Source organism: Aythya marila, assembly GCF_965140915.1.
Source record: "Aythya marila genome assembly, chromosome: 13".
Classification (NCBI taxonomy): domain Eukaryota; kingdom Metazoa; phylum Chordata; class Aves; order Anseriformes; family Anatidae; genus Aythya; species Aythya marila.
In genome coordinates, this window is record NC_139054.1 from 13094057 (window position 1) to 13371273 (window position 277217).

Consider the following 277217-nt stretch of genomic DNA (forward strand, 5'->3'; position numbering starts at 1 on the left):
TGAACACAGGTCTCAGGGGAGAGCCCGTCCCTGCTCTGGGGCAGTGAGCTGGGTGTGAGGAAGAGCAGGATGAAAGAGGGCGTTTTTCACCTTAAATAAATGCACAAATAGTCTGTAGGTAGAACTGCCTTGTTTAAACACAAGCAGACACCACCCCAGCTTTCTAGGGCTGGTGGAGATGTTGTGCTGCCCTTCATCCCAGAGACGCCGTGGGCATGACGAGCTTGAGGAAATCTCCTGGGGAGGATTTTCCTCAAATTGGTCCATGCTGGAGGGAGGGGCTGGGTGCGGTCATCCCCACCCTGTTGTGAGCCCTTCCTCTCCAGAACTTTTTTCTGCAGAGCTGGATGGCAGAAAAGAGCTACTGAAGTGAAAAATACGAGGAGGCAGTCAGTGTGTAAAGCAGGCGGATGGAGCTCTGCAGATAGCAGGCCTCTCCCAGCCACCACCACCCTGCGCCTCTTGAAGATCCTTGAGGCTTCATGATGGTGAAGGCAGGAGCTTAATCCAAGTGAACTCCCAACAGGCTTGATCCCAAGAATGATACGTATGAGCGTGAAACCAGGGCGAGGAAGAAAGAAGCCAGTTTTTCAAGCCAAAGAAACCGGCCTCGCCGAACAACCACCCGAACCAGGCGGTAAAACCCTGCGAGTCTTCAAACCAGACAGAAATGTAGAGACGATAAATGCCTCCTAAGGTGTCTGTGGTGGGGACAAAGGTGAGTTTGTGTGGCTACGAAACTTGGCAGCCTTTCAGCAGCTTTTCTGCCTTGAGCTGGGCCCTGCCCAAGCCAGCGCCGGTGCTCTCCGGGGCAGCAGCTCCGACCGCAGGTCCCCTCCAGGTTAGCTGCACGGCACTCACAGGTGGCAGGGCTGACTGCTGCCGCTTACATTTCTGTAGGATATTATTAAATATTACAGGACTACCCCATTTTCATTTTTCATTTTGTCTTTGGCAATGAACCTTGCAGCTTCTCAGGTCTGCGGGGTTTGGGTTACCAGCACTGGGTGTCTTCACAAGCCAGCTGTCTGCCACTGAATTTATGAAAAATTGTTTGTCTTGTACCCGAGTTGCGTACCCACTTGTTTTCACTCTTTTTTTTTTTTTTGTCTAGTGCTTGAACTGGTAGAGCTCTTCACCTCTCCATCTCTCGTTCCTCGTGTCTCAGTTGGGAGCGGTTACGCTGCCTTACCTCACAGGGGCGTTGTGAGGAGTCACGGCTGTGTCATGCTTTGAAGACAGAAAATTATTATTATTTTCTTGGTGTCTCTGGTGGTACTTGCAGCTGCTGAATCTCCTGCTGCTGACCTCTTGGGGCTTTGGCACATAATCTCAATAGCAAGTGCCCTTCCTGGGTTGCAGACGAAGAGCTGGGCTGATTTTTCTCCCCTGGGCAGATGCATGGGGAGGGTTGGCTCCGACCAGGGCACAAAGTGCGGGGTGAAAGCACGCGGCTCATGGCAGCAGCTGCAGCATTAGAACTACAGCTCTGGGCTGTATCGGGCTGTAACAAGCAATGCCTCTACCCCCGCAAATTGTCTGGTTTATTCTGCAAAAAAATACCTCTCTGTACTTTGCCCTCCCCTTTTCTTCTCTCCGTTTCAAGTGTGAAAATGCCCGAAGCCTGATCCTGCTTTCATGGTCCATATCACTCAGGCAAATAGTAGCGACTAGTGATGGAGTAAGGCGAAATACCTCGCACGACTTATCCAGCACGCTTACTGGAGCAAAAGGATCACACCACGAGGCGTACGCAGACTTGTTCCATAAGCCAAATTCTGCTGCCTTGTGGGCTGGTGTAAACATGGGCTCGGTCGACTGAAGTCAGTGGTCTAGCATGGGATTTGCACAGGCATAAATAAGAGCTGCGTTTGGTGCTGGGGAAGCGCAAAATGAATGTAGATGTCTAAAATAGCTACAAGGAGCAAAGTGTCTGACAGCACTCACTATTGAAAGCTATCATTTATTTCCCAAACAAGTTACGTCACCAGACTGCCCTCATAATTATGGCCATGAAAACAGGCAAGGCAGTAAGATTTTTCCTCTTGGATTCCAAAATAACATCAAATCCCTTTAAAGGCCAGAATTTCCAAAGAGGAGCTCACTAACAGCTTGTCTGTCTTAAAGGTTAGTGACATAGGTAAGTCAGACTTCAAAACTCTATGCTTACCATGGAAAAATTCTCTTTGTGGATTGTATTAATCTAAACCAGACCGTTTCTGACAAAGGCAAAACAGAAAAAAACATGCTCATTCCTATAAAAAAGCATTCAGAAAGCTCCTAGGAATAGATGTCACGGGAGCCCATATCAGGCAATTTCCCCAGGCAGCCTAGCCCTGACTTATGCAGAACCTGAGCCGTGCTGCTCGGTGGCTCTCCAGGATTGATTACACATCTTGCTTAAGAAGCTTTCAACAAAGGAAGCCGCACTGATGCTGAAGTGTAAGGTCAAGTTCTCCTCTTGTGTAGGATGTTGTAAATCAGGAGCTATTCCACTGCCTGTGGCAGGGTAAACCCTGATTTATTCCAGCCCGGGAGCAGGAGCCAGCACCTGGCGAGGGGGCTGGCACCTGCTGACGGCGCTGCAGATGTGCCCGTGCCCCGGGGAGAGGGCCTGGAGCGGTGCCTGGCTGCAGGGCAGGCAAGGGCAAGGGAGAGCCCTGCTGCCTCTCCTGCCGTGTGTGCTGGGGACAGGTGGCTCATGGCCCTGCGGTGACGCTGCTCCCTGCCACCTCTGCCCGGTCCAGCCATGCGGGCTGAGCTCGGGCTGTGGTTCTTAGCAGCAATCGAATGCCTGTTTCCACTTCTGTTCCAGGCTACGTGTATATCAAATCTTTTTTTTTTTTTTAAAAAAAAAAAAGAGAAGAGTCTGGAAGAGGATGGAATGTTTTAAATACCACCGAGGGTCTCTCCTGGGCAAGGTAAAAGCCAAGTAGTGGCTGGCAGCTGCAGGAGCTGTGTAGAACTTCATGCTCCATCTGCTCAGGAGCCCTCCTGTGCACAATCCCGCGTGGACCTGGGGAAAGGCGCCTGATTAAAGCTGTCCTGCTCAAGCCAGGAGAGCTGCCGTTAATCACAGCCGGCTTCTTTGCTCCCTCCCAGCTCGCTGGCCGGTTTTCGTAGCTCTGCTCAGAACAAATACGCTGCTTTATGCACGTCTTAATCCACTCCCGTCCCGCAGCAGGTCTGGGACTTGGCTGTCGTCCCTGCTCTGCCCGCGGCAGCCGTTTGCCTACGGAGGGCAGGCGGCGCGCTTCGGGTCGTGCAAGAACACATGACTGTGCATGCGGCGGGGACAGAGCCCAATTCCTTTGCTTTTCTGTGCTCAGGAAGTAGAGATTGGATTGGATTTTTATTTTTATTTATTATTTTTTTTTCCTGGAGGTTGGCATGGCAGTGGTCTGGCTTGCATCACGGCTCCGTGTCAATTAAAATAACCCGCAGCTACAGCAGAGATGTGTCCCCCCAGCCTGCAGGGCCCTTCGCCGTGCGGCTGAACTCCGCTGCCAGCTTCACATGTGTCAGAGCCAGAAAGCAGAGGGGAGCTCCTGGGTTTTGTGCATCACGTGGCTCTTACCCTTACAAAGCTTTACGATGCTGCAATTTAATGTCTGAGATTTAAGTAATTGGGGAGGAGGAAAAAAAGAAAGCATCAGTTTAAGTTCAAAGTTGGGTTTGTATCAAAGAAGGATGCTGTGTTCCAGTTGTTCTGATGTTGCTTTCATCCATTTTCAAGGAGCAAAGGGACCTGGTTCTGCCCCTGCTTGGTTTCACGTCCTGAGCCGTGCTGCCTTTGATGGATGGCTGGGACAGACGAGACCGGGGCAGCAGCAGGAGGTGGTGAGACAGCCTATTTTCACTCCCTGAGGGGAAATCAGCCCTAAGCTATAAAGTTGTGAAATCCCTTTTTTCTTTGCTAATGTAGTGCTGTGCTCGACTCTGTCCAGCTGCAGAAACATGCTTTGTTTCCAGTTTACACGCTGCTCCTTGTCAGCCCTGCCCGCTTTGTATGGCGGTGGGGGAAAGAGAATTAACTTGCAGACCAGGACCTGTGCTCCTTCCCTCTTCTCAGCCCATAAATTCTTATTCTCTTTCACCTATTAGCTGGCTGCCTGGTTTGTCTGGGAGGCTCCCATTAACCCCCTCTTTAAACCTCACAATCTTTTTATAAATATATAGATTTTCCTGTGCCCTTTCAGGGAGATTATGATGTCCACTTAGTAGAGTGGGACTGCCAAGCACAAAAGGCTCTTGACTCGAATCCCAAAGATGTTTAAGTACCTAATGAGGCAGGCAGACACCAGCGGGATTTTTTAAGCATAGTTAAGCAGAACCAGTAGCCACGTCCTGCAGCCAGTGGTTTGCATCACCCTCGGTGGCTGTGCACACGTTTGGGCTTTGTTTTACAGACCTGGGAGGAGAAGCTGGTTGTTTCAGCACGGCTCGCTGCAGCCAAAATGTGACCATGAGTCAGGCCCCTTGGTGTCTTCATTTTCCAACCTCAAGAGCCAGTCGGCTCATCCTGGCCAGGGAGAGCGTGCAGCCTGACAGGTAGGCAGTGGAGGATGAGCCAAGGATCCCACTCAGCTCCTGCACAAGCTCTGCTCTTCCCTGGCCACCTGGCTCCCAGCAGCCCGGGATGCAGCACGCCTCGCCTTGTGGGCTCACGGCAGCAACCCGGGCGTTTCGCTCCTCTCCGCCGCTGTTCCTGCTGACAAACTGCCACCTGTGCGTCTTGAAGAGCAGGTGTCTGATTTCTGCTTCAAACCTCCAGCTCTTTGCGAAGGTTTTTGGCTTATGATTTGCCCTAAGACTCTGCAGAACCCATTCCTTTGGCCAGGGAGGCTTTACAGCCCAGAGGTGTGCTCGTTGCTGTAATTCAGGGGACATCTACTCCTGGTGTCCCGGTCCTGCTTTAACATTTACCTTGACTGGTTTTTCTCTGAACATTGGAAGTGATTTCTGACAGATCTGTCCTTCAGCTCTTCTGACTTTTTAACTAAGGCATGCTTAGGGTTTGTTTGCTTGTTTTAAATCTCCTCACACACTTTTACATTGCCTTTGTTTTCTCTGCAAAGTCCTTCACACGCAAGACAGTAACTCGTGGACTGACACGTCTGAGTGTAAAGAAGGCTGAGGGGAATCCAGGGCTGTAAGAGGTGAAGTTGTGAGTATTTGGAAGGTGCCCTCTTCTCCCTGCCTGTCTACTCAGTGAAACTTAATTATCTTGAGACCTCTACTGTCTGACTGCCTTTTGAATTTGGTACAATTAGCCAGCAGTTCAAAACTGGGGAGGGGGGGTGGAGGGGGGTGTGGGTAAGACACTCAAAAGTGATTGCATCAGGCTCAGGAACTGGCTACAAGTTAGTTGTGATGAAAATACAGCATTCAGCAGGGAACTAAACATTATTTACTAGAGGGAGCAAAAAGAGGTCATTGCATCCTGGAACAGCTGCCAGTATGGAAGCCAAAAAAAACATGCCTGTGTTTCCAGCTGCTACACCAAAAGCTGACACGCCGAGCCCCGTGCAGCTCTGCCATCATAGGTGCCCCCTTTTCCAGGGCTCTCTAGCTCAGGGGGATACACAAAAATTTCCCCCTTTACCTGGCACTTCAGCTTGCAGACATCTCTCTGATTGACTGGTTTAGAAGCTCCAATGCCCGATACCTCTTGAGCTTCTTATGGATGGCTAATGTAGCCAGGAGTGTAGCGAGATACTATCTGCAACTGTGCTTGGCCTTGCATGAAATCAGACAGGGAGGCTCTTTTCATCTTCTTGCACCTTGAGCTCTGATCCCAGAATAATGTTTTCATTTTAATTGTCTGTCAGGAGGTAATTTTATTCCTGGTGTCAGCATCCACAATAAGCACGAAGAGAGTTTTGCCTCTGGCTGTGGCAATAATGATAGCTGTAGTGCCTCTTGTCCGTATCCTCAAACATAAACTGTAAGCTGTTCTAGAAAGCAAATATATTCTTTGTGTGTTTTATGCACTGCCCAACACAATGAGGCCCCGGTCTCCAGACGCTACCGCAGTACTACTAATAAATAATAACTCAACACAGAGATTAACACTGTCACAGAGAGACTTTCTGATTTGGTACATTAACTTCTTATTCTTTTCATGCTGTGAATGTAAGCTGTAGCTGGAGATACAAAGTGCTGTGAAGATTACTGTAAGTACTCTGATCTTCTGAACCCTGAATGGAGGTCGCTGTTGTATAATAAATTGCATTAAAATATAAATGAAAAGAAATCATGTACAATTTTTCCTGCAAGAATTATTCACAAGAAGCTTCGTGGAAGAAATTACTGCATTAACTCCAATAAAAGCCATTATTTCTTTCAGGTGGCTGCTTGAAGCTTTGCTAATTGCCTGCAGAAACCTGTATCAGCATCTGATGCAGTATTCAGGGCTTCCCAAGCCCCTACTTGTCCCAGTGATTTTGCAGAGCTGTGAGGGGTTTTGTTTTACTCATTAGATCAACCGAAGAAGTTCTGCTTCACAATAAAATGATTTTCTCCTACTCACCGGAGTGCCCAGACAAGGCAGGCAAGCTGCCTCACAGCAGCTTGGCTCTTTCAGTCCCACCAAAATGATTCTTGGTCCCGTGGGAGTTAACAGAAAAGCCTCCATCGCACACCGCAGCAGCCTGAACGGATTACCTGAGGTCTCAAAGCACCATCTAAAAAGGTAAGCACTGAACTCGGGGCCCTTCCTGTTACTCACAGCGTCAGAGTCTCCCTGTGCTCCCCACTCTGCTGCTCAGCACTCCAGCCGTACCCGGTTATGCTGCGCATTCCTGGGGAGGGGTGATGTTTGCCCAGGCAGAACATCTTGAAGAAGACTTTGATCACTTACACAGTCAAGGTTAAGTAAAGTACACCCATTTCTTAGTTGTTTCATTTAAATTTCATCTCCTTCTCATATAGCTGTGAATGAGCACATCCATGTAAACGGAGCTGCTCGGTCTCGTGGGCTAGAGCCACTGCTCCCAAGATGATGCCTGATAATACCATGAGTGCCAGATTGTTTTTAACCCTGCCAATAAATGGCTATTTCCTCTAACAATGGGAAAGAAAATTACATCTGAAACCCGGTTTCTCCTCACCCACTGTGATATATTTAGGCAACCTGAGTACAGTGAAGGGTTTTCTTCTTTATTATAAAGAATAACACCTCAGACTAATGAGATTAGATCCATTTTCCCTACAAAACATAGTTAGAGGAAATGTGAATTAAACCAAATTGAATCCAGCATGAGTTTTTGGAGAAGCCAAAAGAAACCATATTCTTAATTCCCCGAGCTGTGCCCTGGGAGTCTCTGCTGACACAGGCTTGAATCCAACCTAAAGGTTGTCATCAGCATCTGAGAGTGCAGAAAGTAATGGACCACCTGGGTTCTGGAGAGAGAAATCAGTAATGCTCCGGTGGGCAGTGGTGCCCAGAGCAGCTGGCCAGCTCATTGATTTCCTGTCCTGTGTAAAGAGCCACTTCTGCTGGTGATGTGATATTTTCGTGATAGTGCTTGGTATATTCTAATCTAAATAGATGCGTGTTTCTAGAGAGGAAGGGCTTTCCCAGTGCTGACCTTTCCACAGGCTCTCTGGCTGAGACCTGGGGGTCTCTGGACTCTTCACTGTTCAGCCACTGCAGCCTGCTGCCTGGAGCCTGACTGAATTTCAAAGCAAAACCCTCTTCTACGGGGCATGGCAGCTGAGAGGGGCTGTGCTGTGTTTCCAAAATGCACAAGTATGCCACTGTGAGTAAATGGTGGTGGAGATGCTCCCCTTCCCGTCCCTTTAGCTGATGTGACTCTTGTACTATAAAACAAGTCATATTTCTGTTTAGAGTACATATGAGCTCTGTTCAGCCAACCCTTGTTATGTCCATTGGCATACTTAAAATAATGCTTAAAATAACTTTTACGTGCTGAATTTTAAGTGATTCAGATGCTACTGTAGTTCAAGTTGTACATGTGTGGACCTTGACAAAAATAGAAGGGGACGTGGGAGTCCCATATTACAGAGGCTTTTTACACTGATAAAGCTGTTTGATGCATCCACGAGAGCCTTTTACAAGGTATCTTAACTTTAACCACTTTGCTGCTGCAGTCTCAGCTGCCCAGCATCACTAGCATTCTTTTGGGATTTGAGTAAAACCTCAGCCCTACAGAGAAATTCAGTTCTGCACAGACCAAAAGCAAAGCACTTAATGGGTATTAGTCTAAAAGGTACTTCTGTTTTATGAGCTATATTTACACATTTAACAGGTCACTTTCTATTGCAATTTACATTTAAGTGCACTGGAAGCTTATTCCTTTGTGTGCTATTTAATTTAAGAGGATTTTCTTCTATTTCTCTTAATTTGGGGCATTGTTCTGATGGTACTAAAATTAATTCCACTAATAGTTCTGGTAATTCAGTGGATGTTACTAACTTCCATTTGTTTGGTTCCTTTCATCCAAATTCATTCCAGTGCTTTTAAAACCTTTTACTTACTATGCAAATCAGTTATGAAATATGTGAGAATGAGTTTGCCTTCCTCTGAAATGCAGCTACATCTCAAATAAAACATTCTAACAGCTTCTAATATTTGCATGAGGAAAATAAAGTGTGTTTTTTAACCTGAATATAGGAAAAGCAAGTGCCTGATATTAATTTCCTGTCTTTGAAGACAAAGAATCAGCATCTAATAGGAGATGTCTGTCTACTAGTCACAGAAGGTGTGTGTGTGTGTACACATATATTTTATGTGTATATATATCCTTTAGTTGGTATGTGTCAACTTCTGGCATCAGCAGTACTGTGCTTGCAAAACCTAGGTATCTGAAAGCCTGCATCTGCCTGATTTCACAATAACAAGTATGTACATTCAGTCAGTGTTTCTGAAAATGGTTCCCAAAATACAATTGCTATTTCCAGCCTTGGGACTTGCAGGATCCAGAAATACAACGGGCGTCTTACATAACTCACCTTATTGCTACTGTGAGTCAAGCAGCAAGGGGCAGATTTTTTTACTTTATTTTTAGGGTGCTATAGGTGTTTTATTTGGTAACATGCTACTTGATAAAGAAATGATTAGGCTAATTGAAGGGAAAAGCTAGATAGAAATAGGTTAAAGAGGTCTTAAAGTACAGCTTATAATAATTAAATCTGGCAGTCTTTATTTAGCAGGGACAAAAATAAACATCAAGTTAGCAAACAAAAGACAATAACAGGAAACAAAGGGTGTAAATGGTGCAGTGTAAGGAAAGCAAAAGAATCAGTGATGTACCATATCATTTCTAATATCTAACTTGTAAAAGTGTGTGTGTGGGGGGGAAATGTACACGTGAACATATGGGCATACATATAAAAATATGACACATTTAACACTACATTGTCTTTTCTGGTTTATGTCACAACTATTACCAAATAAAATTTTTTGCTAGGTAGATGGATATAAATCATCTTTACCTTGGCCTGTGGGCTTGATTTAATGATAGAGAATTCCTACTTCCAATTATTTTTCTTCCTCTTCTCCCTAAAACAGTAGGAAAACAAGTTAATATTACTATCAAGTATGGTTATGCTCCCAAATTGTACATTGTTATAATCAATCTCATAGTACCTAGGCTTTCCCTGGCATCTCAGTTCTGTATGCGTGTTTATTATTTGCATTACCTTAGTGCTACAAAGCCTTGTTATGGATCAGAATCAACCCAAATGACATTCCCACCCTGAAAAGCTTTACAGTCAAAATAAGAAATGGGATAAGTGAGGAAAACAGACAGGAGAGGCAGCACAATGAAATGTGACACTGTACTGTAGACACCACAGGAAAGAGAAATTTTAAGCCGTGTTTTGAAGACAAATGATCAGCAACTTTGTGGCTGTTTAGAGCATCCCTGGAAATAAAAGGCAGGTAAAAGAAAGCACAAAACAAGTTGTTTAAACATGTTACAAGTAGGCTGTGAAAACTGACATCAGGGGCTGATGGGAGCTGCAGTTAGACTTCAGCAGTGAATGGAAATGGCAGGTAAGGTGAAGACCAGCTATCAGGCCTTTCAAAGTAAAGACAACTTGGTAAGGATCGACATGATAGAGTGGGCTGAGCCAGTAGAGGGATGAAAAGAGAGAAATAATGTGGTGAAAATGACAGACTTAGAAAAATGGGCTTTGTAGCAGCATTCTCAATAGGTATGAGCAAGACAAGGTTATATTTTCCAAGGCCAAAGGAAAGGATGTTGAGGTAATTGAGATTTGAGAAGATGGGATTTTTAGCTATATGGACAGATTTAGACACAGTCTGAACATAAAGGACTGTGGAAAGGTCTGAGTCCAAGATGATTATGTACAGGCAGATAATAGTGTAATAGATAAAGTAGAGAGTACTTGTGGGAGAAGGCACAATGCTATTTTAACTATGCTGAGCTCAAAATGGCATTAGGCTTCTCAATTAACCAGTTCTTATCCAGATGGTCCAGAGATTGGATGGAAGCTGGAGTATTTGTGTGCCGTCTGGGCTGATTATGACCCAGCCACCATATGCTACAATACAAAAGAAGAAAGAACAGGCTCAGAAACACAGAGACAGCCTAAACATCCCCGAAGTTAAATAATGTATGTTCTTGCAGAACCAACTAGCTATCAGGTGAATCATCGGTCAGGTGCCTCAAAGTGGTTTTTGTCCAGTTCACATCTTATAGGCATCTGACCATGCAGGTATAGGGCTCACGGGGCACCCGTGACTGCATTCAGGAGGTAAAATCCCACTCAGCGTTCATAAGAAGGTAATAGAGACAAAAGCACAGAGTTTAGTTAGGAAAGCATACCACTGTGCAGTAAAGAGGTGTTGTGAAAAATCTGAGTGGAAATTTTTGAGTGAAATTTCAGAGAGTAACTGTGGAGAGCACTTTTCTGACTCTTCAAATCTAAGATTGCTAAATGAGTGAGGCAAAAAAATATCTTTAAAGCCTTCATTGTGTCAGAGAAATGCTTTAAAATGTGATCTGAATGAAAGTTTGAAAGACTCTTCAAATAAGAAGGATCCTCTGTGTAGACAAATAGATATATACTTATACATATATATAAATATAATCCAATACATTGATTCATGATTTTCTGTTGCAAATACCATGCTGGAGTTGATCAAAGCAAGGCTTCAAAATTGCATCAGTGAATTTTCTGGCTGGTCTTTACTGAAGGGATGAGGTCAGAAGCAAGGGTGTATCATAGAAGACAACAAACAAGACTATCTGAATGACGGAGGTGAACTAATATTTCATCTCCTTTTGCTCACTGCTTACTTCTGCTGTGTATTAATTTTAAACTCACAGTTCCGTGCTCATTGTAGAAAATTATTATTTACTCAAGAAACAATTTCTTCATGAGGAGAGGATCCATCCCTTGTATGTTTTGCTTTGATTCTCTACAGTTCTTGGAATTCAAAACAGAAATTGTTGACAGCAAAGGAGACGCCTTAAAATAATGAATAAAGCTAATTTTCAAGTGATTGTCTTGTGGTTCTTTCTGAAAGGACACCCTGTCTGGTACCAACGCATGGCTCACCTCAAAGCACGTGTAGCTCAGAGACGGACCTCCAGATGGTGTAGCTGTTTGTTTGTGGACAGCAAAGGACTGGCAAAATGAAACCGAAGAAGGTTTTTGAGGAAAATAGGAAAAGCAGAGACTGTGGTTGTCGGCACGGTATGGGCAGGTGCTGGTCTGCCTTATAGCAGAGGACAGGGCGAGCGCTGCCACCGTGCTGGTGTGAGGTGGGTGCTGCTGGAGCCGCCAGGCTTGGCTAACCTGAATAACAAGCTTGTAATTGTATGAAATCATGAAGGGGCCCAAGGTGCTTCTTTTGTTTTATATTGTTTTCTTTATTTTTCTTCCTTTGCTCTGCTCTTCTGTCATGCCCAGTCCTGAGAAGGGAAAGCACTGGCTCTCCGCTGACAGGAACAAGTTAGCTCCCAGAGAAGTTGGACGTGGTTGCTTTGTAACTCACAAATATGCTCTAAAACATCACAAATGTTTCGTAACATCCCAAAGGCCCTTTTCCTGAGGGCAAGCAGCAGCAGACAGCAAAGCGTCCCCAAATTACCACCTTGCCCTCTGGCTGTACACAGCCATTGGTTTGTATGGTGACAATGGGCCATTTTGAAAGGCGGTCCAAGAATTTATTTATTTTGATCTTGCATATAGAACGTATAGATCTTGCATATAGAACGTTGTTGATGTCGTTTACATCATAAAATTTATGTAAATTTTTATTTGTTGCCAGGGCATGTTGAGAAGGCTTGGGCGAGTGGGATATATATGGTTATTAATGTCTGTTGACCGATCAACTCGATCCACGTTCTAGAGGACGCAGAGAACGTGTTTTCCTTTCCTGCTGCTCCTTTTTCCCCCGCTGTTTTATTTAGGAATTCCCTGCTTGGAGAAAAAAACGGAGCCACTGCCAGCACCTCCGCTCCCCTCAGCGCCTTTTCCCGCCTCTTCCCCTCAGCGCCCCCTTCCCGCCTCCTCCCTCAGCGCCCCACGCGCCTACAGCTCCCGGCAGGCCCCGCGAGGACTACAGCCCCCAGCAGCCCACGCGCGGCGGCCCGGCCCACTTCCGGCGGGGCGGGCCGCGCTCGGGCCCGGGACGGCGACGGCGGCGGCGGGGCCGCGGTGAGTGCGGGGCGGGCGCTGCCTCCCTTCAGCCCCCTCAGCCCCGGGCCCTTCCCCGCCCTCAGCTCGGCCCCGGCCTCTCCCCGCTGCGTTTTGGGGCTCGGGGCTGGCCCCGGGGCCGTGTTTGGGGCCTGGGGGGGGGCCCCCGGGGTGCTCCTGAGGGAGCCGGGCCCTGGGCTGGGGGCCGCGGGTGGCTGCTGTGTGGGTGGAGCAGCGCCGCGCCCCCCTAAATCCCGTCCCTTCGCCTGTTTTGCAGATGCAGGCGGAGCTGAGGGGGTAGGAGAGGTGTTGGCTTCTCTGCAGAACGCCCCGGGTTTCGTGAGGCTGTGGAAGGCACCGTGGGGGAGTTCAGCGTCACGGGTGTGGATGGTAAGGGGAGCACGGAACAAGCGGTGGCTCGTCATGAAAGGCACCGAGTGAACCTGTATGTGCTTAGAAGTGCATAGGGTTTAACGCACAGTCGTGGTTTTGGGGCTGTGTTGTTGTTTGACGGGTGGGTAGCTCACGGTGTTGTACTTTATCGCTGTACAAACCCAGAACGGCTTTTCTGCTGGAGTTTTTAATGTTGATTTGTGGTTTACGTGGTTAAAAAGAAGCTAAGCTGTACAGTTAATGACAAAGCTGGCAAGCTCACCGAGCCTTAATACACAGAACTTTTGGGGCTGTGTGTAGCTGCCTTGTGTGGCACGAGTCACAAGAGGTGAGATAGAGAGATGCTTTCGATGAGGGGCAGGATCTTCCCTTTCTGCACTGTCTCAGAAGCTTCCTTTGGAAGAGACAGGCTGTGGCATCGCTGAGGCTGAGCAAGCTCTAGAGCTGAGGTATTCCTGCCATGTGGAGGTACAAAGTTAACCAGTAAGAGTCAATTTAGAATGCAAGACTAGTTTTGTGAGAGCTCACTGTAAATCTTTAACGGTGTGTGTGCTCTTCTAAAGGAGGCGACATTAATTTTTATAAGAACTTGGACTGCATAACAGTAAGTTTTGTTTCACGGTCTGTTCCTTCTGACTGCCCCGTGTTATACATTACCTTTCATGTGACATTCATTCCCAAGTGTATTTGGGAAAAGAAACAAATGGCAGTGTTGTTCGGGAACAGGTGACAGAGGAAATGCCTAACAGCAGGCAGGCAGTGAGATGCCCAAATATGTATGGGGAACATGAGGATGGTTAGGACTCTGCATAGGATTTCCACATTAGAGACATTTCAAAACTGCCGTAAAGATTCGGAAGAGAAAGTTCTTCTCTGTTCCAACTGCTTGATGCCAAACCTGCTGACACAAGACAAAACATAAAAAGAACTTGTTCTGTTTGTTTCCTTTCTCCAGAATGTTTTTAATAGCAACTGTTCTGGGGTTTTGCTTCCTTTCTGAAGCTTTTAAAAAAGTAGAATCAGAGGGAATACTCTGGCAGTGCTAGCAGCGTCTTCGTACCTGCTGCATTCCCATCAAGGTCCAGCTACAGCACAAGAGTGTTGTTTGAAGGCTGAAGGACTGCACACGCTGTTGCCCTTTCATCACACGCTGAGGTAGGCACCTCTGTTTTCTGAAGCTCACTAAACCTGAGGGCTTCCGAGCAAGAGAAAACAAAAGTAAGTTTTTTCAAATAGAGCAGGTTACGCTTTTGTATAAGTAGGGTGTGAGTTTTAGGCCTCTTTACTGGGTGGTCACATGTAATGAGCAGAAGGGCCACATGCCAGAGGCTGCTGTGTGGCTAGAACTGTTAATGCCTAACGTACAGAGGTAGCTGCGAAATACAAAAATATTGAACTTTCTGTGCCCAACAAAGTTCCTGTTGTTCAAGCCCTTTGCTTGAAAACGAGCACACCCAAAAGTACGGTGCTGCCCCATGAATAACTTAGGCAGGCTACTCCCAGATCTCTCCTCTTTTGGGAGAGAAGCAAAGAACTGTTTGTGGGTGTTTTCAGCAGAGTACTTCGGTTGCTCCTGTTTGAACAGGGACAAGCTCAGAGCAGCACTTTCTCCGTGGCAGCATGTGTAATACTTGGGGAGGGAATACATCTTGTAGCAGAAGACGGAACCAAGCAGAGCAGATGAAAGAGAATGACTCTGATGCATCAGTTGTGCATGTTCTCAAAGGAAAGTTGGAGGAAAGCCTGAAAAGGGGATGTCATTTTAACCATGAGTGGCATTTTTTTTATACTGTGTATCAATGTATAACAGCTACAATTTCCTTCTCTTCCTTGGAATCATCAGTTAAATCTTTAGCAGCAGAGCTATAGTGGCCTAAGGGGGTATCTTTCAAGAAGAATGAGCAAAGAGCAGCTGAAGATTTTCTTAATAGAAAACTTTGAAGCTGTATTTGCTGTCCCATAGGCATTCCTGTCAACTGCATCAGCTTTTGACAATGTGGGAGGTATACATTCCCTGCAGGGGATGCGAAGTAGAGAAAACAGTCTGAGTGGGTTTAGGAAGCCACGGATCAGCCTTCAGGCATAGGTGTCCTACAGATGCAATGCTGGTTCTGGAAGTAATGTGACAAGGGGGTCCTAAAACCACTCACTTCTGCCTCGCCACTGAATCTAGCTGAATGTAACAGCTGCTTTGCTGTACAAGGCTACGTGCGTAGAGGGAAAACTGCTGCCTTCTGCTTATAATCTGCTTATAACTGAACCTCCACTTCAGAACTCGGTTATCGAAGTAAATATTAAGCAAATGTCAGGAAAAAAGATAATCATGGCAAATGAATGCTGTTACGCAGAGAACAAACACAGGAAAAGCACTGAGCGAGTTAGAGTGGGCAGAAGTAAGTCCTTGTAACTCATGCTAGCAATAGACCTCTGCAAATGCTAGGGAACAGGCTTTAGCAAATAATTATAGTTGTTACAACTGAAATAGGTGCTATTTTGCCTTGTTACTATCATATAAGGCATGAGAAATATCTAGCAGATCAAAGTCCGTCAGCAGTAGGTTACTCAGTGCTCCTGATGGCACGTGTCCTGCTGTACCGTCTCTCCGTGAGAGAGCAGCTTGTGTTTCTCTGGGGAAAAAAAAACCTAACCAGGCCAAAAGCCCAGGATTTCACCCTGAGCTGTGTTTTCAATATACTTTGAAAGGAGGAAGCAATTGGGTTGATAAAAGTAACGTTGCGAACTTTTATGTGAGGTCTTGCTGAAAGTCATGTTTATTTTGAAAGTCGGATGGGAGTCAAATTCCATTTGAGGTTAAGGCACTAATGGAAACCCTCACTTGGAGACAGGAGAAATACCAAGGCAGAACAAAAGTTTTCTTTCTTCCTCCCACTAATACTCTGTACCTGGCCTGAACGTGCAAGCTACAGGATTTTGTTATGAAACATGCCCAAAGAAGTTCATGGAATCTAGTGGCGATGAGAGGATACTCGGGCAGACTTTTCTTGCTGTGTGCTACAGTTTGTGTAAGTGGACTGTCGGGATATTGCTTTTTGGTGGTGCGGGGTCTTCCTCCTGACGTCTTCAGAAGTGGGCAGTGGAGTGATGCCTCTGAAACAGGAATGCGCCAGCAGCTGCCACGCTTCCCATTTGTGTGTTGCATTAGCAGTCACTGGGGTGTTGTCAGCTTTTGTTCTTATGCAGCTGTTCCTGCCGAGTTCTCTGGGGACAGTGACTTGCCTCTTTAAATACGGGGCATGTTAGGGAACCAGAGAAGGCTTTTTTTGGGGAAGGAAGCCTTTCTGATCCTTTGGAAACCCAGCACTCCACACTGAGTTGTGCAGCTTGCTGTTGGCAGTCTAGCAGAGAACTGGCAACCTCAGGGATGCTGGAATGCATTTCTCCTGAAGCGTGGTGAGGAATTTGCTTTTAGCAAACAGGTAGCTCTGGATGTCAAGTTTTTTTCCAAGTGATACTTTGTTTTGTAGAATACAGCCTTCTTTATAATACCTTAGTGATGAATTTAATTAATTGACTTAAACTTCCTTAGAGAAGGGCAAATACTAGTTCTACACGTGCTGCATCCCCTCGAGGCTCGTACTGCTGACGTGCTTTTTGTGGTCTAGTTACAGCTTGAACTGAGAATGCTTTCAAAGAGACTTGAAAGCTCAGATGCTTTCCCCGGGGAGCGCAGATTTCGTACGTATGTGGGGGAGATTGTTTAGATGTTAGGGGAGAAGAGCCACAAGAGGCACCATCCAGCCTGCGGTCAGTGGGATTGCGAGGTCCTGCCTGAGGGCAGGTACTGGCTGCAGGCTCTGTTACTGGGAGCTTGCACTTGGAAGGGTTTTGTACCTTATCACAGTGATGGTGAAGCAGAGAGGGGAAACTTGATGATCAGGCAATCCAGGTGGACCCCAGCAGTCCTCTCGGAGTGAGAGCAGGTAGAAGCTGGGATTTGATGTGCAAAGGGGGCTTCTGGTGCACATGAGATATGATCTGCGCTTGAACTCTGCTGGTAAGAAATCATAAATGTGGTTTGAAGTGGTTTAAGAGAGCCTTTTCCTCTTCCTGTGTAAGTGATGCTCACTGCTCGCAGATGGGTCAGTTTCCCTTGTGCTGTGCAGACCTTTGCTCACTGTCAGTCACCTAACAACCAGCAGGGAGTTAGTTCTGCTGGCCACAGGTATGTACGTGTAAATACGACGTCTGTGCTGGCCTGCCTCTAGGTATGCTTCTGATGTCAGTGCTGTATGACCTGTAACTAAAAGCACTGATTTTAACATCTAACGATGCCTAAATATGATGAGTGACGTCATTATATTAAAAAAAGTTCTGCTTCTAAATAAAACCCACATTGGTATCTTCCACTGTTGCAGGAAGCTTGTTTGCATTTTTTCCATGAAAAAGATATAAACAAGTATTTCTGTGGTGTGGGTCTGCTGTTTTTTTTATCTTTATATCTGTTTTGGTACTGGAATGCTCTGCCTTGCGTTGCTTACTCTTTTGTAGCTTTGTTAAGTTTTGTAGACTTCTGCTGCTCTATTCTTGTTTCCAGTGTTGAGCGTAGCTCCTTTGTGCTATATGTAACCAGTTAAATGTTCCTTTCTTACATGCTTAAGATGAAATGTTTTTGTCTTCATGGTTATCATAACTTTGCTACTGTCTTAAAAATTCCTGGAGTTCTGCTCTGTTTTGTGTGTTATTTCTGAAAATGAAGGTACTGCATTATCCGGTCTGTGCAGTGGTGGTGCTGACAGATGTGTTTCGTTTTAAGGATATTGTCTTTTTTTAATGTTTCTAATTTTATTATGGGAAACACAAGACACTATATTCTTCCCAGCTCTGTAGGTTGTAGTTTTATTTGGTACAGCAAGATGAGCATACCTTGGTATAAATCTGCTTCTTCATTATTTGCATCTTCTGTTTAAGTGAGGATGCAAGCAGCGTTTTCTGTCTACTCTAACTTACACTTACCTCAAACACAGGAAAAAAAATGTTTATTAATCTATTTTTTCATCCTCTTTGAAATGATTCCTGATTTGTTAAGAAAATGACTTGTTTTATCTGGACTAGCAGATGCAAATCTTAAATGAATAAACCAGTGGCCTGATTGCTTGCAAGTGTCATGATAATGACTAATATCACTCTTTTTAGAAGTCATCAAATTGTTTTCTGAATTGCTTTGATAGTGAAGGAGGAAATTTTGTAGCTACGTGACTAAGAGAGGCCTTGGAGATGCACAGATTTCTTCATTTACACAAATGGTTATGTGGAGCAGGACTAGGAGAACTTTGGTGTTACCTTGTGTCCTGGGTATTGATGTGTGACAGCCACCAGGATGCTTGTAGAAAACATTCAGTCAAACGTTTTGCTGCCACTTTCACCTTAATAATAAATCTGATCCTGGTCAAAGCAAATAATTCTTGCGCGTGTCCTCTTAGAGCCACAGAACCACACAACATCCTGAGGTGGAGAGGACCCACAGGGTCCAGCTCCTGGCTCGAAACCAGAGGGAGATGTCTAAGAGCACTGTCCAAACACTTCTTGAACTCCGGCAGGCTCAATGCAGTGACTGCTCCCAGGGCAGCCTGGCCCAGTGCCCAAGCACCAATGGGTGCAGAACCTTTTCCTAAGACCCAGCCTGACCCTCCTGTCCCAGCCCCATGCTGTTCCCTCAGCTCCTGGGACCACTGCTCTTCTGCTTTCCTTGTGTGTGTGTGTATAACACACGTGCCTGAAGCCCTGGGTGTCACTAATGTCTTTTCCTTGTGTTTACCTTACTCAGCAGATTCTGTAAATCTCTTCCATGTATGGTAATTTAGCAGTTTCGTTTCCTTAATCCTTCCAGATTGTCGTACTGCACATCTAAGACCATACAGAATTAAAAGCTCCCTTCTACACCAGGCATTCTCAAAATTGCTGTTGCTCCAACTGACCAACAGGCACTTGTTTTCCAAAATGTTAATGCAGTGACAGAGGGTCAAAATTATTAAATACCTGGAAAGCAATGCTCGCAGTAACTTATTTGATGCAGTTTACTTGATCTCAGATGTTTGTGGTGTTAATCTTATGGCAAATGTGGATTGTTTTGTGCTTGAGCAAAGCCTGACGCTTTATATGTGTTAAGATTTTAGGTTGATGTAAGCGTGGCTCAGCTGTACAGCGAAGAACCTGAAGAAATGCTACCTGGCTACTTTGAGTTTTTTAAACCCCAGAAGCTTAGTTACATGTTCCCAAGTTCATTTCAGGGCATGTATCAGCGTTTACTCATAAAAGCAGACAGGATCCTTGAACTGACTTCTCAAAATCTGGCTTTAGTGCCTGGCCTTTCAAATGCCTTGTGCCTCCATTCCTCTGAATCCTGGGGAGCACAAGTGTAAATATGGTCCTTAAAGGAAAGGCAAACCCCAGGTAATTTAGTAAGATCATCAGAGCCTATGCTTCTTGGTAGTGTTTCTGTAGTAAGTTTGGGCAATTTTAGCAAAGCTTTGTTTATCAGCGCAAGTGAAGTCCAGAAAAAATTGCTGTGTTTCCTTGCTACGCTAGATCCAAGGAGAATCCAAGGAGTCACCTGTTTGTAACTGCCAAATATCGTAAACAAAGTTGCCTGATTTGTTTTAAATTTCATGGAATTACTTTACTTCTGTTCAGCTGCTGGCAAACCCAGAGGTTTGTGTGGTTTACAGCTTCGGTGCAAGCACACAAGTACATAGGGATGTTACTGGGAATAAAATCTGTTTGCAGTGGAAAACTACTTGCAGGATTTTTTTCCCTGGGTGGAAGGACTGCTGCTGCTCCGTGATAATGAGAAAGTTGTAGCTATTTTAGGACCGTGATGGTGTAGGTTTTGAATTGTTCAGGACAATATGACTTCGCAGAAACTGTTTCTGGCAACCTGCCGATTTGTCAGAAAAGAAATAATAGAAAAGGAAATACTGCATGTTCGTTTTAACTGGTTTTGACAAAATTGTTTGCTCTTTGGAAACAGTCCTCCTCCTCCTCTTTAGAGCTGTGTTCCTGTTGGATGGATGCTTTTAAATGGGACCTGGTGCTTGCCTGTTGCCTGAAGATCACAGAATTGCAGTAATTTGGGTTGGAAGGGACTAACGGGGGTCTCATTCACCCCCTTGCTTGAAGCAAGATCAGCTTTGAGATCAGACCCAGCTGCTCAAAGCTTTATTCTGCTGGGTCTTCAGCCTCGGAGGAAGGAGACTGCAACCTCCCTGGGCAATGCTTACACTGTGTGCCTGCTCCTAAGGTGTAAAAGCGCTGGCTTTTTCTTGTTTTTTCTTCTGCTTTATAATCAAGACAGGATCTCACCTGTTCCAGTTTCTCTGTTAAATCGTCCTCTCATGGTTCAGACCCTGTCTGTCTTCTCAACGCCTGCTCCTCTCGCGTCCATCTGCTCGAGTCAATGTCTGGCTGGTATTGGGGTCCAAAAGCAGGAACTGTTCTAAATGCTGTCTGACAGGTGTCCTATAAAGAGAAGCTTAATTGCTTGACTCACTTAATTCATTTAAAAAATAAAAATCGTGGAAATATGGTTGGTTATAAATGTACTACTTAGGTTTAGGGGTTTTAAAGTGTGACTGGTTTTCAAAGCAACATTTAGGTAGCACTAAAAATTCTTCCACTTACACTGGTGGAATGATTTGCACCAGCTTTTTTAATGAAAACATTATGAATGGATTAAAAGCAACATCTGACAGACGACACTTACCTCCAATACATATTTATTGAACTTAATTAACTCTGAATAAGTCCAATTTGCATCATTGAAGTGTCGGCAATGAAGCAGTAATTGGTTGTAATACTATAACGAAATATTCTATAGAAATGGGAGTCAGTAAGTGAATTCATTCTCACTTAATGTTTAAAAAAATCACTCTTATGGATTGTCGGACAGATTTCATACAAAATAAGCTTACATACACAGGAGGGTACACCCAAATTTCTGCTGTAAGAGCTGAAAAAAGCATTTCATGTGCTTGCTGTGTCACGGTGGGATGGCAGCATGGAGGGAGGATGTCCTGCTGTACGCAGGCTCGGCATGTATCCTGCCTCAGCTTCTATAAAGAGTATTTTTCTGAGCGTATTTGCTGCTTGGTCCTCCTATGGTGAGGTTTAGGAAAGTTGTAGTCGATGTTCTAGAGTCGAATGGTTGTTTCGGAAACTTGCCTTGTGAAATGCTGCAGCTCACTCAAAACTTGGTGACCGTGTAGTAGGGGTGGGAAATGATATAGAAAGCAAAGATGGAAAGGGAGGGCTTCAAAACTCCTCATACATTCCCTGTACAAGCAGCAGAAGTGCGTGGAGGCAGCAGCCCATGGTGGGAGCAGCCCCCAGACGAGCCTTTGCCCACAGGAGATGGGGCTGCAGGGGGTGCACGTCTCTCCTGCTGCTTTTCACTTCATATGGAAAACAGTTTAAAAAGAGCTTCTTGGTAAACGCACCTTATGTCTTTATGAATACCTGCTTTTAGAAAATGTAAGCCTGCTTTTAGAGATTTAGGAAAATCATCTGCACAAATGCTGGGAGTTCAGTGCCAAACTAACACAGCAATATAGAAAAAGTCAAATCTGCCTTAAGCTTTGTAGTATGTCAGGTTTTATAGGGAAGGAACAGCTGCCAAAATACTCTTTTGTAGTCAAAATGTTAGTCTCCAATGTTGCAGTGGTTTTTCAGTCTCAGGTAGTCTAAAAGCAGTGATTTCATGTTGTTTGCTAATAGCATCTCATTTAAACGGATGGAGTTGCACTAAAATTAGTTCAGGACCCCTCTGCTGCAGGATAAGGAGAAAGTTGAGACTGGAGGAGACCTAGGAAGGATGTAATAAGTGTGGCAGGGTCACGCGGGCTGTTCAGCTTTCAAAGGCTTTTTTCTTCATTTTTCAACTTCAGGTTTCTTTTTATTTGCTTGCGGTGAGATTTTGATGTCTTCTTGTGAGCTGTATCACTGAATATTGCGGTGTTAAACACCATGTCAGGTTTCCTGTGTGTTCATTACGAAATATGGAAGATTTGGGCACCATAACGAGGTAACAAAGCTGTAGCAGTTAAGGTCCAGGTTTTCCACTTTGTGGCTGCACGTTTCCCTATTGTTACAGTAACCTCAGAGGTTTTCCTTTCATTTTGCAGTTTAATCTGTCCTTACTGCTCCTGTAGGACTGCTGCAGGGTCACCATGAGCCCAGTGGCATGCAGGCTGACTTGTCATGGTGCAGACATCTGTACAAACTTTTTTCATTGAGTAGTAGGAAGAGAGAGCCCATTTTTGGCTAGAATGTTTGGATGGTGTTGTCTGTAATCCCCTAAAACAGTAACTCTGAAAGATTAGTGCACACTGTCAGCTCAGCTTGACAAAGAGTGTGTGATTAGTGAAAGGGAGGCATAACTTGGTGTGAAGTTGCTGTTTGCCTTCAAGAATGAGCATTGTCCCAGTGTGTGTTGTAGAGTTCCCCTGTGCGATGTTACGAAATGATTAAAAAAATTAGTCCTGTGTCATGCAATCCTGTCTCTTAATGTCATTTAAAATGAAAAACACCACCACCCACACACTTTCTCTTTTAAATCAAGGCTCTTCAGACCAGAAGGCTGGACACTCCCCCTTCTGGTAGGCTAACTGAAGTTTCAGTTTTGGAAATGGGGATTGGGTTTAACTGTAAATGTACCACAGAATTGCTTTTTCCTTCTATCCTTTTTTTTTTATCAGCTTCATCAACCAGCTGAGTGTGTTGACACACATGTGATTTCCAGAACAGTGCAATAATCTTGTAGCTTGTTCTTGTTTTCCTGCATCAAAATTCTCAATATAAATGTTCCACAAATGCTGCGTTTCCTAGCATGTGTATCCTGTCACTTAAAATAAGTACCACGTCTGTTGGCTTGACTAAAAATAGTGTTCAAACAACTGAATTATAACATACAGACAGAGTTGAGTGTATTGGAGAGCTGTTCCCAGAGCTATTAATGAGTTTCTTGTTAGATTTGGCTGCTTTTAAATAGTGGCCTTGAATTACAAGACATCATGTCTTTTTTAAATTAATACTAACTTGTAAGACGTTCTTGGAAGCTCTTGATGTCTACCTACAGACTACTAATGTCTAAATCTCTTCTGTAAGCAGTGTGTATGCTAAGAGGAAGTTTAAGTCTCCAATTTGTGCTTTCTTTTCAGATACTCAGTATGGCCTCATCATCAACACCTAAATATAATTCAAACTCCTTGGAGAGCTCCTCAATTAAAAGGGTGAGTGCAACTTTCATGTTTTCTATGACAGAGGTCCCAAAGACCATTATCTTCCATATTTAGGTAGAAAACTGAGTATTTGAATGATTTTTTTTTCTTGATTATATATATACACACATTTTTATTGCTAGAATTCAAATGCTGTTAACTAGGCTAGTTTAAATCTATTTCAGAGTAGATGGGAGGAATATTCTCTGGAACACAAGTTCTGAGAGCCTCCTTGATGTCAATTCTAATATACTTTTATATTTGCTTTCTACATTGAAATATTTTGTTATTCTTGCAAATTTTTGGCAATTTTGTACAGTAGAGAAATTCTGTACTGCAGTTGAGTTATTTCTAGTTAGGTTTGGCTGGTTCGTTTTTTAAAATGTTGGTCTTTAGTAGGAAATATTCCTGCTGAAGCAAGTTCACTTCTGGCTGAAGAAAATGCCACTTGTTTGCAAGAAAACAGAGCCTCAGGTTTTAGTTATCTGTAAACACTTTCTCAAAACCAGAAGTTTTTATTAATCTTTCTTAGAGGCTACTGAATGTGCAAAGCACAAAGTAGTAGAGTTTGTGTGATATTTGTGATTATGCTGCTGAAGTGCTTTTCCTTGATTGTTTATCCAGGACAAGCAGATTTGGAAAATTAAATGTACAAAATTTTAGAGGGGAAAAATGGTACAGAAATTTAATTCAAATTTTCTGCAAATATATTTCACTGTTCCTTTAGAATGAGAAGGCTTTCTCAAATAAGCACATTTCTGCTCAAGCTTTAAATAATTAATAGCTGCAGTTCAGGATAGTGGCGTGTTCCTGTTCTGGTTTAGCATGTCTGTTTCTACTGTGGAAAACCCTGTTCTTTCCCATGCAGAAATTAAGATTTATTTTTTAAATCTGGAACTGGAAATAGTTGTAAAAATATGATGGGCTGTTATATTTCTTTCTTTAGACTCTACAAGATGGAACTAACTGGGAAAAAAATGAAGAAATACCTCGTCTGCCAGGAGAGACTAGAGTTACAGGTAAGATGTTATATAGCATCTAATACAGTGTATGTCCAAGGAGTCTGGCATAAACATCTGTCTTACTGGGTCATTTCTATAGTCTGCAATGGTTTGGGCTGGGGGGTAAGCTATGCTAAAATGTCGTGAGTTAGTTTTTTCAAAGTAAACACTTGAGAGAATTTTTATCACTTACCACAAATAACTTCTTAAGCCTTTGAAATCTTGGCGGTAGATTCTGTAAGGCATAGAAGTGCTAAGTCAAGATGTGTCACTATTGTATCTACAAACTAAGTAGTGTGTGTTTAGTGACAAGAATCACTCTAAGCTTTTTGAAGTCAAAAGATGATGATAATACATGCCGTGCACTATTGTATTGGTATCTTGTACAGTGGTGTGCAACCTTAGCCCAAACCGTGATCACCGGAGGTATAATCTTATGCTTCCATGATAAAACATGGCATGCAGCTAGCTTTTTGCACACTTGTTAACCTTTCCATACTGTGATTTCACATGAAAAAGATTAACGTGTTGGGTGCAGTGGTTCTTTACTTGGTGCAGGTTCTTCCTGGGCTGGAGCCTCACACTCACGGACATTTGCTATGAGGTATTTATTAGAATGCAACTGAAAGAGGCCTTTTATTTATGAAGCTGCTTCTTCCTCCCCACACAAGTACTTGTTAGATTAACTTGTGAACGAAACTGGCTGAGCTGAAACCCAAGTGGTGTTTCAAAGGAAGTACCTGTGTTCAATGAGGAAAGTGGTGGGGAAGGCATGAGAGGATGTGGGGCTAAGAAGAATGTTTGGTGTGATCCTGATGACAATTACCTGTGCTTTGGGGGAGCACGCTGGGAGGAGGGTGCTTGTTGTGGAAGGCAGATAAATGGTGTGGGTTAAAGAAATAAGTAGGCAGGGAGAAATACGTCATTTGTATTGCTTCACTTAAGTCTTCAATGGCACTGCTTCAGTTAATTTTTTTCTTTTCTTTTGAGTTGTGTGTGTGCTAGAACTCATTCTTTTACTGTCCTTGCTGAAACGGTGCTGATGGCCCTGCTACAATTGATTGCCTCAAATTGAAATGTAATGGTTCTCTCCAGGATGGAGAGTCCCCTAAACACTTTACAACCTGAACTACATACTTTAATGCAGGAGAATTGGTTACAGCATACTAAAAGATGTAAGAGTATCAACAAAAGGATGTGTTTGTTCTGGGATAGTGAATAGACTAGTTCAGTAATCACAGGGAGGACTTAAATCTAGTCAGTGTTCTATGTCCTGCCCTCTCCTGCACTGTGCCAAGAAAGAGGAAAAATGCAAACGTAACTGGGGAAGGCTAGTGGAATCTGCCGAAGAAATTCAGGCAAGCTTAGTGTAAAAAAAATATATATATATAAAAAAAAAAATTCACATTTTCTTAATAATTCAAATGGATAAAATTTAGATTTATTGCTTTAATTCATTCAGCTTTCTTTAGAGTGGCTCTCATGAGTGCAGCTGTCTTTATTTTACTGCTGCTTAATTGATGTTTTCCATAGCTTTGATTTTTCTTCTCCCAATGCTTAAGAAATGCTGCATTTCTTACAGACAAGGATGTTATTTACATGTGTCCGTTTAATGGCCCTGTTAAAGGAAGAGTATACATCACAAACTACAGGCTGTACCTGAGAAGTCTGGAAAACGTGAGTAATATGCCACAAATAGTTCCAAGGGATGCAGGAGCCTTAAGCCCTCTGTTCTTCAACCCTGCTGCCTTCACTTTATTTTGCGGGCAGTTCATTTGTTTTTAGCTTTTGTGCATGCATGCTTGTGGAATGGCACGGGAGGCTTTTTACTTGAAATGATCTGTAACATTTGTAGTAACCATATCTTAATAGTTTAATGGCTAAACAGTAATTGCCTTTGTGCCATTGAGAAATCCTTGCAAAAATGGAAGCTCCTTGAAGTTGAACGTGCTGTAAATGCGTGCTTTTTTCCTCCAGTAGAGCTACAGTTTAATAGCTTATCCTGGACTGATGATACCTTTACCTTCTGTCTGTTGGAGCTTTTTTGGTAGCTCTTCTCTTCACATTTATAGTGTGATAGAACAAAATCAGCAACTAATGATGTGCAAATAGTTCTTGAAATGGCTATCAGTAAGTCAAGATTTTGACTGTCCTTGCTGTTCGAAAAGAAAAATACTTCAATTAATAGAATATCACATGGGTGGTGATAGCAGTGTTCAGTAAGCAGCAACATAAAAGAAAATAGAATGTACTTATCTGTTTGCATCTTTTTTTTTTTTTTTTTTTTTTTTTACTAAGGTTCTAGGATTATTGAAGTGAGGTCATTCTGGTTGCAACTAACTTTTTAGTGATATTTTTCATTTTGTTCTGTTTTATTCTATATGTCAATAAAGTAGTCACAGCTAGCAGAAGAAATCAGAAGTATGCAATGGACAAGATAGCAACAACAGGGTGTTGCCATCTTTTTTCCTGCATGTTCAGTCTTATGGCATGAAATATTTTCTTGGCCTATACAATTGGGTGATTTTCAAGGAATGTACAGACTTTGTGAAGTGTTGGGAGGGGGCACTTGATCAAACCCAGAAACCCACTTCTTGCTTTCTCTATGTATTTCATTCTGTTGTGGTATGCATAAGAATACTTCCCCTGAGTTGTCTTCTCTGGTTAATCCTCTTCTTACCCTGAATTTCATTGCAGGATCCTGTTGTGGTATTGGATGTTCCATTGGGTGTAATATCAAGGATTGAAAAAATGGGAGGAGCTTCAAGCAGAGGAGAGAATTCCTATGGATTAGATATAACGTGTAAAGTAAGACCTTTCAATAACTCATTAGGAAATGAAATCTACAGGTTTCCTTTCTCAGTGCTTGCCTACTTACCGGAAGGAAAACCATGTAATGCTCACAGCTGAATTTAAAAAGATTTTTGGAAGTGGTCAGGGAAACACTTTTGTATGAAAGGCTACTTACTGTTGTCTCTGTGTGAGGAGAGGGATTGGTTATCTCTTTGTAACTGCTCATTGACAAGAGATTTTTCACAGTGGTATTGTTTTAAGGCGTTGTTCCTCTATCACTTCATTATTTAATTAATTCTAAAAGTGATTTCTTTTATAAAACAAAAATATTTGAAGAACAACTCAAATAGGTTTTGTAAGCTGGAAAGGCATTGAAACACGTAACAGCTGTCTTTCCTTAGTCTCTCAAAAAATTGTGTTGCCATGAATAACTATGGTCACAGGGGAATTCCCAGTGGATAATCTAGGATCCTGTATTTGACTCATTAATAGAATATGTATGCACACTTTGTTCTCAGTAGTTCATGTGCAGATTGCTTATTCCTGAAGTTAGTGATGAGAAAACAGCTAGGGACAATGTAGTCTGGTGCTACAGATCAGTGGCAAATTTTCACTTGAAAAACATAGGGCAAATCCCGTCCTGTACTCATTCAGTAGCCTATGAGACTTGGTGAATCGGATACAGGCACTTCTGGTGGCTTTATGCCAAAGCAGTGTTTGCACCACACGGAATGTGGTGCTGCATTACTGGTAGAATTCTTAATTCTTAATTCTTCTATTGTGTGATATAAGAAAGAAAACTGAACATTCACAACTGTTTGAGGTGTGTTGCAAGTTGATCATAAATCATGTTTAGTATATAATATAGCATTTGTACATCAGAAAAAAGTACCTTACTGCTTTGGTTCACTTAAAGCACAATGCCTTTGTTTTAGGATATGAGAAATTTACGGTTTGCATTAAAGCAAGAAGGGCACAGTAGAAGAGATATATTTGAAGTCCTCACAAAACATGCTTTTCCCCAGTCCCATAACCTGGTAAGTTTGTCATTTATATTACTGAGTCATTTTAATGCAGAATTCTTGCCAATTAGCTTTAAGTGTTTGACCTACTAATGGACATCATGGCTGCTTAAAAAGAGTAACAACAGATTTCTTGTGTCAGTATAAACTACGGAGAATTGTTGCTTTTTTGTGCTCTTAGAACACTTATATCTATGTATTTGTAAAATTACGGATGCTTTATTCTATGCTTCAAGTAAACTACTGAGCACCTCTGGTCTGTACAGATATCATTGCTTAAAGGAGTGCAAGTTATCCTTCTTCATTAGGAAGTGTAATAGTACATGCCTTGCTTGACTTCTCGAAAACACTGAACTCTTGGGCAGTCTCAAAGGCAATGATTAATGTGAATCACAGCTATACTTTAGGAGAAGACAACACTTGTTTTATCTGTAGTTATTGGTGAATGATATCAGACAGCTAATGCAGTAATGAAATTGCACAGACTTATTGAGGGTAAAATTAAAACAAAACCAAACACATCCTATGGAAGGAATTGAGCTGAACTTTAAAATGAGCTAAGCAACTGCATGATATTTTTGGTGTGCTTTCAGTATATTTCAGCCAGTAATTTAAACTGATCCTGCCAAAAGTGAGTGTTTCTGCATGGTTGTGAGTTTCTGAGGCTGTAGGGTGAACCAGCTAGGGAACTGAAATGGATGAAAGCTAAGTAAGGAGAAAAAAAAAAAAAAAAGCTTTACCCTGAGTCATTTCCTCAGTCTGGTTAGCTCTAGCCTGAGTATGGGGGTGGAGGGCGAGGACATCTGTGGATGCTCCTTGCAGATGGATGTGAATGAACATGAAAATGTTCTGCCTCTTACTGTGGCTGTTTTAAAACAAGGTTTTGCTGGCTGAGTATGAGAGTATGTCTGGGCTGTGCGTGACACTAACACTTAGTGGCCAGCAGCCAGCAGGGAGATCTTTTTAAAAGATAGTGCTGTGGCTTGGACCAGATGATCCTAGAGGTCTTTTCCAACCTAAATAATTCTATGATTCAGATGACAACTGGGTGAAGATGGCAGCTCTCTGCTTCTGAAATGCTGCAGTCTTGCTGTTCTCTGGTCGTCTTCGTTCTGCCTTCTAGCCACGTGGTTGGTTCTTCCTCTCATGCCAAACTGCCAGTTGTATAATCACAAAGTAAGCCAGCGTAGCTCACTTACCCAGAACAAAATGTTCTGTTTTCTGAGTTAGCTTTGTGCCATTTTTAATAATTTGACGAGACCTGGTTTGTAATTAGTACATGTCAGAACCAGTGCAAGAGAAGGGCACAAGTGATACAGGGTGCAGGCAGGAGAAAAAAAGAGAAGACATCCTGTTTTTTTTAGCAGTGTTAGCTGGCAACCTAGCAGTTTAGCTGGTAATTTTGCTCAGACCACATTGTGGAACTGCACCCTGGGTCTTTGAGTGGTTCAGCAGCACTCATGCTCTGCGGTGGAAAGAAGGTGTCATCAGGACAGTAAAGATTAATATTGCTTCTGTTTTCTTTGTGGTATCCCATTCTCAGACAAATGGTAGGTAAATACAGCCTGAGATGTTATTTCTGAATGGAGTGTGCTTAATTTCAAGATTTTTCTCCAGAATCATCAGACCACCAGTGCCTGAGAACCTAGAATAAATACTAAGCCTGTTCTCAACCATTCATCAGTCTCAACATTGTCTTTTGTGCTTATTTGTCTGAAGCTAGTTCTTGGCTCTCTCCAGTTTTGGCATAGGTCAGGTTCAGATCTCCCAGAGTCACTAACAAAATCTAGTAGCTCATCTGACTGACAGTTTAGCTGCTATGGGACAAACATGCTGTTTATGATCTTCTCTTGCATTTGTAATAGGATGCTAATTGGAAATCTATGCTGAAATAGAGTTTTTAAACATGAAAAGAAACACAAGCCAACCTTATGTATTTGTAGTACTCCACAAAAGATGAGATATTTAGTCTGCAGTTTAGTTTCTGAACAGCGGCTGCTTCACTTCCTCTTAGCCTGATACTTATGTCATCTTTTTTATAAGATTATTCACCACCGTAGTACTTGCATGATACGTATTTATTTCTAACCACTGTAGTTGTGTGGGAGAGACAGTGGTAGTCATGCTGTCTGACTTCCACCTCTCTCACTCCTGCTATAGCTGGTTATCCTGGTAATTTAAAGTATCTGGGAGTCAGATCCTGCCACTGTTGCTGTTGGATCTGCGAGGATGATTTTAGATAGCAGTGAGACCTGGTATAGGGGCCTATCTGATGGAGCACATGCAAAAAATACCTTGACTCGAGGCTTTGTTCTGAATAACGTCTGCCAGTCTCAGTGCAATAATGGTAAACTTAGCATTTTCAGAAATTATTAGATGCTAGTTTTGTAAATACCACATCATCTGATTTCTGTTTTCAGATGAACAGGTAAGATGTAGCTGGCTGAGTTGTAGTAATAGTGTTAAAAGTCAAGAATAATGACATCTTTATTTTCAGACACACTGAGGAATGTCAGCCTCTTCACTGAGTAAAAGTGTCATGATTTATGATGTATAAAAAGTATAAGCCAGTAAGTTAGAAATAGGGAAAAAAACTTACGCTTTTCATGTTTAACTCCAATTCTAGCTTTGTTACTTTCTTCTCTTGTAATGTATAAAGTCAAAAAAGAACACTTTAATAAATTGTTATATATTTATGTACTGAAATTCTATAAATATGTAACTATTTGTAGACTGCCTGCCAAACTGTCTTGTCAGATTATAGCTGCTCTTTCCTTTATCTCACAGAACTACTTAGTGTTGTGAGTAACCAGTATATCGTGTTATTTTTTTTGTGAGCAAAATGGTAATGATGAAGTTGAATCTTGAAAGCAAGTACTTGGTCTGTAGGAGGACTGAAAAAGAGGCTGTGTGTGTTGAAACTGCAGCTTAGCACCTGCAAGGAAGTAAACAGAATTACTTGCACAGTGAAGCATAAAAAGTAGTTTACCAAAAATGTTACAAGATTGGAAGCCTTTTTTTTAAAGTGAAGTGTTTTCTGCTTTTAGACCATGGATCTGCAACAAAATCCCTAATTTCATTATATGCAAAGAGATTTTAGTGTGCTTTTGCAAAATCTTAATGAAGATTTTGTTCTTATGAAGAATTTTGTTCTAATGAAGAATTGTTCTTACTAGCTACAGGTATTGATAAGTCATAAGCCTTACATCCCACAGTTTTTTGGAGCAGTTATTTAATATGCTCTTATTTCCTATGTCTTTAATACTTGCTTCAATTTCTTTCCATTTACCATGATAGCTGAAAAAAATGAAACTGATCTCTTCTGTGCAATGAGTAAGACTTTGTAGTAACCAGATTAAGTGTATAGAACACAATGTACACATAGTGTATACAGTTTTTGTTGTAATAGTCAACTCTTGCAGAAGAAATAATTTTATTCTTTAGTATCTTTAGATACTGTTCTGATTTTAAGTGCTGTTCTTGTTGAATTTACTTATTCAAGAGTTCTCTCTCAGAACGGCTTCTATAAAAATCTGAGCACAAGCTTTGTTCCACTTTCATGTCCATTGTAGTGTTCTCTTATTTGTTAGACTTCAGATTTTTGATGTGATGCACACTACTGATTTATTTTTATTTCTTTCTTGAGCAACAGAGGAAGAATTTGTATTACCTGGAACGTCAGCAGAACTTACAGAGCTTAATTGTCAAATTTAATAGTTGTGGGTTTTGTGGCTCTGAAAGGTTTTGTGGTAGATGTGCTGTAACGTTGCTGTAGCTAAGTGCTTTAAATGACATGTGTTGTACATAGTAGGACAGCGTTGTCTTGGAAAGGATTCTGTCCATCCCCTTCTCATGCATTGTAAACTTAACTCTGTCTTTTTGAAGGTGAACATAAGGTTAAATTTTCCTTCTGACTTCTTGTGGGCTACTTTGTGGGTGAGGTGAGCAGCATGTCTCTGGCTTGTTTATTTCTAGTTTGGAGCAGCACATTCTTGATTTTTCTGTAAAATCCATATAAAAGGTATGCATTTATGTATTGTATTTGCCACTGATGAAGCTGGGTAATTTATAAATCATCACTAGGAAACTAGCAGTGAGTAGCAACTTAAATAACATACTGATGGCTTTGAGACATGTTTAAAGTGTTGTGTTATTATTCCAGTGTTTCTGAATCCTAAGGTTCTCCTTTATCTGTTTGGTTTCTTGGTGGATTCTTAGCATAGTTTGCTATCTGGGATATAGCAAATTCCTTTGGGGAGGAAAGGAATTTTTTTGCATGTAGCTGTTTATTAATAGCTGAGCAAATCACTTTCATCTACAGTTGTAGATAGTGAGATTCCTGGTTTGCAGTTTAAAAAAAAATGCATTTTTTTCTGCTTACTTTCTGATACTTGCATATATTTCTAGTGGAATGTTTTTTTGTGATGCAGTTGATATCTGCCTCTCTCCTATTTCCTTTCTTTGTCTCTACTTCCAGCCCACCTGATAGCAGTCTCCTTAACCAAGAGTGTAATATTCACTTACACAGAAGGCTTAACCATTTAAAAAGAGGAAAACATCCAGAATATACAACTTGGGAATGCTTTGTTTGCTTTTAGGACCTTGCTATAAAATACTGATTTCATTTAAAATTCTAAAACTAGTGGGGAAAAATCTCCTGTGTGTGCAGTAACTTCCTTTTGAAATGCTTGCTGATTTGAGATACGTGAGGAAAAGCCTTCCTTTCAGAGGGATTCAGTTTTGTATTTTGATTGATGCTGCTTGCTGTTTAAACCATTCTAACTTACTAGGCTAACCAGAACTGTCTTCAGTCATTGCTGCTGCCTTCATAAGATGTAAAGAAACTTCCATCTGTGCTTACGGTGCGTTCATGAAGCATTGCTTTACCTCTAGATGTAATCACAGCACACTAAAACCATGTTTTTTCACCCCTTTTGCCAAGTTTTTTCCATTTCTGATTTGTTCAGGTCCATTCCTGTGTAAACGATGGTTTTGGGATGTTATGTTTAACATTCGGTTTCTTCTGTTAATATCTCTGAGTAGCTAGGAGACCTTCAGCTTTGTTGATGCAAGTGAGCCATGAAAGCTCTTGAATGCTCTCTGTTCTGACTGCTGCTGCTCCGTTAGCTCAGCGCAGCAAATTCCCTTCTGTTGTGTTTTGAAACAACTTAGTTTCATGCTCCAGTTGGCATCCAAAGAATTCATAAGCCACCAAAATCAATTTTCTCAATGAGGCAGATTCTTAAAATAAACATTGTTTTGGCTTTCATGATAAACTGTAAAAACAAACCAAGCAAGAAAAGGTTAGCTGGGCAGTACAGCTCACTTGGAATGGGCTGGAAGGAGAAGGAAAAACAAGCTAAAAGGTATGAGGAAGTTGTTAGTCCTCTGTGAGGATGCTGTGTTTTATAAATAAGTTTCAAGAGTGGGTAATAGAGCAAGAGAAAAGCAAATAGTATAACCCACCAATGACATATTTTGTTTCATTTTCACTGGCCTCTTTTCAGTCTTCATGGAGTTTTACAGTAAAGCAGACTTCTGTTAGTAAGGAGCAATTGGAGAGGGGATGCAGAAAGAAGGCTGCTTCCTAATGGTAGAGAATAGTGATTAAAACTTTTTTATGCTTCCAATTTAGTGTCTAACATTTTGAGCAGTATTTGCAGCTGTACCTATTGGAGAAATTTTGGTGAGAAGACAACAGTTTGTTTAGTGAGGATTAAATACAGGAACTGATATAAATTGTTTTAAAACACTTCACTCTCCTGACAGTGAACTAAAAAAATCCCACAGTTTAAGCTTTGTAATTTTTATGCGTCTTTATCACTTCTTGTTCTAAATATTGCCACGCTTTCATTATTTCGTTAATGCGTGTGTATTGTTTATAAACCTTACTTTTTGCTTTATGATCTCGTATCAGGTTTAAATGGGATGGAGTGGGGTTGGTATGAATGTCGGTCCTGTTTTGTGGTAGGCACTGGGGTGTAACTGACGATGAGTAATGAGCCTTCATATTTGCCACCTTCGGTCAGTTTGCTGTAATAAGCTTCTCCTACATCCTACAGCTTTTTTTTGCTTTTGCAAATGAAGAAAAGTTTTCAGAGAATGGCTGGATGGTGTACAATCCAATGTCCGAATACAGGAGACAGGTAAGTTATTAAAGCTGCAGCTGTGTGGTGCTTTCCTGGAGTTATTTTTTTGTACGTATCACTTGTCAGCTGTTCTGGGAGGGTGGAGGGGAGCTGAGAACTGGAGAAGATAGAAATGCAACTTAAAGGAGGTAAGGAAACAAAGCACTGGAAGAGTTTTGTGTTTTAACAACAGCATCAAAAAGTCACAGGAAGGTAGTCCTTGCTCTTTGAAGGAAGTTTTTAATACCAATTACAGTGTGTCACTGTTAAGTGGGTGGTGGTGGTGGAGAATGTGACAAATACGCAACAACAGTGTCCTAAATATAGATTTCACTTAGTCTGATTCTTCAGGAAGTTTAATAATAATAAAAATAAAGACTTACTTCAGAAATAGAATTACTTTATATGTTATTTATATGTTAATCAGTTTTCTCTTTAGATGATTGTGGAAAAATGTTAATGAAAGGGGATAACATTATTTAATTTTAACATTTCTTACTATTAGACAAATTGTTTTTGCTTTAAATACTACAGTTAGAACGTTCTTCCTTTTTTCCCCTCTGTAACTTGTAATGGACTGAAGTGTATCCAGACTTCCACATGATCCATTTGGTTCAAGGTAGAGGCCCCAAACCCTCCAAAAAGTAAAATGCAAACACCCGCACAAACGCCATTGTATGTGGAGAGCTTATCAGTCTTGCTCAATTTCCTGACTGCTGTTTTTGAAATACTTTACTGAGCAGACTGCAACCAGAAGTTTGTTAGTGGAAAGGCTGTCTTGAATTTTTATTTTTATTTTTTTTAATTGAAGGCAGCATCAGACTACAAGGAAGAAAGGTTGAGATCAGACTTCCTCCCCCTCTTTTCAGGGCTGTAATCTCTTTTGAGCAGGCGAAATGGAAAGGCAGTGCTTTGAGGGAGGAGAGAGAAATTTTCTTTCCCTAGTTCCTTGACTGAAGAAATTCTTCTACTAGTTTAGATATTGTTTTGAAAGTTGTGAGGACAGAATTGTGCATGTGAAGAGTATACGTGAAATATATGTAGCTAAGACCAAATCCATCAGCAGTGGGCTGTTTTCTGTGGTCTTGTAATTTTTTTCTTCTATTGTTTTGAAATACTACTGTAGTTAGGTTAAGTTGGTAGCTTGTTGCCACCATGTGGCCGTAATATCATGTAAAATTTGAGAACAGAATTGCTGGTTGTACAGGCGAAATATGTTGAAAAACTTTGTGTTGCCTTTTAGGGACTGCCTAATGAACGGTGGCGAGTGACTTTTATTAATGAGCATTACGGACTGTGCGACACATATCCATCACTCTTAGTAGTGCCATATAACGCAACAGATGATGATCTGAAGAAAGTTGCTGCCTTTAGGTCTCGAAATAGAATTCCGGTGAGTACTGCTGATGAAAGTTGTCTTAGGCTGTAGCTAGTTTTGTTTCCAAACAACTTTTTGCTGAACATGACACAGAGGATGCCTTTTTTATGGAAATGGTTACAGCAAAGTTGTTTTGACTGGCTGAATTTTTTTTGTCTATTTAAAACTAGTGTGATGGCCAAGCCTCATTTCCTACAACAATTATGCATTCCAACTTTGTTGGTTTTGACTTGACTTTTCTAGTAACAACTGCCAGCATTGCAGATTCCCTTCTCTTAATGAAGTATGAGCCTAGGACTGCCATCTGTACGAGCTTATTGACTATTGTTGCATGCACGTAAGAAGTGATAGTAAGTGTTATGCTTCTCATGTGTAAGCGAACTGAATGGCATTTTAAACGTAGTTCCAATGATCTCTCCTAAAACAAAATTTTGTGCATAGTCGCCATAGTGAATTCTTGGGATATTTAGTCTATACAATTTTAAATCGGGCTGTGGAATTTAAGATAAACCCATTTGACTCTCTGGGTATGTTTCTCTAACTACAATTCTTTGAGGTAAGAGAATTTTTATGTAGCAGCTCTTTACAGCACTGTAGAAAATACTATTTTGTAGTACAATACAATCTCTTATCTGATGTTTCAACTTGGCAAACTTGCAGAAGGTGTTAGATACTTAGCCAGTATCAGAAAGCTGCCTTGCATCTCAGCTAATATCAAACAGATGGGAAATTCAAAATGATAAATGTTTATTAGATGGTATTCACTGACAGCCTAGGATTATAGTCATATATTTACTGTATATACACACGTATATGTGTGATATATAATACACATATAGGTTAAATATATATGGGAAACTACTCTTCATTTTTTTTATATGTAGTGTGTGTGTTTGGATGGTTCTTATAACCAATCTGTATCTTCTCTATTATCTCAAAATGCATGGCAGATTTTTTCTACAGCCTGTAAAGTGACAGTAATTTCCTTGGTAATAATAATTTTATTCTTGACAAGAAATAACCAATCCTATTCACCCTCACACAGACAAATTCTGTTTCTAGACATACAACTAAGGGTAGTATTTCAGGAGTGAATACTTCTGGAAGATTTTTTTTGACCTCTGATGTTCTTTCTCCATGTAACTCACAACTTTCTCAAGCTGTGTGAGAATATTCTATCTTCAGAGTTAACCAGGATAAACTATTACCTGCTTCTTAGGGTGCAGATCTTTAATTTCTTGCATGGCAATCTGTCCTCAGGGCAGCTCTAGCTCAGAAAAACAGTAAATGCAGCAGATGTTTTGCCCCAGTACCTCCTAATTGTAAAGAGGGCTGAGGAACAAAATCCACTTCAAGAGAAAGGGAAGCATTCAGGCTACTGCAGAAAGGTTAAACTTTTCTTCCTTATGCAAAAAAAAAAAGTGTGTGTAGGGTTTCCTGTAGCATTGGAACATATTAGTCGTAGTAGCTACAATGAGTTCATTCTGAATTGTTTCTTCGTTTCAGCAGGCATTGCTGTGTTTTTTTCCAGTTTGCTTTTCAGAACCATTTGTGCAACTTAAGACTTGCAGGAAAAATGAAATACACTGGATTCTTCAAGCACATATAATTTCAGTAAGAGTTAAGTATGTAAGAGAAAGAACCTTCAGAGATTATTAAATATTATGAAAATAAGTAGGAAGAATTTGAGATGTTTGGGAACTAATCTTTTAAGAAATAAAATTCAAATGTTAATTTTCCTATTATCTATTTTAAAGAATGTAACTTTTAAGTTGCAGCTTTTAATAAAATGTATTTCTTCCATTGTGTTTTTGGCATGTGACTAGGTCCTGTCATGGATTCATCCGGAGAATCAAGCTGTTATTATGCGCTGCAGCCAGCCCCTGGTTGGAATGAGTGGGAAGCGGAACAAAGACGATGAAAGATATCTTGATATCATCAGGGAGGCTAATGGACAAATCTCAAAACTGACCATCTACGATGCTAGGCCCAATGTCAATGCAGTTGCAAACAAGGTAAATTGATGCTTACTTGTTGTTTGTGAAGGGGAGTGTGGTGAGGACTTAGAATTTGAAGTTTTCTTTGAGGAGGTTTCTCAGAACTGTAAAAACATTGCTATAGGTAAATTTACTTAAATATGTATATTTACCTGATCAAATAATGGCTACCAAGGCCATGAAAGAACATGCATACCTAAAGTAGGTTATAAGCAGGGTTTTAGGATCATATGTGGACTTGAAGACACCCTTTACCCTGTCACACAGATCTTAGTGTGTGGCTGAAATCAGGTACGATTACTCTGTAGAGAGTGTTTTCATCCAAGTGAGGTAGACACGGGCAAAGCTGTAGAGTGTGTCCTCTTGTTGGAATGATGGAGCATTTGGGTGCAAGCCATGGCTCTGCTTTCCTGGAAAAGCTGTGCATAAAGCCAAGTTCACTGATAAGGAAAACCAAACACAGGATGCTTAACTATTATGTGAACCACTTCAGTCCTATGCAGACATCCAGTAAATAAAGAGAAAATGACAATTAATTTAATGACAATGACAAAATGACCCTTACTTTAACTTATGGGCTTACAATCTAAAGAGTATAGGCATAGCCATGGATATGAGAGTATGGTACATAGCCATGTACCAGCTTCTCTCCCTGTGTCTAGGATAGTCCCTTGCCCACTGAACTTGTGGCACAAGTGAAGTGAGCAAGCTCTTCTGTACTTAGGTGAAGTTGTGAGTCTGTGCAGCAAAGAGCACGAGAGAGGTGAACTCAAGAGGGCTTGAGATCTTAGCAAAATGATGTGTACTTACCTGGGTAAAAAGGAATTCTAGCTTCTGAATATTTTTTTTGGCATAAAATACTAATTTAGTGGAATGAATCCTCTCCAGTGTTTGTGATGAAAGAAACAGGAAATGATAAAGCTTGTTTGCTTCTAGGAGGTTTGCATGCAACATAAACATTAAGTTGCTTCAGAATTCAAGTGCACCTGTGATGTTAGGGTTTAGCTCTCTAACTTAAACACACGTCTATACCTTTACAATGCCTTCTCTGTAATAGAGAACACAGTTTATTGAGTAAGTAATAAGGCTTGTTTTATCTCTGAAAGAACGTATGGTGTACTCTGTCCCAGGGGATGTTTAGCTAGGTCTTAATCTGATGGATTGTATTTTGAGGGTATACCTCCATTGCTTGGGTTTTTCTCTACGAATTACATTATATCCTCTCTCTATACAGTGAATTTTTATGGGTGAACAAAACACCACATTTTTGTTACAGATGTGTAATCCATCTGTTTGCCTTGTGGAAGGAATGTCAGTTCTTACAATTAATTTTTTCCTCAGTTCTTAGGCAAACTGCAATATTTACCATAGATGTTTCAAAGGTGCATTATGGCCAAACTTTGTACGTGCACGCATCTTACTGAAGATGTGTGCACAGTTTTCAGCTTCTTTGACAGACTGCATTTCACTCACATGTTTTAATTAACTCCTGATATGTGAGTATGAAACATTAAATCTTAAAATCTGTAGGGCACGTTTCTGGATCTGAGAAACAGTGACTTAAAGTGCAAGGCAATGCTGATCTGGAAAAAAAAATATTTCTTGAATAGCTGTGAAGGTTAGCATGAGCAAAATGGGGCTGCACTACTCACACATTTCAGTGTTCTCAGGACTTTGGACAAGACCACTCCATCAGGAGGAGCTGCTGCAGCCTAAAATTGCTAAAATTGCAATCGTTCCTTACCAGGGCTTCAGAATACTCAAAGGAAAGTGAAAAATACAGTCATTACTGCCTTTAGCAGAAAGCCTGGCAGCCCTGAGAATATCCCCACTTGTGAGGAAGGAGGTGGAGAGTGTAGAATAGAGATGTGGTGCTACTGTATAGAAATATAAGTGGCACCAACAGGAAAAGGTTATACCGTACTTCAGGTTGTCTTCTGATGTGTAGTTGGTGGCTGTAACATCTTAGAGAGACAGGAATTATTTATCACAACGCATGGCATGGCATGTTTTTCCTGTCTGTAGGAAATGCTGTGATTTTGCAGCTAGCTTCAGAAAACCTCATCAGTGGTATTGTCCTAAAATACATGTGGTTTTTGTCTTTCCTCCCTTGTGAGCAGGCACATGCTCTGCTATCCTCCTCGGGTAGCAATGAAATGCTCAGAGAGCGCAGCAGTAGAGTAGACTCTCTTTTTAATTTCTTAATGATCCAATATTTAGTCTTCAACAATAAAAATTAATGTTATGAAAGTTACTTTAAAGTATATATAAAGCTTCCATAAATATTTTTACTAGTTTAAGAATTCTAGTGTTGACCTTCAAGAAGTTAATTCTTAAGTTTAGCTTGTATTTAACCTTAACTAAATTCTTAAATGTAATTCTACTTGGCCAAACATTTCACTGCTTTTATCTATTTAAATATCAGTTCAATTTTAGCAGTACATAACTAGGCAGCTTAAGCCCAAGAAAGATTTTTTGATAGCGAGTTTGCATTGGTAAATGCGAAATTTACTCTGGTTTAAATTAATGGTGTACAGAAATAGACACATCCTTTTGACTGCATTTCTGTCTAATTAGTATAAAAACAAACAAATGAGCAATTTTATTTCCAGAAAGTGCTGATCTAGTATGTTACAAGTAATTGCTGTTTTGTGTGATGTACTCTACATTTTAATTTAACCTTCGTAATTTGCCTGGAAAGTTGATTCCTTTTGTATTCAGAATTATAAGCTTGCTTAATCCCTGGTGGGAAAAGTGAAAAGAAATAAAGTAAAAATATTGACAATGTAATGTCAGACAAGGAAAAACTGTTTACCACCATTAAATCTCTAAAGAAATAAGGAAGGTACAAATGTCCTTTGATTTTTCAAAGCGTCCTGTCCTAACTGATACATGTTAGTGCACTGTCCCTTACCTAGCTGGTTCAATCCTATTCAGAGGCTTCCAGGCCCAACAGTGCAAACAGCCTTTTTAGTGTAAATTTAAAATAATTCATTTCCCTTTTTAGGGTGACTCCCTGATGTATTGGAAGGAACTAGGCTAGCTGGATCAACCTGAATGTCTTTCTGGCCCTCTGCTATATTTAATATACTTTGTCTTTTTGGATGAACGGAAGCTTCTGAGTATTTATTTTCTGCAGTGTTTGCTCCTCCAAAGCTTTCATCTATTTTAAACAAGCGAGCAACAAACACAGTTAAATTATACTTTTTCTCGTTAGGCAACATAAATTGTCAGTCTGTTCTCCCTCTTTTTTAAATGATGGTACAACAATGTACATAGGACTACAGTTAATTCTACGTCTCTTGTTTGTAGGCGACTGGGGGAGGATATGAAAGTGAAGATGCATATCCCAATGCAGAACTCTTCTTCTTGGACATTCACAATATTCATGTCATGCGGGAGTCTTTGAAGAAGCTGAAGGACATTGTTTATCCTAATGTGGAAGAATCACACTGGTTGTCAAGTCTGGAATCAACCCATTGGTTAGAACATATAAAGGTAATTTTTTAATACTTATTAAAAATTGTAATTTACTGTTTGACCTTTGAACATTTTGTATCAAGTACAGCTGTACAAAAGTATTGGAGTATTATGCAATGAATCCTACTTAATATTTTCATTTTAAGTTAATATTTGGAAAATAAGCCTATTAGGCGGGTAAAAGTGCCTTTTTCTAACAACTGAGATGCTTTGGTAATTTAGTCCAAAGAAAAGAACCAAATGAAATACAGAAATTTTAGAGAGTAATTCCTATGATAAATCCTCTTTTTCTTTTAAAAAAGGAGCTTATGTTCTTCAGTTTATCAAGGTTACTGTTTTCTGCCCCATTTTTTAAGAATTTGCTGTGAGATGAATTAGATCTTACTAAGGGATTAGGGAACCAATCTGTTCCTCTATTTTTATACAAGAAATTTACTTGATCTCCTACAAGATTCTTTTCCAATTAATTATGCCATGCTCTGTAGGTCTTTTAATGGAAGCAGTATCAGTTTAGATGCTCTGTAGATACAACAAAATCAATTTATTTTTGTTAGAATGATAACACTAATCTCCTTTATTTTTTGGTGCCTGTTAGCTTGTCTTGACAGGAGCTATTCAAGTGGCAGACAAGGTATCCTCAGGAAGGAGCTCTGTGCTGGTTCACTGCAGTGATGGCTGGGACCGGACAGCACAGCTAACATCGCTGGCTATGCTGATGCTAGACAGCTACTACAGAACAATTGAAGGCTTTGAAGTTCTGGTGCAGAAAGAGTGGATAAGCTTTGGACACAAATTTGCCTCGGTAAGAACTGGAAGATAATTGTGAGGGCTATGCTACGTTGATGTTACAAAACATTTCTAGTGTTAAATTCCTCATTGCGACGAGGTCTGAAAATTCTTCTTGCTGTTTTGGAATTCGGACATAAAACGTTGCTAGGTAAACCTGAGCAGAGTGGTTTTTGTTTTGGGCCTGTTTGGTTTTAATTATCCGTGTTCAGTACAGCCTTTTAAAAATGCAGAATTGCTAGTATAACTGGTGATTGAGCAGAGAAAATGAGAAGGCAGAAGAATGATGGCTTCCCAGGCTTTTCAGAAAAAGATCAAATAAGGTTGGAACATAAGGTTTTTCTTTCTTCCCCTATTCCTGCTTTCCCTACATTTGTACTGTTGTAAATGTCACGGGAGGCAGATGAACAAGTCTGAGCAACGTTTCGAGTGATATTTGGAATGCTGCTTCTCAAATGTTCTAGAACTTCTCATAATAGGTCTCAAAGGGCTGTCACTGGTAACGCCAACTCTAGTTCTGTTCAGGCTTCTTCTAGATGCTTAGAAGGTTAAGGGGAAATTGTAGTCTTTAATATCCTGCTCATGTGTAATGCATCTTCAAGAGAAGTTACTTAACAGACAGTTTTGTCCCCTGTGGAATATTTTAAAGCTGTTATTTGGTATTCCTAAAATCAGGAAGACGGGCAATCTGAAAAATGAAAAAATGGAAAAGTATACCTATGGGCGTATTTCATGCTGATTTTATGGTTGGAGGAGTGTCTCAGTCATTTGGAAATCCCATGTGTTGCTGTTCAGCATGAATCACTTCAGCTTGCCGTCTTTGATCTGACATTCAAAAGGTGCTGTGAGCCTTAGGAGATTTGCATTTTGACTGTTAAGAATATCGGCTTTAGTCCATATTTCTGAGTCCCTACCTGGAGTCTTCTAGTACTGATGTTGTATAAACCTTTCACGTATTCTGTGTTGGTGTAGCCACAGGAAGACACTGGTTTGCCTTTTTTATTCCAGTTGTATTTTATTAATTTTAAAAACATTAGTCATAATGCAGATAAAGTTAGGTTGTATCACTTGGAGACCGGTAGCCTAATGATGATTCAACACAGCTTAAAAAAGAGATCTTTATGTCCTTCATTATGAATAAACTTGAATCATCTGGAGGTTTCTTTACTAAACCATTAATTTGAGTTTCAGTAATTAGAGAAGTCTTTTCCTTTTGACAGGAAATGTTTTTCTTCTACTAGTGAAGTAGGTCTTTTAGACCCCTTCCAGGTGACCAGCTCAGTCCACCGGGTCATCTCTGACAATGTGGCAGCAGTAAGGGTGATTTTAATAGCTTGCCTTTGCTTAAAATACTGCCTTATTTTCTCAACTCGCTCACTGAAGTAATACTCATTGGAAGTGGTTGAAGCCGCTCTCCTTTAAATGTGCTGTTTTCTGAGAGGACTGTATAGTTTGACTTGATGGGTTGTTTAGTGTATAGTGAACATGCTTGCTCTCTGGAGTGTCTGTAGAATAAAAATAATGCAACCAGAAAATATTTTGATTGTACATGCTCTGCACTTCAGTGCCTTAACCAAGGTAGCTGATAGAAGCTTCATATTTTCAGGTTATTGGAGTTGCAATTTGGATGTTTTTAAGATTAAACAAACAAACCTACAGAGTATATCCTGACTACTTAGTAGTTCCTGACAGTGTTTTATATTTAATGAAGCACTTAAGTAGTTCTGTGGAAGAAGAATCCTCTACCCCAGCTTTTCTGTGTATAGTGAGCTTACTGCCGTATCCAGATGGCAAAATAGCTTGCTATGTGCAGTGTCATTGTTCTAATAATTCTGTTATAAGAAATGGGACAGGGAAATAATTACAAATGGGAAGATACTCAGGCGTATGCAAATCCTTAATAAGATCCTACAGCTGCTAACCACAGTGGAAGTGGAAGGACTTTCCTTTCCGAACACATGCACGACCTGCAGATAGATCCCACCTATTTTAAACAGAAAACCTGTGAGCAGCGTGGCCGACTTGTTTTGCCTGTAGAGCTATTCTGGTAATTTACTGCTGTTGACTAAATTTAGCCGCAATCCCTCACTTCCCTCCGTTTTCTGCCATTCAGGTCTATTATTTTAAGTTATCTTGCAAATCATTATATAAATCATTATGTGTTACAGAGAAGTGTAATGGCTTCATCATTTGTCACGTCCTTAAGACATTCTGCCTGCTATCTTACAGGCAGATAGACATCTTGGCTGAACATACATGCTCTCCCTTTGTCTCCTCCAGGCAAATATGTTCAAGTAGAATTACAGGATTTAATAATATCTGTTTTCCTTGAATCTCTTATCTGTTTTCAGCTATCAAATGTGAAAAGGAAGGAAATAGCTTTTACCAAACATACTTTCTCTATCTGCGGGGAGAATTCCTTTGATTGTTACTGTGGTCTCCTTTTCAGAATAAGGTGGCTCACCCAAACTTGTACAATGCACGTTAATCTGTCAAGAACACAAACATTTATTTGAGCTCAGTCATGTTCCCTGTATCTCAGGGTGTATCTTCAGGTTCAAGCATGAAGGTGGGGAGAGAAGAAAATCTGTGCAGATAGCTTCATGGTACAGGTTCTCTAGTGGCTTAAGTTACAAAAGAAGACAAAGTGTATAGCTTGGCTTTTGATAAATGTATTATGGAAATATAGTTCGAAATGTTTTATTTGCAATATAATGGATGCTTTAACAATTGTGTTTTTCTGTTACATAGAACTTGGGCTTTTAATAAAAGGACTTCTTTGGAATAGCTCTCCTTCATGGTACAATAAGTGTAGTTTTGAAATTGTAAGAATAGGTTGTTCTGTTACAGAAGTGGTTATATTCTAATGCAAAATAAGAAACAGTGTCTATCAGCCATAAAATGGACTGTTTTCGTTAACAGGAGGTTGTATTGCTTCGTTTCAGAGAATTGGCCATGGTGATAAAAACCATGCTGATGCAGACAGATCGCCCATCTTTCTCCAGTTTATTGATTGTGTGTGGCAGATGTCTAAACAGGTATGTTATGTCATTCTTCAGAAAGTAACACTGTTAAGAGGTTACTAAATTCAAAACCTAGGTCTTAAAAATAAAATAAAATAAAATAAAAAGGTATTTCAAGAGAACAGAATACCTCTCTGCTCTGATGCTGTAGAAACAAATATATTTACTTTCAAGCCATACTAGCTCTCTTGCCTATTTCTAAAAGTGCTATCCAACAAGCAGTAGTTATGTTGCTTAATACAGGGCATTCAGGGATAGCATGTATTGGAGATGGGCTTGTTGGAGGCACATTGAGAGATGTGACCTGGCGGAAAGCTTTTACAAAAACTGCAATCAGCTAGCTTAGCAGGGTCTGTGTTTCACTTCACTTTTTTGTGAAGCTGTTCTTTGAAATACCTAGACAGTGGTGTTTTGTCAAAGCTTGGGAGGTGTTGCGTGTTGTGATTTAAACATATCTTCAGTAAGTAATGAAACAAACTTGGTCTGAACAGAATTAGGAGGCCAAGAATTAGGAGCTAAACCCTTATTTTCTTACATGGTGCCGTGCTATAAAGAGGGCACTATGGATATCTCTCTCTACTACAAACATAACAGTAACCATTCAGTATTGTATTCTCCTTAGCAAATAACGATTAATTGGAGTGTTTTGAGGGTATAGTTCTTTTTAATGGCTAGTTTGAGGAGATGGAACACCTTATGACTTCTGGACTCTTACTCTGCTATGAAATATACGGAAGTATTAGGTTAAAAATATTTTGAAATGTTTTCTGGCTTCTTGATGCCTTTTGTAGTCTCTTAACCAGGGCATGTTCATCTCTCTGGTTTTGCAATACAAAGAACAAATTTGCCTTTTCTGTTTTAGTTTCCTACAGCCTTCGAATTCAATGAGCAGTTCTTGATTACAATCCTGGATCACTTGTACAGTTGCCGGTTTGGTACTTTCTTGTACAACAGCGAGTCTGTTAGAGAAAAAGAGGTCAGTCAAACCACTGTTTAATTGTACTCCTATCTCAGTGCTAGATGATTACAAAAAGTTCTGATTGTGTTGTATTTACTACATTCCTTGTATGACAGTGTTCTTGAACTGGCTTTATTCTCATGGTAGAATAGTTGGTGAATTCCTTGTTTTTTCTAGCTTAAAGACTATACAGTTGCTAAAATACTTGTCAAAAACTGTTTTAGGAATATTTCTAATACAGTAACTTCTACAATTCTAAGTAAATCAGGAGTGTATTATTGTTAGAATGTAACCGTGGCTTCTGTGATGGGTTTCCTGATTCTGTGCAAATATTAACAGTTCCTATTTCAATTTCATTTCAGAAAGTGACTGAAAAAACATTGTCGTTATGGTCTTTGATAAACAGCGAAAAATCTAAATACACCAATCCTTTTTATAGTAAAGAGCTAAATCGAGCTCTCTATCCAGTAGCCAGTATGCGTCACCTTGAGCTCTGGGTCAATTACTACATTAGATGGAACCCAAGAATTCGGCAACAAGTAAGTAAATTGTCTAAAATGTACAAAATGCTTGGAGACGGAAATTAGTTTTTTGTGTCTCGATTAATTTGCAGAAGAGTATCTGTAATCTGTTCATTTTTTAAATATTACATTTGTAAGAACAGAAGGAAAAAAATGAAAATGATTAAGTTTTTGGTTTTGACATCACCCAACTTCTCATAACACAAAGCTTATTTCACTGCATAGTGTAAGTCATCCTCTAACTCTTTGGAGACTGTTTTCTTGGGGGCAGGGTTGAGAGAGCATTTTTAAGGGCTGTGGATATTACTAGAGGGTGAATGACAATGCTTAGAAGTAGTGCTTACTGAACCCTGGGGAGTTAGAGCACTGGCATCACAAGCACGCTTCACTGCATTTGCATTGTCTTTCTCTTTTTTTTTTCTGGGAGAGCATGCAAAGTCCTTTACAAATTGAGATGAACTATTCGGTTCCTCTTTTGGAACTGCTATTTCTGTTGATGGTTTATAGTAAATTCTTCCTGTTTGTTGCTGTTGTGGTTTTTTGTTTGTTTGTTTTGCTAAAGCTTTGACCCAACATTTACATTGTTTAAATACTGAAGGAAGGCTGTTAAGTATACTAGTGAATCAGATTGAAAATCCAGGAACACTTTTATCAAACTATACATAATTTCTGCACTTCTAATGTTTGATATCTGAATGCTCAATTTTTGTTACATTTGTGCTAAAAATCTAGGCAATATGGCATGTAAATATAGTGTACAGAGACTTATTTGTCCTGCTTAACAAGCTGTGTAGTTTTGAGGAGGAGAAAACAGAGGAGCAATTTCTTTGACAGAAGCAGTGTTCACAATCCAGATTCTGGAATGAATCAGGAGTTTTCAAGCAATGCAGTTCTTCTTTCTGCAGCTGATCTCCTATATTATTTACAGTACTCTAGAAGCTGTAAGAAAGCCAGACAATATGCTATATCTTCTTGCAAGTATGTCACCAGTTTTAATTTGAAGTTCTCATTTTAAGGCTTCTGTTGCTTGCTGTGAAAGATGAAGGCATTTCGTAAAAGATGAATCCAAAAATATCACTTAAAGTGAGGATACTTAGGGTACGCAAACTAGCTGTAGTAAATCCACTTTAAAGTGGTCTTCGCCATTATTCAGGAAAAAATTTTGGCAGGAGTTTCTTATTAGATATGCACGCCCTTGTGATAACATCCTGTGCTAAGTGATAAAGGACTAATACAGATCTCTTTCCAGCAGCCAAATCCAGTGGAGCAGCGTTACATGGAGCTCCTTGCATTACGGGATGATTATATGAGGAGACTTGAAGAGCTACAGATCACAAATAATTCTAAGATATCCAACTCATCAGCCTCATCAACATCTCCCTCACAAATGGTGTCCCAAGTACAAACGCATTTTTGAAGAAAAAGTTGGCTTCTTTCTCTATTCTAATAGCAAGTGGTGCTTACTATAGATCTATAGTATAAAGAAGAATATTTTAATGCCTTACATTAGACTGTCCTAACACAAAGTATTTTAGACTGTCTTCATTTGAGGAGGACTTCAAAACAGATGAAACCAACTCTTCATTTATGTGCCTTTCAGAACCTGTGGAGTGGGAACATGAATAATCAGCTTCTAGTTACGGAATGCTTTGAGTTATTTTGGAAAGCCTGGTACAATTGAATTGGAATTGATTGATTGTTTTCATAAGAATGCTTTAATTTATTACATTGTAGGTTGTGTTCCTGTGAGGGAATTCATGCTCAGTCTGGGTTGTGAATAAAATACATGAACGTCAATAGGAATATTCACATTGTGTAAAATTAGGTATGTGTGTATTCCTGTTAGGAATAGGCCTGTGGACTTCATGAGGCAAAAATAAATCACATTGTAAGATTTCAGAGAAATGTTGAAATTTTCTGGTTACCTGAGAATTCCAAATTTTCCTGTTCCAAAATAAGTGAAAATCTGGAAGGAATTTCTCTGATAACTTCTCTTTCTAACTAAATTGTTAAAATAGCCCAGTAGGTACCAAAATAAAATAAAAATCTATTTTTTATTGTAACTTTTTTGAACAAATGACAATTGTACTGGATTCTGGGAAGTCCTTTTTTGGTTAACTGTTGAACATTTCAGTATATTACAAATTATCACTGTTGGCTTTTTGGATTAATACAGAATAAAATGCTTCTAAAGAAGGTTGATAAAATTAAAAACATACCCACAGGGACATTGCTTAAATATCCAGCAATAGCCATTGTATTAAACTATGAGTATGTCTTATAAAAAAAAAAAATAATGTGCCTGTTTAGAGGAGCTTTTATACCAAAGTAGGCAAAAAAAAAAAGAAATCAGTTATGAATACTGTTGAAAACTTGTAAATTTCTAGTTTACTGTTTAATGTATATTTAACTTCTGTTTAATGAATTTATTCTTAAATATTTAAGGGATTTCAGTATATGAGATTGCATATAGTGTGTGCACTTATATTGAACCTTCCAGTGAGTTCTAGTTTGAAGTCTTCATTTCAGAGGCTTTTTTTAAACCTTTAATTTGTTTTTTGTTTTTTTCAGGTATTTTTTAATAGTTGCAAGCATTTCTTACGACAGCACAGACCTTGCTACTTGATACTTAGGATTTTGCATATTCTCAGAAGTTTAATGATATGCAGGCAAACTTTGCAATTCAGAATCTGTTGAGGACTGATACTGTTATTTTTAAGGAGTTGTTTTGATGCTTGAGACTTCTATCACTGTAAATTATTGTACATGTGAGTTTTGATCTGCAGGATATAATAGTATTATATATAAATTAAGTTGTGTAAGTATACATAATATAGTTTTAGAAATTCTGCAAGTTTATAAAGTGTAAATATTTTGCATATGAAAAGTAAATTTAAATCTATAGTTCCATAAAGTAAGTCAAAGTTTAGAGGACATCTGAATATTTTTAGAAACAGTATTTTTTTTCAAAGAAATAAAAGTATACCGCATCTTGATTTGATTCAGTATATACACTGAGTTGCACTATTTTTTTCAGGGAAGCTCAGAGCATACTGCATGTGTGTTCTAAATACACGTGATTTCTATGACTTACTTTTGTCCTCTAAATTTCATTCTCCCTTCAATGTTTTTTCAATATGTTTCCAAAATGACATTTAATTCCACGATCCTCAAATCGTGGCTTGTTGAGGTAAATAAGATGCATTGCTTCAGATGAAGGAGGATACTCAATTGATCATGATATACTTATGTTTTGAAAACTATGCATACTCTGGTATATTTGCCTTCTATTTGCGGTTTATAAAGTTTATAAGTTGTGGAGTTTTAAAGTTTCTAAACATATACAAGTTTATTAGAGTATTTAAAGTTTGTGTTTGAATTGAATGCATTGGTGACATCTGAGCAGTGTGGAGGAGTTCAGAAAATATAATAGTTTTTACTGTGTAAACACTACATGTTAACCTATTGCATTTGGGGAAGTGTAATATAATGGAAAGGATCTTTTTGCACTTAGCTCATTACATATATTCCATTCTTCATGTTACTGCTGCGGCTGAATGCCATTCTTTGGAACTCTCTAGCGTAATAGCTGTGTGCGGGCTTGATTTTTTTCAAGCCAGCAAGTAAGATACTTGGATTTAATTCTATTTTGTGATGGCAATATCAAGTAGACAAATGTAGGGATGTTTTTAATCCAATGCTTTCTGGAAAATACTACTTTAGAGTTATTGTGAATGTAGGCATACAAACTGATCAATGTTAATAGGAAGCTTTACATCTTTCCATTTAAAGGAGTGATTTGGGCTGTCGTTCTGCAATGCACTGCGAGGCAATACACTGTATCTGTACAATAGCTCCCCACTCAGTCCCCATCCTCTCTTCTCAGCTGTGTGGGTTTTGCATAGCAGCTTCAGAAATAACTGAAGTTAACATGTTACTGTAGCCGTGGTAGTCAGGAACAAAATAGAGAAAGTTTTGGAGGTGGTGAGTAAGAATTAGGCACTGAGTGCCTTTTTCAGGAGAGGAGAAAAATGCAGGGCTGAGCTGTAAAACCAACAGCTATAAACACCTGACAGCCCGTGTGGAACATCAGTCTCAGAGCTGTATTTTAGTGGTGGCTTTTTCATTTTTATTTTTGTATTCTTTCTTCCATGGACCTGAGCGGTTAACCATTTTTGTACCGGGCTTCCCTTCCAGAGGAAGCTGCTGCTGAACGCCTTCTGTCTTTGCTGTTTGCCTTATCCCTCCCAGCACCGCTGTTGGGGTGCACCCTAGAAACCATTTGCATACTACCTCCTTCCGATGTATGTTTAAACTCTGCCTTCAGCTCTCTTTTTTGTTCCATTCTGTCTCATTTGCGTCTAGCATTGTGTCCCCCAGAAGGCAGCTCTGTGTGCCCAGCCAGCCTTCTGAGGTGCTCTCCTTGCCTAACACCCTCAGCTGGCCGGAGAGAGGGGGCTTGCGAGCCGTGTACGCGTGTGAAGGAGAACCCAATAAAGCTCTCACTTTGAACCCAGCCGCCTCAAGCCGCCGTTTAATTGCCTCTCTGTGTGTGTTTGTGTGTGTGTGAGGGGGGAGGCAGCCGGGGCTCCCCTCTCCCTCAGCCCCTCCGCCTCCCTCCTTCCCCCGCCACACGGGGCCGCTGCCCGCCCTGCCGGCGCCGCGGAGGCCTGTGGGTAAGCCCCGCCGCCCGCTGACAGCTCTCGGCCGCCGCCGGGGCCCGAGCGGGGCCGGGCTGAGGCGGCAGGGCCGGGCCGGGCCGGGCGCCATGGAGCGGGCGGCGGCGGCCGGGCCGCCGGGGGAGGGCGGCGGCGTGGTGAGGGGCCGCGCCGGGCGGCCGGGGGTGGCGGCGGCGGCGGCAGCAGCGGGGGCCGGGTCGCGGCAGGCCAGCACCGAGACGCTGGACAGGTGAGAGGGGACCGGGAGGGGGGGGGACCGGGGCCGGTCCCGGCGCTGCAATCCGGCACAAATCGGCGGCCGCCGGGTTTCCTGCCTGCGGTCGCGAGCTGCTGGCTCCGGGCGGCGGGCCTGCAGGATTTGGGGTTTTTTGGGGGAACTGCGTAACTTCTGGTCCGGGCGGAGGCGGATGAGGCAGCTCGCGCCGTTCGTGCCGCGCTGGTGGTGTTTTCAGGGCGGAAGGCGGGTGTGGGGGTGCCCCGCTGCCCTGCGCCACAGCCCGGCACTCGGAGACAGGCTCACTAGCCTAAAATCCTTAAACGAGCTGAAACTTCACTTACACGAAGGAAAGGGAAACAGCGCTGGGTTTAGGAACTGGTGCCAGGCTCCACGTTTACAGGCTTTTCCCTTGGGAGAAACCGGGAGTTTTACATCCCCCTAGCAGAGGTGGGAATCAAAGGCCCGTTACCCATCACCAGCATTTACATCTCTCTATTCCTTCCTATGGAGCTTTCATACCTCAATTTTCATTTTTTATTTTATTTTTTTTTTTCCTCCTGATCCTGCTGGACCCTAGAAGGTTACACTGATGGTACATCACATAATTTATTTGCCGGTGTGGCTGCAGCAGGCTAAGGTGCTGTGCATGACCTGGGAGGGAGCAAAACGCGCTGGGGTGCTCCCCGCTGCACAGGGCAGTGCTCAGGCTGCGATCTGCGCCCTCCGATACACTGAGACGTGCTGGGCCTCGGAGGTGTGCCTGTGCACATGTTTGTTTCCCTCCTGGCATGAAGTTTGTTGATCTAGTGATTCCCCAGGAGAGATAAGCCAAAGGGAAATAAATCCTTTTCTTAATTAGTTATTTGGAAACAAACTTAGGCAAACCCTAAAGAGATGTACTGGAAATCAAGAGACGTGAGGGTAGGTGAAATAAATGAGCTCAGGAAAGGATTACTGTAGATTTCTAGCTCATTCCCTGTTTTGCAAAATGTAGGTGAAAGTTTCTCTAAGTGCCCTAACACAAGGGTTAGAGTTTATTCCATGTTCAAGCAGGAATATCATGGATGTCTTACTTGCAAATTAGCGTTTTGTGACCTGGTACTGTGTAGAGTTTTGCAGGTGGGGAGAAAGCTGCCAAAGTGTGTCAGCAAAGTTTCTAACTTCATGCCTGAGAAACCTTTGTGCTGGCTGCCTGCCCCTACCTAGACTAGCACAGTTAGCGTGAAGAAAGACCTCTAGTTAAGTAGCAATTTGTCATCATCTGCCGTTATCCCGCCCTCTTAACATCCCGGTTGTACCTGTTCTGTGCTGGCTGTGTGCACGTAGTGATTCACTTCATTCTCACGGGATACACACAGAATCCCAAGCTAATTTGTGAATGAATTTTAAAAACGAATTGAAATATTCTGTTTATGTTTGACTTCCGAATAAGCGTTAAATCTGCACAAGCGCCTAGCTAAACTGTTTGAAGGAACAGCAGTTATCCAATGCATGAGCTGAGCCTGCGTGCCGCTGGCGTTCCCGGCTTCTCATCAGATAATGGCACGGTTTGAAGCAGATCTGCTGCACTTCACGGGGCTGGCAACCAACTCATAATTGCTCTTCACTGTCAATGCTGTGTTACTTGTAAGCTGTGCTAGCTCAGGCAACTGCTCTAAAATGCATCATCTCTGATTCAGTGCAGTTCTGCTGTTCAGATTTGTTGTTTTCAGGGTTCTTCTAAACAGCCCATGCTGCAGAATTCATTGCTGTGGCATGGGAAGGCCAGTTGTGAACGTTATTCAGAGATTATTTTATGAATAGAAAAAAAAAGTAGTTAATAGAAGCTACTCTTTAGAAAACATACATTTTCTATTTTTAATATTAGTATAGAATACAATATGACAGTAGTACATGTTTTTAAATGCTAACATAGAGGGATTTTCCTATAGAAAATCCATAGAGGATTTACTGAATAATCAGGAAATAAAGAAAGTATAAGGTGTTTTCTGTTACTTGATCAAATCCATTGCATGGATGGTGTTAAGAAAAACATGGGTGAATGTTGAAGAAATTACACTGGATAATGAAACCAACATTTCTGTAAGCTCCCGGGTCCCTAAGCACACTTTTGACCTTTTGACAGCACTACATCTCTGATAAGATCCACTGAAATTCTTCTCCCTGAGTGGTTCAATGAAATAATTGCATTCTGTTCACAAGAACAATTTTTGTAATGTTAATGATCATTTATGGCCTCCTTTTGCATATGTGCTCAGTGGCTATGCAGTTTTCAATGTACATCTTGAATTACTGCTGAATAATTTCAAATCTTCTGTTCTTGTAGCCCTACTGGATCACACGTTGAATGGTGCAAACAGCTAATTGCTGCAACGATTTCTAGTCAGATTTCTGGGTCAGTCCCTCCAGAAGGCGTGTCCAGAGACTACAGGGTAAGTGACTTGAGGGATGCATTGGTTTGGTTGAGATAAGAGTGAATGATCAGGAAAGTCCTTGCTACCTATTTATCAGGTGGTAAGTACTTAAGTGGTCTCTGAATGTGTCGTAACTAGAGACATCTCATTTTGCACCGGCATCTTTTGAGTCTGTTCTGTGAGTAGTGGCATTGAAGTCTATAGGAAAATCAAAAGTCAATGTTTTAAATAAAAAGCCAAAAGTGAGTTGTCTTTCCTCTTGATTACTACATCAAAAAAACCCTGGTAAAGTAGATTAATAATTACAGGTTGAAATTGCTTCTAGTGTCATCTGGAGTACAAAATTGAGCTCTTCAGATTTCACAAAAAAAATAAAAAGCATATGTCATTGTTACTGTGCAAAGAACATAAATAATAATCATTTTGCATGGGGTTTCACCAGACGGAGAGAAATTAATGTCAAACAAAACAAAATCACTTGTTTTGTTCCCTCCCGGCAACATTTTTGTCGTTAAAGTAGCGATTGCATGGTATGCTTTACCTAGGTTTCATTACGCTTTTCATCCCCTATTTTGTGCTCATTTGCTGTTTCCAGTACGCCGACAGCCAGCTGAACTATCAAGAGTTGAGCAAGCCATCTAGAGTAGAGCATACTCAGTTTTCATTGTCTGATAAATTTACAAGTCACCCATGTGTCAAGTCCCCTTAAGAAAGGCAGGCTGTTGCTCTCTAGATCTGAGTCCTCTCAGATCCTTTTTCTTCCTGGATTTGAAAGAATTTTACGTTCTTTATGCAAAATGGCCAAATGAATATTTTACCTTTCTTGTTCTTAACTAGATTTTAAATTATTTACTAATAAGCTCTGCGATTGAAGTCTGTTGTCTGGAAACAGCGTATTTTAGCTTCTGTGACTGCAGGTCAGATTCACCCCAAGCCTGAAGATGAATCTACAAAATGTTTTTGATCGTAGTCTGTTTAGAAATTCACCTCACAGAGTTTCACATCATTGGCACAGTCAGCAGCTTATCCTCATAAAAAAGGGCAGCTCTTCCCTACTATGGCAGCTGAATTGCAAATGCTTACTTGAGGTCAAGGCTAACATCTTTGATAAAACGTTGTGGGAAACCTTGCATTACAGCTGTCGATGTTGTATTTGCCCTGTAGATCAAGGACTTCATTTTAGTAAAATCCAAGTGTGTAAGCTTGGTGCTCAGTTTGTCTCTGAGTTGTATGACAACTCTCCAGAGTACAGAGCGCTATTTTATTCTTAGTAACCTCGTTCTCTATTCCAAAGTCATCTTGGATATTACTTATGAGGAATAAGTCTTTTGAGGCCTAATTAGAAGTGTTTAACTCTGCTTTGTTCTCTGTTTCTTAGAAATAAAAAAATTAAGCCTTACAGTATTCAGAATTGTGGAAAAATTGTATTTGCCATCACGTGATTGTGATTTGAACTCCCGTATTTGTATATAACATCATGTAATTTTTTTAACCTAGAACTTCTTTATTTGAATTCAGAACCAGTATCCTGTGGAGAGATGTCTAGGAAAGGGTTTCCTTTGCACTTAGCTTCTGTGCAAGAAGTTGAGTGGTGCTGCCAGTTGCTTAGTCAGGACCACAAACACGCTGGGTTTGCGTAGTTCCAGAATGACAATTCAGTGCTGCACGTGCAGTATTCAGAAATGAACACAAGTTCAATATTTTGGAAAGATGTGGTTGAAGTTGGCATGTGTGTAAGTGAAGAAAAATATGCACGGGCTAAAACTAAGGAAAATATAGAAAGTTTATTTAGAAAGTTTACTGCCCAGATGTTAGACCTTCAAGGGTTTCACTTATTGAACAGTTTTCTTCCTTAGTGAGGATGGTTAATTATGCTGACCAATTCTGATTTGCATATGACTTTATATAACATTGAGACTCTGCTTGATTTTGCCTGTGATTTAAGTAATCTGGCCAGATGTGTGTAGCACCTTTTGGCATGTTTTTCATGTGCCAAACCAAAGCTTTTGGTTTTTGTGGTGTCTTACAACAATGGAAGGGCTTTTATTTTTGTCATTATAACACCAAAACCAATAGTGCCCAGCATTAGCAAGTGTTTCAACAAATTTATAGCGGTGATTCAAATTCTTTAAAATTAATCTGTATTTTGTTTCATATATGCGCAAGTTCCTGGTACAGAAGTCAAACTTCATTATTGCCGTGGAGTTCCTGTGTAAAAAGATAATGAGTTTATAACTCAGTTTCCTTTCAGGCATCTTTCCCTTTTACTGCACACTGCTCCATTCCTTGGTTCTCTGTTACCTTTGGCTGCCTCACATCCTGCATTTAGAGTATTTTACAACTTAGAAACTTCAGATAGGGCTGGATGGTCCGTCTGCTGCTGGAACCGGCAAGGCTGTCCTGCTTTCTGCTGGATTTATCAGGAATTCTTGAGTTTATTTATTTTTTTTATTTATTTTTATTATTTTTTATTATTTTTTTATTTTTTAATATTTCAATCAATATGTTTGCACAGAGGTAAATACACAGATTCTTGTATCTACTGGTGGCTTCTGTGTTACTCATTCAAAATCAGTTTATCAAAATGTAATTTGGGGTGGGGGAAGCAGACAAATCAAACAGAAGCAAAGGGACTGTAAAGGAACTATCAAAACCAGAGGCTGCTGTGTATGCACACTCTGCCTGGAGAAAAGCCATAAGGGAGGGGGTGCATATAAACGAAAATCACCTTGGTTGCAGTAGCTGAGTGTAAACACGCTTATAAATAAGTTGAGAAGAGCTGGATGTCTTTGTTTTGCCATTTTAATCTAAAATTTAATTTGGATGGTATGTTTCATAGCCATTATTGCAGGCTTATGGTCTACCTCCTAGAAGGCTTGCCAGGCTCTTTCTTCTCCTTTCACAACAGCACGTTGTAACTGGATAAAAGGGTGATTAGAAATACGTTTTTCAAAGGAGTTTGGCATTTGTTTCATCGCTAAAATGAAGCAGCTAGGTTGTTTTCAGAGCAAGGCAGTTTTGCAGATGGGAGCTACTGGATCCACGTAGGGTTTTTTGGGTTTTTGTTTTTTCAAAATCCACCTGTAATTAATATGCTTGGAAGTAGAGTTCTTCTGGAAATCCTATGAAGTAAGATACAGTATCTTTGACAATCAAAACCCTGTTTTGTTGGATAACATTTTGTATTTTAACTAACAGGTGTTCAGGAGGCCTGACATACGGGTAAGATTCCCCTTGGCTAGCAGTAAGACGGCCTCCTACCTGTTTGTCTTTTGTGCTGTGTGAGATCTTGTTGTGTCAAGCCTTCTTCTTTACTTCATTAATGTTTTTTACGAAGCAGTCAGACCGTTTTGCTACGCAATGCAACAGCTTCTTTGCCATAGAAATGCTTTATACATGTTACTGTGTTTTCATGAGCAATAAAAGTCGATGTGTAAGAGAGCAGTATATTTAAATGATGTTATGAATGTGCAATACTAACTCCAGTTTTATCACATTAATTTTGACAAAATGGATGCTTGCAACTGAGGCTTACATGCTTCGGACTACAGAGCACTGTATTAGCAACTCTAATGTGTTACCTGTGCTGAAGAATATTAATGGTTAAAAGCGTTACGTCTTTCTCTGTCCTCTTTAAATAAGATTCAGATTCATGCTTGCCTTTGTACGTGTTTTACCTTAATTGCTACAGCCCCGTAGAAGAATTAGAAGTTAGGTTTGAAGTCGGACGCTAGTGCAATGACCTACATCTTTTTATCTCTTTAATGATAATTTTGGGACCAAGTCTTGCCCATTCCTCATTGGAAATTAAAAAAAAAAAAAAAAAAAAAAAAGCATGCCTTGTTTTCTTGTCCCTCTCTCTTAGAAACATTTATGGAGTGAGAAATGATCTGGACAGTGTTCTGACATTGTTCATGAAATGTGTCTAACGCCTTTATTCACACAAAGAGCTCTTGTTCAGTTGCACACCAAGAGATGAAGTCTGAATGATTTCTTTTTCTCATCTGTTGTTTACATATTTGGAAATGATGTGTTTAGGCCAGTCGTACACATCCAAGTTGATCTTTTTTTTTTTTTTTTCTTTGCTTGGAATAGAAGGCTCTTGAAATATTTGGCATGGGATGAGTAACAGAAATTGATTGTTTTCCTTCAGTTTTTCATAGCTCTTTGTAAAGGCTTTGATCTTTGAATGATCTTCTGTGCTTCTCTTTCTTTCATTTATTTAAAATATTTTGGTGTTTTTGCTGGTCCTTCTAGTTTTCTCTCAGGTATCATGATATCTACTGTAATTTCAGAAACAACATTTTTATGTTTGGAACTTAAGCAATTTCAATTTAACAGAATTCCATCAAGACCTAAATATTAGTAGTCCTTTATAATTCAAAATATTCTTTTATTAATTAAAACTTTTTAAACAGATGTAGAGTCCAAATTATCTGAAGCTATCTGAAGTCCTTCTTTCTTTTTGGGGGGTTCTGTAAAAATACTGTTAAAAGAAAAATTGATTTCAGCAAACAGTTTTAAATTTAGACTGAAATCTGGATTTTCAACCTATCAAATGAGAAGTTCTTTGTATGTGGATGGGGAATACTGGGATGTCATGAATACGACTTCTCTCTAGTTGATACAGAAAGAAGATGAAAGAACAATTTTGGCTGAATGTATTAAAACAATTCCTTCGTTTGACCCAATGACATTTTTGCTTCTACTTGGAGTGCATAGGGACATAATGTTTATTAAACAGATCTAATAAATATTCAGGATTTGCTACCAATGCGATTGCAAAAAGAAATGCAAAAATGTGAGTAATCATATTTTGCCACGAGGAATAATTTTAAGTTCTCTAAAGTTACTGACAAGCAGCAACACAGAAGTTGCTGGAAAAATGCGTGAAACCATAAAACTGAAAGTTCAATTCAGACGTGGTTTACCCAGTAGAGCATTGTTCAAATTGTCTAAATACTTCTATCTGACATTGAGCTATTTTTTCCTTGAAAGATTGCATGACTTTTCCCCTAATGCTACCATTGCAAGCTGTACTCAATTTCTTCTATTTATAAGCATGTGGCATACCTTGAATTCATTTTCTTCGCTATGGAGTTGCTTGTCTTAAAAAGGCAGTACATACTTTTTGTGCCTGTGTACCAGCATGGACTCTCTGCAAAAGGGAGTCATTTTTAATTTTGTGTTGTGCAAATAACGTTAAATGGATGGCCCCGAGAGCTTGGCATCATTGTGTGGAAAGTAGTTTGTGCCAGGAGTGGGAGCATTTGCAGGGCAAAAGTGGAGTTAAAGTATATGCTGTCTCTTTAAGGAAGAAAATAAAAAAAGGGGAAACCAAAAAAGAAAAGATTCTGTCCTTTCACCTGTTGTCTGCATATTTTTTCTCGTTACTTCTCTCTTACCCTACTGCTGCCTCATGCTATGCAGGAGATTCAGGATGGACACAATGGCTATCATTCTGAAGGAGAAGCTGATCAGGTGGCAAGTTCTACTCCTCTTCCCTTCATTAACTGTGTAGCACAGTGCTGTATGCTAGTACGGTCCATAGAAACCTCATATTTCTCATTTCAGAGAACCAACAGAAAGCATTTAGTGTGTTAACTGGTTCTGTGCTAGGTAGGGCTTCCATCTGATGTGGTGTAGCCCAGCTGTCATGCTGCACTTCAGGCCCCATGGGCAGAGCACACCCACCCACCCACCTGAGTCTGTAAGCGTTGGCTGGTTCTCTGCATGTCGTCATCGTTTGTCATCAGGTGCTGATATCAAAGTCTGCTACTACCCAGGAAAATACAAAACCGAAGACCAATTTAAATGTTTTTGGAAGTTACCTAATGAGGGCTTGCATTTTATTTTTGAGGTAGGCAGATCCTACCAATTATTTGTATGTTGATCAGAGCTGTAATACAAGGCAAGACTATGTTTACTGTAAAGTAGACCATTATATTTATTCTTCCTTCATGATGTACAAAATTGAAACCTTACTTTCTCATCATGTTGACCTGAAAGAAGTGTTTTTCTCATATGGTCCTTAAAAGCCCCACAAACCTTTGTTTTCTTAATTAAAATCTTTAGTAAATCTCAGTTGCTAGCAAAGGACCTGAAGGATTAATCGTGTCTCATTCAGGAATCAAGCCAATTAGCTAAATGAAAACTTAGGAATCTAGCCCTTGTGTTAAAATCACTGATTTTTCTTCTATATTTCATTACTGTGTTCTCAATCTGACCTTCTGGATCCAAAATTCCTGCAGTGGACCTTTTGTCTGTGACACTCGCAGCAGGGTATTGATTCAGACAGAACCTGATGGGGTGTTTCTGCCTCCTACTAAAAAATCAAAAGTAGAATTGCTAAATAAATAAAGCTTCTGCCATAAAAAGCTCTCCGATGAAAATATTCAATTACTGAATGCTCACCGTTAAGAATAGGAAACAGTTTAATATCAGCTTTAAAATGTTCTCAAGTACATTAAAAAAAAAAAAAAGAAAAAGAAAAAAGAAAGAAAAAAAAAAAGAAAAATAATACCTGCTTTTAGCAAAAGACTAACAAATTATTAATTATAAATTTGAGCTGGTATTGTTTGTGGTTTTGTACGTTATCTGTAGCTCGCATGTGGAACTGTTGCATAAAAGCTTTGTTACTAATATGTTACTAACACCTATGTCTAATATTTATAATACCACATTCTGTGTTTTTAATACAGTTGTGCCTTATAAAAAAGATACACTTTTTGCATTCCCGTAATCTTGTAGTAAAAGCACATTTTGCATCAAAATGTATCGATGTAGTACAGAGGGGAAGTGAGATTTACTCATGGGTTTGGGTTTCTGCCAGGCACTGCGGGATGGAAACAAACTAGCACAGATGGAAGAGGCTCCGCTTTTTCCTGGAGAATCCATCAAAGTTATTGGTAAGCATACTACTGAGTACCACGTTGAATACTATTAATTCCCTAGTCTGTTTATTTAAAAATAGACTATTATTTCCTTTTGAGTTTTGTTGTTTCAATGTAATGCTAGTTTGGATTTGCAGATTTGATGGGAATTTCTTTTCTTTGTCTTTTAAATCCAAATGTAGACCTGAAAGAGTAACCGGATGATTGCTCTGTATAGATAAATCATTTTATGTCAGGGGTTAGTTTGTTCCATGGGGCTGGATGGGGTTGTATTTCTGTTTGGGGCTGCTGAGGATGCTGCGTAGATAGAAAAGTTTTAAATTGTGAGAACAAAGAACATGAAGTTATATAAAACTTCATTTCCAGTTCTTAGTTGGATTTATTTCACTTTGGCCTATGATGGCAAGCTCTGTTTTAGCAGTGCAGTTCTTGCCTAGAAAAGAATGTGTGTTCTTTCAAATAAAAGCATAAATGAAGTTATGAGCGTGACACTGACCGACTCTGAGGTCAGTTGCATACTCTTCAGTAATTACTGTTTGCATGCTCTCTCTCTGAGGTGAGTGTGGGTGCTTTACACCTCTGCACAGGGACCAGGGCTGCCTGCAGCTAAGAATACCAGCAGGGTGCCAGACTTCTTGTTACCTGTTTGCCCTTAGAGCAGGGCATGCTCTCCGAGCACAGCCCTAGTTGCTCAGTAGGTGCTGAGCAGCATCTTGGATTTGGATTATTAAGAGCAGACTTTCTCCTCTTTCCTGCAGTTCAAGTATCAGAATCGTAAGGTATTACGGAACGTCAAAAATCTTGCTATTTTTTTAAATGGAAGTAGATTTTTATGGAACAAATGTCTGTAATGATAAAATAAAGCTTTAATTGGTCTGTTTTTCAGCTAAAGATGTTATGTATATCTGTCCATTTATGGGAGCAGTCAGTGGTACGCTGACAGTGACGGACTTCAGAATGTACATCAAAAGTGTTGAAAGGGTAAGCCCTCACTACCTATCTGCATTTCCTTTCGGGTAGAAATATTGCTGAAGTAGATTTCAAAAGATGACAGGTTTGTTGTAAGTGAAGCATGATGTTCCACAGCAGTCTATTAAACAGAAATCGTAGTTGACCCTAATGAAACACACATGAATAATAAGAGGGTGTGTTCCTCTGGATGTAACAAGATTCATTTGTTTTATTCACAAATTTCAGGATCCACCTTTTGTTGTTGATGTTCCTCTTGGAGTGATAAGTAGAGTTGAAAAAATTGGAGTACAGAGCCATGGAGACAACTCATGTGGTATAGAAATAGTTTGCAAGGTATGACATGGTACAGATTTATTCATATTAAGGATTTTCATTTCACTTTTCTGTAAGAGGAATCTGCATGCACATTTGCTGTTTCTCTGTCTGCTCACTTCCCTGTATTTAAACCTTGCTTCATTTAGATAATGCATTTCAATTCCTCTTGTGATACTGTGTAATCTTCGATGCTTCTGCCTTTTGTCCCAAGAGTGAATTATTGTTGTGGTATCCAGCAACTCTAAAGACAACTGCAGTCATCTGATACAAACAGTTACAGAACTTTGTTCTGACATGGGTCCAGTGATGTCAGTGACTTAGTGTTACGTATATACTTTCCTTCAGTCATATTTCTTATAACTGCTATTTATTTTATTTTTTTTTTAATTTACCCTGGGGTAAAATACTGTGACATATTTTTGACAGGATATGAGAAATTTGCGGCTTGCCTATAAACAGGAAGAGCAGAACAGATTGGAGATTTTTGAAAACCTTGTAACACGTGCATTTCCCGTGTCTAATGGACTGGTAGGTCTTAGGATGTAGAGAAGGCTGTCTGGGTCTGTCCTATTCTTTGAAACTGTAAGTGGGGAAATACAAGAGTGGTATAACAAACATTAAAATATTGATAAATAAAATCTGTTACAGAGCAGGGAAGCTGCTCTGATCCTTTTTCCTTTGTTGCATCATAAAACATTATGCTATGTCTTGCTATCAGTGAAATTAGTGAATTTGTACATAACCATTGAGATGTAGATTTGCCTAATGTTGTTGATTAGGAATAAATATATGTATAGAGACTCTAATTTTCTGCAGCAGATAATTCAGTCTAGAAGGTCTGTATGAAACATAGGTACAACTAGTCGTGTTGTTAATTATCTGCGGAATGCTGTTTTGTGTGCTTGTGTGGGTAAGGAACTGGTTGGAAGGTAGGAGACCAGTTTTTTTTAACCAGTTCATCCTGGCCTTGCCTTTGATCTGTTCTATGATCATAGGCAAGTAACTTTAACTGTTTCCTTTCTTGATTTTGTTAATTGCATAGCATCTACTTGAAAGAAAAACTTGTCTTTTATTTACTTTTTAGCATAGTGTTGTCCATTCTTGACTCAAAGTCGTATGACTGCTGTTAAAGAGTTCTAGAAATGTTACATCTGAGATATTATAGGGGTCTGTGTTTTGGAGCTTACTGTGCTTACAGCCCATCAGATAGTAATGTAAGCCTTTGCTTTGTTGTCTTTAGCCTCTTTTTGCATTCAACTACAAAGAAAAGTTTGCTGTTAATGGATGGAAAGTATACGATCCAATGGCAGAATATAAGAGGCAGGTAAGTTACATCTACTTGGCATGTTACTTGTTTGTTTCTCCACCTTCCCCGAAGTCATTTCAACAACAGCAACAAAAAACTCAAAAGTTTTCATCTCTACACGCAGACACTGTCTAGATCTCATATTTAGGAAATACAGGGCAAGTGGCCTGACCGGGAGAGTGTTGAGTACCTGCTGAAGTTGGTGGACACAACATGTGCTGAATACTTCAGCAAATTGGTCTTTGTTAACATACATTCTTAAGTCCACCTTTTCTAAGTGCTGTTTTTAGAAAACATAGCCTCTATGAAAATTTGGTCTTGAATACACATCATTTAACAGAAGAGTAACCTTAGTTTCTCATTGTAAATCTGGTTTCCCAGCTGCAAAATTAGTTCATTATATGATCAGTTTTTACTTGAGTGTACAGTCTGTGTATGCAAAATAACCATTTGAAGTGGTTTTTAAGGTAATAGGAAAGTCTTCTGGTGTTTTGGTTTATGGTACAGTCTGAAGAGCTAAAGTTTGTAACTTGTTCGTACAAAAATGTGGGCACACTTTATTAAAAAAAAAAAAAAAAACATGTAGCATACCAAAATTTTCATCACCAAACCCAGATATGTAGAGGTCTAACCTGAAAAATACAAAAATGTTTTGTTTTCTTACAGGGCTTGCCTAATGAGAGTTGGAAAATATCCAAAATTAACAACACCTATGAGCTTTGTGATACATATCCTGCTGTTCTTGTTGTGCCAACCAGTGTAAAGGATGATGACCTCTCAAAAGTGGCAGCATTTAGAGCCAAAGGCAGAGTTCCAGTAAGTGAAATTTTTACAAGGAGATAGAAGTTCTCTATGTATTTTTGGCTTATAAGAAATGATCGGAGTTCTTCTGGGCTTTTTTTGTTTAACAACAATGGGCCCACTTCCTTCCTGACAAGGGGGCAAAGGAAGAAGAATTAGGCTTGATGGGTTTAGAACTGAAGAAGCCAACTCAAATGTGAGTCTAATTGCTTGGTTATTGTGCTGTGTAATAAATTTTTGGAATTAACATGGTGATGTCTGATGCTAATTCACATATTAACTTGTGTTCTGATTTGGTGTGTAACCTGTTACAGCCACGGTGTTTTTTTTGAGAATAGACAAATTTTGCAGGTAGTGTAAGAACCTCTATAACGTGCTAAATGGTTCATGCTGTAGATTTGCTTAGCAAAGTAGCATACAGGTCCATAAATTTCTACATGGAAGCAGTTTTTCTTCCTCTGTTGTTCTTTTTAAACCTAATTAATAAGATACAGTGGCAAGCTTAGTTTTTATTAGAAGTAAAAATTGTTTAGAATTCATTTATGTTTCAAGTTGATTAGATATAGAATAGAATAGTTGGAAGGGACAGAGGTCATAGAGTCCAACTGTGTGACCACTTCAGGGCTAACCAAAAGTTACAGCATATTATCCAAATGCCTCTTGAGCACTTGACAAGCATGGGGCATCAGCTGCCTCTCTTGGAAGCCTGTTCCAGTGTTTGACCACTCTTATGGTAAAGAAAATTTTCCTGATGTCCAGTCTGAAACTCCCCTTGTGCCATTCCCGTGTGTCCCATCACTGGTTATCAGGGAGAAGAGACCGACACTTCCCTCTCCCTTTCTTCTCCACATTTAGGATGAGTGGTGCTGGTGTGTTGTCAATAATGGTTTTGCATCAGCTTGTCCTTAAATTTGCATTTGTTGATTTGCCAGAAAATTGATGCCATGTAGTCAGTGATTGTCTAATTGCTCTCTGGCCTCCTGCTTTTATATTAGTATAGTGAGCTAAAATCATTTTTGCTTTATTCCAGGTGTTATCCTGGATTCATCCTGAGAGCCAAGCAACAATAACACGGTGCAGTCAACCATTGGTTGGCCCAAATGATAAGCATTGTAAAGAAGATGAAAAATACTTACAGACAATAATGGATGCCAATGCTCAGTCACATAAACTTATCATCTTTGATGCCAGGCAGAATAGTGTTGCAGATACAAACAAGGTAGGTTGATATCTTAAGTAGCAGTGGTAGTTCTGTCTTTATTTCAGGGCTGAAGACTGAGCAAGAGATGAAGATAAGGAGAACTTGATGTGAAAACAGTTTCTTATTAAAAAAAATCCCTAGAGCATGGGAAGGAAGGTAAGTTGCTTGGAGCATTTTGGAAAGGCCGGTTGGAGTTGAAGACAGCATGAAGATAGACCTGAGAAATAATGCTGTTACACCCGCAGAAGACCTAAGGTTTCTAAGTAGGACCTAAGTAGTAAAAAGCAGAAACTGTTCGGATGTGTTATCAAATGTTATCAAATCCTATTGCAATAGAATTTCTTTATTCTAAGAAAAAAAAAACTCTCTCCTAGTGCTTCTCACTAAAAGCATATTTTTGGTTTTGTTTTTTCTAGTGCTAAAATAATCCTTTCTCAAAAAATCCTGAAACTGGACTGAAATAACTCTTCCAACCTTATACTGAAGTACTGTACATGTTCTTTTCTTTGTCTGTTTTTACCTTTTGAATGACAGGCAAAAGGTGGAGGATACGAAAGTGAAAGTGCCTACCCAAATGCAGAGCTGGTCTTTCTCGAAATTCACAATATACATGTAATGAGAGAATCCTTGCGTAAACTTAAAGAAATAGTTTATCCTAGTATCGATGAGACTCGGTGGTTATCAAATGTGGACTCAACGCATTGGCTGGAATATATAAGGGTAAAACACTTTTGATGTTTAACAATTGTTTCTTAAACCATGTAATTTACTTTCATTTTTTGAAAATGTTACTAAAATAACGTATGGATTTAAACACATGTCTTTGATCAGGATAATCTTGTAAAAAAAATGCTTTGTTTTTAAATGGTCACTTAGGACATGGCATTTTAAGTAAAGTATATATTCATTCCATTGTAAATTTGTGTTACCATTTCTATGTATTGGTAGGTAATGAGTTAATCACTGATAGCACTGGTGTTGGACAACGTTTTATTTTCTTGAGAGAGAATGTTTGTGAGCAGCCCAGGGTTATCCCTTCTTGTTGGAAAACTGCCCTGGGAACTTCAGATTATATTTGAACAACTGCCGAAAGGACTTCACTGTAGATCCTGCAGTCTTTTCTCATCCTTCTGTCCTTCAATGCGATGTTGGTATTCATGTGTTGGATACCTCCGCCGTCATGGGCTGTTTATAGTCTGTGCTGCACTGGGCTATAATCTGCTCTATTAGTTAAAGTAATCTTAAAATAAATCACTATCATAGTTTTACAGTCTGATTAACCTCTGCACTGCTTTTAGAATAGATTATTTCATTATCACATTCACTCCTCTGTTTATGATGAATAGGGGTGGAGTGGAATTTGTTTTATTAGCAATTGCCTCACATGTCACTCATGCAAAACATGTTTTGGATTGTTCATTAGTTATATTCTTCTAATAACTCTAGCTTGCTAACTGCTGCAGGAGAACCAGTAGAGGGAGCAAATGCTTAAATTAAAAATTAAGCAAATTTAATGATCTTTTGGGAACAGTATAATTTTCTTGTTCGCTTGAAGTTGGACTGTTTCAAGCAGCTTTGAGAATCCAAGTAGCTGGAAACTTTTTTTTTCATTTTTATTTAATCAACCTGACATTAAATACAATCATCTAGTTTTAAAAGTGGAGGTTTTTAGGCCAGTGGTCACCTTTCATTGACATTGATTTCAGTGGGGTTTCTGCTTTTACACAATGACCGAAGTGGACCTTAATACCATTGTTTCACAGGTGACATTAGCATAGCAGTTTGAAACTTAACTTAAGTTACTTAGAAGATCTGACATACATGTAACATTCTTCATGAACCTGTCCCTAATATAACCCTTCATGCTACAGTGTGGGCAGCACAAACTGCAGCCTGATTTCTTAAAAGCTGGCATTACTGTGTTAACAGCGGTGATAGCATCTCCTTGTACTTGTATGCAGTAACTGCTTGCCTTCCCTTCCTATTTGATTTGACTCAAAACAGCAATTAACAAATCCACAGCTTTACTCTAATGCCTCTTCTGTTTTCCTGGCTCTGAACAGTGGGATTGCCTCCCAGATTGATATGATCCATTACCAGAAATTCCTGGCATTGTGCCCCCAAAAAACACATTGAGTGTGATCTGGGAGTAGCTGGGGAGGCACAGGGTACACTGTGTGTGTGAAGACAGTAGTAACAACTCGGGTCAATTCACTTGCTATGTTTTGTACACCCAGAATATTTCCTCCTGTCCTCCAAGATACTTTTTCAGTCTTTTAGGGCAGAATCTGTGTTGTCAATTATTTTTAAACCAATTCTCATTTTCTAACCCAATTAAAAGCCAATTATTCATTAGTAGCCCTAACTGAAATATTGTGATGGCTGATAAATTTTGAAGCATCTATGAAGAATAATGATGTTTTGTGGAGAAAGCAGCTCTTTTTTCTAAAGGCTTTTGCCCAAAGTAGAATAAAATGCTTTGTTTGCTCCACAGGTACTAATAGTAACTCTGTTTTCCATCTCCCATTCTCTGCTTATTGCCTGTATGTGTTCTAGCCTTTTTTTTTTTTTTTTTTCAGCTGTACTTCCTCAGAGGTATCCATATTCTCTTTAGGACAATAGATCAAACTTTTTTCATACCTGTATATTATACAGATAAGTTTTCTGATTTTATTGAAGACTAAACTGTTTTAATATTTCAGTGCAGTAGATCTTCATAACTGAAATAATTGGCAGTTAACTAGTTCAGACCACAAGCTTTACTCTCTCATACAAGCTTTTGTAGTGCTTCCTGATATTTCTATCTTAGCATCCTTCAATTGTACTGTAAGAGATCCAATCAGTGAAAATTATCTCTAAAGCATGGTTTTGGAGTGGCTTCAAAGACTGGTCTTGCGCACTTCTCCTGTGGATGTAGGCATTCTTTCTTCCCAGAAGATGTTTCTGCATGCCTGGGAAGGGATGAATGCGAGTATTTTGCAAGTTACTGTTTTCTAATGTTGGGATGTAGAGATACAAATTTCTCCTGTGCTCCTGTTCTAGTGTTTTTTCCCTTTCCCCCCCGCCCCACGTTTTTCAGTGCTATCATTGGTTGTGTTTTAGAGACAGATCTTCACAGGAGAGAGATTATTCAAGTTTTTAATTAAATCTAGAAAGCAGCCAAAGAAAACTAGGAGAGGGTTTTTTGTGGGGGAGACAAATAACAAGTTCACACAAGTGGTCTCAGTTCTGTGCCATCTCTCCTTTGCTCCCCAGCGTGCCTCTGAACCCAAGTTATTAATGGTCTGCTCTTGGGTTGAATACTGTGTATACTTCATGCATCAACAAATCAGCACAGGCTCCTAGCCAGCAATTTGTTTTTGTTTGGGTTGTGTTTTGGTTTAGATTAGCTGGATGGTTTGTCTTTTTCTCTAAACTCAGTAGTTGAGAACTGAAAGCTGAGGAAGAAAGCGTGTTTGCTGTGATGATGAACATTGAAAACACTGAATCTTCAGCCTTTGAAGTAGTTCCAGTATTTGCATCTATTTTCATCATGACACAGAATTTCAGATTTAATTTAGAGAAGGGATTCCCAGCTTCTCTTGTTCTGTATTAACAATAGAGACCTGGTAGCAGCAGTGTGCACATGGTTTAGAACTGGCTTTGTACCTCTAGGTATATGCATGCCACCATTTGGAAATCTGATTTAAAGCAGTTGTTGATTATGTAATTAATCTGAAAGTTTTAAACTTTTATACTCTGTAAGAGTATAAAATGACAACTCTTTTGCAGTTTTGGTTAGTATTTAATATGCTTGTTTGTTTGTTTGTTTTTAAGATGCTTCTTGCTGGAGCAGTAAGAATTGCAGATAAAATTGAGTCTGGTAAAACGTCTGTGGTGGTACATTGCAGCGATGGTTGGGATAGAACTGCACAGCTTACGGCACTAGCTATGCTAATGCTGGACAGCTATTACAGAACTATCAAGGGGTTTGAAATCCTTATAGAGAAAGAATGGATCAGTTTTGGACACCGATTTGCAATGGTAAGGTGAAAGGATTTATGTGCAGTTTGTCTCCTTCTTTCATTTTGAATAGTATGTTTTCTCACATCAGTTTGCTTTTTTGTTATCATCTCTGGTATCCTTCCTTTAATGGTGTGAGTATGTCAAACTAAGTAAAGGAGAATTGTGAGCGATTCTTTTTTAATGGGAAATCTTTGTGTGACATAAGAAAGGTATGTCTAGTATAAAATAAATTATAAATTACTTGAATTTAGTGGTTAAAGAGATCACATGACAGTTGTAAGGAAGAGAGATTGTAACACATCGCTTCATCTTTAACAATCTTAAGAATGGAAAACCAAGAAAAAACATTTAAGATGTTCAGAAGGTAAAATCACTGCAACCGTTGTTGTGACTTAACATTGCAGTATTTATTTTAACACAAGGGCTAGCAGGGAATTAGGGCATAGATTATTACGAAATTTTTGTGGGTTCTGACTTGAGGTTGGTTTAGGAGAAGTAATATGTACTTAAGGCAGGTGGATATGGAAGAATCATTGTTTCAGTACAGTCATAGTAAATACCTACCAGATTGACCCATTGACAGAAATAAACATCTGTGTAGTGGAAGATGGGGAAACAACCGGGAGATGTTTGCTGACTGGGTGACTTTATAGCTCTGCTGAACAGCGAAGGCATGCCCATAAGTGAATATTAGGAGTGAATATGCATCTTTAGTAGTGGAAAAATACAGGTTAGGTTTATGGAAGATATGCTTGTCGTGTTCATCTTTGGAAAATACCAGCTTTAAAGTGTTGGGGTGATGATGTAAATACACTAGACTGAAATGAAAACCTTATTCTGACTTTCAGAGAGTAGGACATGGAGGTGATGATCATGCTGATGCAGACAGATCTCCCATTTTCCTTCAGTTCATTGACTGTGTTTGGCAAATGACAAAGCAGGTAAGATGCTTAGTACATTTCTATGAGGTCTTCGTCTTTATCTTGGAAATGTAATTCCTGTAGGACAATACAGTCTTTGGCAGCACAATTGTATATGTTCCTGAAGTTGGTTTCGCTATGGCTGTGTACTACTACACATCCCTTAGGGGAACTTTTAGCTCAAAGTGAGCCTGATCTCAGATAAGTTTAACAAGAGCAAGTGCCAGATTCTGCACCTGGGAAGGGGCAGCCCTGAGTGTACGTGCAGACTGGGGGACAAGAGGCTGGAGAGCACCCGGCAGAAAGGGGTCTGGGGATGTTGGTCGATGGCAAGTTGAATGTGAGTCACAGCATGCACGGGCAGCCAGGAGGGCCAACCGTATCCTGGGGTGCATCAAGCACGGCACTGCTAACTGGTCCAGGGAAGGATCTGTCCCACTCTGCTCTGTGCTGTGCAGCCTCACCTCGAGTGCTGTATGCAGTTTGGGGCACCACAATATAAGAAGGGCATAAAACTATTGGAGAGCATCCAAAGGAGGACTACAAAGGTGGGGAAGGGTCTAGAGGGGAAGACTCAAGTCTCCTGTTTGTTCAACCCCGAGCACAGCAGGCTGAGGGGAGGCCTCATGGCGGCCTGCAGCTCCCTCACGAGGGGAGCGGAGGGGCAGGCGCTGAGCTCTGCTCTCTGGGGACAGCGACAGGACCTGAGGGAACGGCATGGAGCTGGGACAGGGGAGGGTCAGGCTGGGTGTGAGGGAAAGGTTCTGCACCCAGAGGGTGGTCGGGCATTGGCACAGGCTCCCCAGGGGGCGATCACAGTGCCGAGGTGTTTGGGCAACGTTTCTACCTACATGAATATAAACTTAAGATTTCTCTGTGCTTTTATATTGGGACTCTTTAATGGTGTTGCTGAAACTCATTGTCCACATGGAGAGTTCTGAGTAAATTAGAAGTGCTTGACTTCTTTTTCCTTTCTTTCTTTCTCTTTCTTCTTCACTCTCCTTGAAGCTTAACATTGATTTGTGCTGTTACAGTAAAATCTGAAGTACTGAAGTCTGTATATGATGTGCTTTGTTTGGAGGAGAGGAAGATAAAGGTCTGGTTCTATGTGAAGCTAGTGTTCCCAGATCTCTTACCTCAGTCTTCTTGTTCTGAACGCGGTTCTTAAAAACCTTGCATCACAGTTTCCAAAACTTGTATTCAAAACAATTGTCTTATGTGCATTACGAAAGCTCCCTGCTGTAATACTGGGCCCTTGTCCAGAGTCACTTGAAGACTTTCTCTTTCCGTGTATCTGCATTTCAGCATTAATGTGCTGTTTATTAAGGCCTGAAAAAAAAAAAAAAAAAAAAAAAAAAGGAAGAAAAATGCTGCCCCTTTCTCCGAGGAAAGCTAATAACAATAGCAAAGAGAGATCTAAACACCTGGTAGGAACAAAAGTCCTCTGGGGAGATCCTTAATTAAGAGCAGCCTCTTCTATTTTTGTGATCTCCCTTGCTGCCTCCAATTTCTTGCTATAAACAGTTTAGTTCCCTCTTGTTAAAAAAATAAAATAAAATAAAATAAAATAAAATAAATGGGGGGGAGCTATGGAATATTTAGCCAGTACCACATCTGTTCAAAACCTGGATCCAGAAACCATTGTGAAATTCATGAACAGCAGTGGCGTTGAAAAATCTTTAATGTTACAGCACAAAAAATTGAAAACATCATTCCTGGAGAGTTCTTGCCCACTTATTTATATTTTTAAGTTGATTTCAACACCTAGAGATTACATTTGAAGATTGTGATTACTTTGACATAGATGTAGGAAAACCAGGATTCTATTTTATCCTCGTGCAGATCACTTGCTCATAAAACAGTGCTAGTTTCGTGCTTTAGGATCCATGGCAAACATATGAGAAATGTTCCAAAGCTCAAATAAGCGTTAATGACTGGGAGGGCGTGTGTGTAAGGGCTCGTGCTTGGGCATGGGCTCAAAGCAAGCAAATTTACTTTTGTGTTCTGAGAATTACATTCTTAAAACATTCAACTTAATATAGCAAGAGAATTTCCAACTGCCATCTAAGATGCAGACATCTGGATAGCTTCAGACAATGAAACTTAATCTTTGACAGCCTTATATTTCCCCGTTTTTTTTACAGTCTTGATGACAAACAAATATAGTAATAGAGAACTTGAGAGAAGTACAATGCTATCAGATTTAATAAAAAACATGATGAAGTGATTTCCCTTCTCTGTTTATAAATTCTGATGATTTTGAGCAGCAGATGTCAAATTGGAACGGCCACATGTGATCTGATGAAATACTAAAGCCCTGTTAAAAATCAAACAAAACTGCAAAATTTGCATGTAGTATTGCAGTTCAAGCATTATCTTTCTACCTCTATTGCACAGTACCCACAGAGGAGGAAGGTATGTTGGTAAAAAGCTGCATTGTGTTTATTACCAGATGTCAGCGGTTGCCAGAGATGCATTCTGGATTAATTTCTGTAATGTACTTTGTTATGATATCCTGCTCAGTTAACGTAATTCAGTCCAATTCCACAGTCATAAGGACTATTCCGCAGAGTGTTTCAACTTTAAATGTTACTATAGTACACAATGAGTTTATTGATTATAAAATGAAAAAGCAAGTTTATTTTGCATGCTTCTGAATCAGATGCTGCTTGGCATCATCAGACTTCTTAAACAAGAGAATTCTTCTTTTAAGTACCTCCTTGGAAAAGAAAAAAAACAACATCAACAACAAAAAACGCAACTGCAGAAGCATCAAGTAGGAGTTTTTAATGACCCATGTGTTCTCTCGCAATTAGTGGATTTGACAAGAAGTAAATTTTCATTTGGGGAATTTTTCCACCTGAATCTTCAAACAGACGCTAATGGGCTTGGAACTACAGAGCAAAGAATTTTTAGGTCAGTGATTTTTCAGCAGCAGTAATAGAAGCTTTACAGTCTTGATACATCAGTTCCAACAGTACAACTCTTGTATTCAAAGGCAGAGTTTCAATAAAGTGCTATCACTTATTAATAAATTAGTTGCAGTGCAACCACTGATGTCTGGAATTTTCAATATGCTTCACTGGATCGGAATAGCAGCCGTGTCGGCATCCATCTGATTAGTACGGACCCATCACAACACAGAACCCTAATGTGACAAGGCTCATTAAGTGCTTTCAGTTAAAGAGAGTCCCTTTACGAGGGGCTTTGTCCTCAAAGTTATTTCCAAATATCATTTTGATGCTTTGCAAATTAGTTTTGTTTTATGTATCTGATTGCTGCTTTGAGCTGGGTCCAGGAGATTGAGATCTGTGAGGTACCAAATTTTCTCCTAACAAGCTCTGGCAGACCTGCTTATCAGATTCATGTTTGTTTGTTTGTTTGTTTGTTTGTTTTTTAATCATATATACGTTGTTAAGATTGTCGTAATTAAGTTCTGGCATGATTTACTAAGAGAAGGGAGTGCTGCTAGTGATAACTTTTGAGCATGTCTGAAAAAAAGAATTTGATAATATCAAGTTCCTCTATGTCTTATAAAAACAAATGGCTAGGTGGTTGAGAACAAACTTGATTTGTGAGAGAAGCCCCGGTGTGAGCCCTGCACACTATTGAATGGTGCCTAATCCATAGCAGGGTCAACAGGAAGGCTCCATTCTTTCTGTGAGCCATGATGTCAATAGCTTGCTTACGCAAAATTTTCAGTTGAAAGTTGGTGTATCCTGGCTTGAGAAGCCTTGGAAGGAGAATGTTTTTGCAATGTTTGACTTAAATCAGTCTTCTTTTAAAAGAGCATTGCTTAAAACTTAGATCTTTCTGCTTTTAATACAAGCACAATCATTGCGTGTTATTCAACTTACTTTCAACATGCTTGAACATTTGCCCTTCATAAATCACAGATGACACTGAGGGGGAATTCCTGGATCAGCTAGTTCATCCAGTCCCAACTGCTGGGTTATTCCTCCTAGGTATACTTGTCTTCTTTTGTCATTTTTGTGTTTAAATTAGCTCTTGAATCACTCGTGCCAAGGTGTTCAGTGTTCTTCAGTGGCACAAGGCAGAACCCAATTTTCTGCTTCACATCTGAAACATTGACTGGAGAGTTCTGCATATGGAATGAAACTCTTCATTATGAATCTACAACACTGCATTTTAGACTTCTGCAATCACTTACGCCTTCAGTGGGAATGAAAAAAAAATGGTTTCGTTTGTCCTAAAAACATCTCTTCAAAAAACACTGTCTCATGGTAAATTACAGAAACGCTACTTTTAAAATTTTCATTTAGTCTTCTTAAAATGTTTTCCTATTAAGTGTTTATCATCCCATATCTGTGTTTGAGGCCCCGTCACTCTGAATACAAAGTTATTTTACCACACGAAGCAGTTGGCATATGTAGTCTTACCATAGAATATGATTGAAGAAGGACTTTTCCACCTGAAGAGGTGGAAGCCCATACTCTTCGTATTAATTCCTTCCTTTACGACTTTTGAAGTTCTGCATATTTAATACACATCTTAAATATTTTGTCTGTTTTCAAATTTTCCATTTTTTTTCTAGAATATGTCAGGTAACCTCTACTTGTGAATAAAATAGCTAACAGCGATCAGTGAAATAACAGAAATAACAGTTCTTACATACAGGATTTACTTTCTAATAGAGAAAGAAGAGGGATTAAAGGATTATTGTACATAGCTGATGGTAAACTCAAGAGGTGAAATTGAGAAAAATAACTTACTTGGGTAAAAAGTGAAATAAAGGTTTTAAATATGTTGGGTGTATTTTATGTTGTATTTATTGTTGTATTTATTATCCAATTCATCACATGTTAGAATAGGAAATTAAGCTCTTAAATATCTGTTGGTTTTGTTTGTTTGTTTTTTCTTTCAAAATGATTTCTTGGTGTGTAAGAAAAGACATAAAGCTTATGTTGAAGACAGTTTGGGGTGTGTTAGAACCAAATGTTGTTAGATAGGGCTCCTTACAACGAATTGCTTTTAGTCACCATTTTCATATTAGCTAACATTTTTACGCTTATATACTAGTGTACTTGCACAATGAATGTAAGGTTCGTCTCCAAGGGGTATATAGAGAGAGAAATATGTAGAAGTATTATAAAGAAGTATGTAGGTGAAATGTTTTATTGCAGTGGGAGTTACAGATATTGCTGAGTCTTCCTGAAAATAATCACTAAAAGAGAAAAAAAAAAATCTCATCTGAATCTTTTGGTTATTTCTTACATCTGAGTTTCTTCCTTACTACATTGCTTAAAATGTAGTTTAAAGTAATTTAACCATGTATTTTAATTTCAGTTTCCTGCAGCCTTTGAATTCAATGAGTTATTTTTGATCACCATTCTGGATCATCTTTATAGTTGTCTCTTTGGGACTTTCTTATGCAACTGTGAAAAAGAGAGATTAAAAGAGGTAAATAACTTCTGTAATATGCATTCTTAATTTGTTGATTTTTACATGAAAATGCTTAAGATACGTGACCTAAAAACACTTCAGCTGTATTTTTTGATAAATTTGCCATATAGTCTTCAAATGAACATTAGATTTCATGGTACGAGAATGTTCTACCTCTGAGGTGCTACTAATTTTTCTTCAATTATAATCTGTTGTGGGTTTTGTGGGTTTTAGAAAATTAACTTTCAGATATTTCTGGCCAACATACACAATTTTAAGTAAACGTTATCAAGTGATACTAACATTTCTTCAACTGTTTCCAGAGCAACTCCTATGCATATCTTTGCAGGTCACTTTAGGACATAATTTGATTGACCCTGTGGTTGAAGACCAGGGAAATTTAAAACGCCTAAATGAATGAAGCTAGGGCTCCATGAAACACTTTGAGTTTGGAAAAAAATGATTATAAAACAAAAAAGTTTGTTAGTTTCCCAATTATACTTTTGCTTACTTTGGGCTTTGTTGTTTACAATACTTGCTCTAACACAAACATGAAGTAACTATTCCTTGGCAGATTTAGCTTTGTTATTTTTCTAGTTTGTCTCACTGCTTCTGTAGGGAAAAAGTTGCATGCAAATACCACAAGATGGAGCTGAATAACACATTCTCAGCACATACAGGGTTTCCAAACAGCTTTTTTTCATAAATGAGTAGTCATATGCAGTTCTCAATAAAGAAATGCAATTTAAGACACAGCGGTAGTAGAAACACAGGCTTTACAACACTGAAGGAGTGTAAAATTGCAAGATGAATCTGATTTACGTTCAGATTTAGAAACTTTGATCTGACAATGTTTATGCTGATTACATTTAGAATAATACAACTTTCTGAAGTGCAAGTAAAGCTAAAATAGGCATCTTAAAGCATAATATCAATAGATAGGAGCAAATAGTGCTAGTAGGAGAACAGAATAATTATTTTCCACAAATGCTGTTTTGGATCTTTCAAACTACATGTTCTCTTCACTGATTTTCTTTTCAAGGCTAATTTAATTTTAAATCTTTTTGAATTGGTCAGTGTGTAACCATAGGCTTAAGGAGCTGTAGACATTGCTGTAAATTATGACCAGCGTAGCTTTCTTTTGCTCAGCTAGACCTTGGTGTCTTTGAAAATAATATGCATGAATCTCCTTTCTCAGTTAGCCTTGGAAGGGAACAAGAGTTAAAAGTTTTGACAAAGTTTTAAGGCTACTTAATGATCAGCTACTGGAAGTGTTTTCAGAGTGCAGTTTTGCAGTAGATAAGGTAATTTTCATAATGTTACTGACTTATAGATATTAACCTCACGTTTTAAGATTTTGCACTCTATACAATCTATCTATATTTTTATAATCTATCTGTATTTTTGCAATCTATATAATCTCTATATTTTTTTAAAATCAGGAGCTAAGCACAAAGACTGTATCGCTGTGGTCCTATATAAACAGTCAGTTAGATGAATTCACAAATCCTTTCTACGTAAACTATGAGAACCACGTCCTGTATCCTGTTGCCAGTCTGAACCATTTGGAACTGTGGGTCAACTACTATGTCAGATGGAACCCAAGAATGAGGCCTCAGGTATGAGTTTTCACTTGACTTTTATGTTCTAGTTAAAAGTACAGAGAAAAATAAAAATACTCTTTTTCATAAGGTCAAATGCAGTATTTCATTTCAAAGTACTCTTTGTCTGTTGCTGATGGGGAATAGGGTAATTTTCTAAAACAAGGTATGGGATATGTTAAAACATGGTAAAATGCTTAATGTTCATTAAAGACACCAGTAGAATAGTGTTACCGTGTCACTTTACTGACTTGTAAAAGATGACATTAACAAACTTAGATTTGTTTATTAATGTCAATTGTTAATTGACATTAACAAACAGAAGATTACTTTTATAACACTTCTATAATATTTTATAGCACTTTTTAATACTTTTATTGCCTTAACCTTCTCATAGAGTTTAGTATAACTTTATCTTGAATCATGTTTTGCCATTTACCAACAATGATTTAAAATACAGCAGTGGTTTGTGAAGGACTTGGACTACACGCCAACTCATTTGTAGATGCTTACTGTCTTACTGATGCTTGTTTTCAATTGACCTTTCTGTTTTCAAGTTGGCATGCTAAAGATGAAACAGTCCCTATACATGCTCCTTGATTCATCCCGTATTTGCTCTGATAAGTAATGTCTGCTATTCAGATAAATCTCTGAATCTCATCAAACGAATGCTCTGTATGCTCTGTGAATTCTGAAGAAAGAACAATCAGTTTGTTTCGTAACCATAATATATCTGAGGGTGCTATGCTGTCTCTTTATTAAGGTAACATTTCAAGGTATCCCCAAGCGTATTATGATAAATTACCTACGTTGAGTGACTGTTTGAAAGCTGCTTTCATCTGCTGGCAGTTAGCATGAGATGTGAGTTTCAAATTTATTAGACACCCACAAGTCACAGGCTGTTTTAAAAGATGTGTTCCTAAGTAAGTTTCAAGGACAGAACACTGGTAGAAATCCAGGCATCTGAAAAATACCTTTTAAGATACAGTAGTGTCGATTGCTTGCTTTCTCACTGAAACGTTTCCCTCACTTGTTCTATTTTGGTTGCTGTAGTCCTATAAATGTTAGGTATCTGTTTCTAGCACACATTAAAACTTGAAATAAGGCGTATTTTAATCTTCATGGTTTTAACGTAAAATTGCTTTTTAAGAACATGTCATCTTTCCTTAGCCTGCTTGCTGGAAAACATTTGTATGGTTTATGCGCAATTTGGTATAATTGACCTGCAGCAATGTCAGGTTATCACTTGTATTTAACTGGGATCTATAGTGGGCAGACTTTGAAAACATACGTGAAAGTCAGTCCCTGTCCAAACAAAATGAGTGAAGAGGTGGGAAGAATTGGCATAATGAGAAAATACAAGAACTGTTTGGCCACCAAGTTATACTTTCTGTTGGAGGCGCTGTAAAGAAAAGATTACATATGTTGGTACATCACTTCTGTGTTTTAGGCTCGACCAGTATTTTTGATGGTATTTATTATATCAGGAGCCCCATGTTAGGATTACAGCTATATTGCAATAGATCCCATGCAATTAGGTGACACGCAGCCTCCTTCCAGAGGGTTCAAAGCACAGTGTCTTGATAAGTAACAGTGAGAAAAACCGTAGGTTAAATGTGGATATCTCTTGCAGGTTCCGTTTTTGCTAAGCTGTGCTTCAACAAGGTCACTCTAAGTCTTAAGTGAAATAAAACGCTCCTTGGTTTCAGTTTGGAGGTATTACATCATTATTGACTTCTTGTCCCAAGAAAATCAGATAGATTTTAGTCCTATCATATTTAAATTCATTGACTGGGAACAGGGATTTTTTTCAGATTTGCCCTTTCCTGGGGTTGCAGAAATGTGTATTTCTATGTGACCTGTGGAAGATAAGCTCTTTCATTCTTCTGTACAGATGTGTGTGCTCTCTGGGTACCTGCTGCTGTATTTACAGATGAATCTACTAGCCTGGAATAGATAAGATAGTACAATGCGCTTGATTTTTTTTCAGATGATGCCATTTATTTCTCTTTCCTTTCCTATGTAGTTGTTCAGACCTCTTCTTTACAGTGGTCTGAGAAGTTCTGGCTGCAAGATGTCAGTTAGTTATCTGCCTGGGCAACTCTGGAGGGTGGGGGGAACACAACAAATGATGTTTCCAAATGGCTTCTGCAGGGGCAGTATTTTCAAACTAGTACACACTTTACAATCTGTATATGCAGAGCGTGAGTAAAAACTCTGGTCCTTTCAATTCAAGCTGTGGCTTGCTCTGTGCGACGGAAGGACCAGGATGTATTTTAGTTGATAAATTTGCATTGTCCATTAGGGTACGTGTAGTTGTTTTTATAGCTACCCTTGGAGTACAGGGCTTAATTTTTTATTTTTTTTATTTTTAATTTTTCTATACCTGCAATTTTTTCTCCAAGCTCTGCTCTGGAAATTCGGACTCTGTGCTAGAGAGAGTGTTGTAGGAATCCTTAGGACTTTTCAAACTCATTCTTTTTGTGTGTGTGAAGACTTTGATCCAGAACTTAAGATTAGCACTGTCTACAACAAATGAATTCAGTTCAAGCAGTGGGATAGGATTGTCTGCTCCAGGCAGTCTTCAGAGATTCCACGAGCAGCCAGGGATAGTCTGTTCAGAGGTTAATAGTTGGCTTAAAAAAAAAAAAAAAAGGAAAACAAAAAGCAGGCATAAATAGCTGTTTGTACAGTGCATGCAGAAATTATCTGGAAAGCATATAAATAGGGTACCATGATTGCTGCCTTTTTTTTCTGCTGTGTAGAAATTGCAGAAGAATCTGACGCATTGAACAGTTAAGTGATCAGATCTCAGCTAAACTTCAGTGTCAGTAAACAAAAAAAATGCTTATTTAAAAGGACAAATAAGATGCTAAGTGGTACTGGAAAAAGAGTTGAGATTCAAATGGAAAATACAATTACTGAGATGCTTTGTGTTGCCATGTACTGGGTATAACTTGCTGTCTGGCACATGGGGTGTCCATAACCATTATACCTGCCTTCCGTCAAGTTACCCAGCATTTTCTTCTCTGATGTTGACATTGGTTGTAATATTTTTAAGGTTTGCACATTTGATTTATCATCGTTTTGTGGCAGGAAAAGGCCATCATATGGCTCTGGAAATGCTTGGCATTGCTGGTCCACAATCCGTGGTTTTGAGTCCATCCTTTTTGCATGAAAGAATGAGGCAGGAGATGTTGGGAGAAGGAACCTTGTGGGTTAGGTTCTTGAGTATTGCCCTGGATAGCTAGCTTTCATCCTGCATTCACTGCAGACTTTCTTGTGAGGCAAGGCAAGTTTCTTACAGTACCCAGCTGGTTCTCTCTATGTGTCTTGAGTTGGGATTTCCAGAGCATGACTTAATGCAGGTAACAAACATTGGCAGATAAACCGCTCTGTATTTGATTGATGTGGATTAAAATACAGACTAACTCCCTCTCCTGTGTTGTGAACGGATCTGTAGTTATTTGAGGGAAAAGAAAAAGTTGTTACCCTGTAATGAGCACTGTGTCGGAACATGTACAGAAAAGGAGAAACTAATACTGTACAAGTAATATTAATTTTTGGCTGTTCCTAACATATTTTGAAGAGCAAGCCCTCAAAACATTGTTCTAATCTATCAGATGTCAAAAGCTAAATGGACTGTAGGTTTTAACAAGTAATGGCATTAGTCTGTACCATGTAGAGTTTCCTGAGCCTGTAAATCTATACAGTTGTTTGCAAAATCTGTGTTCCAGTTCCCACATGGTAGGATTTATAATTTTTCTTTGCTAGGTATTGCTTTTCCAGAAGGCCTGGAGGTTTTGGTTGCTTTCCCAGGAGCATACCTTTACAATAAGTGTGGAAGTATTGATTATTATAGAAAACTGCTGCTTTCATCATTTGAGATTGACTTTTTCTATGAGTATACTGTTAACTAGGTTTTAAAAGCAAGCCTGTCAGACTTTCAGCTCTTCGTGAAGAGGAACAAAAAGCTTGAGTGAAAGATACTGTTGTTTTTGCAATGCACAGAGTAGGTTTTTGGAAAAACTGACAGTCTTAAGTCAAGTGATGAATTCAAAATCACCATTTTTCTTTGCAGCCTTTCTTCCCTGTTGCTAAAATAGATAACGTATACTCACTGAACAAGACAAAATGCATTCACTGTTGAACAATTTTCATGTGAGTGGCTGTCCTTGAGCTAATACAGTAATACACAGTAGATATCCATCCAATTAAGACTTGGCGGTACTATAAGTGAGTAGCTATTATAATTTCTTTTATAACTATCCTTGTGTTGACAAATTTTGCTATCCACAAGCACTTCAGGATCCTGAAGGATTACTTGGGAATGAAAGCCTGAAAATCAATACTGAAAGTGAACTGTAGTAATTCAAAGAAAAGGAAGGTTTGAAATTTTTTGGAAATGAAGCTGTCTTATGTCTAGGTGGTTTTTATATGTGTTATAGTATGTATACTGAAATTGTAGCTTCTGTGTAAGTGTAATTATAAAAACAAACAAGAAATAATTTCTCTTTCCTTAAGTCTTCACCTGGCAGGAACAATTTATTATAGCTGTGAAGTGGCTTTTTCTGAGAGTTATGCTACACCAGGTTCTGCTTTTGATGTGCATGTGCATAATTCAATTAAAAATGGTTTCATATCAGTGGTATTTTAAGCAATAAAGGATGTTTCTTTAGTAGTGTTCTAAGTATTTTTCAGTTTATTATAGGCAGTTGGTGCCCTGTCTTTAGGATGTAGGAGAGGTAAGCACCTGTTTTTGAATGAAACGGTACAAATCTGGCTAAGCAGGAAAATGAAAGTCCCCCCATTTTACCTGGATAACACTGCAATAAAGGATATATTGGTGGGAACCTTCAATCAGTTCTTTCTGAGCGAAGAACTCCACTTGGCTAACTCCAATTTTACAGCGTTTTGCTGTTTTTTATTGGCTTGGGTCGAGGGTGTCAAATATAGTATCAGTAGGAGTGGGAGGATCATGTCCAATCTCACGAGGGAAAGAGTGCTCATGCCAAAGAGAGGAAAGAGAGGGTAACTGGCAGTACACGCATATATAGGGAAGGGAAGAATTGCAAGAGTAGAAGCTAGGTGTAAGTGAAGAGCTTAAGTGAGGAGCAGAGGCAGGTTCTGTGCTTAATCAAGGCTTGATACAGAAAAGTTGGACTAGAAAGTTTAGGAATGTTGAAATGGGCAAAAATGTGAATTGTCTAAAAGCAAGGGTAATCTCAGAACTTGGCTAAATAAAATCTTGATAAGTTGGTTTTAATTTTTTTATTTTAAGTTGCTTCTGAGATGGGGAGGGGAACAACAACATGCAGTCAGTCATATTTGTTTTAGCTCCTGAGTCAACATTAGGGTAGTAATTATAATAAATTAAAAAATCATCGACACCATAAAGTCTTCTTGAGGTGTTGCAGGTCTGGAGCAAGGATCCAGGCCCTTGTCCCCACTAGTTAGTGCTGTTGGCCAGCTCCTTCCTGTTATCCCTGCTGGGATTGTATTTATAGCTGCATCGGATATAAATGACAGTTTGGGTTTTGTTTTATCAACTTCTGTTTTTTTTTAGTAAGTTTTATGTCATTAGAGAAATCTGATTTTAGTTTTTATAAATAGGCAAATGACAGATTTCCCTGATGAAGTTAACACACCACAATCTGTTAAAATGTAGTATATTGATCCTGCGATCTCTGCTTTGCTTTTTACCAGAATATTTTGATGAGGAACAGAAAGGAGGCGGATCGATTTTCAGCACGTTGAGGTAGTAGCTTAACTAGCACGGGCAAAACATCCTGAAGACCTAATGAGAAGTGGCCCAGTCGATTTTCCAGTTACAGCCCACCAAAGATGTAAATGCCCTGGTGGGTTAGCTTTCATCTGTGGAGGCTCCTCTCGTGCGGCAGCAGTAGCTATTTTCTCTCACCTGGAGTACAGCAGAGAGATGATTGGGAACTGGCTCTCGTGGCCTGGTGTTGCCTAGCAGCATTACTAAGGTGATGGGCTGGGAAGCTGCTGTTACAAAGGGAGGGATGCACGCCTTTCTCAAAACCTAGCATCAACGCCACGGAGTAAAGCAGCAAAAAATGAGTGGTGGGTCTGGAGAGAGTTCTTGAGTTCCCGTCCCTAATTTGAGAGGCATGATGAGAGAGAGGAAGCAGGGCATCTGCTGTCAGGCTCCCAACAAATTCATCTCAGTCAAATCAATTAGACGATTTCCTAACAAGGCTGTAATAAAAGCTTGTCGTGGAGGCACAACTAGTGCTGTGTAAGTGGACATTTCTAGGCTGGAGGTGATAACAAGATCTCCTAATAAACGATCTTCTCCAGGCTTCTCCTTCCTCACACAATCTGCCACCCTTTCACTTCCTTTTATTCCCCACAGTGGCAAAGTAAAGGAGAACTTCATTCAGAGCAAGCCATTACAGGTACTATTGTCAAGATTGCAGGACCCATTCCCTCTGAAGAAGGCTTTATTGGAGAGAGGAATCGCACTGAAATACAATGGTGTGAAATGGCCAAACTGTCAATAGTTAGCTGTCAAAATCTGCACAAGATGGCATGAGGAAACACTGGCAGCACCAGGTCTGCTGGGGAGTAAGTCTTTAGGAAGTGTGGACAAGAAGTAAACTTTATTATTTTCACGAGTCTTGTGACAGAATGCATCTGAAGATGCTTCATCCTCTTCTTTCTCCCTCCAAGACAGCAGGAAGCTGCATGATAGCAGTTCTACTTGATTCTCCCAACAGTTTCATTTATAAAAAACATACATGGGACTTGAGATTGAGGCTTTGTTCCCCCACTTTTTTTTTTTTTCTCTCTAGCACCATTATCTATGTTTTCATTCTTTTACATTTGAATTTGCTGTTTTGCTCAAGGAAAGGGAATTACAGCAGCAGAATTTAAGATACCTGGGAGAAAATGCAGCTCCTCGTGCCATGTGGCTTTTCAGTTCTTTTATAAAAATGACGTCTATAATTTCTTTATATTATTCAGCTGCCTGTATCACCTTTTTCTTACCCAAAGCATGTGTCATTCTAACACGGACCTTTATCACTAATGAGTACATTGTCAGCTGTTTCAAAATGCTCTGAAAGCATGAAAGATTTCTCTAGAGTGAATTTGACACATTATTACAGGACATTAAAATATGTATCTGAAGTTCATGGTATGAAACGTTATCATTTTATACTATTGTGCATCCACGTGGTACCGTATGTGTGCACGTGATGCTGTGTTAAATGCAAAGCAACAATGAGTGTTTTCCTGAAAAAGACATTAGAAAATCACGTGTGTTTACACTGCCATTTGAAATGGCACAATGATACTTACGGAGACCTGTTTTGCAGTGTTTGCATCCAATGTTCACTTATTAAATGATGGCCAAAATGTAAAAGATTATTATTTTTTTTTTTTCAGACCCTACTCAGTCTTGTTTACAGCTTTGGCAGCCTTTAATGATTTGTGTTGAGCCACCAAGTATGTGTGCCTGACCAAATTGTTTTGTAAAACTTTATCCAAAAACACTTAGTTTCTTAGGAGAATACATCTGACAAAAATGTTTTCCCCTATGAAAATACTGGTGTTTCAGGTTTCTGTTGGGGTGAAGGGCTGTTTTTCTGTCAATATTGCATCTCTAGGGCATACATGAGATCTTAGGAAGAGAAATTATCTTTCAGAATTGTGCCTGGTCGTATCCTGGAAAAAAATTAATCCAATTTGGAGGTTGGAACAATCTCAGTAAATTCTCAGGAACTGAGAGGAAATGGAGTTAGAAAGGGGGAGATGGATTTGATACAGCTGATGAGGAGAGAATGGTGACTAATGGGGAATAGGAGCGAGGAGTGGATAATGCTCAGCATGATGGAGCTCTCTGCTTTCTGTTCTGCTCCCGGAATATAATCTGAGAAAATAGTTCATTTACTGAGTTTCACCCAGCCTGTACTAAGAATCTAATTGGAACTGCAGAGTTAAGCACTTGAAAACTAGGAAGTGACAGCACTCAGCTTGTCTCCTGGTATAGTGGCTGCATATTCTGATGTCGTAACGATACGTTATGTTGTGCACAGCCCACCTTGCTCGTTTTCTGGATGTCTTTCTTTGAGGTGATCTAGACAGGATCGTGAAGGATGCTGTTGTGTGTGGAATCAAAACCTCACGTGCACTGTTCAGAAGCAGTTGAAGGGGGCATTTACCGGTGTCCTGCTTGATACCCAGGAGGCTGAATGGCAGAATTCCTGAATTCTCTGTTAAACCAGCCTGAGAGCCAAGGGGTCCAGATTAGGAGGTGCTCATTCCACATCCTTGGCTGTGAAAGTGGAGTGTTAATGCTTCCCTGCCTCACTGGGGTGCTGGAGAAATAAATTGGTTTCTCGACATGAGATGAAAGTACAGAAAAGTCCGTGAGGAAAACTGAGCATTTTTATTTCAGAGGAATAAAAAAAGGATGGGGTCAGGCACTGCAAAGAAAACTGAATGCTAAAAAACTGCTCACTAATTGAGTAGCATCAAACTGTGCACTGAATAAATCAGGAATACAAGGGAGGAACTAATGTTTTAATGTTTATTTAACCAACAATTTTATCCAGATGTACAGGAAGGCTGAATTAAGTGTGGAGAAGTAATCTTCATTCTGACACTTTCTAATTTTTGGAGTGCATAACTTTGCAGCCTTCGTGTTGAAGAGTTTTTTCCATGCCTTGAATATACATTGCTTTTTAAAATGTCATTAATGTTATTTAGAGCATTTATTTTAAGATGTTCCTGATCCTTGAGATGGAAGCATGGGGAGAACAGCATCTACATCCAAGTTTGAACATGTGGATTCTGGAATTGGGTTCAGGGGAATGCAGAAGAAGGATGGAGAAGTGCAGCCGGGCTCCCCTAAGCGCTTTACACAGCGTGCCAAGTCCTGCAGTGGCGTTTGTGCTGTGTAGCCTGAACAGATTTGTAGTGGGTTCCCCAAAAACCAGATGGGAATCGGGCACAGCACAGAGGAACACACCAGCTAACACCTGTGTGAGAGGTGTCTAGGAGAAATAGGCCTGGTGAGCCGAATGGTGATTAAGCTGTGCAGAACTCAGGTGTACAAATCTCCCGTGACCCAGGGCTGGCGTGACTAATGACAGCAGTGGTAAATCATTCTGTCACCGACCCGAGTGTTTCAGAAAGATGTCTTCATAAAGCAGAACTCTGACGTGGGAGTGGAGGAAGAAGGGATCTTGTACTTGAAGGAAAGAAAAAAAAATATATAGGGGGGAGAGTGCTAAGTCCAGAAAGCCTTGGGCTCCACCAAAATCTGAATTGCCCAGCGTGTGTCATCAGTGTCTTGAGAAACTTCAAACGCTTAACAACCACCTCAGAAAAAAAAAAGAGTTGGCTTTCTGTAGGTGTGCTTTGTGTTGGTTAGTGGAGGAGGCTGCTCTCTTCAGACTCATGGCCTCGCTTGCTGAAGTGTTTGTGCAGTGGGTGTGGGAGAAGATTGCAAGGAGGGATTCATTCCATAGCGAAGGCAGGACTGCAGGGCCATCGGAAGCTTGCTTGGTGGTGTGCACCGATTGCTCTGCTGAAAACTCCAAAAGTTATGCTTTAAAAATTGCTCTAGATGGCATGCTGGGTGAATTGATCGCTCCCAAGGTACTGGTAGCAGCACTTCGTGAATATGCCGAAGTTTTGGTTTGTGGGCTAAGCCACAAAACAAGAAAAAAAATAATTCAGTGAAAAATATGTTGCACTTGCCTTTAAACAGTCTGTTTGGTACTATTTTATCCTCTCGAGTTACAATTCAGTTAGAAATGAATTCAGTTAGAAATGTGTTTTTCCTATTTCAGAAACACAAGTGTTAGAGTTTGAAAATGTCAAGATCAAATGCATGTTGTTTGTGTTTGTGTTTTATTTTTTTTAATTTCTTTAAAAAGTCAGGATTGGCAAAATCTTAAATTGTGCTTCAGCTGTGTGTTGACAGCAAGGAGAGAAACCCTTTCTGGTTTTTGAGATCATCTTCACCTAGCACCACGTGAGAATTTCAGGCTCAGGTGTGCATCCCAGCCCCACAAACAGTTGTGAGCAGTAGGCAGTGATCCTGGTGAACACAGTTCCCTGGAGCCTGGCATTCCAGAAGCCCAGGGTATAATTTCCTTATTATGTCTAGCAAGCTCTGGGTTTCCCAGTGCTGCATCTCCCTGTGATTGTCTTGACAGCCCAAATAAATTCTTTTCCCATCTTGCGCTTTCCAAAAGCTGTAAGCAATTCAGCGTTTATAGAGAATGAAATAAATTAAAAGCAATTGACAGCCAAACTTTTTTGGGCTTTCTGTGGCATTTGGAGGAAGGGGAGGTCTCTCTCTGCTTGTCTGAGAAAACAGATCCAGCTGCAAAAGCAACGTAACTTGGGTCTTCCTTTGTCTGTGATATATTTGAGTGTTCCAGGAGAATGTGAAGTCTGTCTAGAACTTCAATGCAGACCCATGGCCAAAGTCAGCAGCAGAGGCAGCAACCTGTATGAGACACTTCTACAAAAGGTTTATCAGCGTGTGGCTCCAGGAGATGCAGTTTGACTGGCTTGCCTGGTGCACTTCTCTCACTGCTGTGCTGGAAGGGGTCAGATTCTTGGAAAAGCGCCTGGCTGGATGAGTAACAAGATGTTCCATATGCAGCCAGCTTTGTGAACTCTGCTCTCTTTGCATAACAAGTTCTGTCCCAGCAGGCAGAGGAAATAGTTCTCAGGGAAGTACATTTATTGGAGTGTGTGCTATCCCAACAGCTCGGTTTGCAAACGGTCTTTTGAGTTGGCCTCCTGCCAACTGTGTTGTTAGAAAGGGATGGTTCGAAATGCTTCATTTCAAATGACTAAGGAAACTCACTAAATACTGATAGACTGAAAATTGTAGCTGTTGGATTCATTGTCTTACTGCAGAAAGCAGGGGAAATGTTACTTGAGAAGATAACTTATTATTAGAGTCAACGTAAACCTTTTCTTTCTTCACCTGCAGGTTCCAATCCATCAGAATCTCAAAGAGCTCCTTGCCATCCGGTCTGAGCTCCAGAAGAAGGTTGAAGATCTGCAGCGGGAAGCTGCCACGCGGTCCATTTCTTCCTCCTCTGATAGAGGTTCGTCTCCTTCCCACTCAGCAACACCGGTACACACTTCTGTGTGATGCTTCACACGGCTTTTGTTACGCAGTTTATGTCAGGTAATACAGAGAGGAGGGGGAAATGTTTTTCCTATCACACAAGGATCGTGAGTGATTTGTAATTGCTATGATCTACATGCCTTACTGTGTCTGATATTATCAAGATGAGGCCAAAAAGAGCTTCAATAGATGTGATGTATTTTCTTGTTGGCAGTTCCCACGTGTTTTGACAACTCTAGCTAAATCACCAATTGTGAAATTAAACTTGGTTTTGAGCAACTAACAATTTAACCATCCTAAAAAGGAATCCATCTGCCAAGCAGACAGAAAAATGCCTCTCATGCTGCCGAGGGTACCATGTCTAGCTGGGAGAATCAGACAAAATGACACGTGATGCTTACACAGAACACTGAGAACATTTTTCTGAATGGGAGCTCCTTATTTCGCACAGGGTTTTTTTAGTTGGTTGTTTTTCTGTTGGTTTTGGTTTTGTTTGTGTTTTTTTTTTGGCTAAAGCAATTGTGTTAAGGTAATTGATACACTTGGAAATCAATTTTAAAGTAATGTTTTCCAGTTTAAAGTAATGTTTTCCAGTGTAGTCAGTTCTGCATTTCAACTAAATATGCCATTAAAAGTGGATGAAATTAAGCTAGGTTTGTCAAAAACACCACGCTGACTTGTATGATGTAATATATTTGGTAAAGCATGTATTTTAGGTTTTTTAATGCCTTTTGTACAAGTTGAAATAAAGTCTTTTGATGGCTTAGTTTATTGTTCAGTTTCAGCCTCCTGAGTAAGGAGTAAACTTAATCATGTCAAGGTCTTGTACAAAATAAGTGTTTTCTAGCAAATGGTAATATTTGGGGTTGAAATGACACCCACCTGTGTAAATTGTATAGTCTGTATAGCTCCACATTTTGTTAAGTGTTTTCTTTTGAAGTGTACACACAAAATGCGAAGCTGTGTCCTTTATATATACATGTGTATGTGATGTTAAACATATGCATACTCCCGTGGTTTTAAGCTCTACGTTCAGAAAATGGATCCTGCCTATCCAAACTCTTTCAAAGACCTTAACTTGTAATGACTTTGTCAAACAAAGTTTTTTTTAAATATGAGCTTCATTGGTTTGCTTGAAATAAAGCCGGTTGGCTTTCTGTTTTTTAAGTTGCCGCTAGCATTTTTTTCTGTAGAGTGAATAATGTATCTGTGTTATTGTATAAAATATGCATTCCCATCTTTTTTATATTCACCCAAAATATTAATATTAGAGAAATCTGGTTACTCTAACATCCAAATTTTCGATAAATTTTCAGTGGGCTCCTTGGAAGACCCAGAAATGGTGCGCGCTGACAATTTTCCTTTGTTTGTTGTCCTCTCTGTGTTTCGTGAGAATCTGGCTCTTCTCCTTAAGATACTTAAGTGCTGCAGCTCTGCTTTTTAACTCGTGCTCCAAGTTCTGCTGATGGGAATTAAGCCCCGTTCTTGAGTTGGTTCTCTATGCTGATTGTGGGTTTTGCTGTCTGTGAGTAGTCTGCACATTTGTTCTTAATATAAGATGTCCCTTTTCTGTTCTCTGCATTCATGAACGTAGCATTTAGTTAATGAGTAAAGCGAGCTGCTTAGCACTTTCGCAACTCCAACTGGAAAGGCAGATGTGTTGTATCCATTCTTGCAAGTTTACTGAGCAGCACAGGGTATGTCAACATCTCCTTTTTGTTACAGTAAATACACTTTATAATAGATACCGGCCTGCAGGAACAAAGTTTATGGACATTTGCAATGTGGCATCTCTTAATCAACCTCAGGCTTTTTATAAATAGACAAAAAATGTTTTGCTGTAAAAATGATTCTGCTAACTAGTATGCCAGCAGTGAATTTTACATTGCCAAAATATGTTGAGCTGGTATTTAATTAAACTCTTCCATACTTAAGATTTCCTTGACATTTTAACTGTATATTAAAGCAAAGCACTTTATCTCTCAAATGCAGTGCTAAAGAAGATCTTTTGAAGTTTTTCTCTTTATTGGTGCTAATAGTCACAACGTTTCCTCTATAATTATTGTAAAAGTGATGACTGGATTAGCTTAGGCATTGTGAGATTTTAAAAGCTTAGATTCCCAGAGCTAAAATCTGAGAATTCAGTTCCGCCAAGAAGACTACCAGTTATTTCAACTGTGCCTGCCTGTTTCTCCACAAGTTTCAACATAGCTCAGTGAGTCTTCTCTGACCGTAAGGGTTATCAGTGGGGGAGGGATCCTGCTATAAATCTGGGTAAGCACAATGGATGTTTCTGTATACACTTACCATGGTAATTTTCAAAAACAGCCTATATATGCTAGTTAAAGCATAGTTTTATTCTGAAGAAGCGATTAATACACTGTCTCTGTGTTTAGTCTGCTTCCTAATATTCAGTTTTTTTTTTCATTTTGGTTCAACAACTACGTGTGCCATCCCTTTTTTATTTTTTAATAAGACAGCCAGTTTTGAACTGTTGGAAGAAAGAGCAGAACCTTGTTCCCCGTCTGATGTGCCATGAACAGAACTGTTAACTTCTAATCCTGGATCTTTTGCTTTGTGTTTTTTGGACTTGACTCTACCAAGCATAAAGGGAACGTGCAAAAAGACAGAAAGCAGTTAAATTTGACCTGTAGGGTTTTCTTCGTGTAGATGACATGTGAGAGGGAGAACAAACTGAATCCAGCATACCAGAATGGGCTGAAGCTGTGGTAAGCAATTGAAACATTTTTTGCTTGTGAAGTAAGTTGAGTGAATCATCAGCATCAGACACTTTGCCATCTTAGTCCAGTTTCAGAGCTTAATTACCCTTTTTCCTCCTTTGTAGATAAAGTCTTTTTTTTTCTTGTTGGTTATTTCTCAGAAAAATGGAAGAAGGCTTTTAAAGTTGGTAAACAGTCTTATCTGCCTGTTTTTGTTCCCTGCATTGGCAGCCTTCCTCTCAAGGAGCTGATGCTTTAAACAAGAAGTGTTTGATTTTTCTCTTATTTTTCAAGAAAAGCTGTACTAAGTCATAGGCAGTATTTGGTAACGCTGAGAATGGCTGGGTTTTGAAGAGCTGGAAATAAGGGATCAACAACTCCCATTCAAGTGGAGTGAGCCCCACAGCAGAGGACAAAGTAAAATGGGAAAATCAGAGTATTTCCCATTTGAGATAAACTTTCTTCTTGTGTTAAAATGCACAAAGCAATATCCATCTGCTGAGCGATCACATCTGAACTAAGTGGATATCCTATCAGAGATCTCTTCGCTGCCAGATCATGTGCAGTCAGGAAGAGATAATTTTATTTTTACAAGAAATAAGAGTCAGAAGTAGGTAGGTTAAAGTATAAAACACATTGTTTAACTCTGATATAAAGCACTGCATCATTATATGGAGGCCAAAAACTTAACTTTGCATTGCATGGGAGATTCATCTGCATACGAAAATATACAAAAAACGGCAGGAAACCTATGGCGGTGAAATGGACTGAAAACTAAGCTGAAAACTAAGAGTGCAGCCAGGGATTATAGGGCATTCATTACCTGAGTTTATTTGCTGGGTAGCCTGAGGAGGGAGAGGGACAGTGTGTGTGTGTGTGTGTTTCAATACTTCAATATTAAAGCTTTTGTAATGATAGGTGTTTTTTCACTAAGAAAACTGGTTTTGGAGGTTTTGAGTGGTTATGTGTTGTGGTTTTTTCTTTATTCAAGTTTTTAGTTACAGAAGAGGTTATATGTAAAAAGGATATGGTCCACCTTTTGCAGTTTACTTGCAGCATGAAAAAAAAAAAACCACACAAGTCTCTCATGTCTTATTAGACAGTTTATTTGTTGTTTTCCAAAGGTTGTCAAATTCTGATATTTCCCCCCATGACCCTTACATGCACATTAGCAAAATGAGTCTTATCTTTTCACAGCAGAACATTCAACCTTCATTTGGTACAGATCACTTCTGCATCAGTAAACAATAGGCTTTGCTTTTAGATAAGGATTTCACTCAAAAGAAATTATTCTCTAATTTCACAACGCTGTTGTTCCTGAACCTCATTTGTTCCTGGGCCTCATTTGTTGCTGAAGCAAATCTGAAGGCCTTAGCCTGTCTAGTCATTTTGCTTTTGCAGAATTAGAAACGGCACTGTGGACTAATTCCATTTTTATCACAACAAGTGAATAGTTAACAATGACAAATATAGCACTTGTAAGGGTTCCTTAAAGGGGCTGGATGGAAATGACCAAGCTTATTCAAATGCAAAAAAAAAAAACAAAACAAAACAAAAAACAAAACCAAAAACCACTCTGAAATTCATGTCACAGTATTCTATACTGAATAAAGTAATGTCACAGCACCATAAATGCAGAACCTTCTACAATTGTGCTGAAGGAAAATGCAAGTAATTAACAGAATAAACAACGGAATAAGAGCTGGTTAAGTTCCTTCAATTCTCTGTTTCCTATGTAATTGTGAAACCTCTTCTCAACCATTTCATTAGAAGTAGCTTTAGTTAAAAATGTGGGGTGTGATGAGAAATAAAAAAGCCCACAGCACAGTTTTACTTAAACTCTCAGGACAGATGTATATACATAATTTTGGACTCTAGAAAAAAAAAATAAATCCTACTTTTCTAATATTTTACACCTTTTTAAATAAAGGATGAGAAAGTTCACACCGTGTATACAGAATATAAGTGCAAAATTTTTAAAAATTCAATATCCACGTTTAAAGAGAATGGATGCTAATTAAATGAAGATAGTTACAGAGGTGTCAGTTGTTTCAGAACTCGTATCACTACTAGGAAAACATGAACGAACCCTCTCAGTTGCTGTAATGCCTGAGATAACAATGGCGTGAAGTATGAACTCCCCGCTTCTCAGACACTGATCTGACAGCTCGGATGGAGAAGGAAACAGACTGCAACAAAGCAGCACTTTGAGCCTTAGCTGACATTTAGCACATGAAGGCTTTGATTTTTGTGCACTTGTTTTGAAGAGGAGACTGGGTTTAATTTCTTTACTGCAGTGTTTGTCAATGTTTTCCCATTTGAAATGCTGGAGAAAGAATTTTTGAATTCTGTTACTGTAAACTGGAAAAGTGCTCCCTTTCACTGTGCATTTGTGTGTTTTTTTTTCCGTATACTACACGTAGAAATCATATTAACAAAGTTTTCACCAGTCATAAAAAGGCCTCATGAAAAGGAGAAAAGGAGCAACTTCAGTGCTGTTTGCTTCTCAATTCCAAAAGCTGGTATTTTTCTCAGTGAAAGTTAAAAAAACAAAAAAACAAAAAACTGCAGTATTTGTGAATTACATGCCTGTTTCTTGTATGTCCTAATATAACAATATCCCAATGGAGGGTGTTACAGCCTGTAAGCAATCCTGAACACCCACTGCACTGTCCCCCAGAGAAACAGGGAGTGCACTTTAAGAGGAATGCGCTAAAACTGATGATCTGCATCTACAGCAAGCACTGTCATCAGCAAAAAGAAACGGAATTACGTTCGCTTGATCTAACCTAGGAAAATGACTCCTAGTGTTCGTCAATGCTACGTTGCAACATTTTACCTATAAGAATTTTGTAAAAAAACATTTTTCATGCTACAGCTTTCAAATATGTTTGGCTAAGAAAGAAAAAAACGATGATGGTGTTTGCAAATGGAGATGCGTGGCTTTGCTAGAATCAGACCTCCTGCACGGGTTGGTTGGAATTCTGTAGACCATGCTCCCCCGTGGAAGTCTTACTCCGGGACTAAGCAAAACTACCGAGTGTATTCCATATCTATTTCTTCTGCTTACAGCCTCAGAACGAACAATAATATTTTTTCTAACCCCAACACATTCATAAAACAAAGTAGCAGTAGTTAGTCAACAGCTGTATTGTAGATAAAGTGTTCTAAATCTATGTCAGGCACCATATATCCTTAGAACTTATCTCCCTTATAAAATGCTGTAGTTGTTCTGTTGAGCTAGTGTAAGGCTTTAAAAATGCAAGTGTTAAGAAGAGCATAAAGAATTGTGCAGCTGTTGCAAAATACTTACAATGTTACTGGGCAATTTCCTTTCAAATTGAGCCGTTCCAGAGAAATGCTCCTGGGCTCCTTCACCTATTGGCAAGGCCTCGTGTAAGTCATGTCTAGCTGAAAGCTCTGAATTTGTACATCAAACTGGAAATGCTTTTTTTAGTTCACGTTCACACAATCTGGGATTTGCAAAACATTACAAAATGCACACATTTTAGGTTTATATATAAATAGTGAGTACTTTTTACACTAGGAAAAGTGAATTTTCCTTCACTTCAGAGCATGCTTTTTCAAGTATTCATTGCTTTGGGAAAAAATGCATCAGAAGGTAGCTGTATCCACATTTCAGCATCGGTAAGAAAGGGTTGGGGAGGAAGTATGAAAACTAGTTCTTGTGAGATAGTGCTTGGGTCCGGATAGCAGTACCAGTGTGGCACAGGGGTGCTCTCCTGGCAATAGAGCGGTGTTCTGCTGAGCACGGCTCACAGAGAGCTGCAGGACCCTCGTGGGACAGCAGCAGAGACCCCGTCCTCTCAGGACACCCAGCCTTTTTTAAAGGTTAGGTAGTGACCCAAAGCTTTGTCTCCTTTTTCTACATAACGTGCCAGGAAATGCTCTCAATAGTTGTGTAATGATCAGAGGAGAAGGTGAAGAACTCTATCTACGACTCCAGTGGCAGTGAGTTAGAGATCTCAGATGCACACGTTGTTTATTTGCTTTTGGGTTAAATCTGTGGTTTGCTCTATGGACGAGATCTCAATCTGTCCTTGAAAGCGTCTGAACACACTTTTTGTTTTGTCTCAGTGATAATACAGGAATCTCATGTCACAGACAAACCCTGCCACTTGGTAACTCTCTTCCCATCTCTACCATAGCCCAGCATTCAAATGGCATTTGCTGCACGTGAGCACTGCACACACTGCTGTTACCTGTGTTTATGACTTGGCATGAAGATCAGGTCCTCTGATTTGGTCAGAAGCCCAGCGCTGCGTGGAGGTGGAGCATCCCCAACTCCTGGCTTGGGAGCAGGGACTCACCTGCCTCAGCCTGAGGCCCCACCTGAGGACATACCCAGAGGCACTTGGTTTTAGGTACAGGTACACTAAGGACCACAATCTACCCTCAGGAAACGCGTGGTTTTCATCCCTGCTGCCAGAAGTGACAGCCCATCACTGATGGCAGAAGTTGGCTGAAGGTGACTGACTAAGGGTTTTGAACGGTTTGCTTTGGGTTGCTATTCACAGGCACTTCACTGTCCTCACACCTGTAAGCAATTCTCCTTGAAAAAAACCTTGTGATAATTGACCACTGCTGAAGCACCTTCTGTTGGTTTGCATACAACTTGAGACCAAACCTACAGTATTACTTCAATGTAAACATAGCTTGTTACAAAAAAAAAAAAAAAAACACAACAACACCACCTACTACCATCCTAACCCTAAAGCCTAGAGCAATAAGAAGCCAGTCCAAGCCTAAGTACACATTAAATAGCTTTGGATTCAAATTAAATAAAAAGCTAAATTACAAGCATGTAAGATCTCCGTGTTTGCTGCTGACTGATTCTTTTCTAGCCCCAGGCCACGCTTTAGATCTTTGCACTGTCTTGTTTTGGTGGTTCTGCTGACTGTGTTTCCAGTACCGAATATTTAACTGGAGAGGAAAAAAAAAAAATCATTAATACAATAGCACACAATAGTAACAAAGTGCAAGCAACGGGTGCCAGATACTGGTTGGTTGTATCTGACTTTGGAAAAGCTTTTACAGCAGCCTTGATTATCTGTCACCGAAAGAAGGATCATGCTTTTCTTGTGTAAGACACTTTTGATGGCTGAAAACATGAAAGCTAAATATTAACTGCCACTGTTTGCAGAATGAGATCCTTGGTCTCTTATCACGGCTTTCCTTTGTGTACAATGAAGAGGGAAAGACATTGTAGTGGATGTTTTACAAAAAGCTGCGGCATAACCTAAGTAGTGTCTTCAAAGAGATGCTAGCTCAGTGCAGGGTGAGCGCCTTTAAGGAAGTCATTCACTAAAGCTGCTTTTGTGGCCAGATGCAGGAAGGTTAAGGAATGCAAAGTTCTCACCTTGGGGTTCCTCGCTTACGACAGCTTCCATGTTTTCCCCTTTCACATACTCTGCGTTAAGTCCCTCTGAGAAGTAACAATAAAGAGAGTGAGGTGGGAGGGTAGAAAGCAGAAATGATTTGCTTTGATGCTTTAAAATCTCTAGTAATGGGCCTATCTTCTGTAGAAGCTAAGATGCTTTTTTGCAAACTCCTCTGCATTAACAGCAATAGAGAAACATCACTAAACCATGACACGCAGCTGAGAAAGCGCTGTCGGACTTTCAAGTAACCACAGAGGCTCTCTCAGAAGGCAGAGCTTCCAGTCCCATCCCTTTTTTCTGAGTCTCTTGCTTCACCTTTACCATGCGAGGAGGCAGCGAGGCTAATTGCTGTGCTAGCACAGCTCAGCTTGCAGAGGTGCACAGACCTGGTACCTCTTCCAGGAGGGACTGCTATGCAGCAGGGGCTGCTTCTAAGCACAGATACGTGCTGTATTTCTCATTAAAAGCTGAATTATGCAGAGCTGTAAGAAGCAGCTTAAAGCAAGGCTGTGCTGCTGAAGCAACGTCCCAGCACGCGCCCCCGCCGCTGAACCCCGGGGTCTGCAGAGGGTCCCCGAGGCTGCCACAGCGCCGCTTTCAAGCAGGGCAGCAGAAGTCAGAGAAAGACGAAGCCCACCTTTACCTTGTCCCTCTGCAGCTTTGAGGGGTAAGGGACAAAGCAGAACTGGTGTCGCAGGCGGTGCTCCCGCCCAGTTTGTAACTGTGCCTCCCACACCCCACGTTGCAGCCATCTCAACTTTTCCACACATCTAAACATGGCACAAAGCCCGGCAGGGCTCTGCTGTGCCCCTGCCCAGCTCCAGACAGACCTGGCCCCATCTCCTGGCAGGGGAAAACCAGAGCAGGGCTGCTCCTCGCCAGGGCCGAGCCTGCTGTCCCCGCTTCCAGCAAGCGGTCATCATGCACCACCTCCGCCTCCCCCAGGCCGTGTGTTTTGCTGGGATAACACCAAATGCAATTTATGTTTTTCAATAAAAAGCCACTTCTGCAGTGGCTGACGGCTCTCAGATTTCTGTCATGCATTGCAATGCATCTAAGGCCTGACATTAGCCCAGCATGCCATGTCTGATGGCTTAAATTAATCCTCCTTTATAATTAACTTTAATTTCCTGCCGCCTTTCTGGGGCTTTGTGTGTTTCAGCTTCCCCCTCATCAAAGCCTTTGCTCTCTTTTTTTTAGTTATTTATTCTTGCCAAAATATCATTTAAGTGGGGGGAATATACAAGCATGTTTCATTCCATCACATTCATTTGACTTTCCCTGCTGATCTAATTTACCAAAATGCTCCTGTTTGTTGCAGACACAACTGGGAAAATAGCACGATTCCAGCCAAAGCTTCCAGCCCCCAAACACCCTCCCCAGAGCACAGGAGGCTCTCGGGAGAATTCACTGGATTTATATAAAGAGCCTTTTCCAGCTGCTTGCAACTGCCTCATAAAGGCCGGGGGGCTGCCCCTCACCTGCCCTTAAACCTTCTGGGATGGGGACAGCCCCTCAAGGCACATGGGTCTCTTGTCCCCAGCCACCTGCCTGCAGGTGACATGCCCCCCAAGCAATGCCTACAGCACCTCAGGGAGCTTGGCAGCTTAATTTGTGTTTAATTGCAGTGATTGCAAGGCACCTGTGGAGGGGGTGGGATGGGATGGGATATATCACCCACAGCTGTGGCTGCAGGCACTGCTTCAGTGTTACCCTGCTTCCATTGCTGTTACCTGGTGTAGTGGTCACCTCTTTTTCTCCTCATATTTATTTTGGGGTCAGAATTAAGTGTGTATATAGGGCTGTGCTGGCAGTGGGTGCCCAAACATAGTATCTGGTAAACTTGTGCTGTGCTGGGGCAGAGGCAGGGCTCTCCCCTGCCACCCCTTCCTGGGGGCAGGGTGGGGAATTAGCAGGGGCAGAGGGGTGCCCGTTCTGCTGGAGTGCCTGACCCCCACTTTGGGCACCTCTGCCCCCTGACCTGATCCCACCTCCTCCCAGGGGCTACTTACGCTGGATGCTGAAGCAGAACTTCTTCTGCTGGTAGGAGATGTAGCTGGAGACAGCCCCCACGAGTGCCATGGCCAGGGCGCTGGCGATGCCGGCGATGGTCCCCGTCTCCACCGTGCTGCTGCCTGTGGGGCACAGAAAGGTGCTGGGTGGTGGGGGGCACCTGTGGTCCCGCTCCCCCCAAGACCCCACAGTCCCTACCTTCGTTGTTGGTGTTGCCCCCGGCACCTGCAAAAGAGGGGAGCCTGTCAGTGACCCCGGTCCAGCCATGTCCCACCTGCAGCCCTGCTCACCCCACACCCCTGGGTTGGCACACGGGGTCCTCCTTGTTCCTGTGCTGCCCTCATAGCAATGTGAGGGTAACTGAGGTGTCGGGCAGAGGTACACAGCATCCCTGTGCCACCAGAAGGAGATAACTGGCTGAGCTCGTCACACCAGGGCACCTTTATGTAGCTTGAAGTCTGTTTTAAAGTCTCCTTCCCTGGAGAAATGGCTTCGGGAGGAGAGGTGGTTCCTGCTGGAAGCTGTAGTTGTGAGCGAGCTGCTTAAATCCCGAGTAATGGAAGCAGGTCAGCGCTGTGTTAATGTCTCCAGCGTGGTTTGTCCTTGGCACGGTGATTCATTAAATGTTGATTGGGCTTGTGGTGTTCATTGTCTTTAACTCGGCTGCTTTTAGTGTTGAATGCTGTGGATCCTCGTGCAGGTGCAGCCAGTGCTGCTGCTCCCTTCTGGTGTCCAGCCGTGGGTGGTCGCACCTTGAGGGCCGGCGCCATGTTAGGGCACCGGGGTTGGGGGACATTGAGTCCCACACAGCCTCAGGGGGCCAGGAACAGGCATGGCTGACTGGAAGGAGGAGGCTGAAGGCCTCTTCTGCTGTCCCCACCAGCCATAGTCCTGCTGCCAAGCAGTGGGAGGCGGCTTCGGTGTCTCCTGAAGGTGGCCACAGCACAGGCTGACGTGCCAGGCCCCAGGGCCACCTCAGCGTGCAGGCTGCTGGTGTGAGGGGACATGGCTGAGCCCCCCGATCCCCTCAGGTCCATCGGGGGGTCCTGAGGTCCCTTCCCCACCACAGCAGAAGGGGCAGATGCCATCTGAGAGGCCCCATGGCTCAGCCATTGTCCCTGTGCCTCAGGCTAGGGGTGCAGACCCGCCCACAGGCCCATGCTTACCTTTCTTCTTGTCAGGGCTGTAGCCTCCGTCCACGATGCCAGCCAGGTCATCATCTGAAAAAGCTTTTAAAATAACAACAAAACCTGGTTGGAGCCTGAAAGAAAATCGTCCCCTGTAGCTGGGGGTCTGGCAGCTGCCTTCCCGGGGTGGGGGTAGGGGGAGAAAATAACCTAGAAAGCAGCAAATGTAATGGAAAGGGAAAACGGTGTGTGGCTTGATCGGGGTGAGAGAGGTCAGGAAAGCTGGGTGCCAGTTGTGCTGGTGCCTGTGTCTGTCTGTCCTGGTGTCTGTGGGTGCTCCTAGGAAGTAGAGAGAAGCTGGAAATGGGGCTCTGGGGGGGCGCTGGTGCCCTATGAGCATGGTGTGGCAAGGCAGGCTTCCAGCGACCTGCAGGGAAGTGCTGCTTGCTCAGGAAGGCGAAGGCTGCGGTATTCATCTCAGTATTCCCTACAAACCGTCTGGCTGTCTGAGGACCTCGGCTGGGTTTTCTGTGCAGCCTGGGCTGAGCGCAGGGCTGACAGGTGCGGTGCCACCACTGGCTGCTGTTCTGTCCCCAAGCAAGGACAGAAAGAGGTTAATGAGCCGTTCTGCTTCCCTTGCAATTACAGAGCGTTAGCAAAACGTTCAACCCCAAATTATTTTCTTTTAAGCTCATAAAAGAGGTAATAATTGACTTTAAGTCTTGCTTGAAAGAAGAGAGAAACGTGGAACGGGAGTTAGCGGCGGAATTAGTAAAGCTATTGAACCTTTGACTTTCCAGCCTGGAAAGAGACTTCCTTGCTCACTAGCTTACCGCAAAAAAATGGTTTATGGGTTTAGTAATGAGTGTAAAAATTAAAAATAAAAAAAAAAGCTAGAACCCAGAGGTCAAAAGCAACGCAAGGTGCAGCAATGCTGGGGAAGTGTGCGGCGGCTGGCTCACAATGAGTGCCATGTTCTAGCCATTCAACACCTCAAACCTTCCTGCAGGAGTCTAATACTCCAACAAGCCCAGAATATCAAAGTGCAGACAAGTCACCTAGTTAATACAGCCTAATAAAATACCTGACTATTAATTACACGTGTGAGCAGGGTATGTGGCCATCTCGACATCCATAAACCTGCCGTGCAAAGTCTGTTTTCTAGCTCCGGTGCTCGAGGGAACAATCCTCTCACACAAACGACTCATTCACTGGAGTATTTCAGAGATGGAAAAAAAAAAGTCTCCTGGCCCTTGGTGCGTGCTGTGCCAGGGCTGAGGCTGCTCTGGATTTACGTCTTGGCAATGACTGCGAACCCCAACAGCACTCGGTTAAATAGCTGTCAGGTATGGGGGCGAGGTGAATGAAGCAGAACCACCGTGGCCCAGACAAGGCATCGCCTTTCTTTCTGCTCTCCCCCTACTTCTTGCAGCAATCTGTTGTGTCTAACCCGGGGACATGCAGCTGATAGGATGGCGTGGTCATGAGCAGGATGGCAGGGAGAGGGGAAATCCACACATACCTTCACCAGGTCTCACATTTGGCTGCCCGCCGCCCTTCATATCGTTGCTGTCATCCAAGGCATCGGCCAAGTCGAAGTCGTTCCCTACAGAACACCACAGCAGTGTGGGAACCTCCTTAATGACAACTAGTCAAGGAAAGGCTCAGCTTTGCCAGGGACCAGCATCACTGGAAGCAGCAAAGCCCCTGACATCGCTGCTTCCTGGTGCGGCTTTGTGCCATTTGGGGAATGCTCTGAACCTGCCCCAGTGCTGCTGTTGTGGAACACAGAAATCACCTTGTGTTGCAGATTGAGCCCAGGAATCACACAAATTGCACCAGACACAAGTGGTCAGAGCAAAGGTGGCACGATAGGGACGCTGGCATGGGCACAGGTGTCCCACAGCACCCATGCCATCGTGAACTGCCTCTGACCTCCTGGCTTAGTGTGTTGTTTTTTTTCTCTCCATAAATGCACAGTTGGTATCCTCAGGAGCTTGACTCGAACAGAGCAGCTTTCTGTTGCCTTCGCTAAATGGCAGCTAAAAATGTGGAATGGAGCCAACCTGAGTTTCTCAACCCACTCGCTAGCTCGTAAATAAGTTTCTTCTCATCCAAAACCGATGTTGAGCCTTTTTGCCCAAAGCTCTGCCCAAACAGGCAGCACAGGAGCCTGTGAGCTGGGTGCACTGAGACCCAAGCACCAGCCCTGGAAGGGAAATGCAAGCCCCCGGGCAGAGGATGTGCGCGGTGATACTAAGGTGCCCCATCCATGAGGTGCTTTTGTGGGGTTTGATTACTCTGGGGCTTTTTCCTACCTCTCCTGTGAATGCACACAGCAAAGGCTGGAAGCAGTGTGGCAGGGAGCTCGTGCTCACCTGGGTTATGCCTAGGAGGGGGCCGCGTCGTTTTCGGCCGCTTGGTTGTGGTGGTGCGGATGACGTCCCCAAAGCTGTTGTCTGAAAGCATATGGAGAAAAGACAAAACCCCGTTAACCCTCCCAAATGTGAATCTGATGAGCACCAAGGGCTCCAGGTCCCCCTGCCCCAGGGCATGCATCAGCAGGGCTTCCATTTTGGAAGGGCCATGGGGTACCTGGCTTCCCTGGCCGAGGGAAGGGCTTGGGGGTCGGCTTGGCTGGTCTGGTGGTGGTCTCCAGAGGGTCATCAAAGTAATCGGCCAGATCAAACTCTGTGGGAGAGAAGAGACAGACAAGTGGTGGTGCTGACGGCTCTGCTTGGGGCCTCAGGGGTACATCTGACCAGATCCGGGCCAGAAGAGTCACCAGGAGCAAAATTTCCACATTGGAGTGAATCTAAGCAGTGTCTTTGAACAGCGAATGTGCTGGGGATCTGGTCAGCCAGGGCACCTGACCAGCACGGTGGGAGAGATGTTTTTCCCTGGGTGGGAAAATGTCACCAGACTGGCACCGTTCAGTGGGAGCCGGGGATGTCCTGGGGGAAAAACAGGAGCAGAGACATCCTCTGGGCTCCTCCGGGGAGGAAAGCCAGCAGGTGCCGCACGGGCAGAACTGAAAGCCCTCGCACAGCTGAGCTGTGGTCTGTGTCTCCCCAATCAAGATACTGCAAAGTGTGCAAAACTCAGCCTTGGCCATAAATGCTCTCACACCGCCTGCCTTCAGAACGGACAGAAATATCAATATTGCATTTACTTAGGTGCACAGATGCTGGTGGGGAGGGGAGGCAGAGGAGGCGAGCAGTCGAGGCTCACACAGACATACAGTCGATGAAGAAGATGCTTTGGTGCAGGTGGAAAAGCTCACGCAATGCAAGCAGACACTGCAGCACAGCTTTTGGCAAACCGAGGGGAGGTGGTTTATGGAAAACCATGGGTAAAGTTACGTCTGGGGCACCTGCATGGGCAAGCGAAGGTTTCTGCACTGGAGTCTGCCAACACAGCAGGCAGTCCCCAGGGTGGCTGGCATGGTGCAGCCCCAGGGTTTTGCTTAAATGATACGTGTGTAAGGTCTCACCTCTCCCTCCTGTCCCACCGGACGGCTTCTTGGCTCCCTTAGGAGTGGCTGTGGCAAAACAGGGGAGAAATGTTAGTCATGGGCAGCACTGGAAGCATCACCTCTGGTCTGATGAGTGGCCAGGACTTGCTGGCATGCCCTCAGCTTTACAGCCGACCCTTGCTTCCAGCACTGCCTGATGTGTCAGAGGCTTTCTATCAGCTGGAGGAATTCAGGAGACACCCTGATGCTGAGTGCCCAGCTCTCCTGGCCACTCCCATGCCAAAACAAGCTGCTGTCAGCTTTACAGGTTGGATTTCTTTTTTTTTTTTATCATTTTTATTTTACCTGTAAACCACTATCCATTAACATCAGTGGTACCAAGCGTATGAATAAACTATGAGCAAGAGTTGTGGTTGCTCCATTCCTATTAATTTCCATCTGAATACCACTGGGCTTCAATTCCAGTGTGCTGTAATGATCTGGCGGGGTCTGGCTGCTGCGATGCAGAGGTTTCAGACCCTCTTACAGCCCTCACTCCGATGCCTGTTGGTGCTTCTGGTGCGATCGCAGGAGCCGGCATCGCTTGCAGGGAGCTCCCCGGTACCACCAAGCATGGAACAGGAGTGGGGTGCAGGAACGTCATTTGATCGATGACATTATAATAAATGTAAAAATAAATTTGACTTACGTGGTACAGGGCCAAGGGCATCTTCTAGGTTGAAGCCCCCAGTGTCGTCCCCATAACCTGCAGACAAAGAATCAGCACAGGTTTGACTTGCTCCACACGGCGTCAGTCACCTTTAAACACGGCCTGGCTAGATGCGCTTGCTCAAATTGCTTTAGTTTATAGAGGGCTTTCTGCTTTTTTATTCTAAACCTGACCCATTGTCAGTGGTGAGGAAGACATCAGCCCTCCCTGCATCCCGTGACTGTTAAATTGCAGAGCAGTCATCTCTGCCTTTTCCATTTGTTTGCCTTAATGGATGCGGTATAAAAACACACGCTACGCTTGGATCTGTCAAGCAGAGCCTACCAATTCATCTCGGTGGCTGCCACTCACCCGTGGCTGGGCTCCCGATTACAGGTTTGCTCAACACCAAGAAAACACCGGAGCGCCACCGACACGCTGGGTGGAAAGCCAGGAGAGCGAACGCACCGCACCTCTTCTTGGGAAGTGCCTTCTGATATTACGGATGGGAACGCTGCTGCTGACTGCAACCCCAGCAGAATATGTCAGGTAGCACCTGCATCCTCCTGCCATGGCCATGTGCACCAGGAGCAGGGTGAGGAACTCGGCCACGTAGTGTTTGAGGTGCCCGCACCAGCTCAGCACCACGCCACGTCCCGGGGATAACCAGGCTGCGCCGCGGGCCCGTGCACCGGGCCGGCTAATCCTGCCGCTCTCCATCTTTTCCTGCATCACGTTAATTACTGTTGACTTACCCTAGTTCTGACTGTATTTGTCTTGATAAATTCATGCTTTTACATCTCGGAGCATGCTGAGTAATTAATATCCTTTGGGTTTGCTAAGCACTGCCGCACTGCGAGAGAACATTAAAATGGCTTTCCTCTTATTCCTACTGCTAAATGGATTTAGCTGGTGCCACCTGAGCTCCAGCGTGCTTCATGAATAAATTTAAAGCTTTACTGACAAGGACAATAACACCGAAAATGCACCAGTCCAGCGGAAAGCAGGGATCAGCATTTCAGAGGAGAACTTGTACAGGGAGCGGCACCGAGCGCTGCAGCGCCTTCAGCTCTGCTCTCGGCCACTCGTGCACCACATCTTGATATGGCTGTCTGTACACGGAGCCCCAGCGCCCGGTGTTACTACTGGTAGTAACGCTGGTAACAGTCTGTTTGGGTTGGGGAATGCCCCAGGTGTTGGTACAGGTGGATGATAGATGGCCAGCTAGTTGGAGCCGCCAGCACCCTTAGCTCAGGCAGGGAGCGTTACGGGGACACACTGCGCTCCATGGGGTGGGTAAGCACCGCTCCTGGTGACAGCAGGCTGTGTGCTCGCCAGCAGGTAGGGGCTGAGCTCTGCCCCGTGTTTCGTCGCTGTTCCACGCCAACGAAGCACGCTTTGCACCCAGATGGACAGGAGGTGATGCAGCGTCTCTCAGGTCCCAGTGCTGCTTTTAAATACCCCTTTTAGATCTCTTTGGGAGATAAAGGAGCTCTGGGTACAACGCAGCTCCTGCCCCATGTACGGGCTCCGTGCTGCCCTCGCCCTGTGGTTGCTGTCAGCTGGCACTGGAGCATCCTCAGGGCTGCGGGTTTATGGGGAAAGAACTGATGAATGAGATGTTTTCCCTAGTATTCTTCACTGTGGCAACCTAAAGGAACAAACCCAGGCACCTCGCAGTGTGTAACACATTCCCAAATGCCCAAGCCGGGGCAGGAAGGACAGGGGTGAGGCGCTGCAGCTGCCCCTTGCCTTGTCGGGGTGTTGTGACTCCAAGCCAGCTGCTCTCTGAAGGTAGAAGGGGTTTGTGCCTTGATGCGTTCCCTCCTCATTATTTCCTGTAGCAGGCAGCTCACACGCGTGATTGTACTCGTCAGCTTTTTGGTTCTACATTAATATATATATATTTTCTAATTAAGCCTCGCTGTCTGACAAAGCTGGAGTTACAGCACTGTAACTCTCACCAGTGCGCTCCCAGCAGCGCGCCCGTTCCCATTCTTAGCACCAGCCCACGTACCTCGCTGTGCAGTACGGGTGTGTTCAGCTTCCTGAGGAATTTGGAGCCCGTAATGGGGTGAGATCGGCAGTCTGGGTGAGCACAGAGAAGCCCAGAGCAGGTACGGGGCTGGAGGGGAGAATCCCAAGGCGCTCTCCTGTGCCTCGGTGAGAGGAAGCAGCTCCTGCCCCCCTGGCGGGCACGAGGCGATGCTGCTGTCCCTGTTCTCCACTCCCAGCAAAACATTTTGATTTCCAGAAGTACTAATCAAAATCGCTCTTGATTATGGCAAAAACAACCTCTGCTGTAATTTTTTTTTTATGCAATTAACAAGGGTATATGGTAATTCCAAGCAATCTTGCTCTTGAGATTAAAGGAAAGCCTGCCAGGAAGCACGCGAATAAAGCTTTAAGATGAGAATTTGCATAATGAAGACTTGCTCTGTGCGCAGGGACTGATGTCTGAGACCTGCTAACAGCAAGGCCAGCAGGAGCTGCGTGACCTGCCCGGCTGTGCCCCAGGCACCCAGCAGGAGCTGCCGCCACCCGAGGTCCCCACGCATCCTGTCCTTACCTGGGCGGACAGACAGACCTCCTTTCCCCACCCAGGTGGACAGACAGACCTCCAGCTGCCCGCAGAGCCACAAGAGCCCCAGCTCTGGGCACATCCACAAGAAGACGAGCTCTCCCAGCAGGATGCTCTTCAGGCTCCTTCTCCTTCCCTGCCAGCTCTGGTTTCAGTGCCTTGACCTTCTAAAGCTGGGAGGGGGCTGCAGACCCCAAACATCCCCGCTCTGAATCCTGGCAAGGGGACAGCGAGCACCCAGGGCAGCTCCCAGGACCTGCTCCACATCACAAAACTTGCAGGGTTCCCAAGGCTCCCTGGCATCTCCACACCACGGGCAGGTGACAAGGGTCCCACACAGCTTTGCTCAGACGATTGATCCTTGTGTTCATGCCCAAGAAGAGGTCCTGGTGTGTGCCACGTTCCACCCGTTCCAAAAATGCTCTGGTTATTCCCAGGGGACTGCATCAGGAGAGGACACCTGCATGTTCCTGAGCACGAGCATCTCCCTGTGAGGAGCAGGAGCCGGGCAGGGCACGCACAGTCCCAGCCCTCCTGGCCACCAGGCAGCAGGAATTGCCCATCCACTGCCACCCTGCAGCACACAGGACCCACAGACCCAGCTCTCACAGCTTGCCATCTTCAGTGAAGGGCAGAAAACGTGGACGGCTCCTTTCTGGCTCCTTTCCCTTACCTTCCATTACTGCAGGCATTTTCCTGCTTTTCTGCATGCTGTCCAAGCAGCGCTGTTACACAGAGCCATTACGGGCTGCGTTCAGATCTATCGTTTGATTTCTGCTTACACGTTAAGTAATGACTCGGAATTCGCCTAGGGCCAAAGATGCCTGTTTATAAACCAGCCGACAAATTACGGCACGAAAGCATTTTGTTCACAACCCTGCGCAGAACAGCTAATGACAAAGCCGGGGATGCAGGAGCCCAGAGAAAACCGAGGCAGGAGATTAAGTGCTTATCACCTGATTCCCAACGGAGAGACATTGCTCTCATCAGATAACGATCAAGAGAAGATGTTGTCGTTAAAAGTAGGTAAATAGGGAATTACACGGTAAAAACGCTGGTTCATCGCTAGGGATGCGCTGCTGGTTCAGTCTCCCACTGCTGGGGAAGTTCGCCAGGGAACCAGCGTGGTTTGATACTCACCTGGCATGAAATAGTTTAGGTGTATAAAACCAGGAGCTCCCGGAGCTCAGAGAAGTCCACCAGCAAGGCTCAGCCCTTCTGACCCAATCTGTGGTTACCCAACAGGGCAATGTGATCGCTGTTTCTCAGGTAAGTCCTGCTTCCTTCCCCCACACCCTTTTAGGAAGCCTCAGACCTCGATGAGAAGAGCACAACTCGTGGCTGTACTGCAGTACCCCACTCATTAAGGAGAGCTGCTGATCGCTGCCGCTGTGCGTTAGGTCATCGTATGAATGAGAAGCAGAAGTATGAATGGAAGTAAGAGTATGGCAGCTCCAGAATACCAAGGTAACACAAAAATGCTCGCAGAAGAAACCAAGTAGTCAAAGAAGAGCAAAACTAGGCAGGCACGGCTCCTGGCTACAGGCTGGGTGGCTTCCACCACCGGCAGCACAGCCGTTTCTTATCCAAGCCCAGAGTGCATGCCACCAGTTGCTTAAAACCTCTCCTTCTTCCCTTTTTCACCCAGGGGCCTTTCCCTCTGGCTTGCTGGCACAGGACTGCAGGGCAGAGGTGCAGGAAGGCTTTCTGCTGCTGCCACAGCTCAGCCCCTTCTGCTGGCCGGCCCCGTTCCCCTCCCTCAGGGGCAGAGCTAGGGCTGTGCCATCGGGGTCTCATCACACGTAAAGCTCCCCCTCCTGCCTCCGACCACCCTGGGTCTGTGCCGCAGCCACGCGTGTCCTCCTGAAGCTGGATGTCAGGCAGCCTCCCAGCCTTTGGCAAGTCCTTTCTGTTCAGGTTCCTCTGTGCAGAAGCACAGGGAGCGTTTCAAAGAGCAAGCAAAGCGCTGAGCAATTCCCATCTCCCAGCCCTGTGCTGCGCCCGCCTGGCCCCACGGCTGCTCCTCGGGCCGTGGCTCTGCTGCCTTCTGAGAAGCGCTCTTCGCTTGGCAAATGCCTTCTCGTGCTCGCCTCCCAGATCGCAGCTAGCAAACCCAGCATCTGGATCCCCAGCTTTGAAGTCTCCTTTTCAAGAGCAGTCCTTTCATGTTTTGCCTTTTGATACACGGCATTCATCTTCCCCAATCCCGCTCTCTCCAAGTTCTTCCCCCAGTTGTGAATTACAGCAGGCGGATTACAAAGGATTTATTGCAAAGGTTTTCTCTTTGCCATCGGTGTGATGTAGTTTATTAAACATATGTTTTGCTATTAGAGCGGCGGCAGAAGCGGTGTCTAATAAAAACCCCCCTTTTCCTTTAGTTAACTATAAAGGCAGTGCCTCAAACCTCCAGGAGATAGTTTTGTAAGGAGAAACAAATTTGATTTTAAACTGAGCAGTCCTAAAAGTTTATTCTAGTCAACACTGGAGATCAATAGACTGTTCTGGTTTATGCGCTGTAAGGGCTGAAACGGTTGCAACAGATGTAAGGGAAAAATTACATTTTTGTACAGTATAAAAAAAAATCAACCAAGTAAAATAGCCATTTCCAAGCACAGGTATCACCAAGCTCGAGGAAGAGGTTCTGAAATACAGGCAGAAATATGGAAATTAATTATTTCTAAAGCTCCAGACAAAAATATCCGGGCATAACACGTTTAATTAATTCATATTTGTTCAAAGATCAGAGATAATTTGTAAGAAAACCAATTTAGCTTCTCCCACTTTGTCAGAAACGCTATCAAAGTAAAAATTATTCTTTAAATGTATTCCTTTGACTCACTACCGATACCTAGTAATTATAAATTTTATTGCATAATAGTGGATAATAACTAAGGTTTTTAGTAAACGTAGATGCCTCGCACGAGGCTGCTACCTAGCTCAGCACTGTCGGCAGTGCCAAACTGCGCCTTCGCTCCTCTGCCATGCAATTCCTCCTCACTGCCAGGAGTGTGGTGAGCAGTCCCTGCGGTGCTGGCAGGTCACTGGGTGCTGGCAGAGCTGTCACCACTGCTGCTGTGGCAGAGGCAAGCCCAGAGAGCTGAGCAAACACCTGGCAAGGAGCTGGCTCCGGCTGCGCTCGCCACCGGCCGCCACGGTGCGCAAGGGGCGTGCAAGGGAGCTGCCCGCAGTGACCACAGCCATCTGTGCAACAGTTAGTGCTAATTACACCGTCGAATATCTCTTTCTTGTTTAAGTAATTATTGTAATTGCTGGCGGGACATTGCTGTCGCACTTGAGCAGGGAGGTATCTGTCAGAGGCTGGCTGTAGGACGCGGGATGGCAGCACCAGTTGCCCGTCACTGCTGATGCTGCAGCTCCAGAGGAAGCCCCAAACTCTGTCTGTAGTCACTTTGTAATTGCTCTTCAAGTTTTTCTTGCATAATATAAAGCATAAAACATGGACAGGCTCCTTCTGAGAGGCCCATGAGAGGTAACCTTGCACTCCCTGCAGGAGCAATGACCTCAAGTGTCACGTTTGCCATTTCCATGAAAACATCAGTGCCTTTCTGTCCTGGCTTATGATGAGGAGAGACTAAAAAATGCCACAACAGCATGGAAAGTTCCTTGCTTGACTGTTTTCTTTATCATTTTGGACAAGCACTGGGTTAACCTAGCACGACTCAAACATAACTACTTCTTCCTGGAAAAGCCACAGATCTGCAGATTTAAACAATCATGCAAGGTGCTAGAAGAGCTCCACGGTAACGCTCTGAAGCAAAAAGGCTTCACAAAGCAAAACCTACAGTATTTTATTCAGTTCAAAAGTCAGTTTTCTCTTCCTTTCCTGAACAGCTGCAGCTGAAATCTGTGTTATTCTTGTGTTGGTGGCTGATATGGACCTCAGCTGCACAAATCACACTCAATACTGGTTTCGCTGCATAGTTTGCTCTCTGATGTGGAGAGCACCAAAGAAACTTGATTTCTATTACTGCTGCACAGCGGAGCGGGGGCTGAAAGCCCCACGGGACAGCTCCACCTTGGAAACCCACTTCTTATTGCTACCTTGTGCTCTCCTGTGGCCACTTCAGTGCTCAGCTGGCAAAGGGCTCCCGGCACCTCTGCAACAGCCACGTGGCAAGGCTGAAGCCGCCTGGCAGGACCTGATGCCTGCTCTGTGCAGAAAAGCTTGCAAATGCCAAGCCCCCTCCTCACCCTTGTCTAGTCACTCCCATGGAGGGGCAACTCAGCACAGCTCAGACAGGGCCAAACTGAGTGTTGTTCAGCTACCTGCGAAGCCTGGCAGCAGCAGAGATGATTTGCAAACCTTTAGAGTGAAATTCATTTTGATGCAAGCACAGCCAAGGATGTTTAAGGGCTGGACCCTGCAGCCCAGCGCTTAAGACCGAAGCAGAGCAGCATTCTTCTGTGCAAGCAGCACAGAATGCAAACAGCTTTGCTGCTGACTAATCACGAATTTGCCATTTTCATCCAAAACCGGGACTTCACGCCCAGCCTCTTGGCTCAGCCTGCCAAAACTGACACCCGCATTTGGAAATGCGGGCAGGAGCAGGAGCAGCCTGGGACCGCGCTGCAGGTGCCCGGCAGGTAGGGCCCACGGGGAGATCACCCCGGGGCTGACTCACGGCCAGCCTCGGCGCTGCCACCTTCATCTTCATCGCAGCGCTGCCCTCCTGCAACACTGCTGCGTCTGAGAGCTGCTTCCTCGCCAAAAAGGGGTTTTTAGAGAACTTTCCTAGGGCCTTTTGCAGAATGGGTGTCTATTTTTTCTGCGTGACCTTAAAAAAGGACTTTCTTTTCTATTAAGAAAGGAGGAACGGATCGCTTTTGAAGAGCGCTTTAAAATAAAGGAAACGAAGAGGTAGGGTAGGCTTTGATTTCATGATTTCACCACCATCCAAATAATAATAATAATAATAATATAAAAAAAGAGCTCGTTGCTTGCTATCTGCAAAGCCCGCTGCCCCGCTGGGACCGATGCCTGGGCTGGCCCCTGCCCGTCTGCAGAAGCAGCGAGGACGCGAGCTGCAAATCTGGGTCACGGGGGGGGGGGGACACACCACACGACCCTGCTGCCCCTCGGCTGCAGCACCCCGACCCCAATCCCTTCCCCAATCCCAATCCTAATCCCAACCCCATCCCCTTCCCGAGCCCCCAGCCCCCTTCCCACCGCGGAGCCCACGCCCCCGGCCGGTTGCCCCTTCCCTGAGGCACCGCGGCCGATGAGGGGGGTATCGGCAGAGCCCCCCCAGCCCCCTGCCAGCCGCCCCTTCCCCTACCTGCGGCCAGCAGCGCGGCCAGGGCGAGGAGGCGCAGCGGGCGGCGGGCGGCGGCCATGTCGCGGCGGGGCTGCGCCTCTGCCGCCCGGCCTCCGGGGCGGGGCCGCGCAGAGCCCGCCTCGGCCTGCGCCTGGGCGCTGAGGGGGCCTCGGGGCCTTGCTGTGTGTCCCCAACCCTCCCCCCGAGGTGTTTCAGCCGAATTATCCAGTCTAGCTATCGCCTACCACCAGTGTCACCCGCTAAACCGTGTCCCTAAGCACCACGTCTGACCCCTCCTTGAACACCCCCGGGGATGGTGACGCCTGGGGCACCACGGTTTTAGACCCCCTGGGGGATGCAGCAGTGTCAGGGCTCTTCCATCCCTGCAAGCAGTGCTGGGAGACAGCCAGCAAACAGGCTTGCAGTCCTTCCTCTGTGAAAGCAGGACGTGGTGGGATAGCAGGGGAAGGATGCTTTAGGCTCTGAGGCAGCTCTGGGCACGGCAGGGACGTGGGTCCCATGTCATGGGGCAGGGTGGCGAACGCCTCCTGGTGAGCCTCTGCCGCTGCGAGCTGTGGGACTAGCAGCAAGGACCTCGGATTATGGGGAAGCTAAAAGCTGAAGATGCTCTTTGGCTCCTAAACAAGGCCATCCTTCGCAATATCGCCTCTCTTCGTATTTATACAGAGAGAAATCCAGGATTGCAGTCCTGCAAGAGTGGAACTGAAGGAAACTAGCAGGGCAACGTTTGCACTGTCCCAGTGCGGCTCGCCACTACCCTCTCCATCAGCTATTTGCATTTCAATAGCTTTCCAGCCCTCTGGTAATTGTGGGGGGAGGAGGCGGGTAACGAGGCTTTTATATTAGGGTTAGATCAGCTTTAGCAAGCCCGCAGGCATGTGAGAGCGCTGCAGCAGCTGATGTAACCCAGTATATTGTCTGCCCGTCTGCGTGAGCCTGGGGTTTGCACTAACCCTTGTGAGTCGATTCATAATTACAAAGAAATGTACGAATGTAGCAGTGAATTGGCAAGAAGGCAGCCGCAGCGCTGCGCAGCAAGTGGAGCAGTGTGACTCCAGAGCCCATGCTGGAAGCACTCACCTGGCTGAGAGCCCTGAAGCCCACAGTTGCCCCCTGGGCCCGTCACATTGGCCTTGGGCCACCACCAGTGCCTTGAGGGGAGGCCAAGCCAGTGGCAGAGCCTGGAGGCTGGCACTGGGTGCCCTGGGTACGCTGTGAGGCCTCGGTGCTTCCACTTGCTCCACACCATGACCTGTGCCGTGCCTGCCGCTACCTGGTGCAGAAGCACGGTGTGCTCCTCTTGTGTTTCTTACCTCCAAGCTGGAGCAGGCAATGGGCTTTTTATTTTCTTCTGAGCTATCTTAAAGCTTATGGACTAAGCAGCAAGCAGAGGGAAACTTTCATTGGGAAAATGAGTCAAAAACTTTAAATTGGGAAAATGTTTTTCGTTGTGTTTTAGCAGGTACTACACTTAGCTCCTCTCGCTGCCTTTGGGAATCTGCTCCCTTAGCATGCGTTTGTCACTGAGCAAAAATATGTTTGAAGGGAAGCAGAAAAGCTGAGTGGGGAACCTAACATTGGGTCAAACAAAAATCAGATTCAGAATCCTTTTCTTGCTAAATCCGTTCAAATAATTTAGCAGGCTCAGAACATGTAATCTGTTAGATCCCAGTGAACCCCTCGCAGGCCCCAGTCAATTACCTTTGATAAGTGACGGACACATAAAAAGCATCAATTTACCTGCTGCTGAAGTGCAGCTGTTTTAAAAGCAGGATGAGCTGTCATGTAGCAATGCACAGCCTTGCTACACTGTTATCTGTAACGGAAAGCAAAAATACTACACACAATTTAAAATGAACAATTTCAGAAGCAGAATTACATTTCCACCCATGTCCATCTCCCGCCTGAGATGCTGGTTTTTTATGACATCATTTCCAAAACCAACATTTTATTTTATTTTTTAATAAAAATTTGCCAGTTTGGGGGTCTTTTTAATTCCCTTACGCAGCTGGAACACATTTGGTCAAATCATCTAAATGCCTTGTTCTTTAGAACTTGAGCTCCCAAAGACTGCCTTCCTGGGCTGCTGCCCCCAAATGCACTAGCTGAGCTGGGGAAGGAGGCTCGGGCTGTGCTGCAGCTGCGTGGTGGAAGTCACAGCCTGCAAACAGCATCCCTCTGCTTCTCCGGGCTTGCAAATACAACTGGCTGCAACCATACCCCTAGAAATCACCTGCTGCCTCTTGCCTGGTCCACTGCAGTGTGGGTGCACTGGTGGGGCTATTTGTACCGGCTAATTTTAAGCCTCCAGTTTCTCTGCCTAAATTAGATTTCTAGACTCCTGATATATTCAAAGGTGAGAGGCAGGTTGCTAATTACAGCGCCCTGAATCCCACCCTAAAAGATCTCTTGTCTGTATATGGGAGCCTGGGCACCTTAAGTAGATGCTTTAAAGGGGTATGAATATTCCCTATTGTATGCCAGGTCTGGTACTGCTACTGCAAACAAATAAAGAACCTCCTTGCCTTGCGTAAATCAAATGCCTGAACTGCACTCTTAAAGGAGAAGTGTTCATAGTAGGAGCGTGGAAATTAACTGGAGAGTCCATTTATTTTTGGCCAGTCTCCTGGGAGCACCTGCCAAGCACTGCCTCTCATTTCAAGCCTGACTGTTCCTGCTGAGAAAGTCTGATGAAGCTCCGAGTCTGGGTCAAGGTGAGTGCTGGCTCTTCATCAGCTGTCTGCCCTGTTTCAGAGGGGAAGAGGAATGAAACCTCAGCGGCGGATTTGGTGTGAGGGATGGCATGCTCATGCTAGAGAGAACAGGAATGAGAAGAAACAGGACTGATTGTTTATGGTTTGGGTATTGATTAAATGCACCTGCCAGTCCCCAAGCATCAGCGTACAGTTTTAGAATAAAAATGTTGAATTGTAAATTCAAGGGAGAGAATTAATTCTGGCTTCCTCTACTCTGGGACGTTAGCCAGTCGCTTAAAACAGGTCTTACATGCACCTGTTTGAAACCGGAGTAGCTGACACAATCCAGGGTGCCTACGTAAAAGCTTTCCGGGACTCATTAAAGCCGCAGCGTGGCCGATGGGGACGCCTATGAGGATGGAGCAGGCACAGGGCTGCATCCCGCAGGGCACGGGTGCTGGGGTGGCGTGGGGCATGGACCCGCTGTGGGGCTGCCGGCGGGGAGTTCAGGGCTTTGTTTTTGCAAAATGACTGTGATCTCAAGTGGAAGGGCGCCGGGGCGTTGGGGTCAATTCGCAACTCGTGTTTGTTCTCTAGATTCCTGAAAAGCAGCAAAACCTGGCGTGTTTTTTTTGTGTGTGTGTGTGTGTGTGTTTTCTTATATTTTTTAACTTTCCACTAGGGACAAAAATTGCTGGCTAAGAACCCGAGGCCTGAACCCAAAGAAAACATGTCTAGAGAAGCAGCATAACTGCTTTTTTGGCCAAGCTTTTTTTTTTCTTTTTTTCTCATACTACTCCAGAAGCCTGCAGAATCCAAAAGGGGTGAAAGAGTGTGAGGTGATGTCCAGTGGATCAATGAGCAGCTGTAAAAGAGCTTTTCTGCCGTTCCCAGCAGTTAATAACTTCATTGCGCAGAACGGAGGTTTTCAAAAAGACCTCGTGTGTTTTTTGGCTGACCAAGGACTGGCGAGGAATGTGCATAGTTACTAACAGTGAGAATGTTTTTTTTTTTTTTTTCTTTCTTTTTTTTTTTTTTTTTAAAGGGGAGGGAAAAAAAAACTCAAACAAACAAACTTGCTTTCACCAAAATCTCAGTTCCTGTTGCCGAGAGTGTGCAGCATGACTTGCAGCAATAACACGGGGCATAAAGCAGCCTTATTCAAGCTGGGAAGTGTGGAAATCTGGGTGTAGAAGTGGTAATGTCAGGCAGTTAAGGCGTCTGCTTGCTTTTTCCCTTGCGCAGGCAGGGCAGGGGTGATGGATGTGGCTGGGTGAGTGTAGTGGTAAAGTGGGCGCTGGCAGAGGTGGCGCTGGGTTGATGCTGCTTGGGAGGAAAGTGGCTTTTTTGGCAAATCCTGAGTGCTGGCCCTTGGAGGAAAGGGGTGACTGTACCTGCTGGGCTCCCAAACCTAAAGGAGACTTCACACAGCTAAATTGTATGTGTCCCCTGGGGAGGGCTTTGAGGCCAAAAGCACTCAAAATGGACTTTCATCAAAATACAGTCTTAGGAAACTACCACGGCCTCAGTCTAATATGTTATCCCTCTTCTATAAATAACAGTTTGCCTCTTTACTAATCGTTCAACCTTCAATGGAAACGTTCTGTGAAGTGTAAAACAAGTTAATTTTTTCAAAAAGGAAACTAAATCATATTGCATCTAAAAAGTTTGGGGTTGTTTTGTTGCTGTTGTTTGTTTTTTAAACTTGCTATAAAATGTTGTAATTGAGTAGTAATTTTACATTACCTCTTGTAAGAGGTTAAAAACCCAATGGAAAGGTGTTCGTGTGCCTGGTGCTGTCTCTGTGACTCCTCTATAAAGGTGAGATTGAGTTAAAACCAGCAAGTACTGGAGGTGGGTGAGTTCTCAGAGCAGCACCCAGTGGTTCCCTTGCTGTGTCTGCTCAGGCTTGCTCCATATTACCTGGACTGATACAAATTTACTGGTTTTAACTCAGAATTATGGGGGTAATTTTATTTTATCAACCCCTGGGGACATATATTAACTGCTATAATGCGTGACTTAAAAATAGGAAAATCTTTAAAAATCAGGCCTTTTTTTTTTTTAATTATTATTATTATTTTATTTTATTTTTTTTTCTGATCTGTGCCAGAGGCTGCTGCCCTGTGCTGCAGCTCGGGGACCAGGCGATCTGACCCCTGCTGGTGGCACCAGTGATGGCACCGGCCCGCCTGCACAGGGCTCCCTCCCTTCCAGCGCCTGCAGAGCAGCAGATCTGCCTCCAGACCCGCTTGTTCCTAGTGGGGATGCCGCAAAGTGCAGCTCCAGCTGTAGCAGAAATCCCGGGCTAGCAAAAAGAGGAGCTGGTGGGTGTATAAATGCTGACTTAATGAACAGAAAAAGATCTGACACTATTTTGACACATGCCTCAAGTGATTCCGATTTACGCTCACACAGCTTTGATTTTTTTCCTTGTCTTTAGCTTAACTCTTTTCCTTTCCCTCTTATTGTTGCTGTGATCGTAATGCTTTTCCTACCCCCTGCTTACTCCCTCGCCTCCTGTCGTCTTTATCATCACCCTGATATTTAAATGCGATCTAACAGCCTTGCTGCATCGGTCCCAGGCTGCAGGAGAGCAGCGGGATGTGTGCCCCGAGCAAGCACGCCTGCACCAAAAGAGCAGCTGCCATCCAGCAGAGGGGTCTGGCACATCGGGCAGAAGGTGACTGTGAAGTAACCGTGCCGATACGAGGGTAGGAGAGCTTCTGTGCTAGCACAAGCCTCAGCAGAAAGCACGTGTGTGCATGGATGTGTTCAGGTCCGACACAATTTGACCTAAGTCTTGTCCTCTGCACATCATCAGCTCCTGCAGACCTCATGTACATCCAGACCCCTGCAGCTTCAGGTGCTCTGGGCAGGCATGATCTTAGTGCTAAAGGTCTGGCCATCAAAATAGCCTCTTATTGCTTCACAGGAGTGTAGCAACTGCGCCGCGTGCCCAGACAGAATTCCCACCAATGTCAAAGGTTTTATTTCCACCGAGAAATTATGAAGCGCTGCGGATTTTGGAATATTATCGACATTAACAAAAAGGGCTGTGTTTTCCTTACTGCTGTCACGCGAAATACTTAGGGGTGACTCTCAGTGTAAGGCTCTGTTCCTCTTTCGTTTTGTTCATTGGATGGCAGAGTTGCTGTCTGCTCAATTAATTTTGCCTGCTGTGCTCCGGCCTTTCACACAACACTGGGGAGAGAAAAGTCTTAGGGGGCGAGACAATGTAGTGCAAACCCACAGGAGTCGTTAGAGGGACCCAGGGGAGGGGAGAGGTCCTGCAAGTTGTTTTTATTGTTTAAAACTGGTTTTCCTGCTGAATGCAAGTGTGTGTGACGCTGCAGGGTCAGCAGCGCGCGGCAGCTGAAGGGGAAGGAGGTCTTGGTGGGCCCACGTGGAAACCACGTCTGAAATTCTGTGCTAATTCACTGTGGGCGAGTTGGTGAGCGATCAGCAAGCTGTTTCTTTCCCATTCAGGGCTGTCAGACCTTTTAACCACGGGGGTGAGGTTTGTGCTATCTCCCGCGGCTCCGCTGTGGGAACGCAGCCCGTTGTTTGGGCTCCGTTAATGCTTCTGCCACGGTCAGGCCGCGAGCTGCTCCTCGGGGAATAACACTGATGATAATTAGGCTTTCAGTCCCCGATGCTGAGCCAACTGCAGAAGTGTAAATATTGTTACTGCTGTTTTACAGGTGAGGGGAGGACGGGTGGGAAGAAACGTGATCTGCCCGGAGTTCAGCACTGCGAACTGATGGAGCGACCTCAGAGAGGCTGCAGAAAAAGACAGCGCTCGCCATCGCTGGTCTGGGAGACAGTGGGGGACCCCAAAACGCCACCCGCTTGCAGAACAACACCATCCTGGATTCACCTGTAAGCTGTCACATTGCTGGGGCACAAGGGGATGCGGTTTGTTCAGGGTTGGCTGCATCTGGAGCCTGGGCTGGTGGAGCTCATGCTGCTGGTGCAGGTGTTGGAGCCAGTGCCCACCACGTTTCTCCCCTTCCTAGCGTCTCTCCATGGCCTGGGTCCGTGCTTGGCCCTCTCTGCTGGTTGCATGAAGACTATAAAATGGTATGTGTCGTTTGGCATGGCTCTGCCTGTTGTGGCTCCTCGGGAAAGCTGAGCACTGTGAGCCTACTGCCTTCCAGATGCAACGTCTACCATCCCCACTCCTCCCATCGAGCCAGCGCTGTCCCTGGTGGGAGTGTTTGCTACATCAAAGCCCCGGTTTGTACTGCAAGCGGATGATTTCTCTGGTATATTTACACTTGTAAGGGAAGATTTTTTTTTTTCCCCCTTGTAAATATCACGGCACTTCTGTTGCTTCTGTGCTGGCCCATCTGTGCACCATTTTCACTTGCACTGACTCATGTTCACAGAGTAGTAAGAGCCGTCGCTAAGTGTTTTAATTTCTGCTTTAGAGTGGGCCCGTTTTGCTTTTCAAGTTAGTTCCTAGGCGGCTAAGTGATGGTTTTCCTTTTTTTCTTAATGACATCTCTGGGCTCTATTGGCATCTATTTTGATAGTTTGCAGGGTTTTGTGCAGATTTTCCAAGACTTCCACTCCTGTGTTTCTGGAGTTTGTTGTCAGCAGTGAGACGTCTTTTCTGTGTGACAAGAAGTCACTGTGCACGTGCCCTCTCTGAAAGGCTGCAGCAAAATCTTTAGTCTGTCATAACACTGCAAGTTCAGATATTCCCCAAGAATAGGTGAAGGTTGCTCGTGCAGATGGCATTCAGGCCTTTTGAGCTGTGTCGTGCTCTTCTTTAATGAGTGATCATAAACTCCTTTTATCCACCTCTGTCTCTTTGGCTAACCACAGTAGACAGCAGCTGTTTTGTGAGCTGCTCTTGAATATTTTGCCATCGCTGCTCCGAGTGCACCCGGGGTTGTCTTCATTGTGCATGGTTCCTACCTTGCTCTGGAAGCAGGCTGATCACAAGCCCTTTTTCCTAGCTACTTCCCTGGCGTTAAAGGAGATGGAGCATCTGTATCCTCACTTCACAGGGGGAGGTGAGGCACAGAGAGTCTGTGAGCTATGTACCCTTTTGGAAACCTCGTGTTCCAGAGGCTGTGGCAGGATGTTTGACGCCACAGTTCAAAGCTCAGCTCTCGGTGACTTCAGCACTTAGCAGCTTTCCACGTGAGACCCTTGCACAGGAAGGGTTCAGGAGAAGCAAATGTGCATTAGTGAAAGCCTTGGGCTAAGTGGCCCATACATCACAGAGCAGTGCCAGGAAGGGATCGAGAGAGTTCAGTTAAGCACAGGATTTGTATACCTTAATTAAGAGATGTTCCTCCCTCTTTAGATTCTCTCTGAGTGTGGCTATTATCACCTCATTCCTCTGACCTCCTAGCATGCCTTGCCCTCTCTACACTAAAGTCCAACCATCTCTCTTTTTTTCTTTTCTTTTTTTTTCTTTTTTTTTTTTTTTTCTTCTCTCTCTTCACTGGTTATATGTGCTGAGAGCTCAGCTTAAACCATCTTCTAGCTCTCTTCTGGCCAGGTGCTGCAGAGGCCCTGCTGCTGAAGGGAACACTTGCAGTGGGAGCCCTCCTGCAACCACAGGAGCATCCCCAGGCCCTGCCAGGTGCCCCATGTGTTGTCTCACCAGTGCCTGGCACAGTGGAGCATGGAGCTTGCTCAGCACTGAGGACAGCCAAAGTAGCTGCTGGATCTCTGCTGCACATGTGTAAATAGCAAATACATGTATCTATATCTATCTGTCTGTCTATCTATAGATATTTATGAGAGTGAGGCTGAAAACAGCCAAATTCTCATATATATATATATTTTTCCCACCCCCCTAGGAATATGGAAGGACATGCATTTCACAGCAGCCGAGGCTGCCAGTGCTTCACAGTGCTGTTTTAGAAGTACGGAGTGTGAGAAGATATCAGTAAATGACAAAAAGATCCTTTTAACAGGGGCAAAAGAGAATCTTTTCCCTCAAACACATTCTTGGGAAAGACTTGAGCCATTTCAGCTGAAATGAAAAAGTTTAGCCTGAGGGCAAACCCAGCTGAAGAAATTTTCAGCCTAAACAATTAATTATAGATGAAGTTATGAGCAACCAAAACCAGAGTTATACAATAGTCAGCTGTAATTACAGTGGTGCTTTTAACTCTGCCTATAGCAGAGGCATGTATGTCAATGTAAATTCTTGGGCTGGTCTCGGGAAGAGCCTTGTGGAGCTGTTTATAAACCCCAGCTTTCTGATCTGAGGGGATAGGAGCAAGCATTCGGCATCAGAAATAGTCAGCTTTTGAAAGATGAATTAACTGGTGACTTTCAAAGCTGTGTCTTGTCTGTACTCAGCATTTACCTAGGGTCACTTTAGCCGTGATATGTTTCTGCTCTACATGGGAGGAAGGGCGTAATGAAGAGGGAGCCTCCTATGATGGAGAACAGCTCAGTCATGAGAAAGCTGGGTTGGCAGAGATTAACGGGGCAGCATCCTGTCTGCAACACCATCACCTGAGCAAGCCTTTCCCGGAAAACTGGTAAGTAACCTCCTGATGGAGGAGGCTGTCTGTTGTAAAAGCAGTCCCTTGCTTGACAAGGAGAACACACGGAGACTGGAAATATGACCTGAACAAACAGTTCCTGATGGGGACCTTCATGCCTTGCGCAGTCATGGGAGAGCATTTTAGAAGCTTGCACGTGGGGGAATATTCTCGCCTGTGTTGGCTGCTGAGTTGAGCTGCATGTGAGTTCTCTCAGCAGTAGAGGTACTGCTGACAAACAGTCATCTTCGGTGATGAAAGGAGTGCAGGTGAGAGGAAATTTCGTGGGAGGAGATCCTGCTCTGAATTTCTTGTGGAAACCGTAATTATGTGAATCAGTGTAGAGAGGTATGAGGGTTTCCAGTACATGCTATAAAAAAAATGCTTAGGGAAGCAACCTACGGATGAGACTGCTCATTCAGATCTTATCTTACTCATGTGGGAGCGTGGAAATCTTTGCGTTCCACCTTATCTCTTCTCCCCCGGGAGATCAGTGTTGAGAAAGCTTGACCTCTCACTTACCATTTCAAATCAAACCTAGTGTAATAGTGGCTTTGGCTGTGCAATGCCTCAATAACTTAATGAAATAATCTCGTTCCCTGCCATTGTAGGTCGAAATGTATCTTGCCAAAATACCACTTAAGTGACACCTGGAGGTGAGCTGGAACAGCGTACAGTTATGTCAGAAATACCCTCCCTTCCTCCCGGCTTTCCCTGCAGGTACAGAGCTTAGCATGCTTCAGGTAATGGAAGTTTGTGCCTCTGCCTTGGGGCAGCTCTTGTTTTCTATACAGAGGATCCCTGTTTCTCTGCTCACTCCTGGGCTTTTGCAGTCCCCCACAGATTCAAGTGAAGTTTAAATCAACGTTGGTTCAAAGGAATCAGTGCGAGGAGATCCCAGATCTGGAGTGGATGTTCTCCAACAGCAGCAGAGCCTTGGTGCCAGCACAGGAGTGTGCACACAAAGAGCTCTCAGCCAGAGCAGGCCCAGAATCTGTTTTGCTTTCTCACACTTGGAGCTGGTATATTTTAAAGGATATCAAGCGGCAAATGTGGCAAAGGGGAAAAATTGCTACAGACTGTATCTGGCAGAAAACCAGCAAAGATAAAATACCATACGTTCTGTGCAATGAGCTCCTACATAAATGATTCATTCACTGGAATACAGCTGGGGTCAAACACCTTCTATTTGAATAGCCAAAAGTTATGCAAATATTTTATGTGGATTTTTCTCAAGAAAAGAAAGGGAAAAAGGACAATATATCCTATTCCAGTTTAAAAATAAAATAAAAGCTGTTTATCTATGTAACTTTTAAAAAATCAAAATCCCACAAGAACAGTGTCACTGTGCTATACACATATATTCAGCAGCTTAATAGATGGAAAATGACAAGATATGCCCTAGAGATGCAAACTCTGAAAAGATTGCTTGTTTTCCTCTGTATTGCCAGCCAAGTCTGTTCTACAAATTGTGTGTAGTGGAGATCACACTATTTCAAAATATCAAATTGCTAATTAAAGAAACTACTCAAGGAAACTTTCCAGTAGAACAATATATGCAGTGGGATAATAGTAGTCACTATTTCTTTAATGAGTTTCTTTCCTAACCAGAATTTCTTGCAATACATTCAGTGCAGCCATTCAGTTAGATTATTATGAATCACATGTGTATTATTTCTGATTTGGTATTAACATAAAAACTTCTGATGAACCATAGTATTACAAAAACAGGTTTAGTGTATAGAATGGCAATATCATTCCTGCAGATAAAAGCCTGGAAATGAAGGTCCTTATACAGCAATACAATTTAATGTTTTAGTTTCTGGCTCTAATTTGCAGAGGTGCTGAGAAATTATAGGTCCAACCAAAGCCAAGAAGACCAGAGTGTCTCTGGATGGACAGGTATGTTGATCTGCAGCATGAGTGTTGCTCTGTGGTACAGTATTGCATTCTGCAGGATCTGAATCAGCAAAAGATAATGGCAGGCGAGAAATCTTTCTCAGTGCGTGTTGTCATAATATGGTTGGTTGAGTTGGAGATTTTCTTAAAATACAAATATTTTGCTAGAGCAAAGTAATTTAGCAATGACATCCAAGGGACAGTGTGCAGAAGCCCTTGTGAAATGATACAGGTAGACCAAGTCAAGAAAAAAAGTAGTTTAGTTGTGTAGCAGAGTGAAGAACAGAGAACCCAAGAAATTTCAATTCTCTTCATCCCAGTTCTGGGAGAAGATGGTGGCAAAAATATTCCCTTTGGGTCTGAATAGAAGTTGACATAATGAGATGAATTTCCAAAAATATTCCAAAAAGCCAGACAGCCTTTTTCAATAGCTTGTTGAAGGTAACTAAGTGCTTCGTTTGGTGTTCTTGAAAATCCTTCATTCCTGCTCAAGAGATACTAGAGAATCTCTTTCATTTTCTCTGGTGAACAAGAACAATTTCTTGACGTTAGGTTTTGTATTCCCAAATAGCCATTCTTCTTATTCCCCTGAAGTAAAGAACGCAAGCAACCATCTAAAGCAAAGAATGCAAGAGCTTCCTAATCATAAAGGTAAGGCACTTCCTCCTTATATGTCTGGATTGGTTACTGGGCGTTAGATAAGTAGCCTTTAATGAGTCCTTGATTTGAATCATATTATCTCACTGCACAGTTAGCCAAAGACCTCAAGAATGATTATTCTTCAGCTGCCATAAAAATCTCTCCTATAGCCTCTGGTGCTCTGAATGACGTAGTCTTTTTTGTCATTAGATGTGATGATAATAGCTCTGTTTTGATAAATGCTTTGAATGGTCCTTCCATAGCTGGTGCTTGCCCATGGTACTGGTTACCACAACTCTTCTGCATTGCCTTGATGTGATTGACTACCATTCCTTTTCAAATAAGAACTGAAACAAGCCCCATGGGAAGAAATTACTTGGAGGACAGCAGCTTGGCTTGTTCATTATCTGAAGACTGTGGAGACAAAGCCTTCCAAGTAGGGGATCAGCACTTCACTGTGCTGTGTTTTATACTAACTCCTAATAGTATTAGATAAATTAAATATGAGAGTTAATATGTTTTTTTCCACCCATTTTGGCCAGTAGAACTGGCCCAGGGTACTATTTTCTCTGTGTTGGCTGCAGATAGACTAGTCTGATAGGGAATTAATTTGTTGCTAAACATCAGTAGGACAGTACTGTGGTCAGGCTACATGTGCCATTGTTTTCTTGGCATCTAAGTGTCACTTGGATGTCTGCCATGAGTGTTAGTGACCTGGTGAGCTATTTCTAAATATGACCTATGGCAAATGACTGAGGTCAGGGAATATGGATCAGCTTCATTCCCATGTGTCCAAAGCACCCTGTCAAATACTGAGAAAAATATTGGAGAGTCTAACAGGTCAGACTTCACTCATCACGTCCAGACTCAGCCCTTTTCTCTCTCATGTCTACCTCCCTCTAACAAGCAAGCCAAAATCTCAGTCAGTGATCATCACCTCCAAGATGTGGGAAGATGTCAACACAGGGCCCATTTACCAGGCAAAAAAAATAGTGGATATTTTAAGAAGTAAACAGATATCCAGGATGGGACTCCATTCCAGAAAGAAAGGTGGGGAGGATCAAACGTTGGTGGGATTGTCTGCCCCACCAGAGCTGTCTTGGGCCAGCTTCGCTCCTCTCTATCTGCAAGGCATCGTGTCGGATCTGAGTTACTGGTCTGAGAATTGGCTGACACCTGATGGAGGAAAGCATAGTGAGAAGGGAAAGGTTCATGCAGGGCAGTGAATGACCTGAGAGGCCCCCATCTTCCCAGGGACCCCTCTCTTTCCCTTTATCTGACAGTGGGTGTCACCTCACCCCTTCAGGTGCTCTCCCTCTCCTGTGACTTTCGGAGCCTTGCTTTCTGCATCTCACTGGATTTATTCTCCTCCTTATCTAATTTTAATTAAAGATCCTTTCTCCCTTCCCCTCCCCCACCCAAACATAATCAACTGAAGAAAAATGAGCTGGTAAGTCATTGTTTTTACCACTTTGGCAGCAAACGAATGTTATGTCTGGCACGCTCGGCACCAAGTCAGAAAATGAATCAGCAGCTGTTGTGACAGAAGCTTTTTCCTGAATGGGGAAACAGAGACAAAAAGAAAACAGGCCACAGAGAGGTTTCTGTGAGGGACACTGCCAGCAAAGCATCCATGAATTAACGTGTTCGCACTTCAGTGGGGAAGGCGAAGCTGCCTGGGCCCACGCTGGCCACCTCTCCTCTTGCCTTCTGACATGGCGGTGGGGCAGGAGCTGCCATTTTGTGACTGGCCTAGGCCAGGGCCCACCACAGGCTGGGCAGTGCTGTGCCCACATGGCGACATGGCTGCTGCTCTGCCACCAGTGTGAGGAGTCCCTGCAAGGGTCTAAAATGCATTGAATCACTGCTGAAACCATTAAAGAATGACCATCCTTTTGTTTATACAGGCCTGTGGGCCAAAGCACAGTTCTTGGTCCCTGGACTGCACTGTGGTGTAGTGTGCTTTGTGCCCGTCTGTGGGAAAAGGGTGAATTATTTCTTCAGACTCAGACCCATGTTTGGTTGTTTTAAGTGGTAGTCTTGCATATGTTATATAGCACATGGTGTGAGCCACAAGGTCCTGGAAGAAAGAGCGGTTTCTAGTATCTCTCAGATCATCCTCAATCTTTTCGTTATCTAACAGTTAACTTCTCCTGAGGGCTTCATTTACTTGGTGACCTTTGCCACCTGCTACTTCTTTTACACCAAACATTTGAACAGACTCGAAAAACGTTTTTGATTAATATTAAGGCCTTGTTAATGTATTGCAAATGTATTTCTACAACATCAGTTAAGTTTTATTTACTAAATAAATAATACTGGGTGAGCTAGTATGCAGAATAGAACTAGAGGCACTACTGCAGATGCAAGGCCCAGCAGAATAGGGCTGTAAAATCACAAAATATGTGAAGCTGGAGCTCCAGCAGGTTTGTCTGAGACTGAGCACCAGTCTTGGTGTCTTCTTGAAAAGGACTGCTTCGCCTAGTGTATTTTTAAAGGGAGTAACAAACCATTGAGCCAGCTGAGCTGGTCATGAGCAACCTGAATAGCTTCAGTAAAAAGTCCAAAGGGACAGTGTGGTATGAGTTAGGGCAGAGGTTGTCCTGAGTTCCTGGAGGCGAGTATCACAATATTTATAGCTCCCCTCGTGCCACGTGGACAAGCAGTGTGTTTGTCCTTTTCCTTCATCTATAAATTCCCTTCCTACGTCTGCAAAACAGAGTATGCTTTAATGCCTGCCCTCTCACACACTACTAGTGATGTAGGTTGGAGCAGGGTTTTCTTCTCTGGCATGGTTGAAGGGACTCCCTCTACCCGTTTTTCTCTTGCACAGTGGTGTTCACAGTCTGGCCCACGGCTTCATGGTGCCAGAAACTGGGTTTAATCAGGTTTTATATAGGATGGGTTGTTCAATGATGGGAGAGAGAACAATAATTACTGGAAGTCTAAAGCTAGGGGTCAGGTCTGTTTGATGCTTTGTGTATTGACCGAGGAGGTTTTCAGTGAAGCTGTGTACTCTGTGTTTCCCTTTCAGCTCCCTTCAATCCAGTGCCAGCTCCCTCATTCTCATCCAGTAAATGTTTTGTCTGCGCTGTAAAAACCTGCGGTCCTGTGGAAATGCTGCACATAAAGGGCTTACAACCACACATGGCTACCCAGCTGGAGAAGGAGAATGTGGCACTGATAGCCCATCCTGCTGCAGTCACAGAAAGGTGTTTGACAGAGGTTTGTTATTCATTGACCAAAGTACTGATGTGACAAATAATGGGGGGCTGAGAGCTTCAAACATACAAGTCCCCAGAGTCCTAAATTAACTGGGTTATAGAGGAAAGAACTTGTAGAAGATAGAGTGCTCTAATAGATGTATGGTTACTTTTTCTTCAACTTTTTTTTTTTATGAGTTCTGTGACTGGTGGACAGGAATCTGTTAGGTATCATTTTCTAGGAACCCTGCTTTTATTATCTTATATCATTTATTTTCTCATAATGTTTGTGATTCTGCAAAGCCTTCCCATCATGTGTAGATGCAGTGGCGCTCCTTGCTTGTGGGGCAGCAGCTCAAGGATTCCCAGCACTGCTGGAGAAGGGACAGGACCAAGCAACAGCTGTTACCCCACAGGCTTCATCAGCTCCTGAGTAGCTTCATTCAGCACTGCTGAAGTCAATGGGAGAGGGGCCAGTGTCTTCAAAGCAACTTCACTTGAATCATTCCTGAGCAGACTTTAAGTTAATTGATCCTATTTGCAAATGTGAAAAGGAGGAAATAACATGAAACTGGCAGGCATGACACTCTTGTTGAGGTGGCATATAGAAGAAGCCCTTTCTAAACAGCCCTAGAGTATTTAAAAAGTATTGTGCCTGACTCTTAAGTCATGCATGCAGCTTGCTTTGTATGCTTTAATGAAGTTGCTCCTGATTTGCTCTGGGCTGTGATTACGTGGGAGGAAGATGAAACTTATTGATTCTCTGAAGATTTAAAACCCAAGCTGGGGGAGGGCTAGGTGCAGTGAATTTTCAGCACTGACCGGCCATCTGTGCAAGCACCAGCTATTTCCTAACCAACAGGTCGAGTCCACATCCCTCAAACACATTCTGCCGAGCCTGTCTGCTGTTGCTGACAACACTGGGTCCTCTCACAGCAGCACCCGTAGCCACAGCTCTGTCATTTTAAAGACTTTCGGGAGTAGGCCAGGGCTCCTGCACAGCTGCGATGTCTTGCCCCTATTTTAAATCCACTGAAAGATTTTTGAATGGACTTCAGAAGCCATTAGGAACCCAAATGTCGACTTGCACTTGCAAAATGTCTCTGGTTAATGTTTTCCTACTGACGCTCTGCTTTGCTCCCCGCCTGCCAGAGTTTCCTGTGACCTATTTGAAATATCACTCTCCTAAGTGAAAATGTGCCTCTCTTTTTCAAACTTGCAAAACTCACAAAAATAAATAGCCTAATTTGGCCAGTTAATAGCCCTCTCCTGGGGCTCCTCTCAGCAACTAAGAGGCCTTTTAAATACAACATTTGTGACTGCGTCATTAAAGCTCTGCATGATCCAAGCAGACTAAACCTAAAAGAAAGAAATGCCTTATTTGATCTAAGATTTTTTTTTTTAAATAGTGACACTAGAGACCCATTTATTTTTAATTACACAATTGCTTTATTAAAAGCCTAAATCCTGCAGTCCCTAGTCATTGCTCAGGCAAAGCTGCTATCATTGAAGGAAGGACCTGTAGGAGTCAATCCTAAAAATAGGGCAGCTGACAAAGTCTGCCTTTCAGAAGGGTTTGCTTTAGTTTTGAAGGGTTTCCCAAGTCAAAGAGAACTTGCCTCTGCTTTGCTTTTCAGCTCTGTGGAAATTTGAAAGCTGAACATAGGAAAGCAGTCACTCCAGAAAGCAAAACCAACGGCAGTTTTCCTTTCAGATTGAGTGCACTGCCCTTTCCACCCTTAGACACTACCCTGCACATAGCTACGTTTAGTATTTACTTACACAGTGAGGTATGCACGAGGGTTAGCTCTGGCTCTGTCCAAACATATCTCTGAGCCTGAGCCAGCTCTACCCAGGTGGGGCCTGTGCAGAGAGGTCTGGGGCTGTCCCTCACACCCGCCGTGGGATGAATTCCACCGTGCCTAAACGAGCCCTGTGGAGCCTTCAAGCTCTCAGACAGATTGCCAGCCCCCAAACACTTCCCCTGTGCTGCCAAACACAGCACCTCTTGCAAATCCTCCCTGGGATGGGGTCTGTTCTGCTTGTGCAGTTACTGGCGCTGCTGAAGCAGGCGAGTCCACCAGGTCCCGCAGCACTCCTCTGGCTCACTCAGGGTAAACAAACGCAGCTGCTAGGAGACTGGGACAGGGTGAGACTGATCCCTTCCTGCACTTGTACCCGGGCTGGGCTGCCTACATGCATTTCTGTCTTTGGGCTCCATGTGAAGGGCAGATCTCAGTGCTAAGTCAAGATGGTGATGCTAGCGATAGGAAAGGGAGCAGACTAGCCAGCCATACACACTGGATTATGTTCCTGGGCTAAACTCCAGACCCTCAATTTTATTATCTAATTACCCGACCGAACTCATTCATCTTTATTTTTCAGTCATACTCAGAGACCTGTGTTTAAACGTGGCTCTGCTATGTGAAGCACTGCCCAGACAGTCTTTGCTTGGAAGAATTCATGGTTTCTCAGCTCAGACCGTGTTTTTTTAGTGTAAAGGATGCATGGCAGAAATCCCAGCCCCGGTCAGTGGCAGAGGTCTGCATTAGGCTGTGCTGAGGGCCTGAGGTGGCAGTACCACGGGGAACAAGAGAAATAAAATAAACCTTTTATTTATATATATATATATAAAAAAAATCAAGGTTTAATATCAAGGTTGTGTAGCTAGACTTAAGTCTTTGTCACCACTGTGACAAAGCATCGTTAGATGGCATGCAGGGTGGCTCACTGAGATATATGTTTGTATGACCAAGCATGAATGCCAGGTGTTAAAAAAAATAAAATAGGGGGTTGGGGGGAAAAAATCCCCAACAAGGCATCAGGAATTTATCTCTGGAACCTGGAGCCCATGTGGGCACCAACACTGGTGTCCCCTCCTTTTGCTTTTCAGGTCAAAGCAGGACCTTGGCCCTGCCCCACTGACCTTGTGTGCCTGTGGCTGGACACTGCTCCTGGCCACATGTGCCAGGGAAGCTGCGGCGTGCAGAACACGAGGCTGCTGGCCTGAAGCCCTCTGCACCATATGTTACTGCCATGCAATCCATGCAACGCACTGGGACCGAGGCTCCACCATTAGCATAACTCTGCCCCCTGGGAGGGGCTTAGCTTATAAATATGCTGCTTTTGCTGTGCTCCCTGTCCTTATTTCCTAAGGGAATGCAGATACGGGCAGGTTCAGTGGGTGTCCAGAGCAGGTAAATGGTTAAAAGGGGCTGAAGTAGAAAACTTTCCTCCAGATCCAGCAGCAGTCGTGTTTGCTCTCCAGCTTGCAGGGGCTGGGAGGGGGGGAACGGAAGGGAGAGATGGCAGATGCTGCAGAGTGTGAGGCTGCTGGCTCGCCAGCTTGCTTTCGTTTTAGAGAGAGAGGAGACATGGGGGAGAAGCCCTCGTGCAGCCTTCCTCCCTTGGAGGCCTTTTGCAGAAGGTGCCCTTCTGGTGCTGCTTTCCCAGCCCCAGCATGCAGCCTGCTGGAGCTGAGAGGCTCCGTCCCATAGGAGGCTGGGGTGGAAACACAGATGCTTTGCAGAGTTCAGCCTGCCCGCCGGGTGACCAACTGCTCCAACTTCTCAGCAGGCAGCACGGCCGGGACGAGCGCGTGGCAGGAGCAGCGAGAGAGGTGGCGCGTGGCGTGCAGGGCAAGGAGCCCGAAAGCAAGAGCTGCTCAGCAGGGCAGCGAAGTTGTTTTGCAAGACAGGTAGGTGACAGGGACGGTGCTCTGTCTTGGCCTGCTCCTGTGGAGGAAATGCTCTGCAGAGATGTGGTGGCACTTGCAGCGGGGCAGGGATCCTTGTTCCTCGCTGAGTAACCTGTGGAAGGAGCCTCCTGGAGCGCAGCACGTGGAAACCCCCGGACACAGCGCAGAAGGGGAAATGGAGACCGGTCTGGTCAGAAGGAGAGGATGAGCTGCAGGAAGAGCTGCTACATCTGGTGCTGGAGGGGCTGAACTCTGCGTGTGTCTGGTACAACCTGTCAGGCTCCCAGAAACAAGCTGTGCACTCGGAGGCTTTGCTCAGGGATACTTTCATGCACAGCCACAATTCGGTTAATTTTGCTCCTCTGGTGGCAGTGTTACTTCTCCCTGCCTCATCTCTCCTGCTCGCTGTTGTCTAGGCTTTCTCCAAGCAGAGACCAGTTGACTTTATCTTCCCAGATGTTTCTCGTGATCTCGCCCATTCTAGCTTTTATCCCTGACCACAAGCAGCACTTGGAACAATTAACACCTTGTGCTCCTCACATCTCATGGTTTACAAGACAGGTGGTTACTAGGGCAACAGCTGCACTTTTTTCTTGCCGCGTATTGACTAAAAATCAACATTTTATATTAAAGGTAAAGAAAAATAATATTCTCTGTAGCCACAGTGAGTTACAACACCATCTCTCCTGTAATCAAGATATTGCTGAATTATGGTGCTATAAACAAACACTTCTGATATAACCACAAACACTGTGGGACATGTAACACATTGGCAGTATATTTCAAGTGACAAACTCATTTATTGTGGGGAACGGAGAGAGAAAAACACCTTTCCAGAAGTTGCTGCAAGGAATTACAGCAAAGAATGGCCGGAGCTTAAGGATGCAGAAGCAAAGTAATTCTGTCAAGCTGACTGGAACGAAGCACCGTGTGAAGGAGATCTGAGCAGCACCAGGAGCTGAGAAGGAGAGGATGTAGGACTTGATTACTCTCTCCCTCCCACTGGCATAAATCAGGATTGGTTCCATAGTGCTTAATAGAATTAGCATGCTGTAAAACTGGTGTAACGAAGGTGTACCCAGGAGGTTTGGGAAGGGAGCCCGCAGCTATCCCAAAGTGTTAGTAGGCTGGTGTGGAGGCTTCCTTGCCTGCAGGTGGGACTTGAGTAACAATCATGAATCGTTAAGGCGTGTTGCTAGCTGAGTGACCAAACTGCTCAGGAGCTCTGGGTGTGAAACTGGCTTGTGCCAGATGCCACGGAGGCAGAGGAGAGGCTGGGAGCTGCTTGCTAAAGAGCTTTTCTCTCTTGCTGTGTTCCAGGTGGCTGCGGGGTCTCTTTGGTCAGCGGGATTGGAAGAGAGCCATCCTCTGCTTCCTCGATGGTCTGCCAGCCCCTGTGTTTGGTGAGTTTCACGTTGTGGGACTTCTGTGCCCAAGGAGTGTTATTTTGTATGCTGTTTTATTATGCCATGTTGTGCTGGTCTGTCTTGGTTGTGATCTGCTGCCCAGCTTTTAAATACATGTGGGCTGTCAATAGTGACTCTTGGCTGTGAACAGGACCACGGATGGAGAGGGGGAAGCAAGATGGGCTGGGCAGCTGCTCAGTAACCCCCTACTCACATACAAAAAGACCCCCGTGGCATGCAGCCCTAATGGGAGAAGGGAGGGAGGGATATTGTCTCCCTCCATCCCCTTAGCAAACCTGCCACAGGAAATGATCAGGTGTAGAATCATCTCTGTGCACGCAGGAATTTAATAATGATTGAGCACTTGTGATCAGGAAATACCTGTGCTTGAAGTTCATTTGGCGTGCATTTGTAAATAACACATGGAGTATGAATAGGCATGCGAAGTTTGCATGGGATTTTCAGGGCTGTCTGTCTTCAGCAAGGGACCTTGAATTAAAAAAACAACAACTGTCTGACATGGAAGGTGACCCAGCTGACTTTGTGGGCAAGGTTAAGGTGCTGATGCTTCTGAGAAGCTTGGTTTCTAACCACACAGTTGTAGGAATATTGGGGTTCCCTGCCCTTAGTCTTAAGTGAGTTTGCAGTTGAGGAGAGTAAAGCTCGAAGCAGTCCCTGTAGGATTTGCAAATGAGCACACAGATGCGTTGAATAGGAGCTGCTCAGCTAAAGGACTTCTGATGGTTTTGACAACAGAGCTCAAAAGTTCCCTGAATAATAGGTCTGTGATTTCTGGCAGTTTGTAAGTGCTGAACTTCTTTAGATTTCAAAGCAAATAGATACATCTTAACAAAGACCACCTTGTGTCAGCTATCCTTAAAATTATAGCACATAGATTAAAATGAATCGTGTGTACTTGTCCCTCCTGGGACACCGGAGAAGGGAAAAGCATTATCAGAATTCTTTAAACTCATCTTAACAGTATTGAACCAATTATTTTGTTAAATCTGGGTTTGTTTTCTGCCTCTCAATGAGAACATTTGAAGTCTATCATCTCCACCATTTACGAGTTACCAGTATGCAAGTGTAAAATTTCCAATTGGAACATATGGTATCAGAGGGAACAGGGGGGAAATATCTGATTACTCGCACTCCCCAAACTCCAAATCTATTGCATTTAGTATTTTGCTCACAGTTCCTGCAGGGGGAAATAAAAGAAATCATCTCTGAGCTGAGACCAAGCACTGAACATTTCACCCTGAGTAGGAATCTGTTTGAGAAACTTAGAAGCAGCCGAAAGGGGAATAGAATAGAAACTGCATTTCAGTTCCTTCGCTGTGGTTGCAACGACTGGCAGAGCTCACCAACATCCCTGCTAGCAAAAAACAACCTCTGAACCTTTGTCTCAAAGTGCTGTCACTGATTTGGGGCGTGCCTGAAGGCTGTGGAAGCCTTCTCCTGGTCGAGGAAGGACTATTAGTGGCCACACTGACAGAAGACACGACTTCACCTGTGCTAACTCACAAGGTTTGTGATCAGCTGTGCCATTTGTGCAGGGGCCTGCTGCAGATACAGAGCGGCCTGGTGCAGCTGTGTGCTGTGCCTGGGGAAGGAGAATATGCTGGCAGCTGAGAGCTGAGTGGTGGTGTCAAAGGAGCCCTTGCTGGGGTGCTGGTGGGCCCATGGCATGGGCTGGCCTCCTCCCTCTGCCTAGAAGCAGAGGGTCACTGGGTGCAATGTGGCTGGGCCTTCACAGCTCTCTGCTGAGTGACACCCAACTGCTTTGGAGAGGGGTGGTAGGACCCCAGGACCAGGATGCTGTTTGCTGCCCTGAGGTTTTACACAGGGCTAGATTTCGGGTTTCTGTCTGCCCAAGGACAGAGCAAAGAGGTGCTGCTGAGGCGTGGTGCTGCTGTACTACAGCCCTGCCACCAGCCAGGGCACTGGGGTGGAGCAAGGGTCCGGATGTTCAACCCCGTGGTGACAAAACTGCTTGAAGCTGTTTACACCCTTACAGAAAATGATAATGCAGCTCTTCTTCCTGAGAGGGGGAGCGAGTATCCCTCTCCTTTGCTCCCCTGCCTACTGCTGACCGATGCTGCACGATGCAAGATGCGCTTCTCCCTCCCCATCCTGGCAGCATAAGGAGGGACTAAGCCTGTAACCTTGGGAATTGATGTGACCTGCTCACAAAAGAGAAGGCTTTCGCTCCAGAGCCCAGGTGGTTGTGTAGTGCCACGTGTACAACCAAATTTAGCCTTCCTGCCATTCAGACAGAAAGCAGCATGTTTTGGAGCAACTTCCCTGGGAGGGGGAGGAACAGATGTTGGAACCAGAAGCGTATGTGACAGTTGGGAGAGACAGCGTGGAAACGCACAGTTGAAAGGAGAAGTCTGATGGGAGTGTGATGACAGCAGCAGGACTCCAGTGACAAGGAGTGGGAAGGAGAACAAGCGGAGAGGAGTGTTACTTCGAAAGCCGAGCAAAGTGCACAAGAAGATGTGTCAGGGAAAGGAAGGGAGGAAATGTGAGAGTAGAGACAGGCTTTGGGATCTGTCTGCAAGCATGTGTGACCTGTTGCCTGACAAACAGAGCAAGGAAAAGCTTTTATTCCTCTGCCTTCTTCCACTGGGCTAGCTCTGCTTGCAGCCAGGCTGGCCGGCTAGCACTGGTGGAGTCTTCAGGCGTCCTGGTAGCACCTGGGAGAGGTAAAGCTGCCTGGGCTTCCACCAGAGCTCTGAGCTCCTGGGGTAACACGTGCTAGGCGCTATAGGAAGGATGCTGTGTCGCCCAGGCCTTTCTTCAGCCTGCTGTCTTTGCAGGGTAGCACAGCAGCCACGTGCCTTGGGATGCTGAAAACAAGGAGGGAGCGGTGCCATCCTCAGAACAGGCTTCCCCTCTGCACTGCATTCGTCGTAAGGGCAGGATGCGTGAGGAGAGGCAGAGAAGTGAGCGTGTGTGCCTCCTGCAGCAGGGAGGGACTCTCCAGCAGCGCCGTACCCTGGTGATATAAATCACCTCTCTGCAGTGTCCGGTTTTACCTTAGTTCAGCAGATGTGCAAGGCACACTGGGAGCGTGCCGCTGGAGTGTAAAGCCCCTGATCTTACAGAGACTGCAAGAGCAGGGGGAGGGGGTGCTGCAACTTCTCCCGCAGATGGATTTACGAATGATTTTTTTTCTGCAGACCCCTGCCTGCACGTGGCTTCGCCCCTCCTTCCGCCCAGTGTGGCCTGGGAGGTGCAAACTGGCCGGTTTTGCTTTGTGCTCTCCTTTGGGGAGGGGGAGATTTTAGAGAGGTTGGTAGATAGACACCAGCCGTGGCTGGCTCTGCAGGGAGCTGGGATGTATCCCTAAATGTTGCGTGGCTGGTGGCTCTCTCCCCCTCCATGCATGTCTTGTAGGGAAATCCCAACAAATTAGGGGGCAGGCATGGCAGTCGGACTGTGCAAGGCAAAAGGCTGTACGAGCTGGCAGCACTGACATTTCCAGTGTCTGCATCCCTTCTGGTGAGGGAGCTGATGAGGAGAAACATGAGGGGAAAGCCAGGGAGAGTCTTCCCTCCTTGTTAGGACGCGTACTGGTGGCTGGAATGATTCATCCCACGCACGCAATTGTGTTCAGCTGTGTGCTCATTGTGCCAGCCATCATGTGAGGGCCGGAGTGGGCTGCAACAAAGCCTGGGGGTGCTCCAGGCTCCCCGCTGCTCTGGGGGCTGTTAGTCCTGCTGGTTTTCCCCGTGGGGAAGGGAGGCAGAAGCTAGCTTCTCTCCTGACCTGCTGCTCGCAGGAGCAGCTCCAGATGGAAGCAGGGGTGCTGGGATCTCCTGCAGGTGCTAAACAAGGGGGAAACACAAGCTCTTTGGGGTCTGAGGCACTCTGGTTCTCTCCCAGCTGGTGTTTAGGGACTCCTCAACTCGCCTCCAGCCCCTTGTCACTAAGCCAGTCCCCGCTGGCCACTCTGCAGCAGGGCAGCATGTCCCGAGGGAGACGACCACCTTCCCCAGGGACAGCCAGTAAGTTCCCCTCGGCTGTTCCCACCATCTGCTCACTGCTCCTGGGCAACCACGAGGGCCAGGGGCTCTGCCAAGCGGGGTCCCGGCTGGCCAGGCTCCTCGCAGGGTGAGGCAGCCCATCCAGCAGCCAAGGGCTCTCGGCCAAGATGCTGTAGCAGCACGAGGGTGGTTGAAGAAACAGCTTGGTGAAGGTGTGTTCATGTGGAAACCTGAAGGATCTACCTATGCTTCCTCATCAGGAGCAGAGAGATGTTGCAGGCTCACGGCGAGGGGGGTCTAGGTGATGTAGAGGTGATGTAAAGGCAATGCAGGCCTCTCTGCTTTCCGGTGCCTGCACTGATGGGCTCAGCTGCAGCTCCTGTCTCAGACCTGGTCTGGGGCAGGGCCGTGGGTGGTTCTTATTGATCACCGCTTCCACAGCCTCCCACATGGGCAGTCAGCTGGGGACAGCGTGGTCTGTGCTGAGGCAATGGTGTGGGGTCCGGCTGTGAGGGGCAGAAGGGGACCTGCAGGCCCCCGGTGTGGTTTCAGTGAGGATGAGCACAGAGGAGCAGGCACCTTGGGCATTTTCACCCAGCACTGACAAACATCGCAGCAGCGGAGCCCTGCATCCCCAGACATTTTGGTCTCTGTAGCAGAATTGCACCTTGCTGACTAACTTGCACCAAATCTTGGCCTTTGACCTTGGTACGAGTCAGGAGCAGACCCAGGGGGTCTTTTCTAAAGTTACTCATGCAGCTGCTGAAATTAAAATCTCACGAGCAAGGACCTGTCTTCCCTGCAGTCTTGATTCAGAATAACAGAGTGGCCTTTAGTCTCTAGAGATAGTTTTAAAAAACCTTCTCAAGGTCTGCGCTCCTCATGAAAAAGATAATTCATACAGTACTTGCCACATCTGACAGAGTTGGCAGCCTTTGTTCAATACAGTAACAGCGCTGCGCGCCGAATTAATCAGGGATTCAGCTCCACGCAGCCTCGTACCTGGGAAACAGGGCATCGCTAAACCCTGCGAAGGTGTGGGAGCGGCGGTGGGAACACAGGCTGCCTGTGATTTCTGTGTCAGCCATACCAGCCCGGGCTTGCTCGGAAGGTTTCCTTAGGACCAGCGGCATGAGTTGCTCCTGCTGTCGCTGCAGTTGCGCTCGCAGAGCAGTATATCACCCGGCATTTTATGCTTGCCTAGGAAAGGGAGCCCGAATCCCCTTCCTGCACGGTGAGCTGGCAGACCGGGGGCCAAGGCACAACCCTTTTTATTTACTGTAGACCTCTTAAATGAAGGCTGTGAGCTTTTTTTTTTTTTTTTTTTTTTTTCGCTTGCCTCGTTACTGCATGGAACCAATCACTATAAATTTAAATGGCGAGCTGGTGGGAGCACACTTACCTTTTATATAATAATTGTGAGAGTGGCACTGCCGAACTGCTATTAGGATTATTCAGGCCTTCTCAGATTTCAGTGCAAAACATTAGGCTGCCAGAGGTACTGTAAGGGTGTGATTATTCTAAGAGGGTAAGTAGTAGTGAGCTGCGTCGGCCAGAATTACTACAACAGACAAGTAGTGCTTAGTAGCTGGGAGTAGGGGAAGCTGAGAGGTATAATCTGCTGGTCAGAAATACAGCAGGCTGCATGTAGAGTCCAGCCTGATTTCTATCTGGATCCGCACCGACTTGATGACTTGGTTCTTAAATTATCACCGGGGATCATCTGAATCGTCGGCTGAGCATGGGTGTTAACCCTGGGCCCAGCACTCCTTCGGGGAGCCGAAAACATGGAAACAATAACGCAGCAAAAACATCACACTGGTGCTTGAGCCAATGTGGTTACGCTGCTTCGTGGCACTGGAGGGTCATGCTCTGAATTTGATGGGGTCTAGTGGCGAAGACCTGCCCCAGGTCCGGCTGTGCTGGCAGAGGAGACCTCCTGTGAGCAGTGCTGAAAAGGGACGTGGTGCTGGGGGGGATCTTGCCAAGTGTGCCCACCTACCCTGCTGTGGGCATCGTCCCTCCTTCCGTATCACCTCAGAAAGGACAAGGCATTGGCAACTTGTTCTAGGAGGCAGGGAGAAAAGAGCAGCGCTGGATGCACGCTCCTAGGCTGTCTTGATTTTCTCCTGTGATTGAGATTTTGATTTTGCATCCCATATGATTTTCCTGTTATAACACACGCCTCTTGGCTGTCACTATAACAATGCCTTTTCTTGGCAGGGAAGGCAAATCTGAAAGGAAGCTGTTGAGCACTCTTCTGTGTGAGTTCCTCAGACGATGGTTGTGTTTCTCCCCCTCGTTCCACCCGTTTTCAAATAATTTTCATGCTGGGAATAAATCTGAGCGCATAACAATAATGTTCAGCATATGATAACCAAGACAATTGTATATATACAAGCAGCCACATGGAAAACAAATGAGCTGATGGAAAAAAGTGCAAGATGAACCAGAGACACAGTTACCATTTTCACAGTAAGACCAAATAACTTTGCCATTTCCATGTAACTACCCTTTCTTTTTTTCCCCCCAGGAAAATAGGATTTTGAAATACATTTTTAGTTACTAATTTATTTATTTTTCTCAACAATTTATGTGATGGTGGGAAAAACCTCTCTCCCATCAGCCAGTATGCTATGGGCCAACTACACTTGAGGAACACAATGCTGAATATTTCCCTGAATTTTATCTATGAAATTCTGCGAAATTCAGTGGCGTTTTGTAGCTGGAGCTCAGGATTTTGACACCAGTGTATGAATTAAAGAACAGAGAGGTCTAAACTATTTGTATATTTTTAAATGCCAAATATGCTGGGCTGCTGCTGCTATCTTGAAAATGTGCTGTCTCTAATGATACAGGAAAGGAAGTTTAGCAGGTTCTTGATTTTTTTAAAAAAAATCTTTTCAGTGTGTTTGTCTTTCTTTTATGATTGAAGCCATTTTTCTTTGAAAGGCATCTACTTTTAGTCAGGGAAAAGAACAAAGTGGAGACATTTGGGGAGAATTTTAACAAACACCTTTATCTTAGGATGAGACGTTGTAATAATAAATAAAAAAAATGTTAATTGACTTCAGTGGAATCTTGGTTGGGCATACAATACACACCCCTGGTCTCAATAGAAAATGCCTTTTAAACCCAAAGTGGCTTAACAATCCTGAAAGAAAATTGAAATAGTTGCAAATCGGGGGGGAAAGTTCACCTTCCTTTAAGATGATTGTTGGTGTATATATATACCTGGGCCTTTATAAGGATTTGTGCACACCCAAACACTACCGTTTTAGAAAGGCTTTCACTGTAACTGTTTGTTATTTCCTCATTGTAATGTTCCAACACTCCTGTGCAAAACAGGAATTAAATATGTTAACAAAGCAGATGTTCAACAACTGTGAAGTGAGGAGAATGCTTCAGGAGTACTCGGCAGAAATTGCCACCCTTTATTATTATTTTTTCCTCCAAATAAACTGTTCCTTCCACATCATCAGGGGTACGTTTACACTCCTGGTGGTAGCAACTAAAGTTACGTTGTCATAGGTATTTGTTGAGGGGAAATGCAGGCTTTTCAGTAATGTAAATATACACATGGAAGTCCCAGCTGTACATTGCAACACTCCCCTTCCTCTCCTTCACTGCTTCAGCATCCTTCTTTACTCTTCCCCACTGGCCCTGCGTGTAGTACCTCCATGGCACAGTGGAAGGATTTAGCCTCATCTGCTTCGGTTCGTGCTCTAGTGCCTAAGCCCAAATCTGTCCTCATGGCTGGGCACTGCTCGGGAGTGACTTGGAGCTTTGGTCCTTCACAAAGTCTTCCACCCTGCCCCAGTAGCTTGGGCACTGCTAGCAGTTTGGCCTGTGCCAGCACGGATATCCATGAAGGGGATTTACCCAGTTATAGCCGTGGGATTTGTGGTCCATCTCTGTCTTCAGGACTCGAGGCAGCAACTTCCAAGGTAGGTCGGTGTGTCTGCAGGAGCTGCTGTCATGCCTTGATTACAGTATAGCTGCAGACGAAGTGCAGTTATTGAAAATATTCTTCCTTCTTGATAGTTTAATTGGTAGCATTTAGTTAATTGTGTGTATTCTCTCGTAGCAGAATTAAATCTAGAATTATGCAACCGATCGTTTTTTCAGAAGCGCGGAGTCACTCCAGTCTGCCGTCACGGGAGAGCCCACCTGAATCACCCAACAACTTCCAGTTGTGTGAGCTGCTGTTTGCTGTCTGTTGCTATGGTGAAATGATAGCGCCAAACTGATACCAAAAAGGAAGCAATATTTTCTGAACAGATTTATGAGAAAGGAAGAAGCAGGTAGGGGGCAAAGAGGTTATGGGCAGGGGAAAACAAAATAGCTGAAGGGACTTGGAGAGGCTTCCTAAGCCAGTGTTTGGCTGTTTGTCATTCCCTTTAGCTGAAGGTCCACCTAACCCTTTAGAGAATCAGCTTGTGCAGTGTCACTCTGGTGGGTTATTTTTATAAGCGATTGCATGTTGTCCTAAACTGTAAATATTTGTTAATTTATTTGCATTTTTTCCTTGCTTTTAGTGAGGACACATGCATATGGCAAAGTGTTCATTTCATAGCTTTGCAGTCAGTTTTAGAAAGCAGCACTGTGCTTGTCGCAAGGCAAGAAAACTGCTTTGGTCTCCTCCTTTGCAGGACTGGTGCTGTTTGTGTCCTTCCTCATGATTTTTTAACCCCTCGCAAAGCTCTGTTGTGCTGGCAGTGTGTTTCCCACCAGGCTGGAATCACCCCGTGGCCTCCGGTTCTCTTGCACCTAGACCTTCAGCCTACTTACGGTGCCAGTGGGAACAGCTGGTCAGTGCAAGGCAGTCCAGCAGCTGATCGATCCAGGAGCCTGACCAGGGTGGGAAGAGGCAGACAGAGCTCTTGGTTCACAGCTCGTGTGGAGAGAGCTCGTTCCTCCTCCTGCCCAGCCAAGAGCATGGTACGTCACTCCTGATCTCAGCAGTGACACAGGCAGCTGGAGACGGGCAGCCTGGCTGTAGCTGTTACAAACAATTGATGGCTCTGGCCAGCCTCAAAGCTGCATTCAGAAATGTGTTGGGAGATAGTGGAGCACCAAGATGATGCCTCTTGCAGAACAGGCTCCTCTTTCTTTCATTCGAGCGTTAGTGGGTTTAATGTGTCATCTGGTCTGCGTGCAGTGTGCTGACCCTGTCCTGTTTTGAAGTGCGGGTGGTGGTGGGACGGCCAAAGAGAAAAGGACAGGCTCTCGTGTCCAGATGTCGCTTGGGGGAGTGGGTGAGAGGTGGGGGCAGTCATGGGTTTGGAAACAGCCATTTGATGGTCTGAAACCAGCTCTGACAACAACAACAGTTCAATGCAGGGAAATAAGTATGCGGTGGCAGCTTTCTTGTCCCAGCGCCAACCCTTCTGATTGCTTCTGTTAGCATCAATTCAGTGCTGTCCGAACCAAGCCTTGGCCACATGATCGCCAGCCTCTTTCTAACGTGGGGTCGTGTCTCCCTTTATATCTGGTCCTTTGCTGGCCTGCTGTTGGGTTGGAATTGCACTGCATTCCTAATGGAGTTCCTTGGTCTGCTGTCACAGCGTGATTACAAGAACTTGTGTTGCATTGAATGTGGTCTTGATTGCTTGCCAATTAAAGTGCAGGGAGAACACTCACAGTCTTCTTTAAATTTACATCTAGACTTGATCTCCTCTGAAGGCTATGGGAAACTTGTAGAGATTCTTTCTAGTTGTCCCCTCTTCCTACCTTTAGTATTTGGCTTGGTGGGGTAGGTTGATTTATTTTTTTTTTCAATATCTTTAATATTTTTTTGTGTGTGGAAGCAGAAACCCCCTTCTGGAGTTGGATTTTGCTCATTGCTTATACCCCAAGTCCCTTGGGGTTACATGGTTTTGGGTAGGACCTCTTTAAAACGAAGTTACACAGAAGCAGATGGTCCTGTGGTAGCTGAGCACGGGGGGAGACGCCTGAAGAAAGTGTGCTGCGGCAGGAGGGATGTGTTAGATGGGGGAGCAGAGATGAGCTGGGCGTGTAGGGATGCAGCATGCAGGGGCCGTGCAATTTCCAGGGATCTGGTCGCGTGGGAGGTGCGACGCTGCGGTGGCAAATCTCTTGGAGCAGGTGTGCAGGGGCAAACTGCCTGCTTGCCACCCCCTGGGCAGCCTGGCAGTTTGTGCTGGGAGGGAGCCAGGTCTGAGGTGTGAAGGGAAGCAGAAAAAGGGAGGGGGAGAAGGGAGAGAAAGAGGAAGAAAGAGCCGAGAGGAGAAGGGACAATGTGAGAGGAAGGGAGGGTGGGGGGGAGGCCACCTGCGAAGGTAACGGTGAGTTTCTGTTTGTTTTGCCAGTGTTTGTACCGCGAGGAGGTTTTGAACTGCTGCCTAATATGACTGTCAATTATTTTAACTTGTATTTCTCACCTCAGTCCCCATGAAGTGCATTTGACAATAATTAATTTTGTGTGTGCAACTGGGAATGTATCCTACTCCTGCAGAGGTGTCAGCTTAATGGGATATGGCTACACGGGATAACAGGCTGTGCCTCCACGTTAGGGGATTTGGAGGGGTGGAGGGGGGTCATCTGTTCATCTGGACTAATATTTTAATTGTCGGAGCATGAGGTTTCCCGTAGTTGAACTGGGATCAAATTAACCTCTGTCTCTCTGAACTCGCATGCTGGCAGGCTCCCTTAAACACCACTGCTAATTTTATTTTCTATTTTCAGCACGTATTTAAGATAACTCTTTTTGTTTAATAGGTTAGAGAGGAAATATTCTCACTGGCTGAGATCCCAGTGAGCAATTACAAATATTTTACTGTAGTTACAGAACTTGGAATTCAGCCGCAGGCCGTGGGCATCAGAAAATCCACGCGTGGAAATCCCACGTGTTGTAAGAATGGGAGAGCTTCACGTGGACCGCAGGGATCCCGCCTCGTTTTTACTGAAGTCAAACTCTTGTTTTAAAAATAATAAGAATTAAAAAAAAAAAGTTGTTACAGTTCTAAATCAAACCTCTGCAAACAGCTTTCGACTCTACCAGTTAGAGAAGGGTTAACTGAGCCTCTTCATCTCTATTGCACGTTAACACAGAAGGTCAGCGGTGGGAGAAGCTAGGTCCAAACTGAAGGCTTTTGAAATAGCTCCCTAACTAGCCTAATGAATATGCTGCTGAGATGAACAGGTCATTTAACACTTTTCTTGTCGCTATTGTCCATCCAGCCTTAAACGTTAACTCTGTGGCTCTGATAGGCCGGTTTTGCTTAAAAAGGTTTCCTGGCTTTGTTAGGCTCCTAGGAGGGATTTCCCCCCGCCCTCACTTCTGATTGCTGGCAGAACCCTACGGATGTGTTTATATCAGCCTTTTCGTTCGGGTCAAGTCTTCGCTGCAGAGTTTTGCCAGTGGGTAGGGGTTACAAGAGATGCGATCCGGCCAGGGGTGGAAGCTCCAAGCGTGGTTGTAATTACACTGCTTAAGCTGCAGCTTGCCGACCACATCGCTCGCCTCGCTAGGGTCAGGGGTTTTTGGCTACGCTGCTGGAAGGAACACGTTGAGATGTGTCCACCCCACAGCTGGTGTGCTGGAGCTGCACTGCTGCAAACCCTGGGGCTGGTGGAAAGGAGCCTTGTGCTGCTGCCACCCCCCAGCAGAGATGGGTCGCCCCCTCTGCGGTGTTTCTGCAGGGCCTCGAGCACATCTCGAGCGTGCTGACGTGGGTTATCCAGGTTGCTTGAATAAACATGTCACAGGGACAGAGCTACATGCTTGGTAGAGATGAATATTTATCAGAGGTGTTTTCATGAACTTCCTCACCCCGTGCACAGCCGGCGTGTGTCATCTTGTTTTTCCTGTGACCCGCTGCACCCTGTAGGTATTGTAGGTGATGCTACCTGGGATCGATACCGTCAACACAAGCAGCACGCTGCTCCGACCGCCGTTGGACAAACCCAGTAAGGATACGGCATCAACTCGAATCTGCTGGTAGGCTGAAATCATCCTGAACGCTGCAAATGCACAGCAAAACTAGCCTGAGGTCAAGTACGAGGTGATGTCAGGCAAGCTTTCCACATCAAGGCAACCCGGACTCAGGCTGGGAAGCTTGTTAAAGGTCTTGAGGAATAATCTTTTACGCTGAGTCGTTGCCCTGCAGGATCCCTCTGAGGCACTTGTGGTTTCACTGGTAGGAAGGGGATGGTCGAGGGGCAATGTCTGAATGGCTGGATGAACCACGGAGCTGCTCAGTGCTGGTGAAGATGCAGTTTCCTTACTATACTCATCACACGGGTGGTTCCAGAAAGATCAGTTATCACTCTGGTCCTTTTCAATGCTTCTGATTTCTGAGCAGCTGAAATACACGATGGGCCGTGCTTTGCTAGCGATCTGACACAACTGGAGCAGGATAGACAGAGCTGTGAGAAGGCCGCCCTCACCAAGCTGTGGCTGGTGTTCAGATGAGATCTGGCTGTTGGCAGAGGAACAGGTAAACTTACTGTAGTCCTCAGGCAATTTGGGGGAGCAGAAAAAAGAGTTTCATTTTGTAACTGGATGATTTTCCTGAATTTAAAGTGTATCTATGTATAATCGATTGATTTGTCCAAGGAGACCTTGGTGACTCCAGACTCTTTCAATGCAGCCTCCCTGTTCTAATCATCCCTAGCTGATGAGGAGATGTCATTCCATGCTGGCAGGTAGTGACTTGGCCTCAACAGTTTCCAGCTCTGTTGTTTCCTGGACCAACACGATCTACACGGAAGGGAAGCCTTCAGTGCTTGGCGACATCACCTGGAGGGGACTTGGCAGGGAATCTTCTCAGCAACAAGCTACTGGAAGTATTTGAAGCTGTCTGCTTGCTTTGGGACCTTGGATTAAATTTTATGTCTCAGTCCTTATATTCAAGATGCTGCCTAGCTTGGGTCTTGCTGTGGGATGCTGATGTATGGTTGTTGGTTGGTTATGGCTGATGGGTTGGTTAAAAACATGGCATGTGCTTGCAAAATAAAACCTGTCTGTAGCAGTCATGGGGGGCATCAGGTCAGATCTTTCTGAAGAGTAGGTACACCACTGTACATCGAGCTCTCCCTGCATCCTGGGACCATTGCAAACCTTACGAGAGCTGGGCACACAGAAGTTTCTTTTAGGTTTGGTTTTCTTCTCATGCTTTCTAGAGCATGACAAGCATGCCCTTATGTCTGTAATATTAAAAAAAAAAAAAAAAAAAAAAAAAAAAAAAAAAGAGGAGGAAACCCCTAAAACTTGCCAAACCTGCACCTATAGGAGATATGGAACAAATCCACTCCCTCTCCTCACCAAAGTTAATGAGACAGAGGTGTTTTGAGCAGGAGAGTAGGACTGGTCTGCTGGTGAGCTGCTGTCAAAAGAGATAGTCCTGGCTGTTCCCTTATGTACCCTCCTTTGCCTTGGCTCTGGGACTCACCTAGCTCCTTGGCACTTGGTTCAGCTCACTAATCCAGCAGAAAATTAAACAGGGGGGCTCGCTTCAGGGTTTAGTTTATTTTTTGTTAGGTTAGTGAGCTGCACTGGCTCCTGTAGGACTCGGGAAGGCCGGAGCCAGGGGGCAGGAGGAATTGGGATTGCGTGGCCTGGAAGAGGTTGCAGCAAAGGGCTGAATTTGCTCAGCCAACTTTCTAGGCTGTTTTCTTGGTGCAGCACAGCAAAGTGCTTAGACACGGGTGGCCAGGTGCGATGCACGGGGCAGAGGGCACTGAGGGAGGATTTGTTTCAGCAGAGGCAATTCGGGAGGTGGGTACAAGCGTTCCCTGGGGGGTTATGTTCACCCGTTTGTTACACAGCCCTCCGCTGCTTTCAAAACCATGCTGGGACAAAACTTTAAACCCAGCTGTCTCTCAGCTACCAAAATATCTCCTTTGCCCCTTGGCCAGCTGTCAAAACTTTCCCGGCCTTCCTAGAACAAGCGTCTTAGGGAATGTTTCTCCTGGCTTATGAGAAATAGGAGGGATGCTCGGGAGATGACTAGCAGGACTGCACATTTGATGCCAGGTGCTGGTCCTGAGCAAGCTCCTCAACAGCCCGTCCATCTGGGCTGCTCCCAGCTTGGTGTGCTCTTTAGGACGAGATCATGGTTTGAGGAAGAAAGTGTTCCAGAGCAAGAATTCACACAGCTCCAGAGCCAAGGGAAAAAAAAAAAAAAAAAAAAAAAAAAAGCCTTAATTATTCAACTAGTTTGAAACACTTTAAAGTATCCCTAAAAATAGGTGAGAGGGATGTTTGTCAGCTACAAAGAGATTATCCTGCAGTAGCATTCCTTGTCTTATTTTATGATGATGCTACAGAATACAGTCCCTCAGGTAGCCTCATTAGTGTTTATGAATGAGCCCCTTGTTTTAAACTTTTGGTGTTAGAACATGGAAATAGGGCGCGAGGCTAGTAAGACTGGTTTTACCATCCACGCTTTGGAAAGCCCAAGGACACGCGTGTGAGGTCTCAATAAACCTTGGCGGTTCTGCGTAGGGATGACAAGGGGATTTGGGCGTTTGTTAGACGGGCTGGGAAGGTGCACCCCGAGGGAGAAATGCAGGCAGGACTCGGGCTAAAATCCGCCGTGAAATTCTGCGCCCTTCCCAGCGGATCTGTCAGCAGGAGGCTGGCACTCCTCTGTGCCTCATCAGGCAGTTTGTGTTGGTCTCTTCCAGCAAAGGCAACCTGTGGCCCTGTTGTCAGAGCCATAAGCCCTTAGCTGGGGCAGTGCCTGGCGAACCCTGCTGCCTGGCAGCACCTCAGCCCAGGGTGGAGGCTTCTTTGCGCTATCTGCTCCCTAAAGAGGGCAACTGTTTCTTCTGCCTATCTTAAAGAAGGGTGGCAGTTGCGCCCAGCCCATAACAGTATGCAGTGGTTTCTGAGTCTTACCGCTCCAGCCTTAAAATAACAGCTCTTTTTTTCCGAGCCAACCAACAATTGTGGTCAGCCACTAATACCAGTTCAGCCCTTCGGCAGCTGCCCTATGGGAAGCAGCTCTTGCAAGGCAGCTGAAGGAGACCTCGGCCCCAGAGCTGGGCTCGTTTCAGCCCACTTGCGTGTGTGGAGATTCCCTTGCACGCAGCCAGCCTCTGTAACAGCCACCAACTCCTCGAAAGCTAATATCAACCAGATTGTGGAAGTGGGCTGGAAATCGTAACTCCGGCGAGGCGCGGCGGTGCTTTTACTCGCTGAACGAGCGGGCGAAGCCCCGCAGCTCCTTTCCATCGCGTGCAGCGCCTGTCATCGGGCTAGATTTTGGACTCGGCTCCTTTGCCGTCCCGCACAGCGGTGCCCGGCCCTGCGAACAGCCCCGCTGACATCGCAACCGGGCCCTGGCGGCTCCGGGCCACGCACCGCACACAGCAGCGGCTGCCTGGGGGGGCTTCCCACGACCTCCTCGGGGGCCGCAGCACCCCTCCTCTTTGCAGGTCCCCCCCCGGGACCCCCCGCCCCGGGTTGGGGCGCTCCGCGCCCGGCCCCACGTGGCGCGCTAAGGACGCGGGCGCGCCCCCGCGCCAAACTTTTCCCGGGGGCGCGCCGCCGCCGCCTCGCCCCCGTTCCCTCCCCGGCGGGCGCCCAGTTTTGAATGAACGGCCTCGGCGGCGGCGGCCAATGGGCGCGGGGCGGCGCTTAATATTCATGAGGCGGCGGGCCAATGAGCGGGCGAGGAGGTTGTTTTAAACGGCGGAGCCCCGCAGCCAATCAGGCCGCTCTCGTAGGCAGCCAACGCGAGGCTGAGCCGCGCCGCGCCGAGCCCCGCGCCGTGCCCTGCGCTCCAGCTCCCGGCCACACTGCCGCGAACAATACAGGTACGTGCGGCCCCGCCGCAACTTTTCGGGGGGCGGCTGCCCCCTGCCCTGCCCCGCCGCCGCCCCGCCCTGCCCCGCCGCCTTCCCTCGCCTCCTTCTTTTCCCCCGCCGCCTTGGTTTTTATTTTTTTATTATTATTTTTTTCCTCCTTTCCTTCATTTTTCCCCGTTTTTTTTTTTTTTTTTAAATGATAATAATATTTTTTTTTTTTTCTCCCCCCCAAAAAAAAAAGTTTCTTTCCCCACCCACCCCCTCCCTTCCCAGCGTCGCACGGGGAGAGCAGCGCGCGGGTTGCTGCAGCGGGCAGGCGGCGGGGCTCCGGGGGAGCCGCGTTTGCCCCCCGCCCTCCGCCCCTGCCCCTCGGGGGGTCGCCCCCCGGCGCCGCCTGCCCCCGGTGCAGCCCCGTTTCCCCGCGCCGTGCCGCCGGGAGGAACATGGCTGGTGCGGTAACTACACCGGGACTATAACTCCTCTTCTCCCCCGCATGGGCAGGGATTTTTCGCCGCCGCCCGGCAAAACGCGCGGCGCCCTCGGCTTTTATTTGCCCCCCTTTCCCCCCGGGTGGGGATGGCCGGGGCTGGCGGCTGGGGGGGAAAGTTGCCGGCCGTGCGCAGTGCCGTGCCCGCTGTTTATTCTGCATTAATATGGCTGTCGCTTTAGCATCTGACAGGGATAAACCCTGCGCGCTGCGCCCGTGTGTCCCGGCGAAACAGTTTTTTTTTCGGCCCCGCCGCCTCCCGGCTCCCCCGGTGGCTTCGCCTCCGCCCCCGCCGCCCTTCCCCTACCCGGCCCGGGCCTTTTTGCGGGGCTGAGCCCCCGGCCGAGCCCCGCATCGCCTCTTCCCCGCGCCGCGCCGCCCGTGCTGTGGGCATTAACATGGCTGGCGCTGGAGAGCCCGGCGAAGGGAAGAAAGACGTGTAAGCAGCGCAGCGATGGGGAGGGGGGTCGCGGCGGGGGAAATCTCCCCCCAGGCGCCCCGCCGGGGGCTCAAACCTTTCGCTTTCGCCCCGGTTCCTCTCTCCCCACCTCGCCGTGCCCTTCTCCGGCCCCGGGGGGGGCTCGGGGGGCCTTTTCGCACTTTTTTTCCTGGCGGCGCGGAGGAGCGTAGCCGCGGCTATAATGGCTGCACGGGAGCCTTTGTTACAGAGTATTGCGCTAGGCAGGCTCCGGGAAGGGGGGGGGGGGGGGGGGGGAGGTGGAAGCGCCTCCAACCCGCTCCCCGGCCCCAGCCCCGGCCCCGCAGCCCCCCGCAGCCCCGGGGGGGCGGCAGCGGGGGGGTCCCCGCTCGGCGGGGGCGGCGTTTTGGCGGGGGCCGGGGGCGGCGGCGGGCGCGGGGGGCGAGCGCGGCGGAGGAGGGGGGTGCGCGGCTTTGTTCGGCGGCGGCGGCGCCGGGAGAAGCCATCTTAGCGAGCGGCGCCGGCCCTGGGCGCCCAGCGCGGCCGCCGCCGAAGCCGCTCCCCCCGGTGGCACCGGGCCCCGCCGGCGGAGGGGTCCCCCCGGCCGCCCCCACGGCCGCCGCCCGGCCCCCCGCCGCCCCCTAGCCCGCCGGCCCGCCGCATTTCAGGGGCACTTTCTTTCATCGCGAGGCGCTTCACAAAATGGAAGATGAATTATTAGGGGACGGCCGCCCCGCCGCTCGGCGCGGGGCCCCCCCCCCCACACCCTCCCCCCCGCTCCGCCGCCCCGGCCCCCGGCCCCCTCCGCCCGCAGGTGCCCGCGCCCCGCTCCGGCCGCCGGCGGTGACCTTGGCCGGGGAAAGGAGGAGGAGGGGGGTGAAAGGGGGGGGCGAGAAGATGGCGGGAGGGGAGGCCGGGACGACCGCGGGCTCGCTCGCCCCAAACTTTGCTCGCCCGAAGCCCCCGAGCCCGGCTGCGGGTGGCGCACGGCGCGGGTCGGCGCTGGAGCGCCCGCATCGGGCCGGGAGCGCGGCGGTGCCAGGGCACTGCTCGGGGCTGCTGCGCTCCGCCGGGCTGTCCTGCCTCGCCGGGGGGGAAAAGTTGGAGGGGAGGACACGGCCCGAAAGTTGGCGTCTTCCTCGCAGCGAGTGGCCGCTCACGTCCCGCTCCGTTCTTGCTGCGGTGCCGGGCACGGAGCGTGGTGGCACTCGGTGGCACTTGGTGGAGCAAGACCACGCGTGGCTCCCCACGCACGTCCCATTGTGTTTCAGACTGGACGTTCTTCGCCCAACTCCTTATCTGTCGAGGTTATTGCACTTCCCCGGGAGGAATAACCCTCCCTACCTGGGCAGCAGCTGCGAACATGGGAATTCCCCTACTGAAGGGATGAGGCTCAGGCCAGCACTGTGTGCACTGCTCAAGCCCCAGCGTGGTAGCCAACTAAAATATTTTATATTAGTTCATATATAATGCTTACTGGGCAGGATTTAATATGTATTTAATGTATTTAATAGCCTGTCTTTGGACACGCTGTAAATATATTGGTGTAAAACTTAAATCCGATGACCAATTTCACTTAGCATAGCCTTCAATCCAAGTCATAAGGAGGAATAATTTTAAGTTTCCACATGGGGGACAGCAAGAGGTATTGGGGGACAGGAAGGAAACATATATAACTGATGGGAGCATGACTGCTACACTGCTGCGTGTGGATGTATGTGTGTATATACAAACATTTGCACATTATACACACGCACATTCACATGTACACGTGTTCACTTGTTACTTTATTCCCGTCTTCCCTACAGAGTCAAGATGGCTAAAGGTGACCCGAAGAAGCCCAAGGGCAAGATGTCTGCCTATGCCTTCTTTGTGCAGACGTGCCGTGAGGAACACAAGAAAAAGAACCCAGAGGTTCCAGTCAACTTTGCAGAGTTTTCCAAGAAGTGCTCAGAGAGGTGGAAGGTACCTTAATTTGTGGCTTCTTGAAGTGACAAGTTCTTGCTAGTGTGGCATACATACGCTTGAACACAGAGGACTCCTGTGATGTTTGTGTGTGTGTACTGTGGCCACTGATGTGATGCTGCTGTAAGAGTTGTGGAGGCTTCAGCCCATGGCATTTGCCCATTTAAGTGCTTCCACTACAGTCTGGGCTTTCTTCTGATTTCCAAGCAGTGCTCTTAAGTGGTCACCTCCCTCAAGACTCATGTCCGCAAGGGGGACCATGGTTGTATGTGTGCCATTCCAGCCATTTTCCTCTTGCTCGTTGTGCCAGCTGTGGCTGCTGTGCCTAGTACAGGACCTTCGTCCCCATGTGGTCCAGTTAGAAAACAAACAAATTCAGAAACGCCCCTGTCGAGTTGGTACGTGTTGGCTTGTTTACTTAAAGTTTGCCAGCTATTGAACAGTTGGGTAATCACGTGGTTTGGTGTCTTGTTTTTTTTTGTTTTTCAGACCATGTCAAGCAAGGAGAAGGCTAAATTTGATGAAATGGCAAAGGCTGATAAGGTACGATATGATAGAGAAATGAAGGACTATGGACCAGCTAAGGGTGGCAAGAAGAAGAAGGACCCCAATGCCCCAAAACGACCACCGTAAGTGACCGAGGCGTGAAATGCAGAAACATAACTTTGATTTATCTTGAAGTACTTGTGACCTGCCTTTGTGTTAACCATAAAATAAGTAGATGGGATATACTGTTGGTATAGAAGTACTGGTAGTACTGACATTGTCTTGTAAGCAGCTTGTACTCTTGAGCATGTAGAGTGCCAGCAGGAGTTGTCAGGTCTTGGTACCCTTAAACTCGCAGTGATGAAAGACACAGAAATGACTGAAGTCTTGCTGCGACCCTATCTAAGATGAAATTGGGGAGGGGTGGGGATAAAGAACACTTAATAAGAACAGCATTGGGTGAAAGTTGTGTGTCTGACCCTCAGTAAAATCAAAATATATACTGAAAAAATAACTACTTGTTAGCTGCATGTGAGTGTACGTATGAATTCTATGGGTGATGGGTGGGTGAACGGGGTGCTGCTTGGGCATACTGCCGTGGTGCTCACTGTCCTCTGGTGCTTCTTTCCAAGGTCTGGCTTCTTCCTGTTCTGTTCAGAGTTCCGCCCCAAGATCAAGTCCACAAACCCTGGCATATCCATTGGGGATGTAGCAAAGAAACTTGGTGAAATGTGGAACAACCTCAGTGATGGGGAAAAGCAGCCTTATAACAATAAGGCAGCTAAGCTGAAGGAGAAGTACGAGAAGGTAAGGCTAGCTTTTTCCTTGTCTCTTCCGTATGGGCTCTTGTGTTAGAGTGCTTCTATATGATAGACCAAGCTGAGGTGGCCCCAGTGCAACGAGCAACTCTCCCATGTAGAGCTGTTGGCAGGTAGGCGTGTTCTCAGTGTGCTGTGTAGCCAAACTTTGAGTTGTGGCTGGACATACTTTGGGGCAGAGTAGGTTAGAGGCATGCAGGTGAATTCCAGTGGCACAGAAATTCCCCAAACAAAGCGCAACAGCAGCTGCTCGTGCTGCTACAGCAAAGAGTTTGCTGTGCTGTTACAGGAGCTCTGTCCTGTTAGCAGGAAACTTCTAAGAGAAGTTGGGTTCTCTTACTTCTCCTCCTCAGAAAAGTAACTGTGAACGCAGGGCTCAAGTCCTCCGTAGTCTGGGGGCAGCCAAATACGCTCGAGTGTCTGCATACCTGTACGCTGGCTGCCTCCCCTCTTGGGGATGCAGCTGCAGAAAGCCAGTCCCTTCACCTTAACGCCCGCTGCTGTACAAATGCTTGATGTGTTTGCTACTTAGAGCAAATTAAGACATCCCCTTGACTTTGCAGGATGTTGCAGACTACAAGTCTAAAGGAAAGTTTGATGGCGCAAAGGGAGCAGCAACCAAAGCTGCTCGGAAAAAGGTAGAGGAAGAAGACGAAGAGGAGGAGGAGGATGAAGAAGAGGAGGATGAAGATGATGATGACGAATAAAACTGTACAATACTTGTCTCCATGTGAATACCATAGAGTAGGGGAAACACCGTAAATGAAGCACCTCTTATTTGAGATGGTGTCTCTTGCCCTTATTAGGCTTAATTAAAAAAAAAAAAATTGGATTCCGATCGCGTTGTAGTTTCTAAAAGTGCTCTAGAAATTGTAACTGGTTTACATGAAGTGGCCATGGGTGTAGTGAGCACCCTGAAACTGTATCAAAGTTGTACATATTTCCAAACATTTTTAAAATGAAAAGGCGCTCTAGTGTTCTCCTAACTCTGTGCACTTTGCTGTTGGTGTAACAAAGCATTTAAAAATGTTTCAAGCATTTTTTTAATTTGTAAGGTGGTGTTACTATATGGTTATTGGCTAGAAAATCCTGGGTTATAAACTGTACATATCTATAGTTTGTAAAAACTAGACAGATTCTTGTGGTACATGCTTAGAGTTATGATGCCTTAGAGGAGCAGTGATTACTGGGAAAGGCTGTACGTTCCACGGGGTGCCATGGCCCAAAGCATGCACTGTGAGGGTAGATCTATTTACACTACAGTGGGCGTCCATTTAGCTTAAAGTTGTCTTTCTGTATATAGTGAAATAGCATTCTGCTGCCATTCTTAGTTGTGGAAGGGGGTTCAGCTGGCATGAGAAGTGTATGGATTTTTTTAGTTAAGTGCGGTAGTTTTTAAACTGAAACTGTAGACATCTCTTCATCGTCAACTAAGTGAAGAGCCAGTGCAGCAACTGAAGTTCAAAAACACTCTGTACTTAAACAAATTTGCAACGTTCTGTTTTTTTTGTATGTTTAGAATGCTGAAATGTTTTTGAAGCAAAATAAACAGTATTACATTTTTAAAACTGTTCTTGACAACACTCTAAATTTCTGGTTTAAAAGGATCTTAACAACAGCGAGAAAGAGGTTCATTTTGAAGTCTGTGGCATCCCTCAGGGCTGGTGACTTAGGAAACATTCTGACTCAAGGATTAAAAAATAAAAAATAATTAAATAAATGGTGGCCAGCCAAAACTGGCTGAATTGAAAGAGATGGCTGCTCCAGCTAATATGCAATCGTAACTGTTTATGGCTGAGTGGCATAAGATGCTATGCAAGTTTGAACTTTATTACTTGAACTTGGGAGCCTAAATGAACATTCATGACGTAATTGTTTGTTTGTGTGTGTATATAGCAGCATTCAGAGATGCAGAGAAAGGTAGGTGGCTAGGAATGAGGCTGACACCATGGAATAAGTATAAAAGCATAGTTTGGATTTTTTTTTTTTTTTTCAGTTGTGTTGGGTAAATTTATGGCCCAAATGCATTGCTGTACATATTAAAATGTGCCTTTTTTGTCCTGTGTTAAACTGTTTCAGACTTGTGGTTTTTTCTAGCATCTTAATTCATGGCAGGAGCGAGGCGCCTAGTCGATCTCCCTGCTGCGTAGGAGCGTGGCACAGGTACTGGGGCTGTGTCCGTCCTCTGACACAAGCCCAAACGTGACTTGGGTGCCGTGGGGTGGGAGATGATGGCAGGTCTCTTTCCCCGTTAGTGACCCTCTGGCACTGGAAAGAGCAGGTCCTTGACAATCCCAACCTGGGGGTGTTTCGCAGCCCTGGGGAGGGAGCGGTACCGCTCGGTCTCCGTCTGCCGGCTCTAACCCTGCTCTTCCCCAGCAGTGGTAGCACAGGGAAGGGAAGGCAAGCACCCCTTCGTGCTCCTTCTGTGGCTCGGTGTTTGCTTGGCAGCCAGGAGGAGATGGGCGTGAGGAGGTACTTGCATTAACAGCAGGTCGAAGAGGCGCGCTGCCACGCACAGCTGACTTAAGAGGACAGGGTAACTCATTAGTGTAAACTCTGGGTATGGGCTGCTGCCACGGCTTCCTTTGAGCCAAATTGCAGATTAATGAGGGCCAGGCTTACAGGCAGTAAAAATAATTCGAATGTGGATAAAACAGCTTCATTGCCTAATTGGGTACATGTCTGGCTTTCTGTGACTTCTCAATAACCATAGTGTCTTGGCAAAACTGAGCCTGATCTAATGTTGAGATGGGCTACAACCTGAAAGCAAAAACAAGCAGTGCTGGGTATCAGATGAAGCCAGCTAATAAACTTTTATGGAACATAGCAACATGTGGCAAGTTTTTTTTTTAAGGCTAAGTTTTGGTTGGATCACTTAGAAATATTTCCATAATTGCTTAATTATGGCAATTCTTAGTGTCTTTAATGAACAACAACAAAAAGCAAGTGTGAAATTGGCTCCCAGTTTATGGGAAGTTGTGCTTTAAAAGCCTGAATAAAAACTGCATCTGGAAAAGAAATAGATGCCCTTGTATTCCCTACCCTTTCCATGTGACTCGTGTCGTGAGGGAGAAGACAACTGGAGATGCCAGCACGTGGAAACTTGATGGGAAGTGGTGGAGCAGAAGAGAAAAGCAATGGCATCGTTTCAGGAGCTCTAATGCTGTTTCTATTGTCTAGTTGGCAAAATCTCCCCTTAGCCACATATGGGAATTAGTGTAGATCACTGCTGTGCAAATCGAGCTTGGCTTTGAATTAACTGCTAGTGAGCTGAGCCCCAATTGATAGTATTAGCAAATAAGAACTAGAGCTGACACCTCTTTGTCTTAGTTGTATTGGAAATCTATCGAGTTGCAGGGCTTGATTAAGGTCTTGGACCTTCCCGTGCACCTCTTCCTGCTCGGCACATTCCTGAAATATGGCATGCCTGGGGGATGCTGTTCAATACAAGGCTAGCACAGGACTCTGGGGACTGGAATTTGGGTACTGCAGATGTAGTGATGCTGCTGCTCCCCCCCCTGAATGCGCTACCATTGATAAACACCACAGTGTGAATGTACATAAATAAATAGCACAGGATTTTCCCCCTGCTCCACCACTGCTGCTTTTTGTGTTTGGAGACATTGTCATCTCAGTTATTGGGAGCTGCTTAATTCCACACAGCTCTGTTTTTTTGACAGAGCACCCCCTAAATGTTTTGAGATGCTTGTGTTGCAAAGCAGGCACCGCTTCTCCTTTGGGCTGCCATGCAGCTAAAACTTCTTGCTCAACTTCACTCCAGAGCCATGCAGAGTAAATGTGTCTCTTATTAACTCTGCTAGATGCAGGGAAGGGTAACGATAAAACAGATTGAGGGAGGGGAAGGATGGAGAGAGCCTTGCTCTTGAGTGAATTTGCTGGAGCTGACTGAGAGGAGGCTTTCGGTTCCCAAATGCGATGTGTTGCATCCCCCCGTGTGGGCTGTAAGGCAGGCTGTGAGTGCAAGGAGCTCCCTTGGGGAAGGGTTGGGGACCCCTCTCTGGATGCCTAAAATATGGGGTGGCAGAGGGGCAACTGTAGGTTTTCCTCAAAGGGAGAGCACTGTGGGTAGAGCCTTCTGCTTCCCAAAATAAGCCCAGCAGCGTGTTGGTGAGAGCAGGGGATGCAGACCAGCAGTACAGGTTCGTTGGTACCCTAATGCGTCTGTGGGGAAGCAGTGCATTAATTCCTCTGTAATAAAATTAATTAAAAATCCTGGTCCGAACGCACATTGAGTCAATTAGCAGTAAACAGCTCTCGCTCTAGCAGAGGTCCGCAGGAAGGTGGGAGCCTGCGCTGGGGATACCGACGGAGTCACAACACCTCCGTGTCTGTTCCCTCTGAAGGGCTGGTTGGGCAGCTTTATTTATTCCCAATAAATGCTGCCCTACAAAACCCCATTTGGGGTTGAAATGGGGAAAGCCCATTTGCCCCAGGAAACCCCAAACAAGCCCTATCTGAGGGATTTTGGAAGTGTTCTTGGACGAGGAGGAGTGGCCGTCAGCAGTGACATGTTTGTTTCTCTCTGCTAGGGCTGTGCCAGGTTTTAATGCAATAAACTGAATTGCAAATCGTGGCCGTGCTGGAGAGCAAAGCAGAGGGACCCGCTCACCAGGCAGCTGCTCTGTGAGCATGATTCAGCTTGTGGCAAAAAACGGGCAGCGTTTCTGGCAGGGTTTGTGTGCCCTGCGAGGAAAACCTGGCAGGGTTACTGCCTGGCTTATACTTGGTGACCCACAAGCATCCGATTCCCCTGCTGGGGCTGGTATGGATGTAATAAAGCGAGATGAGGGCATAGGGTGGCTCCCGGGCTGTGCTAACGGCCTCATTCAGAGCTGGGGCTGCCAACGGCTTGCCCTGAGGCCACCTGGGTCCCTAAGTGGGGCAGGAGCAGGTGAGAGGACGCCTGTCCTGTAACCGCCCCCTGGCAAGGGTCGATTTCACATCGCTGGCTGAATCCAACAGGCAGGAAAATCGCCTTCAGGAGCCGAGAGTTGCTGGGGGGAGTCCCGAAGGTGTTTGCTGCTGGCTCCTGAGCCCTGCAGTGCCACTGCTCTGCCCCCAGACCTGGCACCTCTCGGCCGGGTGCTCCCCTGCACGCCTGTTTCTCCCCAGTCCCTCCCCTTAGAAACCTCCCAGGGGTACTTGAAGTGGGAAAAAAGCTCTTTTTTAACATTAATGGGACGTGTCCTGGCTTTGTTTGTTAGAGCCTATTACCTGTAAGTGGTTTTAACTGCTGCTTTGTGAAGCTTGGGGTGTGCTTTATGTTGGTGTAGAAAATGAACACGCGTGGCAGGTGTGGGGGATTGCTTGATTCTTGCCTGCTTAAATACATCGGGGTGGTGTTTGCTTCTCGTAAGCCTCAGGGCTCAGGCTGGGCATCCTCCCTGGCCTGGGCTTCATCAGCTGGTTGCTGGTTCCCTGTGGCTGCGAGCCCTCATCCTGCCCATGGTCACTGCCCTGCAGCAGGGAGAGGGAAAGGAAACGCGCTGGGTCTGCAGCGGGTTTATCTCATTGCTTTGGGCAGTAACTTAATTTTTGCAAGCTGCTGGGAGCACGCTGTAAGGTGAGGAACCAGCACAAGCCTCAAAGAGAGCCCTTTCTTCAAGGCCTTGTTAGGAATTGGGGTAGGACCTGAGGAAATGGCACTGAGCTGTTAGATTGAAGATCTCGCTGTCGGTGATGCTGACCCTGGGGGGCACCGCTGCTGGTGCACAGCTGGTTTTGGGGTCCCTTAGGGGCTGTGGAGCTGTGAAAGCCGGGCTGTGGGAGATCTCACTGTCTCCCCCAGCATTTTACCTGGAGGGAAAGCTCTGTTAGAGGCTCAGCCCTTCGCCTTTCCTGTTAAAACGCGATTACTCACCTGCGGGAGCACGAGGAAGTACCCTGCAAACCCAGCCCAGACTGCACTCGACACTCCTAACTTACTGGAAGGTAAAAAATAAATAAATATACATTTAAAAAAGCAAAAACTGCTCAACAGGCAGGGATGGAGGTGACAGTGACAGTGCCGTGGGGGTGGCCGAGGGACAGGGAGTCTTGGGTTTGGGTCTGGGTGGAAGGGAGCGGGTGGTCTCATGTGGGTCTGCTGGGGTCTGTGCTCAGGTCTTGCATGGGCAATGGGCACTTCCAGGGGTTTGAATGCATTCAGTGGGAGACAACTCCTAAATAAGAGGGTTTTTCCTTATTTATGTACTCGCTCCAGACTCTTTGCCTCTTTCCCCTCGTCCTCGAGGCACACGCGGCGCTCGGTGTGTGTGTGACATGGCTGCGCAGGGGCTCCCTCTGTGACTTCTGCCTTTCGTGGGGGAGAAATGCGTCCAGGAAGGCGCAGGGCCCTGATGACAGGAACCAAGTGCTGCTAAATACGGACATCCCTTTTTGGACTAAAAAGTCCTTTTTGTACCATGCATATTTCCCCTGTTAATCATTTCCTTTTGTTCCTTGCAAACTTTGGTCTTCCGAGTTGTAGGGGGAATTATGGCTGCCCCGTTTGTCAACTTTCCTTTCGTTAACCCGTGTGGTTGCTGTTTTCTTTTCATCCTTGCACTCTGGTTACTCACGCTTTTCTTTCCCTTTTTTTTAAAAACTGTCATATTTGGCCTCGGCCCGTCTTGAAATATTGGGGATTTTACAGGCCATTGAGCTTGCTTGGTCCTGTTCACCGCTTTTGTGCCCAACTAATTGGCTTGATAACGAAGGTGAAGCGCTTCTCCTTCGAGGTGAAACATGAGGATGGGAGGGAGAAATATTTGGAAAAATATTCGGGCCGGGTGAGCCGAACGCATCAGGAATCAGCCAGGGCTCAGACAAAGTAGGGGATTAGGAGTCTGGGGTGGGAGAGCCACACGGACATCTGGAAGCCTGCTGGGCTTGGGCTGCAGGCACTGAGAGGCATCCACATCTTCCATATCTCCATAGATGCCTTCCAAAATAATAAAAATGTTAAAAATAAATAAATAAATAAATTTTTATTTGCCCTGCCCTCCCCAGGTGGGAGCCTGGGTGACAGAGCCCCAGTGGGTGTGGGACAGGTTGGGGTTTTCTCTCTTTTAATTGGTGATGAAACATGAATGTGTGTGTGTATATATATATATACACACACATATATTTTTTTTTAAATGTTGGAAAAGGAATTCTGAATATACTGATGTGTTGTGAACACGAGTAGCCAAATAGTGGCTTCTTAGTTTCTTCTTTTTCCTCCTCCCAGAAGCCATCTCTCTACCTGTGGCTCAGCGTGTGCTCTGCTCCTCCATCCTCCTCCTTCACCTCTGGGGCTTTGTTGTGCTCCCATTTCCATCCCTGCCCGCACTTTGTACCAGGTACACACACACATAAAAGCAAACCAGCTCCTTTCCTTGGTGCTGGTGTCATGGAGAGCTGGCGTGTCACCCCGTGGCAGCAGAGGTTGTGGGGTGGAGAGATTGAGGCCAGGGGAACATTTTCCCCAAAAAGCACCTGGAGCTCCAGCACCATGCCAGGGATGCTCCTGTGGCCGGGAGTTTGCGTTCCCCTTGTCCTCAGCCCCGAGGAGAGCTTAAAGCCTCAGTCAATAATAAGCTTATAAGGCAGTAAATCTTGGTAATGAGAAAAACAGAAGACGGCATCTGCTCAACACGGCGGTGCTGTGTATGGTTTGGTAAACAGCTACTGAAACCAGTCGCCTGTTGTCGCGGGGGTTACAGCCAGAGAGCCTGGCAAGACTGGTGGGGTTTGGGGGTGCTCTGGAGGAAAAAGGGTAAAAGCAGGGGAACGTTTTGGCATCCCTGTCACACCTTCAGAGATGTTGAAATGAGATGCGCCGGTGGGTGACAGGAGCATGGGGAGGAGTGGGACATGCAGGCAGTGGCAGTGTCCCTGTCCCCATCCCACACCCGTGCTGGGGGTCCCACCCCATGCCCACCCTGGTTTGCAAACCCGGTTAGCCAGGTCTGTGAATCCAGGGGAGGAGGGGAGAGGTCTGGAGAAGGGATCTGCATGTGATGCGCACTGCCTTTATGAATTGGGTCTTTAATAATTTACATTACCAGTTTAATACTTTGAATACAAATTATCTCGCCCATATGCTGTGCTGACAAACATAAAAATGGAGTAATCAAAGCTGTAATAGCACTACAGCAAAAAGACATAAAATGCCACTAGAAGGCTTAGGATAAATTATTGCCTGCACACGCTAGCTCTATGGCTCCCTGGTGCCAGTGGATGCATTGCAATTTCTTCCTCAGACTTTGCGTTTGGGCTTGAGGACTGGTGCTGTACTGGGAGCAGCGCCTGAGCTTCTGCTTAACAAAGAGGAGGAAAGGAAAAGGCTCGGACCCGTTTGATAAACGCCGCAATTTCAATTCTGCCCTGGCGGTTCCATGGGCTGCGAAGAAAATATAGCCCTCGTCTTCGTAGGGAGCCCCTTCTTCCTCCGGCAGGGTTATTTGCATGTATTATAAACAGCAGTGTTGGCTTGCCATCTTCAGGCAGCACAAACGCACTGCACAGCATCCCTGCGCATCCCCGGTGCTGCTGGACCCCCGCAGCTGCTGTGGCTCTGCGCTTCTTCCCAAAAAATTCACCAGCGGGGGGGCTCCGGCAGCACCAAACCCTCACCGAAGGCAGGGGAGCAGGGCAGCTCGTCCCCTGGGGCTCCGGCACCGGGAGGGTTTTTGCTGCCCACGCAGGGGAGCGTGTCCCTGTCTCCAGCTCCGCAAAGAAGTTTTGGGTGGATCGGGACCGCAATGAGAAACATCCCCGTCCTCATCTGGAGCAGGATTTTCAGCACAAAGGGCTTTATGAGACTCACAAAGCGTGGCATCTGGTTCTGCATGCGAGGTAAGTGTTTCCCCCTTTTTGTGTTTCGTTCCCCATCCGGCTGCTGACCCTCCCCATGCCCTTGGGCGTGCGCCATCTCCATCCCACGCCTTCAGGTGATGGCAATGCGGCCACCTCCTCCACGTGGCTTGTAACAAATCTGCAGCATCCGATGGGAAAAGCCCTAAAATCTGTGGCTAGGAATGCACTTTTCTGCAAGCTTCTCTGATATGACAGCTCCAGGACCTTCCTTCAAGCCCCACTTGGTTATTCTGGAGATCTTTGCGTATTCTCACACTTTAATAATGTCCTTAAAGCTTCTCCTGGAGAGGCTGAGTAAATTCATCCCAGGTCTTTCCTTTGGGGGAAGCAAAACCAAGCCAAACCCCAAGACCACAGCCTGGGGCTGGGGATGCCAGCTTTGGGCAAGGCTCCCACCACAGCACAGGCAGCCCTGGAGCCTGGTTTTGCTGCACACACAGCCTCTTTTTCTGTCTGCATCTCTCTTTTTTTTTTTTTTGTCTCCCTTTTTTTAAAGGACTCTGCATCCAAGGCTGCCGCGTGGCGATGTTATTGTTAGCAGTGATTTCTATTTCCATAGCTCCGGGAGGCAGAGATCAGAGTCGTGCTGGGCTGAACGCTGCACGTACCGTAACAAAAAGGCAGTCGTGGTGCCAAACAACTTCCAGCCTCCTCCTTAATGTAAGGACCGTGGAATTAAGATTGCCATAGCAACATCTTGCTCATATTGCATGTATAGATATGACTTGTCAGTCTTGTGTGTGTGTGTGTGTGTGTATGTATACAAACCCTAAATATCTCTGGCACCTTTTTCTGCTGTTGGGTTGATGCCTCGTGTGTTACAGATCTCGGTGCTCTTCCCCCACCACATCCAGGCTTTCCATCCTCCTGGTCTCTGCGTTTCCATCCGCTGTTTTCAAGCAAGCCAGCTGCCAGGAACGCGATCAGTGCCTGTGTGCTCCTATCGATGCTTTCACCCAGCAATTTGCAGAGCTCCCTGCCTGTAATCAGCGGCCGAAAGCACCGCGCTTCGTAGGAGGAAACATCTGGGATGGCTGCTGGATCCGGGCAGGCTGTTTCCCATGAGGATGATGAAAATGAGCCTTTGCTAATGGGGTAACTGAGCCCCTCGCTGACACGCAGCGAGGGTGTCATTAGGACACTTCTTGCACTGTGGCTGGTGATGAGCGTGTTAGTGCCCAGAGCTCTAAACCAGCCTTTTTGTTGGGGCTGAGGCACAGCCAGGGTACAAGCTCAGCTCCCTTTTCTGAATGCAGCTGGTGGGGAACTGGGGGAGGGCCTGTGGTGTCCAAAAGCTGCCCTCCAGCCATTCCCTAAATGGGGCAGGACCCCAGGCTTGTGGCTGGGAGGAAGAAAGGGCAGAGTAAGGGAGGAGAGGGGCTGAGAGCCACGGGGAGCAGCAGGAGGCACCCCACAGCATCCCTGCCTGCGGGAGGATGGGCAGGAGGACAAACAGGGACATTGTGCCCTCTCCCCTCCTCTCCTTGATTTATTGTCCTGCTGTGGGACACCAAACACCTTGAGTAACTCGTGTGCTGTTGGGCAACGTAGGAGAAAAGCTTTTCTCAGAAAATAAAGCCCTTAGAAGAATTCTTGTTGGCCACAAAATACGTCAACTGAATCTGAACCTTCCTGGCCTGACAAAATGGGGTGAAAAGGCTTTGGCCAAGGCCATACAAACCACGTGCACAGTTCAGCCTCTGCCATACAAACCATCCCGCTAGCAAAAGCCTTTTTGGCAAAGGGGGACTCTGGTGCTCCGTCCCACAGCAGCATTGCCCCTGTCACTGTGTACTCAGAGTCCCGAAGGAATACAAAGTTTTCCTTCTTTCCCTTGCCATTTACTGCAGCTTTGGGCAATTGGGCTGAATGAGCAGGCTTTTCGGGTGCCAGACAAAAAAGCCCATTAAGGGGCAGCGAAGTGTGCACACCGCATGGGGCCGGGGCTGTGGGGACGAAGCAGGAGGGGGCTGGACATGAGGCTGGTGGTTTGTCCTGAGTTTCCGTGGCATAAATGGACCCGTTTGTGTGTCTGTCTCTCCTGCAGAGGCCACTCTGGATTTCCCAGCCTGGTGTTGCTGGATCCGACCCCTTCCTGGGGGCTGCAGAAGGGCCGGTAATTATTTTGGTAAGCATGAAGAGCTCCCTTGAGCCAGCCAAGGGAAATGGATATGTCGCTGCCACTAAGCAGGCTCAGCCAAAAGGACAAGATAAATCGGCCCTAAATATGCCAAACAGCATAGTGGCATTTGTGGAGAACAACCGTTATCTTTGTGTAGTTGACAAAAGTTAATTGTCTCTTTTGCACTGACAAAAATCAGTGTAGCAGTCAGCCTGTCCCCGTGTAGGGGGGGGGAAATCCTCCATTTATAAGCAATTCATTAAGCAGCATTAAAGCTGTCTCTGAAGACAAAATAATCTTTTTAAAGAGGACTCAAGGTACTGAGAAGGAAGATTAATGCCTCAGCTACTTTTCAATTATGCAGGTTTTCAGTTGTTAGGGTGTACCTGGATTAACTCTTCCTGAGCTGAGCACCTTGGCAGGCACCGTGCTGATGGGCAATGCTCTGCACCTAAAAATAAAAAATAAATAAAAGGTTTGGGAATATTTTGCACCAATTGCGTTCTGTTTGGTCGTGGTGTTTGTACCTGTAACCTCAACTCTGTGCCACGGGAGCCAAGGAGCTGATTGCTGACCCTAATTCAGTTTCCTTCTCTTGTGATCATACGTGCAATCCTTGCACGATCAAATGAGCCTGAATGCCTCCAACACGCTGCAGGTATTTTTCTTTAGTGTGATTTACGTCAGAGTTTCTGGCACAGCGTAATTAGAAAAGGTCTCATTGATACCCCCACCGCCGTTTCTTTCCTTGCCGCCGCTTCCTCGAGCACCAGACTTCTCTTAATTGAAGCAGTGACGAGTCCATTTAGCAGGAAGGTGGGAGGAAGCAGCCTGAGAACGATTCATCTAAATCACCCCGCCGATGCAAACAGTTGCTCACTACATCTATCATAATTTCTTCCAAGTGTCGTATGAGAGATTAGTGGCTGTATCCATGCAGATGCACGCGCGTGCCCGGCACAGCTACCCAGACCTGCTCATCTAGGGCAGAAAAAGACAGCTTTGTGCAGGTGTCAGTTCTGCACCAAAAGAAAAACCTTTTTGTTATTGTTATTATTTTGGAAATACATCTCCCTCCACTTCACACTGCTGTGCTAGGAAATATTTTTAAGTGTAAGTGAGGCCAAAATCTTTGCTGGGCAGCTTTGGTGCTCCTGTGGGTGCCCTGGCCTGGAAGAGAACCAACAGAAGTCCCCCTGCCCTGAGGCTGGGGGGGAGCAGTGGGGGTTGATGTTAATTCTCTTCCAGTTGCTCAGCAATCAGCTGATAACCGGTCCGTATCAGTAGGCAAAACTACACCAGACGTCTCAGCTCAGCAATCTCCTCGCTGTGGGACTGGAAGGCAGTGCCAGCAGGAGGTAATCCTCCTGGGTGGAGGTCTGCTGGGGCTCCTGAAAGCCTCCCCAGCCAGAGAAGTGATGGCATTACGCACGTCCATGCAAAGTGCTCAGAAAGGCAGCTGCTTTTCCCTGCACTTCGGATACCACCTTCATTGGTTTCAACCTGCATATGAGCTCCAGGTCTTCTGAAGCCACATCCCAGCTCTCCACACCTAAAATACTTCTGAAAGTGACTTAAAAGTGATGAAAACAGCACCAGATCAGAAGAGAATGAAGGCAAAAGTTGACGAAGGATGCATCCACGTGAGCTGCTCCCAAACTGCAGGAAGGTTCTGAACGCAAACTGGGCAGAAGTCTGTGAAGAAAACTATTTGGTTTCGATGGAAAGAAAACATTTGCAATATTGTGTAGAATGCAGCGCAAGCTCACCCAAAGGGCCAAGCCTCAAGCTGAACTACTGTATTTGGCAATTTGAAAATGCACTGTTTTGATCGTTATAATAAAAGTGAAATAAAAATAATATAAAGTAAAATAAAATAAAATAAAATAAAATAAACCATTTTTTTTTTTCAAAATGGAGTGCTCTCAAGTCTCTGTAAAAGACAGCTTAAGGCAGCCTGACTCTGCCAAGGCTGTGCAGGAGCGGGGCTGGCTCAGGGTGCATCACAGTGTGGCTGGGGCACCCCTGGGTGCTGCTGCTTGGGGATGGGATGGGATGGGAGTAGTTGGAAGGGACTTCAAAGGCCCTCCGGTCCACCTGCCTGACCTGGGGGCTAACCAAAAGCAAACCCATGTTCCTGAGGGCACACCCGGGGGGTGACCCCCCCCGAGCCCCGCACCGTGCGGGCTCCCCGCCGCTGCCCCCCGTCGCCGCGCGGTGTCGCCATCCGACAGCGCTGCCGCCTGCCCCCCCCCCAGCCCCTCCCCGCCCCGCCCCGGGCCCCGGCACCGCCCGGGGGTGGGGGCGACGGGATCCCCCCCCCTCCTCCAAAAATAAAAAATAAATAAATAAAAAATCCCCCCCAAAAAGCCCCGCAGTAACGGGAGCTGCGCATGGAGAGGCAGGGGGGGAACGGGAGCTGCCGGCCGGGGTCGGGGGGGGGACAGGCGGTGGCCAGGGCTAGCAGCGGGCTGGCGGCCGTGCTGATCGTCACCATCGTGGTGGACGTGCTGGGCAATGCCCTGGTCATCCTCTCGGTGCTGAGGAACAAGAAGCTCCGCAACGCCGGTGAGTGCGGGGAGGAGCGGGGGGACCCGTGGGGACGGGGCGCGGGGAGGTCCCGGGGTGTCCCCCGCTGGGTGCCGGTGTCCTGGCAGCCGGCAGGGAGGGCTTGGGTCTGCCGTCAGAAGTGGGTTATTTCGGCAAAGGCTAGGAGAAAATTCGGTAGGAGTTGGTCCGGAGGGAGTTTCAGGTGGTGCCGGTCGGATGCGCGTTGTGTTAGGAGTGCTCGGGCTGCTTTTACGTGCGAAGGCATAAAGTGACCTGTACTGTTAGAGCTCACTAAATGGTTCGGATGAAATGTTCTCCGGTGTTTATAAGGTGGGAGAGAAAGTTGTGAGTGCTCTGCAGGTGCTGAGCTCCCTTCTCTGTATCTTAGGCTTCTGTTAATACGGAGTAACTCAACAGAGGACAGTAAAAGTAGCTTTTTACTACAGGATAAGTAGTAAAAATGGGTGAGCCTGATGGGACAGCATCCCCCCTTCTTGCCCCCACTATTTGATTGATTTATTAACGATAGTGCTCAGCTGCTGGCTGGGGCAGGAGCTGGGTGCAGCACCCCCGAGCTCTGAGACTGTGTTTGCCCAGGCACACAAAGCGTAGCCCATATGATCCCCAGCACATAAACGTGCTGCTTTCTGTTAGCTTTGCTTTAACATGGGAGCATTGGGAGCTTGTGATCAGAAGGAAAAATAGATACCCCCTATCTCTCCCCCCAGGGTAACTGGTGGTGTATGTTCTCTGGCTGAGAAGTGCAGCAGGCAGATTTGAAGCCATTTAGCTGCCTTTACCACCTGTCTAATTGTTAATCACTTGGGTGCATTGCAAGTCTTAAGCCTGCCTCCTCTGCGAGTTAAAGTTGCTAGGAAGTGAAGGAGAACTACCTCCCCTCTGGGTTATAACAGAGATATTTTCAGTCTAAGTACCACTCAAGAGCCAGGTGCCAAACACATTTCCAGGCTTTGGTTCGTGCGTTCAAGGCTCAGCACACTTAAAAGGTCGAGGATGGTGGGCAGAGGCTCTGGAAATGCAGTTTTCCAGCTCTGCTGAACTCTCTGCAAACACAGGCAGACAGCCAAAGCGTGCACGCCTTGAAAGCCCATGTCTCACACCCGTGCTGCCCTGCAGAAGGCTGCTCCTGCTGCCTCCTTTTCCTCAGTAGCAGCATCGTCCACTCAGGGAGCCGAAACCTCTGTAGGGGCAGTCAGTGGGGTTACGACTTTAATTAGGTCACCAGGCTCAGCTGGATTTAATCCCCTTGCTATACTCCGTGTATGTTGCTGTGAGGCTGTCATGCTGGCCCAAACCCAACGCAGAAGTCCGCACGTGTTATGTCCGCACGGATACCTGTGTCAGCCAAATGCCGGGGCTGGGAAGAAACAGCAGATCGGCCTGACAAGCCCTCCTGCCATACAGCTGTGCTGGCCAGCACTAATTGCATTCCCATCTCCTCATGCTTTGCTGCTGTGGCCATTCCCTGGCTCTGCAGGACCGCAGACGGGGTTATCAGCCTGCGCTTCCCAGGTCAGCCAGCCCAAAATGTTGGCACACCACAAGCTTTGTGTTTGCTTGTGGGGGGGTTATTTATTGTTCTGAGACCTCTGGAACTTCCTGCGTGCCCTGTGACATGTTTCTTTTCTCAAAGTCAGCATTAGGGAGCTCCTTGGTACATGTTCATGTTTTCCAGTTTTGCAGATGTGGAAAATGTTTAGTCGTGCTGAATGCCTTTCCCACTTGCTTCTGGAATTCGGAGAATTTGGTTATATCAGAAATGTAACTCATCCTTATCTGCAAAGACAAAAAGAAATGCTTATACTTTCTACATCTGCTGTATCAGGACGGATAATTTCCCTGGACTTTCTTTTAGTGTCAGCCTGTTGTATCGATAGATCACTGCCTTTTTCCTGACATATGTTGCCGTTATTTTTTGTGATATCGTTTAGCTTTCTTTATAAAATAATTTGCTTTCTAGCTACTCATAGTGGATTCTCTATTCATTACTCATTTCTTAATTCGTCTCCTGTCTTAATTCTTTAACAAAATAAACTTTTTCTGAATATAGTATTGCTTTTCTGAAAGGAGGAGGGTTCTACTGAGGTATCTTTAAACATCTCCCACTGTCCCATTCGTATATATTTAGGTGTTTTCTTTCAGTTATTTTTGTCTGATTGTTTCTAGTTTGGGGAAACGGACCTTTCAGAGGCGTCGCATTGGACCACGTTCAGTTTTCATATCTCAGGTGCAGTTGGGAACTGTACTTGGTTTCCTCCCAGCTCCTGCAGGATTTCCTTGTCCTAGAAAGCTATTGACTGTATGTAGGTGTTTTGAGATGATTTTTTTTTTTTTTCTTTTTAGCACCACAAACCCTCCAGCATCTGCCACAAGCCTGAAACGACATCGTTTCTGTACATCGTGGGTAGCTGCTCATCTGTTCTGCCGGTTCGTTCCTCTGTAGCAAACTCCCACCAGGGCTTCTGATTTATCCTGACCCCCTGGAGTATCAGAGGATCTGACATGGGGGTTGTGGCCCTCTGGGCTCAGCCCAGGGAGATGTGACACTGGCCAGGGAACTGCAGGAGGGCCGCTGGGACTCCACGTGGAAGGGTGACACCCGGCACCCCCCTCTTAAACAGGGATGCCACCAAAGGTGTGAGCTGCTCAAAAACGTCCTCGCTGTTGGTGGGGAATTAGCAGTGACAGCATTCCCTTTTAGCTTCATTACCGACTTGCTCAGCTGGACAGTGATGAATTTGCCACGTCGAGCTGGCTGCCAGCGATGCTCCTGTGCCATCAGCCACAAATGTGGATGCAGCACCGGGGCTGCTTCAGGGAGAGCTGTGGTGTCCGGATGTGTCCCAGTGGGCTCAGGGGGCTGCTGTACTGGTGGTGTACTGGTGGTGTAATGGTCCCTGCTGGGCTGGTGGCTCCTTGTCATGTTGTCCCAGCGCTGTGCCATGGGCACACACAGTCCCTGCAGATGTTCCTGGGCTGAAGACTTCTGTAATTGTGGCCTGCTGGCTGGAGGTTTTAGTTTTTTTTTCCAGTCAGGTGAAGACCCTTCTCTCCAGCCATATGTGTGCTTAACACAGGTTTTTGCTGTGTGCTGGTGCAGGTCTCCGTACAGCTACCCTCAAATTAGTTGAAACAAAGTTCCTCTGATCAGGAAAACCTGCACCAGACTCATCTCCATCTCTTGGGGACTCTTCTGGCTGAACTTTGCTTTCTGGTTTTGAGGCCACGAAGGAAGGGTGTTTCTGCATGGCTGCCTGCAGACCAGGATCCTGTTTTTGTGCACAGGCTCCTGCAGAGGTGCTGGGCACCAGCCCTTTGCCTTCTCCTTCTCCTCTGTGCCACTGTCAGGCTGTGCTTTCCCACGAAACACCACCTCAGCTGCGCCCAGGCTTTGTACAGCAGGAGAAACGCGGCCAAGTTGTTCGTGTGCCAAGCAAAATCCCAGCCTGCCTCCTTGGGAGGGCTGCCCTGCACGCCCTGCAGCAACAACAAGCTGGGCTGGCCCAGGGCTGGGTGCTGCTGAAAGATTTGGAGGGACAAACACTGGCTTTGGCAATAGCAAATGACTAATGGCCTCGCTGACAGTCCTGCCACACGAGCTGGGACCTGTTTCAGGAAGAGGGAAGGTGGGCATACATGCTCTGTTTACTTTTTTTTTTTTTCTGTCTCCATTTTCTTTGTGTTTTGTTTGCTTTTCTTTCTCTGTTCCACGTGGGTGATGTTTAATCCCTTCCAAGTCCAGGCAGAGAGCAGCAGGAGGAGGACAGGACTGTCCTGGGGGCTGCCTGGCAGTGACAAGGCTGTGCCCTGGGGCTACTCCTGGAGGAAGGCATGGAGGAAAACCTGTGCCGTGTTTTTTTCCCATTTGTAACCATTCCCATTCCTGAAGTCGGAGCTGCTTACCAGGAGTAATTCCGGGTGCTGCTGTCTGTCACCACCCAGCCTCAAAGATCAGTCGGTCCAGAGGGGCTGCGACCAGCTCAAGGGAACACCTAGGTGGGAAAAGCAGGGTTTTTTGTGCAGGGCAGAGAGGGAGTGAAACTGGCTTTGCCCCACCTAATTAGGACAATAGGCTAATTAGCTAATGAGAGGAATCTTCCCAATGTGGCTGTACCCTTGGAAGATGTTAATTAAAGTCTTGCTCAATCCCAAACTAGACAAAGCCTCTGTGATTAGTGTGGGAGCAAGGAAAAACCAGTGGCTGAACGCCAGCATTGTGTCCCGCAGCACAGGCACAGCCTTCGCCTCCTTCTCCTAAAAAGAATATATTTGCTTTGGAATAAATTATACAGAAATGGAAACGGAGCAGTGGGCAAGCAGCAAATAGGGCTTGCAAGGGGTTGGAGTGTTTCTGCCTTTCCGTGGAGGCGTCTGCCCTTCTTCTCTTACATTTTGGCTGCAGTTCTCTCCCTCGTGCTTCCTTTTTTGAGATAAATTTCTCCCACAACTGGCTGGGTTTCTTCTGACTGATCGTTACCCTTATAAAACCATTTGGGGCATTCGCATCACATTGCTAAGCCAGTCTTTCACGTTTTTGTCTCACCTTTGAAGGTGATCCCTTCGCGCTGCCGGGCAGACACCAGCCTGCAGCATCACAGATTTACCTAACTCAGTGTAGATCTGGATTCATTAGATCAGAAAACTTCCCTGAATAGGGAGCAGGACAGACCATGGAGAGTTGAGCGCTTCTTGACTTGTTGGCCTTGTTCTCTAGTCTTATTCCTTATCTAATCAGCAAAGCAGGGTGACCAGAGGGTGTAAACGATTGCAGATTAAGAAAGTGCAACGTGGAAATACTGATCTCTGGGACAAAAAACAGCACGGGCCCCAAATGAAGGGCTCTAGCAGTCACACAGAGCACAAAAACTCAACTTGGCTTGTGGGGATGAGCTGTAAAAATTCAGAGGTGAAGCAGGAGGAGCTGCTTGCACAGCCACGTGCAGCACAGATGTGGCAGCTGGCTTTTGCTCAGCATCCAACGCCTTTGGGCAGAAGCTTTGGGGGAGTTTCAGTAGGAAAAGTGTATTGTGATTACACAGCAGTTAAAAATGTATCGTTTCTTGTCAGTAGTGTATCTGCCAAACTTGTAAAGGCTTTTTTTTTCCTCTTCCATGGCTATTTTTGTTTTAAGACCTGCTTTGCAACACAGTTGGTAAAGACAGGCTTTTGCTTTAGAAAATGAAGGAAACGTTGCAAATGAATAGGCAAGGCCGGTATTTTATTGATGGCACCGACGGGGAAGCCCAGTTCTGATTTTATCTGCAGAAATTCCACAATTTTGCAGCGTTGCCTGGCAGACTTCCTCCTGATTTTAGAATGGGTCTGAGTGGAAAGCTCTGCTCAAATATGGACTTGAACTTGGCATTGCCTGTGAACTTTCTAGAGATCTTCAAGTGCACATAGTGGTGCTAAGAGTTCAGAAGAGATCAGTAGTTATGTATCACCATAGACAGTGTTTTAATTCATATATCTGCCCTGAATAAAACTTTTGGAAAAGCTTCTGTCTAAATTTAAATCAGTTGTCTCTAGCAACCAGACAGTAGCACTGAGCAAAATGTGCTGAGCTTGTGAAACAAGCGGGGATATTAAGCCACGAATAAATCATTGGATCAGATCAGCTTGCGCTAACGATAGGGCCCATTTAAAGAAAATGCACCATGTAATTCAAAGTGTTTCAGAATTAATAATAATAATTACATTCTTAATCACCAGGAGGCAATGTTTCTTTCCCTTGCAGCTGAGGAAACCTTAGCAATGGAGGATTTACACTTCTCTAGGTGTAAGCCTCTAATTTCTCTCAAGCAATTGTATCGGACACGTGCTGTTGTGCAGGATTATTCCCCCCTGCCAAAGGGGGAAAATCAAGGATTGCAAATTTAGTTTTGTGTATTGCTTCAGGAAGGGAGTGGATTTGAGTCCTATTTCTGCAGCAAGGTTTTCTTTAGTTTCTGGAGAACACTTGGGCAGCAAGCAGGGCACTGACATTTTCTCACACGATGTCTTGTATAGCGAATAAAACTTGGATCGTTCACTTCATATAATGGAGGCTTTATGTTAGGCGAGTTGTGCATCTGGTCTAGGTAGCAGGGCATCTTCAGGTACAGGTTGCTTCTCCCACCAGTTTGTCACCAACATGCAGCCATCACCCAGGCAGCATGGTTATGGCTTTCATGGAGATTCCCGAGCTTACCACCAAGTTAGGCTTCTGTGATGCAGGCTTATCTTGGAGGAGGCTTGCAAAGATTTGTGTAATATGTAAGTGTGTGTTTTCCATGAATACATCCTGTTTTCTGGCCATTGTTTGAGCCTGGGCTCTGTGTTGTGGCTGTTGCAGCATCTTCCGTCCCTGCCTGGCCTCAGCCACTGCTTCCCCAAGTAATTCTTCTCCCATGAGGTCCTATAACTTGTTAAGTGAAAGCTTTGTGCATCAACTGCCTCGTAAAATTTCCTTGCGTATTTACTGGAGCAGTGTTCAGAAATGAGTGCTCTCATTAGAGAAGCGACCGTGTTGCATTAATATTACATGTGAGCGTGGAGCACTTGACTGTGTGTCAGGAGGAGTGCTCCCCCAAGGCACATTATCGCACCGGAGCCCAGTAAATGTTTTCTTGAACTTCTTCATGCAGCAGCTGCTGCTGCAGTTGCTGGCAGTGGGACAGGAGAAGAGATGACCCTCAGACCTGCTCTCATCCTGAGAGCATGCATGACCGCCCTGGTCTCCATATGATGAGGGAAAATGTCACCTTACTGGGCCTCTGTGGAGTGGTTCAGCATGGTAAGTGTTGAGCTTATTTGCTCGGCTTTCTGAACGCTTTTTGATTCTTGTGGTATTCACAAAGTCCAAGACATTATTTCTATAAAGAGGTGAAAATCTAGGAAACTTAAGCAAGAGAAAAGCAACTGAAATATTGGCTTTTTACAGCTTCTCCAAGATGGCATGTACTGCAGTCCCTTGCCTTAGGGCTCCATGACATTTCTGTTACTTGTTATATTGGAAATGCTATTTGCATTCATCCACTGTAGATGTATACAAATATATTTCCAATCAAGAGGTAAAATTTAAGCTGAGGGAGAATTCAAAGTTACTTTATGGGCAAGTACCTTCTGTAGTTTTGATTTTTGTACGGTGCTCAATGCTCCTTCTCCTCTTAAAACTTGAAAACAGGGCAGCGCGTGCCTCAGGATGTGATGAGGAGTTTGGAAGAAGAGCAAAGTTGAGAAAGAAGAGCTTAACTTGTGATGTTGCCTGCCTACCTTCGTTAAATACATCTGTCCAACCCAGCTTTCAAAGTGATGCTCCCAATGTTGTTGCTGCAGAAGTGGTGAGATGAGTCGTGCCAGGACCAGCCCTGTTGGGAGCAAACCAGTTGGCAAAGAAGGCAGGAGGGGAGTTTTACCTTGGGACTTCCAGTGCTGAAAAGGAAGTACAGGGGCAGGAGGTTTGACCTCAGCAGCGTCTGGCTGTTCCTTGTCCTCTGCTGAAATATAAAGGAAAGCAGCAAGGGCTTTCTTGGAACAGTAGGGAAGGGAAGGATGATCTCAACTGTGGGATGTAGATTTATGGATCTCATAATAGGGCTCGTGTTTGCAAATGTTTTTCTGCTTTTCCTAGTGAGAAACAGCAGTCCAATTGTGTTCTCCCTAAGAGAAGGATCATTTATGCTCTCAGCGTGGATGCTATTTCCAATTTTCCACAACCTTTCAGTGTCTTAACAGTCTCTTGTGAAGATAGTGTGTTTATTTATTTTTCTCGATAAGGTTGTGTGGTGTCCGCTGTTAAGGGCTCTGTGTATCTTGGGGAAATGAGTGTAGGTAGGTAATCATTTGCATGATATCATGTGCCGGAGTTGAAGTCTGTGTAATTATGTAAAAGATTGAAAATGCTGTGAGCTATGGAACTGAAGAAGTTTGTGGTTTCTAACCTGGACTTTATCCAGTATCTAGTTTTGTCTTGGATGTTACATGGGTAATGAAATATATTTTGCATTATGTCATTCCAGTTTCCAAAATACATCTCCAGAGCACTGGTAAACTCTGAATTCTGTTTTACCTTGGAATGGGGATTGGAAGATTTCTCGGATGCTTTTATGATGAGTGTTAATTATACGCGTATCATTTTTAGGCTCTCGAATCTGTATCCCCATGATGTTTGTGTAACTGTTGCAGCAGCTACAAATACTGATGTAAACACCAGGCCACATCCATGGAAAACAATCTGTAAATCACCAGGAGACTGCAACGCATGCTGGATTAGGGCTTTGCTCCCCTGGCCTTTACATAGCATCAGCACAACCATTACCTTCCCAACGCCTTCTTGCTTTTGGGATGGGAACTGCTCTTCACAACACGGGGAGATGCAGAAGTGTGTGGTTTACAACCTGCTGCTTGTCCCTGGGGAGGTCCTGCTGATTCAGTGAGAGCTGGCTTTGTCTCCCGTGACACAGCAGCCATAAACTGAGGGGAAAATGGAAAAATCTCTGAATGCTGGTTTAAATGGCTAATGGGGAATGCAGATGTGGTGTTCTGCCCTCCCTGATGTCCCCAGGGGCAGGGCCGAGCTCTCTGATGTTGACGACATGGGTCATGCCTTGTGCCTGGAAAGTGTCAGACGTGGAAGGAGAGATGGGCTTTTTGGGTCCCCTGAGCATCCCCTGCACAGCCTCAGCTACCTTCAGCTTTGTCAAGGAAGCAAAAAAGCTTGAAATTGCAGTGAAATACGCTGCTCCTGCTGTGTTCATCCAAAAATTCTTGGCTGGTGCCAGCACGCCTGCGAGAAACGAGCAGCAAGAGCCCATGCGTGCCCCTCTGCCAACCCTCCCATAGTCGGGTTTCTAAATCACAGAGTTTCTCTCTTTTTTTTTTTTTTTTTTTGGGTGGATTAACACGGATCCAGATCCAACAAGAAGTCGGCCTTCAGTGGCCTGGTAAATCGTCCTTAATTTTCTGGAATAGGTTAATTTCATTTAGGCGAAGGGAGGCCAAAAGAGCAGGCTTTTCGGGGCACTGCCAAGTCAGAAGATTAAGTCAGCATTAAATTCATTAGCGAGCCAATCTATCTCTGTTGGCTAACACTATCTCAGCCTTTTTGTCTTGCATTTTCTTTCTTGAATGGCAGTTTAGGTAACCCACAACCTTGCTGCCGTATTGTGGCATTATACAGTGGTTGCTCCACTGAAATCCAAGTTTACTGCCCTCATAACATGTTTTCAGCAGATTGAGTTTAGTTTTAGTTGAGCATTGAAATGAGGCTGGTTTCCCCAGGGGCTGGTTCTGAATTGTGTCCATAAGAACTTGTCCCACGGTCTGTGGTTTTGTGAAAACTGAATGCCCTGCTTTCCCAAAAAAACTTAGGGTCACCCTATACCTTTCTAATGAGCTCAGTCGCTCACAATATCCCTGCTCTGCTGGGGACCAGTTTCCATTGTGCAGAAACCTTTTTTATTTTTTTAATGAGCCATCCACTCTCCTGTACAAAGGGAATGAAGCTGGCCTTCGGTAACAAAAATTATTGGGGAAAGGCAGGCAGTGCGATCAGACACGCTTCAGTCTCCTTGAGAAATGAAGCGAACAAAGATGAGTAGTGCTGATATTCTGAGGTTTGCATAGTGCCATCACTGCCTGCCTGCTAAGGAAATTCAGAAAGCTTGGTGCTGCCCCCTCATGCTGTGGGATGATCTGTGGCTGCCTGGCAGCTTAGGTATTTAATTCCTTTGCTTTTTCAGTGTTTGTTTTGGACCTGATTGAAGCACAGAGCTCCCAGCCTGTTCTGGAAATCAGCATCCTTCAGGCAAAACCTCACACTTGACTTGCAGGATACTTTTCAGTCCCAAGCACGTCGTAGCTAATGCTGCAGACCCATCAACATCTTTTCCTCCAAGCCGAATGCTTGCAGGTTTTTAAGCAGTATTGTAACACCAAGTGAGTAATGGGGAAATTTATCCTGGTAAGATTTATGGCTTTCATATTGGGGGGCTCCAGTTGATACCAGATTAATGTATTAAGGTTTGAGCAACCACCTGGGAATTAACACTTACTTTCAATCTGAAATCTTGGCTGAGGCCTTTTGTCACATCTGCACTAATGACTCAGTCTTCATAAGAGGTTGAATTTCTTTGCGTGGTCTTTTGAAACTAAATATGAAAGGGGAAAGATGGCCCTTAATTTTAACAAGTTCCCATTTGGCTTAACAGCTGCTGTGAGCTCTGCCTTGTCTTTCTGGCTGCATTTGCCACTTTGGCGGTGTGTTTCGGGCTGTCAGAGCCTTACAGGGTTCTAATGAAGCACGACACTTCTTTTTCTTCTCCCCACAGCTGTTATTTGTCATTTGATATAAATCTGCCTCGTTACAGCCTCATTCCTGAATAAATGATAAAAGGGCAGTTATCATAAGAAGGCAGCGCTGGCATGTGAGCTCCTGCCTTGCTGCTGATATAGAAGAAGCTGTCGCTCTCCTTTGAAAGGCTGTGCTATGTAGCTGAATTTCGGAAAGACTTTGTACTCCCGAGGGAGACCAAAGCAGACCTCTTCCCCTGTTCTGCCCTTCGCTCCTGTCTTGTCCCAATTAGCAGCTGTGGTCCAAGCCCCTAGTGCCAGGATGCGTTTGTTTTTGGGGTGGTGAAGTCAATGTGCTCCTGGGGCACATGATGACCAGGGCAGGGTGACGTGCTGGCTGAGGTGCTCCAGCCCCATGCTCCTGCCTGGGGATGCTCCTGGATGTTGAGGCTGGAGCTTATTGCAAGGGCCGGGCTCCTCATTGTGTGTACATCCATTACCGAAGCTCTGAACCCCAGTTCCTTAGAGCTCTGATGTTGCAAATCACTCCCTGGGTTCCTTACAACATCCACAGACACTTGACTGGGCTATTTCAGTCCACTGGAAGCTTCATGTGGTGTCGAGGACGGTCCTGCTGGGCTGAAGATGACCTCCTGGCTCATGGGATGTTGCCTGAGCTGCCGAGATGCAGAAGCCTCTGTACTAAGCCCAGGCTTTGTTTCATCCTGATGTAGCTCCTTAAATATTCTGTCACTCTGGAGCTTGTCGATCAACAAAAATACTTCATCGGGGCAGCTAACAACGTGGGATTTGAGCAATGAAAGGGAAAATGAGTGAATCCTGCTAAGCAGAGGACACAGAGGTTTACAAACGGTTCTGAAGGGACCAGGAGGCAGGAAGTCGTATCTCATGCTGGATAAATGACAGCTCTTTAAATATGCTGTCAGTAGATAAGGAAGGCCTAGGGGCGGGGGAGACGGCTTTTCAGAAATGGCACGGAGTGAGCGAGGTTGGTTTTATTTATTTATTTATTTTTAAAATTAGGAATCTTGACCATTTCTCTTGCCTTTGGAGAGAGAGCCTCCTTGGCTTGGCTCCTCCAAGCCTCCTTGGCCTGTGATGGGAGTCATAAGGCTAAATAAAGTTGCACGCTACCGCTTTGAAGTATCCTGGTGTGGGTGTTAAGCAGTTTCAGAGAGAAGAAATCCCTGTGATTTATTTTTTGCTGAAAAAACTTCAATGGAGATAAAAAGGCAAAGGACAGAAAAGTTTACGGATACACTTAAAAGCCCTGTCACTTGATGATTATTATGCAGTTGTAAAGTAGGTCTGCCCCCAGCATTACTGTCAAGAAAGAAGGACTTTGTGGTATTTCAGGATGAGGCAAGCTCAGTTTCATATGGATGGCTTTATTTATTTCCAGCATCTTTTATTTATTTATTTATTTGTTTGTTTATTCACTTATTTTCCTTTCTGGGGGCAAAATGTTGTTTGTTTAAGACAGAATCCAGTGGTATTGTGCTGGAAGCTGTTGATAGCAGAGGTATCTGCTCAGTTGTGCTCCACGAGTGCAAGATCTCCCACTTACCATGCACATTTCTCTGCCTACATGTGTGGCTACTTACTTCGAGAGGTTCTTCCAGTAATTTAGGTCTCATAGGCCCATGCAATCTTATCCTCATTCACCCAATTGGATACTATCCACCATTAGACTTCCTATAGAGGTCAGTGTTAGAGCACACCCATTTAAACCATGGGCTTATGTTAGAACACATTTAGTGTGGACTTTGCTGCAAAAACTGCTTTTTTCTTGTAATATTCCCATACATTGCACCTCAAAGATGATTAAGCGTCACAAGTCGTTAGGAAAAACAAACAAACAAACAACCCCCCCACCCAAAAAGAAAAACCACAAAAAAAACAGACACAAACAGAAGCAAATGTCCTCATACAATTCACTTGGGACTCCCATTTCCAAGAGTTTCTCGTACCATCAATAGCTCCTTGTTGCCGGTCCTGTACCCAGATTTGATACGAGTTCTGTAAGTCCTGTGGAATATCTAAAATAAAGATTTTGCTGATGTTCTGGGAAACAATGTATTTTGGACTCATTTCTGGGAAAAATAAGAAAGTCCTTTAGGGCTTGCCTTTTTTTTTATTATTATTATTTTTATTTGAGGTATTTTTTTCCAGTATCATTATTATTGTTATTGAATCAACTTGATTTGTTTGCACTGGATTTTTGCCAGCACAATTGTATCAGTGTCCCTGCAGTGTTCCCAGGTGAAAGTAACTCTCTGTTTCTGATGGGATTAGTAGATAGTTGTGAATGAACCAGAAGGTTCAGGACAGATTTTCTTTCACTTTCTGGTCTCCTACTTACATGCAGGCTTCTTTCACAGTTGGCATCACCATGGCCAAGCCAACAAATGATGGGTCTCTCTTTGTCTGTCTGTAACGCAGGGAATATTACTCCTGTTCCTAGCATATTGTGAAGGCGAGATGAACAGTAATTCAGGTAGCTCAGCCTTTTTCCTAGCTGGGAAAGGAAACAGCTTTCTTTAGACTGAGAATGGGAAAAGCAGACAAGCTGTCTCTAGGCAGACAATCCCATTTCACCATCCCTGAGCTGAGGACGGACACTTGGAGCACAGATGCTTTCTCTTAGTGTGTGTACCAAGCCTAACTCTTTTCTGTTATGTAAAGCCCTTCTATTATTATTCCTTTGGTTATTGATTTAGGCTTTGTTATTTCATAAGTTGATTACATTTTTTGTCTAAAAATGGCCTTTATGGCAAGTGAATCATTTTGATGTTAATCTCTCGTTCTTGTTGGACATAGCGCCAGAGGCGTGATGCTGCCAGGATCAGTATGTGTTAGAGGTCTGTCTCGAGCCTCCACTAGAAAGTGAGGTTGAATTTGGGGCAGCGTTTCGTCTTGTGCTGATCTGTGACCAGACTGAGCTTTTTCTCTGTTGCCTAAGTTCAACTTGCTCTCTCCTGAAGCTGGGAACTGTACCATACTGCTTTGTTTCAGGGCACTTGGCAAACCAGTTAATAAATGCTAGGCTTGGAGAGTTAACATGGGCTGGTAGAGCTTATCTGTGCTTGTGCATCCTAGTGTGTCAGAGTAAATGTAAAGGCATCAGCCTGCATGGGAACGGGCTGCTTAGTCACGCAGTACCGCTCGGCAGTGATTTCGGTCAGAAACAGAGGGCAGTGAGCTGTTGGTTTATGGTCCTTGAAGGCTGAGATGCTGCAGCCAGTGCTGTGCGGGCTCAGCTGGTGCTGGCAGAGGTGCTGAGGCTTGTGGTGTAAACCAGAGGCTGGCTGTGAGGGCCTCCTGACTCCCACACCTCCATCCATCGGCCTCACTGCAGTGTCCTGTAAAGGCTACGAGTTGCACATGATATTCCCAAATTTGTCTTCACCCTAGGCATTTGGAAGGGATGCAGGGAGGAACCAAGCTTCCCAGTTGCCAACCGGATAGGGTTGCTTTTAGCACTTAATCTGCATATATTAAAAGCCAGATCAAGATGATCATGTATATTCCTCCTCTTTTTCTAGCAAAACCTATTGCCATATTTGCATCCAGGCAAAACATCACAGTAACAAGAGTTAAGTTTAGAAATCCAGAGGAATAACAACATTGGGATTTTTCCCTCATGCAAAAGGCCAAAGCTTCAGTGAAAACACTGGAAGAAGTCATTAAAAGGCACATAAATGAACAGAAAATATTATTTTCTAAAAGTTTAAAAACTTTTGGAGCTAGGTAAAATATCAAATTTTACATAGTTTCCTCTTTCTTTTAAAATACCTTCAAATAATATTTTCAGGAACGCGTGTCTGAGCCGAGCAGGATGTATGAGGATTAATGTGGAGTAGGAGGGTGAAGCTTTTGAGGCAGGGTTTCTATGGGATGGTCTGAAAGCTTCTTTTTGTTTTTAATATATCTAAAACTCTGAAAATGAGGGTGTTGCTCTGCACTGGTACCAAAAGAGGAACACCCCTTTCGAAAGGTCCAGAAGAGGAGGGAGCAATTCATTTTATTCAGTTGAGAGCCAACGTCCACCTCCCATCTGTGACACACCAAGGGAAAAAGTGCCCGTTTCCATTGTTTTCAATATAATGGTAAGCGATAAAATGGAAGATAGGAAACCATGTGAACAGGGCCGCTTGTATTTCCACACATTTCCACAGGCTCGTGAGCTTGAACACAGCTTTGAAGCTGGCTGGCCATATCCAAATGAAAGTTGTGAGTCTCTGGAGTGTAAACATTGCAATGATTGCCCTTCGCCGCACGCAATTAGAGCAGCTGAAGGCACGACTCAGATATGCTTTTGACAGCAATACAGTTAAAGGTCGTGACCTAAAAGCACATCTAAAACCCAGCCCTCTGCCAGCAGTGCAAGTAATTCTTTTCTCCAACCAGCAGACAAAATAATATGTGGAGCGTAAAAAAATGAATGTGATGGAAGTGCCTGGGAGCGGGTCCTTTCTACCTCAGTAAGTACTGCGAGGGTTTTCTCCTCCCGCTGGGAGCAAGCCTTTCCCACAGATCCAGAGGTAAAGGCAGCTTTTGTTCAGCCTTGGTGATGCACCGAGGAGCCGGCTGATGAGGCTTGCAGTCACGATGCCAAAGTGGTGCTGAAACACCTTGGCCTTGCTCCTGCATAGATGCCGTGGATGGCAAGACAGGGGAGCACCATGCACCCACAGCTTTCTTTCTGGGAACGACACCAGCGCTACTGGTGATGCTCATACTGAGCACACTGCTGCTCTCTGGCATCACGATTGTGCTGAGAGAGACATTTGCCAGGAAAAAGTTCAATGGTGGTGGAAGTTTATGCTTTTGTCTAGGACTTTCATTGTGTCCTTACACTGGATATTTCCACGTTCTCTAACATTACGTTCTAAGCATGCTGTGGTCCTCCTCTCCTGGCTGTTCGTTACCAGCAGGATCATTTTATGCAGCACAGTTGGAATTTGAGAGCTGCTGGCAGCCCGACCGCATCATCTGCCAGTGACCAGGCTGTGTCCCCTCCTGGTGGATACTGGATAATTGATTGTTTTTTTTCTCTTTCTCTGGTTTACTCCTGTCTTTGAATAGGCTTCCTAAATACACGTATAAAATCATCAGTTAGAATTTGTGGATTGATGAACTAAATAAGAGATCTTTTATTTTATTTTTTTTTCCTGTTGCCTGGACCTCAGGGAGAGTGTCCCTGGTTTTTGAGTTGTCGAACACTTTCTGTTGTCAAAATGTCAGCCTGGACTTTCTTCTTTGCCATTTTGTGCCGCATGTGTGATTGTGTGATGTTCTCAGGGCAAGTGACATTGAGCTAGACCCCTGCAGGAGGCTCAACCCTAATACTCTTTGACCGGGCAGTTACTTTGCTCCCTGGAGTGCCCTTTCGGGGCTGGGGATGTTGGAAATGCTCCTCAGTGTGAGGGCTGCAGCATTGGCTGCCCCAAGCACCCCAGTATTATTATCGGGCCAAAAGAGCAGCCAGTATATGATAACGTGGCTGCAAACCCTCAGTGCCATCTTTATAGTATAAAGAGAACAAAATTGTTCTGAAGGTGCTTTCTGTGAACTGCCACTTATTTCGCAGAGCCAAGCGTGCTCTTCGTGTCTGCCGAGTGGAAGTGGAGGTCAGCAATGTACAAGCAAATGCATAGCGAGTAGCAGGTAAAAACACAGAAAGGAGGCTGTCAGGGCTAATACAGAGCCTTGTTGCACGTTGAATAAAGCTTTTAAGACTTTATCTATTTTGCTTGGGGCAAACAGTGCATTTTGTTTCTGTTTTGCAGCTTTCAAAGGTTAAATAGAGAGTATTAGGTTATGGTAAGTGGTCATCAGAGGCTTGCTTTATAGTCATGGTCTGTTAAATTGTTTACTGAGCCTTATTACAGATAGATCCTTTTGATGCTGAAGAGAGTCTTAATTCCAGTTCACCTCCTTCTGGATATGAGTTTTTCAGAAAACCTGGGAAGAGAAACGTGAAAGTTAAGGTGCTTCGTATTGCAGGCCACAGATAGTGAATTGTCACCGCAAACATACTGGTCGCTCCTGTAAACTTAGCATTTTGTGTATCTTGGCATGTTTTTCTAACCTATCCTCTAACACTCTCCCTCCTTAACAAGGAAGGCGAGTGTAAGTCTGGTAACAGTGAATGAGGCTTTCGGATATTCTATTTGGACATTTTTGGCTGCATAAAAATAGTTTATTTTAAGACAAAGTATTTTAATCTCTTATTTATTTTTCTTTTCAACCCAGCTTCTAGGTTCAGGATGCCTAAAACACAGCCTGTGTGTCTTAGAGGACAGTCCACAGGTGCTGTGGGATCAACAGGGAGATCGATGCAACTGGAGCTTGGGCACCACGGGATTTCCAGTAGCCTCCTGAGGCAGGCAGGGCCAGCGACCCTTGTATTTGCACAGTGATGCTCAGTTCATCTTTGTAGAAGAGTGATGTGCATTTGTATGGAAGTCAGGTGATGCTCGGGCAGCCTGCCATTGGGGACCTTTGTGTATGTGGCTTATTGGGTTTGCAGAAATCTTTGCAGGATTTCCACGCATATGAAACCTGGTGCTAGGACTTGACAGTAAGTCCTCAGATAACCTGTGCTGTCAGATAATCCAGGCAAAATGGGTTCCTGGCACTGCCAGGGATCTGCTGTAGTACAGGAGCAGGCTGCCAGAGTGAGCAGAAACACAAGTATGGGAGTGATTAGGGGAGCTCACAGAGCAAAGTAGTAGGGCAGAAGGTGCTCTGGGATAAATCCCCTTCTGTGGTACCTGCATGTGCTTATAACCTGACCTGCTGCCAGGCTTCAGGTTGTTTCGTGTTTCAAATAATTTGCAGATTCCACTGCGAACAGGGTATATTGTACCTCTATAGTCCTGTGTTGGACCTGTGGCATGTGAAAAGGCTTCAAGTTTCTGTGAAAAGGTGGTCAGGTCTGTGCTGCCATTATGCTGGGGCAGGGATGGAGCACAGAGATGCGCAAACCAATTCATACCACATGGAAGTTTAAAAATGCGTCGGAAAGTGTGGAAGTTAATGAGGAATTATATCTGTATGCTCACGAAGAGAAAAAGATGCATCTGAAAATAGTGCCACAGAAGCACGTCACTGAAGTTTGAGATAATGTCCTGCTGGTATTACTTGCAGGCAGGACTCCTGTGTTTTATAGTGGAAAAATGTTTTTTAAAAATAATAATGAATCAGTAGTGACATAGAAAAGATGATTGACAGGAGATTGTTGTTTACTTTCCGTAACAGCCACACATTAGATGGCTTCACATTGGGTATTTAACTGAAGTTGACTCTTATTTCAATAAAAAGAAGCCATTTCCCATATTTTGGAGGGCCTATTCTGCTTGGAGGCATGCAGCGTGCCCCCTCCTCAGAGTACTCAGTTGTTAACATGCTCAGTTTTTCAGGACCGGCTGGCACGTGGCTGCTGGGTGGCTCTGGTCTCTGTGCTCACCCACCAGGAGAAAAATATAAAGCTGATCATGCTGCCAAATAAAAGGGAAGTTGAGTTTATTGCTGTGAAAAGGTGCGAAGTTAAGCCGTCTGACCTGATTTTTTTTTTTAATTTCTCTGTATTTTTACGTTTTCCCAACTATCCAAGTTAGTGAGGAAGGACTTGCAGAGGCTGTGATTTCTCCCAGTTGCTGGCAGGGATGTGAGGCTAAGAATTTTCCCTAAACTTCCCCAGAGGAGATTCTGGTGCTGGGGATACATTTTGCTTTTTGTTGAGGAGGCATCTTTGTGACTGAAGGAATACAAATTTGCTGCAGAGCAGCGCTCTCTCTCTATGTGAGTGCTAAGCCTGAATTGCCAGAGCAGCCACAGAGGCGTGCTGCCTGTGCGAAATCTCTCCCTGCTGAGGTTTTAGCCCTTCGCGTGTCCTCTGCTAATACTTGTTTTGAAATGATGCTTCATGTCAGCTGCCACAGCTCAGTGCCACCGTGGGCTGTTCTCGAGTCCGGACTGCTTCCCGGCCAGTGTGAAGTGGCCTTTGCTGCCTGACGGGGGCTGTTGACTGGTGCCGATAGTTTTTGTTGGGAGCAAACATAGCAAGGAGCCAACTGCGATGGTGATGCAGGCGTGATTTCTGACAGCCCTTGGATATGTTTTCCAAATGCCAAAGCCAGTGACCTAGTTGAACTGAGATCTCAGTGAGCCTCTCCATGGATAATACAGAAAAAGACGCATTTTTTGTTTTGTTTTGTTTTATTTTTGAGATAATCTGGTAGACAGCATGCTATGAAGGTTTGAAGAGAAAGTGTAGGTGTGATCAGTGAGCTGGGGTGTCACCTGTAACCCATAATCGCATGGATGTTACTGCCTTAAATCTATTAAACATATCTTCTACCAGTACTCTAATAATATTCTTCCTACTACTGCAGATTTATCTGCAGGGGGTGATGTTACGAAAAATGACTTTTCCTAGTGCTGTCCTCTATATTGCTGAGTTTCTCTTGAAATGACAATTTGTCTAATCATCAGAAAGCTGAATTTTGACAAATATTCCTTACAGCATTATAGCTGGTCCTGTAGTTATGCCAGTTCTCTAAAGACCTCTTGCTTCCTTTCTTCAGGAAAGTTATTAATCCATACATTTTAATTTAGGATTGTATTTGGGTATTTAGGAAGCCTGTTCAAAGACAGGAGGAAATAACAGCTGAGCTAAGGCTAATGCTTCCAGCTTAGATTTTTTTTAGGAAGCAATACACAGGTTAATAATGCCCAGTTACTCCCTATTGCTGTCAGTAGTACAGACAGCAAAGTCTTATTTTCTATGGTTTCAAACTCCAGTTGGGAGGCAGAGTGAAGCTCACAAGCAGAGTTAGGCCCAGAGAGGAGTTCTGATGTGGAAGTTGTCTGTCCGGACCTCTGCTAACCTCTCGTGGTCTCTTCTCCTTTTCCATAGGCAACATCTTTGTGGTCAGCTTGTCTGTTGCAGACCTTGTAGTGGCAGTGTATCCGTACCCTCTGATCCTGAGCGCCATTTTCCACAATGGGTGGACCATGGGAAACGTCCACTGCCAGATAAGCGGGTTCCTGATGGGCCTAAGTGTCATCGGGTCCATTTTCAACATCACCGCCATCGCAATCAACCGCTACTGCTACATCTGCCACAGCCTTCGGTATGATAAGCTCTTCAACCTGAAGAACACCTGCTGCTACATCTGCCTGACCTGGCTGCTCACCGTGGTGGCCATCGTGCCAAACTTCTTCGTTGGGTCCTTGCAATATGACCCCCGGATTTACTCCTGCACCTTTGCCCAGACGGTGAGCACATCATACACCATCGCGGTGGTGGTGGTCCACTTCATCGTCCCGCTGTCCATCGTGACGTTTTGCTACCTACGGATCTGGATTTTGGTGATTCAAGTCAAACACCGGGTGAGACAAGACTGCAAGCAGAAGCTCCGAGCAGCTGACATCCGGAATTTCTTGACCATGTTTGTGGTTTTTGTCCTTTTTGCTGTGTGCTGGGGACCATTAAACTTTATTGGCCTTGCTGTTTCAATTAATCCTTCCAAAGTGCAGCCACACATTCCAGAGTGGCTTTTTGTCCTGAGCTATTTTATGGCCTATTTTAACAGCTGCCTCAATGCCGTGATCTATGGGCTGCTTAACCAGAATTTCCGAAAGGAGTACAAAAGGATACTGCTGACACTCCGGACTCCCAGGCTGCTCTTCATCGATGTGTCGAAGGGTGGGACAGAAGGGCTGAAAAGCAAGCCGTCTCCAGCAGTAACGAACAATAACAACCAAGCTGAAATACACTTATGAGCCAGAACAGCAGCACTATTTATTCTGGGTTACCCTTGTACATATAATACATAAACCTTTCTACCTGTGCATTTCACAGCTCTTGTTGCTGGACCCCAAATGGCCACCCCCTTCACATGCAAGGAAGGAGTCTGGTACTTTTAATGCTCAGCTTATCACCATGACATCACGGCTTTGAGTAAGGATTTTAAGGGAACAACTGCCCTTTACCTTTTTTTTAATTGTTTTATTTTATATTTTTTTCCTATGCCATCATTCACTGTGTGCCTAATAAATTGCTTTGGTTGCTTCTGCAACAAGCATGCCACTATCCTCAAAAAGGGAAGCGTTCAGAGTGCATGAAAAAATGCAGCTATATTTGAAAATGCAACCTGCAGAATTGCTATGTAACACAAACCGACTTTTCTCACCTCCCTCTGAATTCTGTTCCTTAGCATTAACATAACCCAAATTACAGTAATCAAAGTGTAAACTGCATGACTTGGTATCTTTTCAGTTAGGTTAGTAACGGTGTTAGCCAGCAGGCGTACATATGAGCACAATGACTTCCACTGTGCGTGTGTTTGTTTTCCTTTTTCCTTCTATTACAGCTTAGTAGCTGGCCTGGGCTGAATGCAAGGCAAACAGAAGCCAGACCTAGTGAGTGTCTGATGTGCTCATTTTAATTGAATCTCTACAGATATTAAGTACCCTTGCACTCTCCTTCCAGGCCATGAATAAGAGTATATAGCACATGACATAATCTAATTGCAGGAAGATACTTGGAGCCTGATTCTAATTTAGGCAGTGTCCTGCCACAGCTTGCATTCATTCCAAACATCTATCAGAAGTCCCTTCTGCATGAGCATCATAAAAAAGATGAACATAACAGAGTCCTATCCGCTTAATGCAGATGCAGGCTTTTAATAAAAGAGGAAAACTGAGTTCCGGTGATGTTTGCACTTGGCCATGAAGGCAGAAGGGGAAGGAAGTTTTTGTTCTAACTATCTTCCCTTTTGCCCACCACATAACATGAATTTGATGGGGGAAGAGAGGGGAGAATTTTATTCCATTTTGTTCATGGGTGAAGCAGTGATTAATTCATGGGAGCTGGGAGAAGATAGCTACATAAGCATATTCATGCATCAGATCTCAGTTAAAACCTGAACTCTGTTTTCTTTGTCATTGAAAACCATGTCCTGAAGTGCTGGGAAGGCCAGTATCGCATCAGAAACAAGCACATGGGCAGAGATAAGGCTGCTTCTTTACTGAAGTGTGTGTAGGGGGACTGGTTGCTGTCTGTAAATATGACTTTATTTTTTCTTCAACTCATTGTGAATTCAACTCGTTACGGTTTTAAATGAGCGGAACCTGCTTTGAAACAGTCCCATTAAATCAGCAGATAAAACTCCCCTGGTGCAGCTCTGTCTTCAAGCTAGCAAGCCTGTCTTGGTGCCGGCGTACCAGGGGGCACAGCAGGAGCTGCACGAGGGGTGGGAGCAGGTCTGAGCCCCGTGGGTATTATAAGTACAGCAGCCAGCCTGCTCCTGATCAAAGAGTGCAGCCTTCTCCCAGTGACTTAAGGGACTGATTGCATTCAGAGCAGGTTCATAGGGCTGAGTCCTGAACTGCCGAGAGCCTTTGTGGTAGCACACAGGTGCCTCGAGATGAAAGCAGGCAGGATTTACAAAAATCCATAGGCAGGCTAAGTGCCTAATCCTGAGCAAAGGTAAGCCATTTCTGCACTGCTTGTTGAAAGCATCCTGTTGCTGAACGTCCCTCCTGCTGAATATTTTGGGGGAAGAAAAGTTGAAAGAAATTGAGCTCCTTTATGGATCAGGCCAAAAAACACTGCATGGTGCATTACTTCAGCGCAGCGTGTGTGCTGCCCCGTGGCAAAGGTTGCTGTGATGTGAGCAGGTCTCTGTCTTTGCTGGGCGCCCTGGCACTTCATGACGTTTTCAGACTTGAACATCTCCGCAACATCGGGTGATTATTGTTTTAAAATGCACTGCAGCCAGCATCCCATAATAGGAATCAAGCTGAGGTCTGTTTTGGCCTCTTGATCTGCCTGAGCATGGCCAAATAAAGGTATATTGACCCTCGGAAATAACATGGTCTGTTTGCCTTCCAGCAAAACCAGTCTGGACAAATTCACACCATTTTGTGCAAACAAGGATGTTTTGAGTCAAACTAGGATAAGACAAGTGCAGAGAGGCAGCTGCAGCTGCAGTCAGTGCTCCTGCCATCGCCCAGGGAGTTGTCCCCTGTGCTGTGACCAGTCCTCAAATTAGTTTCTAATTAGCCACAGCAGCGTTAGTCAGAATCACATTAGCAAATAATTTCATCTGTTCAGCACCAACCCAAGCCAAGTACACTCCTTTCAGACAATCACGAAGGATCCTTTACAAGTTTGCCAAATGTCTCATAATCCCCCACCGCTGGGGTTTCATCCTATGGATCCTTGCCTTTCTAACTGAATGTTTAATGCAGGCAATGCGGTATTTTTCCTTTCTTTAAGCTTGGATTTGCACTATTTCTTATTTGGGCTCCAAAGTAACAGCCAGCGAGTATTTGAACCAAGCTGGGTAAGCCAAAGAGGTCCCAAACAGGCACACAGTGGGAGCCTCTGCTGGTGTCTGGTGGGGAAAGGAGCAAGAGGAGCACCACAAGCATCTCCCAGGGGCTCATGGAGTCCCTGCTGAACCAAACTATGCAAAGTGACAGGGCACCTGCCTCTCTTCTGCTGGATTTGCAGGGGACAAAACGTCTGCTGCTGCGAGGTGGGGGCCCTGCTGCCACCCTGCGGGCTGGGGATGGGTCCTATGATGGGCTCCAGCCATCAGACGGCACCGAGAGCTCGCCCCGGCACAACCCGTTCAGAAGTGTTTTCAGAGTCCCAGCGGGATGATTCAGCCGTCACGGCTGGGTTCCTGAGCGAAGTCCTGCTGGGGCTGGGATCTGCAATACAAAACATTAAGAGCAGGGAATGCTGGCTTCAAACAGAAAACACTGTGCCATTTGCTAGCACTTTGATACAGAGACAGTACTTAGGATAGGATAGAGTAGATTTTTATACTGAATTATTTTAAGACTACCCGAGCAGCTCCTTATTTTTATGTTAAGAAATGGTTAACAGGGTACAGAAAGTTTATTTTGTTAACATTTGTTTACAGAAAAAGGGAAGTGTGTCTTAAACTGTGAATCCTGAGCAGAGTCTGTTTCCCCATGATAATCTAGCTTTAATCCAAATTGGAGCTTTCAAGGAGATCCCACAGCTTAAACTACACTCTGCCAATTCCACCTGTTGCATACCCTGCCTTAAGTCTCAGAAACAGCATTGACCTCCTATAAATAGGATTTATATCACTTGCTATGGATTTGATCTGTCCTGAATACCGAGTCTAGCCCCAAACCCTGAGATTGTTGTAGTGGATGTGAACTTATGGAGAGATGGTATTGCTATGAAGTAAGATTAATCTCTTGCCATGAAGAATTTTTTTTGGGATGTTGCTAATGAATGTTGTTTAATCTATTTAAGAGGAATGTAATTGGTATATTTATATATGAATATATATTGCATATACTGTTTCCACTTTGTCATTTGATTAATAAATCTGCAGTATACTTCCTATTGCTATTTTTTGTTCATGAAGAAGATTTGTTCCCTTTACCTGTTAAAACTGTAATAAATCTCCCATTGGACTGCTTATTGATTTTTCCCTTTGCAGTTATTTTTTAATAAATATTTGGAACAGCTTGGGTTTTGTTGACTACCAGGAAGCAGATTGAATTGACAAATATAATCGGTTAAAATAGAGATTGAGTTAAGGCGTACGTCGGATTCATGAGTTTTTCTTCCAGCCACCTGTGAGCCAGCAGCCTGATGTACTGCAGCCATCCTCTTTGTGGAGGAAACTCTCTTTGTGTCGTCTCATCACTGTGTGTCCCTCCAAGGCCCTTTGCCTTTCTCGTGTCTATGTTCTGCAGCTGTGAGATCATGGGTTGCAGCCTGCTTTTTTATAAGCCATTTCTTGCCCAGTCTCAGGAAGGGCTTTGCAAAAACCCTGCTGTGGCTGCATTTTTATTTTAAAAATCAGACAGCATCCAATGTGCTTCTTTTGGGCTAGTATTTCAAATTTGGGCTTGTGATCAATTTGTATTATGCTCTGAAAATAAATATTTAAACATATTTCTGAAAGGGCAATTAAACTGGAGTTATTAAATCATCAGTAAGATCTTAAGATCTTACTGATCTTTCGTTAAGAAAAGCGTATCCTAAATTAGTAAATTACTTATCAGAGAAAGCAGATCTCTGTTCTTGAAAGAAATGTGGCATCTAGCAATTAGCTTCTACTGAGCTGTCTACAGAGAAATACAGACTTTCATTTCATTTCATTAACATTTCTTCCATATCTTAGGCACGCTGAGTATTCACTGGAGGCGCACTGACTGCTCCCGTGCTGGTGGCAGGACTGAGCAGAGGCTACTGGGTTCTCAGTGCTCAGTCTCAAAAGCTAGAGATGAGGTTGCACTGGTTGGAAAGTGGAAAAATAAATAAACATAGAAATAGCTGCTGTCCTTGCTGCCTGCGAAGGAAAAGCAGCATTTCATTGCAGCAGCAGGATAAACATGAAAACTATCGCGTGAAAACCATGGCTTGCCTCTGTCTCATTGGTAGGTGGTTATCTTGCTCTAGCAGATGCAGAATACAATGTCCCCTTCATTGCATTGCCTCAAGCTCACAATCTTGGCTTATAAAATTTAAAAAATAAAAAAGGGGGAGGAAAAAAAGCCAATGCTTGAAAATAAACACGGAAATATGCCTGAAATGTGCAAAGCTCCTCTTTAAAATTGGCTTGTAAGGCGTTAATTCCTACTTCATCATGGATGAGGCTGGACTTGGGGAAAAGATATAAAGGTAAGTTCCTGATGGAAAGAAGCACATTTTAATTGTGGGTTTTGCTGCATTCATGCAGTTCTTCAGCTGATAGGTCCTGTCCGCAGGTCGCAGCAATTGTACTTCCAGGCCAGCTTGGCCAGAGATGTTTGGCTGGGGGTCTCAGTGTCACTTCCAAGGTGAGGTTGGTGGAGTACAGATCATGATCCAGTCACAACTGCAGCTGGAGATCTCTGTTCGACTTACTACACAGACAGTGTCTTGCTCCCGTTTCCTAACCACACTCTGTGTGCAATCACCCAGTGGACACTTACAGACAGTATTTGCTCTACATCAGTGTGACATGAGGAGTGTCAGTGACCATGGTTCAAACATAAATATACACATACGTATTTGTTACTTAATTTCCAGTTTTGCTTTTTCAATATCGCTATGAGCATACATGTATTTCAATACAGGCCAAACTCCTGGTGAAAATAGGTTGGGCAGTTTAAATTCTGCAAACTCATGCAGCTCTACTGAGAAGCAAGTTTGATCATGAAAGGACTCCACAGAGCTCTACGGAAAAGCACCAAGTTTTTCTTTTAATAATACAACCATCTGTAGTAACACGGATACCAAAGCTGGTGCCGTAACTGAAGCGTGCAGGACGATTGCTTGAACAGCCCACAAGCCAACACAGAAACAAGATGAGGCGCAGCTGCAGCACTGTGTAGTAACAGCTGGGAATTGCTGTTAAAACAGAAAATTGCTGAACAGGAGCAGGCTTGTTGAACAAACAAGGAGTGCTATTTGTTCCATGACAACCCAGGGCAGTACTATTACTTATTTTCCAAGAGGCATGGGAATTCATCCGCTGCTTCCCCTGCAAAACTTGCAATACTCAGCGATGCAACGTGCTGAAAAAAAAAATTTTATGATAGCTGCAGATCCCCAAATGTCTGTATTTGTAGTGATCCTAGAGCACCCTTGCACTGGCTCATACCTGCTATTTCTACCATGAATGAATTGAACTCTCTGTCAGAAGTTAGGTGGTGTTATTTATTTATGTACTTGCTAGAAAGTATAGTAGCTGGGAGATAAAATACAGCTATAAAAGACAAGAGATGCCATAATTCAAGTCCAGGATAAGATCTCACTCATAGTGACTATCTGGAAATCAATATTTGTCCTAATGCATTTACTCCCAAGTTTATAATTTATATCGTGAAGGCAGTCAATAAAGAGCTGCTGCATATGTATTTAGAATTTTATCAGCAAAATGTAAATTACCGGGCCTAATGCAATATTTCTTACTATAAAAGCCCTGAGATAAGAAATGCAGAATGGGCTCTTGGAAGAACTCTGTGATGAGATATGCAAATGTTTTCCTTGGTGGTAAGATCCGTAAAATGTGTACTACTCATGAACTACATTTGTGAATGGAAGTTCCATAATATTGTTAACTGAATTTTCATTTTGCAATGCTTGTTTATGATATCCATTATTCAGATGCTATAAGTAAAGCACTGCACGGCAGAGATAGAATTTACAGTATGGGGTCAGTTTCCAAAGAAAAAAGGGGTGGTCTGAACCATTAATTTAAATATGTTTCCATGTGATCTCCCAAGCATGTTATTCTGATAAGGTTTTTAACTCAAATAATAACTTCTAAGAGGCCAGGAAAACTTTAATGTCTTTGAGATTAGAGGCAATGGCTGTGCAATCACTGCTTGCTTAGATTGCCTCTTAAATAGTCTGAGCCATCAAACCATATTATAAATCTTTCCAGTTGAAACACCATTTATTCTGCATGTAAAATATTTTATAGGTAACATACTTAATAAATTGTGGTTTATTGCAATTGTAAATTTATTTAAAATTTGTAGTTTGTAATTGTGTGGTCTATTGTCATTGTAAATTCTATCTGCATTATACTCTTCTGCTATGAACAAAACTTCAGAATTTCCTTGCAAGTAGGCTGCAAAATCTATCGTTTCTTCAGCTGTAAGCAGGTTGCTTTGCCTTCAGGTAGGGTTTCCAGTGGTTCTGATAAGTGTGTAGGATAGAGGTATTAATCTGGCATCAAAATACAACCACCTCTTGGATGAAAAGTGGCAGCTGTTTTTCAATTAATTAAAAAAAAAAAAAAAGCATTAAAGAAGAAGAGCAGAGCAATTTGCTGGAAGGAAATTAAAAATGTCATCTGTGTTTGAAATGAGAGAAGAATGTATGGGGGAGCTATACGTGTTCAACCCAGGGCCTGGCCAGGACGAGGAAGTTAATGAGGCCTTTAATATAAAAAAGGACCCTGGGGTTTCCATGGTGCTGGGGCACGTGCCCGGCAGCACCTCCAGCTTTGCCTCGCTCCTTGTGGATTCCCCCTTGGGTCCATGGCCTGACAGTGCCAGGTTTGTTGAGAGGAAACAGACCATTACTGGATGTTTTGCTTTAAAATCTATTTGAATAAACATATGTTGTAAGTAATAAAACACAATCAAAACTGCACTGCATGATGATGAAGAATTAGCACATAAGGGAATATTGTAAATAAAGCTACAGAAACATATAGGAAAATGGGGAGTACTTCTGGACATGTTAGGTACACAAATGTGTTGGTAATTGATACAAAACTAGTACAATATATTTTTAAACAGCATTTAGCTTTCTAATTCTTTTGAAATACTTAAAACCAGCCATTTTCAACCCTACCATTTTATTATTAATTTTTTTTTCCAGTCCCCCTTGCAGCATCCTGGCACTCTTGCCATGCCAGCATGGTGCAGCAAGGGAGAAGGAATTTCTTTGAGCTTCTCCAGCAGGAGAAAACACTTCAGAAAAGGTGGCCACCATCATGGAAGCCCCTCAGGGGTAAAGATAAAATGAAAGGAAACTTTTATTTATTTTTGATCTGTTCTTGGGACTGTACCAGGGTAGCCTGGCTTGACAGGATCAGCTGTGGAACCTGCTTATCTAGGATATGGGGATCTTCCAATGATTCACAGCCAGATCCTGATGAAAATGCGTCCCCTCTTTCCCCTGGCACTAATTTAGTTGTAACTAAAACCAACTGGTCCTTGTCAAGCACTCCTGAAGGAGCGGTGGGGATGGAGGCCTGGAGCAGCTGGGCCAGTCGGCACCCAACCCCACTCGCTTAAATTGCCCTGAAGAGAGGCTTTTCCTCCCTCTGGCAGATGGAAAGAAGGAAAGCGTGGGGCTGTGGGGTGGTTGCTGTGCCCCTTCCAGCATGCCTGGGTCACAGAGCACCATGGTGGGATTTGGTGTGCTGAGGTTTTGCTGACATGGACTCGTGTCAGGTTGCAACCAAGACCGTTAAGACCAGGCCTGGAGAGAAACCTCGCTGAGGTAGGAAGGGGTAATCCTGCCCCAGGGGCTGAGGGAGGTGAGGTGCTGTGTTTTGGGGGCTGTGGTGGGGAGGCTGAGCTGGCTCACTAGGGTTGGGTTTGCCATTGTGAGGGTGACTGGCGGGACAGGGGAAAGGCAGCGTCTGGCAGTGCTCCTTCTTGCTTTGTGCTGTGCTTCAGACAATGCCCTCCTCGTGCCATTATCTTGAAGCACTGAAGGCATTTCTTCCCCACAAGACTCTTTGCAGTATCCTAGACCAGAAATTAACCTCTCCATTCCTCATTCTCCATCTTCCAAGCAATGGAGAGGACACATTGTAGTAGCTCTCATCAGCAGCCCTGAAACATCTCCCTTTAGATTTCAACACAGGCCCTATCCATGCTGTTTTCCTTGTTGTATAGAAACAGATATAGATATATACATCCACCCTGAGTTTTCTAAAAGTAATCAATACTAATCATAAGTTACAAAGCATTGGCTGTATAAAAGTTTTGATTTTTCTTCATGGTACTTCAGAGCAAATGGAAAATGCGCCAGGGGCTGATAATGCTTCCCTGCCCGTGGGGAAACATGTCACAGTCACTGGTTTATCTTGTTTATGTTGACATTTTACTGCCTTAAACTGCTCTGTAACATAAAGCACATGCAGAGTGGTTAGAGGTGAGGTCTTACAGATTCACTTATACTTGAACAGCTGAAAAATCAATAAACTGCAAGCAACGAAGAAAAATGTCCTTTCCATGCATGTAGAGGAGAGATGGTATTTTTATTTTTACTGAGGAAACATTAGATAATGCAATCAGGGAATGCAGGGATTAGCACTTTGTGTACTAGTGACTGGGGAGTGTAAAATGAGCTTTTTCTTAGCTGCCATACAGTAGTTTTCCCTCTGCTTTTTTCCAATAGGGAAAGGAAAATCTAGTTTTTGTGGCCCAGAACTGCACAGGAAGAGGATTTGAGGGTTGGTAATACAGAAATTGGACGCTTCCTATTCTCAATATGTTTAAAAAGCTATGCTTATGCAAGATGAAAAGTGAGACAGGTCTTGCTGGTTGGTCTGTATGAGTCCAGCTCTGCAGAAGGGCTGGGCACTGCTCAGTGCTTTCCTGCATCTAGCTTGGTAAGAGCTCAGAAATGGGGTGCTTCTCCCCTGCTGATCCCCTCTGTAGACTGGAAGGGTTTGGCAGGCTTTATTCCAGAAAGGGAATAAAGAGTTTGCCTGTAACTTTTGGTGCCCGGGCCAACAGTGTCTTATGAGATGCCAGACCCTTCCCCTGCTCCAATCTCTGATGCTATAATTTTGGAAAGCAAGGAATAGTTGTTATGATGCCCAATGAGGCTTTGTTGCAAGTTCTCGTAACTGATTGCTTGCTGTGGAGCATGTTTGTAGGTCGTCATTTGAAGAATTACTCATACATGCAGGTCACCTCTTTGAAAAGGCACTGAGCTGGGCTGGAATGGCAGAGTCATTGATAACAGCTGGGAGTGTAATGATCTCTTGATCTTCATGCTTCATGGAGTATGGTAATCAGCCTGTGGGTAAGGAATGAATGTCACCTCTGAAACTGCTGTAATTTGGGGCTGCAACATATGATACTTATTACTGGCTGGGATGAATTATAGGATCATTGAATATCCTGAATGTAGTTTCTGTAGGTTTCTTCAAACTGAATGCTTACCTGTGATTTGGTCGCAACTCGACTTCCTCATTGTATAGACACATTTAAAATTCAGCTTTGTGTGAACCATTCAAGTGAAATGAATACCAAGCACAAATGTCTGGGTTCAGAGCTTTCAGCTGAAAGTTTTGGCTCTGTGTTGAAACATAAATTAATATTAGCCATTAAACATTTCTGCTGCTAATGAAATGGACTATTTGTTATGCATAAATCATTCATGTTTCACTTTGCAGACAGATGAAATTTCATTAAGATGCCCAAATAACAGAAGGGGGAGCAGCAGCTATCATTCTGGGGTATTTTGGGGTTGAGTTTACTATGTTGCTATCTTGTTCTGAATAATAAATACTTTAATGATATATCTAGTAGAATTCACTTCTGTTTTGATGGTGATGTTAGGATGATAAATAGCTCAGCAGAGAAGAGTAAATTAGAACTGAGCTCAGAGGTGACACTTGGATCTTTAAGTCCACGGTTTCTTTAGTCATTACAGGGACACAAAAATTACAAGGACACACAAAATGACCTAGATAGCTTGTATACAAGCCTGTGTGTCAAACCACATATCAAACACATGGATTTAAACTGCAGTTTCTTTGTGATCAATACTGTAAGGCTCCTTCTTCATAGCATCTGTTCTCATTGTTTTTAACTTGGTAGCTGGCATTGACTTTGTTTTGTGTAAACTTGAAGAGAAGATGCTGCCTGGTAGCTGGAGCAGAGGACTTTAAGCAGGGGTGACAAGTCAGGAGATCTCACTTCTGTTCTTGCCTCTTTCTCACATGGTTTGTGACCTTGAAATGAAGTGTGCTATAGTTTTTTCCCTTTGGTATGGAGGTACAATTAATTACACCGCAAAGTACTGAGGATGGGACGATTATCGTTTATCTAAGGGAATTGCACAATGATTAAGTCTTAATTTGCTGTATGATTTCTTTCTCATTAACCCTGCTGAAGCAGGAACTTTGAAATGAAAATCAAAGGTGAACAGTGTTCCTGGAAGGGGAGAGGACTTGAATAAGCTGGCTGAGACAAGGCTTTGCAGACACCTTGTATTAATGGCCTGGAACAAACCCCAGGACTGGGAGTACAGCTTGCTGTACATTACAATGGTCCCATGATTTTTCAATTGATGCCCTTTGGGAAGGGTAGGGAAGTGTGTAATGGGGGGGGGGGGGGGGGGGAAACAACACAACCAAACACCAGGTGACAGAAAAACACAGTCACTAAAGGAACAGAGCCAGATGAGTTTTGAGATCTGGTCTTCTAGCTGATGATTTTCCCCTGAACCTGGTGTATGGAAGGCAGAAATAGGTGTAACTTACTAATATGAAGTGTGTAGGTTGGATAGGGAAACCCTGATAGCTTGGAAGGATAGTAACTTGCCAACATCAGCTGTTATAATGGGGCGGTTATACTGGCAGGACACTTGGATGGTGGGCAGTGGCCAGAAACAGACCCAAATACCTAAATGAGGTCTGATCTGCCCAGCCTTAAAAGGAGCAGGATCCTTTGTCTATAACACAGCAAGGGCTGAGATCAATCAGAAGTGGGAGAAAAGACAGACCAGATCTGTGTGCCATGCTTAATTTGATTAAATGTGTAATTATCAGTAACACATTAGAGTCCAGCCAAGCTAATTCATAATATCCCTTATGATTTGTTGAGCTATTTTAATGCAGTCATAGGACTGGTTTTATTCTTTTTTTGTTTGTACTAATGTGTACTGTCTAATTCTGGTATATGCGCTCTTCTCTATCTTAAATGAGTCTGTTCTTTTGGTGGAAACAATTAGCGGTCATGGAGCATTGTCGTATTTGCTGCAATACTGTTTGGCCATGCTGAGTAATTCTCTCCCCTAAAATTGGGTCATGCATATGAATTTGTGGGTTAAACTCCTACTGTAAGAGTAGTGGGCAGAAAATGGTAGGGCTGACCTTTGTTTCCCAGCGGGGTGAACAAGGCTAATTCCATAGAAAGCTGTGGTTATACTGATGTAACACTATTGCAGGAGGTGAACTGTCCCAATCAGTATGATTTTTTCATTAGTTAGGAATTGGGGCTTTTACATGTAGCCTTCTGAAGTTACATTCATGGCAAGTCAGTCTGACTGAACTGATTCCTTCTGGTATTGAACATCATTTCCTTACTCTACAAACCTACTTTGTCTGAATTGGGTATCCTCAAATCTGATTGTATTTATAGAGAGAAATCAAATCTTTATGTATAGCTGATGCACCAAGCTGCTGTGTGAGCTGATGACGCATTTGTGTAGATGCTGAAGTGCATCTTAAGCTTGAGTGAGAACCTACCAAAGTGAGACCTATCTTGTTCTAGAAGAATGTTATTGCTTGTCACAATTAACTGTAAAATCCCATGTGCATTTCTTCAATTCATTAGCTAGGCCAAGCTGGTACTGCTGGTAATTTACTGCAGGTGGATTTTGTGTAGATGAGACAGGATATATTAGGGGTAAATGTTTTGCAGACAGGATCACAGGTACAGTGAAGTTAAATGTTCGATTGTATTATCTGTTGGCTTTTCTTATTTAGAAAGATACCTAGAGCATTTGTAACATTTCTGAAGTAATTTAATTGTGTTCAGGACCAGTCAGCTGTCTGAAATTCCACCTAAGTACCTGTGCCTGGTGTTTCTTAGAGCTGGCTTCAGGCAAGCAGTTTGTTCAGCACCTTTCTCAGCTCTTTGCTGAGTGCCTTCAACACCTGCCTCCCCCAAACCCTTGTCACTGAGGCACAGGTGACTTCAGTGCTCAGATGTGGCCAAGGAATGATGTGTGCCAGTGGGCTAGGCAAGGATCCTGAGAAATATAAGCCTGAGCTGAGACCTGTCCCATCTCAGCACTGTGCTAGGCTGGTTCTGGGGATCTTTGGTTAGAGCCTGCCTTTGGCTCTAGCTGAGGTATCTGAATGTTATTGCTATGCCAGCAAAGAATAATCCCATGTTATATTTTTTTCTGTGAAGGGATGTGGGATTTCTTCATTTGATTTATTTCTAATAAGCAGCTGGCTAAATCCAGGTATTAAACCAGGTGAAATTGTATTGTTCTATATCCCCTCTTCTGTTAACAGTGGAGCCATAAGGTAAAAGGGATGAGTTAGACCAGTGAACTCTGCCAAGCTGCAGATGAACAGTGATTCCTCCCTGGTCACAGGATCTATGTGCTCGGTCAGTCCAGAGCCCTGCAGTCACTTGTGCCAGCAGCACTGTCACGTTGCCTTGGGGCTGATGGCTTGGCCCATGGGATGTGCTTCTGCCACCAAGTCCTGTGCAGTCCCAAGCACGGCTTGGGAAAGGCTGCAGATGAGGCTCTGGTAGGCAGCCAAACCCAGGGCAGTGCTCATCTGATGTTTATTTTTAACAACTCTTGGAAGTGGGGAAAAATGTGCTTTGGAGTCTAGTGGTAGGAAATGGGATCTAAGGAGTCTGGAGAAAAGAATGAAATATGCTGGGATTCCCGAAACAATTTTTTCTTTGCTAATCTGATTTTGGTCACAGCTATTGTCAAAAACAAACAAAAGAAACAACACAAACAACAAAGCAACACATTCTGAAATGTCCCTTCGTGGCATGGTTCAGCTTAGATTTTGGTGAGTTGTTGTAGCAGTGTGAACACTGCAGCTCTAAGCCAAGGCCAGTTGGTACTTCCATTACAAACCTTGACTCCCAAGAGTCTCTAAACTTTCCTGTAAAACAAGTAAATAGCTGAGGGAAATCACATGATTCTTGGGAGTGTGTCCTCTTCCTGTTTTGCAGAGCTGCCATGTGTTTTATCTGGTGTTAAAGCATTGGTGTCATCTAAACAAATTATGGCCAGTGGAAAAGCAAACCAAACACAGCTGTGATCATGAATGTTGCTCTAGGACTGAAGATGGCTCCTGACTTTTTTTTTTTTTCCTGACAAGAACTGAGGGCCTTCTCACAGGGTTGGAGATGTCCTGTGAGGAACTGTGAAGTGTTTTGATGAGTAGCATCACTGGAAGTGTCACTGAGTGGTGTGAAGTGCACTTGTAATGGTACTTGGCAGTGTTAGGCATGGCACTAAACAAAATAGCTCCCATTTGCATATGGGTTTGATCTCAGTATTATACACTTTGCAAGTCTGGCTGAGTTAGATGGGTTAAAAAAGGGAGAAAACAGATGTCAACTTGTTTCAGTCAATTGAGATGCCTAGTAAGTCTTACTTTGTAAAAATAAATAATAAAATAATGATGCTTATGTCTCCATTGATGTCCCTGGAGGTATGTCTGTTTGTAATACTGTTTGACTACAGACAGAGATAGGAACCAAATTTGCTCCAGAGCCTGTGCTTGCGTCGGTTCTCCATTCATTAGCTGCTGATAATGCTTTCTGTGAATCTTTATCTGGAGTTGCTATGATTTCTTATTTGAAAGGATTGATTCTTCTACAACATCTAGTATTATTAGACAACATCTAGTATTATGAGTCTTGAACTTAGCTGCAGGTCTTGGACTCTCTTCCATTGCTAGGACTAATTGATGTCAGTTTTCATCTACGAACCCCTTCCTGTTTGGAGGAGTTTGTACATATCCACATGTACAGAATGCCTGTCTAAGCCATCATGTCACTGTCTGGGAAGCGCTGTGTTCTCCTGTGAAGCATCTTAATTAGTTTTGCCTTTCATGTTGACATCCAAAATTCTAGGCTTGAGTAATGTATTAGACTTCCCCCTTGTTTGTCAAAACAGAGCAACTTCTTCAGAGCAGAACATAATGTAAATGCTAATTAAAACTGACAAGTCAAATTGACACCCATTTCAACTGGAGAAAAAAAAACTGACTGGGAAAAATCCATTCTGTCATTACTGAAGTTGCCTGAAACTTGATTGCTGTGATCTGTGGGGCAGGCTGAGGGCCCCTGCTCTTTCCTTTCCTGGTCCTTGAGGTAGGGGGCAGCTACCTCATGACTTCAGGGAGAAGAGCTGTTGCCCTAGGGGAAAGACAGCATCTCCACTCCTGTAGCTTGATTTCAAAGTTGCTGTGCTGCACTTGGCAAGAGATAGCTTCGGGATGGTTGCTGGCAGAGTGGCTCTGGCCAGATGTGATCCCGTGGGCTGATCTGCCCAGATTTCACAGGTAAGCACTGAGACCGGTGGCCACCACCACCAAACTGGTCTGGGGATTGCTCCGAAGGAGCTCCTTGGTTTTAAGTCTTGGTTTTAATCTGCGTGAGCCTTGCCCATGCTGGTACAGGCAGGCTGGTGAAAGCAGTGCCTTTCGGTTGCTGTTTAGCAAGGGGGGGAAAAAGGTGCTGCCCACAGAGTGCTGGGTGCTGTCACGGCTGACAGCAGTGTGGGAGCACTCTTCATGTAGCAGGGAGTTCAGCTGGCTGCTAATTACTACTTTCCCTCCTCAAGAGGCAGAAAGTGGTGCAAGCACCTAATTATCATAAAATTTTACAGCATTTTTCAGCTTAAAACAGGTTTTCTTCCATCAGAGCACTGCATCGTCTGCAGTGCATCCTGGTGTTGTGGTAAAGGTGTATTTCTGCTGTATGGGTCAATAAATACCAAACACTTACTTAGTGGGGTGTATGTGGGTCTGTCAAACCAGCTGGATGGATTTGCTTGGTGGTGAGGCATGTAGATATTGAGACAACTTTGTGGATAGACATGTTGTGTAACTCCAGCGTGCATCTGCCTTTATAAATAGGAGGATATGTTCTGATTGTGTCTTAAAAGAACATTTGTGGTATGATTATTAGCATCTTGTATTTTCTTTCAGTCTGTATCTGCTGCTAATGATAGCATCTAATCTATTTTTTCCCAATCTCTTGGGAAGACTCTTCCACTTCCCTCCAAAAGCTCGTTTCTTTCTCATGGCCATCGCTCTTTAAGCCACCTCTGGGACCCATTGCTGTGTCAGCCCTGTCTGCCTGGCAAGTAAAGGCTGCTGTTTCCTTCAAATCGACTCCTGTTGTCTTATTGGCATGATGGAATATTACTTGGGAAAAACTCATTGCTTTTCTTTGTTTGGCTGTCTTATGGCTTTAAAATGTATCCTTCTTCCCTTCTAAACCATTGTAGTTCATTATAGTGGTTACAATGGGCTGGCTGGCTGTGGTTTGAAAACTGAACTTGAGACAAATATCTGCTTAGCTTCTTTTAATGGGAGCTGTTTGCTAAAAGCGCAAAGCTCTTGTAAACATGTCCTTCAGAGCACGAAGCGCTTAGGTGAGGAGCTCCATGGCACTCCAGGGAAGCCAGCTGCTCTCATCCCTTTTGAAGGATGACTCCTGGAGTGCCCTACTGTGGCAATCTGCTGAAGATATTTAATGATTCCTGTTCTTTTTGGTGCCTAAACTTCTCCTGTGTGAGCAGAATATCCATGCTTTACAAGTGCAGGGTGGAGGCTAGATGCAGAGCTGGACTGGTGCCAGTTGTAGTCCTGAAAGTTTAGGTGTGGAACAGGGAAAAATGTACAGTGTGGCATGTGGAAAATGGTCTCAAATACGGAGTTTTGAAAGGCAAAGCTGGGATCAGGAGATGGCATAAAATGAGCCTGGAGGAGCTATCTGAAGCCTTGGTTATGTCTACAGGCCTCCTCAGCCTGGAGGACTGTGCCAATGGCTCCCAGTTCTCAGTGAACTCCATCTCTTCTAACCATTGTGGACTAAACCCCAACAACCTGACTGCCTCACTGAAAGCAGGGTATCACAGACTTCATCAAAACAGGCTCAGGGCTCATCTTTAGGCATCACATCTGGGTGTTAAAGCTGGAGAAACACCTTCTTCCAGTCAGCAAGACGGACTGTGGGCAGTGAAGAGGCAGAACTGAAGTGGCTCTTGCTTTGTACGTGAGGTAAGTGAGGCTCACATGGCTGTGAGCTACAGAGTGTACATTAGAGCAAGGACCTTCCCTGTGGCCTGTGTTCACACCAGGCTGCTGCTGCAGATGTCTGGCTGGTGGGGGAGCTGGATGCTCGATTTCTGCTCCCATACAGCTAGTCTTTAAAGATGGCTAGAGAGGTTAAATCCCACAGAGAAGCACTAGAAAAAGGATTTTCCTAAGCCTGTGAAAACAGCAGCAGTCCCTTGGTGCCTGACTAATGTGGTCTCCCAGCACAATGAGCACGGCCAGCAACATCAGCAGTGTTGTGTACAGCTCCAGTGAGCGCTAATGAAATAGTCTCCAGAGGCTTTCTGTGTGTCTCCCTAAATATATATTGATAGGTAGGTAGATTTATTTGTAATCATCGGTAAAGACCTAATCCTCGCTTGGTGGAAAACCTATTTCTGGTGATAATTGCAGCCTTACTACACATCTGTGAAATATATGGAGACAGCTGAGGGAGTTATCTGGGCATTTCCAACATTCCCTCCATATTTTTTCCAGTTTCAGCAATGGTGTGGATGGGAGATGAACTACTTTCAGAGAGTGAAAAGTGAAGTGTGATGTGAATGCAAAGCTCTATACTAATTAGCATCACATTAATACTGATTTTATTTTGAATAAAAGTGAAATCCCAAGGAAAACTGCCTTGATAAAGACTCTGCCCTTTCAGTCCCATCTGGGTTGGAGCTGGGGTAAGGGGTGCAGCAGGAACTAGCTTCCTACGTGTTCCACCAGGTTAGGATTAGCCTGGCCTGGGCAGGCAAATGATGAGCAGAGCTGTGGCAAGGTCAGCTGGCCCGGCAGGAGGAAGGAGATGCTGCTGTGACCTTTGTGTCTGACTGTTAGTCTCACAAGGTGCTTACCCCTAACAATGTGATCCTCCAGCCCTGCTCTGACCTGGGGGAGCCAGGTGCTTCTGCACTAAAAACATACAGAAGTTAAAAGTTAATCAGCAATGGCTTGTCAGCTGCAGTCACTGCAAGTGTGCAGCTCTTCGCAAGGTTGCAGTGTGTTCCTGGAGAATAACTGAATAACTCATTTCATGGATGCTCAGCTGCAAGAGGGATGGCTTTAATGCAAGCTCGGCTTCAGAGCTGAGGGCAGTGTATGCTGCCTGGGGCCTCTGCCCCTTAGCCCCTTGAGTGGCTGGGTTTGCTGGAGGTGCTGTTTTGTCCTGAGACACAAAACCACTCTTTTTTCCAGTCTGTTACCTCATGGTAGTGCAACCCAGTTGAAGAGCCATGCTAAAATGCAGACAGACGTACCTGAAGCTGCATTTAACTGACTTTATTCTGAATGGATATTGGCAAGCATCCTCTGGGCTGTAATGCAGATAGCTAATGGCATGCTCGATGTGCATCTTGGCTTGTTTGTTTAAGCAGATTCAGTAAAGTAGCTGAAAGATGCTCCTCAGACATATCATAGGAGGAGCTAGACCTTTTCCTTGGCCTTTTGGATGACAGCATTATTCCTTGGGGTTTGGTTTCCTAATCTATGAAACTCTGAATTAATTGTGAAAACTACATACAATTCCTGAAGATCTTTCAGCTGAGAGGAACTCAGCCCACTTATCAGTCCTCTTTCTGGCCAGAGAGGTGCTGGTACCCTGGTTCATATCTGGTGGAGTGGGATTCAGTCTACCAGATGTAGAAATGATCTGCTCTAACATCTGGCTAGTGTTAACTGTCAGTAACACCAAGCAGATAGAAATCACATGGCTTATTTTGCAATTGTATTGAGTAAAATGCAATTAAATTGCCTAAATACGTGCCCAGTTTTCCACTTTGTGGGTTTTTGAAGGTTAATATTTCTGCTGGTGTTGCATTGGATAAGTAAAGGTAGCAAAACAAAGGATGGCAGATAAAGGCAGAACGTGTTGCAACTCTAGATGATCTGCAAGTCATACTGGAGATCTGGGAGTACTGACATGCTGCTGTAATGAATCATTGTTTTATAAACAGCTTTGCATGTGTAACCCTACTCATAACAAAAATACTCGGAAAATCTTTTCTCTAGAGGTGGGGAGGTATAGTACAATGTGGGCTGGATCTGTTTTTCTAACTACTATTCAACTACATTTTTTCATTTGCTTTTAACGCTAGCTACTGCTTTTCTTGCTCTCTGGTGTTTTTCCCAGCAGATATCATGAGCTTTCATTCCGTAACATCTGGTTTCCCATTCCGAGTAAAGTGTTGATAAGACCAGGGATGTGTCTGTCTGGAGGTAGATGCTGGAAGTTCAAAACTGCAAAAGACAGGCAGAGACCCAGAAGCACTTTGGATTACAGCTGTGGTGATGATAATCTTTCAAGCATTAAATGGTGAGCCTGAGCATAGCTTCCCTTTAGATGAAGGGACAGAATTATCTGGAAATGGAGAGCTTAAGCCTTAAAGGCCAATTCAAAAGGAAGCTTTTGAGGTGAGATACACTTAAGATTAACTTTACTCATCTATACAAATGCTGCACAAGCAAAATCCTGCTTTGCTATATTAGACTGAGAAAGCTGCAGTGTTGGCAGCTGCTGAGGCCCTCTGGTACTAGGGCAGAGCCAGCAGGGGTGTAAGGAGCTCTATTTCTCATCTGAGCTGCTCAGCACTCGGGTGTCCCTTCCCTGTGGCCCTCTGGCTAGCCAAGCAGGCCTGATAACTTGACCTCAACTTGATTAGAACAGCTTCTGGATCAGGATCAAGGGTGGGTTTTATTTTGCCCTCTGAATGCCTGAATTACGTCAATGGCTTGGATTTAGTTGAAAACTGAGGAAGGAAGTGGGGCAGTGGCAAGGGGGAAGGCAACTGGAAAATATATGACTGAGGGTCAGCGAAAAGTAGAAAAAGTCAACAAAATACTTTTGAGAAATGCTATTAATGCTGGAAAGCTGTGTCTAAATGAAGGCCACATTGTCCTGATATACTTAACCCCTGAATCAGCCCAGTGAAATAGGACAACTCATGTCCACTCGTGCTGCACAGCTAGTTCATGGATACTTGGCTTGGAAGCCGTGGCTTAAAGGCTGCCTCCAGCTTAAGCTGGGGCTCTTGCAAGACCTTGGGGCCTCAGGACATTTGGCACCACTGTGTGTAGGGCACAGGATGTGCCTGAGCTGTTCTTTGTGCTTCATCCTACGTTGCATGAAGGCTGCCTGTAGGTCTTACTGCAGTGGTAGCAGGCAAGTTTTTCATTACCTATATTCTCAGATAAACCTAGGGTTAGCATCCCTGTTGATCAGGATGTTTATGGAGTTCTCTGCCTCATTGATCATCCAATTAACCATGCAAAGCTAATTAAAATGCAGACAGCAATGAGGGCTGAACAGGAGAGGAAATGCTGATGTGTTCCTCTAATAAGGGTGGACACATCACTTTCTTGCTTTTCTTTCCTCTTTGCCCTTTACTTTGTGTTTCCAGGGGCAATCAACCAGAAATAAGGTATTGAAAAGATGTTTGATTTAATGTTTTTCTCAGTGCTTTCTGTGCCAGTCCCTGGAGTTCACAGCATTGCAGGTGACAAATTCAGACTCTAGACCATATAAGCTATGTTTATAAGATGTCTTTGAGGAAATGAGGCTAATTTGGTTTGTTAGTTATAAGGCTTGACTGAATGCACAAATCCAGGTGTATTCATTATTTAAAAAAAAAAATAATCTTTTAATCTTCAGGAGGAAACATGCTTGGTAATTGCTGCTTGCAAAACTATTCCTGCTTCTCCCTCATTAGAGTTCACCTTTCCTACTTACTAGCAGGAGATGCTTGGTGGCTCGGGCTGGAGATCCTTCCCCCTTGCACCCATGGAGATGCTCAGTGGGTGAGTTAGCTCGCTGCAGGCAGGCCTGGTTGTACTGTGCACAGACAGGTTTCCTTGTAGTGCTGAAAATGGGATGTTATTGGAATGAACAGTGATGGCATGGAAATTACTCCTGCTCCTTCCTCTGCTGCATGACTGAAGCAATGAGTCACGGGAGCTTCCCATGTAGCTTAGGTGGGAGAGCCTGTGTGATGACATCTGATTTTTCTTAACATGTCTCCTGCTGGCTTTCAGCAAGCTATGTGAAGGGTTTGTTTTGACGGGGGGAAGATGTGTCAGGCCCAGGCAGGGGGCTTGTTTGCCCTCTAACGCTTCTCACTGCATAGCAAATGCCAGCTTTTCCTGGGAGAGGGATCGTGCCATCTGTGACTTGTGAGACTCACTCGAGCTGTGTGAAAGAATTGCTGAGAGCACTTTGCATTGGGAAGGCAGCTCAATCCAGCAGGAGCAATGTGGGTTTCTCAGCTTCTTTGAAGTGTAACTGTATTCAGGACCAATGGTGCTTTGTCCAGTGGCCTCATGAATTTGTGTTGAAGTCAGCTGAACCCCTTATCCAGGTACAGCATGTAAGCCATGTGAAATGAGATTTGGTACTATTGGCTTCTTTTGTGAGATAACTGCTTGTGTTAAAAACTGCTGATGCCAGTGTAGTTCAAAATTACCATTTGTCATTCTGTCCACTTGTATTTTTAGTGGTTTACTGCAATTTGTGACAGACCTGATGCTAAAGACTTCACAGGACTGGTTTGCTTTAATTCATGTAGATCATGTTGCAGTAAGTTACTTTTCAAGCTGCATCTTTCAGAGCATCTTGTCCTAGAGCTTCTCTTCAAGTACAAGAATGGAGGCCCTGGTACTGCCTACCTGTGTTCCTTAAAGGATTTATCCTAAAGCTTTGTTTAAAACACTTGATAATGGCACTGTCTGCCCATGTATCTTCCTCAAGCCCTCTTCGCTGACAAATTATTTTGGGGTGTGTTGTGCATACTGGGTTGTTCTTCACTCACTTTAGGTAATCCGAGAGTTACGAAGAAATACATAATGCAATTATTCTGCTATTAGGGTGATCAGAGCAAGGTAATGAAAAAGCTGAGAATCATCCAAACATAAATTCTTTTAATCCACAATCAGTATTTTAAATGTTTAGAACTGCAGTCTCTCATATTGCTCCTATTAACTGTATTCTACATGTCATGGTTTTGTGGTCCTGCATCTTCCTTCTCAGCAGCAAGTCGTTAAATTTTTATTCCTTAGAGTAGAAGGGACTAATAAAGTAAAATATCCTTATTCATAAATAGCTGGATTGCATCACAATGCTATCAGCAGGGACTTGTTTTATGGCTAACCTTACTGAAAGTCGCTCTTTCAAATGATGGCATGAATTATTAGCAGCACAAGAGCAGAGTGTGAGGATGGAAAAAAAATTACAGCACATAAAATGCTGCTTGGACTTAATTTATTGACATTGTCTTCTCTTGATGAAATAAAAATAAGATGTTTAAATAAAAAAATTAGCAAGGCATGCAGGTGATTATGAAATCTTAATCTTGCATAGTGATACTCATTTGTTATACAGCTTAAAGGGTCTGGGAAGTTTAGCAAGGATAGTTTATAGCGATGAACTTTAAAGTGTCAGCCTTTGCTGTAATTCTGAGATTTCCCTGGTGAAATTTGGGTGGTAAATTCTTGTTGAGCTACTATTCATTTTCCACCTGAAACAGTTAGGGGACTCTCTATGGGGGAAGGCTTTCTCCAAGGGCTGTTTTTGCATGTAAACTTGAGTGGCTGTGCATGGAAAAGGCTTCAGCAATTCCAACCTTTCTTCCCTTTGAGTATCTTCTGCAGTGCTGCTTAGGAACTACCTGAGGCTTCAACTACCTCTGTCCCTAATTACCTACTCGCTGCACACAACCTCACAGCCTCTTGCACTCAGTTTTTAAGGGATCTGATGGTAGGGACCCTCTCTGTAAGGCGTGCAGCATCCTGGAGCTGCTTGGCACTTCACTGAATTGCGTGTGTCTAACCCTGAGCTGTGGGGTCTCCTCTAACAGGGGAGATGCACTCCAGTGTTAATGGCACATGTTTTACAGGAACTGTGCCGGGTTTGGTACACCCATCTCCTCGGGGTTTGCAAATTACCATTCTCCAATGGATTGCAACATGTTGTACCGCATCCCGGCTGACATTTTGATTATGCATTATTCACTTTGAAGGAATTAACATCTGAGGCAGTTGAAGCTTTTCAGGGTATTTTTCCCCAAATAACAATTTTGTCTTTTGAGCACCTGCCAGATTCTCCATATGGCTAAAGTGTACTAGAACAGAAATACAATTAGCACGGCTTAATAAACTTCATGCATGGTTTGCTACTGCAACATCAGAAAGAAAACAAATATAGCCACTAGTGCTCCTTGGAATAACTCGGTTAAATTACTGTTGTTTGAAATGAGCTTTTTTTGATAGCTTACAGCTGATGTAATTTGCATTGTTATAGGTAAAGCACCCTTCTGTATGTTTAATGCCTTTGGATTTGACACAGGCCTGTGTGGGTCTTGCATCAATCATCTCCCCTACTGAGAAGGGAAAGCAATAAGTTGACTTTTGGTGTGGAACAGAAAGCAAAGGATCTGAGGGACGACGGGGCTACGGGGCTTTGAGATGTTAGTATGGAGCACAAGGTTTGATTTTTTTATTTTTTTTGCCTCCTTTCAGTCTTCATTTGATTTTCTTTAAAGCTTTTGTTGTGAGAGCCAGATCTAGCTGGTAAACTTTTTGTTGGGTGTTATTTCATCATATCATGCAGTGTCCTTTGGTGCACTTGTGATGCATTTGATCCCTCAGCTAAGCATGCGGCTAATTGCTCCTGGATTAGCATCTGAGGAGAAAACCTCTCCTAATTCGTCCGATTTGTGTGATTTAAATCAGTTTTGTGTAGCAATGTCTGACAGTTAAAGGAAACTTGTTTAATTTCTGGGCATGCAGGACTTAGGCCACTGTGCTGTCTGGATGTCTTTGTACAGGCTTTCTTCTCAGTGGTCAGACTCAGCCCATTTTGGTTTTGTTTGGATTCCTGTCTGTGTATGAAGTCTTTAGGGAAAAGTTTCAAGAAAGAGGCTGGGAAATGGGGGAGGGGGCACTGTATGGTGTCCTCTTCTTAGCAGGCTTGCAGAGAGTTGCTCTGTGCACCAGCAGGTGACTGGTGGGTGCTGATCACCCAGCCCCTCCTTGGGGCATGAAGAGTGGAGGGTTCTTGTCTCACAGCCTGATACGGTGCTTTAAATTCTCCTTAGGGCCTTGCTAAGCTCCAGTTCATTTCCCTGCATGTCAGAAGCATTTACAATCTTCCTGCAAAGGGCTCCTTGTAACAGGCCCTGAAGGTACTGTGAGAGTAAGTGATAAACTGCACTCTTGAGATACCAGCAGTGCTGCAAAGGTGACTGCCCATGGTAAGTGCTCAGATCCCTCCCTGGTAGCAGGACCTGCCCAGGGGCATGCTGAGTGCAGGTGATGCAGAAGCTGCTTCTAGCAGCAACCACCCTGCAGAGCTGCTCGTTCTGCATCCAGTGCTCCCAAATTGTTGTTTGGCTGACCATGGGCATATTCTGTCTCGAGGAATGGCAAATCGGTTGGGTCCTAAACTGCCACAGTGAGACTAGCCAAAAAATTGAGGAAAATGTCCAGAAGTTCTCATTAGTATCCCCCAGTCCAGGGGAGGTTACCACACTGCCTTGTTTAACATATTTATTGCCCTGCGCAGCTGTCACTGCGGTCTGTTTTGGGAGTTTTTGTGAATGTGTGCTGACAAGTGTTTTTATGGAGCACTGATCCAGAAGCATTTGATGTTTTAATTAACTTCTAGGGGGTCTGGTCTGAGCTGTTTGCACAGCCATTCCAACCTGTGCTGAATCTGTGGCTTCAGAGCACATACTAATGCCTTGAAAGCTTACGAGTGAGTTCAGATCACCGATGTGCCCGGAATTAATGTTTCTGTTACATCATTGTCATTATCACTTCACTCCTCACTAGTGGAGTGACAGGGTGGATGTAATTGGTATTGATTGTGCAAAAGGTCACAGGTGTAACTGGGAAGGTGTTACTTGAACAGCAGGTTGCAAATTTCCTGCCTAGGTCCCTTCCACTGTTGCTGCTGGCAGTCTGTGGGTGCAGCACTAATTGTCTTAGCTATTTTTATTAAATAAAATGTCTTCCCTGCGAATACTTCTGGCTAGTGCTTTGGGTTGGGGCTTCATGGCTGAGCTCTGGCAGGATCTGGGTTTTCAGGGTCCCCCTCCTAACTGCAGGGGTGGCACTGGTCAGGCACACAGGTGGCCTGTGGTTAGGAACATCTCTCTGCCTATTCCTGCCCTATGAAGGAAAATACTTCAGGTAGAATAAAGCTCAGTAATACTACAAATAGGTCTGTAAGGTTACTTACCTCTCCTGGGCTGGTTTCCTTGGGTAGATCTGCAGATCTTCAGTGCTGTGCCTGTTTGCATCCCTTACTCCCTCGAGATGTCTGATCTGTATTCCACTGTTTCATGCTGGGTTTTGTTGGTTCTCCACCTCTGTCAGTGGTGATTAAGAAAAGTAAGAGCAGTGAAGTATTCATCTTGTTGTGGCATGTTGCAGCAGGTAGAGCACCAGGTCTGACAGTGCTTTTACTCGCTTTCCTCCCTGTAGCTGGCTCAGCTCTTGGAAATGCTGCTTTGGCACCCAGACATCCTGTTCAGAGCATGTTTGTGCCACATGGACAAACCTCCAGAGAGTCCTGAGCTCTGTCTCCAGGCTCTTGGCCTTGATGAGTCCTTTAGGAATGTCAGTGAAACCTCTGGCGTCGTGCAAAAAAAGGTGATGGGAAAGCAGAGCTGTGGGTACCAGAGGCCAGCCAGTAAAGCTTGTAGTGCAGGCAGTGTACCACTGTGGTCCTTGCAATAGCACCAGGGTGAAGCTGGCATTGTTCAGCAGCAGCCGAGGCATTGGATCAGCACTGGCATGAATGGAGAGCAAAGCGTGGTTCTATTTGTTCGCTGTCTCTCTGAGCCATAAAGCTGCTCAGCTGGAAGCATCCAAGGTGAATGGCGTGCCTAAACACAGTGCAGAAGTAATTATATGGGAAGCGTAGGGGTCCCATGCCAATGTGTATAAATATTCATATTGTTCCACATAGCTGTCATTATGTGCAAGTGCTTCGTCTCGCCAAACTTCTGCCAAAAGTCCTCACTCATGGAAATGCTCGGTGAAGGCAATCAGATGACTGACATGACCAAAGGGCTGTGGGAGGCCTTGTACCAGCTGTGCTTACACTGGTAGCTTATTCATCATTTCTGCACATGGGAGGGGGAAAAAAACCTGCTTCAGCTGCTTTGGAGACTTTTCCCACTGTAGGATTCCTGCTTCTTGAGGGCTGAATATGAAACCAGAGCTTTTGCCAGCTGTTAATTGTCTGTCTGCTCATTATGCTCAGTGATATTAGTGAGGTGAGAGTCTGGGGCTGCACCAGGCCCTGCTGGCAGTGCACAGACTGCTGCAGTGATGTGCCCCTGGGCACAGGGGTGGCTTTGGGGCTGCCGTGTGGCTTTGTGTTGATCCATCTGGGCTCGTGCACAGCCACGCCAGAGGTGAGAGCTTCCTCCTACAGCACCCTGCGGTGGGAGACATCCTGATGTGGCATCGAGCTGCCAGAAAAGCTGCTGAATTGGATTCCTATCCTGAGAAATAGATTAACTGTAGAGGGATGTGTGGCGTGTATGTGTGTGTGTATATATATATATATATATATATATATATATATATATATATATGTGTATATATATGTCTGCTACCTGGGGTGAGAAGGGGAGCTGTGTGCTGTATAGGCTGTGCTGCTTGCATGCTGCATGACCATAGTCTCACTCTTATATATCCAGCAGATTGTGATGGCTGCAATCCTTCAATATGCATTTAATAAAGCTGCAAGGGAAGTTTTGTCTTCGTTATTTGTGGGGTAAGCAGGACAGATGGCTTTTATACTGCAGCTTTGTGGGCAGACACTCTCCCCTCCTAGATTCACCCAAGCTGAGCAAAGGAAAAAAGGACCAGATCCTTGTCCTGCTGCAAAGGATTGCCATCTCCTGCAGACATCTGTCTGCAGCCCTGGGCATGGCACTTTGAACAGGACCTTACCTGGCCATATTCCAAATTACAGCCTGATTGTAAGTGGATGTTACTGCCCATCGACTGAGACGCAGCAGCTGACAGTCTGTGTGTGCCTAGTAGACTGCAAATACCCACTCTGAGTTTGTGTAAACTTGGGTTGTAAACAGAGACACTGCAATAAATACAGGCTGATACTAGAGAGAGAAGGATCAGCGCTTTCCCATATGGCTCTCACAGTCGTGTGGCTCATCTGTGCTGTTTCTGCTCCTCCTCACACTTAAATAGTGGTGCTGAGTGTGGAGGAGCGTGGATCAATATGAGCAGAAATGCTGGTGCCAATTTAAACTCCCCTTGGAGAGAAAGGGTGTTGGCGGTTTTCCCAAAAGTATCTTTCCTTCTGTTTTCATGGTTCTGCAGGGATGTTAATTTCCCCACAGTGAGTCATTGAAGGCAGTTACAGAGGTACGACAGGAGTTTCATGCCCTAAATATAGCCTCACATCAGCCCACGTGGAGCTACCATCGGAGCTGGTGCTGAGCCAGTACACACAGCTCAGGGCTGGTCCCTGCTCCCCCGGCTGGTGGGTTCGAGAGGGAAACAAGGTATTAGGGAGCAGGAGAAGGGTTGGCACGTGTAGGCTGGGACCATAAGGCCTGAGATCACAGCTCAGAAGGATAAATTGTATGAAGGATAAACTGGCTGTGCTTCCTGCAGTGGGTTTTCCACTTCTGAGTGTGAGGACACCCCGTAGGTTGGGCTGGGAGCTGCTGAGTTTATGGGGTGCCCCTGTGCTGCTTCTGGCAGTTCAAGTCAGGCAGCCACGAACCTTTCCCCTCTGCAGTTGGGTTTCTGGGCTCTGACCACCCCTGCCCTGAGCTTTGTGCTGCTCACACAGATGCTGGGCTGCCTCCCTGGGCATTGCTGTTTCCCCCAGGCAGGTATTTAGTTAAAGTTCTACTTAAAGATAGTAATAACCATGGGGGAAGGCTTAAAGCCAAAACCAAACCACCAACAAAACAAACAAAACCAACCTACAGATATAAAATGTGAATCTAAGATGCTTCTTGCATAGCAGCCGAACGAGGGACACTTCTTCCACGATTGATATGCAAATTTCGCTTGGCTAATTGGCTTTCTCAGCTGTCTGTGAAGAGTCCATGTATAATTTATAAAGGAGTGGATACGTCTGCCCCGAGAACATAATAGCTATTAACTTTGAATATTCATGAATCCCAACAGCTAATAGGGAGGCAAGCCTGTAAGTAGCTCTGACACATAGGAGCGAACCACCACAATCTGTTTTTATTTGAACTAAAATATTCTGCAGCCCTTTGGGTCTTCAGAAAACATTCAGTTCTCTTAATCCAGAATGTTTAAAGACTTCAGATACCAGCTTGAAGTGGCCTGTAAAGATGGGAAGACATACTGTGGGTGTGTAGTGGGTGCCCTAGACACAGATATATCTTGCCAAGGCATAAAACATTACAGATTTTCCTGGCAGAGCTGGGTATATCTTTATATTCCCCCATCAGGTTTGCAGCTCTGTTTTATTGAAGCGTACTAGAAAATGGATGTTTGGGGAGGAATAAACAAACTGGGTTACTGAAATGGTTTCAATTATGTAGAATAACATTTGCTTAAAGTTAAGGTCTTAAGTTCTGGTGTGCGGAATCCATAATCGATGCTGAAAAGATACAGGGAAGAGCAAGCGTAACAGAACGGCTCAGCACTTTTAGGCAATGGATCTGGAAAATTTGGGTGTTGGAATCTATATAACTTGAATTTAAAGCTAAAACACAGAAGCTGGAGGGAGTGATATCAACTGCTGTGACTACAGTGAGTGCTATAACATTAACAAGACTTAAGTTTTGAGACTGCAAGCTTTGGAGCACCTCCAGTTTTAACAGGACTTGAGGCTCCTCCTTAACTCAGATGTCTTTTGCCAGAAGCTGCATCTGCTGAAGTCAATAGGGAAGCATTCAGTGCAGTTCATAAGCAGCTAAATCCAGTGATGTCAACAGAGGAGTGGCCAGTAAAGAAAGGAATGAAGATTTGAGAACACCCTAAAGACTGTATCTCTAGAAAATCAGCAATATTTCAGTGAGGACTATCTGTGTGACCAGATGTTAGGTACCTGATCTGTCTCTCCTAAATCTGGTGCCCAGAACCCAGGGATGCTGTGTTTATGCCATGGATGTGAACCTGGAAAGGTGTTTGCCATGATCTGGGAATGCAAAAAAGGGAAGATTGATATTTAGGTAAATTCTGTAATCCCAAATAGCCTTGGTTGGCTTTACCTCTGTTTTCTTTGGCTCTTGAATAAATCCTGTTCCAAGTAGATTTGTGCTACTTGCAGCAAAGCTAGCTTCTGAGTGTGGACCTCATCTTGATCAACAGCTTTCTAACCTTTCTGCAGTAGAGGAATGACCGTGGCTTACCTCAAACGCTGTCCACCCTATTTCATGCTCCTGTAAAAACAAAGAAGAATGGAAGTGGGGGAGAGGCTCTGTTTTTGTCCTGAAAACTTTTGTCCCTGAAAACCTTAGAAAACTGACCTCAGCCTGAAACATTCCCAAAACTCGAGTGAAGGATGTGGGGAATTAGTGCAGGGCCCTTGGTTACAGGGGTGTGAAGTTTTCTGGGATTTAATATGCAGTATGTGTATCACTGGATGTGAGCAGAGGGTGAAAAGCAGACTTCTGTGAAATAGGATCTGGGTCTGAAATGAGTATCGCTACTATCTAATTTTCTTTAAAAAGGAGAAAAATCTCAAATGGTATAGAAAACCAGCCAGCAGCAGCCCCTTCTTGATGCCTTAATGGGAAATTGTTTTTGCTTACAAGTGCATGCTATACCGATAAATCCCAGAAAAAAGTGCTAAATGGAAGGAATTCAGAGAAAATATATTAACTGAGTCGGATCAATCAGTGTCATCAGCTACAAGGAAAGTTTTACCCTGATCAAGAGAACAGCTCCACAATTTGATTAGATGTGCCAGGATCAGTGAGGACTTAATCTCTTCTAAGGAGCATTGCCAAGGGTAATAGGTAGCTTTATCTGGTTTGTTGCTGCCTGGTCACTTAGTTAATACCTTACAGAGTGTGTTTTTTTCCCCCCAAGATCATACTAGCTCTTTTTTTTTTTTTTTTTTTTGATGCAAAGTGTTACTCTCCTCTGTCTATTCTCTGCCTGCTCTCAGATGGTGGTTGGTGGTCATGGTGTGTCTCTGGGGAGAGCTTTGATGCCACTGGAGCAGTCTGGTATTGAACTGACACCTGCACAATGCTTGTGAGAGGATTTGGGGTCAAGCCCAGACTGCGATGATTCCCTGTGATGTCCTACACCTCAGTAAGCTTAAAAGACTTGCAGCCTCCTTGGATTTTTTGTACCTTTATACCAAGGAGGGCATCTAGGGCTTTGTTGAAGGGTTCCCATGCAGTTATTTAAGTTTTTAGCTTGTAGAAGATAGTGTATGGGTATTGATCCCAGGCTGTGGGAAGCAGAGCCCCTGTAGACTGCCTCCCCTGGAGCTTCAGCCCCCTGTGTGCTGAGCCACAGGAGGCACTGGTTCAGAAACTTGCCCTCAATTTCAAGTGCTGAAGTTGTCTGACTTGAGCTGTGTCTTTGGGACTGCGAGCTTAGTCTAGTGTAAGTGCATGTGGCTTTGTGCTCTGTCCTAAATTAGTACAGCTGATTTAACAAAAGTGTCTGTCTTTGTTATGTCCCAGAGTGCTGTAACTCTGAATGTCTTGGGGGGTTGAGAGAAGGAATTTAAAAGGTCCCATCAGTTCACAAACAGGGATCTGTATGGGTAAGCAGGCAGCTATGCTGTAGGGCCAGAGCAGCTTCACCTGGAGGCACTTTGTATGTGTCTGGGGGTCAGGCTGGGTTCAGGCCTTTTGTAAAGTCTGGGTAAAATGCTGAATGTGTTGGTGATGTGTATATAACTACGTGATATATATGTGTATATAGCTATATGCTTTCTTACATGTATATGGCTGTATGGTTTCTGTCTCTTTTGCTTGCTGGAGAGATTGCTCTCTAAATTCAGTGGAGGCAGTATTCAGTAACAGGGATTACCTTAGTGGTTGCTTTTTGAGGGGCTGTGCAAACTGTTTTTACACGGAGTTGAGTCCTGAAGAGGAATGTAGCTGCAGATTCCCTGATGTCTAACAGGATTTATGCAGCACACAAGATTACAAACAGTAATCTGAACTGTACAGCTCAGAAGATGACATTTATTTTAAGTTCAATTTTTGTGTCTTTGCTTTCCGGCAGATTAATGCTTTTGTTTTGCACAATGGCTAGTCAGGACTCTGCCAAAATTATCTTGGGTGAGGAATGGCCAGAGGGCATCAGAGAATTAGGCTGAGCTAGTATCTCTAATAGGATCACCGACATGTTCTTTTAGGTTTGGTGGAGTTAAAGCAAAGTGCAGGAATGAAGGCGGGGGAGGTCAGACAAGCCTGTATAGCAGGGTTTGTGCTGGGCATTGAGTAGCCCTGCTAAACTCTAGAGCCATTTAATTAATAGGTCTTAGATCTCTATTCTGTATCAGGTAGCTTCTGTGTGCTTATTTCTAGGAAGCCTGGGCATAAGAGCTTTAACACCCCAGCACCTGGAGAATCTGGGCCTTTTCCTGACTTGTTATACCTCCTTTTTTTCACAGGGCCTGACCTGTTAGCCCTTGCTTGTAATTAGCCCTGATGCAGACAGCCACTAATTGCAGAGCAGAGGTAGCATCCTGTGTGTCTGTACTTTGTGTAGCACCAGGGCCTTGCCCTGTAACATGGGCAGCGTGGGCAGGAATCAAGCCTGGTGTCCCCAGGTATGGCTTTTTGGCCTTGGACTTAGCACAAAAAACTAGTTGCATGTTGTGAGCTGGTAATCTCACCTCAGGGAAACTTTTATGCAGAAACTGAGCTGGGCTCTGTGTGACTGTGTGCGAAGTAGGACCATAAATGCTTCCTAGAACTGGAGTCATCCATCGTGCTTTAGCTATGGGTGGTTTAAAAAATAGGGAGCAATGCCTTACTGTCAACTGATTTTCCAGCTTTCAGTACTTTTATGGGCTATGAGGTTTCTCTGCCTTTCTCAGGGACATTCAAGCATCAAAGTCTCCAACTTACTGTGAAGATTTGTTTGACTTTTCCTGAAATTACGAAGGATTATCATAAGAGACTCTTGGAACCAGCAATAAAACTTTCCCTCATTGTTTACTGACAGCCTATTGCTTATCTTGTTTATTTTGATGACTTCTACATCCATTTAAGCAAAAGAGAAACAAATACAACTGCCCTCCTAACTTTGTGAACCAGGACGGAGACTGAGAATTGCAAAAACCATGTGGCTTCTGGGAAAGCATAGAATGCATAAAAAATAACAAACACAAGTTGAGCTAAAAAAAAAAAGTAAATATTAATTTCATGTTGTTTATTGGTAGAAAAGACTTGTCTCTTCCTCTTTCACACTTAAATAAACTGGCCAAGGCCAGGAACTTTGGAGTCAGGAAAGACAAACTGTCCAAGGCAGGGAGTCAGGCAATAATTAGCAAGTACAAAGCAGGCTGTGAGAAATCAGCTCAGTCTGAGCTGTGTTTTAAGGCACACATCCTTGTGATCAGGAATTAGTTTTTATACAGACACAAAAGGCTGGCATTTTGATGAAGAGGAAGGGGTGGGGGTGGATAGGCACTCTGATGTTTAAACTCTCTACCTTGGGACCAACTCCTGGAGCAGTGAAGTACTCCTGGGACAAGATCTCTCTCTGGATGAGAGCATGGTTGGGAGGGAAAATGGAGAACTAGTTTGAGAACTAGTTTAAGCCACCATTGTTCCTGCCCTGAGTTAGATGCAAATGTAGTGAAGAGGCATCCTGAGACCTGATTTATGATGAGCCAAGAAGGCCCACAGGCTGGGGCTGCACTGCAGCTGGGGTGGAAATGTGCAGGGTTGTGCTGTGGAAGAAATCATTTGGGGGACTGGAAGGACAGGCAAATGGGCCACCTTGTCCTTTGGACAGTGTCAGTACTAAGCTTGGGTGGCACAGGTGACCTCTGGAGTGTCATGTCTTTCCTGACATGCACAAGTTCCCTCCATCACTGATGGTTACAGGCCAAAGGCAATAGATGAGTGTTAACTCAACTTTGTACAGCTCTTTATTTGTCCAAGGCTGGTCTAAAAAAACAAATGACCTTTTAGATAGCTTGTTCTCATTTTCCAGCTTTCTTGGGACTAGCTGTTACCTTGCGTGGTTTACTTCAAAACAAGAAACAAGGTGACCCCTCACCAGCTCTCAGTACCTGCTAGGATCTCAGGTTTGGCAATCCAAAGCTTCTCCCAGGTGTTTGTATTTGCAAGAGCTTCAAAGCTGGGTGAGAAAAGACCTCTGAAGTCTTTGAATATATCTGGAGGAAATCTGAAGGCTCATGTACAGCCTGCTTTTAGGTCACTTAAAGGAAAAATACTCAGCAAGGATCAGACATGGAGAAGTGAACACCTGAGCAGGAAGGAAAGAGCCCTTCAGCATCTTGTGTAGCACTTGGTAGGCAGCCTCTTGGCAGGATTACCCCTGAAAGAAAGTCAAGGAAGCTGCACAGGTAAAGAAGAAATATGTCCAGGTAGTCCACTTCCACTAACCTTATTGTAATTGTTTTTATGACTTTCTGACCAGTACATCTTGTTCCAGCACTGGAAATACTGGCAGAAGGGGGAGCAATGTCTTGAGGTGAGAGTGCTGGAACTGTGCTGGGTGTGAAACACTGAATTGCACTAATACCTACTGCAAAATAGGTGGTAAGTAAGACATAGCCAACCTAAAACCAGAGTTTAATTAGTCAGGGACTGATTCATGTGGCACAGCTAAGGGCAAAGCTGAGACTGTGCCTGGAAAATGAAGTTGTACAGCGAGGTTGTAAAATGAAGGTGCACAGCCTGGGTGAAGAAATTCTCCTGGGCTTAAAGATTGACTTGCATCTTGGCTCAGCTAGGTAAAATATTGACCCAGGTCCAGTGAGAACAGGAAGACACTGAAAAGAATTGTAAATGGCCTGTTTGGAGCTATAGAAATATTTGGGTAAACATGGATCCAAGTTAATTTGAATTTTCAGTGGGGGGGGAAAATGCAATTGCTTGATATTCTTTTTCTAAGAAAAAATAAATCTCAGGATGAAAAACTGCTTAATTTTTACTCCATAGGCTGCTTAAAAATCTACCGGTCTTTTAAAAGCAAGAAGTCAGTGTTATGACCACTCTGCCTTCCAGTGGTGAGAATTGAGACTTATAGTAATTGCTGCTGGAGTTGTTAAATTTTCAGCAAATAAACTGAAACTGGAAGCTGCTTATGTTCATTTCTTGCTTTGTATTTTGCAAATATGATGTGAGTGGTGGTGTAGGCAACATGAAAGGAAATCATCTGCTAATTTGATGTGACCTGCATGGATTTTCCCTGATGGGGGGAATCCTTTGCAAGGCTTAAAACCGCAAACTAATTTAATGCGAAAACCATAGCACTGATCCGTGTGTACAGGGCTCCAGGTGATCTGAACGCTTATTTCACTAGCTGTAACATATTTTCAAATACACCTTTAATTTAGTGCAGTAAAAACATGCCTGTTTGCTTTAGACTCTCTGAAGTCTATACAATGACTTTAAAGAATTCAGAAATACTTTTGGTCATGACTGAGATTTCTAGCTTTTTTTAAACAATGTAGACAGACCCTAAAAATCAGTTCTATAGGAAGGCTTCTCAAAGCAGATACAGTCTACTCAACAGAACCTTTTTTGCCAAGAGAACGAGAATGAAATTGTGCATTAATGCAGTATTTTACTCTTCCTTAACCCTTTGTGTTTCCATCCCTCCCTTCATGGCTTGGACAAAACTAAATAACTTTAGATTTTTTACTCTTTTTTCCTGTCCTTTCTTATTCTTCAGCGTGGCAGGTGAGCAGTCCTGGCTTTGTTACTTTTATTCTGGTTTTCTCAATTTGTGTTCCTTCCAGCTAACTAACCACATCAGCCTCTGCTCTTCCAAATAAATTATTCTGAGGCTGCTGTGTTTTGTTGCTGTTAGGTGGTCAGTGGGCTCTGGTACCACAAGCGTGACAGCCCGTCCTCACCTGCCTGGACACAGGGTGCAGTATCAGCAGCCTCTGCCAGGGCACAGCTGCTGGGAAGGATGGCTCTGCGGATCAGGTTGTGACAGCTGTCAAAACAGCATGGCTCAGAGGGCTTTCTGTAAACTTTTTTTTCATGGTGAAGTTGTTGGCCAAGGCTGGCACGTTGCTTTTTTGTTCTCTCTGAGAACACAGATAAGACCAGCCTGCTCCCAAAAGGCCCTGACCTGTGTGAGCTCTGTAAGGATAACACAGCGCTCACTGCTTGCAGGGTGCTGGTGGCTGAGGCTTTGTATGAGGAAAAAGAGCAAAGGAAACAAAACTTCTGAATCTATCGTATGCTCAGGTGAAGTAAAGCAGTTCGGATGGAAAACCCAGTGAGCACAGGGACCTGAAGGATGCCCTGTCCTGATGGCGCTATGCTGGTGTCACCCCCGTGTCCCTTAGGGGAGGCAACCAGCTTGGTGCTGAAGGAGTTGCCCTGCAGCCTGTTCCAAATCTAAGTCACTCCTTTGATACTGCTTGTCTCACGGTACAGGATGGGCAGCAGTGGGGAAGAACCAGCTCTTCGCTGTTTTCTTCCCTGTAAATGGTGCTTTACACCAGCTTAGACCCCTCATGAAATGACAGCGTGAGCAGATAACAGTGGCTGTGTGCTGGGCTGCCCTGTCTGCAGGGACACAGACTGAGCACGTTCACAAGAAATGTCATCCTTGGGAGGATTAAAGAGGCCCGTGGTGACCTTCGCTGCATGCTCTGAGTGTCACAGCAAGCAAGGGCTGAAAACACAACCTCTGATCCAAGACTAATGCTGCTTGGGAAACCTCCCAGCGCCCCGCTTGCTCATGGCAGAGAGCAGCATGTGCATGTTGGAGGCTTGAGGGCTGACCCTGCTCCGTGACCACAGAGCGGGACCAGGGAGAGCTGTGGTGATGCTGCAGCCTTCACGGCAGGAAATAATTAGGGGGAAATGTATATCTCTGTCCTGTCTACAGAAATGAGCACAGCTTTTCGTGGCACTTGCACATTAGACTGGATGCATGCGCTTCTAAAGGTTGTGGCTCTTCTTTTAAGGATAGCTCAGAGAAAGGCAAGGTTAAATCCTGTGAATTTGGGAAAGCTGCCAGGGAATTTGGTTTGCTTTTAATAGGTCCTGACTTTTTTTAATGCACTGCTTGGGCGGCATGATTAACACAAGTCATAAATGTCATGGGGTTATCACCCTTCCATGAGAGGACTCTCCAGCCCTCGGTGTGCTTTGCTGTGCTGCAAGCAAATGCCTGGCACAGTATTTATGATCTTAGCATGCGATACTTTTGCTTTCTGGGAAATGAGTTTCCCTGCTGTCACAAAAGCACAAAGCTCGCTGCACAGCAGCAGTGGGCCGTGCTGTGGAGCATCATGGATCTGTGCAAGTCCTCTGTATCCAGCATGGCCTGTGGGGCAGAAGCAGTGTTATGTGCTCTACTTTTCTTCCCTGAAAGCACTTAGATTTTAACTCTAGCCTCTCTTTAGGCTCCGACTGGCCGCAGCTGTGCCCTTGGGTTGGAAGCAATGTGTGCCTGCTCCCAGCAGGAGCGCTGCTTGGTCCCTGCACCTCACCCCGTTTCCCCCCCAGCTTTTGCCCCAAATCAAGGTGTGGGCACTGGTGTAGTTCCATCAGGTTGTGCTAACTGATCCTCTGTGTGTAACTTTGACAGCAAATACTCCAGTAAAATAACTTCAAATCCTGCAGGTCAACGCTAACTTTCCATTTCAAGTTTTCTACCCGATTTCAAGTCCTTAATGAAATCCACTTGACTGTGTCTGGATAGTGCTGTTATAGTTTTATTATTTCTCTTTTGAATTGCTTAAATAGTGACCTGTTGCCTGAACCCACGTCTTTTGAAGTTACTTGGGAAGAATTTCTTCTTTGCTTTTGGCAGCAACACTTCCTATAGATAATATTTTCTTTTCCTCCAAGCAGGGCCACTTCTATAGCTCCCACAAAGTGTCCGTAGCAAGACAGAAAACAAATACTGTCTGTAGTCCCATGCCCAATTAGAAAAAATTAATCAAGTGGACAGCTGGAATGTTTTTGTGCTGATGGATTTTTTTCATAGTGTCACTGCTCTCTTTGAAGTCCAGAGAGGTGAAACAGAGAGTTATCAGCATCAAACTGGGTAAATTGGGCTCCTGGCATCATCTGAACCCACCCTGGTCCACCAGCATGAGACAGGGCAGTGTAAAAACCGGTGGCTGTGGGAGCAGTCTCTCCCCAAGCAAGCGAAGGGCTGGTAAGGAGTACCCACAGAGTTGATGCTTATTTTTCCTACTACGTGCTAAACCAGTCCCTAAAGGACACCATGACTGGGAAAAAATACTTTCTTCAGAAATGGAAGCAAAGACTCTGCTTTCCCAACCCTGGAATATATTTAGGAACAGATCATTTCAATTATTTTTGCCCTCTAGTTCCTTGGTAAATATATCATTGTGTTTATTATTGGATTTATGCTCTGCTCTTTGGGGGAGACAGTATTTAGCAGCAGATCTCAATTTGAATGCAGGAGAGTCAATTCACCTTAAAAGAAATCCCCTGTGCCAAAAGACTGATGCTGACTGTCTCCTGAGAAATTTGCTCAAGTAATTTCATTAGTAAAAGATTTCAGGGATAGCCAAGCTTAGGAAAATTAAGAAGGAAAAATTAAATTAAAAAGGAGAATTTGCTGCTGCCTTAGCACAGTTTGTGGCTTTCTTGGTCATGATTTTATTTCTGAGACTAATTTTCAAACGTGGGGACTCAGTTTCTGGGAGGTGCTAAGCTAGAGCCTGCAGTTCGAGCAGCTGGAGGTGATTTTAAAAGCTGGCAGCAGGCAGGCCTGGCCCAGATGCTTCTGAGCATCACAAGCACGAGAGCAACATCTCGCCATCAGGCGGGCCCTGACACTGGGGTGCTCGCTTGAGCAGTAGCTGCCTGGTTCCTGGTGAGGGTGAGGAGGAGGAAAACCCCTCTCTGAGCCCTGGGCTGGATCCTCATGGGGACCCTGGAAGCAGATGGAGGTGGCTCAGGGGTGGCAGTGGTGTCCCTGTGGGGCACAGAGCCCTTCCTGGGGCAAGGGGCACTGTGCTGCTCCTGGCTGATGGCAGCCAGAGAGTTGGACTGGATAAGGAGCACTTCATAGAGGTGATGATCTCTCTGTTGTTATTACTCAATGTGGAGTTGATTAAAAATGTGAAGGAGCTGTTCCTTCATCCACCCTGCTACCAGAGAGGTTTTGCAGCCTCCCTTTAATTTACCATATTTGGTGGTGAATTAAAAATGGAAATGGAAGGAATCTGCTGGGGCTCTCCCAGGAAGATAAATGATCTGCTTCATGTAGTAAGTCTCCTCTTTTAGTTGTGTTCCGTGCTGCTGGAGCGAGCCTGGATGGGAAATCCTGCTGCTGGGGGAGACACTTTGGCCACGTATGCATGTGTCCCTGGGGCTGCTTCCTCTTTTCATCCATATGCAAAGAGATATGGGGAATAAAGCTTATGGCTTCTATTCTTGTTAATTGATAAATATCAGGAGCATCTGAGCAAATTCACCCCTCCTGCTCTTCCTGCTCTGCAGTCACACAGCAGATTAATGCAGCAGCAAGAATCCCTATGCAAGCGATCAGGTTGGTAATTTGTGCCAATAAAGGGATTTATAGTTTCCACGTACTGTGAAATGATGTTCAGTCTTGCTGTCCACGCTAGGGCATGTCCTGTTTAGTTGCTGGAAGACAGCAGGTTCTTTTTCCTTGTTGACTTGAAGCTGGTTTCTGTGACCTGAAGGAGAGGAGTGTGAAGGGGACTGGGGCTTTGGAAGCAGCTCTGTGCAGCACCTGCTGCAGATTGCAGAAGGACACCTGCATGAAATAACTGCAAAAGCCCAGCAGTCCCTTGTGTCCCCCAAACTCTCCTGATTCACGGTAGGTGCCTGTACATGCTGTGCTCTCAAGGAGCTGGGTTTTGGAGGGGAGACAGCGGATGGATGCTGATTATCCTCTGTCCTTAAGAGATCAGCAGTGGTTGCTCTTTCCTGGTGTAGAATGACAGAGTGCTTGCTGAAATCACGCCTCTGAGCTTGCAGTGCTTCCTCGCTGGGAATAGCAAATGAAAAGACTGCTGTAAGAGACTGTAACTTATAAGCAGACTCAGCACAAGGCTGCAGTGTAGCAGCATTTCCCTTTCTGTGAAGCCTGTAAGGGGAGCCTGGGGAGTAGTGCTTGTAACAGGTCCTGCAGACTGATGGCTGGTGGCAGGAAACCAGGAGCAGCTATGTGTGATGTGCCTGGAAGCGTGGTTCTCTTCTCCTACACGACCAGACTACCAGTAGGCCTTTATATATATATTTCCAGATTTTCCTCTGCAACATCCCTCCCTGTTGCAGCCCATGAAGGAGCACTGCTCTTGTGAGTTTCACCGGCAGCTTCAATGCACAATCACTCTTTTCTCAATTTGACCTTTTTATTAAAATTTCCAGGATGCCCTAAGGCTCCAGTTAGAATTGAGCCCTCCTGTGTATAACTACTTAAGCAAAAGGAATGCGAAGGTTAGAAAGAAGCTTGCAGGGGCTTTACTAAATAGGTGGCCATGTCAGGTTTCCTATTTAATAAACAGAGCTAGTCTGGAAATCATCCCAAAGCCAAGGAGGTGCTGTCATTCTCATTTTCATTGTTGTATATCAAGTTTTAACTCTTTCTTAGCACCACAAAACAGGACAATGAGCTTTTTGAGCACCAGTGACAGCACAGCATTACTAAATAGACTCTTTCTTCCCCAGCACCTCCTGGGGTGATGGCTCCTGTGCCTTGCATGTGTGATGTGACTGGGTGACAGCCTCCACCAGTTGGGCAGAGGTATAAAATGAGTTGTATCCTCCAAAACCTGCTGACACAGGCCATATATAAACCTAGTGTGGAGCAGCAGTACCTCAGGCAACAGCTTTGCCAGTGGAGTGGGGGCAGACACTGGAGTGAAAAAATGCAGCTCCATAGAGGCAGAGGCATTGCAAATGGTCCAAAACTAAAGGAGCAATTAATGCAGTGTTCCTTTTACTTCTTTTTTCATTATTTTTTTTTTTTTTAAAAAGGCTCTATGTGGGAAGAAAAACTTCTGGGGTCAGAATGAGGCATGGATTTTCAGTAATGTGCTCAGCAGAACAGATGCATAAATCCCATTAGCAGTAATGGAAATGGGTTGCCTAGCCCAAGTAATTGAAATTGTGTGCTGACTTGGCTCTCTTCTACTGTAGTAGGTCTGAATCCCGCCTCCTCAGTTGCTGTTGGTAAATAAAATGGAGCTTGTTCCTACCAGGACTGGGCAGAACAAGTGTTGTTTTCCCAGTGTTTAAAGGCAGGGCAGGTCTGCAGCAGCAGAGCCATCGGGATCAGTCTGGGACCTCTCAGAGAAGGCCAGTCCTCTGGCATTTAAAAAATAAAAGCAAATCAACAACAAAACCTACCACTGCCCTGTCCTGCTGTGATAGAGGTTGTCTTCAAGGCCAGCAAGAGCTGTTCCTTTTTTCCTTTTTTTTTTTCTAACTAGATTTAAGAGGTCACCACCTTCTTTTGGTAAAAAGTAGTTCTTCCTTAAGAGCCTTTTGAGTTTGCTCTTTGCTCCTGTTGATTTTCCTGGGGACAAGACTTACCTTAGGAAAGGACAGCAGTGAGATGATATCAGGGCCATTACTGCCCCCAGATGTTTCCCCACAGTAGTAAAAATGTACTCCTCTAAAGTTTGGATCTATTCCTCACAATCCAGGTCCTGCAATCTGCTCGGTGCCTCTCCCTAAGGATTGCTGTGAGCTGGCTGCCTTGTCCTGACTGTTGTGCTTGGCATGTGGATCCACTTGTGTGCGAGCATCACGTCTGACTTGTGCTCAGCAGCCTCGCAAGCAGATGAGCTCCTACCTCGTGTACAGCCTTCACGCTGGAATTACTCCTGGCTGGTTCCACACAATGCAGCCGTGGGGAGAATTTAAAGCAGCGTTTCACTGAGTAGCAGAGGAATCTCCCAGCAGGTGACAGGCTTAATGAGCACTGTGGAGATGCTTTTATGCTCCCTGGTTTGCGTCCACGTGTCCTGGGTAGCTCTGCGAGGAGGAATAGGATCCCTTGCTTCAGAAGGGGAGCGGTTTGGAACATGAGAAGACAATAAAACCTGTAGTGACGATGCTGAAGGGAGGATGTGCTCCAGTGTTAGGCAATTCTCACTTGTCACAACTTCAGGAGGAATAAATCCTGTATTGAGGGGGTTTCTGAAAGCTGGAAGGGTGATGTGTCCCCTGACTGCTGGATGTGCACGACACACTTGGCTCTGTCCACCAGCTCCTGTGCAAATGAGAGGCAGCAGTGTCAGTGAGGACAGGCTTGTTACTCCTGCTGTGTTGGCACTTGTGAGTAACATACAGTTGTAGCAGATAAAGAAATTACTGTGGAAGTAGCAGCCCAGCTATTTGGGTATTACTTATCAATCTTTTTCAATTACCTAACAATCTTTTTCTAGTTTATAGTATAGAAATGAGGATCTGCAGTAGAAGTATGTGTAGGACCCAGCGTCCTCCACTAGGGACTGGGACCTTACTATGCTGAATGCAGTAATTCACAAAATGCAGCCTTCACCCCTCGAAATGTTCCAGTACAAGTGAAAGAAGGGAACTCAGGTGAGATAGAAAGAATGGGAAATATGGAATGAGCATCATGGGCTGTGCACACTGACAGGGAGACACCTGTTAAGAGAGTGTGGTGGTCCTACAGAAAAGGCTTTTTGCATGAAAGGCTCATGAGGGTGATGTGTTTTGTGGAAGTGTAGGAACAGCTTCTTCCAGACATAAGGAATAGCATGGGAGAAGGGACAAGAGCAATCATTATTAATCATTGCAGGTCATTATTGTGCAGTTGTATTCTGCAGAAGTGTAGGATGAGATCCTGTTTTCCAAGACAGGAGGAAGCCAATGCCAGTACGTCAGTGATCCAGATGTGAAACAGCCACAGGAATGATGATTTTGGGTGGAGGTAGATGAAGGAAGTTAGAAGTAGAGAAGAACCTGTGTGTTAGGGGAGGTTATGCTGAAAGTTTGCAAGACTCAGGCACTGTTTGAATATGAGAACCCAGGAAAAGCATAAAATAGCAGATTGTGACCAGTTATGATGCTGACAGTTCCAATGTTCCTTTATCCCTTCAGGAAAAGGGAAAGGAGGTGTGTAAGCAGGCTCAGCAAGGAAAGAAGCCTACAGTACTTCTTCCAGCACACCTCTATGAAGAGAATACTATGGAGAGAGCCAGGCAATGCTGTAGGAAGGTTCCTCACTTGGCAGTGCTGCTGGCAGAGAGAGAAATGAGTGTCCACTGCTCAGAGGAAGGACTGGATCCAAGGGCCAAGCTAGGCAGAGCTGGTGTCTTCATTTCAGATCTCATGTGTACTTGCAGCCGTGGCCTGGGGCTCCCAGACCTGACAAGGCTACTGCTATGTGCCAGCTGGGTGGTGGTATCCATCCCTGTGTGGTCTCCTTATCTCTGTGGGAAATCAAGAGGGATTTGTTTGGTCTTAGCTTGCAGTATGAGAGGGTTTATGATGGGTGATCTACCATAGCTTCTCATGATTTACCAGTTACTGGGCTTTTAATTAACTTTGATCTGTGTTGATTTTTATGTGGACCTGACTTTTGATCATAATGTCCTGTAACAACAGGGGTCATAAAATCACTTAAGTCAAAAACATTAGCGAAGCATATTTGACCAACGTGGTGATCTTTATCTGCTAGAGCCAATGATTTAACAACAAAGAAGGGAGTTGTTATGATCACTTAATTATCCTTTCTTCTTATTCTTTCATGTTTGTGCCCCACATTAGCCTTTGCTAATACGATTTTGCTCAGGGTCTATGCAAGATTATGGCTTCTTGGACATCTGTTTATTCTGGAAGAGTGTTTCTCTTCAGCCTTCTGGAACACTCACAGCATTCCAAGTTTTGTTGGAATTCAATGCTAATAGATGTTAATGGGTGTCAGGGGAAATGGAGTAATAATTAATGCCTGTGGATATCTCTCTTCAGCCAAATTATTCTGCTGTGGGATCCAAAAACGATCAGGTGTGGTAAAGATCACTACTAGCAAGGTCTTGTTCTACAAACCCCTTTGCAAGAGAGATCCTCTGAGGCTCCTGAACTTCACAGCTCTCCCTTGATTTGGAGCATTAGTGACTAATGCCAATATTTGACTTCTCAAGGAAGGTTTTCCTAAGCTTTTCTTTGTCTGGCATGTCTAGCTTAACTTTATAAGTTGCTTGTATTGCAAGTTTGACACTGATTTTCCACTAAAAACTCCATGAAGATCAATGTTGCTCTTTCCCAGCAGCATGTAGCTGAGTTTGGAAGGCTTGCAGACCATTAATTTTGGGCAAGACCTTCACTCAACTGATGGTTGTGAAGACTGTCACTGCTGTTAGGTTGCCCACAATGTTACTTTGAGATACTGCTATGATGTTTGACTGTAACAAGGGGCATCTCTGTGATGTTAAGAGCCATGGGCACAGTGGAAGAGACACCAGGAGGGGAGGGATTTACATCCCCTATGTAGGCTCCTGGTAAGTAGCTGCCTTGGTTGCTCTGGTTGTTGGCTTTTTTATGATAGCACCTTGCCAGTGTGCTGCAAGATGTGTGTGAAACCCAGCATTGGTGCTGGGAAATGCATGGGACCGTGCAGAAAAATCTGTAAGGCCCAAAGCCCATTGACAACAGTCCCTGAATGTGCTTGGAGGATTTAGCTCCAGTCTCCCAAGAAAATCTGTAGCAATGTTAACTGGATGTTTTCAGATGAGTTGTGTTGGGTCTCTAGGAAAGTAGACTTACTTTTCAGAATCCAGTCTAGAATCTGAGTGATTGTGAGAAGCTGAAGGCAACAGAACAAAGAGAAGCCCTTCTGGACGGACAGGTAGGTGATTCCCTGTGGAGAGGGAGATGTGGAAACACTATTCAACTGGGATTAAAAATAAAGCTAGAAACCAGTTTTCTGATACATTAATGTGGAGGACAACAACTTGTTCAAATATTTAATGAGTGACAGAATTGGAAACTGAGTATGATTATATAAAGTGTGGAAAAAACATTATTTTGGTATTAAGAGATAAAATCAAGTACCAAAATACAGAACTAAGATCAAATTTAATTGTTTTTTCCACTACTTAGAATGTCTTGGAGAGCCTTGTCTCCATTTCTCTATTCATTTAATTTGCATAGCACAGCACAAAGGTATTTATAGAGCCCTCAAATTTAGCAAATTATAAGGCAGTGCCAATTCGTCTTGGTTAATTTGAGATGAAGTCTCAGTACACAAGACCAAAGGGAAGCAAAGCTGCTGGCAGTATTCAGTCCTGAGCTGAAACATCTTATGTGGCTGAAACACAGCCCTGAACGTTTCACAGGTCTGTAAGAGAGTGTTGTGCCTCTAGCCCAATTTCCACCTATGGCTTTCTATCTTAAGGTTGGATTTTGGTGCAGAATTTTAAGATACGTGTAGTAACTCTGTACAGCTAGGGAATTTGCCTGTATAAAGTCTTATGCATTAGGAGTAAGCTAATTACAATTCCACTTGCTTCATTTCATTCATTTCATCTTTCTTAAAGGATAAATACAGTTCATTGTGGTTCTAACCTAAGAGTAAATCAGGACTTTTATGACTATGAACAGGATATCTCCTCCCTCATTTAAGAGGGGTGGTTAGCGTCTAAATTGAAGGTTAAGGATATGTTTTTCAAAGCTCAAAATACAGAAGCCACTATTAAAATATGATTTATGTCACTTTTTAATCTGTTTTTGCTTCCTCTTCAACTGTAAAAAGCAGAAGATGAAGCAACAGAGCAGTCCTGCTGCAGAGAACACCTGTCCCTAACATATGCATGACTTAACATTTATTCTTTTCCAGCTTCATTCTTCAAACTTGTACAGTGTCCACAGTATGAAGTCTGCCCAAATTTCAATTTTTTGTTCCTGGAAGGGTGTACAGCTTATGTTCTGCAATGACAACACAGCTATCCTCTTCTTGTCCAAATTAGAAGTGGAGGGGACCTGAAGCTGCTTGGTGCTCAAAGTTTAGTGGAAAATTTTGGTTTCTTACTGAAATAAACGAGAAGTATTAAGACGCATTTAGGAGTTCTGTTGTGTCTTTTAAGCAATGTCTAGGTAACTGCACATCTGAATTGCTTTGACAGTACTTCTCCCCAGGACTGCCTACACACTTAATTTGGTGCATTGCACGTAGGTGCTAATGGTACCGCCTAACAAGTCTGTGCAGGAATGGGTTCTGAATACTGCAGCTTAATGGAGTGCCTGAAATTTATTTCCTGCTTATTTTTCTTTTGGGGAGAGGCCTGGCAAGAAGCAGGGTTTTACAGGTAACCTCCAGCTTCCTGCAGACACAGTCACTTCTGGAGGGTTCCCCATCTGAAGTTATTAAAGTAGTTTGGTAATGAGATCTGCTTTCTGCGTGGAATAAATCTCCTACTTCAATCAAATGCAGAGTTTTGGAAAGAATCTGAGGGTTTTGAAGTTAAGGATAAACTTTCCAAGAGTGACTAAAAGATGCTGTGGATCTGATTTGCAAAGGTATTTAGCTGCTTAAAATTATAGAGAGATGTTTGCTGGGAGTTACAGAAATCTTTAGGTACTTTTGTTTTCCTTGCAGTCACACACTAAGGTTTTTGTTGTCTTCCTGTCATTTTGACTAACTGCAGCTCTGAACCTTGAGGCAATTAAGTACTTTTTGCATAACAGGACCAAAGATAACATGGGCATGGCTGCAGATGGAGCTGTTCTGGAGGAGCAGCCTCCTACACCTTGTCTCAGTGGCTGTATTTGCTGAGAGATGTCTCAGTGGAGTCCTAGGCTTAGCACTACACCTCCTTTAGCTTGAATGTCACTGAAATGGTTTCTTCCTGATTATTTCTTTGGATGTTTGTGTTTTGTTCTTTTTTTTTTTTTTTTTTAGTCAATGGGTAACCCCAATTGCCATGGGAAATCTTCACTGCATAAAGATATCATTGCAAATCGAAGTATACAGGTTTCTCGCTTGAATAGTAATTTCAAGACTCTTAAAAGCTTTGTTTCAAGTAAATTCTCTATATAGATGTTTCACATCATCTGATGAGAGCTAATTTCAGCTGCTAGATAGCACTTCGTATTTAAAAGTGGAGGTCTCTCCAATGCTGCTAAGCAAGTGAGCTGAGGTGGAGAGCAGCTTGAGATAGCAAGGTATATCCATGCCATCTACAGGTAGAAGAATGAAGCTGGGAATGTGCAGCATTGACATCTCCTGTGTTGTCCAGGTTTGCTCTCAAATTCTGGCAATCATCTCTGCTGTGAGCATCTGCAACTGGCTGGAAGGGGTGAGGGCAGTGCTGTGGGTATGGACCACATCGCAGGACCCAGATGCAGGTGCCACCTGCCCTTTCTGCAGTGTGGAGGAATATAAAGTCATCTGAGAAAGGCTGCTGTGGCAGGTTGCTAATAAAATCCCTGTGATCTACAGGGGAGCACAAAGGTGTTTTATGAGACAGGAAGAAGGGAAAAAAAACTCGGTAGAGCCCAACAGTTTGTCAGGGAAGAGAAAACTTTTTAATTGACTGTCAAGCCATAAAAGCCATAACCTTGGAAACCTAAGGAAAGAGGCATCAGCATGTCTGTCAGCTCGGATAGGCATCAATCTTCCCTAGCTAGACAGAAACATGATTACATCCAGGCTAACGTCAACAGCTTGGAGGTGCAGAAAGCTGATCTGGCCCCTTACAAAGGAGGGGAGGAAGCGCATCCCACTGGTGGCTGTTTGGTCAAGCTGTGCTTCTTTTAAGTGGGCTGTTTACATAAATAGGCTGTTTCCAGCAGTTCTGTGATTAGAAGGATTAAACCCTGTATCTCTCTTTTTTGGAAGATGAATTTTCACTTTGTCATGACCTATTCCTAAATAAGGTCAAACTGGAGAGAAATATATTTTTAACCACTTTCTCTCCATACTTCTGACCAGTTTTGTGGTTTCTTTTGCCTAAGTTATCTTGGCAAAACAGGTATGGAAGATCTGATATGAATTGCTTTTAAGTAGCTTTAATTTAGCAGGAAAAATACTGAATTATCATTAAAGTTTTACTTGAGAGTAATCTGGAAAAAGTATCAGAACTTGATCTGACTAAGGAAGAAAACTCAGTCTCCTCTTCCTTTTAAAAGCACTTTTCCTAACTGGTGGTTTCTGGGACAAGTCAGCAGTCGTGCACATCCCAGCAAGTCCAATGAGCCCTACATCTGCTGTGCTCTGAGAAGCATGTCTTCAGGTAAAACTTATCTCTTGAGAGCTTGTCCTATGTGAGCTTCATGCCATGCTTCCAGCTGTGAACCCAAACACTCTGCTGGGCTGGGTAAAAGCAGGTCAATAAAAGTCATAAGTGAGGCGTAATCTGGGGGTATTCTGCCCTGCCTCCTTCTGTGACAGTGGTTGTGAGAAGGATGATGTAAATAATTGGTAATAACTGCTCTTTATGGGTGGCTGAATTGCCCAGAGTCACTAACACTGATACTTCTTGTTCTTGTTGAAATCAAAAACCCTTGAAAACTTATTCTGCATCAAATGAAATGCTCTGGGTACCTGTGCTATTAGCTTTGGTTGATCCAAGACATTTAGGTTTGCCTTAGTTTTTTGTTAGCCTACTTGTTTTGCTAAAGGTAAGCTAAAGCAGCTCTTTTTACAAAGGAGGAGTGCACTGAACTGCTGAAAAAATTTGGACAGATGGGATTGTAAATGTAATGCAGAGTGACTGCGTGACACGGTGAGATTCCCACTGTTGTCATTCTGCCTGCAAAAAAGAGGGCTGCTTCCTGCCACTGGAAAACAACTGTTGATGAGCATGGTCTCTGCTCCCCTTGCTTTGGTTCTGCAATCTGTCCTTGGTTTTGGAGCATCTCTGTGTTTTCCTGTGTGATGGCAAGGGCCATGGGGATGAGGAGCGTGTTGTAAATGAGGTTATGTCAAGATGCTGTGATTTATGGCCGTACTATTGCAGTCTTGTCTGAGCTTCTTTGAGCTACTTATCCTAATGTCATCTACCCTTATCTGTGAGGAGAAAGGGGACTTTAACTTACAGCTCAATTTATATTAATTGCATTTCCTTTTTTACATGCCTGGACCAAATTTGTGCCAGCTGTTTTGCAGGAATTGAGGGGAGATAATCAACAATACCATGGCTCTTCGCACAGCACATTTCAAACAATTCATATGACATTTTCTGAATTAAAAATAATTAGTAGCGTAAATGATCAAAGTGGTTTGTCAAAGGGCAAATGTCTGTGCTGATGAAATGCTCTGAGGAAACCAGCCCATTAAATCGATGATATATGGGGCTGTGGTAGGGAACAGGCCTTGTGGGTGTTCTCCAAACAACTTGAGGTATGTTAATTTGCTCCCTGAAGCACTGATGATCAGTTTAAAAGCCCTTTGGTGCCTCCGACCTACTTTATCCCCACCTGTTCTGCTGTTTCCAGAAGCACTGCACTTTGTCTGGAGGCCCCTGCGTGCACAGGCACATCTGAAGGGAAGGTGTGAGTGTGCAGAGAAGTGTGAGCACCTGCTACATGGGATGAACCCAAAACTCTGCCTCACAGGGGTCTGAGAGGCAACTTCTGATGATTCAGGGGCATCCTTGGCCTCCTTCCCAGCTGCTGATGGAAGGACGAGGGGAATGGTTGGAGATGGCAACCAGCAGCAGCAGAGTTTTAGCAGATCTCAGGAAGATCACTGGGTCTTGGCCCCATGTTCTTTGCTGTTCACCCACAGACCAAATGTGGATTAATACAGGCTTGAAAGTTTATCCCTGGCCTGTGTGTAGGTAGGTCTGGTTAAGATGGCACAGAGAAGGGTTTGATATGGCACAGGAGGGACACTGCAAATGATTCCAGGATTGTAAAAGACCTGGGGGCTATTCCAGAGCACACGCCTTGTTCTTATGTGGCTCTCCAGGATGAAAACCTGCAGTTGGGGATTTTATTTGACTTTTCCATCACTTTCTTCAGAACTTACAGCTGAATATTCACAAATCTGGGAAGCACTTGTCCTTGCAATTACCTCTGGACTAGGCTATGGCAGCTCTATAGCCCCATATTATTTTGGGAGAACAGAGCTGCAGGGAGCCCACAGGACTCATCTGCAGTTGAACATATCTACAGATAAGAAACATGAGCCTTGGTGTTCCCAAGACCAGTTCCTTAGACCTGGACAAACCCTCCTCCCTGCCTTTACATTGATTCATGTGTAGGTTTTCATTTTAACATGTTACATCCCACAAGTCATGCAGATGTTATGCATTAATAGCATTAACAGCACATGCAGCATATACAAGTAATTGCAATCTAGGCTTAAATCCCTGTGTCCACAAAACAGGGGGCATTGCATGGATGCAGGCAATTATTCTCATGTCACTTGAGGTGGTCTGCTTAAGATCCACCTTTTAATTTAAAACATTCTTTTTTTATTAATCATGGCGGAGAGAGACAACACCCAGCCTCCTCTGGAAAAGTGGGCTTTGTAGCCAGAAAGTTTTAGGTATGTTATGCCATGAAAGCATTTTTATTCTATCTACTCAGCTTCTTTTCCACTCTGCATGAAAACTCCTACCAGCCCTTTAAATTTAAGCAAATTAAGGGCACACACTGAACTACTTGTTATTAATATCTCAGCACTATTTTCCAATTCCCAATTCATGCTTGAAGTGGATTAAAACTGCTAATCCTTGACAAGGCAGCAAAAACTGATGCTAATTTATTGATGTACTCTTTTAGGAAACTTTGGGTTTCTCGTCTATAAATTAAATTTAAACAGTGCTTTCAAGGTCCTTCCTCATTTAGAGAATGGAGAGCAGAGATCTGCGTGCTGAAACTTCGTGTGCCCTTGAGCTTAGGGTACAGTGTGGCCAGGGAGGTGTTGCCTTAAGGGGGTGCATGGCAAGCTGTCTGGGTGTTCTGCAGGGAGTCATTTCTGAAGTCCTTGCACATCTTTCATTTCCTTGGAGCCTGATTTCAATCTTAGTCCTGTAAAACTACACTGGGGAAACTTAAAGAGAGCCTGGGGAGCACCCCTGGATCTGCTCTGGGTGCTGCTGCCTGGATGCGCCCCTCAGGTTGGTGCATCCTGAAAGTTTGCACAAAAGTGTTCATCCTGCTGGATCCCCCTGTGTTTCTAGCTCTGCAGGCCTCTGAGTGTTTTCTTGCTGGGCATTTCTTGCTGTATTGGTATTACCAGCATGGTTTTGGGGGGAAAAAAATGCACTCAGGCTTATCTGTCCTGTCTGTCTAATACCACAAATACCCGTGGAATAAGGAGAGCAGGTGCTTGTCAATAAATACTCACCAGCTCATGTTTCTTCCTCAGGCATTGCTGCGAGGAACTACTGTGCCCAGCTGTGCTTAGAGCTATCCATAAGCCCCGTAAAGTTTTGGAAATTTGGAGGAAAGTGGAGCTTGTAATTCTCAAATAGCAAGACTGTGGTGGAGGGGTTTGGTAATGGGAGCAAGCAGTGCTTGCCCACACTGTGGCTCTTGTGGGATTTCTGCGTGGAGATTTCCCATCTTGAGGCCAAACACCCTCCTTGTTGGCCACGTGTATTGGGTGCAGTGCTAGCTTGGCTAGGCTTCCCGAAATGCTTCATCCCCTTCCTAGGCAGCAGCTTTTAAATGGAAAAAGCAAATAGCGTTTCTGAGCTTGGGTATCACAGGGGTGGCAGTGAATGCTGAGAGCTGACCCCAAAGCAGGAGCCTTAGACTGGAAAGCTCCATGCATGCTGAATTTTCTCAACATAGTGTTTGCTTCACTGCTAATGAAGCTGCGTGCCAGAAAGAGGGCAAGGCTCCCTCTGCCTGGTGTTGCAGCTTGCCTTCAGAGCAGGCTGGGCTGCCCCTGCTCAGCTCTGCTGAAAGCTCCCTGAGAAGAAGGCAGTGGCTAAGACAGGTAATGTTAATTACAGGCAGTGTTGGCTGGAATACCTGGAGGAGACAGGCAGTAGCTGCAGCCTGTACAATCCAAAGGGAGCTGTCTGCGTGGCATTAATTTTTAATGCTTTAATCAGGATAAAAATCCCTCTACAAAGTCTTAATGGGAGTAGCAGAAGTCTGTTTAATTTTTTGGAATATCTCCTGAAGGAGAAAACAGTAATTCCAGCAATCTCAAGTGATGACAAAATTCTTAATTAGACAACAGGAAAAACAAACCCCTAATTTTTAGCCAAGCCATTTAAAATGCAGCTGAAGCCAGGTAGAGCAGCAATTACATTATCTTTACAAACCATTTTTTTTTCTTCTTGAAATGAGACTTGACATGTTGCTGCTGGAACTGAAGGGTGTTTGCCCAGGACAAGGCAGGTTCCTCCCCTCCCCTGCTGTATGCAGGGCTGTGCTGGGGGCTGCAGGCAGGACAAGTGGCCAGGACCTGTGTATCCCTCTGCACCCCCAGGTGCTTTTCGTGCCCATGCTGAAAAAGAAGTCCTTTCTTGCCAAAACATAAGTGTGCTAATAACCTTTCAAAGCCCAGAGCTGTATTCTACAGGTGTGTGAGGCATATGGCTTCTCTGTGATTAGCAATGCAAATTTAATCAACCAGAATAACATTCAAATGGTTGGCTCAGCACGAGCCAGCAACCAATGAGCACTTGTCGCTATTGCTGCTTTTGACAAACATAAGAACTTTGATTAAAACTTCATTTTTTTTCTTAAAATATAGATATCTCATTGAATGAAAGGAAGCGATGTCCTCTAGAAGATCTGTTGCATTTCCACTGTCAATTCCGAAGAAAAACACTGCTTACGTCCAGATGTCAGCAACATCGCACAGAAAAGTCTTGCTTCCCATCTGAAAAACAAGCTCTGTCACTACACGTGCTTTAATTCAGCAAAGTGGCAAAGTTCACGTTGATCTGCATATTTTCCTGTTTGGGGATTTTACTGCATTTCAATTTAATCTCATAGCAGGATGCTGTTTGTTGTTGCCTGACTCTTGCTAATAGCCTCAATATGCTGTCTGCCATCGAACAGGTTGGGTTTATGGACTTCACTGCAGAGCAGAAGTGTGGAGGGATTGAAAACCCTCCTTGCTGCAGCAGCACCACCTTGCTAACCACCTGGGGAGGTGAGCCTGGGCACCCTTAGGGGCAAGGGCGACCACCAGGGTGCTGGCTGGGTGCTGGCCAGAGCAGAGCTGCTCTGGTGGTTTCCAGAAGCTGCTGATGGTTGGAGTTTGAACCTGGTGGGGATGGTGATGGAAAGCCAACAGCAGGAGGTGGAAATGAGGGTCTAGATGCAGAGCACTCTCTAAAATCAGAGGTTGAAGCATGTGGGGGACTGGTTAGGATATCTCACAGATTTATAGGCTATCCCTACAGGCTAAAATAAGACCTGGTCGCTTTTCTCTGGGTGACAAGCTTTTGCTCTGGGGCCTGTGGAGGCATCACTGTTGAGGCAGCTCTGGTCAAAGGAAAACTGTGCCAGGGCTTCTCCAGAGGATGTGACTGGGATCCCATCACCAGAAACCTATCTGCTGTATGGAGATTTGGGCAGGCTGACACCAGGTTCAACCCTGACGGCACTTCACTGGAGTTATTGCTGCTGCTGAAGGCAAAACCTGATCCCATAGCCTGTGTCCAAAATAGCATTCTCTGATTCCTGTGTTGGGTGAAACCCCTTTCCTTGCCTGTTTGTCTGTAAGATGCACAGGGTGCTGCCCCCAGGGCCCCTTTCCCTTGTCACCTAGGCAGTTAGATGAAAGCAGCATCATCCAACCAAGTAATCGTGTTAGGGCTGCGGAACTCCACATAAATACCTCAGATAATTGTGGTTGCTTTATTTTTCATTCACTTAGTGAAAGAAAACGTGAAATTATTATAGTAGCTAATTGTGGTAATAGTTCTCTTGTGTTCTCGTTCATTAAGTGCTGATTGAGAATGGCTTGCTAATGACTTTGAGTTATTTCAAATAATATTTTTTATGAGGCTAGATGCTGAAAGCCCCTTTATCTAAAAAGGTCTTTTGTGGTGCATCTTTTTAGAGAACTATTTGATCACAAAGAGTATCAAAGGATATCTGACTGCTGCAGAAACAGGGCAGCTGAGTTGACTGAAGATGCAAAGGTAGATCTGGTGGTGCATGATAATAAAAGGGCTTGGCTTATTTTGTAGCATTTTCTTTTGTAGCCTTTTTTGCTACATACAACACTGGGACAGTAGTTCCCATCTGCTGCCATGGCAGAGATTTGAGTCTGAAAGGTATCAGGGATGTGATGATAGCAAGTGGAGAGGGGACAAACCCAGGCTGGACTCCTCCCACGCACAAGATACCCATGGGGGATGCTGTGGATGGGGTTTCTCACCCTGCATAAGGGTCTTTTCTGTGGCCTTTGATTTACGTAGCAGTCTGTTTGCAAAAGGTTTGCACAGTTGTCTGCTGCTCATATATTAGAGCTTCTGGCCTCTGGCCAGGTACACGCAGTGCCTCCTGAGATGCTGTCCCCAACTTGCTTGAAAATCCCAGTGCTGCCACCCACGTGCCTGCTCTTCATGGGTGCATGGCAGGGCATTGTCCTGGACTTTTATGGGCAGGGCTTCAGCATCTTCCCTTGCCGTGTCTCCTCTTCTTGCAGCGTGAGTGCCTGAATACCTGTGATTCTGCAACTGTGGTTTAGTTTGAGGTGTTTTTTTTTTTTTTTTTTTTTTTTGGGGGGGGTGGGGGGGGATTGTTCATAGAACTTGTTCAGCACTGAGCAAAGAGCCTTTGGGCATTTTTGATTCCCTTGATTGTTAATTTTTGTTTACCTCAACCTCTTGAAAAGCAAAGCACTTCTCATCTCTGAGTGGGAGATGAAGCCATCTCTTTAGCTGCAGCACACTTAAGGATAAGGGTGCTTTTCTGGTGCTCGTGTTTTCCCTTAAGAAAACATGAAACACAATGGAGGGAGTTCAAGCAAAAAGCTGAAGTCCTTGAGCTCCGAAGGCATCAAAGCCTAGCTGCTTTCCTTTGAAAATATTCTTTGGGTGGGCAATGATTATTCTTAGGCATTTATAACACCACTCTGATCAGAGAGGGTTCATCCTAGCTAATTTTGTCTTCCTTTTCTTGGTGCTTTTGTTTGTTTTTCACTTTGATGCATTTAACTAAACAAGCTCAAAATATGCTCCCAGGAGAAAGCACAGCTCTGGGAGGAGGTGCTGTGTGGGGCTGGGCTGTGCAGGCAGCTCCAGAGCCCAGCAGGGTGACTTCTGTGGCTTCTGCACTGGCTGTGTGCCAGCAGGTCTGGGTGTCCCCTCACCTCCATGCTCTAAATCCACCCTGAGATGAGCTCTTAAACCAAACTTTGCTTCTGAGCTTGAATGTCTGCAAAAATGAGGCTTTCTAATTATTCTCCTGTTCTTGTTAGACTGGATCAGGCCAGCTCAGTAAGGTAGTTGGATGTTTTTTTTTATCTTTTTACAACCACAGCCGCAACCCTAGTGTCTGTGATAGCTGGAAGGACTTACGGGATCGATCCCACAAACATCTATGCACAACCAGGTGTTTTAATGAAATTTAAGCATTATTGATTTCTGTAGGTAAAGAGGGAAAACCACCAGTCAGTCTTGAGCTGAGCTGTGGGCAGGAGTGAGCATCAAATCCCCCCAGTAAGCTGAGAGGTCCCAGGGATGGTGCAGGTCCTGGACCTGCTGGGTGCTTTTGCTGGTTTTCCTCTCTTTGTTTCCTTTCTTATTATTCTCTCTCAATTTCTGCTAGCTCTGCAAGCTGCTTGTTTGCATATAGTTACTTCATTACACTTTTTGTTCAGACTGCTAGCTGTTAGTTTCGATTCTTTTTGTTTACATTTCATTTTTAATTTGGTAAATTGGCTGCTTTCAGGATAGCTGGAAGCCAAGAGGAAAATAATGGGGTTTGGGACAGGAGTAATGAGGACAGAAGTGAAAAAGATCACAGTGAGATAAACAGTGGTAAAAAAAAAAAAAAAAAAAAAAGGGGCAGATTTTGTCCCTCTTGCTCACACTGCTGAAGAATTTTTGCCCAGACACATCGGTCAAAAGCCCTGGTGCTGGGCATCCCAAGTAACCCATCTCCTACCATCTTTGCTCCTGCGTCTGGATGGTTGAGATGTGCCACCCACTGCACCGTCTGTGTTTCAAGGGCGTTAGAGGGAGAGCTGAGGCTGGGTTGGCTGTGGGCAGGGAGGGAAGGAATCACACTGATGCCTTCCCATTGCATCTTCCTGCAGGAAAAACCATGCTTTCCATACTGAGTGTGCTTATGTCTCTCTGCAGCATTGTAGACAGTCCAAGCTTACAAACTGCAACAAAGGGCAGGTCAAATCTGCACAGGACTCCAAACATAACTGTTTACTCTCTCGGTAGGAAGGCCTGGTTACTGCTCTGGCATCTGAGGAAGGAATCGTGGGCTCTGAGAAAGCCACTCTGGAGTCATCCCTTTGTGCCCATAAAGCCCAGTGTGGGAGAGATGTACCACCAGGACCCTACAGAGAAGTCCAACTGGACTGTGAAGTACCTATCACTTGGCTCAAATGCTCTGTGATAAAATGAAGTGCTGGCGTATCTCTGAGAGCCAGCTTCAGAGTCTGATCCAGTATTAGTGGAAGTGTTAAATTCCGGCACTAGAATTAGTGGAAGTGGAGTTGTAAAAGCAGTTATTAAGGGAGGTTTAACCTCTGGGTGGGAATGTAGTAGGATGTTTGGCTCCAAACACAGGGAGCTTCTGAGGACTAAAACAATGAAGGGTGCAAAAGCAGTCACTTAAGGAGTATTTATGTCTCCATCAGCTAGCCATATGTGCCAAAGGGAAGGCAGAACAGGCAAAGTGAAGTGTCATACTTACTGCTGGTGGGCAGCAGAGATGCCAGATTTATTTGAAGCCTGGGACTATTAGCTACCCTCAATTATATGCAGATAATTTCGGTGATGTATGAGTACAACCCAAGTTGGAAGGCTTCACAAGACAGTTTTTGAGGCAGCACTTGTTAAGGAGTGCCCTTTACACATCACTAGCTAAGTGGTGCCTGCTTGCTGCTCCCAGCTACTGTGCCAGTTGGATGTCTGCCAGGCTTATAATGCTGCTCGGAGAGGGATCACTTGCCGTGTGAAGGTTTTTGCATTTTCTGTTATCCAAACAGACTCCCTGGAATGTAAAACTTACTCCAAGCTGCCAAGGACCCGACTCTGCAAAAAGCTGAATGCACCTGTGCTTGCTGGAGGAGCTGCTCTGATGGGCTGGGATTGGAGGCATGCGTTGGGCACTGGGATATAAAACATCCAGCCACAAAGGCATCTTTCTCCAGAGCTGCTGGTCATATCAGGGTGCTCTGCTAGGCTCTGGATCTTGGGCTGGGCTGCTTTCCATGGTGATGGGTAGGAAGGATGCTCCACATCCACTTGAGGCTGTGTAAGCCATTCAGAGTCAAAAGGCACTGGCTAATCCCATCACTTGTCAGCAAATGTTTCACAGCTGGCTGGGATTTGTACTGAGATGTCACTGCTTTGGCCAAAAGGCACCCAAACAGGTTCAAATTTAACCAAGTCTTGCCCCTCCTGCTTGTTTTCTGTATCAAAGTTCTTGGTGGCTTAAGGAAAAATGCAGTTTTGCCTGGTTTTAGCCAAGGAAAAAAATGGGAGACTGTTCAAAATATGATTAAATATTTAAAGCACAGATTCTATTTAGAATCTGGCGCTTTATCAAGTTAAACAACCCATTAAGCTCATAATCACACTCCATCTTTTGGGGCACAAACTCCTTTTGCATCTTCTGAAATGAGTATTCATGTCACCACTTGGCATGCTCTGAGGTGAAATTAATCTCCCGTTGTATTGCTTCGTTTTTACTGCTGACTGAAATAATCTTTTCAATATCTTTTTCCTTGTTTATTTGCGTTCTTTTCTTGATGCATGACTTACGGAGGAAATTTGAAAACAAGTCACAAAATTGAGATCCCTGATAAGCTTTTAAAACTCCTTAAATATTCCTCCATGTTCCGCTGTCAGAGCGCTTTGAGTAATTGCTTTTTTGCTTCCAGCAGATGCAGTCAATGTCGCTTCAAGGATTGCCATGGTCTGGAGGTCCTTTTGGCATTGGATATCAAAATACATCAAGATGTGGCTTTTGCAAAGCAGCAGTAGTCAGCGCTGGGGCTGGCACTCGCAGAATTGTAGAAAGGCCAGCAGAAAGAAATGAGCATGGGCTTCTGTAAGGACTGGGGACGTGGGGGCACTTCCCAAACACTTGACAGCAGTCAGGAAACTGCTGCCAGACAAGGATAGTTTGCATTAAAAGCATCCCAGTTGTAGGAACTGGGCAGAATTTTCCCCCAAATTTTACATCAAAGAAAATTTTTCCTTTTTTTAGTTCTCTAAAAATAAGTGGGGCAGGCTGCCACTTCTTTTCACAGTATGTCTGCTTTCTGTGACAAGACTAACTTAGAAACACATTGCGTTTGTAGACTACGAGATGTGGAAATGATTTCAAATCCTACAGGTCTTTGCAGATGTAATCTTGTCCATGGGGTGACTACAAGGCATGGTTTATTTGCATTAACAGACATGCAGTGAATGTTTGCAGGTTAATCTTGTGCTATATCACTATCCCTATAAAGCACAGTGACTGCAGCAGAAAAGTCAGTGCTGCACTTTGTCTATTAGAAGAGATGTTGTTTTATCAGCCAGGTAGGCAGCTGAGTAAAATCCATTATTTTTTGTGTTGAGAGGCAGTTTGAGATCTAGACATAAAAGAAATGTGATGTTAGATTGTTCTTCGCTCTGTGCCTCCTATTTAGAACTAGTGCCCAGCTGTCTCCAGATGTTTCTTGCCATCATGTGCCTTGACCACATGGAGTCCAAACACATCCTGGAATTACAAGCTAGATTCTTTCTATGGCCCAGAAGTCTTTGAGGGCCATGTTTTAACAAAACAAACCTGTCAGAACACAAACCTCCTTTATCAAATGCTTCCCATGCTGATTTTCTGTAGTTTTCAGCAGTCCCTTGGCTAAAGCAAGGTGCGTTACACAAGCCAAGAGCAATGTGCCTGGTCTGCTGCAGCTCTTCCTGGAGTTCTGCTCTTCCCTGGTGGCTCTGCATTTGTCACAAACCTTTGTTTTCCTCTCAGGTTTCTTGTTCTGCTATGTTAGTTCATGTGAGAAGTCTAGCCAGCTTTCTCTTGCTGGCATAGGATAAACAATTGTACACTATATTGCTGTAATTGCTAGTGTTGATTCTCAATTTCTACCTGTTAGTACTGATCAAAGCAGCTTCCCGAATTTCTTCTTTCATCGCAGTTGACTATTTCCATGTTTTCATACTGGCTTTTTGTGAACCTTTTGGTCACTGATCCAGATAAGTCATCTAAAATTAATTCCAGTGAGGCATATGTAAGAATGTGAGCTTCATAAAGTCCTCAGAGAAGGAGTACAGACCAAGGCCCTTGCATGACAGATTATGTTTGGTTTGCTGTCTAATGCAGTTTCCTGAGCAGGGGAATTATTCACAGGTTTTGCTGTAACCTGGTGGTTCTTAGAGACTTCAAGTGTTGCAGGTGTAACTTGCTATTGTGGAAAAAATGTTACCACACTAAATGAATCTTGTGCTGGTGAAGGGTAGTCGTAAACATGGAAATGGCAGAGGTGAGGTGAATGAAAAGCACTGAATTTGTATAGGTTAGGAAAACAAACAAACAAAGTTTTAAAATGGAAGGCAAAACCACAGAAGTACAGCAGATTGTAGTGGGATACAAAAAAAAAAAAGTGCTTATATTTTAGAACCCCATCATAGGATAATTTAGAGCATAGGCTGTTATACTGTGAAGCGATCATGCAGCAAAGAGAAAAGACTTAGGGCCATCGTTTTTGTACAGCACTTGGTCATATTTCAGTTGTCTGCAATATACTGCTAGCTTTCAGAGAATATTCTGCTCCTCAAGACAGGTAAGGAGGTGCTCATTTATGCTCCATCAAGAGCTGGGGATGCTCTCTGGGAGGAGAGGGCTGTAGAGCAGGCAGATACCACCCAGGTGATGTCTGTGTTCATAACCAGAGGCCTGGCACTTCTCCCCTGCACTGAAATGGGCTGTGAATTGGGTAATAAAGCAGGAGATGTGTGCCCATAAACTGAGCCCAGCTACTAGGAGAACTGTTTGCGGAGTGTTTGTGCTCGCAGCTGTAATCCATCCATACAGACAGATTTTGTGATGCCTCCCCTATGCTCGCCTCCTGCTACCTGTGGTGGTCTCCCAAGTAGATTTACTTGCTAAATAAAAAATATGGGACAATAAACATAAATTGCTGTACTTGAGTCATTTACTCAGTCCTATGTTTTACTATAGACCTTGGATGAAAATGAATGTATGTTTGGAAAGCCTGGTTGCCTCATCACCATGAGAATTAGGAACTCTGGATAATAAATACTACCAATTAATACTGTATTTTTCATAATTGTTCAACAATTTCAAACTGGTTGGAAATTTTTCCTTTACTTTCACTGATACCAACTTGGGCACAATACAACTGCAGCGTTTGCCCAGTCTGGGCTGGAAACACCCGAAGACTTTGCTTGACACTAAACCCAGATCTAGACCCTTTAACAGCAGCCCCATCTTCATTTTATTTTGTCAGAGGAAGGGATGATGTAACCAGACCTTTCCTATCCACTAGTGATCTAAGGGCACTTAAAGCTGCATTGGGATGGGGTGGAAGGCTCAATCCCTTCAGCAGCTCTGTGCTTCACTCCAGCTTCCTCCCAGGATGTCTACTTGCAAGGGAAAACTGCTTGTTTCCTAATCTCCCCCCCGGTGTGCTGTGGGGAGGTAGGCTGCTATTTTAAACTGTTGGCACCGCAGTGATGTGGCTGTGCTATAATCACCTGCTTTGCTTTTCATGTGTCTGTCAGCAGATGGCTGTTGTTGATGATTTATAGTGTTATATTTCAGACCTCATTAACCAACATAAGAGCATCTATGTGCTAATTTCATTCTGTCAAATATTATTCGTAATAAACATCCACATAGTTTCACCCAGTGGGGTTTATTGACTAAAACAGTAATAAGGCTGATCTGGTGGCTCTGTAACTGAGCAGCCTGGGTGGATACACTGCCTTGCAGCCCCCGTGTGCTTGTGTAACCTTCCTTGCTCAGTGTCTGTTGGATGGGAGCGAGCCCTGTTCAGCAATGCCCTCTAAAATCAATGAAATGGCTCCCCTTAAAGCCCCCCCTTTCCCTGGTAATCTGCAGTGTCTTAAAAACATGCTGATAATGCAGCCCCCTGTGCAGGTATTTTCTTATCTGAAGGGCTCATGCCAGCATTCTCAGCTTAGGCAACAAAACGTAATCTATTTCAGGCACTCGAGGCACCATCTGTCAGCAAAGCAAGGCGAACAGCCAGCCCTCAGCAGTCAGAGCACACAGCCAGCCCGACGGTTCCTGCCTTTGGGACCCGGATCCCAAAGATATGTGGTTTCCAGGCAAGATTTGGGAACAAATGCAAAATTTTAGCAGAGCTCTTAGGGCTCCTTGCAGGCCTGAGTTAATGCTGTAGTACCAATAGTTGGATCAGCCTTTGGTCGTCACTGAAGGCTGGCTGTTGGTGCAACATTAATATCAATAACTCCTCCTGGAATAGTAATTCCAAGTTTAGGCCCAGCCTCAGTATTTAGGAAAACTGGGTAGCGTATTTATTAAGGGCTCCAACCGCTGTGGTGCGATTGGTGCTGCTGATGCCCATCTAGAGGAACAGATGGCACTTCTCCCGGGGTTTGTTGCTGCTGTCACAGGCAGGGAGAGCGCCTGTTTAAGGGGAAATATAAAAGCACTTTGGCAGATGTTCCCCCCCATGGGGCCTGGGACAAGGAAAGCAGCCTGGATGTCGGGTCCCTGCTGTTTCTAACCCAGTGTCTGTGACTACTGATGTGGATGGACCCTTCGTATATAGGGCGAAGCAAGGAATTGAATATTGCAAGCCTTCTGTGCAAGTATTTTAGCCTGCTCTAATATTTCACTGCAGCTGGGGCAGATTCCCTGAGGGAGGGAGGTTTCTTTAATGGCAGTAGCTTCTGCATTGCCTGCTGCGCCGATGCCTGCTCCCATCATGGGGCAGAGCGTGTGGTGCCCCTCTTGTTTGCGCCCTCACAGCAGAGCTCTGGTGCTTGCTGAAGTGGTCACATCGCGTTGCTGATTCCAGCTCTCTTAAAATCCCCTTTGCAGGATTTTCTCTCTGCTTTGGGAGGCAGACCAAAGGGGTGTGCTGGCTGTTTGATGTACTCTTGTGGCAGCTTCTGCTGTGAAGTGCTGCAGAAAGAGGAGCACGGTGGCCACAATCCTGAAACCTTCGTGTTCCTCTGTGGTTGGCACCGGTTCTGCCACTTGGTTTCCTAGCAAGGCTAAGTTTAAATAGTTTATGGTCTGGGATCACTCCTGCCCTGAAAAGGTTATTAAGAGAAAAGTAACTTAAAGGAACACGTTCCCCTTTTTTTTTTTTTATCATTGAAAATAGTTCTGGAGGTGACCACCGATATCTGCATGTTTCCAAAGGTCACAGGCCTAAAATTATACAGGATTTACTTTTATTCTTTTTTATGCAAACTGAATGTGTAAGTTAATCTTCATTTACATATAAAACTCAAATACTGAAATAATGAAGATGAGACAAAAGTACTGAAGCAAGTAAGTTTTTCTGCCACAAAACTCTGTTAATGACAATAGTATTGATATTTGCTTTATATATGTGCCTTTTTAACCTGGAAAAGTTGATAGTAACATTTCTTTTTTTAATTTTCCTGTTTTATAGTTCAATTTACCTCTGCAGCATCTTTGGGTGTTGGATGAACGAGTAGTACACAGCGGCTGGTGGGACACAGCTGTCCTTGCTGCAGCCTGAGACGAAGGGACAGCACTCACACTTTGCCTACTTGCTTTCCCAAAACATCCCCATAGCTTAAACGTGGCAATTTAAGGAATACCAGTCGGATGTTTCCTAGTGCCATCTGTCTAAACATTGCTTTTGCAAGGGAGTCAATTAATCTCCGTTTTTCCTTTGCAGAGAATGATGGCTGTGCTCTGATGAGAAAGGCACTTGATAATTTAATGGGCATTTTGTCTTTTTTCTAACGAGCTGTGTTGATTTCTGAGAAGTCTGCTATTCACTGGGTGAGGGAAATGAATGAACTGAAGTAAAACATTAGAAGAGCCATTAATGTGAAGGATGTTTAATCTCTGTAAACTAAAAATAAAGCTTGTGAGCTATTTGGTTTTATTAACATTTGAATGATAAAGAAATTTGGAAAAAAATAGCATTAGTGAATGCCAAGTTTTTCAAAACCAAGATGGTGTGTAAGGAAAACGGCAGCTTTTTAAACTAAAAATTGTTTTGAAATCATAGAAATAATCATATTTTGGCCTTTGAAGTAAGAAAAATGTTTCCCTGGCAGTGTTTGTGTTGTAGAAGGCTTTCAAGGTCAAAATCAAAAGGTTCAATCATTTTTCAGTGCTTCAGTTGGAATGAATCAGTCCCGGGCTCTGACTTTTTGACATTTTCAGTGTACAGAAGTTTTTGACTGTCTTCTGTTCTAGAATATGGAAAATCTTCAAAGTCTTAAATGCGATAGGGTTGGAAAACCTTTTCCCACTCAGGTTCCCACTCCAAGCATCCCAGTGCTTGAGTGGTCGGTGCTTGGCAGACCTGGGGGGCTCAGTGCAAGAGCTAGGCAGTGCTTTAGCTGGGGGAGGTGCTTTCTCCGTGTGCTGGTCACCTTGAACATCATCTGGGAAGATGACTTTTTTTCCAGAATTGACATGTAGACAGGTTGGATTTTATGGAAAACCAGCAGCCAACTCTAAAAAGTAGCTAGTTTAGCGGTTAGAAAACAAATCAGACTTGATTTTTGTTTATTTTAGAGCAACATCAGCACATCTGTGCAGTGGAGCAGCAAGGTTTGTTGGCAGACGGCAGGTCTGAGGCTGATAACTGCCCCCGGAGAGTCTTTTGGGATGTGGGAGAGCAGAAAATAGCTGCGTGGTCCTGCTGCAGGGGTGTTTCCTCATCCATGCAAGGATCCACCTCTAGCAGGACTGTAGCCAGCACCTGCTGAGAGATTCACTGCAGCTTGAAGCAAGGAGCTAGCTTTTGTCAGAGCAAACTGCATGCCCTGGGCTGGGACAGAAGGCTGCAGGGAGGGGATGTCATGCTGAATTCCCTCTAGCCTCACAGGCAGTGTGTCTGGCTGAGCATGGGCAACTGCAGGTCCCTGGTGCAGCTGCTTCGTCCCACTGGCCGAGCAACAGAGGTGAGCAGGACCCACAGGCACCTGGGCAGTCCCAGAAGTGGCTCCTCGCATTATGGGGAGTGAAGAGCAGGCAGGGAACAGCTGAGATTTGGGTCTGTTCCCTTGTAATGAGCAGTGGACACATGGGGTAAGACTTCCTGAGAAGTGGGTGCGCATACAGGTTCCCCGCTCAGCTACAGCAGTGTAACCATATTCTTTCTACTAATTTTTTTTTCATTTTTTTAAAATTTTTATTTGTTTTTAATCAAAAGCTAATATCACAAGGAGGTGAGGGGAAGAACAGGAGGCACAGTGACACCATCCCGCACTAGCAGGTAGCTCTGTGATGCCTCTGGGACCCAGATCTGAGCTTAAGTCTTCCTCCAGCTTTCATCTGCTCCACACAAAATGCAGCAGCTGCTGAAAGCTGAGAGCACGGCATGCCAGCGTACTCTTGTGGGCAGTTGACTTATTAATGATTTAAGCCTTGTGGGATGGAGACTGACATCAGGTGAGTGATGAGCAGGGCGTGGGTGTGCTGCAGGGAGAGGGAGAGGCTGCGAACGAGCAGCACCACAAACACGTCAAGGCAGGGACTGGGCAAGAAACAAAAGAACAGACCAGGATGAGGAAAGCCACAGGTTTACATTGCAGAAGCCTTGTTTCTCCTGGTGTTTTAATAGTAAATGTTAAATATGGCAAGCAGCAAGCCGTCCATATGGGGCCACGTTTTTTGTGTTTGCTGTAAATGCAAAAACGCAGCTGGAGGGGCTGTCCCGGAATGGCTGCAGTGCTGGAAGCACCTCATTTTGGCACCTGATACTTGCCTAACTGAACAGAAATACTGCAAAAAGTCTCATTCGTCTGTCACAGCACTCTCTTACACAGTAATGCACGAGACCACAGGCTTGTGAGAGATAGCATGTTTTTGTGAGCAGCCGCCACTCAGCTGGTTATACAGTAACTGCGGTGTGCTGGCAGAAGAGATGCACGTTTCTGCCACGTCACAGTGAAAGCTTAAACATCCAACACACGATCCCTGAAACTGAGCTTCCACCCCAGCAGGAGGTGCCACAAACTGGCACAACCCTTTTGGGGTGCTGCACTGTGTTGGGCCTCAGCTCACGCTGGCAGTCCTGTCCTGTGCACACTTCAGGGACTTCAGGGCTCTGAGTTTTATGTAGTAGTAATAACGTGGTATCCGTACAGATTTACTGTCTCTGTATTCCTGAAGTTACAGTTGTTTCTACTGAGTTGAAGGCTTTGAAAAATACAATATAATAACCTAAGACTAAACTCTGATACTTTTAGATGGTGTATGCATGAATGCCAGAGAAGATCAGTGCCTTTTAAAACTCAGGTATTTTTTGCATGTCTGTGAGAAGATGATAGGACTTAAAAGCAGTCACTGGGAAACCTGAAGTAATGCTTACCATTGCTGAGACTATGTTCAAAGCAAGAGAACCCCGTGGCAATCAGCCTGATTTCATGTTTGGGACACCAAGGACATGTGATGTGGCCATCCGCCAGTGGTTTCTGTTGGCTCTCAAGCAACACTGCAAGGTAAAACAATAACATCAGGTCATCAAACAGCGAGTAATGCTGCTGCTGGCAGCTGCACAGAGGCTGGGGATATTTGCACAGCCTCTCGGGATCCTGTTGGCAGTGCCCTGGCAGAAAGGCCAGGTCCGGGCACCTGTAAAAGATACCCGGCTGCCAGGCTCTGGAGCTGAGAGGTCCTGTTGTGGTGCTGGCAGCAACTGTGCTGCTGCCATTTGCCTGTAGGTTAGTTCTCTGAACGGGATTTTTCTCAACAGGATTAGTCTTGTGGCTGGACTTGATCTAGCAAAAGGGACAAAACTTTGCTCAAAGTCATTTGCTGAAACGTACCATCAGGCACTAGAGGACCTGCTGCTGAGCTTGCTTATATTGTACATCTTTAGCTGCATTTTCTATGTCAAACCCCCTCCCCATTCCTTCCCTCTGTAGCTGGAAAACAGCATTTTTAAGTTGAGGAAGGGTCTGTAATTCACCCTTTCCAAACAGCCCTTCTAAAACATATACACCGTTCAAGCTCTGCTTTTAAATGTCCCTCTCACACAGTGGAGCCAGATCCTGAAGCCAGCTTAGCGTTATTCTAATTTGGAGTGATTAAAATTTGTGGGGACTAATCTGTTGCAAAGCATATGTCAGTGCTCAGCTGATCGAGTACAGTACCTGATAACTTCGAGTGATTCTGCTCTGTGATCTATAGCCTGATTTTCATGGGAGGTATTTAACCTGCAGTTATGAGAGTAGAAAGAAGTAATAAAACCCAGTGTAGGCTTAAGGAAAAAAAAAAATCAAAGTTATTGAAAAATAGCTGGTGGGAAAGGTTAAGGTGTTATGTTAATAACAGGAACCAACAGCCCTGCTAAACCGAGGCAGATGCGAGCTGCGCTGCCTGAAGTTCAGACAGGTGAGGTGATATGATGGCACTCCATTGAAACTAATCCTGTTTGAGGGTATCAGAAAGGGGTTTTGAGGCAGGTTTTTGCAGATTTAGTAACCTTTGAAATCCCTTGGGAGCAGCAAGTTGCTCAGTGGGATCACTGCTCAGTGGCATGCAGCAGGCTGATGAACAACCCCTGCTGCAGGGCTGGGTGCTTTGGGCATCCTGATTGCTTTGGGGCAGCTCAGGCCACCTGGACTGAGCTGGGGTCTGACTCCTGTGGCCATGAAAATGTCAGGTCACAGATGGAAAATCCAGCTTCAAATCCTGCCTGGCATCTCCTGGACAATTCCTTACAAGAGCACATTGTGTGTGCCATTTTTCGGGTGCTTCCCATTCTGCTGAGCTGCAACTTACCCAGATTTGTTCAGTTAATGTCCCGTGCAGTGCTAAGCACAGTGTGAGGAACTCATTTTCCACCTTTGTGCGATGAATCAAGCCACCCTTTGCTGTCGCTGTTCACTGAGTGCTGCTGAGGAGAGCTGGGATAGTTTGCTTTAGGAAGAGGAAATGTGCTGATGAATCAGGAGCAGTGGCAGGCTCCCAAAAGGACATGTCCCTTCTCTTTAATAAGGTGTCTTACATTGTAGCCTTCTCATCATTTTTAATAAGCTCTTGCACTGTCAAGCTGCACTTGGCTATTTTTCTCATTTTCCATCTGCTTATGAAAAGGGCTTACAGGAAACGAATGATGAAGAGGGGATGCTACGAGGATGGCTGCTTCGTGGAAGCAGTCAGGCCTTTGGTCCATGTGGAAGGGGGGCTTTCTGTTTTTGTTGTTGTTGTTGTTTTTTTGTCTAGTTTTCCAAAATAAGTTGCTAGCATGGGGAACGTGCCCTGGTAGGTATCTATGGCCCAAATTCCTTTCCAAAGTGAGCTTGGGGTGGGGGCTAGGTCACTCACCAGGTGTGAACTGGGAAAACAAAGCATGACTTACCCCATGCATTTCCTTTTTTTTTTTTTTTTTTTGGTCTTTTTTTTTGTGTGTTTACTGGAATTGTACTGGTGCTGATAAGTGAGAACATGATCCTCCTGGCTAGGTGTGAGCACATCAGTCAGTTTTTTTCATGAGCGTTCTTCAAAAGGCTTAAGAATGATATAAAAATGATTCATGTTTGAATTCAGTCTGAACACTTCGTCACTGTGAACTGGAAACTCTTGTTCAAAACCATTCCAAACAGTTCTGTGAAAGAGAAATTATCCAGCAGATATTCCTTACTCTATCTACCGTGGGGTGATTTGTTACAGCAAAATGAAACTGTCCAGCAGTAATAATTTCAGAAAAGAAATCCTCTTCATCGGTGCAATGAGAATGTGGTCTTTATAATTTATTACAGCAGCACCAAAGAAACTTATTGCATGCACCTAACTCTTCGAGCTGGAGAGATTTCCTACAGCTTTTGTTCCCTTCCCTCTTGCAGGAGATTAGCCTGGCCCAGACATACCAGCAGTGCTCCTCCACACCTAGCTCCCAGGGATCAGCAGGGGCTGTGTTACTGGCTCAGAGACACACAAAGCAAACAAAACAGCTTATTTTTCCTATATTTATGGCAGCTGGCTCTAGCAGTGTCCATAAGTGCTCCCCAGTAGGGGTGAATCCCAGTAGGGGGGTTCAAAACTGGCCTCCAGAGAGAGCCTCTTTCTGCCTTAAGTAGCTTATTAAAGTATAAATCTCTTTCCAGATAGACTAGGTTGACCCTTGCAGTGTGTTTCCTGTGGAATAGTTCACATCATAGCTCATAGTGATATTTTTGTTTGCCCGTAGGGATGAATGTGTTGTTGCAATCCTTTAGTTTGCAGTGTGCTCGAAAGAGAAAGGTCTCTCACGTATTTCTGCTTCGTTGCTCTCCGAAAATTATCAGTTTTCTGCTTTAATTAAAGGCTCACGTAGCTAAACTTAATAAGTATGTTAGCAATATTTCTTACAGCTTTGTCTGGGTAAACATATATATTTTCCACTACAGGAGCGACTCAAAAAATAAAGCTCTTTAACTGCTGGTTTTGATTCAAAGGATCTGAAACACATTTTGGGACTGGTGAGCTTTACGAAGGGCTGCAGTGCATTCAAAACAGTTCATAGTAGCCTTTCCATTGCAATATTCCTCCTTTTCTTCATGATGCCAACATCCAAAATCCTTCGCTTGACAGGCTGCCCTTCATCTCACGCAGCCAAGGAAAGCTGATATGCATCCTTCCAGCACATGCCACAAACGTGAAAGAGAAAGGAGCTGCATGCCCTAAGCCAGTCTGCCCTTGTACATCCTCGCTTGGCCCCAAGTATTCAGAAATATTCCAAGAAAGCTCTCCTGCAGCAAGGTCAGGGTGATGGCACGTGGGGATGCTGTCATGGGTCATTGAGGGGGTCGCTGTAGACTTGAAAAGAAAGCAAGCCCCGCTTGGAGGGAGGCAGGAGGCAAAAAGCATCTTCCTTTGTGCTGGGATGGGGCAGCGCAGCTGCACATGGGTAGAGCAGATGTGGAAGTACCAAAATCAAGGTAGAAATAATCCCACCTCCACCCATACACTGTCCTTGAAATTGTAACTGGGTTATTAATTACTGTGATGAAATGTGCTTTCTGCTTCTTACTGTGTTTATTAGGCTGATGGTGTATGATCTATTATGTTCTTAATGATTTTCTTGCTCGTAAGTATCTGGATTTTTGTAAGTGATGAGATAGGGCAGCGTAATACTGTCACTTAGGATCCTTAACTGAAGTGAAGGGCTTGGCTTTTTAATACAATTTATATTTATGAGAAACTAATATAAGATGGTTTTACATTTTCAAAGTACTATAGCTAATATAAGATCATGAAAATAGTGATGGTCAGATTTGTCAGGATTTGGTCAGAAATTATGCGAGCAGAAACTGAACAGCTGTAGGACTTGGATCCTAATTTTGCAAAATACTTCAGTATTGACTTAATTTTGTGGGCAGGGCTGTTGTCCTGTGTTTAGTCCCAAAGTCTGAAGAATGTTACTGAGTGTTGATCGAGGGTACAAGTATCTAATATGCTGTGTTGTGTAAAACACAGCATCTGGTTGTGAAGTTTTGTAATTAAGTCATTCAAAATTAAGTGGTTTGCAAGAAAACAAATCCATTTGAATCCTTAGGTTGTTTTTTTGTTTGTTTGTTTGTTTGTTTAATTTCATAACAATTTCAACTTCATAGAACTGAAGGCTCTGCATGTGTATAGCGATGTTTTTATTCTTCCATTCCGGTTCAAGAAAAATACAAAAGAAACAATATTTGAATCCCTACTTCAAATTGCTCACTGGCAAGTAAGTTTTCCCTGGTATAAATCAAGTTATTGTCAGAATTCACTTTTCTCAAATGTCAAGGTCAGCTAGAGGTTTGTAAAATTGTTCATGCCAAGAGAAACTAACGAACCAGTTAAGAGACTGATAGAGAAGTTTGGCTCTGAATATGTTGGTTAATCACCTGAGAGCCCACTAAATATGATTTTGATTACTTTCTTGACTTTATTTCTGTGTTTAATTTGAATAAATGTGAGTCACACAAAATAATTTTGCTACAAGACACATCTCGGAGTCCTCTTGGAACCTTTTTTAGTTTTATGTTAAATATAGACTAACTAGCGTGCAGAATAATCACAGCAGTTGCTACACAGGTATTTTACACACATTGATATAGATGTAGCATAAAAATGGAGTACACACTGTACTTTAAGTAAGCTACTCAAGTGAATGGATAGCTCCAGGCGGACTTTGAAAATGTTATGAGGTGACTATTTTCCGAAGGTTAGCACCCAAAATGCTGCCATAGCTCTTAAAACTTCACTGCCACGTGTTGGCATTGAGAGGAATGTGTGTTCAGTCAAGGGCACCCATGGAAACTTCATCAACTCAGAGCTTTGTAGATCCAACAGACCCTCATGGGGCAAGGAGCAGGCAGCATTGTTGGTAAGAGCAGGGTCCTCTCCAGAGCCTGGAATACCTGAGGGCTCTTTCCTTGGCTCACTCAGTCTCCCAGATTTATTTTCAGTTCTCTGTAATCACCTTGAAGTGTCTTCTTGAGTTGTTTGAACTTCACTGACTTACTGGAGAGGTAACACAAGATCTGCAAAGGCTGTTTTCCTGATAAAAACCTTAAAGACTGGGCTGTTTCCTCTCCTGCTGTACCGCACTCCAATCCTCTCAATTTTCACCAGCGCACAGCAAAATCACAGGCTCTGTTTTCAGCGCCACGCTCCCCTTGCCAGCTCATGAAAAAAAAGTTCCCTTTTCCTCTTCCAAATCCAGCTTTATTCCTCCCTTCTCAGGAAGGGGAATTGAGGTTTTAAGTCAGTAGCCTTGTACATCTACTATGAAGGGATGGCAGAGGCAAGTGGCGTAATGCTGTTGGCAACTCAAATACACTCCTCCCAGAGCAAGCCTCTGGCACTGCTTTTCTGACTCCATGGATGGAGGTGCTGAAGTTTTCCAGAAGTACTTAAATTTCCACTGACTGCAGTAGCCCGAACTGCCAGGCCATTCAAAGCCTTGCAAAAGGAATCATTTAAATAAACACGCAATCTGACCTCCCAGAGGAGGGCTGATAATTAAGCACTAATTTGAGCAACATTTTAAAAGCCATTATGGATTTTATTTGCAGATCAGCAACTGCTTAAATGGATGGCTTTAGGGCATGAGAGTTGTGCTCATCATTTTTAAATGCATAAGATGTTTTCCTTGGGCAGCTGTGCTTGGACACTTCTTGGTTGCGTTTTGGAGAGCTGAAGGAGTAACAGGTTCAATGCAAGCCTGGTTTTGCAACATGGATATATTTTAATCAGGGCTCAATTGCTGACAGTGTAATGAAACGTGCAGATTTCTCATTTCTTTCACTCATCAGGAATGTAAGTGGTGAAATTGAAATGGATAATTAGACCTTACAGCAAAACAAAAGAACTTCTGGTAGAAAAGCAAGTGGAGCCCATTTCCCAGTGACATTCTGCTGTATCCCACAACTCTGCTTGATGCCTTAGATATAAAAAAACAAACAAACAAACAAACAAAAAAAACTAACAACAGCAAAACAGGACTGAAAAAACTGTGGCTGAGTTCCTGAGAGCCCTGAGTGCCGTTGCCTGCAAGTGATGAACTGCCTGATTTGTGCAGTGCTAGCAAGAACGCTCGGGGAAGAGTTAGCATCCGAAGGAAAACACAATAACACTTTAAATCTTGGCCTTGGCTAAGTGGCAGCCTGCATTAATATATAATGGTATGGGCTAAATCAAGCACCATAAATATAGAGGACTAGCTAATGTTGGCTCCACGTGGATCCAGAGCAACTGAAATATTTTCTACTGGGAAAAAGCCTGAACGGGAGAAGCCAGCTTGGTCCTGGAAGACACACAACACCTGCTTATATAAACACAAACTACTGGCTTTTGCCTAGAATAAAATGTGCCTCGTTTATTTTCAAATTACTCTATAATTATGATAGAAAAAATGAAGAGGAGTGTGTCTGTATTATACTGGACATCTATGAACTCTAAGTCAGGCAAGGCTACAGCTGGTGCTGTACTTTCCTGTGTTTTGAAGTTAGGAGCTCAGATTTTGGGGCTATCAGTAATTTCCATTAGTGAGTCATCCTCTTCATCTTCAGCACTTTTTGGCAGTGATGGTGATGCTGAGACTGAGCATCATGCATGGTCGTGTGTTAAGCAGGAGGGCAGGAGCCTGAGTGTGGGTTTGTACCTGAGCTGTGCATTCAGCTGGACCTAGAGCTTGTGGTAAGCTGTTCGGAGGTTACCACAAGCACTTCTCTTGTGATGGAGGGTGCGCAGGTTGGATTACATGCTTGACAACACGTGCAAGAGCGTGTGATGTTTTCTTGCTGATAAAGGGATGGTTGGACAAACAGTCCCCAGTGATGACCCACTGCAGAAACCCCAAGGAAGGGGGATTACTGGATGGAAAAAGCACGCGCAAGATCAAACAGGCACGTATCGCATGGCTTGGTACAAGATACTACACCGCATCTGCTGAGCAAGGGCTGGGGTTATGGGGCAGCTCCAGTCTCTGTGGGAAAGGTGCAGACCATGCGAGACAACCGAATTTTCTGCAAACATTGAAGCATAACATTGGTATTAACCTCTGTCAGGCTTCCAAATACACCCAGGTTGCCTGCCTCTCCCTGGCTAGCAGGGAGTGACTCATGCCGTGACCCAATTTGGCCTATTTGGGACCCAGCCAATTCCCCAGCTGCCTCCTGTTGAAGTAGCTCTGCTTGAGCAGCGGCAGCTGGGAGCCTGGGTAGTTGTTGAGGAATGCGTGCTGGGCTGCAGTCCCTCTTTCTAGGGCGTGCTGCTTGTGCTGGCTGCTCTGCCCTACCCCGTTTTAGTGGTATTTGGGGACTCCTGGCTCTCCAGATGACCTGGGGTGCTGTAAGCTTGCGAGCTGTCACCCTTCAGCACAGCTCCTCCAGACTAGCTCAGCTGGCAGCATCCAGCCCGTTGAGCCCATGGAGAGGGAGAGGATGAGATCTGTCTCCAAAAATACATGTGGCCCAAGGAGGGAAGTGATGCAGAAAGCCTGGTTCATGGTGGTTGAGCTCAGGGTGCACAAGCTGTGTCTCTCCAGCAGTTTCTGTGAGCTGGCCTCAGGGATCCAGGAGCTTGTTGTGCTCCTCCCCAGGGCAGCTGGGCTGGTGCCTGCCACAGCCTTAGGGTGGGCTCCAGCCCCCATCCATGCGGGGGGGGGCTTCTGTGCCCTCTCTGCCTGCCGGGGGGGGCTCTCAGCCTTTTCTCTCTGGGAAGGTGCTGGCACAAGCCCTGCAAAGCCTTCCTGTTATCACCCTCTCTGGCTGTGCGTCTGGAGTGATTTCAGTTGCAAAGAGAGAGACGGTGGAGATCTTGGAGTTTAATTCAAGATTTTCATCCAGAAGTAACGAGGTAATTATCCTTCTAAATCTGTGTGTTGTGACGAGGCAGAAAACAATTTAGAGTCAAGCAGGGGTCATTGACTTGCTTTATTCTTGTTCCAGAATGCCGAAATGTAAATGATTACACTAACAGTGTGTCAAGGTTGTCAGTAAGCATGGAAACATGTCATGTATCTGTCCTGCCTGGAATGAAGACTTCACTTCTGTGTGCTTGGAATTCAGCATGTTAAAAAGCAGTAGGCAGGATGAAAAGGAAATAGCAGCTCCTTGCATTGTCCAGTGCCCTCTGGCTGAGAACAGTTTCCTTTACTACCAGTATCCTTAATAACCGCAACAAAAAAAAGCTGTGCAGGTAAACATGTAATTGGGGGTTGGTTTTGCACCAGCAGGAGGTGGGCTTTAGGCAAATTGTGGCTGCTGTGCCTTGGCACCAGGGCCAAGGTGGCACTTGTGAAGCTACCCCAGAGGAGCACCAGTGCTGGGAAGTCCGTCAGGACCATGGGCCAGGGCCTGGGTCTTGCTTCTGAGGTTGCTTCCTCTCATTTCAATAGCTCTTCCTACAAAAATGAAGTTAACTAGACTTTCCCTACTACATACCTGCAGTGAGAAAGCAGCTGTAGAGATGCCAAGAAGAATCTGGGAGAAAATTGAAATGTGTGCTATTTTTTCCTCCCTGTTTTCCAATAGATGGAGGCATTCTTCATCTAGCACTATAAACTGCTAAGCCTCTAGGTCATAAACAAGAGAAATAGTTTAAATAATAAAATGCTGGGAGGGACGTGCGTGTCAGCACCTGGAAGCTGTGCGGGCTTGGCAATAGCTCTTTTCGATCAGATGTCTCCATTGAGCTCCTGAGCCTCCCTGCAGCGTGCAGGTAGCAAATTGGTACTGATGGCAGCTTAATGAGCCCGGCCAGGAGAAACCAATGCCTGCCATCGCAGCTGGGAACAAATCAATTAATGGGGCTGGCCTGGGGAGAAGCAGGTGCTGTAGGGTGGGCAGCCTGGGCTGTGCTGTTCTCTGTTTGCCCCATCCGCTTCTGGGGCCCCTGTACGCTCTGTCCCATGGTGGGCATGGGGAAGGGCTGCTCCTGTCTCCTGCAGCAGCCCTGCAGAAGGTGTGAGGCTGGGGAAAGATGGCAGCAAGGCAGGTGAGCTGGTGGAGTAAGGGGAAAGGCCATGTGAAGAAAATGAGGATGTATTTGTGCCTATAAAATATGATATGGTTGGCTGTGAAGCAGCTAACCCTGGGAGAGGATTCAGAAGGATTAAGGAAAAAAAAGGCATATAACATCACTTGCCTTGCCATGGAAACACAGGGTGTGTGTTTGTTTTCTCTCCGTAGTGGTGTTATTTATTTGGGAAGTTACATGGGTGGCTGCAAAGAATTTCTTCGCATGTGCCTGTCTAGGGGAGGCTTGTGAATGCCCTTGGAAATAACCTTCCTGTCTTGTTGATTTGACAGTAGTGTATCTGAGGCTTTTCAGGACTCATAATGGACAAAACATACCAAACTATGGAAACAAATTTTACTAAGTCCCAAGGTCGAGTCGAAGTGCTACTGCAGTTTGCACCGAGCTGTTGCTCTGGTTTTACAAGCGATTGCCCCCTGATACCTAGAGCCTCTCCTTTGCTTTCATCCAGAGCAGATGCCGCTCCCTCAGGGTGCAGGGAGAGGAGACTGCAACTATAACCTCAAGGCCAAAGTCCTCAACAAGCAAATTTTCAAGCTCCAGGGTGTAATGACTTAACCCTTAATGTACTTATTATGACTTAGGGCTTTTTGCTATGCCCCATAGCAGGAGCTGGCAGGCTCCGACGAGCACAGAGAACTGGATATCAGTGAGCAGAGGTGTTGGGGATGGGGTAGCACTAGCTTAGAGGTATTCTCCTGTTTCTGTAGCTAGATCTTCTGCTCCTGTACTCTCAAATGAGCAGAGTACTGATTCACAGCCCTGTGTCATCCACAGCTACTTTTCATGCTGCGATCAGAAGGAGAGTGGGCAGAGGTTCAGGGCTTCACAACCAGGCTTTGCTTTAGAGATGCAGTCTCTTATTTAGACAAGGAACTGAGAACCAGAACCCAAAAATAAACAGCTTTTATCCTTTCATGTCTTTGCAGCTCAGATTTTTTTTTCCTCCAAAACAAACATTCTCTCCTACATGTAAACACTGACATTTCTTTCAATAAATTTCCAGCAGAGGTTTGAAATAGCTGTCTTTGTAGAAAGCCACATTAATTGAATAATTTCTGCTTTTGACAGGCATTTGAAGATAGAAACTTGTCTGTGAACAGAGTACCCACGGTTTTGCAGTAATAAATCAGTACTTCGAGGAACTAAAATCTCAAGAGTTCATTCTTTTTAGTGCTCCATTTATGCTCCAGTTCATATTTATACCGCAAACGACAGGTTTGTGCTTAAGGAATGTGCAAGTTGTATTTGTGTATGGGAAAGCATCGACACTTAGGAGTTGTGTAGAGCAAGTAGGAAATGAAACCCTAAGCCCCAGGGAAGCAAAGTTTGAAGGAATGTTTTAGAGTGGGGTACATGTTCAATCATAACTGTTTTGCAAATCAAAATACCCAGAAAAGCTTCAGTTTAAGACAGAGCTGGTTGTTGTTTGTCACATCAGTCAAAGCCACCCACTTATACCTGGCTGAAGCTACGTGGTTCAGTTACAGCTCCACAGAAATGTGGGCCAAGTGGATCAGCCACCAAACTGTTCTGGGGCAGGCTTTTGGCTGTAAGGGCTTTGTCCTCCCCAGTGTATGTGAGGTGTGCGGCCACTCCAGGCTTCTTAGGCTAAGCCTGCCTAGTCCCAGCAGTTATTCTGATTATTAGGTTTGGGCAGCTTTGTAAAAAAAACAAACAAACAAACAAAAAAAACTTCCCTGTGATGTTACATTGTGAAGCATGCTGATTTGCTTTTTGTTTTATAAGATTAAAATATCCTCTATATCTCTTTTCATATTTCCTTCAAGTCAGGCTGGAATTCCCAAGCTTCTCTTTCCCTCTCTCGCTGTTGTAACCAAAAAGAATTAAATTTTGTCCAGTCTAACAACCGTGACCTTTTCAATCTCATGCGCTTGTATTGAATTTCATCTGAGCTAGGGACTTTTCTTCCGGCATCCAGAAAAATCTCTTTGCCCTACAAATAACTTTCACAAATGCAGAAGCCGGTCACTAATCAGAAGGGAGAAATGCCTGGAGCTTTGAGACTCGCTGTTCAGCTGGTGGCTGTCCACACGTGCACTGCTGCTAAGGGTGTCTGGAAGGAGATTGTATGCAACCAGTCCCTTCTGACACAGGGATGTCTGGGGCAGGGAGGGTCTCTGATCAGCAGAGGTTGAGCAGCACTTAATTTGTTCCTATTGTTCTTTCAGCAGAGGCACCAGGCACTGTGATCAAACACCGGGCTGTTGGACCGAGATGAAAGGTGTCTGCTTCTAACTTCGTTGGCTAACAACGCGGCTCCTCAAAATGGAGCCAAGTCCCCTGACCCAGGGGTGAAGGTGAGGAGATGCCCTTGGGTCCTTTGTCACCAAGTGTCCTCGTGGAGCACACCCTGCAGTGAGCCCATGAGGACGGAGTGGGGGCTGCCTCCGCTCTGGTCTGGAAGCAAGGTGTTTGCTGCGGAGCCTGAATTGTACCAGGGTGAGAGAGGGAATGAGCTAATATAATGCTCAGCTGGTGGGCAGCTAGTCTGGCAGGGGGGAAATGAAGGCAGCAGAGATGCCCCTTCTGTCCTAAGCAGGCTGGGATGCTCTGTGTTTATGGTTTTTGTGAGTTTGTAGCCTCACGCAGCAAAAATGACTAGTTCTTGCGAGAAGCAAGCCATATGTTGCTGCATATGGCTGAAACATCTGCATACATACCCAGGGATCTGATAGATGTGGGCAGCTTCTGTTACAAATCTAGCAGTGAAGGAATTATCTTTTGGATTTATCCATTTATTTGTTTATTTTTAATCTCTAAGGCCTTAATAATATAGTGGGTAAAGCTCTTTCAGGCAAGTTGTTCTCCTGGCTTTGTCTTGATGGGATTTCATGAAACCTGCAGTGAGAAGTGCATATGGAAGGTATTGACAGCTGTTTGTCCAGGAGCTACCAGTGCTCCAGCCACCTCTAGCGATGTTTGAAGGCTGAATGAATTGTCCAAAGCTCTTCCATAAACTGCTACTACCAAGCAAGCAGCAAAAAGGAAGCAATAGGTAGGACACAACCTAAAATCATTCAATCTAACAGATATTTTTGCATCTTCCATCATCATTTTTGTCCAAGGCTGATTCCCATGATATATTATTTCTTCATATTGTACTGCAGTGCACAGTGCATCCGGTGGTTATATTGTTAAAGTAAGGAGTTTGATAGGATTACAAAAGAGGTGAACAAAAAATATCTGTAGTCATAGTAGCTCAGATGCATTGGGATAAAGCCTGCTGGTCCTTGTGCTCAGAGATGTCCACTGACAGTACAGGACTCTTGGAGAAGTGGCAGCAGAGGATCTGTTGTTTGTAGGTGGAAATTTTTCTGTTTTTGTCAAAGTTACGGGGTTTTCATGAAGGAATTTATAAGGGACCAGAGATACTGATTCTTTGTTGTGTTCATACAGTACCCAGTGCAAGGCAATACCTCATCCTGGCAAATGGAAAGGGTAAATACCACAAATCAGTGAATGAAGTGATGTTTATGTGGTTCGCAGCTGAGGTAGGAAGGAGCTCCTGAGGAGCCCTATCACGGAGATCTGAATCATGAAGTACTTTTTCTAAGCACGTAGAAATGCAAGAAGACTGACCTCCTTCAGTTGTATTTGTGGTGCAAAATTCTCGATCACGTGTAAATTCCCCCAAACTTTTAAGCAGATGGTAGCTTTAGGCAGATGGTGGAGGTGGATAGGGGGTGAAGAGATGGAAAATCATCTGACAAAGCAAATGAAGGAACCGATTGAACTAGTCCTCAAATATAAACATATTCCAGGCAGCGTTCTGCAAACCTCCTTTCATCATCCTACGGAGGGTGGACTACTGATGGGGTGAGGCATATGGAAGGTGGGGGAAGGTGAGTCACCGCGCTTCGTTCACGGCTTGTGCTGCTGCTTCTTCACCTGCATCCTCCCAGTTCCCACATGCAAGGAAAGGGGGTGATAACACACGTGGACCTAGTGGGAATGTCTAAAGGTGGCTGCCCACAGTGTGCTGTTACTTTCTCTAGCCTACAAAAAGGCCACCTGGCAAAAAGCTGGTGGTGCATGAGGGCAAGGCTGTGTTTCTGCTGCTCTGGGAGGCTGCCCAGCTACCTCCTGAACAGCACTTCTGCAAAAGTGTTGAAGGCACGTGTCTGTGCCATTTTAATGCTCCAGCAGAGCTCCTCAGCGTTACGCCTGACAGGGGAATGATTGAATGTATTTCAGCACATCAGAGAGTTGACTACCCATACAGGCATCGCACCCAAACCTCTCCAACTCGCTGTATTGTTTCAAGACAGCTATAATTAGGTATAATAACTGCAATCAGAATTAAAGCTCCTCATAATGGAGATACTTGCTTCTTAATTCAGAATTAAAATAGTCTGTTTCAGTATTGGATAAACACTTCAGAGAAATCAATGAGAAATATATTGTACAAACATTTGATTTGTGGATGGTCTTGGGTGGAAACTACTGGGGGGGAGAGAAAGGAGCCCAGATTGAAGCCCTGTGCTTCAAAACAACATGAGCTAGGAAATAATGTAATCTGTTCATTCAGTGTTGCTTGTAACCTGCTATTATGTGTAAGAGAACATATGATTCCTGCAGAAGGTTTCTTGGATGGCAGAAATTCCTAAATACTATTTTAATTATCTTGTGCCAATAGCTTAGCATTTGTGGAAGGTATCATCTAATTAAACTAGAATTTTTAAGTACCAGACAGCCTGAAGACCAGTAATAAGAAACCAAGATCTGTCTGTATTGCAGATGGGATGTGCTACTCTAATAGTGTGGCTTTAGGCAATATTTAATTGAGTAGTTAAAATATCTTTTCCAGGCAGGAAAATAAGTTACCGCTCATCTCTCCAATTTATTTTAGCTACACGTTGTTTACTGAGGGAGTGTAGGGCTTCCCCAAATACGTCCAGGATGATTTGTTCTCCCTGTACATCATAAACCCATCACTTCATCGAGAATGGTTTCTATGTATGTGGGCGATGGGGTTATATATAGCTGCAGCTGTGCTCTCCCTCCTTCAAAGGATACGCTGCTGGTCAGTGTAGTGGGATTACAGAGATCCAGTCTTTCAGTCCTGCTAGACTTTGCTGTGGGCAAATAGATATGTTTAAAAAAATACATGTAATATATATATATATTAAAATGCAGGAGAACTGCTGTTTGAGAATTCTGCAGCCAGATCTGGAGGGTATGTCCGCCAGGGCTGTGCAGTTTGCCTGAAAAGCTTTTCCAAGCTCTGGGACAGCCTGAAAATCTTCAGTTTAACCCACAGCTTTTTGTAGCTTGTGATTATCTAGAGAAATTTTCAGTTCTCAGTCTGTTATTCCTCTAGTTGCCCCAAATCAGCCAAATACGCACACAGAAATACACAGTATTGTCTGGTACATGGGAGCAGAACTTAAACCATTAGTGGAAAATTTCAGTTAAATATATAGGCTCCACGTGATTGTAGATCTCCAAGCTGTACTTTTTCCACAGTCAAGTGTCCACATCCGATCGTGGCCACGTGTGTTAGCTTCAGTGCCTTATGCTGGCTGCAGGAGCACAGCGGATATTTGATCCGGCATTAAGTCTTCTGGGACAAAGTCACTCCTCGGAAAGTCCTGAGCAGATCTGAGCCAGTCGTCTGGGTTGGTGCCAGGCTGGTGTTTTGTGTCCTGTGGCTGTCATGTTTTTGATTGAATGCTTTGGGCCTAAAAACTGATTCTTCCCATCTTGCAGAACCTCAGCCTGCCCGAATCCTCCGCGACTTGTGAATATTTGTGAAGATAATAACACATCTGTGTGTCTGGCAGAGTGCTGGACTTGGTCTGTCCATTCCCAGAGAAATTCACAGCTTGCTTTCCACTTGGCCAGTTCTCCTACCTGCCGTGGGCTGACTGAGATAACTATATTCCCCCTGGGCAGCCTAGAAATCTGCTGAAATTCTGGTGGGAAGGGGAGGGTGGAGCACTTCTAGGTGTGCACACAGCTGTTAGAGCCTTTCCTCCCTAAGTGCTTTGTAGGGCAGGAAGATCTTGTAGTTATTGGAGTGTTCTGACACCTGAGAGTAACTTCAGGGACTAGAGAAAATGGCTTTTAAAATTCTAGGTGGTCTATTTTTCCCCTTGGTAAAAGTACTTTGTTAAAAAGCTAATAAAAGGTTGCTTTAATGAGTATGGATGCTTTCATCATATTGCCCAGAAACTCCACGGGCTGTCTGAGAAGATGTCTTCAGGGGAAAACACTAACTGGAAAAGCAGACGGTGCAAAGCTTACGTCTCCGAAATGTTTCTCTCCAGACACATTCATCAGAGTGCTTCTGAGCTGTGGAAATGCAGTGAAGTTGGCACAAGGCCGGGAAAGCCGCGCTTGGTCTGAGTTTTCATCTGCGCTGATCCCTTCAGCGATCACAGGGACGAGCCGGGTGACAGCTGAGCTGCTTCGCACTTGCCTGGAGGTGTTGAACCTGGTGCAGAGACAGGTCCCTTTCAAGGGGCGAGGAAAATCTGTTTATCTGCTGAAAGGTCAGAGCCTCGGATGTGACTGAAGTCCCAGCGGAGGCTCTTTTGCCGCAGGCCTGCTCTATGGGCAGGAGTTATCCCCTTCTGTTCTCCTGCTCTGGCAGCCAGCTCCTCTGCCTGTGACCTCGACCTTCCTTGCTTTTAACCAGACTTTGTGAGCCCTCCCGTGAGGGAGATGTTCATTTCTCTTCATCGGTTCCTCATTTTCAGCCCTGCAAGTGCTTGGCTACGATGGAGCAGACTTCATGAGGCAGTGCCTCCGGGCTGAGGTCTGGGACCCTCACGCAGGAAGGGGTGAGGAAGCAGCCTCACCAAGCAGAGGGTTTCAGGCCAGAGGCAGCTTCATCATCCTTTTAGAGTCCAAGTGAGCAAAAGTGGGTTCATCTGCTGTGGGGAATTCCCCTCTGCCAGCGCCGGTGCATCTGCTGTGGGAGTTGGCGCTTTCCTAAGCCCTAAATGAAGGTGTGATGGAAACGGCGCGTGTTTCTGCAGTGGCACTTTTATTTTTAAAGTGAGTGAGCCTAGCTGCTTTCTAGGCTGCCTGGAACATAAATTTAGTACATGGTGTCTGAAAGCATTTTACTAGCCAGCTCCTTTTCAACAAGCCAGTCTCTCTTAGCCCAGTTTAAGGGTCGGCCTTACAAGCCAAAGTACAGGTGTGGGACACGAGCAGTGAGGACTAAGCACCCATGACTGTAAATCAGCAATAAATTCAATCTCCATATGTATTTTATTGCACATCCATAAATGATGTTTCACATTAGCATTACAGAAACACTAAATACTCACTATTTCTACATTTTCTTTAATTAAAATGTATTTAACACCTGGGCGCAGGTCAAGATTGGATTCTGGTGATTTGTTGCTTGCAGTGGTGAGTACTTATTTCAGCTCTTGTGCATGCTGCCTGACTGTAACATGAGGATTGTTTTATTTGTCTGGGCTTAAATTTGGTGGCTGAAATGTTTCTTTATAAAATAATAATAATAATAATAATTTTTTGCTAGCTAAGCCTTGACTTCAGAAGTGCTTTTCCTTTGTCTCTCAGATTCTTCCTTTAGGATGGAGTACCCTGCTGTTGCCTGCAATAGGCTGCTCGTTAGAACGACATCCTGATAGCAATGGGCACAGATCTATTTCTTCTCCTGTGCTTTCTGGCTGGGCTGCTCCAAAGGCTGATGGATTTGGGAGCAGCTCAGATGCAATTCAGTTTTTGTAATGAGGAGCAAAGTTTGCTGGAAAGGTAGCACTTATCCCCCTCCATCAGTTAAAGCCAGAACAGATGAAAGCTGGATGAGGATGTCGTTAACAGGTGGGGGAGAGCTGCTCCCCCCAGAAACCTTAGGGATTGAAGGGAGCAGCAGGAGGAAAGATAGCAAGGTAAGTGGCGACATTGTCCTCTCCGTAGCCAAGCCCTTCAGAATGTCCCAAAAACCCTGTGAAGTACAGGCTCCCAGGCTTTGGCCAACACATGCTCCTTCCAGCAAGTTCCCTCTCACCTGTGCAGCACCAGCAGGCTGATGTGAGTTATTTTAGAAGTGAATTATTTTAGAAATCCAGTTTAGGAGCTCTACTGGAGATACTGGCTTGTGGAAGCTGAGCTTGAGTGGGTGGCTGTGACTGCCGACAGAGCTCCAGTGCAGAAACACAACCGTGCTGAAGAGCTCTTAGTTACACAACAAAGAAGCATCACACAAACTTCAGCCTCTTGTCTCTTGTGTAAAAGAACATGAGGAAAGCAGTGATTTTGTGGATATTTGTGATTTTGTGATTTTTTTTTTTTTGGTGAAAAATCCAAATCATAGGCGGGGTCTGCCCCATCTCTCTCCTCTCTGAATCTCTTGGGTGATGGCTTAGGGCTTCTTGAGGAAAAATAGTGAAGCATTATCAAACCAGAAAAGCAATGCAACTTTTTAATAGATCCACACCAAAGGCATTGCTTCTTTGTGCCTGCTCCTCAGTGTCCTCTGCTCTAGCTCTTGTATCCTCTGCTCTAGTTCTTGCTCTGTATCTTTAGCTGTTCTTGTCATCGTGCTGTCTCACACCCCGGCTCTGTGTGCTGCTTATGCTCACACCTCCTGTTGTCGAGTGGCACTTAAAAAGTCTGTGTAGCAACACAACTTATTTTATTAAGTTTTATTAAGTTTTAGGACCGTGTTTTATGCTCTGAAGGAACACTTTCTTCACATAAATGCTTTGACATTTTTATAGAAATGGCTATAACTGTGTTATTTCATGTGGGGAGGAATTTATTAAGCCTGGATCTGGATCTCATTTTTATGCTATGCAAATGAGTAATAACAAGCCTTCTTCATTACCAGCTCAGTGCTTAGGCCATGGCTATTAAATTCCCACCTTCCCTTCAGTGTGCTGCTATCAGACTGCCACATTAGGCTGCAGCCTCATCAGAATTCATAAAACCAGCCCAGCCTTGTGTTGGGGTACAAGGCTGCAAAATTATAACCTGAGCAGCAGAACACGGTATTTCTTTGCCTATTGAGAGGAGCAATCCAAGGTATTTCAGAGCATGATGGGTTGAACAAGGGATGACACCACCTTGATTACTTAGGATTATGAAAAAATCCACAACAGCCATATGGTGGGGGAAAGCATAAAGGTCCGGGCATCTCACTGTTCTGGTCTGATCACATGTCAAGCAGAAACACCCTGGTTTTTGTAGTCCCCAGAGTAGCTGCCATTGCACGCCACTATTAACATGTTTGGCAGATGGATCATCAGTGGTCTTTATGGGTTTTAAACTACACAGATGCAAGATGAGGATCTAAAACCCATCTTTCTCTCCCATAGGTGATTTCACTCTCCAGAGACTGACTCTCTTTATCCCAATTAATTTGAGATTAGACTTTAGAGTTTGGGGACTTCAGAATTTATGTCCCAGAAACAGAGCCTATTTCTCCCCAGTCGGGGATGATGACCTCAACCACTAAAACAGAACAAATGGGCTGGGCAGAGTAAATGAAGAGCATAAATGGGTTGCTGCTCTGGCTTCTGTGGGCTCTGAAAATACCAGTTGAGTCAAGTCCTGAAGGTGAGAAAAGTAAGAGGAACATCTTATGTGTGTATGGGGGTGGGATTTTGTGTGGGCTAAGCACCAAATGTTCGGCCTCTTGTGGATCCAGCCCTGCTGGTCTGCAGTGATGTGCTGAGCGATAAAATACATATCCAAGGGAGTTCCTAGGCGTGGTTTTGTGAGAGAAAGAGAGAAGAGAAGAGAAGAGAAAGGCCTTCCCGTGAGCTGCATTTTCTTCACAGGGGAGAGCTATCAGCGCTCTTCCCGGAGCAATTCCAGGAACTGTAATTATGGTTTTGTGTATCACAGGAGAAGTGTGTTCATACCTGACCTGGTGTCTGGGGAGATGAGACGTTCTGTCTTGGGAAATTGTCACCTACCGTCTGGCTGCTCTCACATTTCTGTCTGCGCACACATTTCCCCTGCAGTGTGGTCACAGTAACCTGCCAATATTCACCTGAGGCAACTGCAGTCTGTTCTGCTTTCGTGGCCTTTAGGTCAGACTCTGGCTGGTCAAATAGAGCTAATGCTAGTGGGACAGATTCTTCAGATCTCAGGCTGTAATTTCCATAACATGGCATTATGTTTAAAATAATAATAAAAAATTGTATTGCAGCAAAACCCACGGATTATTTAGATAGAGAGCAATCACCTGTACTAAAGCCTAGACTGGATATTAGCACCAACATCCCCTGCTGTCCCTAAACCCGTGCACAACCTTCTATCAGCATCCTGCAGCCGCAGCTGTAAAGCTGTAGTACCTCGAAAAGGGGATGCTGGATTATAAAACATGGCATAATTAAGCTAACTTTTTTTTTTTTTTTCCCCCTTAACAGCCAGAAAATAATTTTTTTTTTTTTTTTTGAAGAAACGTGCAGCCTGCCTCCAGAATGAGCCTCGAAACGGTGCAAGGCAGGTAAGTGCCCCCCGGCCGTTCATTCCCTGCTGAGCAGCACCATCTAGAGGCTGAGCCGAGCTGAGCTGGGCTGAGCCGGGCTCTGGGGACAGGGGCAGCCCGCACAGGACCCGCTGTGTTGGGGACAGGGCTGCGGGGAGCGGCTGCATCCCCTGCTCCGCTCTTGGGTCCGCCGACAAAAGCGGGGCTCAGGGAGGAGCTGCAGGCATCGCTGCCAGCCCGAGGGAAAGAAATCCCCTCTGATGCTTGGCTGTACAAAAGAAGCAGGTACTAAAAGCATACAATATCTGAATGCCTAGCTTTGGGATGCCAAAATGCAAGCCCAGTCCTTCTGCTCCTGACTTGCTGAAGAGTCTGGAGAGTGCTGATATGATTCAGCACCGATGGCCTTCAAAGCAGGGGAAAAGCAGCTCCAGCCCAGGTGCCACTGACAGGGTGTTTGCTAATACCATGTACTCAGAAACAGGTCAATAGCACAGTGGGAATTCAAGCCTGGGAATTCAAGGCTCAGAGTTAACCTCCACCTCATCAGGCTGTATCTCCCTGTGCCATCACCCATTGCCAATTTTGCACAAATTGTAGTTTTATATAAGAAAACACGAGATTTTATTTGCAGTCCCTGAGGATTTCCAGTGTCTCAGCTTTGGTTTGTAACCTGCTTGCTGTCCCTCTCGAAGACTTGCGGCGGTGCTGGCAGAAGGGAGCCCCCAGCCGAGTGCTGGCCCGTGGCTTTCTCCCACTGACCCTTGCAAACCCCCGAGAGCAGAGGTTTCACCATAGCTCTTAGGACAACCTGTTCCTGTGCTGCGTAACCCCCCCAGCAGATAGTATTACATCCAGGAATTGCCTCAGTCCCTGGGGTATTCAACAGCAGTTTTAGTTCTGTAGCCAGATAGCAGATTTGAGGTCATGCATCAGCATTTACGCCAGTTCTTTCTGTCTGTGTGCCTCTCCACTTTTCCCTCTCTCGCTTTGTTCCCATAAGCTTTTAGTTGCTTCTCCTCAGACCGGTGTCAGAGGTTCCTCCTGTTCCTGGTGGCTGCAACTCGTCCTTTCGAACACAGCAGTGTGTTTGCTAGTTGCTGCTCTGATGGGAAAGATCACAGTTTCACCATGGCAGAGAAAGGAACACCCTGATCCTTAATCAAGTTCCCTGATAACCACAGTTACATCACACTTCTCTCCATTTTTCGGTGTATCAGATTAATTTTTGAATGGGACCTTCTAAATTGAAGAAGAATTGACAAAAAAAAAAAAAAAAAAAAAGATTTTTTTCCTCTGGGTACAGCGCTTCCCATGTCTTAATAGGAGATTTCATGAAATGCCCATCAAAGGCCAAATTCCTACTGGCCTCAGCAGAACCACTAACAAGCAAAGGAAAGGATGGGGAGAGAAACACTTCCCTTAAACAAAGAGGCATAAGATTCAATGAAATGTATTATTTATTTAGAAAATGATTGCCATATCACAGGCAGGCATCAGTGAAACAGAAGCATCCGTCATCTAGCCTTAGGCTACCACTGAGCTCATGCTCAGATTGCTGTGTCCTGTACACGGTGTGCTCTGTGTGTGCCATTCGCTGCTGCCTTTGCAGCCTCTCAGCACAGATGTGGTTCTTTTGGGAAGATTTTTGTATTTTACATTTTCTAACCTGTTTAATGCCTAACTTAGTGCCTGCAGTTTTTACCAGGAGGGGTTGATAAAGCCATGTTTGACACAGCAGCAAGTGGATAACTACCTCTGGGCCATTTCCACTACTTAAGAAGTCAGTTCAGCTGCAGATCAGGGAGAAGGGATAATGATCTTTTGCTGTCCTGGTGAAATTTTTGGCAGAGGGAACGGCATGTTTTCTCATTTTCATGGGGATGACAGGAGTGTGTGCCTGTGTGGGGAGGGAACTCGTGGAGCAGAGGTGTGAGGTAATGGAAGAAGTTACGATAGTAGAAAGCAAAGAAAATCTTGCCCAGACTTCTGCATCTGAAGGTCCTCTGAGGCTCCCTGATCTTCATCACCTTCTCAAAACATGCAGGTCCCTACACGCATGCCAGTTACAGAGGCAGCACTGATGCCTTTGCCTGTGTGTGGATACTGAGAAGACTGGAGGTGATGAGAAGTCTTCACTCAGAAGGAGGGGTTCTCATGTTGGAGGGAAAGGCTGAGAATTACCAGCCTCTGCAACAGGCAGGCTGCCTCTCCCCTTTTGATGTCACCCTGCAACCATATCCCTTACAGCCAGGGTTTGTGGAGTGTTTTCCCTCACTGCCTGCTAGAGAGCTGCTCCAACGATCCCTGCCTGTCCCTGTGGCTGCCAAGGGGTCTCCAGTAGTGGGCTTGGCAGCTTTTGTCCTTTGTTAGTTTATGCTGAAGATCTGAAGTCTATAAATTCTGAACTCCTCTGAAAGCTTCAGTTGTCTTACCATGCGAGATTTAAAGACTGTGACTTGCTTCTCTAGTGAGGCCTCAGAGGAGCCATGGGCAGGGCTTTCATGTGTCCTGGGAGAGCATCGCTGAGCCCAGTGCACAGGGAAGCTGATGACTTCCTCCTATCTCTCTGGCTCACCAGCCCTAACTTGGCTCTCATAGATTTATCTGTCTCCAGATGGGAAGATCTCCAAATCCCCAGCTTTTCATGTTCCACATCCTTCCTGTGGTTAAAAACCAAACAGATGCATACTTGTCCTCTACACCACGCAGTCATAGATTTGCCATCATTTGGAACAAGGGCACATTATAAGTCACTACAAGCGTAGAATCAAACCTTCCCTGCAGATACTTGACTACACGGTTGTACAGTGGCTACTGCTGAGTGACACGTGCTATGTTTGCCTTTTCCCAGGAACAAAGTGGTTGCCTGTGCTCTGGTTAAAGCAAAACATTTAGCTGGAGAGCCCTGGGAAGCAACTGAGGACAAGCTGTTGATTCACTCTGCAGCATCTTCCTGGTGAGTTGCTCCTCCTTGCACCCAGCAGGAAAGCTGGGCAAAGACAGAGGCCTGACTTGCACCTCTCCATCCTTATTGATGGAAAAACTATGAGCTGCACTACTCAGTTAAATACAAACCATTGTGGCCTCCTTTGAGTAGTATTCGTTCACCTGGAAGCCAAACAGAGGCTCTGGCCGGACCCAAATATCTTTTGGGTGAGTACTGGATCAGAACAAATAACTCCTGTCAGTGTAGCTGACCTTGGAGAATTTTATTAGCTAATTAAGATGCCACACGCAAAGGGCAGATTGAAACTACAGTCTCAGTTAAAATTTAGCTACTCTCTTAATTGAGTTGAAGAAGTCTGGCTTACATCCTAAGCTGTTGGCATCCTGTATTGCTATAAGAATATTACCAATCATTTTATTGGAGAATGCAAATAATATCAGTGTCATACTGATGGATGGCCTAGCATGTAACAGGATAGGGGAAAAGCTGGTAATTTTATAAAATTGTATAAATTCTGCGGTGGGTTTGGCCCAGCGTACTGGATCTCTGCAGTGTTTTCCAGGACACAGGATGAACAGGGACCGTTTGCTTTGTCAGTTCCAATGAAAATAAAATAGAGATTTTTCAGGAGCAGGGAGAAGGAAAAGCAATTTTCCTGTAATTGATGTTGTGAAGCTCATCAGAGATCCTCCACTCTGAAGACTGTTTCAGAAAATAAATGACAGATTTTAAAATCCTCCCACATTGTGCATTTGTATAGTAGTATCACTAATTGTTGTGATAGATTATTTACTCCTGAACACTATCTTTCTTACATGTGCATGTGCTTGTCTGTATCTATCCATCTTTCTAAAGCAGCCTTTCTGCTTAGCTTAAAAGTCTTATGGTTCACCTGAAGCCAAAGAAGTATTTAGCTGAATTATGTTGCTCCATTAAGACCTGTTCAAAGATCTCTAGTCTCACAGACTCACAATACTTGGATAAAGAATTCCCAAGCTGTTTATAAAAAGATAGTAAGAGGTCTGCTGCAAGCTGGTTGGAGTCAGAACTTGTGTTTTTTAACTCAATTGGAAGGAATTTTGGACTTTGAGAGTTTTTCCTAATCAAAACGAAGACTACGTTTCATAAATTGGTTTATATTCAGAACAGAGAATTTGCATTCATGTAACTCAGTAGGCTTTGGAAGTACTGTTACCGCTATACTGTCCTTTCAAGGACTTCACATTAAAAGTCGCTGATGTGATTGTATTATTATTACAGGTCTGCAAAGAGCACAGACCTGGGGAGGGGAAGATTTTTCAACCACTGTGCATTTGTGCATATGAATAATGGTAACAATTATACTTTCACTCCCCTTCTCAGCCATTCCTGATGGACTACAATCACAGCACTGAGATGTAATTTTTGGTTCATCATTCCCCTCTTAGAGCCATCAGGCTGATCAGGTAACCTTTTCAAGTACTTGAGGATTTTTTATTTGTTTCTGACTCTGCAAGACAATGGTAAAATGCGGTCCAGTTCTTTGCTGAAATAATGGGTTGGATCTCTAGGGCGAGCTCCGAAGCAGGTGGGGAGCCGTGAATCTCCCCACATCAGCAGTGGTATTGGGACAGAAAGTTAACAGCATCACCCTTTTGTCATCTGACTGCATGCAATGGGTGAAGAGACTGTAACATAACAGCTTGGCTAGGCCGACAGTCTGGCAGCAGAAATCACTCTGTGACAGAAGGAAAGCCATGTGGGTATGGCCATAATCCAACCCTGCTACACAAGACCTTTTCCCTCTTATTTTCCACTAATAATATCAATTTCGAAGCTGAAGGGGAATGGTTCACACTTCTGAAGGACTCATTGGAGATCTGGACTCTTCCTGCTGCTTCTGGGCTCACCTGTAAGCGAGACACGGCTGTGATCCTGCCACGGAGGAAGTCTTTTGAAGGAAAAGGGCTGTCATGCCAGAGCAACACAGTATGGGCTGAGCTAATAAGTATAAAGTCTTACGGTTCCCATTGCATAAAACAACATCATACAAACAACACACATAGAGTAATGACTATGAGTAGACATTACTCAAGCCATAAACCCTGCACACATTTCCATACTCTATAAAACGTCTCTAGAACTGGCCAGGAAACAGCCATCATACAGGGGAAAAAGGCAGCTGTCCCCTGTATGACTGGTCCCCAGTCCTAGCACGTTCCTCAGAGCAGGCTGCCCAGATAGGCCTTGAATATCTCCAGAGAAGCAGACTCCACAACCTCCCTAGGCAGCCTGTTCCAATGCTCCGTCACCTTCACCGTGAAGAAGTTCTTTCGCATGTCAGTGTGGAACCTCCTGTGCTCTAACTTGCAGCCTTTGCCCCTTGTCCTATCCCCACAAACCACTGAGAAGAGGTTGGCTACATCCTTCTGTCCCCCACCCCTCAGATATTTACATACACTGAGGAGATCCCCTCTCAGTCTTCTCTTCTCCAGGCTGAACAGACCCAGGTCTCTCAGCCTTTCTTCATAGGGAAGATGCTCCAGGCACCGTATCATCTTTGTGGCCCTCTGCTGGACTCTTTTCAGGAGATCCCTGTCTTTTTTGTACCAGGGAGCCCGGAACTGGACACAGTACTCCAGGTGAGGCCTGACCAGGGCAGAGTAGAGGGGGAGGATCACCTGCTGGCCACGCTCCTTTTAATGCACGCCAGGATCCCATTAGCCCTCTTGGCCACAAGGGCACAGTGCTGGCTCATGGTCAACCTGTCGTCCACCAGGACCCCCAGGTCCTTCTCCTCAGAGCTCCTCTCCAGCAGGTTGTCCCCCAGCCTGTACTGATACTTCGGGTTGTTCCTTCCCAGGTGCAGGACTCTACACTTGCTCTTATTAAATCTCATTTGGTTTCTTCCTGCCCATCTCTCCAGCCGATCCAGGTCTCGCTGAATGGCAGCACAGCCTTCTGGTGTGTCAGCCACTCCTCCCAGCTTTGTGTCATCGGTGTACTTGCTGAGGGCAGACACTATTCCCTCATCAAGGTCGTTGATGAAGACGTTGAACAAGACCGGACCCAGCACTGACCCCTGGGGAACACCGCTAGTCACAGGTCTGCAGCTGGACTCTGCTCTGCTGATCACCACTCTCTGAGCTCGGCCAGTCAGCCAGTTCCCAACCCACCTTGCCGTCCACTCATCTATCCCACACTTTCTCAGCTTTGCTAGTAGGATGTCATGGGAGGCAGTATCGAAAGCGTTGCTAAAGTCAAGGTAGATGACATCCACTGCTCTTCCCCCATCTACCCAGCTGGTGATGCCATTATAGAAGGCAACAAGTTTGGTCGAGCACAACTTCCCATTGGTGAATCCATGCTGACTACTCCTCATAACCTTCTTCTCTTCCAATTGCTTGGAGATGGCATCCGAAACAAGCTGCTCCAATACCTTTCCAGGGACAGAGGTGAGACTGACTGGCCTGTAGTTTCCCGGATCCTCCTTCCAGCCCTTCTTGAAGACCAGAGTGACATTGGCATTGGCTATCCTCCACTCTTCAGGCACCTCACCCGCATTTCGTAGACCATCCTCTTTCTTTTGATCTTATTGATGAGCTCCTTGCTCATCCACGCAGGTTTCCTGCCCCCCTTCCCTGATTTCCTACTCATAGAGATGCACCGATCCTGAGCTTGGAAGAAGTGCTGCTTAAATGTAGCCCAGCTCTCACAAGCACCCTTGCCTTCTAGCAGCCTATCCCATGAGATTCTCCCAAGCAGGTCCCAGAAGAGGTCGAAGTTAGCTCTTTGGAAGTCCAGGGTAGCAATCCTGCTTTTAGCCTTACTTTCTTTGCCTAGTTCCATCTGGAACTCCACCATCTCATGGTCACTGCATCCCAAGCTGCCCCCAACCTTCACATCCCTAACAAGGCCATCCCTGTTGGTAAGAACAAGGTCCAGGAGCACCCCCCGCCTTGTCAGCTCCTCCATCACCTGTGTCAGAAAATTGTCCTCAACAATTGAGTTATGTGTGGCAGGGACAGTGGGAATCCCCTGTGTGATGTCTGATGTCCCCTGTATGCTGCCAGAAAACAGCTGCCTTTTCCAGGTTGTTTGCATTTGTGGAGTGGGGGACCCCATTTAATGTTTGTTGCACAACCCAGTGCAATTTATACGGATGGATCCCTCTTCCAGCCCTGGGCCACATCCTGCCCTGCCTAGCAGCGGCTGTGCCAACCCTGGAACCCGCTCTGCTAGTGTAAGAAATTGCCTGGCTCTATTTGTTCAAGCCAACGTCTTGCTTCCAGTGTTGCCTACGAACACTGCAAGGAGCAGCAGGCTTTCCTGGGCTGCCTGCTGGGAGCTGGAGCTGCCTGGCTGTGCCTGCTGGGTGCCTGCAGAGCGCTGCTTGAGGCAGCCCAAAGCCACTCGGGGCCAGCTGGCAGAGACAGGGTGTGGGTGACTTCAGGGAGAGCTCGTGCCTGTGCCTCAGCACTAATTGCTTCTCTGGTAGAGGGGCAGGGAAATCCCCCAGAGAATCTCAGACAGCGGAGATAAACACCTAACACAGGGTAAACACAGATGGCTGGGCTATTGCTTCCGTGCCTCGGTGGTTGGGGTATAAAGATAGAAAAGTCTGCATTTTTTGCTGCTTTTTCCAGGCAATTGGAGCAGCCCAGTTGTACTGTCTTGGCTGGAGATTTTTTACTTTGAAATCATATGGATTACCTAGAAAAATGATCTCCACTTCATGATAAAATCCTTTTGCCAAAGGTGAAGAGGCTTGTGGTCTGTCTCAGCTGAACAATACTGTCAATTTTTATCGAATACTCTACAGTGAAAGTAGTTGTGACTTTTTTTGTGTGCTCACGTGATCAAGTTACAGACAATAAACAGATTTTTACCCGGCCTCAAGCTCAGAGGTAAACCCTGGATGTGCTGAGGGGGGCAAACAAACCCAGCCCTGCAAGGCTCTGCAGTTGAACTCAGTGCCGAGTGTC

At 44.5% G+C, this 277217-nt stretch overlaps 6 protein-coding genes and 1 long non-coding RNA gene across 23 annotated transcripts in view; 6 read left to right on the forward strand and 1 right to left on the reverse strand.

Annotated features, from left to right (window-relative positions):
* The first annotated feature begins 12611 nt into the window (after positions 1–12611).
* On the forward strand, positions 12612–50859 carry MTM1 (myotubularin 1). 5 transcript variants are annotated; one of them, XM_082771041.1, is made up of 16 exons: positions 12612–12657; positions 12914–13026; positions 23202–23273; positions 24208–24280; positions 25845–25939; positions 26960–27070; positions 27991–28092; positions 34140–34223; positions 35449–35598; positions 37410–37598; positions 40893–41078; positions 41656–41862; positions 44792–44884; positions 45732–45845; positions 46190–46366; positions 47598–50859. In XM_082771041.1, exons 2-16 carry the CDS (start codon positions 13024–13026, stop codon positions 47763–47765), a joined length of 1824 nt encoding a protein of 607 aa, XP_082627167.1. In that variant the 5' UTR covers positions 12612–12657; positions 12914–13023; the 3' UTR covers positions 47766–50859. The 5 variants fall into 5 exon arrangements, with proteins under 5 accessions (XP_082627167.1, XP_082627168.1, XP_082627169.1 ...); XM_082771042.1 differs by having other exon boundaries at positions 47601–50859; XM_082771043.1 differs by lacking the exon at positions 12914–13026 and having other exon boundaries at positions 12621–12657.
* Positions 50860–51063: 204 nt separating this feature from the next.
* MTMR1 (myotubularin related protein 1) lies at positions 51064–90156 on the forward strand. Of its 2 annotated transcripts, XM_082771062.1 has the most exons (16): positions 51064–51256; positions 53571–53676; positions 56857–56880; positions 60491–60566; positions 61438–61532; positions 61749–61856; positions 62265–62366; positions 63079–63162; positions 63811–63960; positions 64976–65164; positions 65681–65866; positions 68963–69169; positions 70000–70092; positions 75379–75492; positions 76917–77093; positions 88060–90156. In XM_082771062.1, exons 1-16 carry the CDS (start codon positions 51117–51119, stop codon positions 88222–88224), a joined length of 2016 nt encoding a protein of 671 aa, XP_082627188.1. In that variant the 5' UTR covers positions 51064–51116; the 3' UTR covers positions 88225–90156. The 2 variants fall into 2 exon arrangements, with proteins under 2 accessions (XP_082627188.1, XP_082627189.1); XM_082771063.1 differs by lacking the exon at positions 56857–56880.
* A 3130-nt stretch (positions 90157–93286) lies between these two features.
* CD99L2 (CD99 molecule like 2) lies at positions 93287–111572 on the reverse strand. The gene is made up of 11 exons (XM_082770850.1): positions 111504–111572; positions 103626–103682; positions 102956–103003; positions 102058–102153; positions 101841–101921; positions 100985–101068; positions 99502–99564; positions 98534–98560; positions 98335–98457; positions 96301–96366; positions 93287–95864 (listed from the first exon to the last, which is right to left on the reverse strand). Exons 1-11 carry the CDS (start codon positions 111559–111561, stop codon positions 95800–95802), a joined length of 768 nt encoding a protein of 255 aa, XP_082626976.1. The 5' UTR covers positions 111562–111572; the 3' UTR covers positions 93287–95799.
* Positions 111573–117961: 6389 nt separating this feature from the next.
* On the forward strand, positions 117962–119572 carry LOC309883242. Its single transcript, XR_014318422.1, has 3 exons — positions 117962–118081; positions 118219–118282; positions 118360–119572. It is a non-coding gene; the product is annotated as an uncharacterized lncRNA (long non-coding RNA).
* Positions 119573–119749: 177 nt separating this feature from the next.
* HMGB3 (high mobility group box 3) lies at positions 119750–153073 on the forward strand. Of its 9 annotated transcripts, XR_014318409.1 has the most exons (9): positions 119750–121437; positions 122557–122619; positions 123188–123267; positions 126290–126480; positions 130032–130155; positions 131476–131558; positions 139682–139857; positions 143407–144015; positions 144169–144301. XR_014318409.1 is itself a non-coding variant. In XM_082770971.1 (7 exons), the coding sequence occupies exons 1-7, from the start codon at positions 122612–122614 to the stop codon at positions 143413–143415; spliced, it is 564 nt and encodes a 187-aa protein (XP_082627097.1). In that variant the 5' UTR covers positions 121858–122611; the 3' UTR covers positions 143416–143432. The 9 variants fall into 9 exon arrangements, 6 of the variants coding, with proteins under 6 accessions (XP_082627097.1, XP_082627094.1, XP_082627093.1 ...); XR_014318410.1 differs by lacking the exon at positions 119750–121437 and having other exon boundaries at positions 121858–122619; positions 130035–130155; XR_014318411.1 differs by lacking the exons at positions 119750–121437; positions 144169–144301 and having other exon boundaries at positions 121858–122619; positions 143407–143782; positions 143881–143908.
* An 11723-nt stretch (positions 153074–164796) lies between these two features.
* Positions 164797–188734, forward strand: GPR50 (G protein-coupled receptor 50). Of its 2 annotated transcripts, none has more exons than XM_082770777.1 (2): positions 164797–165060; positions 184283–188734. In XM_082770777.1, the coding sequence occupies exons 1-2, from the start codon at positions 164886–164888 to the stop codon at positions 185149–185151; spliced, it is 1044 nt and encodes a 347-aa protein (XP_082626903.1). In that variant the 5' UTR covers positions 164797–164885; the 3' UTR covers positions 185152–188734. The 2 variants fall into 2 exon arrangements, with proteins under 2 accessions (XP_082626903.1, XP_082626904.1); XM_082770778.1 differs by lacking the exon at positions 164797–165060 and adding an exon at positions 168250–168689.
* Positions 188735–194833: 6099 nt separating this feature from the next.
* Positions 194834–277217, forward strand: part of PASD1 (PAS domain containing repressor 1) — a gene marked incomplete at its 3' end in the record, with an annotated part of 190762 nt that continues 108378 nt past the window's right edge. Inside the window, exons 1-3 of one of the 3 annotated variants that reach the window (XM_082771232.1) lie at positions 218409–218460; positions 218550–218656; positions 261052–261180. Of the gene's footprint in view, positions 194900–208285; positions 208406–218408; positions 218461–218549; positions 218657–261051; positions 261181–277217 lie in introns of those variants that run through there. The other 2 variants (XM_082771233.1, XM_082771231.1) reach the window with 2 other exon arrangements.

Coding starts and splice junctions, on each gene's coding strand:
- CD99L2 (XM_082770850.1), bottom strand. CDS start 111,561: ATGGCCGCCGCCCGCCGCCCGCTGCGCCTCCTCGCCCTGGCCGCGCTG. Junction 103,683..111,503: donor GGCCGCGCTGCTGGCCGCAG/GTAGGGGAAGGG, acceptor CTTTGTCTGCAG/GTTATGGGGACGACACTGGG. Junction 96,367..98,334: donor GTTCTGCTTCAGCATCCAGC/GTAAGTAGCCCC, acceptor GTTACTTCTCAG/AGGGACTTAACGCAGAGTAT.
- MTMR1 (XM_082771062.1), top strand. CDS start 51,117: ATGGAGCGGGCGGCGGCGGCCGGGCCGCCGGGGGAGGGCGGCGGCGTG. Junction 60,567..61,437: donor AGAATCCATCAAAGTTATTG/GTAAGCATACTA, acceptor TCTGTTTTTCAG/CTAAAGATGTTATGTATATC. Junction 70,093..75,378: donor TTTGGCAAATGACAAAGCAG/GTAAGATGCTTA, acceptor TTTTAATTTCAG/TTTCCTGCAGCCTTTGAATT.
- MTM1 (XM_082771041.1), top strand. Junction 25,940..26,959: donor ACCTGAGAAGTCTGGAAAAC/GTGAGTAATATG, acceptor ATTTCATTGCAG/GATCCTGTTGTGGTATTGGA. Junction 45,846..46,189: donor AGTCTGTTAGAGAAAAAGAG/GTCAGTCAAACC, acceptor ATTTCATTTCAG/AAAGTGACTGAAAAAACATT.
- HMGB3 (XM_082770966.1), top strand. CDS start 148,217: ATGGCTGGCGCTGGAGAGCCCGGCGAAGGGAAGAAAGACGT. Junction 148,258..150,044: donor GGCGAAGGGAAGAAAGACGT/GTAAGCAGCGCA, acceptor TCTTCCCTACAG/AGTCAAGATGGCTAAAGGTG. Junction 150,202..150,690: donor AGTGCTCAGAGAGGTGGAAG/GTACCTTAATTT, acceptor TTTGTTTTTCAG/ACCATGTCAAGCAAGGAGAA.
- GPR50 (XM_082770777.1), top strand. CDS start 164,886: ATGGAGAGGCAGGGGGGGAACGGGAGCTGCCGGCCGGGGTCGGGGGGG. Junction 165,061..184,282: donor CAAGAAGCTCCGCAACGCCG/GTGAGTGCGGGG, acceptor CCTTTTCCATAG/GCAACATCTTTGTGGTCAGC.